Genomic DNA, 256,142 nt, shown 5'->3' on the forward strand with positions numbered 1-256,142 from the left:
TTTAGGTTCTCAGCTATTTATCTGCTCTCTCTCATGGTCATCAATAAACATGGAATTTCTCGGACTTCCTTAGACAGGCTGGCATATCCTGGTTATCTATATGATCTTCCTGCCCTGCCCTGTCTGTCCTACAGTTCCATTTGGGTCACTACCCTCATTTTAGGGGCTGGGGGAATGTCCTGGGACTTGTTTGGAATTTTATAGGAGTTTCTGCCTAATGTGCAAAATTTACCCAAGATTGTTTACTATATCAAGGGGGTAGGGGTCGGGGGCAAGGAGGAAGAGAATTTGATTGAAAAATGTTGAAAACTTCTACATGTCATTGGGTGAAAAAAAAAGTTCAAATTCTGTTACCATTTAAGAAAAAAAAAGGAGTTTCTGCCTATTTGGTTTCTGAGAATATAGAGAGCAACTCCCTATCTATGAAGTTTACCTTCTTTTAATAATCATTCTGAAACATTTGATCAACAAGAAAAGGTCTAGACTGACAGATGATCCATCTTTGCTTTTCCCTCTATATAAATTACATGTGCATTGAAGACTGTCCTATCAACAGTGTCCATGAAAAAATACCCAGATTTGTTGAGTAAATGCTGGCAAGAATTGTCCCTGGTTATCTTATCCCTCGGGCGCACCCTGACTAAAATTCTGTCTTTGACGTTCATCCTATTTCAGTTTCCACTCAACGCTGTTAACGCGCCACTGAAGTTATGGATGTGGTGTCCTAACTCAAGGCGGCGCGCCGTCCTCCGCCTCCATATTCACATGACCCACTTCCATGTTGGCTCCCTGACTCTGAGCCACTGCTTTGGGAAATCATTTATTTGAAAATAAAATTTAAAAAACGCAAACAGAAAGGTTGCTCTTCGTATCTCAAGCACTGGCTCCTGGACCGCCCTATGACAAGTCTTGAATCCTGATACATTTAAGGGAACAAATATGCGGCTGCTAGGGACTCTCACGGCGGCCCTCATGGCCGTTCCAAGACAAAGAACTCGCTCTACACGATATAGCAGAGATCAGGTTGGTTTGTTGTGTTCTGAGTCATGAGGCTGCCATCTACAAGGGCTTGACGCCCCTGCTCTAGTCTCGCACCATGGCCCCTTCCTGACTCAAAGACCCAGCTGGAAGGACCTCACTGTTCCTCACACGAGGACGCTCCAGCTCCCCCTCTTCCTGGATCCTCCGGCTCCTGAGAGACTCAGCTCCTCAGAACGTGGTGCCCCCTCTCCGTGACCCAGCGGAGATCTTGTTTCGATACAGTTGTTCACGTGTTGTCTCCTCTGTTAGACGGGGCGCTCCTGGACGGCAGAAATCTCTTTTGCCTTTCTTGATATCCTGAATATCTGGGGCATAGGAAACCCTGGATAAGTGTTTGTTGACTGACAATTATAAATTAGTTAATTATTTTTTAAATAATTGAATTAGTTATTAGATCTGAATATATCAGTCGGTCACAGGAGTACTTACATAGTGTGAATCGGGAACTATTAGGGTTTTTTGGTCTCTGGCTGTCCATTAGGACCCCTTTTCCTAAGCCCTGGCATGGGCAGAATATTGGTTAGCAAGAACAGATTTTTATTGTAGGGTTAGAAAAACATCCTGCACTGGTCTCATTTTCTTCTCGGAAATACGAGGCGGCTGGCCTGCGCGAGCGCTCAGGGTCTTTTAGTCAGCTCCAAATCCTATCTGAAAAGTAAAATGAGCAGAATTACCGCTCAAAGAAACTGCCGGCCTCTGCTGAAAGGTGAGCTGTGCCTATCGTCCTCCCTCATGACCTACAGTTCAACTGCAACAAACCCCTGGCTCGGGACCCCCAGACGGGCCAGCTGCTCCTCCGGCCGTTTATCCCCGCTAGAGCCTCTCTGGTCAGTGTCCAGCAGAAAGACAGGCATCGGGTTGCTCGCTTTGATTTGCTTTAACTCCCAGGAAAGGCCTCCTCATAATGTGGAAACGACGCGGGATTCTCAAAGGACTCCTTGTGTTGTCACCCAGCGCAAACTGCAAGTCTTTCATCCAAACCCCAGCGGACTGAATTCAGAGGTCACTCACCTTCGTAAAAATCGGCCATTGGTCTAATATTTGAGCCCTGGCAACGTACTGAGTCTCGTGAGGAAGGCCTAAAAGGGTGGAAACCATCCTCGGGGCGACGGTGACACATCCACAGAGAAGGAGCACCGGACGGATCCTTGAAATCACCGCAGCAGATTCCAGACTTAGCTGCTTGCCAGGAGCAGGTCTGCGGATTATTCCAGCTTCTTTTTTGGCTTTGAGGCTAAAGAACTTTATCCATTTGTGGAAGAAGAGTTAGTGGACCTCCACCGAGTCTTCCAGGACGTCTCCCTTCCCCACGGAATCATGTTCCCCACCTGAACCTCCCCAAGAATGTTGCTTGGCCACGCCAAGGCCAGTGTTGTATAATGCGGTTCTACTTATCTCCCTGAGCCTAGTCTGAAAGTCCTCCTCTTCCTGGCCTCACAGGTCCTTCGTGAAACTGGGGAGGGCCTCCACGAGCTCTGTGGTAGGAGGTCAACTAGCCAACGACCCCCGGTGGACATCAGTGCTGCATCGCGGGAGAAGGGCTCTATGTACTAGAGCTATGAACATTTTAACGGACTGTTTTCAATACGGACTTACAAGGACATCGGGGAGACAGCGTTGTCTGAGCACCATTGATAAGGGGAAAAAACCTGCCACCTATTCCCTGAGAACTAGGACGGGCAGCCTCATCGCCGCCTTGACTCTGATCGGGGACGTCACGTCTAAGGACCACGAGGCAAAGGGAGAAAATGACCGGCGCTCTGGGCTACCAAACTCTGGCACGGATGAACTGGGACCCAGAGTTTCCTCAAAGGTGGGTATCTGATAAAACATTCGGACTCCCAGCTAAGGGCATAAACTGAAATGAAGCAGAGGGGAGCCCCTCGGCATTTGGCATTTGACGGGGATGTCGGGCCTGAGATGCTGGGCACGAGGCTTGGGAGCTCTCCCGGGAGTCCGTCCAAGGGCAGAGCTTCTTGATGTTACACTCGGGTCATCTCCCAAGAACAATTATTTAGGTTTTAATGTTTATTATTTAATCTTGAGACTAACCCAGGGTCCTCCCATGCTTTATAAGTATTCTGAATGCTATTTACATGGGGGATGGGGTGGGGGATACAGTGGAGTCGTTCAAGAAAAACTAAATAAATACTTAAGATTTCTTTGCGGGGTGAGCAGGGAGTCGGAAAATCCGCATCAAATCTCCCATTTTGACTCTTGTTGGCACCCAAAGCTGAATACCTATTCCAAGTGTGTTTGTTATATAACTTAGTTTTGAGAAGGAATGCAAGTATTCAAAAAGCAAATCACCCATGCTTTCTCCAATTTGCCTACTCAGATAGGATTGGAAATGTAGAAAGCAAATGGTGGAGAAGGGGGGGGGGGGGGGAACGACATGCAGCGGAGGCTCGAAGGGACCCCGGGAGCTCGATACCAAACGTACATGGAATGACCTCTCTCCTGGGCAAAAAGGAATCCTTTATTTATATCTAAATTAATGACTCTTCTTTTAGCTTTGAAAAACAGAACGTACTATTTAAAGAAAGGCCACATGAAAAGTTACAGGAGGATCATTAAAGTTCACAATTAAATACAAGTAAAAAATTATCCAGGCTGAAAATCTTGCGGCAAGTCTCAGACTTGAAGACACGACGAGCCTGTGTGATGAAGGATATCCTGATCCGAAGAGAGGAGGCCGTCTGGAGCACATGAATACAATCCGTTACAGACTTGAGCCCCCACCGGCGTACACATCTTCAGCCACTGCTCAGCGGAACATGTGGTGCAGCTACAGAAAGGCGAGAGAAGCCACTGGATTGTCCTCATGGCGGCCGCTTCATGATCCACATTCTGCCGAATTCACATGTCCAAAGAAAATACGAGCATCGACACAGTACCAAAAGCAAACATGGACTTCCGATCGCAGTATAGGCATTTCCATCACAAAAAGAAAGAAAAGAGAACAGCGGTCTGACGGCAGTCACGTCCGGTGCAACCCCTGACCCCGAGGGCCCTGTGGACACGGCTAAAGAAGGAAGAAATGCAGCGGCCGACAGCGGGCGGCCCCCACGCCGGGCCTCTGCGTTGAGTCTAAACCAAAGAGAACGCCTTTTCAACGGTGAAGTTTATTCGTGTATTAGTAACAAAGCCCCACCACCATGAAGTAATACAATATTTAAAAATAAAAAAGAACTAAAATATTTATATCTAAGACGGACAGTTTATGTATACAGTCAGACCTCGTCAGTGCAGAAGGTGGTTCAGGCTTCGCCGCTGTCCTCCTCCTCCTCCTCTCAATGAACCTCCCCCATACTTCATAGCGTTCCCTCTCAAAAGCCAATTTAATCAAGGACGATTCTATCCAAGTTGCATAATTCATAGGTGACTCCCAGCAGGGGGACATCCCGCCTCTGCCGCCCTCTGAGCGTCGAGCGCCCTTCCGGTCACTGATGAGCCCCGGCGAGTCCTCGACCCGCTGCTGCCCGTCGCTCGGCGCTGGCCAGTAGAGAATGCAGGCTGCATCACACGTCCAGAAACGAGGAGGCCGAGGATGAGGACGAGGACGCCGGGCCGTGCTTTTGGCCCCTCTCCCTCCTCCTCTCCACCTTCTTGATGACTTCAGACACGACACACACAGAGGACGTGAGGCCCAGCAGGAAGAGCAAGTCTGTGAGACAGAAGCCAGCCGTTAGCTGAGGCCCGCGTGGGGGGACGGCGCATGGCCACAAGCCCCAATGGCGGATGCCCTGCACTCTCCCGCCAGTCTCTGCTGGAAGCCCAGGAGCTCAGGGGCCCCCCAGGCCACAGGGAGCCTTGGGCACATGCATGGGCGTCCACAGGAGAGGCCCTCCCTTCCTCAGGAGCCTCCCGAGCTCGGGTTCAGCCCTCCAATGCTCCAGGGAATCCTCCCCAGCACCTTCCAGTAGCCAGCTCAGCTGCCCGCTCCGGTTCTGCCCAGCTCCCCGCTCCGGGTCTGCCTGGCTCCCAGCATCCCACTCCGGGTCTGCCTGGCTCCCCGCTCCGGTTCTGCCCAGCTCCCCGCTCCGGGTCTGCCTGGCTCCCAGCATCCCGCTCCAAGTCTGCCCGGCTCCCTGCTCTGGGTCTGCCTGGCTCCTAGCATCCCACTCCGAGTCTGCCAGGCTCCCAGCATCCCGCTCCGGGTCTGCCCGGCTCCCAGCATCCCGCTCCGGGTCTGCCCGGCTCCCTGCTCTGGGTCTGCCTGCCTCCCAGCATCCCGCTCCGGGTCTGCCCGGCTCCCAGCATCCCGCTCCGGGTCTGCCCGGCTCCCAGCATCCCGCTCCGGGTCTGCCCGGCTCCCTGCTCTGGGTCTGCCTGCCTCCCAGCATCCCGCTCCGGGTCTGCCCGGCTCCCAGCATCCCGCTCCGGGTCTGCCCGGCTCTCAGCATCCCGCTCCGGGTCTGCCCGACTCCCAGCATCCCACTCCGGGTCTGCCCGGCTCCCCGCTCCGTGTCTGCCCGGCTCCCAGCATCCCACTCCGGGTCTGCCCGGCTCCCCGCTCCGGTTCTGCCCAGCTCCCCGCTCCGGGTCTGCCTGGCTCCTAGCATCCCGCTCCGAGTCTGCCCGGCTCCCAGCATCCCGCTCCGAGTCTGCCAGGCTCCCAGCATCCCACTCCGGGTCTGCCCGGCTCCCCGTTCCGGTTCTGCCCAGCTCCCCGCTCCGGGTCTGCCTGGCTCCTAGCATCCCGCTCCAAGTCTGCCCGGCTCCCAGCATCCCGCTCCGAGTCTGCCCGGCTCCCAGCATCCCGCTCCGTGTCTGCCCGGCTCCCAGCATCCCGCTCTGGGTCTCCCCGGCCCCCCGCTCCGGGTCTGCCTGGCTCCCCACTCCAGGTCTCGGCCCCTGGAGAACAAGGACCAACATCTTGTCTTTGTATCCCCAGAGGGCAGCGGCCCCACTTGCAGGCCAGCACAGGGCCCAGCGCAGCCTCGGTCCTGCCGGACACGTACTAGCCGGATGCCCACGGTTTCTGCGAGCCTCTGTGTTCCCATCTTTAAAATGGAAAGGATAACATGTGCACCAGCCAGCGTGGGCAAAGTCCTCCCCAAACTATCACAGGACAAGGGAGCTCTTCGTGAGCGTCCCAGGGTTGGGGGCCAGTCGGGGATGCTCTCCCACGTGGCAGATCATCGTGGGTGACCCCCACCCCAGGGTTGGGGCTTCCAGTGAGAGATGGAGACAGAGGGGGGCCGTCGGGGTGCTACGGGCGGCTGGTCTGCACTCCTCACAGCCACCCCCAGGCCTGCCCCGAGCAGCTCGTGTGAAGGGAATCTCGGACCAGAGAAAGAGCCTCCCTGGCCCGGGCTGCATTCCAGGGAAGCGGCCTCTCTGGGGCAGCCTAGCGCCCCGTCACGGGCCTCTCGCAGCCTCCACGGCCTGGACCGCCCCGCGTCTCCTTACCTAGTACACTCAGGCTCTCCGTCTGAAAGACTTTCTGAAGTGGGGGGAAATAAATAACGAGGAGCTGCCCCATGATGGACCCGAGGACTGCGTAACAAAACATTTTATTACTGCAGAGGCCGGTTTCGAACACAGACTTGGTCTGAGGAAAGAGAGAGAAGCGCAGGGACGTGATTCCTGGGGTACGTGCCGAGCTCTGGCTCCACAGACGCAAGGCACAAGAAACGACCCGCTTGCACGACGGCCTGGCCCCCCGCTCCCTCTTCCTCTTATCTTTAAGTCCTTACCTTCCGTCTAGAAGCGATACTAAGTATTGGCTTCAAGGCAGAAAAGCAGGCATGGCTGGGCAACTGACATTAAGGGACTTGTCCAGGGTCACCGAGCTAGTAAATGTCTGAGATCAAATTTGGACCTAGGACCTCCCGCCTCTGGGCCTGCCCTCGTGCCTATGAGCCACCTAGCTGTCCCCCTCTCTGTAAATCTTGAAATTTCTCAGACTTGTGAATGTTAAAAATTTCCCCATCAGGGAATTCTCAATTGGAACAATTCCCTACTGGAAACATTCCCCATTTTGATGTGAGAACTCGCCAGGATCAGAAATGGGAGGACCTCTACTCCACCCGTACTTAAGACTGCTTTAGGGGAGAAAACTCCTTGCTATGGGAGGACCCCTACTCTACCCGTACTTAAGACTGCTTTAGGAGAGAAAACTCCTTGCTAAACAAAGAAAGTACTTGGACCCATGCTTATAATGAGGCAAGGAGTTCTTTGAGCCAGGCCTGTTTTTTAGAATTGATACAATGGGATGCTAGGTACCTATAAAGGTCGGGCAACTTGTAAACTTGCCAGGAGCAAAGAGGTGAAAACTTATTCAGAGGTTTTCTCTTGAGGGGATTAGTCGACTCAGCTGTGTTTTCTCTGGTTCAGACTTACTGAGGGGATTAGTCGACCCAGCAGTGTTTTCTCTGGTTCAGACTTACTCAGAGGTTTTCTCCAAAAGGGATTAGTCAACCCAGCAGTGTTTTTAGAATGGGTTGTCCTTTAGAAAACGTCTACAGTGATTGGTAGATGGATGAACTTAGGAGAGGTGACATAGGAGAAAACCCCCTATATAAGAAAGAAATCCTTTTGGAGGATCTCTTATGAGGATCGCTTGGGAAGAATCTCTTGAGAGAGGCTCTGGAGAAGGGAAGCTCTTGGAGGACAATCTCTAAGGAGGTCTTGCTGGGGCTCCTCTGAGGGGACTCTGTCCCTCTGGAGGCTCTGGAGAGAGGCCCTTTAAAACAGTCTCTGGCTGGATCTCTCTTTAAGGAGGACTCTGGCTGGAACTCTCTCTGGTGAAGTCAGCTCAGATGGAGCTGGCCTGGTGTCACTAGAATCCTTCCTTAGACAGACCTTGTGGTGTGTGATAAAAGACTGACTGACTGATCTCTCTCTCTTAAGACTCAGGTCTAGGCCATGTTGGCTTAAGGCCCTTCATACTTATTCCTTTCTTACTCTCTCTTTCTTTAATTCCTCATTGTATTATTAATTAAAGTCTCTATAAAACCCAGTTGACTTGGGTATATTCATAATTGGGAATATTTCCCTGGCGACCACCTTATATTTGATTTTAAACAAGACACTGTAGTGAAAACATATTTCCTGCGGTCACAATTTACTCACCCACTCTTATATCTATCATAATTTGTATCTTCCACCATTTTAACTCACTACAGTTTACAACCTCAACCATTTTAATTATAACAGTTTATGGCAGACAACCATTTTAAATCTTACATCTCTCTACCTATTGACAAGCCAATGACACTAAAAAAGTCAAAATGACTTCTCAAAATTAAACCATACTTGTGAATATTTACATAGAAATCACAAAAGAAGACTTCATTAAATAAAATACCCTTAATAAGAATTTGTACTAATTCACATGGTAGAAAGGAAACTAGTCAGGCTATGAAAAAATGGCCCGCCTAGGAAATATAACCAAACCATTTGATTATTTTTACACAGAGAACTATCATTCTAGGATCCTAACATATTTAAAAACAAAATGACATATGATTAATGCACTATTTACACAAAAAGCTGACTTTGCATTAAAGCACATTCCTTAATTACTCCTACTAGGTAACAACTTTGCCTTAGCTTCTGTTCATACCTCTTATTGATGAGAGCAATGAATAGCATATTGCCCAATTCTTTGAAATAATTCAAAGTGTTTTTCCTCAGTCAAGATGAATGAAATAAGACCATGCTTCGAAATTAACAAGGCAGGGTGCTATAGAGATGAACATATTTAAAGGAATTTCTCTGAACTTTTAGAAACTTTGTTTCAACCTTGAATTATTTGCATTTATTTTCAGACAGGGTGCACTGCTTCACCATCATCCCAGATCATGCTTTAAAATATGTTAAAGGAAAGGAGAAAGTAATTTTTTAAAACATTTGTTGGTGATGGAAATCAGATAAAAAATTTTCAACTTCATTTTTTCCATTTCTTCTTTTATCTAATGTGCTTTTCAAAAATTTAAATGAAAAAAGTCTTAGATGATGGAACAGAACTGCACATAAGTTCAAAAAATGAATTTGAGGGTCGAATGGCTTGTACTAATCTAACCCAAATGGATGCACCTGTGCTTACAGGTACACTGACAGCATTACAAAACAGGAGTAACAAAGTCAGCTACAAGGGCCAAAGGAAAACAAAAGGTGGCAGAGGCCCAGCTGGCAGCTCAGGTCCTCCACTTGCTTGGTCTCTTATCTGCACACTAATTACTGAATAGAGAACATTCTGTTAACTTGAGGCTTGTAAAGCCATTCTGTCTTATCAAGACTTCAGGACAATGTCTATTAAAACCCTTAAGGCTTACAGAAATGCATCTCACCTGGGAAAAATAAACATGAGGAAAATACCTCAAACTGTCCAAACTAAATACCCAAACCTCAGACCATCACTCTAGCACTTAAGGAGAAAAAAAAAATGTATTTCCACCAAAAGAGTAAATCCTTTAGAGCACTTGAGCTTGTATGCATCTATGTCTGGCTTGGCATATGAAAAATTTATACCATTGTTCATATATGACACAACTATGAGTCCTAGCTATCTACAATTTATCTGGCACTTTAAAGTTTGTAAAGCCCTTTAAAAATATTTCATTCATTCCCTGGGAGGGAGGGGCTATAATCATCCTCATTTTACATACAGGACAACTTGGGCAGAGTTAAAGTGACTTTCCCAGGGTCATACATCTAGTATCTGAGACTAGATTTGAACTCAGGTCTTCCCAACACCAGATCCAGTGCTCTAGCCACTGGACTACCTACAAGGCTGACATTTGTAGGGAATAGATATAGATAAAGACTCTATTGTTTGTCCATTGTGCTAAAGGTCTGAACTAACCATTCATCAACTCTCTCCTACTCCCACTTATAGCCAATGATAGGAATTTGTAGGACAGCTACTTGGGGTTGGAGTGTGTGACCACAGATTGGGAGGGATCCAAACCACAAATCTAGCCACGTTAATAGAAAAGCCCCCTAAACCAGCTGCCTAATTATTAAGTCAATGACTTACCTGTGATCTGGAACTGAGAGCATTGAACATGTCAAAAAATACAAAGCAAGTAAAAGTCATCGTTGTGTCTCGAGGTGTTATCACATTGTCCCGTAGCTGCCAAGAGAAAACAGGGAAACAGCCTCCTTAGTGGCTGCACTGAATGCCTGAATTTGACATGAGTTTTACAGAAGAAGCATTTCCCTTATGGTCTTATTAAATAATTGCATTCTAAGGCACAAAACATTAAAATAAGCTAACCAAATTTATCTAAAGTCATTTAAATAAATCATCCCAGGAGCAAATGCACAAGCTCATTCTAAGAAAATGTGCAGGATGTTCTTGTAGTAGACATTTTCAACAAACTTAGTTTCTCTGATTGGCTATTTAGTGTAAAGAAGGTTGCCATCTTTAAAAATCTCTGAAGAACCCTAAATAATTAGGCCCTGCTCCATTTTTTATGCTAGAAAGGAAAAGAGAAACGGGAAAACTTTAAGAAATTACCAAATAACAAAAGGTACAGTTAAAATGCTGGCTGCCCTGTCCACCCTGAAGGAGCAGAGATATAATCAGGGCCTCTAAAACATCTTCTGTTTAATTTCTTTACCCACAATATCCCTCTCCTTTCATTTCTAGAGTCTTGTTTTAGTAGCATTAAGAATCCTACAGTTCGTGATTAATCTGAGTATAATTGTTGAGGATGGGAATGTCTTGCTCTGTATTCATACCTCTCTCCAGAAGACAAATAAAGTTCCACACACAATGATTATAGAGGAAACTAGTATTTTAACAATCAAATTTTTGGTCAAAATGCTGTCTTTCCAGTTTCTCGGAGGTTGACGAATCACATCTTTATCCACAGGCTCTACTCCGAGGCTTAAAAGCAAACAGAAAAATCAAATGATTTCAAATGCTGGAGGCCCACATTTGTGATTTCTACCCAAGTCCCAAAATACTGACTATATACTAACAAAATTGTGCATTATTATTATTGAAATGCTATAATCCTAATATATGACTCCTATGCACCCATACACATGTAGAGTACTCCCTGAGGAATATACAATGCTACTTCAATATTAATCGGATGTTATAAATTTCATAAATTGGCCAGATTCTGTATGCAGAAAATAATTTCTTAAAAGTTGGTTAAAATAACCTAAGGCTTAGTTCTTTAGAGGACGTGACTATGTTGACATATTGCCACGGAATCGGTCCCTTGTTTCTCTCACCAGAAGCTCTCCTACGAACCAAGTTCTCCTTTTACTGTGGAGGACCCAACTGATACTCTCTCCCCAACCATCACTCAGAAAGTCAGTGCTGAGTTCAGGCCTGAACCCAGATACCTTAATAATGAACTCCACTAAGACATCACTGTAAATATAGAAATTCCCAGAGAACAAAGAATCATATCATGGAAAAATAATGTACCATATAAAAATAGTTCAATAGTTTTAAGTGGATAAGACCTTTGTTTTTCCATATCCCATATGAAACAGCCTATTACCTCTGAGCTGGAGGTCCATCCATAATAATATTGATCCACAAAATCTGCATGGCATTGAGAGGATTGGGAAAGTTCATTAATGTAGCCAATGAGATTAAAGTTAATGCAGCAATGCTCCTGTTGAAAGAAGCCAATAAATAAAGTCGTAAGCATGGTAAGTTCCTGCTGATCATACAAGACTAATTTTGTAACAATTAGGTTGTTTTTAAGACAAATTTCTTAATAAAATGGTGATAAGCTCTCAGATGCAAACATAGTAGGTACTTGAAGACCAAACGCTCAAAAGTGAACACACAACAACAAACTTCTTAATACAGCTTCTGATCACACCTCAGATAAACAGAAAAAAAAACTTGCTTTGATTCCAACCAGGAATTCCCAGATTTCCTAAGCACCTTAAAACTGGTGATAATGTAGAGTTAGAGAATTAACATTGTTTAAGGATCATAAACAATTGGGTTAATTAATGACAAAAAGCTAATCACTTATAAAGACCTTTTACTTATTAATGCTAAACACGATTATAAAGACAAAGGTCCTGCAAATAATGTTGGATATGTGGACACTTCTAATATGAGGAGGACGTACTGATGATGCTATTAAGACTATGCAAATGAACCGTATCTTGTAATTCAATCTTACCCTACTTTCCTAAGCATTCAGATGTGGACCTAACACCAGAAACAGAGAACAGCCACTTCTAAGCATTCTGCATTAAAATTCTTACTTAACTTAAAAAAAAAAGAGAAACAATAGTAACAACTTACGTGCTCAACTGGAATCTAACGAAATTTTTAATGTTATTGTAAATCCCTTTACCTTCTTCAATTGCAGACCTAAAACACAAAAAATAGCATAAACATTTCTATCACATCAGGTGAGTTCAAATGTAACCTAGTATTAAGGGATGGCTCTTTGGGAGAGAGAAGAGAAACAAGGAAGTCTAAGTATTATGCAAAAAACAAAAGGGATCAAAACAAATCTTCTTTTAAAAAAATCCTAAACTAGGAAATATGTTTGGAAAATAAATGAATTTCTAACACATTGAACACTTACTTGGTATCATCAAAATCTGCCTTTTAAAGAACTCTGTCCCACCTCAATTCGATTACACAAATATTTATTAAACATAACTCTATACAAGATATAGGAAAATTAAGGATATGATCCCTGAGCTCAAGGTATTTATCCTCTAACAGCAGACATCTAGTTATGCCTACTCTATTCTAAACTCAAAGTTCATATAAATAGTGCAGCAGGATCTAGAATTAAAGGTGAGGGTTCCCCAAAGAACAAGGGGGAGTCTGAAATCCCTTTCAGTATAGAACTGTCTGAATTAGGGACCCTAATGGATGTCCAAAAGAGAGATGGATAACTAGATGAGAGGGGCTGGTCAAATGGCAGGAAAGGTAACCAAGGGAGAACCCATGGGATTCCCTAGAACCTGCCAGATGCTAAAAGAACTATGGGAGGTCCTCAACAATCTAGGAAGAAGCCCTGTGGAAGGAAGATATGTAGGAGATGTGGACAGGAGAGGCGCAAGGTGAGAACGCGGGGGCAAGCTGTGACCTCAGCCACTGTAAAGATCAAGGAGCCGGGAAGATTACAGACCCATCGAATTACTCAAGGCTAGTTTGTGGAAAGGACAAGGGAGGGAGTTCATACCTAAGACTTCTGTTCTGAGTTGTGACTTGACCACTTCTTACTCATTCATTATTTATTAATACAAACGCCCTTTGAAAGACAACTCCTGACTCACTGAGTTAACCACTTATTAGCTGTTACCAATCATTAGTCAATAAAGTGCTTATTAAGCCAGGCCCTGGGGATACAGCCAATCAAAAGAAAGACAGTCCCTTCCCTCAAGGAGCTTATAATCTAATAACGAGACAATAAGTAAATAAACATATCCAAATCAAACTGTATATGGTATCAACAGGAAATAATTAATAGGATAAGGAAGGGCTTTCTGCACACTATGGAATTTTAGTTAGGACTTAAAGGGAAGCCAGGGATGCCACTGGGGGAGATGCCTGAAGAACAGCATTCCAGGAATGGGAAAGAGAGAAAGGAAATGTTTGGAATCAAGAGAAAGAGGGTCTTATGTGAGGAACCTCCAGGAGGCCAGTCCCAAGATTCAAAAGTCCACAACAAAAAGTAAAATGTAAGAAGACGGGAAAGGGAAGAGGGGCTGGATTATGAAGGGCTTTGAAAGCCAAACAGAAGTTTCTGCATTTGATTCTAGAGGCCACAGGGAGCCATGGAATTTACTGAGTAAGGCAATGGCATGACCAGTTGAGCTTTAGGAAAACCACTTAAGGGAATGAATGGAGGTGGACGGGAGGGGAAGAGACACAAGGCAGGCTATTACAAGAGTCCAGGTGTGAGGGGAAGAGGGTCTGTCTCAATGTGAGAAGGGGGTAGATGATGCAAAGCTGAAAATGACAGAGCCGGGTAAGAGCCTGCACTGTGGCAACTAAGGAGTCCAGGAAGACTCTTGGGCTGTGAGCCCACGGGCCTGAGGAGAGTGCTGCTGTCCACAGCACTAGGGAAGGGGTGGGGCAGGGGACTGAGGGAGAAAGATCATACGTTCTATCTTGGACATACTGATTTTTAAGAGGTCTGTGAGACATCCAGTTTAAGATGTCTGAAAGTTGGAGATGGGAGACAGGAGGGCAGCAGAAAGATGAGGACCAGCAGACAGATTCAAGAACCATCAGCATAGAGATGGAAATGAAATCCATGGAAGTTGACAAAATCACCAAGTGAACTAATATAGAGGGAGAAGTGAAGAGAGCCCCAGATAGAGGTCTGTGGGACCCTCAAGGTTATAAGGCATGATCTGGATGAAGATCTAGCAAAGGAGACTAAGAAAGAGAAGTCAGCTAGGCCAGAGGAGACCCAGGAGACAGTGTGGTCCCCAAAACCCAGAAAGACTATCAAAGAAAAGATGGTGCTTGGCAGCATCAGAGGCTGCAGGGAAATCAAGGGGAATGGAAAATGAGAAAAGGCCAGAGCATTTGGAGACTAGGAAATGATAGGTAACTTTGGAGAAAGTTGGTGAGTCAGTTAATTTCTTGATCCTCAGTTTCCCAAAAGCTGGGAATAAGACTTGCCTTGCTTATTCTAAAGAGTTGTGCATAAAATGAGAAACTAGCAATGTGAATTCTTTGAAAACAGTAAACGGCTATATAAATACATGGTATTGTTAATTGTACAATACCAAATTTCTCATTTTTTTCTTTGTGATATAATGACTCACTTAGGTTCATTTTCAGGTCCTAGACAATCAACCTTGGAAGGTAGGTAGTCCAAATATCATTACTGTATTTTTACAGATAAGAAAGTGCTCTGACAGCAGAGAAAAGTAGCAAGGTGTATAGAAGGTTTTGCTTTCAGGATGGGAAACCTGTTGGAATATTTGTAAGTACAATCAGTCAAATAAACCTAATAGGCAGACTAGTTAGATACAAATGTTCATCTATTTCTCTCAAAATTTAAATTTCTTCTAAAATAGAAATGTTCACAGTTCAAAGGGGGGGGGGAGATGTCTGGAAAATTATGTTTTTGTATTCCTCAGTTTTGTCCCAGTGTGAGGGCAACATTTCAGTTTCAAAATAATTTAATCTTCAGCCCTTTTAAGGTAGGCAATACTACAACAGGTATATTGCCTAAAGAACTTGCAAACAGGTACTAAATATTTACAATGAATGATGAACTGAAAAGAATTTATATTCAAGAATCTAAATGGGGGCAGCTGGATAGCTCAATGGAGTAAGAGCCAGGTCTAGAGATGGGAGGTCCTGGATTCAAATTTGACCTCAGACACTTCCCAGCTGTGTGAACCTAGACAAGTCACTTAACCCCATTACCTTGGAACCAATACACAGTATTGATTCCAAGATGGAGGGTAAGGGAAAGAAAGAAAGAGACAGAGAGAGAGAGTGAGAGAGAGACAGAGAGAGAGAGAGAGAGAAAGAAACTAAATGCTATACATTTGCATATAAAATAGAAGTTTTATTTTTTCTATTCTAGTAGGTAATCTAAATCCATTTAGATGATAATATTCAAGTAACTCATAGTTTTCTCATGGAATTCCCTGGCAGAGGGGGAGAAAAACTTGTTTCAAATAACTCCTACAAAAATATAACTTACATTATTGTTTGAAAATCATCATCCACTAGGATCATATCGGCTGCTTCTTTACAAACATCCGTTCCAGTTTGTCCCATTGCTACCCCAATATCTGCAGCTTTCAAGGCAACAGCATCATTCACTCCATCTCCAGTCATAGCTACAACTGAGCCATTATTCTGGAGGGACTAGGGGAAAAAACAGAACCTGGTAAAAATGTTTTCTCCACACAGGCAAAGAAGTAAATCTCTCCATTTCCAAAATGATGTCATACTATGCTTAACATCAAACCAACAGAAATGAAATTTCTTTTACTAAGATCCAAATTAGACCGTTTCCTCTTTCCTCCCCCAAATAAGCTTCCTAGTTCTGGCCTTTTCTTGAAACATACATTTTCTTTCCTATCAATTTAAAATTGACTCTTTTTCAAAATTGCTGCATTTTGTAGTCATTTTCTCCCAAATCTTTCATTTTCCTTCATCTGTTAACTCTGTTCTCCAATTTTACTTTTTATTTAACATCATCTGTTTCTCATTGCCAAGCTTTCATGTAACAGGTCTCAATTCAAAGTAATGCTAATATTCTCAAAAGAACGGAATCTTTGTATTTCTGTCATGGGCAGCCACAGCCACATGGAGACTCTCTTTGATCCTGGCTGGGCTGACTCACAAAGCAGCCGGGCCCTGGGGCTGGGTCAGACCAGGCTAGGCTAGGCTCAGATTCCTTCCAGGGTGGATGGTTGTCACAGGACCCGAGTCACTCTTACCCCTCTGAAGCCCTTAGAACAGAAGCAACATATTGACAAGAGTACAAAGACGCTCATCCCCGTCTGTGTCCAGAGGAAGAAAGAGCAGCTCGGCTTGAGGCCCCGAAGGCAAGGGGGCCTCTCTCAGATACTGCTCACACTTCTCGTCTCAGTCCTTTATATCCTCAGCCCAACCCATTGCCACTTTCCAGTCACAGAGGTAGCCCAGGTATATGAACCTCAAACTTACTGAGCGATGAGTACTAAGCAGCAAGCAAAGCGAGCGGATGTTAACTCTCCGCATCAGGCACCTACCTTGATAATTTTCAACTTATGCCTCGGGCTGGCTCTATAAAAAACGGCAACCTAAGGGGAAAGCAAAACGCGGATATCTCAGTTCCACAGAAAAGCCAAGGAGTGCATCACTCACCCTTCCTTATTACTCATTGGCCTCACTTGACTGAAACTGGGGCATAAAAGGTATGTCACAGATGGTACTCCTTTCTATGACATTTGTGGCAAGAAAAATTACAGGAATGGAGCCATCCTAAGACACTCGGTTTGGTCTCTCTGTTTTTAAGCAATAAATACAGCAACAGGTTGAAACCTCCCTTTAAGTTGTTAAAAAACAAACAAACTTCTACTGGTTATACCCTATGGTTACTTGCGATCTTCCTATGTCTAGCTCAAAGGTCCATTTCCCTTCCTTCTACTGCTAGTGGATCTAGAAAGTGGATGGTTAGTGATTCTTGCAGTCTCCTGTAAAGTTTTTTCCTATAATGTAAAAGTCTTTACTGATTCTTTTTTATTCAAGCTTAAGTTTCTTTCCTTTACATGTTCATCCTATCTTCTAGTCATTATTTCATTCTATTGCCATTATCTAGACCTTCAAATCTCTTCCAAAAAGGAAACAATTTTAGTGACAGTCTAATGCCAATGAGAAGTAATATGTCAATAATCCACAGTACCAAAGACAATAATATGAGAATTATATATACATATAAACATAATTATGATATTATAATGATAACTTATCAGTATTTTTCCTTTTCAAAAATTCAGAAATCTAAGAAGGAACTACTGAGCCCATCCTCACAGAAACTCACAAAATACCACATCTCCTAAGGAGGCTTGTCCTGGTAGAATGAATAACAATATTGATAAAATCAAGTATCTTTAAGATTATCTATAAAATTCATAGGTATGTAAGATATATTTACAGATATGAAAGGACTTTAGTGATTTTTTGGTACATTAGCCTCATTTTGCAATTGGGTGAGAGAAGATGAGGTGGTAACCCTCTCTACACCCATCAATGTTTATTGAACTTGTTACATTAATTTTATTTTAAAATGTGTTACAGGGAGAAGAAACGAGAAAAACAGATGCTAAGGAGAAGGGGAGAGAGGAAAGAGACTCAGAAAAGGGGAAAAAGTGAAAGCAAGACACTCTTATCATCTAAAATATCAAGTTCTAGTACACAGTGGGCATTAGTATTTAATAATCATAACCATAAGATAACTGTAACAATGGAGGGCAGGGAAAAGGCCAGGATGCACCTGATTAGTGCTCACAGAATCTGGGATCAGGTCAATCTAACTAAGGGACAAGGAAGGATGGCCAGTGAAAGACAGGCAAGGATCTATTTCAAGGAAAGCATTCTAGCTCTTTCCATAAGGTCCCAAAGAATGGCAGGATGCCATGGTCCATTGGGCTCTAATTATAGGCCATGTCAGACCAGGCAGCAGGCAACAAAGGCTTCTCCTCCCAAAAGGGGGTTCGCTCTCTAGCTTTACTGCTTTACTACTTTATCTTACCCCAATCCCTCTCCTTTTTCTTTCACTTCCTTCATTCTCACCAGTGACACCTACCCAAGCTAAGAGCTAATGTACTATTTTAGTCACATAGAATTTTTCCCCTGGAACTTTTCATTTCTCCCCTCTAAGTGATTCCAGTTTGTGATGCACCCTTTACACTATTAAATTTTTGTTGCTTTTGACTGTACTTATCTGTAATTTGTCATATGAAAATAATTTAATTGTTTTTCTTGCCTTCTCAATGGGTGGGAAAGGAGAAGAGAGCTAATTTGGAATTGAAAATAAAATTGAATTTCAAAAATTAAATTTTAAAAGATCATATCCCCCTTTCTAAAAATCAAAAATGCAATAAAATGTTGTTGCTTTTGAAACCTACCTTTGGTGCTATTTGTGAAAGCTGCTGTACATCCATTGTATCGATTTCTTCTCCTGAAACTGACTGGGAATTTTTGGAGTATAACCCCAAGCGACTGGCTACAGAAAAAATTGGGGGGTGCAGAAAGGGAGGAGAGCAAATTAAACAGCTGACCACTATGATGTACTCAATGGATGACCATCTTATTCAACTCATTTTAGCACCCTGAGCCTTTGGATTTTTCTTTAATTTTTGAGGCACAAAACAAGTCTTTTAATAAGAGTATTTAGTGATACTACATAGCTATAAATTATAAAATGAAATAACATAAAGTCCTCAGGAGCAAGAATCGTCTTATTTTTTGTCACTGGACCCAGAACCTAGAATAGTGCCAGAGAATAGGTGACCAATGCTTGATTGGTTGTTGGTAGACTAAAACAGGCTACAGAATATCATCCACTAACAATTCCTTGTGAAAAGTGGCCTGAAATATATGGCAAACATCTCTGACTGAAGTAGAGGATGGCCAATGAGCGCAAAAAGCAAGGGTCGGAGCAAAGCCCTGGTGTCCACAAAATGCCAAAACACAGAGAAGACACCTCTGGTATACTGCAGGGATCGTCTAATGGGTCAGGATCTGGAAAAATGAGAAGGCACTGACAGGCTGGGCTCTGCACCAGAAGAGGAAAGGCCAATAGAGTGCAAGCTTAATATGGGCAGAAGCTATTTTGCTTCTTGTTTGAATCCCAGCACTTGGGATGTAGTAAGCCCTGAGAGAGATTATAGATTCTTTTAAGAATAATCTAAAATAAAAATCTGAGGCCCAACGTTTAAACAGTCCTAAATGAATTACATGCCATATCAAAAATCTTTCGATATTAAAACTATAACTCCTCTGAATCAGCATCAAGCTCCTGCATTGTAGACAATCCCCATTTAGGCGATGAGCAGGCTGACTTTCTCACAGGGTCTGAAGATGGAGATGACCGCAGCACTTCCTGTGCCCAAATGGGCTATGCCATCCATCCAAAATCACACCCAGGGAGCTCCCCCCTGCCCACTCAGGTGGCAGAGATAGTATTCCAACTAAGACTTTACAAATGACTTTATATTCAGGAATTATATCCAAGGGCAACTAATAAAAATAAGTGGTGGCTAACAGAAACTTGTTTAAATGAAATGACAATGATCTGAAATTAGTACAACAAGCAGAATGAACTGCTGATTACCTTTTGTTCATATTGCATGGAAATGCATGCAGCCAAGTTTTGAACCGCTTCCATTAGTTTAGAAAGGTAAACATGGTCTTAGTAATATTACTGATACAAAACTCTGACTGGCTCTGATCCTAAACAATAAAGCGCCATTTCATCACATCAGATTTCTTTAAAGCAGCAGATAACCAGTCAGTTCATTATCTGTTACATAGAAAACATCATCTTTTTTCTACTCCCAAAGCCTGCCTTTTGTTAAAGTCCCCTAATGAAGGTCAACGAATTTAAAAAGTGTTGAAATAAAGGGTTCTATGGGACAAGCCACTGGAAGTATGAAAAACACAATTTCTTCAAGAATGAAGTCAATGATCATTTCCTAGACAGACTCCACATGCCAGGTCTGACTCGCATCCTTAATAGCTAGCACAGGGATCTCTAAAATTCAACATTACCTAAATGTTGAATGGAATAACTGGCTCTGCACAAGGCATGATAGAGTGGGCAGCACTTCACCCCACTATTTCAACTGATCTTCACAAAATCCATGAAGCAGACAAGGCAATCTCATCTCCATTTTGCATACATAGAAAATAAGGCTCGCGCCAGTAGACTTGACAGTTACTAAATGAAAGGAAAGACTTGGCCTTCCGTTTTCTAACTAGATCTCCGGGCTCCTGAGAAAAAATGGGAATACCAACTGCCTCTTCTGGTAAAGGCACATAGTAATATGCTTTAAAGCCCATACATAAATTAAAAGGCAAACTCAGGATATTTTAGGCCTTCTTAGCAAACGCCAAAATTAAGAAAATGCCCGAGACCTAGACAGCGAGGCAGGTGGGGCGAAGCTGAAGGCTTATCCTGACTCTGCTCCTGTGGCACTACAGGACTTCAGATCAGTCAATTAACTGTCTGTGCCTGGACAAGGAGGAACAGAATCTTTCTTGACCCATCCCTGCAGGGCTATCAGACCAGACTGTGAATGGAAGGGTTCTGAAAACTCAAAGGCCAAGTAACACCTTCTTTGGTCTTCTAATTATCGTTCCTATAGTTGATAAGCACAATAAGCTGAAGCGAAGACTATCTGGACAATTTCCTAACTCCTTATGAATGCTGCATAATTACGAGGCTTCCAAATGACTCCTCCAGACTAGTGCTAACACTGCCAGTATTATTTAATGCTCCTGCATCTTTTCTTCTGAATATTCATAGCCTGTGTGACCGGGGTGTATGGCTGGGAGGAGGAATTGGTTTCTGTTTCATGGTCACATCTCAATCTTCTTGTGACACGGATGTCACCACTTAAGAACACACCAGTCATATTGACCTCTCCAAACAGTAAGAATGACCACATACCAATGGCGATCGCAGTCTCCTGGGAATCTCCGGTCACCATCTTTATGGACACTCCGGAGGCAATGAGCGTGGTAACGGCTTCTTTCACACCAGTTCTGGGAGGATCGATAATTCCCACCAGGCCCAGAAATGTCAGTTGTCCCAAGTCAGGGCCAGAAGCCAAGGCCAGAACTGTGAAAGAAATGACAAACTTCAAGGAAAAGAAATATGAGTCTAAAAGACACCAATTCAAATATATCTATCAGCACAGAAAGCAGTGATGGTGAACCTTTTAGAATCCAAGTGCCCAAAATACATCCTCACGCCACCTGTGTGTGTCCCTCCCCCCTTATCCTAGGCAGGGGAGGGAAGAAGCACTCCCATTGGCTGGTGGGGAGAGAGGCGGATCATGTAAGGAATATTCTCGGGCACAGTGGAGAGGGGGAGGGAAGCAGCCCCCTCCGGCACGCATGCCATAGGGTTGCCAACATGGCTATAGAGCATGAAAATAGGTCAAGAAGAATTCCCTTAATTGATCATTTCAAATCCTAGTAAGTTTTACTCTTATTAAAATATAAAACTGTCAGTGATCTAATGACATGGCTCTCCTTGCTATTCCTTAGAGAGTCATTTCCTCTCCTGACTCCATGCATTTGAATTGATTGATTCTCAAGCTTAGAATTCTCTGTCTCCATCTCCTGGGTTCCTTGTGATCCCAATTAAAATCCCATCTTCTTTTTTTTTTTTAAATATATTTTATTTGATCATTTCCAAGCATTATTCGTTAAAGACATAGATCATTTTCTTTTCCTCCCCCCCACCCCCCATAGCCGACGCGTAAGTCCACTGGGCATTAGATGTTTTCTTGATTTGAACCCATTGCTTTGTTGATAGTATTTGCATTAGAGTGTTCATTTAAAGTCTATCCTCTGTCATGTCCCCTCAACCTCTGTATTCAGGCAGTTGCTTTTTCTCGGTGTTTCCACTCCCATAGTTTATCCTTTGCTTATGAATGGTGTTTTTTTTTCTCCTGGATCCCTGAAAGTTGTTCAGGGACATTACACCGCCCCTAATGGAGAAGTCCATTACGTTCGATTATACCACAGTGTATTAGTCTCTGTGTACAATGTTCTCCTGGTTCTGCTCCTCTCGCTCTGCATCACTTCCTGGAGGTTGTTCCAGTCTCCATGGAACTTCTCCACTTTATTATTCCTTTGAGCACAATAGTATTCCATCACCAACATATACCACAGTTTGTTCAGCCATTCCCCAATTGATGGGCATCCCCTCGTTTTCCAGTTTTGGGCCACCACAAAGAGCGCAGCTATGAATATTTTTGTACAAGTCTTTGTGTCCATTATCTCTTTGGGGTACAGACCCAGCAGTGCTATGGCTGGGTCAAAGGGTAGATATTCTTTTGTCGCCCTTTGGGCATAGTTCCAAATTGCCCTCCAGAATGGTTGGATCAGTTCACAACTCCACCAGCAATGAATTAATGTCCCTACTTTGCCACATCCCCTCCAGCATTCATTACTTTCCTTTGCTGTTATGTTAGCCAATCTGCTAGGTGTGAGGTGATACCTCAGAGTTGTTTTGATTTGCATCTCTCTGATTATAAGAGATGTAGAACACTTCTTCATGTGCTTGTTAATAGTTTTGATTTCTTTATCTGAGAACTGCCTATCCATTTCCCTTGCCCATTTATCAATTGGAGAATGGCTTGATTTTTTGTACAATTGATTTAGCTCATTATAAATATGAGTAATTAAACCTTTGTCAGAGGTTTCTATGAAGATTTTTTCCCAATTTGTTGTTTCCCTTCTGATTTTAGTTATATTGGTTTTGTTTGTACAAAAGCTTTTTAGTTTGATGTAGTCAAAATTATTTATTTTACATTTTGTGATTCTTTCTATATCTTGCTTGGTTTTAAAGCCTTTCCCCTCCCAAAGGTCTGACATGTATACTATTCTGTGTTTACCCAATTTACTTATGGTTTCCTTCTTTATGTTTAAGTCACTCACCCATTTTGAATTTATCTTGGTGTAGGGTGTGAGGTGTTGATCTATTCCTAGTCTCTCCCACACTGTCTTCCAATTTTCCCAGCAGTTTTTATCGAATAGTGGATTTTTGTCCCAAAAGCTGGGATCTTTGGGTTTATCGTATACTGTCTTGCTGAGGTCATTTTCCCCCAGTCTATTCCACTGATCTTCCTTTCTGTTTCTTAGCCAGTACCAAATTGTTTTGATGACTGCTGCTTTGTAATATAGTTTGAGGTCTGGGACTGCAAGGCCCCCATCATATGTTTTTTTTTCATTATTTCCCTGGATATCCTTGACCTTTTGTTCTTCCAAATGAACTTTGTTATGGTTTTTTCTAAATCAGTGAAGAAGTATTTTGGTAGTTCAATGGGTATGGCACTAAATAGATAAATAAGTTTGGGTAGGATGGTCATTTTTATTATATTGGCTCGTCCTATCCATGAGCAGTTAATGTTTTTCCAATTGTTCAAGTCTAGTTTTAGTTGTGTGAAGAGTGTTTTGTAGTTGTCTTCATATAGTTCCTGTGTTTGTCTTGGGAGATAGATTCCTAGGTATTTTATTTTGTCTAAGGTGATTTTGAATGGGATTTCTCTTTCTAGTTCTTGCTGCTGAGCTGTGTTGGAGATATATAGAAAAGCTGATGATTTATGTGGGTTTATTTTGTATCCTGCAACTTTGCTAAAGTTGTTGATTATTTCAATTAGCTTTTTGGTTGAATCTCTAGGATTCTTTAAGTAGACCATCATGTCATCCGCAAAGAGTGATAACTTGGTCTCCTCCTTGCCTATTCTGATGCCTTCAATTTCTTTATCTTCTCTAATTGCTACTGCTAGTGTTTCTAGTACAATGTCAAATAGTAGAGGTGATAATGGGCATCCTTGTTTCACTCCTGATCTTATTGGGAATGTATCTAGTTTATCCCCATTGCAGATGATATTAGCTGTTGGTTTTAGATATATACTGTTTATTATTTTTAGGTATGACCCTTCTATTCCTATGCTTTCTAGTGTTTTTAATAGGAATGGGTGTTGTATTTTATCAAAGGCTTTTTCTGCATCTATTGAGATAATCATGTGGTTCTTGCTAGTTTGCTTGTTGATGTGGTCAATTATGTGGATGGTTTTCCTAATGTTGAACCAGCCCTGCATCCCTGGTATGAATCCTACTTGATCATGGTGAATGATCCTTCTGATCACTTGCTGGAGTCTTTTTGCTAGTATCCTATTTAAAATTTTTGCATCTATATTCATTAGGGAGATTGGTCTATAGTTTTCTTTCTCTGTTTTTGACCTGCCTGGTTTTGGAATCAGTACCATGTTTGTGTCGTAAAAGGAGTTTGGTAGAACTCCCTCTTTGCTTATTATGTCAAATAGTTTGTATAGTATTGGGGTTAACTGTTCTCTGAATGTTTGATAGAATTCACAGGTGAATCCATCAGGCCCTGGGGATTTTTTCTTAGGAAGTTCTTTGATGGCTTGATGGATTTCAATTTCTGATATGGGATTATTTAAGAATTCTATTTCCTCTTCTGTTAGTCTAGGCAGTTTGTATTTTTGTATATATTCATCCATTTCTCCTAAATTGGTGTATTTATTGCCATATAATTGGGCAAAGTAATTTCTAATGATTGCCTTAATTTCCTCCTCATTGGAGGTGCTGTCCCCCTTTTCATCTTTAATGCTGTGAATTTGCTTTTCTTCCTTCCTTTTTTTAATTAGATTGACCAGTACTTTGTCTATTTTGTTTGTTTTTTCAAAGTACCAGCTTCTTGTCTTATTTATTAAATCAATAGTTCTATCACTTTCGATTTTATTAATTTCTCCCTTAATTTTTAGGATTTCTAATTTGGTTTTCTGCTGGGGGTTTTTAATTTGATCGCTTTCGAGTTTTTTCAATTGCATTTCCAATTGATTGATCTCTGCTCTCCCTTGTTTGTTAATATGAGCTTTCAGGGATATGAATTTGCCTCTGATTACCGCTTTGGCTGCATCCCAAAAGGTTTGAAAGGATGTTTCGCCATTGTCATTTTCCTTGATGAAATTATTAATTGTTTCTATGATTTCTTCTTTAGCTAAACGGTTTTGGAGTATCATATTGTTTAATTTCCAATTGGTTTTAGATTTGGTTTTCCATGTACCATTACTAATCATTATTTTTATTGCCTTGTGATCTGAGAAGACTGCATTCATTATTTCTGCTTTTTTGCATTTGTGTGCTATGTTTCTGTGACCTAATGTATGGTCAATTTTTGTGAATGTGCCATGTGGTGCTGAGAAGAAGGTGTATTCCTTTTTATCCCTATTTATTTTTCTCCATATGTCTATTAATTCTAATTTTTCTAAGATTTCATTCACTTCTTTTACCTCTTTCTTATTTATTTTTTGATTTGATTTATCTAAATTTGATAATGGTTGGTTTAAGTCTCCCACTAGTATGGTTTTATTGTCTATTTCTTCCTTCAATTCTCCTAGTTTCTCCATTAGAAATTTGGGTGCTATATTATTTGGTGCATACATGTTGATTAATGATATTTCCTCATTGTCTAGAGTCCCTTTTAACAAAATATAATTACCTTCCCTATCCCTTTTGATCAGGTCTATTTTTGCATTGGCTTTATCAGATATCATGATTACCACTCCTGCCTTCTTTCTATCAGTTGAGGCCCAGAAGGTCTTACTCCATCCTTTAATTCTGACCTTGTGGGTGTCAACCCGCCTCATGTGTGTTTCTTGAAGACAACATATGGTAGGGTTTTGGATTCTAATCCATTCAGCTATTCGTCTACGTTTTATGGGTGAGTTCATCCCATTCACGTTCAAAGTTATGATTGTCATTTGTGGACTCCCTGGCATTTTGATTGCCTTCCCTAATTCTAACCTTTTCTTCTTCGGCTCTACCTTTTAGTCCAGTGATTTACTTTGAATCAGTGCCCCTTGTCCCCTCCCTTGATGTTTCCCTTTTTAGTCCCTCCCTTTTTGTTCCCTCCCCCTCCCCCCTCTCTTTCCCTCCCTTTTTGTTCTCCCTCTCCCCCTCCCCCCCTTGGTTTTCCCTTCTCCTTACCCTTGTTGGGTAAGATAGAATTCAAGATCCCAATGGATCTGGATGTTTTTCCCTCTCAGAGTTGATTTCCCTGAGATTGAGGTTTAAGTAAACCCCCCCCCCTCTCTTCCTCTCCTTCTTATAGGAGTTTTCTTCCCCTCCCCTTCCCCTGTGAATCTTTGTGTGAGAACCATTATTCTATTTGGTCTTTCTTTACCCCCTATTTATACATTACATTTTCCCCACATATTAGTATACATAGGTTGATATAAATGTAGTCCTTATAGAAGAGAGTTTGAGTAAAAGAAGATAACATTTTTCCCCTTTCCTTAATATTTACCTTTTCAGGTATTCCTTGCTCTTTGATTTTCGGTATCAAACTTTCCACAGAGCTCTGGTCTTTTCTTTGCAAAAAGTTGGAAGTCTTCTATTTTGTTGAATGCCCATACTTTCCCTTGGAAGTATATAGTCAGTTTTGCTGGGTAGCTGATTCTTGGTTGGAGACCCAGCTCTCTTGCCTTTCTGAAGATCATGTTCCATGCCTTACGATCATTCAGCGTAGAACTTGCAAGGTCTTGTGTGACCCTGATTGGCATTCCTTTATATCTAAATTGTCTTTTTCTGGCTTCCTGTAGGATTTTTTCTTTTGTTTGATAGCTTTGGAATTTGGCAATTACATTCCTGGGAGTTGTCTTTTGGGGGTTTAGTGTAGAAGGTGTTCTGTGAGCTCTGTCAGTGGATGTATTGCCCCCTTGTTCTAGAATCTCTGGGCAATTTTCTTTGATTATATCTTGTATCACCATGTCCAGTTTGGTGTTTATTTCTGGCTTTTCTGGGAGTCCAATTATTCTTAAATTTTCTCTTCTCCCCCTGTTTTCCAGATCTATCACCTTGTCGGTGAGATATTTTATGTTCTCTTCTAATTTCTTGGTGTTTTGGCTTTGCTTTATTAGTTCTTGCTTTAAAGCCTGGTTTTCTTTTACAGTTTGGTCAAACTGGTTTTGTAGATGCGTGAATTTCTTTTGCATCATTTCCCACTTTTCCTCCCAGAGGGCTTCCATCTTTTTGGTCCTTTCTGATTCAAATTCTTCATGGGTTTGTGGAGAGTTTCTATTTCCTTTGGAAGATTTTGGAGAATTTTCTTGTATATCTTCTTCTATCTGCTCTGTATTTTGTATTTTGGCTCCATAGAATGTGTCCAGAGTCGCCCCTTTCTTCTTATTTTTCTTGGTATTTTGGGGCTTCTGTGCTTCTGTAGAGTTTGTCATCTCTGAACGTGGAGGACTGGCTTTTCTTGTCTTTGTCTGGTGATCAGAGGCTTTAGTCCTGGGCAGATGTTGGTTCTATGAGCGTTCCCTGGGTTAAACTGAATATGCCTCACTGGAACTGGAATGGAAGGGTCGGACCACGAGGCCACACTCTCCCCCTGGCTCGATTTCCGGAAGTTGCCTTCAGAATCCCTGGCCCTGAGGCTGTTTCGTCGGCCTGCGGGGGGGATGGGCTGCCGCTTCCCCAAGCTCCGAGAGCACAGACTTTCACTGAGACTTGGATAGCAGGATCCAGCCCGTGAGGCTGTCTTGCCCGCCCTGAGGGTTGCTGTTGTTTTGACCAGCTCTTTGCAGCGGAGGCCCCAGGCAGTAACTTTCACCCGGACCGACCGGCTCTTTGCAGCGGAAGCCCCAGGCAGTAACTTTCACCCGGACTGGGACTTGGGTAGAAGACCCTGAGGGTTGTTGTTCCTCAGACCCTGCTCTCTGAGCCCGGCGCGGCTGCCGCTTCCTGGAGCCTTGGACTCTGCGCTCCTACCCCTGAGGTCCGAGGGATCTCGGGTTCTGGCTTTTAAGGGGAGCCGTACCTTTTGAACCGGGTCCAGGTCCAGGAGGAGGGTTCCCAGGGTCTGTGCTGTTGATCGTTTTGAATTTCGGTGCCTTAGGAGCTTCTAGTTTGAGATCGGTCGGGAAGGGTTTTCCGGAGATCTGAACTTCAGCTTTCTCTAAGCCGCCATCTTAACCGGAAGTCCTAAAATCCCATCTTCTACAAGAAGCCTTATCCTATCCTCTTTAATGCTACAGGGCCTCCCTCTGTGATCACCTCTATTTTATTCTGGATTGACCTGTCTATAAAGAGTTGTTTGCATGTTGTCTTCCCAATTAGACTATGGGTTCTTTGACAGCAAGGATCATTTGTTGCCTTTTTTTGGTATAGTTATCACTCAAGACATAGTAGGTATTTCATAAATGCTGATAGATTTAACGTATCAATTTACAAGTAAAATCATAACATACTTAGATATTTTTAATTAAAAGCTCTATATACTGGTTTCCTTTTGAAACGAGTCACTAAAAAAAAAAAAGTTTTCTATTGAAAAATCATGGGGAGGCGAGAGGGGGCACTTGGGTGACTCAGTGGATTGAGAGCCAGGCCTAGAACCTGGAGGTTCTGGGTCCTGGGTTCAAAATCTGGTCTCAGATACTTCATAGCCATGTGAACCTGGGCAATTTACTTAACCCTCATTGCCTAGCCCTTACCACTCTTCTGTTTTACAATCAATACACAGTATTGATTCTAAAATGGAAGGTAAGGGCTTAAAAAATGATGAAAAGGGTTTCAAGAATACTTGTTTTATATAAGAAGTTGTAACTATGTTCTTTCTGTCTTCCTCTGTCTGTCTTCCCTTTCCCTGATCAACCTTTTAAAAAAAACAACAACAAAGTATGAGTATCCAAATTAAAACATTATAATCAGTGCAAGAAGAGAGGCCAAACCAATAAAATCACTTTGTTTTGGTAATCTCTCATACATAAAATTTTTAAAAATAAAACTTAAAGTGCTTCCCACTTTATTATAGTTAATATATAAATATATATATATTACATATATATATATAATAAATATAGTTAACTATAGGTTAACTATAGTTTGGTAGGAGTTGCAAGTCCTATCTTTATTTATAAGATGTAATCTGCTTTCTCTCCATCAACTCCTCAATTTTGTGCCAACCAACCAACAGAACTCCAAAAAAGCCCTAGAAAAGAGTTTTTTCTTTCTTTTTTTTTCCCCGAGAGCTATAACTGGTCAGAAGATATGAATAGGGAGTTCTCAGAAGAAATTAAAACTATCCATGGTTATATGAGAAAATGCTCCAAATCACTATTGATTAGAGAAATACAAATGAAAACAACACCATCTCCTACCCATCAGATCGGCTAACATGACCAAAAAGGAAAATGATAAATGTTGGAGAGGATGTGGGAAAATTGAGACATGAATACACTGTTGGTGGAACTGTGAACAACCATTCTGGGGAGTAATATGCCCAAAGGGTCCACAGTCCAAAGCTATTCAAGCCTTTTGACCTAGCAATACTGGATCTAAATCCCAAAGAGATCAGCGATAACGGAAAAGGATCTACTTGTTTAAAATATTTTTAGCAGCTCTTTTTAAGGTGGCAAAGAATTGGGAAGTGAGGGAATGTCCAACAGTTGGGGAATGGTTGAACAAGCTGTGGTATATGATTGAAATGGAAAACTACTGTGCCATAAGAAATGTTGAACAGGACAAATTTTTTAAAACCTATAAAGATCTATATGAATAGATGCAAAGGGAAGCGAGCAAAACCAGGAGAGCATTGTATACGGTAAGAGAAATATTGTACAATGATCAGCTGTGAAGGTCTAAACTATTATCAGCAAAACAAGGTTTCAAGATAACCCCAAAGGGCTTGTGATAAAAAAAAAATGCTCTCCACAGCCTAAGAAAGAACTATTGGAATCTGACTTCAAATCAAAGCACGCCATCTTTTACTTTTTTTCATGGAATTTTTATTGTATGTGTGATATGTGTCTTTAGACACAACATGGGGAATGTGGAAACACGTTTTGCATGAAAGCACTGGTATAACCTACTTCAGACTATTTACCCCCTCAAGGAGGGAGGGAGAGATCTGAATCACAAAATGTCAAGAAACAATTGTCAAAAATTGTTTCTACATTAACTGAAAAAAAATTCAATTAAAAAAAATTCAAGTTAAAAAAAATTCAAATTAAAAAAAATTCATCTTTCAAAAAGAAAAATGGCCTATCCCATTTCTAAATGGAAAAAGGAGTCTTCCCTCCAAGGCCCCCCCCATGAGCCCAGCTACCTCTCAGTCCTGCAGAGCCCATGCTGGACTTCTCCTGCTGATACACATCTTTCTGCTGCTGAGTCAGGGCCAAGGTCTGTCCTTTGCTGTTGTACGTGGTGCAGTATCTAATCACGTGTTCATAAGCACCTTTCATAAAACAAATTTCTGGGTTGTCCTGAGAAGAAAAAGAGACATGACAAAGAAGTGGAATTTCTACTAAACTGCCACAAAGCAATAAGATGTCAGTATTATCCTGGCCACAAACAGATTTCTGTGGTCAATTCTTATATCTTCCCGGAAAATGGAAATAACTGACCAAAAGACAGCCACTTAAAAGAAATTATCCCTAGCAAAAACTAAAGTTCCATATTTATTTACATTTTAGTGGTACAAAAATGTTGAATACATATTAAGAACTTATTTGCATTAATTCTTTTTATTCCATATTAGGTATGAAAAAAAATTCTGATGACTGTATTTTTACATAATTTGCTTAATTTTTAAACTGTACATTTTATTTAATGCCTTTAAAATCATTACTATAATAGAGGGTCCACAGTTTCACTCAACTGCCAAAGGGGCCCATGACACAAAAATAGTTAAGATTCTTATTCCAACAGCTAACCTTGACACTCTAGAAGAAGCTTTTTTTTTTTTTAGGGGAGTGGCATAAAGGGTCAAAATAAAATTTCACTGATGTAGCACTGTTCAGCAAATGAAAATATTGGGTATTAAGAGGTTGCCTTGGGTATTAAGAGGTTAAATGGCCTGAGCAGGGTCACAAAGCCAGCATGGTCTGAGGTAAGACTTGCACCCAGGTCTTGTTGATGCCAATGATTGCTCTCTACAACCACTTTATCCCTCTCCCAACCCATCTAGAAGAGTCCCAAGAATTGTTTACACATTTCTACTTTTGTTACACATATGACATGCTGGGCTTTCTTGAGTTACCAAATTCTAGATCAAAAAGAATCAACAACTCCTTTCTATTTCTTTCTTTAATTAAGAACCACTAAGACCTTCTTTAGACTCTCCACATACCCTCCTCCAGGAAACTCCTCTCTGGGAGATCTCCCTTTGCTCACAATCAAGTGGGCCAAGTACTCACATCTCATCAGTGCCCTCTGGCTGGACCCTGAAACTGGGGGCAGGGCCTCGGGCCTGTGCTGAAAAATGCTATCTACCTCCCAAGAGAGAATTTTTGAACTTGGGGTGAAAATTAAAATATAATTTCTTTTCTTTCTTTTTTTTGGTAACATGGTTAATATGGAAAATGCTTTGCTTAGTTTCACACGTATAACTGATATATTGTTTGCCTTTTCAGCAAGAGGGGTTAGGGCTAAAGGGAGGGAGAATTTTTTTTTTAAACTCTTACCTTCTGTCCTAAAATCAATACTGTGTTGGTTCCAAGGCAAAAGAGCAATAAAGCCTAGGCAATGGGGGTTAAGTGACTTGCCCAGGGTCACACAAGGAAATGTGAGAGATCATTTGAAATGCAGAAAAAATGTTAATGTTAAAAATAAATACTAAATTGGAGGCGGGGAGGTGGACACAATACAATCTTCTCCCCATTTCCTACTGGCTACCCTGCTTTTTGACTTTTCTGGAACTTTCATTATGTCCTGTCTGCTTCCACTTTTTCATGTTGCCCCCCCATAGCACTTTTGGGCTTCCTTTAGGGGGGTGTCTTCTCCCATTAAGCTCCATGAGGGCAGGCACTATCTTTGTTTTTATTTATAAGCTGGCTTAGCATAGTGCCCAGCACATAGTAGGAGTTTAATAAATGTTTTTTAACTGACCAAAAATAGTAATTCCTTATCCCAATGGGCAGAGATTGCACTGAACAGAAACTACCACATTCATTTGCTTTTTTATTTTGCATTACAACTGAGCTCTTGTTTAAACCAACAAAATGCTTTAATGATTATTGTTCTGCAGTATAGTTTAAGATCCTACGCTGTTATATCCCCATTCCTTCTTACTTTATTCATTATTTCCTTTTCATATAAATGTCATTATTATTTTTGCTATGTCTATTAAGTAACCCTTTGGTAGTTTGATTGGTATGATGTTGAATAAGTAAATTCATTTAGGTAGCATTATCATTTTTATTCTATTTCTTGCCCTATTCTCTGGTTATTTCGGTCTGTCTTGGCTTCTGCCATAGGGGTTTGGTAGGCAGATTCCCCAGTATTTATACAGGCTTTCATAATGTTAAATGGCTCTCCTTGTTCTAGTTCCTCTAAGGGGTTTTACTGATATTATGCAGAAATGTTTTGTTTATGACAGACACTTAATAAGTTAACTTGCTGAACTGAATGAAAAAAAAAAAAAGAATCCAGTCTCTTTCTGCCGTTTTCACGAAGTTGTGCCCAAGACTCCTGGGAATCTCAATGGTCACAAAGGAGTCAAGATTTCCCCATAATATTGAGGCAACAGGTATGGCATTCTTTCAAAGTCTGGGGAATGGAAATTTTCAGGAAATTCTACCCATGACTCCTTGGGTCAAGGGAAGGCAATTAAACTTAACCCATAGCCAAGGAGATTTGGGAAAGGAAGCCTCCAAAGGTTAGTGTGCTTAAAGAAAACATTTCTTAAGTTTTTCTCCCAACTGTACTTTCTAGGAATTTATAATCCCTGCAACAGTTGAACTTGGAGCCCCTTTCCTTTGCTCATGAACAGTGATTTCTTAAGGAATTCTTAACTCTGCTGTTGGCTGTTGTCGTGTACCTAAAAACAAAAATAGAATGGTTTGTTTCTATTTAGAAGTGAGAAAGTAGGAGAAGAATTCATGTCCAACTTGAATTACATAAGTCTGAGGGTATAAAGACTGCTGACTTTAAATGTGGATGCTTCCAAGCACAGACGCTACAATAGTTATGAAGCCATTAGAGGGAAACACGATTATGAGAGACAATCCAGTAGTCATTAAAAGGAAGAGTACCTGTTGTGTTCTGTGTACACACTTGACAGCCATCCATTTTTGCTCAGAACTGAAAGGATATTCTGTTTTCCTAATATAGTCCTGCTGAAGTCCATCAAGACCCATCTGTGTAAAACGCAAAAAGAAAAATGTTCTTTTTTTCACCAACTTGGCTTTTTGTCAGTATAAGAAAGGGCCCACGCTTCGTATGAAGCAGCCCAGGTCAAAGGGGCAAGCCTCATCAGTCCCATACGGATCACTGCTAACAAAAGCGAACATTCATGGTAGCAGCTAGGAGGTAAGAGCACGAGCGCCGGGCCTAGAGTCCTCGGAGAGACTCGGCTTCCTAAGCTCACACCTGGCCTCAGATGTGTGACCCTGACAAATCATGTAACAATGTTTGCCTCAGTTTCTCCAAATGTAAGATAAGCTTAAATAATGTAAAGTGAGCAAAGAAATCACAAATCACTAGTATCTTTGCTAAGAAAACCCCAGCAGGGGTCAGTAAGAATCACAAACACTTATTAGGCACCTACTCTGTGCGAAGCACAAACAGGACCTCATTTGATGTTCACAACAGCCCTGAGGGAAAGGTGCTCTGATGACCCCCACTGTATAAATGAGAAAACTGAGGGACATAGAAGCTAAGTGACTTGCCTAGGGTGACACGGTAAGGGGGCCCGAGGCTGGCCTTGAACGCGGGTCTTCCTGCCTCGAGGCCTCTTGCTCCATCCACCGCACCTCTAGCTGCCTTTGAGAAGGTCAGCGTATTTTCAGCCGCTCTCCTGCCCAATGCATGCTACTGACCGCTGCTGCTTTTTATGGACCAGCCCTGGGATCTCAGGGGTCAACAGCTGAGTGTCCTAGAGGCAGGTGAGCTTGGTAGCCTCCCGGAGAGTTTAAAGGCCTTGCCCAGGCCTGCAAGGCCCTGGGCCCCGGAGGCAGACCTCGCTTTGGCTGGGGGATGCTGCTGGGCCCATCCATAATTCTGGCTGCTGGGACAGGCAAGGCAGTGGCCGTTGGGGCTCTGTGCCACGGCTGGAGGACCAGAAGAGAGAGCAGGCAAGTGCTTCTGAACCTGCCAGTGCCAGGATCAGGCCTGTGGGCAACAGCTGGCCTCTCAGCCGGGAGACGCGGGCTCAAGGAGCTAGCAAAGCCAAAGCCACGCTAAACAGAGGCTCCTGGCCTGGGTCCATGTGATTTTTCAAACTGTTGTCTGATGACTACATTCCGCTCCTCTCGGTTCCCATTAGGCTCCTCCATGGCATTCTACATATTTACAATCACTTCGAGGCGGCGTCCACAGGTTCCCCCAGCCCGCCAGAAGGGCCTTGTGAGACAGTGTTAAGAAACTCGACCCCAAAACACTTCCTTGAAGCTCGAGAGTCTGCGCTGGTTTCCACGGGTCACCACGCTCACTCAAGCTGCAGCTCTCCTTCTCTGGGGCGCTCGCAGGGCTTCCGGGCCCGGGCGGCCCCCTACAGACCCGCTGCTCTGGCCGGCCGACCACCCTCGCCCGTATGCAGCTCATCTCAGCTCCTCGGACGCATCCAGCAGAACTGGAGCTCCCCACGGAGGAGGCCACAGGCGTGAGCTCTACCCGAGATGCAGGAGACGCGCACGTGCATGTGAGCCCTGGGCGTGGATCGGGCTTCCTGACTAGACTCACGGGTTATTGCAACGTTTTTAATGGTCAGGAAGAAGCGGCAAAGGAGCAGGCAGGTCGCACTGAAACATTTTTTTAATGCACAGAAGAGAAAGAACTTCCAAATGAAGCATGAGTAGGATAACTTCAAAAGTCAGGTGTAGCATTTGTTAAATAAATACATTTTTAAAAAAGCAACTAGTATAGCATGAGATTCGGTTTCATATGCAATTTCTTGTGCTCTGCAGTGTATATGGCAATGCTCTTTTTATGTTAAAGTTCAGAATAAAAAAATTATATTTAAAAAATTAAGAAGGCATATGGGATTTTTCTATGTTGCTCAGAAGCAAAAATAAAACTGGTCCTTCTATACTCTCTCCAAAGACAATGTCTCATATAATACGGAACTGAAAGAGAATCTCTCAGAGACACATACCTTCATTGCAAGAGCTATTAAGGCTCCCTCTGTAGGCTTTCCCATTAAAGTGTTGTTCCTAATCACAGCATCATTGCACACACAGCCCACCTATGAGAAATACACATGTCACTTAAAACCATCAGAACACGTGGTTATTCCAAAGTGACTCCTCTTTAATAGCTAAGTACTTACCTCGACAATTCTACTAATGGATGGGTGATAGAATCCATGAATAACGTCTCCATCAAGCATTACTTCACCAAACTGATTATAGCCTACTCCAGTCACCTAAGAATTTAGAGAAACTTACATCAAAATTACTGACCAGTAGAGTCAACAGCAAGAGGTCACTTTCAAATTACTTTATGCCACAACACTTCAAAAAGCAAATTCCTAGAAAAACTTTTGAATCTGCTCTTCAAAAGGAAAGCTTACAAGACGCAGGAGAAATCCACTTGATGGGCCTATCTAGTTTAATGTTTTCTTTGTCCAATAAAATTTGATAAAAATGTGAAATCACTGCCATTACTGATTAATGAAACTACACTGACAGAAAGATATCACTCTACAAAACCTCTTCATTGTTGTTGTTGGGTATTAACCTCCTCATAGCATTTATGGAATATTTTAGCCAGTAATTAATAATAATAATAACTCATAATACTCGTGACTCCAAGTTTGTAAATCAATGCATAGTAAAAGGAACTGAAGCAGAGCTAGCACAGTACAGTTTCTACAATACTTTTCTCCTTACATGCATGACTAGCGAAATATATATTTCATATATATATAAACATATAAAGTATGAACATATAAAGTAAAGTAGCTCATGAGGTTGGGGTAATACGGGCCAGAATGTGATAGGAACTGTGGAAGGGAAGCCCAACACTGAGGAACTCACATACTCAGAGCCATCACTCACAATGTGTCCAATGGAAGATTGAGTAGCGAGTGAGAAAACAGTCAGAGAGAAGTCACAATCTGAATGTGTCCCACAAAGGTCAGACAATTTTCAAAAGGGAGACTGCCCAAGACCACAAGCCTGACGGCCACCAGGCCTATGAAAAAGCCAACCCATTCATTGTGCTTTAACAAAGAAAGCTAAATCCTGGCAAACTGTTTACTGCTCATCTTCTTCCTTCATCCACGTGGCTATGATTACCTTGTAATGTCACAGCTCCCATAAGCTCTACTAATTTAATAAAAATGAAACATCTATTCATTATTAATGAGACTACATCTACTGAGAGGGGCCACTTTCTAAATCTTTTTAAAGCTGTGGTGTGTAAACTTCACTGCAGCATTTACAGAACATTTTAACTAGTAATAATGATAAAAAGAATGATTAGTTGGTAATTCTGCAAAGGCTAAATGGGGTTGGAAATGTGGCCTCATTCTGTCAGACACAAAAGTTGCTAAAACTCCAAATTGAGTTATGGTACTCAGTAGAGTACTTTGTACACATAGATATTCAAGCCTAGGGTTGCCCTCAGACTTTTGGGACACCCTGTATCATGTGTTCAAGAAATACTTCCTAATTATCTACGCAACTCTTTAGAATGGCAACAAGGAAGAAACTAGCTTGGCTGCTGACAAACAATTTTGAAGCAATGTAAAATGTTTAGCAAGTTAATATATGAAGCTTCTCCCTAAAGATACACCTTCAATGACAACATCAAAGAAAAACAGCACAAAATACCTCTGCACGCTGCCCATCCGAGGTAAAGATGTGAGTGACGGTCATTTCATTCTTGGTCAGGGTTCCAGTTTTATCCGAACAAATCACGTTGCAGCAGCCTTCAAGAAGCCAGAGTGTGATTGTGAAAAAAAGAAAGCAGCAGGGAGGGCACAAAGGTGTCCAATGGTCACAAATAAATAACCCGGGAAAGCTGAGCTGTCCCAAAGATGACAACTGTGGACAGTATCTGCGACACTCACTCACACCCAGGAAAATGACATCATGTCGGCTCCCAGTGGGAGTCTTCTTATGCTTGCTTTTTAATATTGGTCACCCAACTTCCCATTCAGGGTTTAGAAAGCAATCAAAGTGCAGTCACTTCTCCCTCTTAAAAATATTTTTTAAAGTGTGTCTTCCCTCCCTACTCATTTCTAGCTTCCCATCATGATCCTCACATGGCATTCCAGGTAACTCACTGGGATCCCAGGATGTACATATGTAAAACATCTTACAATTGAATTATCACAAGGTATCTGATACCTCAGAGCATGATACCAAAATGCCAAACATGTACACTTAATTCAAAGTGTTTTTTTTCTACATCTCAGATTCAGAATAAAAGATCTAGAGAGGCAGAGAGACACACACACAAAGAAGTAGCCACCTTAGAATACAGCAATAAGTAAGGGGGCAGCTGGGTGGCTCAGTGGATGGAGAGCCAGGCCTAGAGATGAAAGGTCTTGAGTTCAAATGTATCCTTAGACACATCCTAGCTGTGTGACCCTGGGTAAGTCACTTAACCCCTATTGCCCAGCCCTTACCACTCTTCTGCCTTGGAACTAATACACGGTATTGATTCTATGGCAGAAGGTAAGAGTATAAAAAAAAGAATAGAGCACTAAGTGACCATGGTACGTAAAACATCTTGAGTTAATCAAAGAAGCTAAGCTCTCGAGTCATCTTTGTAATGGCAAGTCTTGTGCATGTCATCTTTTTGTTAGTATCAAAATGAAAAAGCATGTTTTTAAAAGACTTCAGCATCATGATCCAATACTGCTAACAGACTTCGGCCCCACAACGCAGTCATGACTGACCTCCCAGGGGACTTTGCTCAGACCCCAGTGATGGCACAACGAGCTACAGAAACAAATATTTTCAGTTCAGTGCTGACCTTGCTCGTTAATTCTCACCTAGACACGCTTCCAGGTCACAGCACTTACCTAGAGTTTCAACGATGGGCAGTTTTTTGACAATAGCCCTCTTCTTCACCATCCTCATCACCCCAAGAGCCAAAGTCACGGTGACCACAATAGGAAGGCCTTCAGGAATGGCAGCGACAGCCAGACTACAACAGAAATGTACATGTGAAATAAAAAGCACAGACAGGCTTTCTGAACAAACTGTATGAATTACTTAAAATGGAGTTAACAAAATAACCAAAAAATTAGAGCTGCCAAAGCCTTTAAAAAAAAAAGGCCCAAGAAGACTTTCCCACGGCACCCCTTTGCAGAAGTGGGAGGTCTACAAGTGTTAGGCACTACATGGATTCCCAAATCCAATGTATTGATCAGTTATGTCAATTTCCCCCCTTATTTTATTTTACTACTGTGTAGTATTGGTTCCAAGGTAGAAGAGCAGTAAAGGACAGGCAATGGGGGTTAAATGACTTGCCTAAAGTCATATTGCTAGGAAATGTCAAAGGTCAAATTTGAGGTCAGAGCCTCCTGGCTCTCTCTGTCCATTGAGCCACCTGGCTGTCCCCTTATTTTATCTGTTTCTAAAAAACCTAACATCAGCTATTATGTAGGATGGCTCTCTGGGAGTGGAAGGGAGAGAGATTCTGAGGGAAACTATGGTGATATAAAAAAAAACAAAACAAAACAAAAGACATCAATAAAAACTTAGTTTTGGAAAAAATATGTTGATGTGGATGTGACCTGTATATACACTGAATCATTGATATATAATAAGCCCCAAAATGTTGTTTTATTAAACCTGTGTAGAATTTAGCAGTAGAAAAATGAGACTCAACTCCTTCGTCTCACCAAGGGTTTTTTCAAATAATGAGGAAAAGCAGGGTTAACTGTAAAGATCAACAGACCCCACAGTGATCTGAAAAAAACCTTAATCCTCATGTAGAATGAAGATGATACTTATCAGTTAGACCCTCTTTTGGACCACAAGGGCTTGGGGGAGAAGGGGGCTTTCCCATCTGTTTTGTTGTAATGGACCAAACACTACAAATGGAGTCCAATGGCATCGTTTGCTTCTCTCAGACAATTGCTCCAAATGTCACAGCTGTCAGACCCAAACTGAAACACTAACCGCCAACTGCTCTCTCACCTCACGCCAATAGTAAACATATCCAGGATATGTTTTCCTTGTAACCAGCCAACCAGCATGATAATACCTGTAACAGAATCAAAGAGGTCCTGGCCTCGTTATTCAGACCCTGGGGGAAGAGCATCACGACAATTCAGGCTAACTGAAATCTCATGGCAGACAGAGAAAAAAGCAGGGTTTAGTTGTAATGGACCTCAGGAGTCACAGAATCCCACCCTCTCCCTTTACAAATGAGGAAACTTAGGCCAAAAGAAGTGACTTATTCCAGGTCACAGAAATAGACAACTGGTGAGACAGAATATGAACCCAGGACCTTTCACACCAAATCTAAATGCAGCACTACTTTAGTTTATGAGCGATTATAATTAGATAAATTCAAATTTAACACTATAGAAAAATTGTAACAGTGTCTTAAATTTTCTTAAAGAGCCAAATATGTGGAATTCATAATAACATAACTTTCTAGGAATGAATCTACTCTGTATTTCAGGAGAGACACATCTCTGTTTTTAAAAAACACATCGAATTGAGATGGACACAATGGGCAAAGAGAACCGAGTTTAGATCAAAAAAGGGTAAGGCCTTCTAATGAAAACCATCTGGAGTCAGCCCAAGGCCTGACACATAGGAAGTGCTTAAGAGGTGCTTATTTCCTTCCCACAGTCACATTTCCTGAGAGCAGACTTTTCAAATGTACTTTGAAGGCATTACAAAATAAAAATCTCAACCCGGAAACCCATGAAATCCCTTAAGCTAGCCTTAAAAAAAAAAAGAGGCGAATGAGAACAGAACAAATTTAGCTATCAGAAACTGGCTTGGGGGTGGAGAGCAAAACATTCAGGCTGGTGCCATGTGTGGGGTGTGACCCTCTCTACCTACAATGACCTGATCATACAATAACAACTGTTCTTCCCAATGATGACACCGATTCTGACCTTGAAAGATCCTGAATGAAATAAACAGTAGAATATACTGAGAAGAAAATTCACGCAGGCATCTGGGAAACAGTGTTAAATGAAATGAAAGTAAGTTTTTTGGGCCACTGTTAATCCTTAGTGATCACTCAATATAACTGGCCAGAGGGTTTGATTGTATAGTTAATTTATGCTTATCATCAATAAGAGGAAGTACAGAATAATTAAGTTAGCTTCCTTTTCTTCATCACTTTATAATAGTAGACAAGTTAAAGAAGGTTAAAGTAATTCCTTGAGAATGATGAAACGGAGGACTTATGAACTAGAATATGACCTCCATGAACTGATGTGGAGCAAAATGAGCAGAAGCAGGCGAACACTGTATTCAGAAAGTGAAACATTGTGGAACGATCAAATGTGATCGACTTTGCAGCTAACAGCAATGCAATGATCCAGGACAACTGAGGGAATTATGAGAAAGAATGCTATCTACATTCAGAAGAAGAACCGTGGGAGCAGAAATGCAGAAAAAAGCATATGATTTATCACTTGTTTATATGGGTATAGGATTTGGGGTTTTGGTTTTAAAAGATTGCCCTATTACAAAAAAGAATGATATGGAAATAGGTATCAAGGGGTAATATATGTGTAACAGTGCAATTGTTTATCAGTGGAAGGAAGAAGAGAGGGAGACAAAATAAATTATGTAACCATAGAAAAATATTTAAAAATTGTAAAAAAGAAAAAGAATTCCTTGAATCAAGCAAAAATAAATTCCAAAGAATTTTTATGTATTAATAGAATTATTATATATGTCCCAGAATTATTATATATATATTACATTATATTTGCAAAGAAAGCAAACTAAATTCTCAGCTCCATTAACACAGTCAACGAAGCTGGAAAGGCTCCAAGTACTATTGCAGTTACAGACTGTTTCTGTCATGGATGGGTCAGCATGGCCAGATTCAGAAAGGCTACTTATTGCGAATGTTGTTCACAATATGGTAATTTTCTTTTGGTCCCAGCAGCTTCTTGAGATTGTCTGCTAAGGCATGGGAGAGCTGTAATCTATGGCTGTGAAAGAAGCAGCTACAATGATGAAATCATCATGTTCTCTTAAAGCAAAAATCCTAAAGGACATTCTGCTTTGGTCAGTTCAATTCCACATATATTAAATCTCTGCCTCTCTAGCCCAAGATTCCTTTAGGAAGTGAAATATAAACAGGGAGCCAAGCAATAAAGTAGTACATCCTCATTACTGATTATGAGCCTATTTGGATGTTAATTTTCCTTTGTTATCAAATGGTAGTGGTCCCTCTCCAGTTAGCTTGTATTTATTTTTATTTATTGTGTCCCAGCTTTAAAGCCATAAAGGACCTTAGAGGCCATCTAGCCCATTTCCTTTATGATACAGATTAGGAAACTGAGGCCCATAGAGGTTAAGGAACTTCCTTGGGTCACAGAAGAGTAGAGGGGCAGATTAAAGACCGAAAACCAAATCGTCAGACTCCAACAAGCATTTCTTAAGTGCTTACCACGTGCTAGGCACCTGCTCCTTTCACTCTGTTTATACTTATAGATGTACTTCTTGCCCTCCCATTTTAGACTACAAGGTCCTTGAGAGAAGGAATTGTTTTCTATGTATCTGCACTCCTAAGACCAGACACAGCACCTGGCACAGAGTAAATACATGAGGGCTTGCTGACTGATTTCACTGGAAGTTCTCACTGACTCCATAGGATGTGATAGTCTCAGGTTATTTTTACAGTATAGCCAATTAATAGTTTCTGACCTATACTCTAACTCCATTCTCCTTTCACTAAGTAGCTAGCTGGCATGATGGATAAAGCACAGGATGTCAATTCAGGAAGACCTGAGTTCAAATCTAGCCTTACTAGCTATACTACCTATACTAGCTATGTGACCTTGGGCATCACTTAACCCCTTTGCCTATATTTCCTCATCTGTAAAGTGGGGATAAAAACAGCACCTTACCCCTAGAATTGTTGTGGAAATAAAATGTATAAAGTGTTTTGCAAACCTTAAAGCACCATATAAGTAACAGCTGTTATTCTTATAAAGTCTATTAAAGAAATATACATTTGGCCTAATTAATACCAAAGCTGAACATAAAACTTATTTGGAAGACTGTGTACAGTGCTGCCTGATTTAGCAAATGACTTTGATAATAAACTTTTGACTTCCCTGGGTATATTGCAAAGAACAGGATCAAGGGGGAGAATTGTGTCTCTGTGCCACACTATCTACAAGCCCTTAGACATGTTACTGAACTGCCCTGAGCCGGAATTTCACAGAATTTTAGGCTCAAGAGAGACCTCAAAAGCTCTTGAATTTAAGCCAGATCTGATGAGAATCTCTGCTACCAAATTATACACAAATATACATCTAGCTTTGGTTTGAAAAATTTCAAGGTCGAGGAACTTGCTTCCTCCAAAGATGGCTCTTTCCACTCTGCAGTAGCACTAATTCTTGGGAATTTTTGCCCCTTGGAACTTTTACTCATTAATTTAATAACACCCTCTGAAAGTAAGCAGAGCCAAGACTCTTGAGAGCCCTTTAAAGACTTCAAGACCCACTTATGTCTACTCTAAGTCTATATGCCCCAGTTCCCCTGGCCCATGCTCACATGTGAACCTGAAGCCCTGCCCTGTCCTGGCTGCCAACTCTGGAGCACACAAAGGTTCTTCCTAAAATATGACACCTAGAATAGTTCAATCCTCTAGATGGAATTGGACTCAAATCAAAGGATAGGAGAATTAGCACCTCTTAAACCTAGAACACTCAGCCCACAACTGCATTAGCTTTTTGTAGCAACCTCATATGAACCTTGCCTCTACTAAAAACCTTCAACTGATCTTCAGACTATGATCTAATCACACCTCCTCCAACTTGTACATGGGAAGTTGAATCCAAGTTAAAGACTACATTTTTTCCTATTAAATTTAATTTTATTTGATTGGGCCCAGAGTCTGGCCATTCCAGTCACAACTCTTCTTAATTCTACTCTCATCCAACCCCTAATCTCTATATGTTTTCCATAAGAATAGCATGAAAGACTGTCAAAGGCTTTCTGAAAATCTAGGCAAACTTTAAACAACAGCATTTATCTTATATAATTACTTTAGGGACCCTGTCAAAAAAGGGAATGGCACAAACTGGACATGGCCTTTTCTTGATGCAGTGATGCTGTGCTCAGATTTTCATTAACCAGTCTCTTAATAAGTATTTAGTTATTGACTGACAGCTCTCAAATTCTACTCCTTTCCTTTTCTGAGTATTGGGATAAGATGTGCCCACATTTAGTCCATGGCACTTGCTTCCATTTTCCAAAAATTTTAAAGGTTGTTGGATGGAGGATGCAAATATTTAACAGGCTCTCATAACCTAAACTCATTATCAAGACCTAGCAAAAGCCTGGATATTAACTCTCCATCTGCCCTTTTTTGCTTTGTCCCCTCAGGTCCAAAGACCATTCTCCTTTGCAGAGGAAACAGAAGCAAAGAAAGAGTTGAGAAGATGTCCCTTCAGTTGTCCATTGCTTTCATCCTTTCTACCCTAAGCACCAATCTTACTCCCTTGATCCTCCTCTTTTCCCCCAATGTTGCTTAAAAATATGCTCTTTTTGTTCTTAGTTCTCTTTGCTGGCCTCAGTTCAGCCTGAATTCTCCCTCCTGACTCAATTCTTAGAGGACGGTGCCATGTTGTGTATTCACCTCCATTATATGCCCTGGCTTCCATTTTCTGTACATCTTTTTTTGGGGGAAGGTGGTGATAAGAGGGATGGAGAGGAAGGTTTTAAATTTAAGTTTTATTGATGCCTTGTTTTTACTTAACAGTCAATTCTCCAACGTCCCAGTGCCCCATACCAAACCTCACGACAAAAGAAGTGGGGGGAGAAAAAAACCCTGACAAAGTGGCCTTATGTGGGAAGGTATACTATCCCTCTCCACCACAGTCCCCCACCTCTATGAGAAGAGAGAAGCTGTTTCCTTGCATCCCTCCTGGGACCCAGCCTGGGGATCTACCTGGTTTCTTTGCAGTGTGGCTCTACTGACAAAATTGTACTCATCGTGCATTTCAGTTTAGTATTTTGCTAGACAATATCCATAGAAATCTTCTGTGTTTCTCTGTATTCATCATTTCTTCTGGCATAATTGTATTCTCTTATATCCATATGCCATTATATGTTCAGCTGAATCTCCCAATAAATGGGCACCTACTCTGTTCCTATGATAGTCAATTGAAACGACTCCCTAAAAACTCTGGTACATTTGGAGTCCTTTTGTGTACATCTCTTTTTAAGCGGATGGCTCCCTGCACAGACACAACGGTCTCTTTTGATGACTACTCCTGTTTATCATGAGAAATCATTTTCTAAGTAGGTTCAGAATTTGCCTTGAGAGCTCTTTATCTTCTTGGGCTAATTTCTCCCTTAAAATGTTAGTGCACAGGGTTCTAACCATATCTTCTCTGAATTCTTTCAAACCAGCTCTCCCCAAAGCTTAAGGTTTCAGGTCAGACTACTTGGCTTTCCTTTCCTTCTCTGTCACAAATTCAGAAATATTCCACTTGCCCTCATGGTTCCCGCCCTTTTCATCCTAGACACATTGCTGGTAAGAATCAGATCCATAAGGGAGATTTCTCCCTTGTTGGTTCTTGTCTTTGATAGCAGAAAATTATCATTAAGGTGAACCAAGAAATCATTCCAAATCTATAAAATGATTATGTCCCTTCCAGCTCGAAATCTTTCCAACATTAAAGACTAAATATCCCCTTCAGATACACAGCCACTCTTCTCTTACCTATTATACCAAAGGAATAAAAAGAAAGTTGTTTTCCTAAAAGATCCATACTCTTCTGCAGTGGTGTCTTCGGAGCCTTTAAGAATGAGAAGAGCAGAGAAAGTTATCATGATGGGGCTTCTCAAATAACATCTTCATGTAAGCAAAGTATGTTCATCTATAAAATTCACTGAAGATTATGTATTTAAGATAAAATGAAATGATATGAAAACACTATGACAAATCAAGGTTATTAGGAGAATTAGAAACTTACACATCTATGTTCCACATATGGGAAATGCCTAGAACATTTCAAAGGCTCAGCAAGTACTTCTGAAATGAAAGAGTACCTCAAAATATTCAGGTGATACTTCTCAAAAATTAAATCCATAAAGTAGCTAGGTACCTAGCTCAGTGGAAAGAGCCAGTCTTAGGTGCTATATTTAAATCTAGCCTTAGATACTTCCCAGGTGTCACCCTAGACAAGTCACCTAACTCCAACTGCCTAGCCCTTACCTCTCTTCTACCATGGAACCAATACTTAGTATCAGTTCTAAGACAGAAGGTAAGGGTTTAAAAAAATGTAAATCCACAAAAAGTTTTCTACCAGATTCACTAAAAATTCTATTCTGTAATAAAACTGTTTGTACCATACAGAAAAGTTAGCACTGGCTCACTGGCACAAACAGTTAAAAGCTTCAACCAAAGCTGTCTGCCCAAGAAAATAGAAATAAGGGCATCATCTGAAGAGACAACATGTGGGATGGTTCTGTGATATCTGCTGAGTCTAGAAATGAAGGAAGTGAGAAGTGTGACCCAGAAGGTCAGCCACAGCAAACACTAAAGCATTGGATAAAAGATTTTGTTTTCCTTCTGTTGAAAGCTGCAGTTGAACGATGCCCTTCCCAGGATAATGGCAGCACCCAAGTTTTCATCAGGCCTACGAGAAGCCTAGGGTGAGTAGAGGTCTGCATGCGAAGTACCCACGTGAGTGTTCTACAGAAGAGGACAGGACTGAAAAATAGGAAGCATCCCTAAGAACAAGGCAGTCGTGACCAAACCAAGAGCTTCATTGAGAACAAAGACAAATGGAGCAGTGAGGTTCCGCGGGAGATCAGATATAATAGACATACGCTGACAGTCTCATCCCACTTATGATTAGGGAAGAGAGGGCCAACTTTAATTTTGTAAACTCAAAAATTCACGTGAACATACACTTATAAGGATGCGTATTACGTGGGGTAATTAGATTTTCAAATAACTCCACAGATTTGAAAATGAGATGCTGAGTGCTAAGCACTCAAGACCAGAAACACACTGGAAAACTAAGTCTGTGAGTTTTACTTATCATATAAACATGTCTTTAAATGACAAGAATCATTTTTTAAAATATTGTGACAACTGCTTAATTAATAAAGAACCAATCTGTGCTTTTCACAGACTGTCCCCCGCTGGAACAGTCTTGACCAGGAGAGGTGAAAGGAAACCTAAGCACATGCGTCTATACAAGAAAAGCCACGCAGGCCAAGGTGTGGAACTGGGCCAGGGCAGTTTCCCTCGCTAGCAGCCCCGTGTCCCCCAGAAGCTGGCCTCGTCAGAAGAATAAGCTTCAGAGAGCAACAAGAGAGCAAAGGCACGGACCCATCAGGCCTAGCTTCCTGAAGAAGAGCCTCGGCTGCGAGGCCCCTTCTAAGAACAGGAAAAGTTCGGCAGAATGGCGGGCAGATCCACGTTGGACCCTGAATGGGCTTCCCTGGCTCCAAGGAGGCCTACTCCACACCCAGGGCAGCTACGCATCAGCCCAAAGCTTCTCTGGGAGAAAAGGAGCATCACGAGGCCGGAAAGGTTCCGAGCCTGGCAGCAGGGCCCACACGAAGCTCTCGGGGACTGGGCCAGACCCAGAGAAGACCACTGCTTTGCAAAGGGCCGAGGGCTCTGGCTTTTGTTCCAGATAACTTCAACGCGAGCAGGCTTGCGAGCCTCTCGGAAGGCTGCCCCCCCCCCCAGCTGTTTCCCATTTCTCCCCTTTGTGTCATCAGGAGGCCAGCACTCAGCACACAGTCACACTTAAGAAGCTCACCTCCTCTGCTTGCATCATTTTAAACACCTCGCCAAATTCAGAGTTTTCTCCTGTTCCGATGACAATCCCCTGAAAGGAAAAAAATGTTTAAAACGTCATCTTCAACTTTTCCTTCCTAACGATTTGAAGGACGAGGGATTTCACAAAAATGACAACAGAAACTGTGCAGCAGCTATCCATAGCAGCGCAACGGTGCCCCCCCCCCCTCCCCGTGTGTCTGCCAGGCAGGAGCTGCTGTGTCGGGGGCCGATAGCGGCTCTTCCCGCAGTAGGGGCTTTAACAAGGAAGGGGACAGTGAGAAACAGGGAGAGAACCTCCAGGGAGAGGAGGGGGCCTAGCGGGAATGCCAAAATGGGGATGAGAGCCTTATCTTCTAAACCCCCAGAATGAGCCATGTTAACATCTTTTAAAAGAATGACGAAGAAACGGTTTGCTTTTTGTTTTTAATAATCAAAGTTTGCCTTTGATTATTAAAATTGAATGGATGTGGAATGTTTTTAAAAAACTTTTTTTTTTCAAAATTACCTTTGCCTTGCCACACCTGACCAACGTCCCCATGAAAGCAATATTACTTCTTGAGGTAAGATCGCCATTGGTAGCCGCAGGCTGGGGTGTTGTCAATTTAGAACAAGGGGTTGTCTCTCCAGTCAGACTGGATTCATCAATTGAAAGATCCACAGCCTTTGGAATAAAAATGTTAAAAGTTTTATGTTGAAAATTGTTACTACATATAATTGAGAAAATAAAATATTTTAAAAAATGTTAAAAGTTTAATGCTTCATTGCATTGCACTATGAACTTACCAAATTGTTAAATGCACCCCCCCCCCAAAAAAGCCAGGAGCATCAGTCCTAAGGATCACTTTTTTTTTAACCCTTATCTTTTGTCTCAGAATTCTGGGTATTGATTCCAAGGCAGAAGAGCAGTACGGGCAAGGCAATGGGAGTTAAGTGACTTGCTCAGGGTCACCCAGTTAGGCAGTGTCTGAAGCCAGATCTTAATCTACTGAGCAACCCAGCTACCCCCTTATAGATCATATTGAATGTCAATAGGTGGCTATGGCGCAACATTAGCCAAGAATATTCCAAGGGGAAAAAAAAAGAGCATTTATTGGTAACAAAATTCATATGGGAAACTATATTGTTATGTTTTTTTCTCTAATTCTACAAATGTGGCCTCTGGACACCTTGATTATTAATTAAATTTACACTGAGTTATATGTATAAAGAAGATATTAATATTTCTCAATATTGTATGACTAGACAACAAGCAAGTTCTTAATTTCTGTTAAATTCATTAAAAAGTTGACTTGACAAAGGTCTTGTTTATGATTTGATAGAGTAACACTGATATATTTTATATATGCTATCCTTTCTTATTGTGGTACTTTTCTCAATTTCCCCTGATTTTTGTTGGTGGCATGCAGAAATGGAGATTATTTCTATGAGTTTATTAAATTAAACTAAAATAAGTGATCTCAATTTTTTTTAAGAAATGAGGTCCTAATCAAAAGTACATGCCCCTCGAATGGAGTTAACAATGGCAAAAGACTATATATATTACAGAGATTAGATTGCTGTACAGTTCAAACAATCAAGGAGAGGAGTCAAGGGTAGAGGTTGGGCTTTCATTGGTCAACAATCACTATTCTAACCAAACCAGTGGGTTCTTCCTTGCTAGAGGCCATCCTGCCCAAGTGTCCAAATAACCACTTGCCAGCTCTGTGGTAGAAAGGGTTCCTACCACAGTGCTGGACTAGTTGGCCAACTCCTGAGTTTTGATGGTTCAAGGTAAAACATCAGGTTGACCCTGCTTTACTTTAACCTAAAACTGTCAAGTGTAGGTAGCAGCAGCAGTTGCTAAGGTTGCGTACAAAGACCCATGAGGGAAAGGCACAAGATATTTTCAAGGGTTTGCTTATTAGGACTTTTCTGAGGAAACAAGTTATTTAAGTGCATTTGTTTTATGTAATTCTTTATATAGCAAAAAAGTGTAAAGAAAAACTAAAACACAAATCCAACAAGATGGAAGTTGTTCCCCAAATATTCTGTGCAACAAGACAAAGTTGTTTAACATTATTTTTTCTTCCCATGTTGCCCAAATCATCTGAGACACAGGTCTGGACATCTCACTGCCCACTCCAACACATCAATGGTTAACTACAAGATAAAATGCCAGCCCCAAAGACCATAATTTAAGGTCCTATCTAACCTGGTTTCAGCACCCCTTCCCAGTCTTTAAGCTGTTATACACCCCTTCTCATTCTAAATTCAAGCTAAATCCGGATGTTTCTCTGATGGTGCCTGGTACTTTGGGGCACTCACAAAGCAGCCTCCCATGCCTAAAATGCACTCTTTCCTCATCAATGCCTATTGAAATTCTTCTCTTCCTGCAGCTCAGATAATGTGTTCTAGGAAGCTTTCCCTGAAATTAAAGGCCTCTCCCTCTTGTAGATACAACTTCTTCATTTGTCTATGTATATTTTCATCTCCAGCAGACTATGTACTCCTTAAGGAACATGACTGTCATTTTTCATCTTGTATCCCCAATGCCTAACAGAGTGCCTTGCATACAATAGATGCTTTGTACATGTGTTGAATTGGATATATACATATCCACCTATTTATACCTATATGAAATAAATGCATACATCTTTTTTAAATGCCTAACGCCCTTTTTCTAAGCTGTTACAGACACTGAGAGTCTATGCAGGGATCTAGAATACTTGTGAGATGGGTAAATGGCATGGAATGACAGAATATAAATGTTTCTAGAGAAAAGTCACAGCCCCAAAATGAATCACATGCTTTAAAAGGAAATGAGAAAGATGTTTTTGATTAGTCCTGGGCAAGAAACAACAAGTCCCTTTGCTTTCAATGTATCAGGACAGTAATAATTTCTCAAGAGAAGAATCACCTGGGTTAAAAGTTGGGCTGTCTTCAGCAGTGATTTATAACACTGAAACACCTTCCTTCATTATCCATGAAGGGGGAAAAGGAGCTCCAGGACCTTTCTCTTTTCTTACTCTAGTTATTTTACATATCTAAGGCAAACATGAGACATAATCTGGGGAGCTCTGACCAAAGATCTGACCAAAAGTCTAAATGAGTCCAAGTGGTCGATGATATGTGTCTTATCAAATGGGCTTTGAGAGATCTTAATACGAGCCCACATGGGTCTGTTGTGTATAATGATGCTGGTTCCTAGAAGAGTATGTGTGAGTGTGTGTGTTTAATGAGACTGAGGTGGGGGGCCGGGGAGGTTCAGGAGTTAGGAATAAGGATGATCCCCAAAGCAAAAAGAGAAAATGGGTCATCGAAGCATTTTGTCAAATGCCCAGGAGAAAACTGCCACTCAGAGGGACAAGCCAATAGAGCATCACACGTGCCAGGTTTTTGATGGCAGCTCTACTCTGCTTTCGGGTTGTTTGCATTTTCCCATAGAATACTCTTTTCCTGTGTTACTTTGGGATGTTCTCTTTTCTCAAAGTTCATGAAATTCTGAACAAAGTGATCTCTAAAAACCCAACCAAAGAAGCATGTGCATCCTTTTTATACTTAGATAAAACTCATGGCACAGAGGATTGAATGAAAGTGAAAACTACTCTCTGATCAGCAAACGGTGTGAGGAATGCTGGAGAACAGAAGGACTTGACAAGGGCAGGTTTGGTGGCTTGGCCAAGCCTTGTCTGTTTAGTTCAGGCTCTGCAAGGGTCAGTTTTGTTAACAAGAGACAGGCTACTGAAGAAGCATTAGGAACAGAAGGCAGGTAGCAGAAGTGAGCAAAAGGGGGTGGTGAAATGTTGCTAGGAGCAAAAGAGAGAACAATAAATAAGAAATGAAGAGGTGAGGAAGAAAATAGGTGAGAGTAGAAGACCAGGGGTTCTCAGAGTAAGTAACCTTTGAAAGAAGGCCACAGAGACCAATTAAGTTCCAGTATGGGCCAAAATCCTTTGCCCAGAAAACAGAAACCACATTTCAGCTTAAATTAGCAGATAATGTGCACCCTTCTTAGAAAGATAGTGTCTTTAAAAAAAATTTTTTTTTTAACCAATACCTTCCTCTTTTAGAATCAGCACCAAATATTGGTCCAAGGGAGAAAAGTGGTAAGATCTAAGATAAGTGACTTGCCCAAGGTCACCTCCTAAGGCCAGTTTTGAACCCAGGACCTCCTGCCTCCAGGCCTGTTTCTCAATCTACTGAGCCACCTGGCTGCCCCAGTTCTGCATGTTTTTGTTTTTTTAAAACCCTTACCTTCTATCTTAGAATCTACACTATGTATTAGAGAAGAGCACTAAGGGCTAGGTAATGGGGGTTAAGTGACTTATTTGAAGTGCAAAGGTTATATGGAAATGATTTGCATCCTCTGGAAAATCCATACAAGAACTGGTATCTCTCTGAGTTAAATACATTGATTCAGCCCAAAATGGTTTAAAAGGGTTGAAAGGCTGGTATCTTATTAACAAGCCTTCTTAGCACACATTTTCAGTGATTACTAAAAATACACATTTCTAAAAATGAAAAGGAACAAGTTTATAATAATAGTTTTTCTCCCAAATTAAAATAGTCAGTTAAGAAACCGATATCCCAGGAAGGTTGGGGGGGGGTGGGGGAACCTAGGTTTATGTCCTGCCTTATTAAAGCACCATTTTGTGACCTGAAACACAAAATTACATGCCACTTCAGCTATTTTGATCCAATAAAATAAATCAATTTAGTATTCTAATATTTCTTGTCCTATTTACCAGGTTGTATACAACCAATAGAGACGACAGAGTCTTTGCAGCTTCTTTTATAAGCCTTTTCTCTCAATATTTCATAATGTTCCAAATCCTTCTTTAATAGAAATTGAAGAGCAATTTAAATTAAAGATCTCTTCCAAAGCTTCATCTGGACATGGAGGTGATCCTGGGCCCTCCCATCAGAGAAAGCTATTGCCAATATCTTTGAATAGTGGTCCAACAATAATAAACTGCATGCACCTCTTGGCCAAGACCAGCCTAGATATCTAAGAAGATCCCGATTCTCAGAGATACCATGGGGTGGTGAATATTTTCAGTAAGAGCAATACCTGAAGATCATTTTAGAAAGTCTTAGAAGAGAGTATGCACATCAGTGAAATCAGGAATTCTTGAAATACTGTAGCACAGAAATGTATTTTAAAGACTCAGATACCATTAGACTTCTATAATTTAAAATACTGAAAAGTAAAACCAATTGCTGAATTTATGGTTTCACTTTTTTGAAACTGACTAATCAAAAATGGGGTTGCTAGGTGGACAATATATAAGATTCTGAGTCTGGAATAGAAAGACTAGGGTTTAAATCCAGCCTTAGACATTTACCAGTTATGTGAACCTAGGCAAGTCATTTTCTTGTTCGCCTCAGTTTCCTAAACTGGAAGATAGAGATTACACCACGTACCCTCCCAGGGTTATTGTGAGGATCAAATGAAATAATAATTATTAAGTGCCAAGTGCTCGGGAGAATGACTGGAAAATAGTGAGTATCATACATATTTTAGCTATTATTATTATTTTTATTAACATATTTCTCTCAAGTGAATTTTTGTAACAAACCAAGAAATGACTGGCACTTCAAAATCACATATGGTTATATGTTGCAGAACAATTTAGTAGTTAACTATAAAAGAAAATTGCTATTATGAAACAGTGATAGCTTTTTGGTTCCTTTATTTGGTTTAAAACTAGTACCTTTCCCCACCCCATGGAAAAAGTCAGTTAAAGAATTACCCTATTCAAATTCTAGTATAATTTTCTGTTTTCAGGTTATAGATAGGCTGTCATTCTCTCAACCTTCATATGTGGAAATTATATGTTTTAGGTGGCAATAATTACTCCATGTAGTTAGCATTTTGTAAATGTAAAAATATTATTCTGAGAAGAGCTCTGGAGGCTTCACCAGATTGCCAGAGGGAGACATGACACAAAAAAGTTAAAAGTCCCCTCTTGCTTTCTGAAATGCAACCATGATAATGAAGGTAATTTAACAATGCAAACCGAGGGCACACACATATATCCATATATATATATATATACACGCACACACACACACACACAAGGCTCTATGCACTAGGCTCAAATGTTAAATTATCCTCAATTATCACAGTTGCATTTTGGAAATCCTTTCTTTTGACATGGATACATGCACACACATGCACGCATATTATATATTGTGAACTTTAAAAATTATTCCACCCTACTCAGACAGTACTTCAGGGGAAGATAAAGTTGTGATCTCCTGATTGAACAATGAAAGTACTTAGTTCTCACCTTACAATGAAGCTAAAACTTTAAGCTAAGTCTATTTTTAGATCTTAATACAAAAGTGTTAAGTACCTATAAAGGTTAAATTAATCACAAAAAGGACAAGTAACTAACAAAAGGAGAACTTAACAAAGAAGTGTGAAGTAACTCAAAAGATATAATCTAATCAGACAAGGTGAGAACTAAAGAGTGGACAGTCCTGGAGAAAAGCATCTGCTGTGATTGGTAGACATGAAAATTTAGAGGAGGAGACACAAGAGTGAAAGGTCTATAAAAGAGGATGAAAAGTTGAGATTTGGACATTCGGAGATATGGGCAGTTCAATGGTGAAACTCAATCTGGAGGAGCTCACTCAGACAGCTTCCTTGAGATGGTCTTGTGGTGAGTGATAAGACTGACTCCTTTTCCCTTAGGCTCAGGGAGGCCCCTTTGGCCAAGGCCTTTAACTCCTGCCTGGCTCAGCCTGAGCCGGAGCAATTTAAATTAACTCTTTTCTCTCCCTCTCTCTTCTCCTTAATTCCTTCTCTCTATATTAATTAAAATCACCATAATTTCCAGCTGACTTGGGTATTTTATTATTTGGGATTTTCTCTGGTGACCAATTAATTTAGATTTTTAAGTCACAACTATAAAAACATCCTTTACAATATGTGTGTGGGTGTTATATACATATATAGATATATACACACATATACACACTGAGGCAGACACCCTTGTACATGCCTACACGTAATGGACAAGTGAATACAGGTGTACGTGTGATATGCATGCATCTGTGTATGTTCAGAATCCATGGAGAGGAATGTGAGATATTCTAACATCATTGGTGAGTGCCATGAGTAGCTTGCCTGGCACGATGACTCACAGAAATGCAGGCCAGAGAAGAAGGTGCTGGACTCAGGCCAGCAGCAAGTTCTTAGGCTCCCCATCCATGGCTACATGGATGGCCTGTAAGGGACTCCTTCATTCCAAACCTTCCATCTCAATTCATGCCCCCCCCACCCCAGGAACGCCTTGGAGGGGAGACAGCTTGGGAGGGTCGTGCTGATCGGAGCTCAAACATCTTAGCTTTCCATCTCTGACTTTTCCCTGAACACCACACTGGTACTAAAGCACTAGTGAGAAAAAACAAATCGTGATTTAGATTCTGCGGTTCTGTTCTTATGGATGGGCTATGAAACCTGGAGTGGAAATATACTGACTAGCCCCTGTTCTCCTGTCCTTACCTTGGAGGTCCGCACTCGGGCCCTGCGATGGCCTAGCATGTGAATGCCCACCCTTGCCCGCTCTGAGGACTGGCCGCCCAGCCACCTTCTCCAGCTCTGCAATAACTATCAGTCTCTTCTCCTATGGACTAGTCTTGGACCCTCTTAGATAAGCTTCCTGGAGGCAAAGGCTGTCGTGGCTTTCCTATTTGTATCCCTGACACTCATCCCTGTGCCTGGCAGAGAGCAAGTGCTTACTAAGTGCACTTTCTTTCATTCTTTCAGTCATTCATTCACATAGAATGCATACTAAAGAGAGCTATGAACCCCCTGAAAAAAACACAAAGTAGCTCCTTTTGCTCCAAAGGCAGATTGGCAGTCTGGCACTGTCGGGGGGGGGGGGGGGGAGAGAGAGATAAGAAAACATTCTCTCTGCCTGCTTCCCCAAACTCATCTCTCTGATGGCCCCTGCAAAGCCAACCCCAAGAAGGGTTTCTCTTAGTGAAGCAGAAGGAAAAAAATGAATGCACAAGAAAAGTCGCTCCTCCTTATTGGGCTGTTGTCTAGGTAGGGCCCAACAGCAATTCCTTTCAGAGCTGGTCAAAGGGGACAATGCTCCGTGTTTTTTGGTAATAGGGCCCAGGAGAAAAGGCTCATCTGAGAGGAACACCAATGAAAGCTAGCTTCATCTATTTTTTTTAATTGCAGCAACTATAAAAGCTCTTGAATCACACTTCCTCACAAGTCTCATCAGAATGCAGCCCTTCCATAAGTAAAAGGATTCTCATCAACAGTTCTAAGTGATTTTTTCCACTAAGATCAGACTAGTGAGATAAGACTGCTATTCCTCCCCTCTGAGAATCCTCTTCAAAAACTTGCTCCTTCACTCTAATGAATAAAATTGAATTAAGAGCAACCACTTCTAGTTCTTATAACTGGTGCAAACATTTTTACATACCTATAAGAAGTATGTGAATATAATTCTGCTTTACTCCACTTTGAATGGCTTCTTTAATTTCTCCAGCTGTTAATGTATAACCACCCCACCCCCTGCCCAAGGTCATTATTTGTTTCCTATAGACTTGGACATGCACAGGTTATCTTCCTGATATAAGCTCCATGAGGACAGGGGCCAGTTATTTTTTTAACTCTTACCTTCCATCTTAGAATTAATACCAAGTGTCAGTTCCAAGGCAGAAAAATAGTAAGGGTAGGGCCTAGGGTCACATTGCTAGGAAATATCTGAGGCTAGATTTGAACCCAGGAACTTCTATCTCCAGGCCTGGCTCTCAATACACTGAACCATCTACCTACCTGTCCCTGTACTTAACTTCAAATCACTGCTAATCCAACTCAAATTCTTTTCACAAACAAACCAATTTTGTCTCCAAAACTAAAATAACTACACTGAATTCTAGCCGAAGAATTGGTAAAAATTGGTACACTGCAAGACATAACTTTAAAGTCTATGTCATTTACCAAAGGTTCTCATAATTATAGTGAAGAATTCTTATGGTTCATTAATATATCTTTATTTTGCATGCAGAGATATGTTCTGAACACTACTGGAGTCCTGCTAAAACACCTTTAAAGAAAGAAACGGCTTCTTTCCTAAGAATTCATATCTTTCCATGTCAATTATATTCCCATAAAATCTTTATTAAGAACTCAAAATAATACTGAAAATTTAGAGTAAGCCAAAAACATAACCACAAAATTCTGGAGTGCACCTCTTGAACTTTTGCATCTCAATACCACTTTGCATTCTTGAGAACCACCCCCTCCAAAAGAGGCTTTTGTTTCTGTAGATTATATCTATTGATATTTACTGTATTAGAACTTAAAATATCTTTGGGTTTTTAAGAAATGGTTCTGCCCTTGAGGGCTCTCTTGAAAAGGCAGAGACTTGAAAGGGTACAGACTCTGAGAACTAGACTTGTGCTTATTAACAAAGCTTCAGCAATTTCCTGCCACAACATGATGTCACTTTTGCTTGTCAAATCTGGTCCATTTTAGTCTTCTGTCTGGGATTTTAAGGGCTCATGGTGGATTTCAGGTTTAGTCCTGTTAAAGTAGTAGTACCTGGATTTGTACAATAGAAAAATATATTTAGCTACTTGTGGGAACTCTGAAGTTGGGCGATACAGGCAAATGGTTGCGGCCTACACAAAGAAGTTCACCTTATAATAACAGTTTTCCACTAACATGAAACTGATGGTGAAAAGCAAATTTCGAGTAAAATGAAGTAGATGGGCAAATTCATCCGTTCTAATCTCTGGAATGGCAATGTCAGACTCATCCAGCACAACACAGAATTTTAGAACTGAAAGGGAAAGGCCTGAAGGCCAACCACCCCAAACCTTCCCTAAGTGAAATTCCCTTCTACCCCAAATTCAACCACCCTCCATTCGGCCCAACGTTCAGGCAGCTCTTTTGGGAGCTGTGTGTGACCCAGCACGTTGCCTGTCCTGCCTGGCTGGCTATGTGGCCTGGGACATCCCACCGCCACAAGAGAAGAGCTTTCCTTTTGAAGAGATGCGAGAGGCCCGGCTTCCTTCCACATTTCCCAACACACGCTTGTCCCGGGCCCTTTCTCTTGCTCTCCTGGGCCACGATTGGCTTCCCTACAAGGAGACAAAGCCGTCCCCGAGACAGGACGGGCCTGGACATAGAAGGCATCCAAGTCCCCGCCCCCAAGAATCGGGCCGCTTGGGCTCAGGCAGCTGCCATCAGAGCAAGCTAAGCTCCGCGGTGTGCTGGCTGCAGGGCCTCCTTTTATACCTGGACCCAACTCTTAGCCAGGCAAGCGAATCCTTCATCAGGATCACTATTAAAAGATTAACCTGAGGGCAGCTGGTGGCTCAGTGGATGGAGTCACGTCAGGCCTAGACACAGAAGCCCTGGTTCAAATGTGGCCTCAGATACTTCCTCGCTGGGTGACCCTGGACAAGTCACTAAACTAACCCTGACTGGCTTGCCCTTACTCTCTTCTGTCCTGGGCCAGCTGCAGTACTGATTCTAATACGGGAGGCGAGGGTTGAAAGGGGGCCCTGGAGAGAGGCTCACGTCCCTCAGGACTGCTCAGACCTCACTTCATGGGCAGCCCTGGTTCCCAGGCTCCCCTCCACCCGAGCCCAGCTTTGTTTTTGGCTTCAAGCAAATGGAGCTCGGCAATCACAGCTTTGTCTTGCTCCCCCCCCGCCCCCAAAGCTTAGCAGAATACCCAGCACACACAATGGGCTTCATAAATGATCAATGAATTTTATTTTTTTCTCCAATTAAGGAGCATTTATTTCTCCTCCGCTGAGGAAACCCCCCCCCAAATAGAAAACAAACCCCAAAACACAACCCTGGTCACCAAGATTTCTAATTGAACAAACACCAGTACACTTGAGGCCAGGAGCCGGGCCAGAGCTTTCTCGTGGGAATGCTCCCCAGCATGCCCTCACCACACAGTCTAGAACCCTTCAAGTCGGGCACCCTGGCCCAGGGCTGTGGGGATTCTTTTCCATTTATCGGAAGGGGAAAATATTTGCCAATCCAGCCCCTACTCCATCCTGTGGCATTTCTGAAGCCAGGAAGTCTGAGGCTCAGACACTCAACCAGCCTACTGGACAAGGTAGGGTCCCTGGAGAAGCAGGAGTGAGACTCTAGCCACACGGGGCCTTCTCTGCCTTCAGGCAGGAAAGGCTGGGCTGAAATCCAGCCTCAGGTCCTTGGGAGCTGGGAACTCATGCATGTGACCCTGGGAATGTCGTCTCACTGCAGGCTGCCTCAGTTTCCTCATCTATAAAATGGGGATAATAAGAGCACCCACCTCCCAGGGATCTTGTGAGGACAAAAGAGACAACTTATAGAAAGCGTTTCACAAATCTTCAAGGGTTGTGTATATGCTAGCTATTACTGTCATTGTTTTCTAGACTCTATGGTGTTTTCAGCAAAATTACACTTTTTGGCTATCATTTCTATGTAAAAACTATTGAGGACTAGGATAAGATCCTTTAGTAGCAATGACAGTAAGAAGTACAATTATCCAATAGACATGAAAACTTTGCAAAGGGACACTATAAAAAAGAAAGGGCTAAGCCACTGGGCAGCTATTACAATTATGTAAAAAAGAAAAGAAACAGAAATGTTCTCAACAACAATTCCCCATTAACTCAATCTCAACATTTAAATAAGAATTAAAAAATAAACCCAAATCATCTGTCCCCAAGTCCCATTTGTAGAGCATTCTCTATTTCGACCCTCATGGACTTTATCCTGCTTCTGCTTAATGTTTTAACATAGAAACAACTCTGTTTTCTTGAACCAAGCAAAAAAAAAAAAGGGATGACAAGAATCAATTAGCATTCCAGTTTCCAATGAGTTCCTGGCACAAGATGTGAAAGTACTATGTTTACAAAGAAAGCTCATGCTTTATGGGGATAAAATGAGAGGGGAGGAGGAGAAAGAGAGGTATTGGACTTTCTGAACCATCTCAGAGATCTACGTTCAAGTTTAAAATAGAAAAACTAAGATTCAAGGCATTCCCAAAGTCTTAGTGTGGTTTTCAGTTTCTGGAAGGCAATCTCCAGAATTGTAGAGAGTCTGGTCTTGGAGTCAGGAAGGCCCCAAACCATTCTGGCTATAGATTTGAGACGATCATATGAGCCCTGTCACCTCTCAGTCCTCCAGGCAACTCTCCAAGACCTTAAGTTACAAGGAAGTTGAATGATAAAAGTGAAAATCTCATGATGCTTGAATCCAAGATTCAACCTCCTCCCTCTCAAAAAAAAGGAAACCTAACAATCAAAACATATTTCAAAGTCAAACAAGATTTTTAGTTATTTAACTCAATTATTACAAATAAATTTGCATTTTTTTATATTCTCTTTTTATGTGGGACATCATCATTCAGCAAGAAGGGAGTAAGGAGCTGGAAAGAAATATGAATGGGGCAAGGAAGAAAGGAACAAAATAATATTAATCCTAAAAAGGATTAGCATAAGTAAGAAATAAATCAAACGTGGCAGGTACATATTGTTAGATAGCTTATTATTTAGAACCATTAGACTAAAGCAAAAGTGTGACCATCATAGTTCAGTCCACGAATTCACTTGAAGAAAGACCCTCATGCTTGCTGGCTTGCTGTTTGTTTTTTTAAACCTTGCGTTCCATCTTGGAATCAATACTATGTATTGGTCCCAAGGCAGAAGAGTGGTAAGGACTTGCCCAGAGTCACCCAGCTAGGAAATGTCTGAGGCCAAATTTGAACCCAAGACTTGCTGTCTCTGGGCCTGGCTCTCAATCCACTGAGCCACCTAGCTGCCCCCTCGCTTGCTGTTTGTTGCAGAATTCAACTCATTTCCTATTTAAAGTTGAAATGGTCTCTCCCAGACATCTCCTTTCCACCTGCATGTTTTCTATGAAGTTCTATGGAAATTTAAATTTATCACAACTCCCCAGATCCCCAATTATTTAAATGCTTACTAAAGCTGACATTCCTAAACAAGAAATCTGGTGTTCCCACTTCAATGCAAACATTTTTATCCCCAGAACTCTTGCTTGCTTACTGTTTTGAGCTCTACTTCCCCTTTCCACTGAAGGCTGTCATACATACCTCAAACAAGCGAAGGTCAGCAGGGACTCTGTCTCCCACAGATAAACAAACTGTATCCCCTGGAACCAGGTCTCGTGCAAGTGTATGTTCCAACCTCCCTTCTCGAACACTATAATTAAAAAAACAATTAACCAGAATTGAAAGGGCGCTGCTCATTTAAAAAGAAATTTCAGCAAGCTGCAGCAAAAAACACCATGACCACTTAGAAATAAGAGAAAGGACACCTTCCTGCTATTGATTATTAAGATGGCCCATATGACAGGAATCATTTTAAGAAATGAACCATCTAAAATGTGAAACTAAAAATGGAGAATTAGAGATACTTTAGGTCTTCTAGAGCAGAAACTACACTGAGGTAATACCAATATTTTAAGACTATAAGACTCTCTAAATTAAACTAAAACATCCAAGTTCAATATTAAGTGTGTGACTGCAAAAAGCCCACATTTCTGAATAACAAACATAACAATTTTTTCCCAAGTAGAATCTATATTATCTACATTAGTAGATAAACCCAGGTCAACAATGTTTAATTCTAAAGAGTAATTCTCAAATGGGCATCTCAGTAGATCAGTAGGGCTCAGTGGCCCAGGTCTGGACATGGGAAGTCCAGGGTTCAAATCCGATCTCAGACACTTCCTACCTGTGTGACCTTGGGGAAGGCAAACCCTTGTTGCCTCAATCTCACCTCTCTTTTGCCTTAGAATCATTATTGATTCTAAGACAGTAGATAAGGGTTTAAAAAATAAAAAAGTAACTCTCCACCTCCATTTTAAACGGGAAGAAACATTGACATCAGAAACAAAAATCATACCAGTGACATTCTGGTGGTACAAGTTTACTCAGTTCTTCAAGTGATTTTTCAGAACGATACTCCTATTAAAATGAGAAATACAAATCAAAGGATGAAAGAACGATCATCTTAACACAAATTCTTTGAGCCTTGCTTTCCTCATGTAAAAAATTCTATTTCACAAAGATGCTTGTTGCAGGGGCTAAAGAATGCAATGTACATACAAACTACAAAAATGGACAAACACAACATAAATGTAAAGTAGTAGCATATCATTTAATTTAAATAAACCCTAAGTAAAAACCCCTAAGTAAAAATAAACCCTAAGTAAAAAAAACCCTAAGTAATCCGTAAAGATTGATTGGAAAGGCTTTCATGCCTATCATTTAGCTGGAAATCTCTCAATTCCACTGACCCCTTTCACTGAAGGCATATGTTTCCCCAAAGAAGCTCATGAAAAAGACTAAATCATAGTAAATTCCAGTAAGTTTTAACAACCTTAATGTCATTCAACTTGACCAAAACTGTGAAGATGAGTATTTGATGTGAGTTCTTAAGCTTAAATTATCTGAGAAATTAAGACACTAATCAGTAGAAATACAGATGCTTGAAATAGTTAAGAACCATCACAATGGAGACTCAATTCAAATAATCTTCCGGGTAGGGTAGGTAGGAAGGCAGAAATAAAGGGCAGGAACCCTGTCATCATTACAAGAATCTGGAGACAGTAAAAATTGAACTGTCCTCACAAGGTCATAAAGGAAGAATACAGGTCCATCAATGAGAGCACTGTTCTGTCCTAGTCTCTCATAGAACCAAACTGAGGGAAAGGAGGAACCTCAGACCTGGTTTGTAGGGACCAGAGCTTCTTTTCCCTTCTGGGTTCGAGGGAGAGTGAAAACATCTGCCGTGTGCTCTAGCGTCCATGCCACCCCTCCATGACCTTACTGTGTCACGGTCCCCACAGGGACACTTCATGCAGAGAATGAGTCTACCCGAAGAATTAGCTGATTCCAGCCTGATTACTTCCTTCAGGCCCAAAGTGCGGGCCATGTGCAAAGGTGACCTGGAGAGAGCTAAACCAACTTGGGGTTAAATACGATCGATAACTTGGTGTAAGCAAGCCCCACATTTCCTAAAACCGGGGTGCTGCACCCTTAGCCCAAGATCAGGCTCGGAGCCCCACCTGGCCACGAGATCGTACGGTGGAAATGAGCCGTTCTCCAAACACAAGAGACCATAACAAGAGTTCATGTTGTGGGGAAAAGAGGAACGAGCAGTTCTGCAACATTGTAATGGACGAGAGCCCCCCACGTGGGGACCTAACAACAGAGGCCTCCACCCTGCCTGAAGGAGAAGCACGATCGAGTGAGTTAGGAGGTCACAGGTCTGATGGCCGCCCTGACACCGGCGTCTTCCGGGTGGGTGAGACCCTTAGAAGCTGGTCTAACTCCTCACTTGCACTCAGCAATTCTGTCTACACGGTCTTCTTCTCACCCCTGTCAAAGGCTGCAGTCACGTTTCCTGGTCTCCTGTCCTTGACCAGGGAAGGGGGGGGGGGGGCCGAGGTGGCCCCTGTGTCCTGTCCTAAAGTTTCAGTCCATCCTCCTGCACCTGAGCTGTGGCACCGGATCCCGCTGGTGGAGACACCCAGAGAAGGGGAGGCCCAGGCAGGCCCTGGGAAGAGCCAGCCCCTTCTCCCCCCACCGCCCAGAGCAGAGCACACTCACAAACCCTCCTGTTCCCCTTCCGGGCTCACCAGCCATCTTTTCTGGTCTGAGAAGAGGGATGAAGTTAACTTATAATGACTGCTCCCACGCTCCCACATGTGTCATCGGGCCTGCTGGAATAGAAGCTCCTTAAGAGGAGGGCCGGGGACCTCCCTGGGATCTCTTCTATTTAGGGCCAGAATACAGCTCACTCAAGATGTGCTAACCAAATGCTTTTCAGTCAGTCAGTCAGTCAGTCAGTCAGTCAGTCAGTCATCCTACTGAAACAGCAACAGCCTCTCTCAGGGTTTAGGAGATCAATGAAGCCACACAGAAGCCTCTACCTCGTTTAATAGGTCAGATGGAACTGATCACAATCTTCTTTTCACCCTTACTTTTCTGTCTTAGCTCAGCTCTAAATCAGAAGGCAACCAAGGGTGAATCAATGGAATTAAGTGACTTCCCCAGGGCCACCTGGCGAGGAAGTACCTAAGGCCAAGGTTAAAGCCAGGTCCTTCCATCTCTTCCCCTGGCTCTCTGAGTCACCCAGCTACCCCTGAATACCATGCTCTAAAGCTTTCAGGTTCCATACTAAGTGGGAAATTAATAAAGACCTAGAATAAAATAATACCTCTCCAAATCACCTTAATGGGACTGCTTTAATGTGCACAAACTATCCTTTCCCTCCTCTACTGTGTTTCAAAGCTCCAGAACAAAAGAGATCCTTTCACAGAATGAAACTTACTGAGGAAAGTCAATGATTCAAAAAACAAGCATCTCAGTCATAAAAAGTCCTACCTCAACAGGGCTCAAGGATCAAATTCTAATTTTAATGCCGACTACATCTGGCCCCGGGAAATGTTAAAACACATTTATAATTAAGTAACATTTCCACACATTAATGTAGACGACAGGTCTTTCCTCAAGGCTATATTCCCAGGAGTACAGCAAACTGCAGGCACTGTATACACACACACAAAGAATGGGGCAATGCTGAGGACTTGTGCATCCGAATGGCTGCTCGATGCAGAGGGCCGAGTGCAGCTGGGCTCGACCAAGGGTGTCAAACAGAAAGGGGTCACGTGCCAACTTAGGAAGCCCCGTATTAACATGATTGTTGTGACGTTTCCCAGCCACAGTTTAATCTCGTTAGGCCCAGGATCATAAATCTGGCAAGGCAGGCGAGGGCCAATTTGGAAAGATCTTTACAAGCCAAAGGGAAGGGTTTACATTTGATCACTAAGACAACTAGTGGTTATGGAGTAAAGGAGTCTGCTTTAGTAAAACCGCTTTGGTGACCACTGGAGAATCGAGTGCAGCTAGAGCTGTCTCAAGACCAAGACTACATGGAAGTCAAGAACCGGGAAAGGCTGGAAGGGTGGCGATGTGCTCACCAGCGAACTGGATGTTGGGAAGAAGTGCAAGCAGCACCCTGGGGTGGCCGGGCTTCATCTGAGATTTCCATAGGACAACCAGTAGTTCAGACAGTGATGTGAGATGGGGGGGGGGGGTCGTCTGGTGAAAGACTGCACTGAAAATATAGTTCTGTGAGTCCTTTGTAGAGACAGAATAATTAAACTCCTAACAGTGAATGCAGTTACCAGAATAGATGAGAGAAGAGAGAAGGCCTAGGACAGAGCCTTGGGCTGTGATACGGGGAGATGAACCAGCAAAAGAGCGATCAGACACATACTTAAGAGGGGAACCAGGGCAGAAGAAGGTCTCAAAGACCCTGAAAAAAAGAACATCTGGGAGAAGGGCACGGTCCAGTGTTCGAGGCAGCAGAGAGGTCAGAGGATTAGGACTGGGAAAAGACCCCCTACATTAGGAAAGCATTAGTAACCTTGGGGAGAGCAGTTTCAACTGATGGATGAGCCCAGGAACCAGACTGTAAGGAGATGAGGAGCAAAAGGAGTAGAAAGTTCCTAGCTTCCTTTTTTCTCAGGAAAGTATCAGGTGAAGTTCTCAGTCAAATAAATGTGAAGAGGAAGGCACGAGAGAAGTTTAAAGAGAGAAAGATGAGAAGAGCTTTTCTGGGGCCTGGGAAAGGGAATCAATTAGGGAGACAAAGGACTGCCTTGCTGCATCAAAGGTGCAATTTAGGTTAGACAGATCTACAGTAGATCCAATCAGTCCAATTGCAGGAATTCCTCCAGCAATGTTCACTAGCACAAGTAGGAGCAGAGAAGACAAAGGATAAGACTGGGGTTTGCGAAGTCATGAGGGTTTGGTCCGAGAACAGTGTGGAAATGAACTCTCACACTCTAGCTCAAGCCTGGAAACAAAGAGTTAACATTGATAAGGTCTGCAGAGTGCTTTGCATATATGGTGTCCCCAAGATGTGAGTGCAGTTTAAAGTTTTTAAGGGACACTGTATAATCTCAGCCAATCCTTACAATTGTGAGATAAGTGCTATTATTAGGTGAAAAGAGGCCCAAGCTCATAAAGCTAGTAAGATTCTGAAATGAAACACCAACTCTTCTGACTCCAAGTCTATCATCCCTAAGGAAGCAAATAAAAATTCAGAGCACTGAGGGAGGGAGGGAGAGAGGAGCTCACTAACAGGATGAGGAATAAGCTCAAGGCGTTGAGCAATAGAAGGAGAGGGGGTAGTTTTTGACCCTGAAAGTGGGATTTCTGGGTATTGACAGAAAGCTTGGTTTTGTCCATCTCTGAGTGTGGCTCAGGTAAAATAGTTTTGGGGATAGGAGGAAGTTTAAAAACTGGAGGTGAGGAGTCTAAGGGAACATGAACATGTTCATTAAAGTCCTCTAGCATAAAGTTAGAAGGTGGAGAGAAGAGAAAGCTAGGTCTTTAACACCATGAGAAAGGAAAGAGAAGGACCTGGGGACCAGCTGACATTAGCCACCATGGTCCCAAGTGGCCAATACATTTTAATAGAATGAACTTCAAAGAGGGAAGGTTGTTCAATGGTAGCTTTAGTCTATTTCTGTCAAAAAAAAAAGTAAACTAATGAATATCATGTGTCTGACTCCAACATGGCTGAGCAAATTTGGTTAGTGAACCCTTTTGAAGGGCTCACATTAATATGAAATGTGACTTAAAATGCACCAGGGTTCAAAGTTCTGATTACTGTGGACCCTAGAGCTTCATCTTTCCTGATATGCAATGACACAGCCTTTAATCACTGGCATTACATTTTGATTTTACTATCTTCAGTTGCATTCTCTTGTTCAATCTAAGCTAAGTAGACATTGGACATGCTGAACTCTTAGAAAAGGTATTAATGCAGCTCACAGGCAGGCCAGGTTCGGATGAACTAATTCTGATTGGCTTTTCATATATCATGTTGCTACCAAGTATACAACAAATCACAAAGGAGTGAAATCAGCAGAGTGGGCCATGAGACTGATGAAAAGTTCTACCAAAGATGAATTACTAATATGTCTAAATTTCAATCAACAAAAATAAGATTTAAGATTGATATAATAAATGAAACTTTGGCATAGATGAATCAGTTCATAGTCACTTTTAAGATCTCAATCTGAGGATTACGTATTTGTGTGTATGTGACACTCAGGGAAGAAAACAAATGTTCTTCTCAATCACAGATTCCAAACTCTTGTTCATCAATATTTAGATATAATTACATCTTAAAAGATAAAGTAAGATTCTACCAAGATAGCCCTTACATAAAACTTAGTTTATACTTGTTTATACCTATACTCATCAACAGAAAGAGAAAGTACCAACACTTGTATTTCTACACTATTATCCCAACTCAGAAACAGAGTACTCTTCACAATTCCACCCTAAATTTCTGACTTCAGTGGAACAGGCCATTTAGGCAGATAAGAGCACTTCCTGCTATTGGGGTAAGAGGAAAACCGGTCAACGTGGTGATCAGAAGATAGCAGCGGAGTTTTTTAAAAAGGATCCAAGAAACAAATCTATCATTTTGCTAAATGGATTAATCATTCTCCTTTCAGTCACAGAAATCTATAGCATGTTCTCCAAATGGTCTCCATAAATGTCCAATAATTTCTACCCTCCCTGCTGGCTTTTTTTTTTTTAATTTAAAACCCTTACTTTCTGCCTTAGAATCAATATTAAGTATTGATTCTAAGGTAGAAGAGTGGTAAAGGCTAGGCCATGGGGGTTAAGTGGCTTGCCCAGGGTCACCCAGCTAGGAAGTGTCTGAGGCCATATTTGAACCTAGGACCTCCTGTCTCTAGGCCTGGCTCTCAATCCACTGAGCCATCCAGCTGTCCCCACTGGCTTTTTCTAGCTGGTTTAACTATGGTAGAAAATGAAAAGTAACAGAATTGTTCCAAGACATAATTAGATAAAGAATTTTTAAACATCCAGATACATTTCTGGGCTTTTTACTACTATATATACTTATATATATATATATATATATATATATATATATATATATATATATATATATATATATAAACTTTTAAAAAAGCTAAGTGTATGGTTACTCTGATTAATACAGTGATCCAAGACAATTATAAAACACCAATGATGAAAAAATGCCCTCTACCCCAGAGAACTGCTGAACTCTGAAGGCAAGTATAATTTTCTCTTCCTTTCTCTCTCTCTTTTTTTGTGATATGGCTAACATGGAAATGTGTTTTGCATGATTTCCCATATAAAATTGATATCACTGTTTGTTCTCTCAGTGGGTGAAAGAAGAATGGGAGGGAGAGAATCTGGAGCTCAAAATTTAAAAAGAAAAAAACGTCTAAAATAAATAAGGAAAAAGTTATATAAACAAATAAGTTTAATACCAAAAAAAAAGCTTAGTGTATTCATTATACCTACTATACTACTTCTCTCCAGAACTGTTAATTTTTCATTTTACTAGCCTTCAAGGGAGTCAGAGAATCTTTTCCCACATCTTGTCACTATTCTCAAAAGCTGATTAAAATATCTATTTTCATGCTAGCAAAATAGATTGCTTACCTGAACAAAGGCAACAGTAACAACAATAAGTATCGCCTAAAAAAACCCAAAAACATAAAAGCAGTCAGTGTTTCAAAAAGAAAGTTATTCTCAAAAAAAAAAATCAATATTTAACATCTCTTTAATTTAGTGTTCATATCTATAACAAAAATAGCAATTGTACATATGATTTCATTGGCCCAGGGAACTTCCAGGTGAGGAAACTCTTTTTACCAAAGCAGATCAGTAATATTTCTGCAACTCAGCCTTGGCCCTGCCCAGGAAACATGGTGAGGAGTTCAGCAACTTGCCCTTGAGTAGGCTATTATGATTAATAAGAGCATCTATAGACTAATTTCCTTAAACTATGGAACAATGTTAAGCAAGAAATGTGTACCAACTTTTTAGAATTCAATTATAATTAAAACTAAAAACTAAACTCTGCTTAAGCAATTTGAAAAAGCCACCTTCTCATTCTTACCACAGTGATACTGACGGCATCATCAAACTGGTGCATTAACACGCTGATGACTGCAGATGCCAGGAGCAGCATTATTAGGGGATTTTTAAACTGAAAAGAAAAGTAAAACAATTAGCAGCTGAGCTACAATCAAGAAGAGCAAGGATCTCTCAGAATGATAGAAAAGGCAGCAAAGCTAGGAAACCAGGGTCGACCCACCACCAGGGGCCACTCTGTGAAGCTTTTCCATTTTGATCTGTGCTACCATCACCACATTCATTCAGAATGTGCCACTCCAAAATAATAAAAGCTGTCACTACCAGGGAAAAGCCCCAGTCAGCACTCAAACTGGAGTCTGTCAGGTCTCCCTCTGGACACCAGAGGAGTATTTCATGAAAAGAACAGAGAAAGAACTTCTTCAGTGTTAAAATGACAGGGAGGCTGGGGGAGCTATTGGAAATTTTCTCTGAGAATAAGGCAGGAGGAAAAAGCATTAGTTATAGCCGGAAAGAGTAAAAACCTGTAAGAACAACCAGGTGCTTGCTGAGGGGTGCTCTGGGTCGCATTTGTGTCCATGATACCCAGCAGCCCACTCCACAGAGGGCAGCAGGGTTTCTTAGGAAACAAAGCCCAGCACGATGCCAGCTATGACACAGCATCACTTGTTGCCACTGAAGATCTTCAAGGTCACAGCCTTCTTTCTGCCTGGCCTTCCAGACACACCCTAATCTAGTACCCTCCTTTCTAGGCTATTCTGACTCCCATTCCTGCACTCTAGATTCCAGTAAGACTTCATCGCTATTTCCTAGATTGCCATCCTTTCCATCCTTTCAAGCCACTTCAGAACCCACCCGCCTGACCCAGAAGCCCAGATGTACAGACCTTGAGTCCTCATACTTTTCTCCCCTGGCCAAGCAGGAAGACTGAACAGTTGTCTTGTATTTCCATTTTATTCTCCTATCAGACTGTGGGCCCCCATGGAAGCAGGGCCTGTGTCTTAGCTGACCTTTTGAAGAGCACTTCAGAGTTAGGGGCTGACTTTGACCCCGTAAGGCAAAAGAGCAAAGTGCCAGGGCTCTAGAGGGTGCTGAGCCCGCCCCTACATTTTTGTCCCATGCCACTTAAGAGGCCAGGAACTCTTGGCCCAGCTTGAGCTGCCCCAGGTCTCAGGAAGGCAGAGCGGCACCTGGAATACAAGAAACTCCTCTTGGATGTTGAGATCCCTGGTATCCAGCTACCATATATGAGGCTCACTCCCCAGAGCAAGACTTTGTGCTAAAAGGGAGGAAGCAGTAGGGCAAACACCAACTCAGCGTGCCATTATAAACTCTGATTACAGAGCACCACTGTCACTCTAGCCATTTGCAAGCCGGATTACACAATTTTCTTACTGAGATTTCTGAGCACCGTATCTTAGCGGTGGCAAGGTACAAAAGCATCTACTCCACGCTCCTCATCCTCCACAAGGACAAACTAAGGTGCGCTGGAGCAAGGCGACTTACTGGCATTTATAAACAGAGTGGAAAAGCCACGATTGGTCCAAGGTCTCCTGACAACACTCCAGTGGATTTTCATGACAACATAATGTTGCTGGTAGAAATACATTATTACAGATTACTTTTTTTAAAACCCCTTACCTTCTGTCTCAGTATAAATTCTAAGATAGAAGAGTGGCAAGGGCTAGGCAATGGGGGCCCGTATCACACAGCTAGGAAGTGTCTGAGGTCAAATTTGACTCCCGGTCTGGTAATCTATCCACTGTGCTACCTAGCTGCCCCAAATTACATATTGCTTAATAAATATAACAGAAAATTCAAATTATCAAGTCATGTGATTTAAAAACACTCAATGGTAAAATAAGATTTCTTTTTAGCTCAAGACAGAAAACAAACAAAAAAAAGAATAATCTAAACATTTAGGTACTAATAAGGAAATCTGAAAAAGTTTTAAGACAAAGTATGTAGTGTTTTTGTTTTTAACAAAAGATTCTTTAATCATCCCTGTGGCTGGTGAAAAATAAAATGAAAAAGAAAACAAAAAAACTTGAGCTTTCAAGCATTTTAATTTATTAAGCAATGCATGCTAATTGCCTAACAAATTAGGCCAGGTTCCTTCTTCAGCTTCAGGCTGGACCACAAATATAGGGGGAGACTGATTTTTATACACTGAAAACAATCCAATGAGACCAATTAATTAAAAGTTGTGAATTTTAAAAGTCTCCATCTTGGTCTAACACCCAAAAATTGTGCACACCCACACTACACGGGCATGTGCTAGTCAGTGACAAATCAGAAATAACTAACTGCCCACCTGGGCTGTCCTAAGCCAAGCTAGAGCCAACCATTGGATTTGTGAGACACAGGAAGTGAGGTAGGGAACAGCCTCTGGAATTCGCTGACTTCCTGTGGAGAGAGCTAGACGGGAGTTGGTGTGAGGAGCTTGGACAGAGAGGACGCCCGCAGACAGCTTTCCTTCAGAGCGGTCACGTGAGTTAAGGACTGATTCTTTCCACCTGGGCCTTTGGGCCTAAAACTCCCTCTGCCTTGGTCAGAGGTTGAGTAGCCCCCTTCCCTTTTCTCTTCTCTCCTTCTCTCCCTCTCCTTTCCCTACTCCCAGTGTGATTAAACCTCCATAAACTCCATTCTGACTTGAGTGTTTTATTTTAGGAATTTCATAAGTAAATTCCTTGGCGGCCATTGTTCAATATTACATAAATCCTGTAGTCACATTTGTAACCATTACAATATTATAATCTCTCCCAGAAGCCTAAAATTTCTACCATTACAAAGTAAACATTAAGTAATTCAATTTCTAATTGGAGGAAAGATTAGGGGCTTTCCAAGTGAGGAGCAGGTACAATTAATTCCCTGAAATCAGAAAAGGAGGTTTCCCATTCCCTGTAAGTGTCTAGGAATAGTCAAAGGAAAAAGGAAGCAATAAGTGATTGATCAGTATGAGGCCAGTTTTCTTTCTTTTTAAACCCTTACCTTCTGTCTTAGATTCAATATATAGTATCAGTTCTAAGGCAGAAGAGCAGTAAGGGCTAGGCAATGGGGGTTACGTGACTTGCCCAGGATCACACAACTAGGAAGTGTCTGAGGCCAGCTTTGAAGCCAGTTTTCAAATAAGGGATATGGGTTGCTAAAGATGTACAAATGTGAGAGACTCCTTTTATCAAACTTGAGATTTGCCTGGGATTCTAGTCAGCATGGCCTAGGTCCTTAGTGAAAGGTCTCTAAGCAGCAGGTAGAAATGATCCAGCTTCCCAGCCATGCAGGGCTGCATTCAAACAGTAGAATAAAGTTTTCTCCCAATTCCCACAACTGAACAAAGTTTTCTTACAAACCAGGAATTGAACTCGACCCATAACTGAATAGAAAGATAACTGAGCTCGCTCCAGAACTGAATCACAAGATGGAGCGGGTATGGTCCCCTTGATCCCCTCACCATCATCCACATGGATTTATTACATAATCACTATGTGCTGGCCTTTATGTTGAGACTGGGGAGACAAAGAGAGGTAAAAGCCTCTTCCTTGCCCACAGAATGAGGGCAACAACCCAAAGATGTCTGTGCAGTATGGAGATACTATGTAAATAGGAGATGAGCTCAAAAGAAGGCACCAGAAGTGGAGGTACTAGAAAAGGCCCTTTGGAGAAAGCCACAGGAGTCAGATGGTGGAGCTAAGGAATGAGGGATGGTCAGGGCAAAGACATGGGGCTACTTAGCAATGAGAGTTGTGTTCAAGGAACACAAAGTCCCCAGATAGAGTATATGAAGGGGAGTCAAGGGTAAGAAGACTGGAAAGGCAAGAAGAAGCCAAGTTAAAGAAGGGCTTGCAAGAAAGAAATTAAAGCCAAAAATGCTCTAAATCACTACTGTGTAGAGAAATGCAAATTAAAACAATTCTGAAATGACATGTCACACCTATAAGATTGGCTAAACTGATAAAAGGACAAAATGACAAATGTTGAAGGGCATGTGGAAAAATGGGAGCACTGATATGTGGAGAGCAATCTGGAATTATCCCCAAAGAGTTATAAAATTGTGTATAACCCTTTTAGACACCCAGCAATACCACTGTTCAGTCTGTAACCCACAATGATTGGGGGAAAGGAAAAAAAAAACTTCCATGTTCTAAAAATTAGCAGCTCTTTTTGTGGTGGCAAAGAACTGAAAATTAAGGGAATGCCTATGAGTTGGTGTGAAAAGGGAATTAACACTCCCTTTGTTGTTTTTTTTTTAACTTAATCAATCAGGAACTTGGAACTCCCCTCCTGGGCAGTGCCAGACAAATTAAGGAACTATGATTAGTTCCTGAGGTGTGATGTGGGAGAACTAGTGAGTGGAGGAAAATGTTTATAAGGTGAGACCCAGCACAAAGTGGGGCATTCTGATTCTCACTCGCTCTAATGCACTGGTGGCCCTTGATGAAGGGACGCTTGGACTCAGATTCGGATTCCTTGGTTGGTGACTCGGCCTGAAGGGAGACGCTAAAGAGACTCCCACACTCTTCTAACTGGAAATTGAGCTCTCTGTCAGGGGGTAAGCTGGATTTCATCAGAGCAGACTCTATGGCAGTAGGCTAGGCAATTCTCTACTTCTTTCCTATACTTCCCTTATTTTACTATCTCTCTATTTTGATTAAACTAAATTGTTAAAGCTACTAACAGCCTCATAATTTAAATTGTAATTATTACAATTTGTTGACCACCACTCCTTTTTAACTCTTACACTGAGAATGGTTGAACAATGATTGTGATGGAATACTTCTCTTCAGTAAGAAATGATGAGCAGGTTAATTTCAGAAAAACATGGAAAGTTCTACATGAAATTATGAAAAAGCAAAACAAGTAGAACCAAGAAAATATTATATACAACCACAGAATTATTGTTTCAAGAATAACTTGAGAATGTCCAAGTCCAGAAAAACATCAAATAAACAGAAACATGAAAGACATAGTTTATATACACTTTTTTTTTTTTGGTCAAGCAATGCTACCTCTAGTGTAGGGAGAGGAGAAAGGGAGGGAGATACCTGGGAATTTTGAAGTATCTAAACAAATAAAATATAAAATTAAACAAACACAGTTACCAAAAAATATTTCTTAAACAATACAAAAGATTTTATGTCTGACTTTAAAGCTAATAAGGAATTTATTGGGGCACAGGCTGGCATGGTCAGACCTACACTTTAGGAGGATTATGTTGGCAGCTGAATGGAGGATAGTCTGGATTAGAGAGAAACTTCAGTCAGCAAAACTAACCTGCAGACTATTGCAATCATTTAGGGGTGAAGTAATATGGCCTGCAGAGGGTGGTAGCTGTAGGAATGACCAGAAGGGGATAAAGTGAGAGATGTTACAAAGAAAAAAATGAGAAGATTGACAACAGACTGGACATCAGGGATGAGGGAGAGTAAGAAATCAAGGAAAACATAGAAGTTATGAACCTGGACAACTGGGAAGTTGGAGGTCCCCTCAAAAGGAATAAGAATACTGGGAAGAGGGGAGTTTTCAGGAGAAAATAATAAGTTCTATTTTGGACATGTCAAGTTTGAGGTGCCCAACAGTGATATGAGACTGGAGGCCAGGAGAAGGCTCAGTATTAGATAACCAGATCAGAGAATAATCAGCACAGAAAAAATCACTGCAACTGGGTAAGCTGATGAGATAGAAGAGAGAGAAAAGACAAGATGACCAACCAAAGATTGGCCATTATCTCTAGAGGAGATGATGAGGATGATTAGCTGACACAACGTGAACAAGTTACCTTTTTCATAAATTAGTAAAAGAGGGGCAAGTAAATATACTATCAAATAAAGTTTATCAGTCAAGTAAGTATTTGTTAAGAAAATTTTTAAAGAAAGCTTCTCATCTTTATTATTCTGCTGAAAATTTTAGTGTTTCCTTCAAAACTAATTCCAGTAAGCAAAAACTGATACAGAATCATATTACTGCCCACTCTAACTCACATCATTAGGCAGACATGAATAAGAAAGGTCTTTTAAACAGAGGGACAAACAATTTACTAAATAAATTCTCCTTGTATAATGGCTATGCTGACCCTAAAAGGAATCATCAATCACATTCAGTGTTTCAATTTATATTCATTTATATTTTCAAAGTACTGCTAGAAGTATTATCTTTATGTGAATATACCCACATAAAATTATTGCTCTTGGGATTAAAATTTAAGATTCAACTCAACAATTCTTTTGCAATAAAAATCAACATTAGCACCTTGTACCATGAAGAGGAAAAAAAATTCAAACTAAGATTTAATTAGTACTTCTAACAATTCCTGTGGGGATTACAGGAAAGGGAGGTTTATTTAAAGCAAAGAAGGAAGCATTTTACCTGAGAAATATACTTTTTCCACAGTGGCTCATCTTCACTGATATCAAACTCATTCCACCCATGGAATGCTCGCCGGTGACACACTTCACATTTGTTCAGACCATTCTGAAGATCTGCCTGTTAGATTATGCACAGTAAACCATTATTATCAAGTCAAATGCCATGCTATTTAAGCTCGTTTATTCCCCAGTGAAGGAAGAGAAGTGAGAGAAGTCAATTCCAAGCTCTATAAAAATTAAGTTATTAGTATGTAAATTCAAAAATCTTTTCCCTAAAACTGATAGAAATAAATAAGTATTTACTAAACTGCCAAGGCCTAGTATACTGACTTTCTTCTGTATAGGACCAATCAAATACACGGGCAAATCTCCCCCTCCTGGAGAGAAGAAAGCCATTACCACCAGCATATAGTACACATTTCCCAATTTATTCAATAGAAAATATAAAATGAGCTGGTTCTGAGGACTTGGAGAGATGCAATGATATTCCTCCCATTCCAATGTTGATTCTCATGATTTAATATAATTTCAAACAAAAAAGCAAAAAACAAAAACATTAAAGAAGTAGCTGCAACCCAAGAGTAAATAGTTTTCCCTGATTAAAAGCTTTATATTAGAATTCATCCTAGAGAAGGACAAATCTTAAAACTATGCTATTACTTTGCCAATTTAAGTGGTTTTAAAATTTGGTGTATAAAAATCAATCAACAAACATTTTTAAGTGCCTCCTATGAAAAATTAATTCTTAAATTATATTCTATCAAGATACATTAAAGTCACATAGTATCAAAGTGAAAACATTTTCTATTTAAGATTTTAATGACAAGAAAATATGTAAAAAGGTTGCCTTAGTAAGAATATCAATGAAATGTGTTTTATTATTTTTTAATAATCCAGAATCCCACTCCATCACTTACTTGAAGAATGCTTACAACTTCATTGACTGGTAATTCACTTGCTTTTTTTGATGTCAATACAGGAATCATTGTCTCATTTTCACCATTTGGTAATTTTTTAAAACGTGAAACCTGAGAAACAAAAAGTAAAGTCTAGACATGTAAAGAGAACACATATTTCACAATCAATAATAGGTGATGTTGTCTAGAATTTCTGCAAATTAAATCCCTATCACTTATTTTCAGTTGTTAGGAGTATGCTCAGATCTGACACAGAAAGAAGTAGTTTCATCATTATCCTAATAATTCTTCTTGGAATCACTGCACTAATCTTCAAGATTATACATTTCAAAAATCAAAGCAGATACAAACACACTATGTTCCACAAAATAATGCATTTCACACATTAAAAAGAAAACAGTTCTCCCTTTTCGAGCACTAAACAAACATGACAGCCTCCTTACCTATCCGATCCGGAGGATTGCTTATAATCCTCTCACTGATTATCCTTAATGCATGCCTAAGAGAACACAGGCAAACTGCATAGAGATGGCTTCTCATTTGAACAACTCCCTGCATTAGTCACCTCCCTGCCTGGCCCCCACAATGACTGGAGGCCTCAGTGGCCCCCAGAAAGGTAAGGAAGGGCGCAGAGAAATTTGGTTTGAGGCAAGAGCTACCCTGGCACAGTTTCACTTGTTTCTTGACCCTTGCCCCTCTGTCCTCTTCTAACCTCTCAGTTCCTCAATCTCCGTAAAACATACAATCTCTGCCTCCACCGAGCATCAGTCACACTCAGGATCGGCACACCCTGTATCTCACGATTAACTAGTTCATCCTGTTTCAATTTCCAAGATCAGAGAGTCTGATATGGCTCTAGTTGGCCCAAATCTCCTATCATTCAAGCATTCCGTAGGCCTTACCACTCCCAAATTTATTATTTGTGTTTATTAGGATCTCCAACCCCCAATGACTTTCTCAAACTTCCTTTTTCTCCCTTCTTCTTACTACTTACTTCTTACTCTCTGTCTTGGAGTAACCTGTTCAATTCCAGAGTTCCCCTCTCATATGCATCCTGAAAGCTTCTTATCAGTCCTGGTATTACTTCCCTTTTAGATGTGTTCCATGGGATAGTTATACCCTAAAAAATCAGCTCTCTCCCGAATCTAGAATTGGGGTCAGGGCATGCCTAGATTGCCTCTCCTTTTCTTTGTGTCACTCTAGAAGTGACTGAATGGTTCTATTTACTCTCAAGGTTCCCTTTATTTCCAAACCAGAAACCAGGCCCTCCCTGTTACAAGGAATCAGTTTTAGTACGGAATTTCTCTCTTTAGTCCTCTGCATTTTGAAGAATGAAGTTTTTTTTGTTTGTTTTTTTTTTAAGATAAGTTAAAAAATCATTAGCTGCCTGCCTATTGGAGGAAACAGTACTCCCACAAATCTAGGGCTAACTGGTCTCCCATCATTCTTCAACTTTTCAGTACAGTATAAAAACAAGAAATTTAGATAGACTAAGTAGATCAGCATCCTAACCAGAATGTTAGTTAAATTCTTTGCCTGGGCTAAAACTAACTCTACTGGAAAAAGAAAAAGAAAATCTAATATATTTGACACATTACACTTTCTATGCAATGGCGATAGTACCTATCTCAAAGTTGTTTTATTTTATATACCTTAAAACAGTGAATAAGAGTGAGCTAAAATAATTATTAATACACTTACATATTAAAGGTCTAAATGTTTTTAACAGTTCTAACAGGTAGTTAAATTTGAAATGTATATAAGATGTACACATAAGGGTGTACATGCATACATAAAATAATACCTAAGTATCTAATCACATAGGTAATAATATTCACATATTTTTATATGTCTACATAATAAAACCATAAAAGCTCTATACATGTTAATTTTAATATAGGAAAATCTCTTTATAATTATTTCAGGGAAGACTACTAGCATCCACTTTAGTGGCAAATCATAAAACACGGCCTTTAATACAAATACTCATTTAGCTTGAAGCACACCTGCTTTTTCTTTGCTATTAACTGTCTCCTCCCTCTACACACACTTAAAAAAAAAGGGTCTCCTTGTACATAAGAAAATGGCTTTTTATGAGCTTATCCTAATGTCTTTAAAGCTATTTTATAAAAATATCTTTCATATTTTTCCTATCTGCATCCAAAGAAATGAATCATGGTGATATAATATTCTTCATTATAAAGTCTAAAATTCTCATATATGCTTTGATTGTAAAATAACTAATGTACTAACAATGGGTATAACAGAACCAGGACCTGAGAAAAACTTATTTAAAAAGGAAATCAGAAATCGGGCTGCCCACATGGAGGCTAACCTCTAAGGTTTACCTGAAGCAGGAAGGCAGACACAATTATCTTATGGATAATAAGCACCCAATGTGGCCAAACTGATAAACATTCCTATAACGTTCTCCTCGTATGCAGGCTGAACTTGACTCTGGAATACATCAGAATAACATGGGGAACATGAACAAGAACCAGAGAAGGCCAATTCCACCTCTGGGGGGTCAGAATGGGAATTCCCAGCCAAGACAAACTGGGATGTTCCTCCATCTCTAAGCTTTAGATCACAATGATCTCTACCTACCAGCATATTTCCCTCTTATACTACAGACAAGCTCCCTGAAGGAAAACTGTCCTTTTCACATCACCATGCCTTATTGGTATACGTTTGTAGAATTCAAGAAGGAAGCAACAGAACTTAATACAGGGAAATAAATCAACTACAAAACTGAACATTTCCTTAAGAGATTATTAATATTCTAATATTCTAGGCAAAGAAATCATCTTTTTCTTCCCTGATGAAATCATATAGAAAGCTGATGTATAAAGATTTGGCATTTTTCCAGAAGATCTCTGAAAATAGGAAGCAAAAATGTTGCCAGAAAAATTTGAGAAATAAGATCATATCTAAGACTAAGGGAAGTGCTAAGAGAATAGAAGAATTGGAGAAAATACTCCCAAAGCAAGACAATAAGTGGAGAAATAGCCAAGGCGGAGACAATTGCACATTTGGAGAGAGAACGGCACTAACAGGCATTTATGTGGCAAAGCACTTTACCTATGACATCTCACTTGGGTCTAACAACCCCATGAGAGAGACATTAATACCCAAAGTATACAGATGAGGAAACTAAGATTCAGAAGTTAAATGACTTGCCAATGGTCACACCATTCACTGGAAAATATAAAAGCAGACTTTTAGGCAAAAGTCTTCCCAACTCCAGGTTCTATCCTCCATCCACTAGTCCAACTACCAAGAATAAAAAAAAAGAAAAAAGAAAAGTCAAGATACACAAGAAAAACCCATAGAGATTTGTCCAAAGGAACTAGATGCTGGAAAGTGTTTAAAAATCTAAAAATAAAAATTTTGCTTTTAAATAAGATAGTTTCCAAAAAGTTATTATATTCCACTTTTCCTTCAGAAAAAAAAGAACCTAAATCCTGAATTAAACAGTATTCCTTAAGAACTACACACTTTCAACCTTTGTGGAGACAAAATAAAAAATGTAACCATCTTTGCTCTCAGAATGAATGTTGATTGTCACAAATCCTCATTTCTGTGCTAATCTGTTCAATTGGGATTCTAAAATGAGATAGGAAAATTATGTCACCCAGGCAGTTAGCTCTCTTAAAAATATGGTGCAAACATAATACTTTACTATTCCAAATATGATAGAGGTCAAGTTCTAGGGTACTAAAAATCATAGGTGAGATGTAAGGGAAGAGGGATCAGGGTTCCTGATATTTTATCAAGAGACTAAAATATGAGAACTTCAGGAAACAATTTATAATCTTTTCCTATGGCACTCTAATCAATGGGAAATGGCCTTAACTATATAATGCTAGCAAAAATCTGTTAAATAACATCATTAAAATAATCTGAAAAGTTCTAGGCAGGTCAATTTTACTATGTTTGATTATTCAAGAATCATTTGTTTTATTTAAGCACTACAAAAAAAGTATACAAAAATTTATTTCTTAGCTTTTATTAAAAATTCAGCCACATATTTTCTCAGTTGAAAACCAATAGATACTGATCAAGAAGTACTTCATAAATAAAAATTACAAGCATTTTCTTAATTTTTAACCTGCCTTGAATTTAAACACAAATGGAAAGATTTCAAGGTATGAGAATTATTTGGTTATTTCCTCTCTTTAAAACTAGTTCTATTGTGCCCTGTTTTATCCCCCAAATAAAGGCATCACATAAAAAATATTGAATTATGGGTCAAACTCAGATGGCAAGGTTTTGGCTGAATGCAGACCCCAATCATCCCGCAACACCATGCCCAAACACAAAGGCAAACTAAGCTTTCTTACATTGCAAAAAAGAACATGAATTCAGCTTCCACAGAGTATAATCCAATGTTTAACAGCTACTGCTTCTAAGAGTCAAGACTCCACTGCAACACCAAAACTAATACAAAAAGCTTCTGTTTTGGTTAAATGGATAGAATGTTCCTCCCCCCCATATGGGAATGGAATTAATGGCTAACATTTATAATATAATTATTATATTAATATAAATATTATATATATATATATACATAATTATATTATAAATGTCCCCAAACTTTTTACACAGGGGGCCAGTTCACTGTCCCTCAGACCGTTGGAGGGCCGGACCATAAAAAACAAACTATGAACCAATCTGTATACGCTGTCTGGGATAGCGGAGGCTGCAGCACTGGCTGGGATGGGCCTGTCACACCCTGCACACTACTACCCTGCACCGCCACCACTATACCGGGCAGCAGTATACACAGTGCGGAATCCCCTCCCCCAGATCACCCCTCACCATGCTGACGTCTTCCAATGTGCAGCCACATAATTCTTTGCATGGCGCCTCGTTCTCATTCAGTTACTCTCAGAGCAAGGCGCCACACAAAGGATTAAGTCACCGGAAGTAGTACTGTTAGTAAGTGACGCCATGCTTTGCGGTGTCGCCACATCCTGTGCTCCTCTCACTGAGCACCAATGAAAGAGGTGCCCCTTCCAGAAGTGGGGTGGGGGCTGAATACATGGCCTGGGGGGGGGGGCCACATGTGGCCCACGAGCCATAGTTTGGGGACCCCTGATTAAATAATATCTACTCTCTGCTAGGCACTGTGCTATGTGCTTTACAATTATTAACTCATTTGATCGTCATTACAACACTGGAAAGTAGGAGCTAGTATGATCCCCATTTCAGAGATCAGAAAACTGAGGCTGATGGAGGTGAAGTGACTCACTCGGGGCCAAATATCTGGTGAGTGTCTGAGGCTGGACAAGCATCACAATGAAGCAACAAAGTAACTGTTTTTGGTTATAGATCTGCTACCTTTTCTAGATCTGTATGAAGTTACCAAAAAGAAAGATAGTCACATAAAATGCATCTGGAATTATAATTTTTTCTTTTTTAGTATTTCATCTCTAATTTTCAATTTGGTATACTGCATTTGCCTTAACGTATTTTAGGATATGAAAAATGATACAATTGGGACAGCAAAGTAGCATGCTGGGTAGAACACCAGGCCTAGAGTTGGGAGGGTCTGGGTTCAAATCTCACTTCAGGCACATCCTAGCTGTGTGACCCTGGGCAAGTCACTTAACCTCAATTGCCTAGTGATCCTGATTTTCTGTCTTAGAATTGATACTAAGAAAGAAGTTTGTTTTTTTTGATGATACTAATAAACCCCTGCTTCAAAAGTTGATGGAAGCATTTACTAGAACTATACTGTGTGGCCTAAGGAAGCCCCGCATTCAACGGGTATTGAATGCCAATTGTGTGCTAACAATGTACTAAGCACCATATGAGCCTCAAACTACAAAATTCTTGTTGGAGGAAGTTTATAATCTACTTTATAATAATAGAAACCCCACGATGATCCTATTGAATAAGCAATACAAATGTAGTATTCCTATTTTCAAGATAAGGAAACTGGGAAGTGAATTTGCTCAACATCACATTGTAAAGGCTCAAATCCAGAATGGGAAATGGTCCACATTTCCTGATTACAAGCTCAGACCTCCTTTGACTATAATTACACTACCAATCATAACTTATTAACCACCCACGTTCAATTTATTCAGCAAATAAAGGAGGCTCAGTGGATTGAGAAAACAGGTCTAGAGATGGAAGGTCCTGGGTTCAAATCCAGCCTCAGACACACACAGCTGTGTGACCCTGGGCAAATCATTTGACTCTCATTGCCTAGCTAGCCCTTACCACTCTTCCACCTTAGAACCAATATACAATATTGATTCTAAGACAGAAGGTATGGGTTTAAAAAAATAAAATTAAAAAATAAAATAACATCAAAAGTCCATGATCAAGTACCAAAGAACAACCTTAATACCAATAAAGGAGAAAATATTGAAAGACTGAAGAATTTTGGGGAAGCTACATAAAAAGTATGGGAGGGGGTAGCTGGGTAGCTCAGTGGATTGAGAGCTAGGCCTAGAGATGGGAGGGCATGGGTTCAAATTTCAACTCTGATACTTCCTATCTGTGAGACTCTGGGTAAGTCACTTAACTTCCATTGCCTAGTTCTTGTCATTTTTCTGCCTTGGAACTCAGTATTGCTTCTAAGATAGAAAAAGAGTTTTTAGAAAGTATGACGCAGACTTGAACTAGGTCTAGAAGGAGAGGGAGAAATATAACACAAAGAACTTAGAGAATATACACACACACACACACACACACACACACACACACACACACACACACGTGTGTGTGTATGCAAGTATCCTCTCTGTTGTATATCTCCACATACAGATACTTGGGCATATGCTCTCCAGGTGTGACCTGGCCAGACCATCTTCTCTGCACCACTCAAGCTCACAGCAGCCTTTGTGGCTGCTACATCACACAATTAACTCACTGAATTTACAAACCACTAAACCCAGAGATCTTTTTCAGATAAGCACTCTCTAGTACCATTTCCCAATTTTGTTTTTATAAAATTGATTTTTAAGCAAGGTACAAGACTTTGCATTTATTCCTATTAAATTTATTATTAGATTTTGCCTACAAACTTTTCAGTTCAAGCACAATCCCCCTTCCATCTGGACTCTATATTCTCAAATATAAGCTTTCTTTCCAAGTTCTGTATCATCCTCAAATTAAATAAAACTGTGAACCCCTAACCAAAAAAAGAGGGAAAATATCCATATGCAAAATTTTTTGTAGAAGTACTTTTTATTGTTATGAAGAACTGAAAGCAAAGCAGGTATCCATCAGTTGGGATATAGCCAAACAATTTATGCTCTATAAAGAACAGAATATTTAAAGTGCCATAAAAAAGAATTGATAGAAAATCTTGGGAGGGTCTATATGAAGTGATGCAGAGTGATGTAAACTCAACTAGAGCAATTCATACAACAAATTATCATATTGTGAAAGACATAAGAATGTGACCAATGACAACAATTGGGACCCCCAGTTCTGACCATCTGGCAGAGTTGATGAGCCAGACATAGAGAACAAGATCTGAATCTTCTGTTATGGCCAGGGTTGTGGATTTGTTTTCTCTGGCTATACTTGTTTTTTACAATAAAGGACTTTTCATTTGGGGGTGGTGGGTCTGACAAAGGTCTAATTACTCAAATTTACAAAGAGCTAAATCAATTGTACAAAAATATCAAGCCATTCCCCAATTGATAAATGGGCAAGGGATAATTCAGGCAATTTTCAGATAAAGAAATCAAAACTATTAATAAGCACATGAAAAAATGCTCTACATCTCTTATAATCAGAGAAATGCAAATCAAAACAACTCTGAGGTATCACCTCACACCTAGCAGATTGGCTAACATAACAGCAAAGGAAAGTAATGAATGCTGGAGGGGATGTGGCAAAGTAGGGACACTAATTCATTGCTGGTGGAGTTGTGAACTGATCCAACCATTCTGGAGGGCAATTTGGAACTATGCCCAAAGGGCACTTTGTCTGCCCTTTGATCCAGCCATAGCACTGCTGGGTTTGTACCCCAAAGAGATAATAAGGAAAAAGACTTGTACAAGAATATTCATAGCTGTGCTCTTTGTGGTGGCCAAAAATTGGAAAATGAGGGGATGCCCATCAATTGGGGAATGGCTGAGCAAATTGTGGTATATGTTGGTGATGGAATACTATTGTGCTGAAAGGAATAATGAACAGGAAGGATTCCATGGGGACTGGAACAACCTCCAGGAAGTGATGCAAAGTGAGAGGAGCAGAACCAGGAGAACATTGTACACAGAGACTGATATATTGTTGTACAATCGAATGTAATGGACTTTTCTACTAGCAGAAATACAATGATCCAGGATAATTCTGAGGGACTTATGAGAAAGAGCACTATCTACATCCAGAGAAAGAACTGTGGGAGCAGAAACACAGAAGAAAAGCAACTGCTTGATCACATGGGTCGATGGGGATATGATTAGGGATGTAGACTCTAGACCCTAGTGCAAATATCAATAACATGGAAATAGGTCTTGAACAATGACATAGGTAAAACCCAGTGAAACTGGGCATTGGTTACAGGAGGGGGTGGAGGGGAGGTAGGGAAAAAACATGAATCTTATAAACATGGAAAATATTTTAAATTAATTAATGAAATAAAATTTTCCAAATTAAAAGAAAAGAAATGATAAACAGAATAATTTCAGAAAAAGCTGGAAAGATCTACATGAACTCATGCAAAACAAAATAAGCAGAACTGGGAGAATATCATACATGGTAAAAGCAAACTGCACAATGATCAACTGTAAAAGATTTAGCTTACTCTCAGCAATCCAATGACTTAGGACAGCTCTGAAAAACTTATGACAAAGAATGGTTATCTATCTCCAGAGAAAGAACTATTGGAATTAGATGCAGATCAAAGCATATTAACTTTCACATTAGCTTATTTAAGATTTCATTTGGTGGTTTGGGTTTTCTAAGAGCATCTTCTTACAACAGTGACCAATATGGAAGTATGTTTTGCAAGATAATAACATGTGTAATCCAGATCAGATTGCTTTAAAAAAAAATGTTCCATTGGGAACATAAAAGAACAAATAATTCCCTATTCAACCAGTTCCCAATCAAACTGTGTTGCTGTCAAGCCTACATCTCTATGTGGTTGGTCTTATGCTATTAAACATTTTGATCAATGATTCTGTTGAAGACAAAGATGGTCAAGCTTATCCATTCATAAATTTCCTTTTTATTACCACAGAATTGACAAAGATCAACAAACATGAACATTTTCCTAGAAAAATAACAAGAAAAAACCCCACTATGTATGAAATCTTCAGTCTCCACTGTGTTCAGCTTGGGTTCTGTTGTTTAAATTTTAAATTTAAAATAGTAGTTCCAACTCTTTTTTTTAATTCAAAGATATTTCATTTTCCCAATTACATTCAAAAACAATTTTCCACATATATTTCTGAAATTATAAGATCCAAATTGTCTCCCTCCCTCCCCTTCCCTTGCCCCCTCTCAGAAATGGTAAGCAATTTGATTTGGATTATATAAAAGAAGAAATGCATATTTAAAGGCTTGGATAAAAACTATGAAAACAATATCATATTTCCCTGCTCTATCATTTCTTATCTTTTAATTTTTTCATATTAAAATTTGGATTCATGATTAATTTGGAATATTTTTTCCAGTTATATGATTAATGTTTTTTCCCTCCCCTCTTCCTTCCCCCCTCCTGGAGCCAATGAGCAATTCCACTGAGTTTTACATGTATCATTGTTCAAAACCTATTTCAATGTCATTAATATTTGCAATAGAGTGCTGATCTATCATTTTACGAACAATATCAAAAAAGGAAATTGAGGTTAGCTTGGTGTGGCCTGTTCTGGATAAAGCTATACTCAACCTGTGAGATCACTACTTCCTTTTATGTATGTTCACCAAACACTTCTTTAAAAATAAATTATAAAATCTTGCCAAGATAGTTTTTCCCATTCTCTGCTTTGCTTTAAAAAGTTGGACATCTGCCTTCTCCAGTGCTAGAGCACTCATCAGGTCCCCCCAATTTGACAGTTGTTCAATATTCAGTGGAAAGAGAAGCAATTCAAGTCAGAGGAATTATCAAAGATTACTAATACGTCAGCAAGCATTAGGAACATACTATGTGGGGCAGCTAGGTACCACAGTGGATATAGCATCCAATCTGGAGTCAGGAGGACCTGGGTTCAAATCTGGTTTCAGACACTGCCTAGCTATGTGACCCTGAGCAAGTCACTTAATTCCCATCGCCTAGCCCTATAGCTCTTCTGTCTTATTAAGGCAGAAGGTAAAGGTTTAAAAAAAAAAGTCTACTAGGTGTCAGGTAGGGCTACACACACAGAAAGAAAAGCTAAAGCTGTTTTTAAGGAGTTCCCAGTGTAATGAAGAAAGAAAACATGGTCAGGTACAAACAGGACTAAATAATAACAACAACTAGCACTTGTAGACTTCTTTATGGTTCACGTTATGCTTTGCAAAAGAAGGTGCTAATAGTATCATTTTACAGAGGAGAAAACAAAGGCTTAGTGACCGTGGGTGATTTGCCCATGGTCACAAAAAAAAGAATCTGAAGTAGGATCTGAACTCGCTCGGCTGTTCTTGACTCCAAGTCCACACACACTGGGCCTTCTCAAATTCTGACTAGCTACTTCTGGGACCTGGGCCAGCCCCTTTTCCACCATGTCCCTCAGTCTGTCTGTAAAATGCTGGGGGAGGGGGAGAAGAGTGGAAGGAGGAGCTAGATGACCTCTAAGGTGCTCACAATTCTAAATCCTCCAATCCCACAGAGATAGAGGTGGTGCCTTCCCCCTCGAAGTGCTCACTGCAGGAGGAATTCAGGACAGAGCTGAATGGGGTAGCTGCACTATAAATTCTGCCAGTGTATTTCAGGAAGCCAGATAGTGAGAATGGGGTAGCTTATCTGAGATTTAATTGGTCTATAAATATGTGGTGCTGGGACAAAATGTGTGTGGGTGACAAGAGTTGAGATGGGAAGAAGGGACACAGCTACCCTGCCCGGGCCTTTCCTCCCATGTCCTCACTGCTGGGATGAGCGGCTACCATCATGCATCACCCTGTAACACGCAAAGGCACCTGGGATCAAAGTCGGCCTTGCCCGCTGTCAAATACCCAGGGCCAGTGCAGCAGTGGATACTAGGCAGCAAGGGAAGTCTGGGAGAGGGTGAGGTCTGCTTCAATAGAAAAGGCACTCACAACAATGAAATGGAAACCTGAGCCAGAGGAGAGGGACAGAGGTTCAACCAGACAAACTCTGAATGCAGGATTCAACAAGAGCCCTGCCCTGTGGCCAGTAGGCATCACTACCAGGAATACAGGCCTCCTGTACAGTTTCTATCTCAGGTACCATGGTGCCTCTTTGTTAACCAAGGTATAGGTCTTCACTGAAAAATCAGATCGCTCCATAGACAAGAACTACAGAATAGCAGCAGAGCAGGGCCCCAAAGCTATTAAAACTCAAGCCTGAGCAACAGGAATTGGTACACTTGACCTTCATAAGCAAAGAATGTTGCCGTTATCAGCAGATTTTGCTCCTGCTCTCATTTTCAGGAATGAAACACTCTATGAATTGGAAGGAGGCTTTTCATATTAATATTTGTATCTGTTGGTCATCTAGTGATTGCTCTAAAATAAGATGATTCTAGGTCTTTTTTCTCTCAGAAGAATATAAATCACTATTTCAACCATCGGAGAGCAGATGTGAAAGGAGAATGGCAGAGTACCACACTACTCACTCATTCAATTGCCCAATCTGGGCACCTATTTCTCCCACCTATACCCATCACTAAAATAAGACCACCAACCTGGATCAGGAGTTCTGGGCTATGACACTAGCCTCCTATTAAGTCTTTAATAATTTTATGTCTTTAAAAAACCCCAATGTATATACCTTAATTAAAAATATTTTATTACTAAAAAATGCTAACCACCATCATAGCTTTCATAGAGTTGTAATCATTTTGCTGGTGGTAGGGCTTGCCTGATGTTGATGGCTCCTATTCTAGGTGATGATGGCTGCTGAAGGTTGGGGTGTTTGTGGCAATTTCTTAAAATAAGACGACAATGAAGTTTTCCACTTCCTTTTGCTTGAATACTCAGGAGGCCAATGTAAGATTACTAACTGGACTAATTTCAATATTTTTATGTTTCAGGGACTAGGGAAACCCAAATAGAGGGAATGAGATAGGGAAATGGCCAGCTGGTGGAACAGTCAAAATATACAGAACATTTTTCAATTCAGTTTGCCATCTTATATCGGTGCAGTTCATGATGCCCCAAAACAATGAAAACAATAACATCAAAGATCACTGACCACAGATTACCATCATAGAAATAATAATGGAAGAGTTTAAAATATTGCAAGAACTATCAAAATAGGATACAGTGACACAATATCAATAGCTGCTATTGGAAAAAAGGCAACTCTTGACTTCCTCAAGGCAGAGCTGCCACAGACCTTCAATTTGCAAAAAATGAAGCACCTGCAAAGCACAATAAAAATGAGGTATGCCTGTAAACATATCTAAGTATATAATGATATTAACAGATTACATACAAAATAAATACAAGTACTATCAGTTGGGGGACAGGGATAAGGAGAGACATCTTGATAGATTTCAGAAGACAGAGCATAGGAGAAAATACATGCCACATGTTAGGGAAAACCAATGCAGAGAAAAACCAGATCTGGCTGAACTAGAGCAAAGGAAGGGAAGTAATGTATAATGAGGCTAAGTTGGAAGCAGCTTGTGAAGGGTTATGAAATTAGCTAATAGCTTTTTTTTTAAGCTAATATTTGCATAGTCTTTATTATGTGCCAGGCACTGTAAAAAAATGAGGAGTTTATGAAGTATTTGGTCCATGAGGCAACAGAGAACCACTGGAACTACTAAGGACCATGGACAGATCTACTCTTAAGAAAATCACTTTGGCAGCAAGGCAAAGGACAGGCTGGAGTGGGGTAAGATGGCAGATCAACTAAAAGATTATTCTAACAATCTGGGTGACAAGTGAGGAGGGTATGAGCTGAGAAAGAAGATGAAGAAAGTCACAGGAAGTGATGTGGAAAATAGGAGCATAAAAGGAAGAGACCAGCATGGTCTAGAGACTTTCCTTTCCTGGCTTCTGGAGAGATTGATTCCAGAGATTCATTTCCCTCCTGGCTTCTGGAGTGGCTGAGATTCCTGCCTTGGCTTTGGAGGAGGCTGTGTTGGTGGAAATCTGGCTGAAAACACCACAAGGACCTCTGGCTGAGAATTACTAGGAAATTCACATGGAGACAAGGGATTAGGGAAGCCCCAGCCAGGGCTGAGCCTGGCTTCTCAGGAAAAGGGCTTGTAGGCTTATTAGAATTTGTCTGGTTATCTACATTTTTCCACTTTCACTCTTTCCACCTCTTTATAAATAAAGCTGCTAAAAGTCATTTTGATATAAGCTATACTATTTTTAAATCAGTGACCACAATATTGCTTTAGAATACTCATATTTAGTCATAAAACCTAAATTTAAACTCTTACAGTCATGTAGACTGAATTATTTAATTTATTATTCAAATTATTCAACTGAAGTTCAGGGTCTGTCCTGAGCCCTTTCTCTCCTCCCCTTCTATTACTTCACTGGGTGATCTCATTAATTCCCATGGATTTAATTACCACCTCTATGATGACAATTCTCAAATCTTATTCTACCCTAAACTCTCTGCTGACCTCCATTCTCTCATCTCCAACTGTATTTCAGATATCTATAACTGGATGTAAAATCAACGTCTTAAATTCAATATATCCAAAATCAGCCTCATTATCTTTCCCCCTAAAACCTTACACTACTTCCTACCTTCCCTATTAATGTAAAGGGCTACCTCATACTCCCAGGCCCTCAGGCTGACAGTCCAAGAGTCATTCTCAACTTCATCCTCTCTCAAAATTTCCATCTTCAACCTGTTGTCAAGGCCTTCCAATTTCACCTTTACAACCTCTCTCAAATTCATCCCATTGCTACTTCTCTAGGACAAGCTGGACACATCTCCAACCTGGACTCCTGCAATAGGCTGCCAGAGCCTCTAGTTTGTCACCACTGATACAGTTCTCCCTCCATTTGTACACCAAAGAGCAAGTCCAATCACATCCCTTTCTTACTCATTAAACTCCAGTGGCTGCCTATAGCCTGGCCTCAATGATCAAATACAAAGTGCTCATTTAGCATTCAAAGTCTTTCACAGTCCAGCCCCTTCCTACTGCTCCAGGTTTCTTACACCTGATTCCCTGACATGTATCCCTTGATCCAATGACACTGGTCTCCTGGCTGTTCCAATAAGGCCCTGCATCTCTTGGCTCCAGGCATTTATTTTCTCTCTCCCCCATACCTAAAATGCCCTCCCTCTTCAATTTTACCTACTGACTGGATTTTAATTATTTCAACAGACTGATTTGGGGTAAGAATATCAGTTTACTGGTTAGGCCAACATCATAATCAATAAAGTAACACATTATTGGCCCTCTTGATGACGAAAGACTTCCAACGACCTGGATCAGATATTCATACATGTTTGAAAGTTCATTATTTGGCTCCTCCCTTGAACATTCCAAAACATCTCTAATCCATCAAACTCTCAGTCCTTCCCAAAACCAACAGGTAAAGGTTGTCAAAGTGATTTATCAAGTAGGAAGGAAAAAAATCATTGTAAAACCTACTGGTTAGCTAGACTTTGTGAAAGGATCACAGTCTTTTTTTTTTTTAAACCCTTACCTTCCGTCTTGGAGTCAATACTGTGTATTGGCTCCAAGGCAGAAGAGTGGTAAGGGCTAGGCAATGGGGGTCAAGTGACTTGCCCAGGGTCACACAGCTAGGAAGTGTCTGAGAAGGATCACATTCTTTAGAAGTCCTAAGAACAAAGAAAAGTACAAAAATCTGTAGATTGGATGGTGTCTAAGATCCAAGACCTTGGCACAGGAATCCTAATATACAAGAATTGGGACTTTCCTACTCCAGGGCCCTGATATAACAATATAGTATAGAAAAAATAAATTATTCTCATTTGACTTCCCAGGCTTTCTTTAAGGCTCAACTAAAATCATGTCTTCTCCAGGAAGCTTTTCCCATATCTATTCGTTCCTCATTTATCCTGTTTATAGCTTGCTTGGCTACATTATTTTGTTCAAATGTGTTTCCCATCCTAGATTTTAAGCTCCTTGAGGGCAAGGATTGTCTTTTGCCTCTTCATATTCCCAATGCTAAGCATTGTGCCTGGTATAAGCACTTAATAATTGAACTCATTCTCTCTCTCTCCTCCCTTCTTCCTAGCTTCCCTATGACTGCTAAGGACCCCCATCCCCACCAACATCTTCGATGTCATTCTCAACTCCTCACTCCACCCAAATATACAATCCATTGCTGCAAAGTCCAGTTAGTTTCGTCTGTGAAATATCTCTCATGTCTGCCCCCTTATCTGCTTGGATATTGCCACCAACTATGCACTCACACCCAGACTACTGCAATAGAGTGCTGGCTGGTCTCCCAACCACAAGTCTGTCTGTGGTTCAGTCCATTCTCCACTGAGTGGTTAGTCATCTTCCCAAAGCACTGATCTGATCATGTTACACCCCACCCCCCATTCAATAAATTCCAGCAGTTCCCTATAACCTCCAGGATCCAATATAAATCCTGTTTGGCATCCCAAGCCTTCATAACCTGCCTTTCCCTACTTTTCTAGTCTTTTTTTTCTTTAAATCCTTACCTTCTGGCTTAGAATCAATACTATGTATTGGTTCCAAGGTAGAAAAGTGGTAAGGGTTAGGCAATGAAAGTTAAGTGACTTGTCCAGGATTACACAGCTAATAACTTTCTAAGGTCACATTTGAACCCAAGACTTCATATCTCCAGGCCTGGCACTCTATCCATTGAGCCACCTAGCTTGTCCTCCTTTCCAGTCTTCTTATACCTCACCCTTACCCCTACATACTCTGTGACCCCAAAATGGCACTGGTCTCCTTGTTATTCTTTGAATAAAACCCTATCTCTAGGCTCAAGGCATTTTGACTAGTTATGGCCTATGCAGGGTCTCCCCTTCTTGGCTTCCCTGGATTCCTCCCAGTCCCAGCTAAAAGTCTACCTTCTACAAGAAGCCTACCCAATCCCTTGGAATTCTCATCCCTTGCCTCAGCTGATTATTTCCTGTTTATTCTGTATGAAACTTATCTATGCATAACTGTTTGCCTGTTGTCTCCCCTTTAGACTGTGAACTCCTTGAAGGCAGAGACTGCGGTCTGCCTTTCTTTGGGTCCCTGGCACTAAGCTGGCACTTCACCAATGTTTGTTGCCTGATTCTAACAGCACTAAATGAAAATAACATAACAAAACGCCATGCAATTGTATTTGAATTTCCAGAGGTATAAGTAGACTTAGAATGTCTCCCCTAAGTTTTTTTTGCTACACAAAATGAACTCATTTATTAACAAATGAATTAGGGTAGTAATGACTGTTCTAGCTTTCTTTAAAAGCAGTTTAATTTTCTAAGAATTTATATTTTCTATGTAGGGTGATGCTGAAGTCTCCCTATGGTTTAACAGGGAGAAAAGGATATTTAATTTCCACCATGTTACAAAACCCTATCAGGAGAGTCCCTATTTTACTAAATTAACATATCCATTACCCATTAGCCTCATTTTCTAGATTAGATAAATGTTTCCCAACATCTCCATCTGCCTCCAGTTTAGAACCGATGCTTTCCTCTGGAGCTGCCAGGGGTTTGGCCTCCAAACTCCTACTCATATTCCAAGGGGCACCAAAAGTCCAATGACTTATACCAACTTTCTTTTTAGAACAGTCATGACTGATCACCCCAAACCCAGATGCCATATGACTAACCACACACACACAACTACTTAGGCCCCTCCATACCAACTCAGGCCCATGGTCATTCAGCTGGCTTCCTAAGGGTAGTTTTGTTATGGGTTCCAAGTACAAATGGGAAAACTTGTTTTTGCAAAGCCTGCTGAGTAAAAGATGCAAGTGCTTAAAAGTGCAAAAGAAGGCCCTTTATCAGCAAAGGAAAACCATTTTGCAGAGACCTGGCAACAAGTAATCTGAAAGCAGTCTTCCTGAGGAAGTGCTGGGGGCTTGTCAGTTGGTACTGTGGAGGAACAGAGGGCTTCAGCACCAGAAGGTCTAGGATTCTCCACAAGTGACTATGAAAGAACACTCTGATCCTGACATCAAAGTAAATGATGAGACTGCTTGGCTGTGTTCTAACAGATCCCAGGAAATTCTCTGAGATGGGAGGATGCTGTTCCTAAACTGAGTCTTTATAGACTTAAAATGGAACTGTGATGAACTATTCTGGTGAGAAAGCATAGACCTTTGCATTTAAATGAAACTTTTCTGATTCTTTTATTAGTTGAAAACAAGAAAACACAATAAGTGTAACAAAAATAAGTAAAATGTATATCAAACTATAATTTTAGAACTCCCCTGACAGAATTTAGGTACTAGTGCAACTTGATAGTCCACTCAATCTCAGGAGAGTCTTTACAAAACTACGGGGAACAGACCTTCATGTATGGGAAAAAAAGGAGACCATTCCTCTGTTCTCATCTTTGCCCAGAACTCCACCCTGACTTTCAAGTCCTTTTCCTTGACAGTTGGCATCCTAACTCCTTTTTCCAGTTTTTCCTCACATAAGAATTCTTCCCCTCCAGCCAAGTCAGCCCGTTCATCGTGCCTCAGGCTGGAGTAGCCTCCATGTGCTCTCCCCATCTCGACCTGCTGAAATCCTTTTTCCAAGGCCCAGCTCAACTATTCCACCAAGTCTTTCTTGATCCTTCCAGCAAGAAATGAACTCTTCTCCAGTGGAGTTCAAGATATGGTTTGACTTCTCTCCCCTATGAGAGGGGCAAACTGCTCTTCTAGACTGTCAATGATTGCAGCACAGGGACCAGACCTAGTGCATGGATGACACAGTCTGATCCTTTGATACATCTGTGATTTCAATGGAGGTAGATATTGGTCAACTAAGTTTTCAATTCAACTACTTACTGTAGTAACAAAACACCATCTAAAATAATAAATTTAGAAGCCATCCAAGCCCTTCATTGTACAGATGAGGAAAATGAGGCAGAAAAAGTTGAGTGATTTGCCCAAGATCACACCAAGCAACTATAGTATAACGTGAACCTATGTCCTCTGACATTAAATCCTATGATCCTTCTACTGCTCCACATGGCTTTTTTTTTCTTCCCAAACCATTACCTTCTGCCTTGGAATCAGTATGGAGACACATAGCTAAGAAGTATCTGAGGTCAGATTTGAAAACAGGCCCTCCCATCTCTAGGCCTGGCTCTCAATCCACTGAGCCACTCAGATGCCTCCTACACTGCCTCTTAATATTAACATTTGTATTAATAAAATCAAGGCTAACAATACCTGAATTATCCACCTCACAGAGTTGTTGTAAAGACAACATGAGATGACATTTGGGAAACTTTAAAGGACTGCACAAAGCTGGGTCCTCGAATGTACCAACTGCCCTCCTCCACTTCTCTCACCAGCTGCATTTTCCTATTCATCTGAGTTCAAAACTGCAGTCACCTCGATTACCATTATCTCCCATATGCAGTCACCAAGTCCTATCGGTATTTCCCTTGAAATATTTCTCACATTTGTCCCTCCCTGTGTCCCCATTTCAATGTTCACAGCTAGTCTAAGGTCTCTTGTACCAGCAGTGCCACTGGCCTCCCTGTCTCTAGTTTTTCTGTTTTCATCTAGCACACAGGACTAAACTAATTGTTCTGATTCTGTTAAGTCATCACTCCTATTAATACCCTACAATGGCTCCCTACCCTCTATCTCAGAAGCCTAGACTTGCTGAGTCTATAAGCAACTATATCAACAAAATCACAAGCCACAGGCCAGATCTTGTTAACCAACTCTCTCCACTCCCTCCTTCCCTGCTTAATAACAAGGACAAACTGTTAAAATATTATTGATGTTATTTCCAGAGATAAAAGTAAACTTAGAATTTCCTTATCCTAAGTTACTCTGTAGGAATCCTAAGGACCTCTTGAAAGTGATACAGTCCAACCTATTTCATTTAATAATTGCTTTTACAGCATAGCAAATCATAATCTTACCTAATTGAATATCTCCAGTTATTGAGAATGTACTACCTAATGAAGAAGCATGTTCTATTTCTGGAGAGCTTTATTAGGAAACTAATTTTTTAGTGAGTTAAAACCTAGCCCTCCTCCTGACCTCTAGTCACTGGTGGACTTACTTCTAGCCTTTGAAAATTATCTTGACAGGCTAGAACACTGGGTCAAATTTAATAAGATAAAATACAACAGGGGTGATGTACAGTTTTACAGGTGGATAAAAAAAAGTCTAGTACTAGGTCAGAGTGGCACAATGAAACAGTATTTTACATGAAAAAGATTGGCACTTTGGTGAACTTGAGTCCACTAAAGATGGATCCAAGGTACAAAAAGAAAGATGAAAAAAGCCAATGCAATGTTAGGCTGCATCCCCTAAGAATGAAAGGTAATAGCCCAGTTCTATCCTGGTCAGATCACATCTGGAGTGCTCTGTTCAGCTTAGGTTTTAATATTTTAGGAACAACATTGATAGGCTAAAGCAGAGATTCTTCACCTTTTTGGGTCATGGACTTCTTTGCTAATCTAGGTAAACCCTACTGGCTCCGCGGAATAATGTTGCTAAAAGCATAAAATACATTTGCTTACAAAGGAAATCAATTATATTAAAATTCAGTTACCAAAATATTTTTATAAACTAGTTTAGAGACCCCAGGTTAAAAACACCTACCTGAGGGCATGTCTAAAGGAGGACAGCCAGAATGTTGTAAGGCTCAGATGGCTTCCCATATGAGAGTCAAATGAAGGAACTAATAAAAAAATACTGTACAGGCAAGACAGCTATTTTCTACCATGTGAATGGCTGTCCAACAGAAAAGGGCAGAAAAAACATGTCCTGCTAGGCCTCAGTAGGCAAGATTAAGATAAATGGCCTGGAGGTCACAGAGACAAAATTCAGTGTTAATGTTGGGAATGACTTCTTAGCAATAAGAGCTACCTGAAATAGGAACGAAGCACCTCAGGAAAAAGTAGGTATCTCCAATAGTGGGCAAATGACCTCTCAGTGATACTGTAGAGAACATCCTTTTTTCAAGGGGAACAAGATAACCTCTCAGTTCCCTTCAAATTCTGAAATTCTTTGAATCCAAGATCCTTTTCTTAAAAGCCAGTCTTCAAATATTCAAAACACAATCATGCCCCATCAGCTCCTTCAATCTTTCTTAACATGACAGGGTTTCAGGTTCTCAGATCATGGGCTACTATCTTCTTTTGGACATGCTCTTTACTAATAGACGTTGTAAAATGTGACCATGCTAAAAACAAAATTCAGTGTAATCTCATCGCTGTAGGGCAAAATTCTCTCCCCTTATTCTACATTCTAGCCTTTTCTCAGTATACCAGAAGAAACATTAGTTTTGTGAATGTTTTGGTCAATGTGGCCTGAAGCCTGAGTTTGTAATCAACGAAAACTCTTAGTTCTTTTTTAAGTAACTGCCTGGTCACAGCCTTCCCACCACATACTGTATTGATTTTTGTCTTATCTTAAATATGGAAAAACATTTATTATTATTAAATTCCACTGCTAGGTTTAATCTATTGTTCCAAACCATTTAGAATCATGAAACTGGATTCTATCATCCAACAACTTAAGTTTCTCTCCAAACTTATCATCAACTTGTTAATTAAATACACTTTATGTCTTCATTGAAGTCATTAATAAAAATGTTGATCAAAATGGGGCCCAAGGACCTCTATTTCACTATGTCCAACACATCGTCATTAATCCATTTATCAACATCTTTCACAAAATTATCTCACTGTACTGACATCAAGCCCCCATTTAGCCCCCATTTCACCATTCTATACAAGAAGCTAGCTTAAGAAACTGTCAAATGCTTCACTCAAGATCTACTTTATCACTATTCTACTCCATGAATGACTGTCACAAAACATCATAGGTTAGGCTGGCATAACTTTTCGAGAATCCACGTAGGCTAACCCAGTCAACTTTGCTTTCAGTGTGAAAAGGTATTTGTAAATCATTCCTCTAAATAATCCATCCTAGAACTCAAAACAGAGATGGAGTCAAGCTTGAAGGCCTATTTCACAGATCCCATCAGCAGCAATATGAAGCCTATAAAACCTTCACAGAATGATATTTGTTCACTATAATCATAATTGAAGGAAATAATAAATTTCAGTTAGAAGTTGGTGAAAGAGTCATGTTTTTCCCCAATGAAATTCAGACATCTTGAAATCTCTCCACAGACCTCTATCAAGAATGCCTTGTCTAGAGTTTGTAAAATCTTCTTTAAGAAAATAGGACATTTTTCACATTTTTGTAATTTCTCTTTGACAATAGCTCAGTAAATACACTTGCAATTTTCTCAAAATTTTCAAAATAAACAAAACTCATCTCAAACAAGAGTTGGAGCTATTATCCAAACTAGGTTTTCCCTTACTAGTGAAGTTTGAATTCCCAAACATGTTTGTTCTACATTTTCCAGTCAGTCAATAAACATTTATTAATCAGCTACTAAACATTAGGCACTCTGCTCACTAGGCATACAAAGAAAGACAAAAAATAGTTGTCTCCCACTTGCAAGGAGCTTACAGGGAAATAAGATGTAAACTATGTACAAACATGAGATACATTGGATAGATAGGAAATGATCCATTGAGGGGAGACACTAGAATTAAGAGGGATTGGGAAAGACTTCCTGTGCAAGGCTGGCATTTTAGCTAGAACTTGAAAGAATCCAAGAAAGCCAGGAAATAGACAAGAGTGTGCATTCTATTCAGAGGGATGTTTCTGTTATTTTTCAGTTCTGTCTAACTCTTCATTATCCTGTGGACCATAGCATGCCAATGATGTCCATGGGGTTTTCTTGGCAAAGATACTGGAGTGGTTTGTCATCTCCTTCTCCAGAGGTTAAGGAAAGTAGAACTTAAATGATTTGCCCAGAGTCACACAGCTAGCAAATGTCTGAGACCAGATTTGACCACCAATATTTGGGACTCCAGGCCCTGCGCTCTATCTGCTGTCCCTAAGCCAGTGAAAATATGCAGAGCCAGGAAGTGTCAGGAGGCACTCCCAGGAAACCCACTGTTTTGCTGGAGAACAGTAAGGAGGCCAGTGCCAATGGATGGGGAGGGAAAGAAAGGTGTAAGAAACCTGGAAAGGAAGGGGAGAGGATACATGGAGATTAAGAAGGGCTTAGAACACCAAACAGAGAATGTTAGATTTGATCCTGGAGGTGATAAGGAACTGCTAGAATTTCCTGAGGAGAAGGATCACACAGCCAGGCCCTCAAGTTAGGACAATTACTTTAACAGCTCAGTGGAGGCTGAACTGGAGTGTGGAAGATAATCCAACCAGCAGGCTGTAGCAATAGACCAGGTGTGGGGTGGTGGGGGCATGTGTATGAGGTGTTACAAAGAAAGAATCAAAAGACCTTAGCAACAGGTTGGATCTGGGGAGTGAGAAGAAAAAGTTGTGGATGACGTCTAGGAGGAAAGCCGGGGGGATATGCAGGTGTTGTCTGCTCCCAGCAGCAGCTGATCATTCTGGTTTTTTTTCCCTTAAGCAGTGCCATCTCCAGGCTTCAGAACCACCTCTCCATATATACACTACTTCTGGCCTTTATTTTTTGCAAGATTCAATTCATTCTAAGATTTAAATCTCCTAACCCTATTCCATTTGAGTTGTATCACTACATTCTTACAGATTTTAAGACTCTTCCTGAGTTTTTCTCCTTGTTTTCACACCATTAATGGTAGTGAAGTACTCTCATTTAAGACATTTATAAAGACCTTCCTTAAAACGATACCATAAGGTGGATTGAGTATAGCTAGGTCCCAATGAATGCAAATAACAAATCATCTGAAGTGGCTGCAGGTATGTGCATTTGCTCTATTCAAAGTTATAACTGTAAAAAATAGGTTAACTGGTTCCAGCCCAATGGAAATATGCAAAGCAAATTCAAATACTATGACTACTTCAGAGAATTCATTATTAACACTAAATGAAGACAGAAGGTATTATCGCCATTTTATACATGAGGCTTGGGCACCATAACTGTTTTGATTATGATATAACTATTTAAGTACAAAGCCTAAATCAGATCCAGGACCTCTAAACCCCATGTAGGTCTTGAGCTCTGAGAGCCCCCACTGAAATGACAAGTCTTTTCATAAGTGCACTCTCTCTTTCTTTCTCATAAAGATCATTCACATTTTCAGAAGACATGCTTCCAAAACCCCCACATCCCCTCCATTCTCAACCTCAACTAAGCAGTCTTCACCTTCAGGTTCTTAGGCCATGAAAGAGCTATCTTTTTTCCTGAACTTTTAACCCTAACTTTTAACTTCTCCAAGTCTAGGGAACAGATCCAATAATTCAAGGGATCAAGCTATCCATGAAAAACATTTCTTAGAAGATGAAATGATCATTTCCCTCCCCTGCCCCCAAGGTCACAGAACTTCTACCTCAACCAATTCCTTCTTGTTGGTCAAAATTGGGCTCACTGCTATAGCTTTCTTTCTTCTTCAGTTTTGCTGAAGTAAGCAAAGCAAGTGAAGAATATAAGAGATGCTTTATTTTTTTTCCACATTTTCATCTAATGAATAAGGACTGCAGGGCAGTTCTTTCAGCCCTGGATGAATCTTCCTCTTTGGGGCTGTCCTTTCCATCTGATAATCCCAGGATTCATATATGTCTTGCACATACCAAGCACTTAACAGAGAGTTGACATTCCCCAAGTGATAAATGGTCAAAGGATATGAATAGGCAGACCAAACTGACCAAAAAGAAAGCCAAAGCCTAGATAGGTTCTCACAGAGTTGGTTAACAGCAGAGATGGGATGGGGGAAAGGGCCCTCATTCACAAGAATACACATGAGCTCATTAAGAGTTCTGACCCATGAAATCCTTCTATCCATTTGGTTCAGGATTTCTTTGCATTTGTTCCAAGAAGATAGATTATATGAAAACCATATTAGAAAGCTGGTTACCAAAAGATGATTTCAGAAATGAGTTAACTTTCATTTCATCAATGAAGTACAGTGGGGTGAGAGCTAGGAAACATTATAAACTGGAAAAAGTTCTAGATTTGGAATAGGAAGAGCTGGGTTCAAATCTCAGTTCTGGGACTTACTGTTGGCACGACCTCACAGCAAAGCACTAACCCTCTCTGGGCCTCAGGTTCCTCATTGTATAATGAGGGGAAGGATCTAAATGGCAGGTAAAACCTCTTCCAGATCTAAATCCTAGGATCCTTTCTTTGCCTTGTGTTTTCCCTTGATTAAGAAATAATCACTGAGAAATACCAGCTTCTCCCCCCCAGGAGGTGACAGCCTCTTGCTAACTAGCCAGCATACCCTTAAAAAGGAAGTGAAGTGAATGTGGGGGTGGGGGGCATGAGCACAATTTATCCACACCTGCTTTTAGGGAAGGATGGGTAAATGCTGAATTGGATAAGTCAATTCGGTAAAACTGAATTCAAACAATAATTCTTCATCTGCAAAATCCTAGACTAGTAGCATTAAAATCTATGTGCCATTATTCTAGCAAATCTAGAATAGAAGAATCCCTGCAAAGGTAAATTTTAAAATGGGAACTATTGGTATCCTTAAAAATTAAAATACACCACCCCAGTGCAAATAAAGGATCTATGATCATTGGGTTTTAAATGAGGGGGAACATGGGAAACATCTTTATCTTAATTTATTTCCTTTGGGGAGGGTTGGAGTAACATGGTCCACTTGATAAAATCATCCCTTGGGATTTGTTTTTCCATTCTGGCTCTTAAGTTGAAAAAGTCACTGTTACCTCAAGAATGATTAGCATGTAAACCTCAAGAACTGGATCTAAGATATATTTCAGTTTCAAAACACAGCAAAATTTATGTACGGCATTGAATATTTGGGAGCAGTATTCTGAATATTTGTTTCATAGATTGTGTTGTTACTCATTTGTGTCTGAGTCTTCATGATCTTATGTGGGGTTTTCTAGGCAGAGATACTGAAGTGGCTTACCACTTCTTTCCTCAGTTCATTTTACAGATGAGGAAACTGAAGCAAAGAGAGTAAAGTGATTTGCCCATGGTCACATAGCTAATGTGTCTATGGCCAGAATTGAACTCAGGAAGATGAATCTTCCAGACTCCAGGTATGGCACTATCCACTGCACCACCCTACATAGATTGTAGATGCCCTTTCTAAATGCATGTATGAACCTCTATTAAAAGACTGAACACCAGCTAAGAACTGGAAATGAGTAATCTTAAACTTGAGTCCTATTTACAAATCCACCAAAACAGTACATTTGTTTCCAAAAAGATGCCTTCACTGAAAAAAAAAAAAGAAACTATGCACAAGAATAAGTGATAATATGTTGATTATTACCCAATATATTTGAAATTGCAAGTTTTATATGTCACAGCAGGGATCCAGGGTGACTCACAAATTGACCTATAATCAAAGGATAAGGACCACACTTAAGCTAACCAACAATTATTACTCTTTACAAATATAAAGAACCTCAAATCATTTTTTCTCTATTCAAATATCATAGTTTGCAAATGAATTATACAATATGCCTAATTTAAAAGAAATGATTTTCTCCTTTTAACATTATAATACTTGGATTTCTGTAACCCATACAATTTTTCTAATGTCACAATACAAACTGTTTCATAGCTTATCATAGGCTCCAACTAAATGAGCTATTCCATACATACAGTGATACTTTTAAACCCAAAGAAAACAATATATATCAGTCACTAACCATTTGCAGGGAATATTAAAGTCTAGCATAGTTGAGGAAATATACACCTATAAGACAAACACTAGCTACTTAAATTCACAAGCAAAAGCAACACTGCTGAATGTTATATTGTCTTTATTCCTTCCCAGAAATTTGTTTCTGTTCAAATGACAGCATTAATTTCAGAACTCACCCAACAAGCTTTTCTCAATTTCCTTTTAAGTAATGCCTGCCCATGTAATGTCTTAAGAAAAATCCATCTCCCTTAACAACTGATGCTTTTAAGATCTAAATACCAAAAGAAAAAAAATGTGACCAGAAAGAAAGGGAGAAGGTCCTAGCTGAGAAGGGCATTTTATTTTGTTACACTGAGCACTTAGCTTTACTATTCAACACTAGAATTATTCCTCCAGTCCTCACTGTCACCAGGTTCTATCCCCTAAATCATGTAATGTATACTTTTAACTAGATCATTTATATATTTTAAAAGCCGATTAGGTTTGTGGCTAATTAAGTTCTCAAATAAAAATCATCTTGGGCCCCAAGAGGAGTTTCCTAGGAGACATTTTTGTTCCAAATCATTTCAATGAGTACAGAGTCAAATTCTGTTGACATTAAGTGAATGCAAAAAACACAAGGAGCTAAACCAAGAGTTCTGCATAACATTAGGCAAGAGGTAAAACCAAGAGAGGGCCTCCAAAAGGCTCTGCTCCATGCTTCTCAACTGTTCATTGACAGCATTTATAAAGAACAGTAATATTCTACTGACAAGAGTGAAAACAAAATAATTATTTCTATCCCTCAGGTTACAAAGCATTATTATAACCTGGCTTCTTTTTCCAATTAAAGGGACATAGTTAAAGTGGTTTATCAATAGATCCTTACATTCCCTCCAACAAAGGAATATTTTAAAATGCACATTCCTAGACAGATGCCAGCTTTTTAGCTAGGAGCTACAGCAAACTTACCTGAAAACACTGAATTGAAAAGTACTGCCATTGTCTAATACTGATTTTTAACTCAAAATATATGAAAGATTCCTCTCTAGAGCTGTTAGCCCACTTTATAACTTCAGACAATTATACATACACCATCATAGTTCTCTGCATGTGTTTTAGTTTTTTCTACACCAAAAGAACATAAAATGTTAAATCAAATAATTTTCTCCCACCTCCTGCTCACCCCAGGTGTGTGTATGTATGTATGTGTCTTCTGAGTTAAAAGGTCTCCTGAAGGAAAGGAAAATTTCATTCTGAGAAACAAAATGCTTTAAAAGATGTAATAGCTATGAACATATTTTCTATTATTGTGTACCTTTAAACTACAACAAATGTTTTAGTTGCTAGAAAGTAATATCTGAAGAGCACTCCTCCCTCCATCCCAAACTCCCACAAATCTTGAGTGGCTGTGTCACTGTGCTAAGAGTCACACAGAATGCCTGACCAGCACCACTCCAAAGAGTCTCTAGAGCCAGCCCTGACCATCCCAGAAATGGAGAAATAAACACTTGACATGCTTTTAAGAACTGGCAGGAAGTATCTGCCTGCCTTTCATCAAGGCTGCAGATAAAAACTGTATGGGTCTGATTTGCTTAGCAGCTCAATCGGTCCAAGGCTCAGGCCCGAGGAAGCAGCTGGAGCAATGATGAGAAATGGCCCAATCCTTGCCCATCTCCCTTCCCCAGACATATCTGACTTCCAGAGTGAGCTTGGGGTTTCTCACTTTGTATGGTCCTATATTAGCACTCTGGTTCCTTCTTGTATAACCTTTGCACTTGAGGAGACAACTGGCCACAGCTACTTGCTCCTTCAGGCAACAGTCCAGAGAAGTCTAGAGACAGCAAGGGTGGAGGTGTGAACCAAGTGGTGGAGCAACCAAAGGGATCTAAAAGCTGTCATAACAACAACAGAAACAAGAAAAGCAGAGAACATTTCACTTCAGATTGAAGACCTAAATGAAAGCTAACTCAGCTCTCCTGGTGAGCAGTCCCAGGTTTGATCCTGGATTTATGTGTCCTTCCTCAATAGCCAGCCAACATGGGATACTCACAGGACACCTCAGAGCCTCTCTTTTCTTATCAGTCCAAAGAGGGACAATAGACCTGTTTTTCAGGACTTTGAGAAAAAATGCTTTGTACTACAAGTGCTATAGAAATGTTAGGTTTTGCTACATAAAGTGCTATTTAAATATAATTTATTGCCATCAAATAGACTCAGATGCTGTCCTGTAAGCCAGTTCCTGACATTACCTTTCCTCCCTCACACAACCCAACAACTCACTTATAGTTAATTAAGAGTTCTCTACTATTCCCTTCCAGAAAATAAGGAAACAAAAAGCAAATGTTTACAAATCTGCCTTCCTTCTGCCACTGTACAAGAGTGAGTCACATTGGGAAAGCAAAGGTCCTAAGACAGCAAATATTGCTACTGTTCAATATCCTTCAAATAGATTTAGATATTTCTTGTCTTGACTGCAAGAAAATGGAAATTGCTCTCCATAGTTAATAAAGAAAAAAAAAAGACAAAAAGGCTTAGCCTCCTCAAAGAGACATTTCCATATGAGTAGGCAACTGTACTTTCCCCACCAAATGTTGGTGCCACAGATAATTAAAGCAGTATTTACACCTCAACTTCATCTTTCTTATGCTGAAATGTAAGTCTTTCACTTAACATACTGATGGTCCAGTAACTAGAGTGGCTCCCTAATGTATACATAAAATGATACCAAATCTATTCAATGATAAGATTATATTTCCCACATAACCTAGGGATCTCAGATGGCATAACAGATTCCTACATCTATAATACCTGACATTTAAAGGCTATTTTTAAGCCTCCTCCAATTTAGAACAGACTTTTCTCACACACAAAAACAAAACCTAAAAGAAAGTTTTGTCATATCAAAACCAGATTCAAAATAAAGGTACAATCCTTCAGGTCTGTGTCCAGCGCAGCATGCCAGAGAATACAAGTAAAAAGCGGTTCAACCACAGTACTGGTCTATCTAAATAGCATTCATTCAAGCATTGGCCAAACAATCAAAATGTATATGTACATACAAAAATACCTCAAAGCCCACAACTAAATAACAATGACATATATACACTGATTTCGAACCTATGCAAATTACAGTTGTCGTTCTATTTCAAAATCAGTATATTAAAAACAGAACTTGAAAAATTAATAATTTGCTTCAATTTCCTCATCTGTAAAATGAGCTGGAGAAGGAAACAGCAAACTGCTCCAGTAACCTTGCTCCCCACCCCCCAAAAGAACTCTGAGCTAACAATTTATTACTTCATCAGTGAAGAAGTTGAGGAAATCTTTCAACATTTTTACACTCAGGCTTTATAAGGTCAGAGACAAACAAAACCTTCAGGATGGAATCAAGATGCCTAAAGTTAAAACAAAAATTCCTCTAAAAAATTAAGAGCTCCCAAAATGCAGATTTATTCTATTGTTATTTGATGTGTTCTTATTGAAAGAACTATTCTAATCACAAGCCTGCTTTCTATTAAGCCATTCCCCTGGAACAAGCACTGGTCATGATGAAGTAACCTGAATACTTGACTAGAAGAGGGTACAGCTGGGTTCAGAACAGGGGTCTATTTCTTCACTGGATCTATGCATGTCATCCTCGGTTCTGCCAAGGAGCTGGAGTGGTCTACCAGGGCCCCAGAACCAGAAAAGGAAGTGGCTGAAATGGAAGGTAGGCACCTGATGAAAGTTGGAGAACTTCAGGGGGATGCTGATTGCCTGAGAGTCAGGCAACCCTGAGAGAGGAGGGGGCCCAAATATAGAAGGCACTAAAAGGTGAAGTTACAGGATGAGATTTTGAAAACAAACAAGCAAGGGACAGACGAAACAGCTCTTCAATAAGTGACTTACAGGATCAGTGAAGGAAGGAAAGGTTCTCTGAAAACCAGAGCAGGTTCTTCTCATTCAGACCAAGTCTATGGTAGCCCTGGCAGTCATAATGAGGGAGGGAATGCTTGTCAAAGGAATGAATGAACTAAAAGTTTCTTGCAGGTGAGGATTACAGAGAGGTGCCTGCCACAGGTCTAGGGACATCCTTCCTACCTAGAGCTGAACCAATTCTGAGAAAGCATAAAGTACTCCAACAGCAATTATCCAATTGAAAGCTGGCTGCTTTAGAAGATAAGGGTAAGGAGGAGGAAGGAGAAAGGGGTCAGGAAAACCAGGAGACATGAATCATGCTGAACGTTTTTGTAAGTGGGAGATGAAGGATTATTTGAAGATTTCTGTGGCTTTGTGGTCCCTCACTTTGTTCATTAGCTTCCCCCGTAGGGCTTAGTAGTAAAGACCTTTTAAAACCCTAACTGAAGAGGACCCTTGTTTCCTGAGAGCAGGGAAAAGCCTGTCGTCTATTCTACAGGGAAGGGGCCGAGAAGCAGAGAGGCTTTCGAAACTGGAAGATAAAAGTAAAGGCTAACGAGCCAGGTACCACGCTTTGCCAATAAAAGAAGAGGTATCAGACTAATGCACGGTGACAGTAAGGACCCTCCTCCAATTATCCAGCCAACACACCACATCCAGGGATGAGGGGGAACCCCACAAAGACAGGTGCCCCCTTCCCGCCTCTCAATTATCCCCACCCTTCTAATGCCATTTCAGCGTGCGGTGGCCGAAATCGTACCTGAATCCAAACTTTTCCACCCCCTGTTGCCTAAGAAGGCCCGAAGGCTCCTAAGCAGGCAGACTTGGGCTCTCCCATTTGGGGATTCATTCCCCATTTCCCAACATTAAGCCCCCTCCCCAAGCGGACCCAGGTTGCCCAAGAGTGCTGGCAGGGATGGTTTTCCCACCCCACAAAAGGAAAGGAATATAGAAGAGGAGGCGAAAAAGAGCGGGGCGAGGGGAAATTAACTACCAGTCCTGTCCCCCCTCCCCGTCCCCCGCCCCCCCATCCCGGCGGAGCCACACCCTCCACTCCGGGCCAATCCACGGAGCCTACTCACGGCCTTTACCTTCATTTTCCATCGAAACTGCCCCGGGGTTGCTGCTGGCTACAAAGTCTCGGGGGTCAGCGGCCGCGGGGCTGGAGGAGGAGGAGGAAGAAAAGGAGGAAGAAGAAGGAGGAAGGAAGGAAGGAGGGGGCAGGGGAGAGGAGCCCCGCAATGCCCGCGGTCACCCCCGCGCGACGAGGGCCACGCGTCCCACGGCTGCTCCCACCACCCCCTGCAGCTCCAGCATCTGCAAAAGAAACCAGGAAAGAGAAGCGGCGCTGGCTTCGGGATATACCCGTGCCCACCCACTCCCTCGTGGGCACCCTGCGCGCCAGCACCCGCCTCCCTCCCACGCCGCGCCCCTCGGGGGGCTCCTCCTCACCCCGCCCCCCTGGAGATGGAGCGGCTCCCTGCAGAGACAGGAGGGCGGGGCCGCGCCCACGAGCCTCCTCTTGGACACGAGGGGGGAGACTGCCCGTGCCGGCCGATATCCCCATTACTCCCCGCCCATCCCTTCCCCCTCCCCACCTCGAGAGCGCGCTCCCGCGGGCCCGCGCGCTCCCTCCTCGCCCCCGACACCCCTCCACCCCCGCCTGCGCGCGCCCCCTGGTACCCCTGAGGAGACAACCCCGGTGGACTCACCCGCCGAGAGACCGGGAGAGGGCGGCTGGGCGGGGCAGAGCGGGCCGGGATGGGGGTGGAAGAGGAGGAACGCCCCGGGTTTCTAGGAGCGGAGCCGCCGTGACCGCGCGTAAGCGCGCTCCCGCGGACGGAGGGACCGCCGAAGGGAGCGAGCGGGGGCGAGCAGGGAGGAGGAGGGACCCCGTCACACTCGCCGGCAGCCCGCGCGCGCCTGCCCGGCCCCGCCCCTCGACTCCGCCCCTTCCCCGAGGCCCCGCCTCTCCAGCTCCTCCGAGTCTCCCTGGGCCCTGGACCCGCTCAAGCTGAACCAGACACCCACTTCCCACTTCCGCCACCGGAACGGGGAGGGGCGTGGCTAGAAGCGGAAGTGACATAGGTGGGAGGGCTGAAGGTTCGGGACCAGACCTCTCCCCAACCCCCCCTTTCCTTCTCCTCTGTACACAGCCCGCCCTCACTTCTCGTTTCTGTGGGATCGCTTAGTGGGAGACCGCAGGTGCATCCAGGGACAGAGGACCCTTTTAGAGCTGGCGCGAAGGTGGCGGGCTGCCCCCAGAGGTTTAGACTAGGATGACTGGGGGTTGGAAGGAGAAATGAAATAGACAAACCCACCCGGATTCTGACATTGGGTGGATCGATGTCAGGGTCCTTGCGCTCCCCGCCTCGCCCACTCGTGTACGTGACCTTGGCCAAAACAATCCCCAGCCTGGAGGATGCTCGAATCCCACGAGGCTTCCTTACCACCCACTTGGGCCGAGATCCACCTGTGGCCACTTCCGCTAGAGGGCATTGAAGGCCCTAGACAGGAGGATGTCCATATCCCCCCTCCTAAGGATTGGGTGGGAGGCACTTGAGGGCAGCCAAAAAGAGGTCATGGATCCCCCCCCACCGCCCCCCAGCTCAAGGGTCTCCAGAAATACCATCCCCGAGACCCTCACTCGTGGAGCTCATGACATTCCTGCTAAAGACGTTCCAACAACAAATGTGTGGACTAGTGTTCAACAACAGATGAATGGACAAGTGCCAGGATGTGCCTGCCCTCTGAGAAACAAAAGACAGCTGACCGCAATCTTGGAATCCCCTTTTCCCTCCCCCTCCCCAAGGCCAGGAGAGCTCATTCATCATGATTAGGCTTCAACTTCAGGACCTGAAACTGTACAGCCTGGAGAAAATAGTTTAAATGTTCAATTTAAACAGTTGAGTCAACTTTTGCCTTGCCTGGCTGTGGATTGCACGTTTTTTCCTTATCTTGTCCAAGTAGTTTTTAATCCCAGGTGCAAGGTGTACGGGGTGTTCAGGGAGGAGTAGTATCTCTGGTATGGAGGGTTTGTCATGCCCTCCTAGGGCCGCTCTCCAGCCTCTGACCCTCACCTGACACTCAGCTCTCACTTGTGGCTCCCAGTAGCTGCTAGCATGTGGCAGCGGCCACACCCCGGGCAATGGCTTCCACAGGCCGGCTAAACCTGGTGAGGGTAGCCATCGGGTCATAGACCCCTGGTGAACCAGGGCTTTGCTCACCCAGCATGTGAAGACTGCTTCAGCTGAACAGACGGAAGAAACCAATAAGAAGGTTCAAGGCTAAGATGGCGATGCAGCAAGGTACTGTGGAGTGCTTAGGGCGTGTTGGAGCACAAAAGACAACACGGCCATCCAAAGCAGCTGAGGAAGTCTCCAGGTGTAATGATTTTTCGTGCCACTGGACCCAGGCTCCAGAGAGTGAGACTGTCTCTGTGCATCGACTTTTCCACTTAAATCTCCTTCATGCACGAGTGTTTTTGTGCACACTCATCATAGATGAAAACGAACAAAGACAATCGTCATCCTCAGTTACCAAGAGACTACCACTACTGCAAGGATAAACAAGGACCAACAAGAAATCAGTATCTCCTTAAATTTTTACTTGGGAGATTACAGTTTGAATGGGCATAATGCGCTTTGTAACAAAGGCATATGTTGTTTCACAGGTTTGCTACTACCTTCACCAGAATTATATTGGAGTGGGGACAGCTGGGTAGTTCTGTGGATTGAGAGCCAGGAGGTCCTGGGTCAAATCTGGCCTCAGACACTCCCTAGCTGGGCGACCCGAACAAGTCTCTTAACCCCCATTGCCTATCCTAGTCTTGAAACCAATGCATAATATTAATTCTAAGATGGAAGGTAAGGGTTAAAAAAAAAAACAACTTAAAAATCTCACAAATTCATGGCATGGATCACAAAGGCAAAAAGTGAATGGCTTAGCCCAGACTAATTTTTAATAATGTGTTGTTGTTAAGTAATTTTTTTCAATCATGCCCAAGTCTTCATAATCCTATTTGGAATTTCTTTGGCAAAAATAGTGAAATGGTTTACCAATTTTCTCCTCCAACTCACTTTGCAACTGAAGAACTGAAGCAAAAGAGTTAAGTGATTTGCCTATATAGCCCGTCAGTGTCTGAGTCCAGATTCGAACTCAGGAAGATGAGTCTTCCCAACTTCAGACTTAACACCCAATGTGTTAATATCATCATCTTTTTAAACAATTATTTTAAAATTAATCTTTTGCCTTGATTTTTCTCTGAAATATACATGTGTACAAGTTTAAGTCTTCCCACTCACTCCCATCCCTTTTCCATTTTCCCATATCTTTTAGACTATGAAACTGGTCAGGCTGACTCAGATTGATTTTTGTAAAAAAAAAAATGAAACTTCCATAGAATACATTTCATCTCAATCAATCTAATCATCTAAGAATTCCTTCCATCCTCAATTAACTTTGAATCATTGGCCTACAGAATGAAGAAGTTCACATGCAAGAAGTGGTTCAATATAGAATGTTTTGCAGATGAGTGAGGCTTTTAGAGAAAGGGAGAAATTGAGAAATATGGGTTTTGCTGTTTTAGTTGATTCTTAAAATCTGAGTAGCTAGTATTTCATAAACCTATATAGTAAAAGGATATTTAGTGCTTATGGATTTTAAAAATGAAGCTTAGGAAAGTTTTATTAAGTAGTGATTTTAAGCACTGTTTTAATAAAAAGGGGAGTTTTATGAATGTTTTATATGCCAACCAGAGGTTAATCTTAAGAAATACCTTTACAGGTAGATGACTAAAAATAAATTTGTCCCTTTTAGTATGATTTGATTAAAAACAAAAACCAAGGACATGGTTACTTTTTTAAAATTGCAGCAGCATAGCCAAAATATTTTCTTCTACAGAAGAATGGGCATCTTTTCTGCCAGGTTTTAAAATATATATTCTTGCCAGAAAGATCTCATTTAGAGTTAGTGTCTAGCAATAGGCCAAAGAATTGCTACATATTTCCATGGTCTCAACATTCAGAAGTACTCAAAGCATAAAAATATAAAGGAGAAATGGAATTTAAACAAAAATGAGTTATTTTAAAATATGAATACCTAATTATATGTCTATGGGTTGAGCCTAGGCCAAACTATTATTTATATGATTTTTTTTCATTAATTAAATTGTATTTGTTGAATGTATTAAGTAAGCTTCATTAACAGGGCCATGCAGTTAAATTCAAAATCTCTTTCAGCTTTAGTGAGCCTTACCAGCCCACATAATTTACTGTGTCCTTTTTAAACCTACCTAGGTCAGAAGTAAGTGAATAAGAACTAAAGAAACACTGTTCATACAACCCATTAATGTCAGAGATAGAATTTGAACTTTACTTTTTCCTAATACAAGCCAAGCACTCTATCCACTATCCATGCCACAAATTCAGAAATACCCAGGGGTAACTCAATTAGGAATTCATAGAAAAGAATATTCCCTAGATTTTTGTTTCATTTTAAACCAGTATTGTAGGATAGTAAGCAGCTCCCTGAGTTCAAATCTGGCCTCAGAGACTTCCCAGCTGTTAAATCCTCTACAAGTCATTTAACCTTGTTTCCTCAGCTTCCTCATCTATAAAATGAGCTGGAGAAAGAAATGGCAAACCACTCCTGTATCTCTGCCCAGAAAACTGCAAATGGAGTCCCCAAAACTGGAGCACTAGAGAAAAAACTCGACAACATCAATCACCAAAGGAGCTCCCAGTGAAGAATTTCTTGTGTGGATATAGGTTAGCACCAGATCTGCCATTTATAGTATTAGAAAGTTGCCTAGGGCATTGGGAAGTTCAGTGATTTGCCAATATGTATCTGTCAAAGGTGGAACTTGAACCTACACCCAGAAACACTGTCTCACAATTAGGGATACATAATTTCTCATTGGCTTCTGTTTCTCAGATCTATCTTGGCTCAGTCTGAAGCGTGGGAATGATATGTTATGCATAAGTACACCTCCCCAGAATATTTCAGGGCCCTCCCTTTGGACGGAGTCCATGCATTCTTCAGTCCCAAGTTCACTCAGCCAATCAGAAAGCCCCTTGATTGTATACCAGTCTATCGTAGTACTGTCCATATGCTGTGTGATGGTTGAACTAAACTTTCCTTCTTGATGCCCAAGAAGTAAAACAAGTACTAGTGTTAAAAATCAGAATATTTCAACTAGACACAAAGGGCAACCCCAAGTTCACTAAAGAAAACCCCTTTCCTTATATAAAATGAACTAAATCAACCTGATTTAAGCAACTCATCCATGCCAAGAGATCTGGATTTTGAGTGGGGCCCATTTCAGAAAGTATATTCTAGAAGGTTTTGAACAAACAGGTAAAAAAAGAAGAGGCGCCTCCCTCATATGAAAGGTACAATTTTACATAGAGAATCTTTAAGCTAACTTTATGGACTTGACTACCCTGTAATCAACACCAGAGGAAAAATAGTCCTAATGCTTTGAATACATTCCTCCTTAGTTTCATGCCCATCCTTAGGAGTCAAAGAAAGGTATCATAATTCCTAGATAAGACACCTAGTAAACAATGAATCTGTCAAACACCACAATAGGCAAGAGAAATAGTCATTAAGTTAAAATTTCAACTTTTCTTTGTCTCATAAAATCTATTAATTTGTTAAAGAAGTATAAACCATGGAATAAATTTTGGCCACAATAAATAATGCCCCGACAATACCCAATACATACTTATAGCTTATATCCATTGAATTTTTTTAAAGTTTTGGTCTTAGGGCTGCTAGGTGGCTCAGTAAACAAAGAGTCTATCCTAGACATGAGAAGTCCTGGGTTCAAATGTGACTTCAGAGACTTCCTAACTAAATGACCTTGTACAAGTCATTTAACCCCAACTGCCTAGTCTTTGCCATTTTTCTGCATTGGAACCAATACTCAGTACTGATTCTAAGATGGAAGGTAAGGGTTTAAACAAAAGTCTCAGTCTTATAGCAGAATTCCAGAGTATTTCTTCACACACACACACTTTTTAGCACCAGTATTCTCCTAGTGATTATGTTTGGCTGCAAATTATAGAACTCTATGATCTACAAAGAATCAGAATTGGAGGCATCCCAAGGCTCAGTGGGCATAAGAAGGAAGTACCATCCTTTGGATGCTTACTTGAATGCAATAAGTGGTATAAGAACTATCATGCAGCAGTGTGGGAATGCAAAAAGGAGGCAGGTCACTCATGTTACTAACCAAAAGGAACAATAATAGGTTAATGGCCTCCACACAATACCCACAATCCTATGACTGAGGAAGGCAGGCCTCTGGCCTTAGTCATCCATTGAGGATAAGATGGCATACAAAGGAATTACCCAGGATGGGTTGGGGATTGGTTGGAAAATGGAAGCATTTCCCCTAGGGAAATGGGCTTCCTAACATTGGGGCACTGGGAAATAGCCAAGGGCTTGCTTTCAAATATTTGAAGGACTGTCAGGTGGAAGGACAAGCAGGCTAGTTCTGCTTGATTTCAGAAGGCAGAACTAGTAACAAACAAATCATGGAGGTAGGGAGAAAAATCCATAACAATAAGAGCTTTCTAAAAGTGGGATGAGCTCCCTTGAGAAGTAACAAGTTCCCCCATACTATTGATATCAAGTAGAGACATCACCACGTTTTACTTGACCATGTTGAAATATTTGAGTGTAGTAGGAGCTATTCCATTTTGTTTTGCATTGTCGCCCCCTATGAGCTAGGAAGACTTTCAAAAATGCCACATTTCCTTCCATTCCAAAGGTTAAAGACATTTCCCCCAAGAGTAAGAGTTGTTCTACAGCCCTATACTTTAAAACTTATAGATAAAAAAATAGGAGGAAAAATGCTATTTTTGCAAAGTTTGCTCATTTCAGTCCTTCCAGATCCTCAGCAGAACTGTCACTTTCTCTTTCCCTATAGTGCTTCCTATCATGAATAAATGCTAAGAGAAGCCCCCAAACTTCATTTTAATAATGAATTAATATGAAAGTAGGACTCTAGAAGCCATCAAACTTGATCAGGATCCAAAGAGCTCAGCCAAGGACCTAGAAGCAAACAGACTTAATTCCTACTGAGCACACTTTACTGCCCATGCGTAATAAGGAGATGGGATAAGAGATCAAATGAAAGGTCTCATCATCTGGCAAAAAAAGGTCCTTAGAATACAAGAGTTTGCAGATTCCAGAATGCATTGACAATGGTTATGTAATTTATCACAACAAATGAGGGTCAGGTGTGGAGTTAAGATTAGCAGCATTTCATGGCTTAAAGCAACTTTAATTTTGAGGTGTATTTATTAGGCATTCCTGGTTAGCAGACCATGTCAGAAAATGCTCACAATAATTATTTTACATGTCCCCATATGCTTCATTTAAATCAGAAGAAGCAGAATTAGTTAAAGCATGGTTTCCATAACCAAGGAGAATTTCTAAGCTCAAGGAGAAATCTGGAGTCAGGATTGACCCAACCCAGAATAAGGTTCAAAAAGAAGGTGAAAACGATTATTTCCAAGGTGTTATCTTGGACTTCTGGAAGCAGAAGACAGCATTATAGATCATCAGTATCTCAAACTAAATGTGTAAGTATAAACAGGAGGAAAGGAAGGATGTTCTAATGAAGCATATTCTAAATGATGTCATTAAGGGCCATTGAGATCTATTCAAATTAAGCCTGTACAAATAGTGTAAGCCTATATAGAATTAAGTAACTGGATGCATATATCCAGCTAGAGATTTTTCTTTGTCTTTTTTTAACCCTTTACTTTCTGTCCTAAAATCTATACTAAATATTGATTCCAAGACAGGAGAGTGGTTAAGGGCTAAACAATTGGGGTTAGGTGACTTGCCCAGAATCACACAGCTAGGAAATATCTGAGGCCAGATCCTCTATAGATATAGGACTGGCTTTCTATCTACTGAGCTACCTAGCTGCCTCTATTTTCTTTAAATCTTAAAGAATAGCTAAAGATACTCAGAACCTCAGAAGTAGACAGGATTTTAGGTCTAAGTTAGGATTTTATGGCTTCTAAACAGGAACCTCTATTATTACAGTTCTGACAGAGTCATCTATCTACCATGGGAAGATTCCCAATGAAGAAAAACCCCACCCTTTCCTTCCAAAGTGCCTTTAGCTCTAGAAATTAGGAATTTTTTACCTTTAAATTAAACCAAAAGGACTGCAACTGGTAACTTCCATGTATTGGTCCAACAGTCAAATAAACTAATCCAGTTCTCCTACATGAAAGCCTTTTGACTACTAGAAAATAGATATAAATACCTCAACATCAAGTTTTCCCTAACCTAAAACATCTTCACTTCCTTCAACTGATGATCTGATTTGTTGTCATCCTCTGCAAGTTCTCAAAATTAATAATGTCCATCCTATATTTTGACATTTCAGAAATGAATCTTCCCAAGGTGGAATGAATAATGTAAATTATAGCAAACTCTCCTCTATTATTTTGGACATTAGATTGGGGAGTGGGAGGGGCTGTCATATCATTGATTCATATGTAACTTCCACTCTACATAAATCTTAAGATCTTTTCTCCATGGAAATTGTCTAACCATGCTTCTGTCTCTTTTGTACCGGTGCTTAAAAAATCGAATGCACAAGATTATGATTCTACATTTAAATCTATTAAGTTTCAAACTATCATATTTAACCATCATTGTGGCCTCTAAAGATACTTCAAGGATCTTTCATTCAATGAGCACGTCATCCTATTTGAAGCATTTCCCATGTTGCTTACAAGTGCTATCAATTCCTTCAACCAAGTCATTAATAAAAACATTAAAATAACCTATAGCCAAGGACTGGTCTCTACTGCACTCTAGAGAACTCCATCATCATTAATGTTTATGATTTGAGTCTGAATCCTCCAACCTGTTCAACCAGTGGAACCCACATCTCTCTATTCCCCACCCCCAAAGTATAGCACAACTGTCAGTTCTCAATCTATGCTTCCAGCTTTGTTTAAATTGTATGTTGCACCTCTAGCTGTTCTCTGATCTGTCATTCTAAGAAGCCAGTCAGAAAGGAATAGAATGTTAGTCTGATATAGACTGTTCTTGATAAAGTTATCTTGCTCTTGAAAAACCATATACATACAACTTCAGGAGGTTACTAAGAACATGTTTTTAAGACATAAACGGCAATATCATTGGATGAACAGATAACAGAATGGGAAATGAGTCATAGGAAACTGCAGAGTTGGAAGGAATCTCGAGAGTCTAGTCCAACCCCAGCTCAAAACAAAAACCCTGCCTACAGCATCCCCCATGGACTTAATTAGGATGATTATCTAAGAACAGTGTTCAGTATATTGAGATCTAGACTTTGATGTCTATTTATATTATGTTTATATATATATATATTAGTAGGCATTATATGTAACATATAATAATGTATTTTATGTCTGTACATATATGATAGTTTATATAATCAGAAGGTAGAATAATACAGTTCAACTTAAAATAAAAACATATTAGCAGCTCATGTTTCTATGAGGCCAAGGACATTGCCTCATTTATCTCCTCTAGTAGGCAGTACAATAGTCTTCATATCAATACTTAATAAATTGGTGTTAATAGACTGAAAAAGATTTCATTCTTAGAAAAACTGGAAGAGGGGAATGATACTCATTTTCTTAGATACGATAAACTTTTTAGATTCTTTTTATCCTTGAAAGATTAAGTATCATTTCTGAAATGCCTGAACACTTGAATCACTAGCTAAGGATAATACTTTCATTTGTTTCATTTCACACTAGGAACCAATTTTTAAAAAAACTTTTTGAAATATGCAATGATTATAAGTATCAATAAGTTTGTTATTCTATTTTGGAGTTTGCATCCCAATGTGCAATTCCATTTTCTGATTTTTAGAACGTTTGAAAAGCTGTTAAAATTTTTTTTAATTAGAGCTGTTCTTCCCTAGCAGAAGCTATCAAAATATGTATATTTCATGTCTTCTTTTCAATGTTGTTGATGATTTTGGCAGTGATTTCTGGAAATCAGAGGGAGAGGTCCTGAAGGACAGTTACTTAATTTGTATACAAAAAATACTTATGAAGGAAATTTCTACTTCCCTTCAGAAATAATAGAATCAATATTTATTGGCCATCTATAATATGTATTGCTTTCTACTATGTGCATCACAAAATATGAATGAGAGTCTCTAAATATTCTAATATTTATATAATTTCCCTATAAGTATCCCTCTACCCATCAAGCCAACTTGAACATCTTGCTTATACAAAGTACATTCCTTCAATATATTTTCTTTTCAGCAAAATATTAATAGCTCTTCTAAACTTGGAAGTGACACTTTTTAAAAATTCTTATTTCTAGATGTTAGTTGCTATCCAGAATGTCATATTGCCCCCCAAAAAAGTCATTTTTGATGTCGGGGATTTGATGAGTGGCCTCCAATATCCATATTCATTACTTGGCAAGCATTATAAGATTCCTGCAGTAGGATATGTGGGTTTTATTGCATGATACACATAGCCCCATATTTTGCTGCTTTTGGGGGGGGAGGGAATCTTGGTTCTCCACAAGTTCTGTGATACCTTTCTTCAAACAAGAGCCCACATCATAGAAAATTAAGAAGCATAAATGGTGATCATTAAAAAGATCATTTTATGTGTTCTTTTGGTACTGCTGGAGGGAAGATCATATATTTAGAGCAAGAAGGGCCATGGAAACATCCTGACCTAACCTCTTCTATTTACGGGTAAAGAAAATGGAGCAAAGGACCTTGCTAAAGGCTTGGAAGATTAGAAATGGCAGAGGTGGGATTTGAACCCAGGTCCTCTGACTCAAAACTCAGTGTTATTGCCACTATATCATTCTGTCAAGAGGCCTGTGTTTGAATCCTGCTTTAGATACTTGCTCTGTAACCCTAGGTAAAGCAAGTAACACCCTAATGCCTTGGCTTCATCTATAAAGGAAGATAATTTTCATACTATCCATCACATAGGGTTGTGGTGAAGAAAAGTACTTTGCCAGGGCAACAAGGTGGCCTAGTGGATAAAGAGCCGTGTCTGGAGATAGAAAGTTCAAATTTGGCTTCAGACAAATCCTAGTTGTGTGATCCTGGGCAAGTCACTTAACCTCAATTGCCAAGCCCTTATCACTCTTCTGCCTTGAAACCAATACGTAATATCAATTCTAAGAGAAGGTAGGGGTTTAAAAAAAGAAAAGATGCAAAGCCTCTTGCCACTCTCTCCTCCTTCACCACTGCCTCACATGATGAAGAAGCCTTACTCCTTTACTTGTTCAAGTGATCCCATTCCATTCCATCTCCTGCAAGAGATTTCCTGCTCTGGCATCCCCTCTCATTCACATATCAGTCTCTCCCTATATACTGGACAGTTCCCTAATGGCTAGAAATGTGCCCATGGCTCCTCCATTTTGAATATAACCTCACTTTTTCCTTCCATCCCTTTTAACTATCCCTATATCTCCTTTGCCCTTTATGACTAAACTCTTCAAAAAGGCCATCCACAATAGATGCCTCCATGTTCTCCCTTCTCACACTCTTCTTAAGCCTTTACAATCTGGCTTCTGACTTTATCATTCCAATGAAAATGCTCTCTCCAGTGTCAGTGATCTCTAAGTTGCCCATTCCAATGGCCTTTTCTCAACCCACATTCTTCTTGACATCTCTGCAGCTTTTGACATGATTGCTCACCATCTCCTTCATAGTCTCTCCTCTCTAGGTTTTGGGGACATCTCTTTCTTCTGTTTCTCCTACCTATCTGACCACTCCTTCTAAGTATTCTTTGCTGGGTCCTTATCCAGACAGCACCTTTCAACCATAGATGTCCCTTAGGGTCCCCTCCTCTCTTCCCTTCTCCCTCTAGGCTACTTCATTTGGTGATCTCTCCAACTCCAATGGATTCAGTTATTATTTCTATGCAGAACATTCTCAAATCTACCCATCCTGCCCCAGTGATTCTGCTGACCTCCAGCCTCACATCTCCTCCTGCCTTTCAGACATCTCAAACTGGATGTCCAGGAGACATCTTAAACTCAATCTATCCCAAAGAGATTTTATCACCCTTTCTCCTCTCCTCTCCTCTCCCCAACTCCTACTTTTCCTGTTTGTACAGAGACCAAAACTCTCCTTCCTGTCCCTCAAGCTCACAATCTAGGAGTCATCCTGGATTCCACACTATGTCTCATCCCCCATATTCAAGCTGTTGCCAAGACCTATTGATTTAACCACTGGAGCATCTCTTCATATGCCTCCTTCTGGCTTCCAGTGCTGCCACCACTTCAGTTTGGGCCCTCATCATCTCCCATCTGGATTATTGCAATAACCTGCTGGTGAGTCTGCCTGCCTCATGCCTCTCCCCACTCCAATATCCCCTTCATTAACCCACCAAAGTGATTTTCCTAACACACAAGTTTGACCATGTCACTTCTCTACTCGATAAACTCCAAGGGCTCCCTTTGGCCTCCAGGATCAAACACAAAATGCTCTGTTTGGCATTCAAAGCTTTTTTAACTATCATAAGCAATATATTATATATATATGTATACATATATTATATAATTTGACATTGTAACCCAGCTCCCTCCTACCTCTCCAGCCTTCTTCTACCTTACCCTTTGACAAGTCATCTTCTATCCAGGGATAGTGGCATCCGGGCTGGTTGTTCCATGAACAAGACATTCTGTTTCTCAGCTCTGGGCATTTTCTCTGGCTGTCTGCTTCCTGGAATGCTATCCCTCCTCAACTTTGTCTACTGATCTCCCAAGTTTCTTTTAAGCTCCAACTAAAATCTCACTTTTTACAGAAAGACTTCCCCAACTCTCTTTTAATTCCAGCACTTTCCCTTGGTTTTTCCCAATTTTTTCCCTATTTATCCCACATATTACTTGGCTTGTACACAGTAGGACTTCATTTTACACAGCTGATATAGTTCCAAGACCCTTCACGTGAGTTGAAAATCACACATAATAGTGAACCCCATTATTTAATAATTTTTTTATTTAAATAAAGCCCTTACCTTCTGTCTTGGAAGGCAGAAGAGTGTTAAGGACCAGACAATGGGGGTTAAGTGACCTACCTAGGGACACACATCTAGGAAGTGTCTGAGGTCAAATTTGAACCCAAGACCTCCCGTCTCTAGGCCGACTTACTATCTACTGAGCCACCTATCTGCCTTCTTTAATAATTATTTCTTAGGGGGACATACCCAGGCACTTTCTGACTTTTCTTTGTCTTATCAGAGTTATCAGGATCACTATATACTTCAAGATCATTATAACTACATATCATTGAAACAAAGAGAAGCACTGTGAACACAACTTGTTCCCAGCTCTGGACAAAGAATGATGTGGGAATTAATGTTTGGTGCAAAACAATGCAAGGACGCACACAAAGGCTTCTTAGAATGTGATCGGACTAACTGCTGAGACACTTTACTTGGGAGGATGCGTGAATTTTGCCTGAAATCATAATTTTGGATTTTACCTTTTCTTTGCCTTTATTTTTTTCAATTGCCAATTGAATACCATACGATAGTTTTCGTACATGTCATCCCTCCAAATATATTATAAACTGCTTGAGGGCAGGGGCTGTCTTTTGTCTCTTTTTTGTAAATTCCAGGGCTTAACACAGTATCTGGCACATAGTGGCCATTTATTTAAATGTTTTAAGATTGACTAAGTTGCCTTAATAAACCCTTCATGATTTTTGAAAAACACTTAGCACACATTGATAGTAAGTCACTACCATTACCCTTGTATATGAAGGGATGCATTGTCTGTTCACACTTCCCTCCTTCGTTTTTTTTTCTCTCCCTCTTAGTTGGTTTTTTTTTTTTAAACCCTCACCTTCTGTCTTGGAGTCAATACTGTGTACTGGCTCCAAGGCAGAAGAGTGGGAAGGGCTAGGCAATGGGGGTCAAGTGACTTGGTCAGGGTCACACAGCTGGGAAATGTCTGAGGCCACATTTGAACCTAGGACTTCCCATCTCTAGACCTGGCTCTCAATCCACTGAGTTACCCAGCTGCCCCCTCTCCCTCCTAGTTTTGCAGTATTTTGCATTGATTTATTCTCCCATTTCATCACAACTCCCAGGTCTTCTTTAACTGTTTGCATTCCAAAAGGGCCACCAGGAAAGCATGGTCAAAACAGGTCTTGTTGGTCTGAAGTACAACTCTTCACTGTTCACTATCCATTGCCCACTCTTGTAGTCACTTTGGAGACAGGCAGGAAGATTCCACTTTACATGACCCTGACTCAATCCCCAAATCTTCCTGGCCACCAATGAAAAGGGGATTTCACGTGGCTTGTTGGTCCATCATTTGTCAAGGTCCTCAGAAATATATGCCTGCTAGAGGAGAGCTTTCACATATTTATTCTTCCATTGCCATTTATTTATCACATCTTAGCTAGTCTTCAGAAGACGCTTTCTAAGAAAAATCCCGTTTAAGCCGCAGGAACCTAGATCTCTTACAGGAACCTATTCTCTACTGAGAATTTACTTACCTAATTCTTTCCCATCCCCAGCTTGACCAACTTGTTTTAAAAAAAAAAAGTGAGGAACATGAGTACCTAAGTGACTTAAGTGTATTGAGAGCCAAGCCTGGAAAAGGAGGTCCTGGGTTTAAATGTGGCCTCAGACACTTCCTAGCTGTGTGATCTTGGGTAAGTCACTTAACCCCCATTGCCCCTAGCCCTTACCTCTCTTCTGCCTTGGAACCAATACACAGTGAAGATTCAAAAATGCAAAGTAAGGGGTTTTAATTTTTTTCTAAAGTGAGGAGCTAATTTTATAAGCAACAAATTCCTGTAACAACATCATCATTGGTCTTCTTAACCTTAAATTTCTCCTCCCTCCATTCCATCCTACCTACTGTTGCCCAAGTACTTTTCAGATTCCCCTTCTCAAATTGACCCCTGCACCCGTAGGCTAAAGTAAGTATACATTGCTGTTCAGTTTTTAAAGTCAGGCATAAACTGGCCCCAGCGTGTCTTTATAGGCCCATTGAACTTTCCTCCCCTCTCACACCTGGCTAGTCAGTCACACTGGCCTTCTCTCTGTTCTTCACACAATACTCCTCATCTCCTCCCTCTGAACCTTTGTACTTGCTGCCTCATGTCCCTGGAATGTTCACTCCCCTTAGCTCTACCCCAGAGTCCCCCTTTGCTGTTAAGAAGAACCTCAGGTACCATTTATGGCATGAAGCCTTTCCCAATCCCAAAGTGTCCACTGTCCCCAAATTGCTTTATAATGACTGATTTTGTACTTATTTGCATTATTCTCTTAATATTGATCTGCATATACTTATCTTTATAAATCAGTGTAATTTACTGAATCTTGAAGCTTATTTTAAACCCGATTCCTTAAGCTATTAGAGTTTTAAACTGCCCTAAGACTTTGGGAACAGTCTTCCTCCATATATCCTCAGAGTCTAGGTGGTGCAGTGGTTGGAGTCCAGGGTCTAGAGTCAGGAAGATGAGTCATAGAATCAATATTCAGTATCCATTCCTCCTCCTCCTCCTTCTTCTTCTTTTAACTTTACCTTCTTAGTTATCCATTCCAAGGTAGAAGACTGGTAGAAACTAGGTGATTGGGGTTAAGTGATTTACCCAGAGTCACATAGTTAGGAAGTGTCCATGGTCAAATTTGAACCCAGGACCTCCCATCTCTAAACCTGACTCTATCTACTGAACCACCTACCTCCCCCTTTAGTATCAATTCTAAGACAGAAGGAAAGGTTAAAAAGGGTTTAACAAAAGTATTAAAAAAAAGTTTTTAGATAATGCTAATAGCATAGAGTCCAACTGTAAAAGAGGAAACTGATTCTTTTAACTCAACTGATATGTTTATAACTTAGAAGGAGGTAGGATAGGGTGTCAGTATTCTGGTTCCTTCCAAGAAGTACCTTCTGTCTTAGAAGTGATACAAAAGGGGACAGCTGGGTAGTTCAGTGGATTGAGAGCCAGGCCTAGAGAGGAGGTCCTAGGTTCAAATCTGGCCTCAGACACTTCCCAGCTGTGTGACCCTGGGCAAGTCACTTGACCCCCATTGCCTAGCCCTTACCGATCTTCTGCCTTGGATCCAATACAGAGTATTGATTCCAAGATGGAAGGTAAAGGTTATTAAAAAAAAAAGTGATACTAAAGGGGCAGCTAGGAGGCTCAGTAGATTAGAGTGCCAGACCTAGAGGTGGCAGGTCTTAGGTTCAAATCTGGCCTCAGACTCTTCCCAACTGAGTGACAAGTCACTGAACCCAAATCATGGCAATTCCTCAGAGGGGGTTAATGCCCTGACAGATAGCAAGTCATTAATACATTTTTGTTCATCAAGAATGATTCTTGTATAATACCAATTCTTTCAAAAGCTGGGAGGGAACAAGAAACATGAAATGAAAAACCAAACCAAACCCTGTTCTTTTCTCTTTTTATTCCCTAGCTTCTTAGTATAGTCACTCTTGCTGATGTCAAGGCAGACCAAAAGTTACAAAGCAAGACAGCTGGCAACAGAAGCCACAGTTGTAGTTCTTGCCATGAAATCAGTCTTTGTATTCTTATTCCTGGTCAGGACAGCTAGAACAATACTTCATTGACCAGGTAGTATCAGGCACTTAGCCACACTGGATAGAAGCAAGAATAATTGGGGGGGGGGGGGTGGCGAGGATAGAATTCTCTTGGTACACTATTAAAACACTCAATACTTGATAGATTTGGTGCCTTTAAACATTTTCACTTACAATTTCAGGGGCGACACGAGTTCAAAAACACTGTGCGGGGAAAATGTGTGGACGTTGGCAGAAGATTCTTCCCTACATCCACAGGGCCATCTTTTAAAACCAGGCCCATCATTTGGAGCAATCGAATTGTAAACTGCACTCATTTTAAGTGGCACTTACAGATCATGGTCTGTTTCAGTAGGAAGAGTAGCTACAGCTCAAGATTGCTTAGGACCTAATTTTAAGGGCTAAGCATTGCTTAAATTCAGTGTAGTATCTGTATATGGAACGTGGGAATTAGCAAGAATTTTCTCCTGGGGGAAAGAGATCTCATGCATAGAAAAGATAATGCTCCCTCCATGTATGTCATCACCCAGCAGACTTCAGGAATGAAATGTCTAGACAAAATAAAGGCAGCTGTTCTTAGCCATTATGGTTTGTTTTATCAAAGTAGGCCATTATGGGAGAAATAAATGACTTTGCAAAAGTTTGGTCCTAGCCTCAGTTTTTCATTTTGAGAATTTCATCAGGGCTTTGTTTGGGGGAAATTATTGGGTGAAAGTTAACAGCTGGAGGGGGGGGGCAGAATTCTTTCCTTATATTTGAATAAAAGCACATTCAGTGTGCCCTGATTATATAAAGAAGGTATGCTCTGTTCAATGATAATTGTGCCCATTGGTTTCAGTATGTGCCCATGTTGGAAGAGCTTCTATTTGAGCAGCATTTTTATTTGGAAGCATGGATGATTAAGTAGAGACCTTTTCCTTTGAGTCTATCATACCACACTAAAGCTGAAAAATAGACGCTTACTGTAAGAGTCCAGTAGAGTGCTTGGTCCCTCACGTGAGGGAGTGTAGGTACTGAGGAAGAGGAGAAGGACTGCACTCATGAAGACAGTTTCATTCAGGAAACAATTCTAGGGAGGATCGCCAAGGGCAACACTAGGGTGAAACCTACAGTAGTTGTTTATTTTTGCTAGAGTTATAACTTATTAAGCAAATTAAGGGAAAGAACACAGAGTAGTCTTTGTGGGGCTGCAGGGAGTCAAAGAATTTTGAATGAGAGGAGCTCTTGGAAATCATCTAGCAGTAGCCTAATATTTACTCTCATTTTGTGAAAGAAGAATTCTTTAACTGATTTGCTTTATATAAGTTCATTATGTAGAAAGTAACAAACCCAAGATATGAAGTTAGGGCTTTTGATTCTAAACCATTACCCTAAGGCAGTGGTAAGCCTATGGCACAGGTGCCAAAGACAGCCACCCTCCCTCCCCACCAGTCCTTCCCAATTCCACTCTATCCATTGTGCTATGTAGCTTCCCCCCTTAAATGTCTAATATGTTAAATATCATTAAATAACCTACAAAAATAAAAGCTCTTTGGAGGTACTCAATAATTTTTTGCAGAGTATGAAGAGGTCTTGAGACTGAAAAGTCAAAGAACTACTATATTATAACATATTGCTTTAGCAATGGGGCTTCTTGGACTGGCTGGAGAGTCAGTCATTCTGTTCTTATCCCCCCCCCCTCCCTTTTTCTGGGGCAGGGTACTCCTCTCCTTTTTAAGTGTGACTTTCCAGCCTCTTGGGCCATCCCTTCTCAGATTAGCTTTCTGTCCCAAGCTAGACCTAGGAAAAGCAGTGGGGGAAGGAGTTGCTGTTCACTCAATACCTGTCCAATTGGCTACAGAACTAGGGCTACAACTTATGATGGGCAGCTAGATGGCACAGTGGATAGAGTATTGGGCTTGGAGTCAGACCTGTGTTCAAATGTGGCCTCATACATGTACTAGTTGTATGACCCTGGTCAAGTCACTTAACCCTGTTGTCCTCAGTTTCCTCATCTGCAAAATGAGCTGGAGAAGGAAACGTCCAACTACTTCAGATCTTTGCCAAGGAAACCCCAAATGGGGTCACAAAGAGTCAGACACAACTAATTGACAAAACAAAATTTATGATTCATTGCTTAGAGGAATCCTTGAAAAAGTTCTCTTTGCCCTGGCAAGTCATAAAAATGAATCAACAAATGTTTGCCTCTGAAGCCCAGCCTTAGATTGCACAGCAGTTTTCAATTTGCCAATTTAGGAGACAAAGTAAATGTTTAAACTGAGAAAGGCAAACACTTGTAAGATAAACCTCCTTTGGCCCTTCCTAACTTCTTTCTGGACTATTCAGAAATGGATAAGAAGCCCATGTTCATACAAAGAACAATCAAAAGCTATTGGTAATCAATTGAAAGTTTGCTCCAAATCAGCAAATGCAAATAAGAGATTCTATGAAGCCTCAAAGATAAAGATTACAAGCAATATAAATGATCAGTGTCAGAGGGGCTGTTGTGCCCTACTGGGGGGACTAAGAACTGTTTCATGAAATTAGTAATTATGCTGAGAACATGACTAAAATAATCTATATGCTTTTTTTTAGGTGCTTACTGTCTGTCTTAGAATCAATACTAATAATCGGTTCCAAGGCAGAAGAGCAGTAAGGACTTACCCAGGGTCACACAATCAGATTTCCCATCTCTAGGCTTGGCTCTCTATCTCCTAGGCCACCTTTATACTCTTTTGACCTAGAAGTCCTACTGCTATATAATTTCATAGTCACATCCATACCACCTCCCCCTCACCCCCAATAAGCCAAGAACTGGAAACAAAGTACTCTTCTATTATGGAATGACTTAATAAAGAGTGATAATAATGTGATGGAATAGAATATGAAGAATACAGGGAAACATTGGAAGATTCATCTGACCCATTCAGAGCAAAATGAATAGAACCAGGAAAAGAGTATATACTGCAACAAACTTGGTGATGCAGTAAATAGAACATTGAGTCTAGAGTTAGATAAGTTAAATCCTGTCTCAAATTCTTAGTAACTGTGTGATCCTGGACAAGTCACTTAACCTCTGACTGCCTCAGTTTCCTCAACTGGAAATGGGGATAATAATAGCACCTATCTCCCAGGGTTGTTGCAAGGCCCAAATGAGATAATAATCATTAAAGTACTTAGCACAGTATCTGGCATGCACATAGTTCTTTCATTTTCTCTTTCTTTTTCTTTCTTCCTTCCTTTCTTCCTTCCTTCCTTTCTTTCTCTTCCTTCCTTCCTTTCTCTTCCTTTCTTCCTTTCTCTTCCTTTCTTCCTTTCTCTTCCTTTCTTCCTTTCTTCCTTCCTTCCTTTCTCTTTCTTTCTTCCTTCCTTCCTTTCTTTCTTCCTTTCTCTTTCTTTCTTTCTTCCTTCCTTCCTTTCTCTTCCTTCCTTCCTTTCTCTTTCTTTCTTCCTTCCTTTCTCTTTCTTTCTTCCTTCCTTCCTTTCTCTTTCTTTCTTCCTTCCTTCCTTCCTTTCTCTTTCTTTCTTCCTTCCTTCCTTCCTTTCTCTTTCTTTCTTCCTTCCTTCCTTCCTTTCTCTTTCTTTCTTCCTTCCTTCCTTCCTTTCTCTTTCTTTCTTCCTTCCTTCCTTCCTTTCTCTTTCTTTCTTCCTTCCTTCCTTCCTTTCTCTTTCTTTCTTCCTTCCTTCCTTCCTTCCTTTCTCTTTCTTTCTTTCTTCCTTCCTTCCTTCCTTTCTCTTTCTTTCTTTCTTCCTTCCTTCCTTTCTCTTTCTTTCTTTCTTCCTTCCTTCCTTTCTCTTTCTTTCTTTCTTCCTTCCTTCCTTTCTCTTTCTTTCTTTCTTCCTTCCTTCCTTTCTCTTTCTTTCTTTCTTCCTTCCTTCCTTTCTCTTTCTTTCTTTCTTCCTTCCTTCCTTTCTCTTTCTTTCTTTCTTCCTTCCTTCCTTTCTCTTTCTTTCTTTCTTTCTTCCTTCCTTCCTTTCTCTTTCTTTCTTTCTTTCTTCCTTCCTTCCTTTCTCTTTCTTTCTTTCTTCCTTCCTTCCTTTCTCTTTCTTTCTTTCTTCCTTCCTTTCTCTTTCTTTCTTTCTTCCTTCCTTCCTTCCTTCCTTTCTCTTTATTTCTTCCTTCCTTCCTTTCTCTTCCTTTATTTCTTCCTTCCTTCCTTTCTCTTCCTTTCTTTCTTTCTTCCTTCCTTTCTCTTCCTTTCTTTCTTTCTTCCTTCCTTCCTTTCTCTTCCTTTCTTTCTTTCTTCCTTCCTTTCTCTTCCTTTCTTTCTTTCTTCCTTCCTTCCTTTCTCTTCCTTTCTTTCTTTCTTCCTTCCTTCCTTTCTCTTCCTTTCTTTCTTTCTTCCTTCCTTCCTTCCTTTCTCTTCCTTTCTTTCTTTCTTTCTTCCTTCCTTTCTCTTCCTTTCTTTCTTTCTTCCTTCCTTCCTTTCTCTTTCTTTCTTCCTTCCTTCCTTTCTCTTTCTTTCTTCCTTCCTTCCTTTCTCTTTCTTTCTTCCTTCCTTCCTTTCTCTTTCTTTCTTCCTTCCTTCCTTCCTTTCTCTTTCTTTCTTCCTTCCTTCCTTCCTTTCTCTTTCTTTCTTCCTTCCTTCCTTCCTTTCTCTTTCTTTCTTCCTTCCTTCCTTCCTTTCTCTTTCTTTCTTCCTTCCTTCCTTCCTTTCTCTTTCTTTCTTCCTTCCTTCCTTCCTTTCTCTTTCTTTCTTTCTTCCTTCCTTCCTTTCTCTTTCTTTCTTTCTTCCTTCCTTTCTCTTTCTTTCTTTCTTCCTTCCTTCCTTTCTCTTTCTTTCTTTCTTTCTTTCTTCCTTCCTTTCTCTTTCTTTCTTTCTTTCTTCCTTCCTTTCTCTTTCTTTCTTTCTTCCTTCCTTCCTTTCTCTTTCTTTCTTTCTTCCTTCCTTCCTTTCTCTTCCTTCCTTCCTTTCTTTCCCTTTCTTCCTTCCTTTCTCTTCCTTCCTTTCTCTTCCTTCCTTCCTTTCTTTCCCTTTCTTCCTTCCTTTCTCTTTCTTTCTTCCTTCCTTCCTTCTTTTCCCTTCCTTCCTTCCTTCCTTCCTTCTTTTCCCTTCCTTCCTTCCTTCCTTCCTTCCTTCCTTCCTTCCTTCCTTCCTTCCTTCCTTCCTTCTCTTTCTCAAAGAAGGTCAAATGACTCGCCCAGTTTCACAAAACTAGGAAGTATCTAAGGCCATGTTTGAACCCAGGTTCTTCTGACTCCAGGCCTGACTCTATCCACTGAGCCATCTAGCAATTCTGACATAGTGTTTTGTTCAGTTGCTTCAGTCCTGTCTAACTTTTGTGACTCCTTTTAAGGCTTTCTGGCAAAGATACAAGGCTGGTCTGCCGTTTCCTTCCCCAGCTCATTTTACAAATGAGAAACTGAGGCAAATAAAGTTTACTGACTTGCCCAGAATTACACAGCTTGTAAGTGTCAGAGGCTGGATTTGATTTATGAAGATGGCTCTTCCTGACTTCAGGCCCAGCACTCTATCTTCTGAGCCACCTAGCTGTTCCTACACATAATAAGTACTATATAAATGTTAGCTATTATTGTATTAGAGGAAATAAAAATAAAACAATACTGTACAGTGATAATGCTTAAGTTCAGGGAAAAAAAAGTGAAGAAAATGTATCACCTTCCCTTTACTGGGGACCAGAAGTATTATGGTTGTGGAATTCTGCATATCAGAAGTGGTTAATTTTAATGAACTGACATAATAAAGCAAACCTCCCCAGCCACACCCCTTTCTTTGTTTATCTTTGGTATAAAGGAAGGATCTCCTTCCTTTTGGGGGGAAAGAAGGAATCCTTAAAAAACGAACGGACCATCAAATTAAAGGGATCAGCAACAAAAAGAAAGACTATCTCTGAGAGCCCACAGGTTGAGGCTGAGGATGATGAGGAAAAGAGGAAAGCCTGCACTTTCAACACTAAAATCAAGGTAAGTAAAATCTATAATCACTGGGAACCTTCTGGGAGGTCCAGCACTGTTTGCCCAAGGAATGTAAATATCAACTTCCTTTTCTAATGGGTTTTTAACAAAGAAAGGATTCCAGGCAAGTTTCCATTTGAGGGGCGCTCTTTGTGTCTAAAGGAGGGTATTCCAAGTACTCAGACATCTTTGTCTTACCTGAAAGCTTTCCATAGTTATGGTACAAGAATAAGAAACAGAAGCATTTGAGTTTTCTATGAAGTGCCAGCTCTGTGGAATGAGCTAAGGGTCATGGATGATTGAGTGTAAACTTATGGAGGACAGAGATAAGTACATAAATGAGGACAAAGGTGAATACAAAGGAAAAAATTGAAGAAAGTGCTCTAAAACATTTAAAGAGGAAGATATCACTACTTTTTTGTTGGGGTAGAAGGGAGAAGAATTTAAAAAAAGAGAAAGCCTGACCTGGAGTCAAGAAAACCTGGGTTCAAATCCTGCCTCAAACATTTAATAGCTGCATGACTCTAGACCAGTTTCCTCATCTGTAAAATGGGGGTAATAATAGCACATACCCCCTCCCTAATGTTGTTGTGAGAATAAAATGAAATAGTATTAGTAAAGAGTTTTGTAAAATTGAAGGCACTGAAAGATTGCAGAAGGAAGAATCCCAAGTCCAGGTGTGTCAGAAAGCATAAGCAAAGGGATGACTGGATGGATGTGACTGTGACTGGAGAGCATGGAATGAGAAGACGGGATGCTGAATGGTCCATTCTGGCTAGAATATTGATTATGGCAAGGGGAGTAGCATGAATAAGGCTGGAAGGGAAGATTGGACCAAGATTGTAGAAGGCCTTAGAACTCAAGATCACATTTCTAATGGATTCTGGAGCTTCCACATAAGCATGGGCTAGTTAGAGTTTGGGTGGATTCCAGTATCAGCAGGATTCAGTAGCATTGTGTAAAGCCAAAAGACACACACACAGGCCAGAGAAGGGAGCTTGATAACCAACCGTGCTCATGTACTCTGCCTTGGTTAGACTGTTGTGGGGTGCAGAGGTGAACCCCCAGGGTTCAGGAAGGATACCTTTTGCAAGAATGCCAGACTCCAAAACTTAGCTTAAAAATAAAAAGGAGAAATTTATTAATTTAGAAAGTAATGTTGAGAATGGCCAGGAGGATAGTAGAGGTGGAACAGCAAGATGGAAGGCTGCTCCCAGAATCCATCATTGCTGGGAATTTTATACAACAGTGAGGACGTGATGCTGTGTCACAGTGAAGACATGTAAGGCATTTAGTGGTGGAGGGTTTGGTCATCTGATTGGAGTCTACCTGAAGATCCTCCTAGTTTAGGGGACAGATGGATAGCTGAGATACAGTCCAATGGTATCCAGATATAGCCTGGAGGTACATCTCTATGTCTGTCTGGCTCAGATCTAAAGGACAGCCCAAGGATGATGATAATAATCTCTCAGGGTCTTATAGAAGTTATCAGATGTTCTTGGGCTAGGAGTCACAAGGTCAGAAGGGAACAAAGGGATCTCCCTGCTTACAGTTTGCCTGAGTTTGGGGTACGATGCCCATGTCAAGACCTGTATGTATTATTTACATTCTTGGATGCCACATTTTAGGAGAACTTTGACGAGCTAGAAGTAGAAGTAGATAAACTTGACTTTTCTTGTTTAGTCATTGCAGTATGACTTAGTAACCACATTTGAAATTTTCTTGGTAAAAAAACTGGAGTGATTTGCCATTTCCTTCTCTAGCTCATTTGAAAGTTGAGGAAATCTGGACAAATTGGGTGAAGTAACTTGCCCAGGGGCAGCTATGTGGCTCAGTGGATAGGGAGCCAGGTGTGGAGATGGAGCAGCTTGGGTTCTAATCTGGTCGCAGACACTTGCTAGCTGTGTGACACTGGGCAAGTCACGTAACCCCAAATGCCCAGCCCTTATCCCTCTACTGTCTTAGAACTGATGCTTAGCATTACTTCTAAGAGAGAAAGTAAGGGTTTGGTTTTGTTTTACAGGACTTCCCCAGAGTCGAGCAGCTATGAAGTACCTGAGGTTGGATTTGAACTCATGAAAATGAGTCTTCCTGACTTCAAACCTGACTCTATCCACTGTGCCACCTAGCTGCCTGATGAAGTTGGTTAGGGGATTAGCACCACATAGAGATTTAGTTAAAGGAATTGGGAATGTCGAATCTAGAGAAGATCTAGGGGAGAAAATGAGAACATAGCAAAGAAGACTTCTACTTAATAGAAGAGAAAATGTGCAAATAATTAGAGCTCTTAAAAATTGAATAGGTTTGCTCGAAGCAGAGAGCAACCAGTCTTTGAAGGTCTACTAATTAGGCTCCTCTAGTCTCCCACTAATGCATCTTAAGTATTGCTCCAGTCATTCTCCTTAAACTCAGATCTGACACTTAAAGCCCTATTCCACCTGACCCCAACTAATCATTCCAGCTTCATTGGACATTACACTTCTCTGTCTGTCTCTCTGTCTGTCTGTCTGTCTGTCTCTCTCTCTTTTCTCTCTCTCTCTTTTCTCTCTCTCTCTCTCTCTCTCTCTCTCTCTCTCTCTCTCTTTTCTCTCTCTCTCTCTCTCTCTCTCTCTCTTTCTCTCTTTCTCTCTCTCTGTCTCTCTCTCCCTCTTCTCTCTCTCCCTCTCTCTTTCTCTCTCTCTGTCTCTCTTTCTCCCTCTCCCTCTCTCTGTCTCTCCCTCTCTTTCTCTCTCTCCCTCTTCTCTCTCTCTTTCTCTTTCTCTCCTTCTCTCTCTTTCTCTCTAAGATCATAATGAACATACAAGTTCTAACTGAAGTCATGGAAGCAGATGTGATGATCAAGGAGACAGCAATTAGAAGAGCATTAGGAAATGTATGAAGAAAAGAATGAGGCATTGGCTAAGACAGAGCTAGGAGCAATGGATGGAAGTCACAGAGGCACATTTAGACCTGTTATCAGGAAAAGCTTCCCAACAATTACAGGCTGCCCCAATTAAAGGACTGCCCCCAAAGGTGGTGGATTCCTGCTCCTCAGAACAGGTATGGTACAATGGGTAGGGATTCCTTTTGTGTCTAAATCCAACCCTAGATGATTGCTGGAGTCACTTCTAACTCTCAAATCTGTGATTCTCTGAAGGAATAGAAAGACAGGAAGACTATCATGAGTGTCTGGCCTTGGAAACCAAGGAAAGAAGGATCAAGGGAGTCAGTTGAACCAGCTAGTTATAAGATAGATTTCCTCCTACTTTGTTTCATGTCTCACATCAGCCAAAGATCCAATGTCACCTTGTTGTCCTTGCTGCGAGGCTATGTTGCCAAGGGCAGCTTCTCTTGAGAAGGACCTAAAGCTTTTGTTGTTTTTTGTCTGCTTCCAACGTTTTTATTCTGGGTCACAATTATTTCATCTTCAGTGCAGGTGACCCCTCCCCAGCAATAAAAACAAAGGGCCTCCACAGGGCTCCCCATGTGCTCTGGTTTCCAGTGGTGAAGGGAGGGCCAATCAGGCTGGAAGGGGTGTGGGGGGGCCTTGAAGACTGGCTGAGGAAGACTGAAAAAGGGGAGAGGGCCACAGAGAGGTGGTCACAGTCAGAGCTTTACAGTTTTGCAGGCAGCCCACTGCTTGGGCACATTCCTGTGGGCTGCTGAGTGCTGGCAATGTAGTAATTGGGGCTGGGGATGGGAAGACAGACTAAAAGTGCATCTTGGGAAAATAGATAAAACATCCAAAAAGACATTAAAATTTCTCAGCACTTCCATGTATCAGTGACCATGGAAATATAGTCAGTGAGTCATTAAGTATTAATTAAGCCCTTACCAGTCTAAGCAATGGGGATAAGATTATCCCTGCCCTCAAGAAGCTCCTAGTTTGATAGGGGAAATCATGCAATATACAGTTGGCATTCACCCTTTAACAGAGGATTTTAAAACTCTTTAGTATAAATCAAATTCTGTAGATTATTAGATTATTTTTTAAACCCTTACCTTCTGTATTAGAATCAATATTATGTATTGGCTCCAAGGCAGAAGAGCGGTAAGGGCTAGGCATTGGGGGTTAAGTGAGACTTGCCCAGGGTCATACAGTTAGAAAGTGTCTGAGACCAGATTTGAACCCAGAACTTTCCATCTCTGGGCCTGGCTTTCTATCCACTGAACCACCCATCTATCCCCTACTAGATTATTGTTTATTAGACTATTAATTAAACATTAAGGACTGGAGGAATTCCATGTGAACTGGAATGACCTCCAGGAAGTGATGCAGAATGAGAGGAGCAGAACCAGGAGAACATCGTACACAGAGACGGATACACTGTGGTACAATCAAATGTAATGGACTTCTCCATTAGTGGCGGTGCAATGATCCTGAACAACTCAGAGGGATCTATGAGAAAGAACGCTATCCACATCCAGAGGAAAAACTGTGGAAATAGAAATGCGGAAGAAAAACAACTGCTTGAGGGCAATATGATTGGGGATATAGACACTAAAGGAACATCCTAGTGCAATCAACAGCATGGAAATAGGTTCTGATCAAGGACACGTGTAATACCCAGCTACGGGAGGGGGTTGGGGGAAGGGAGGAAAAGAACATGATTTTTGTAACCAAGGAATAATGTTCTAAATTGACTAATTAGATAAAATATTTTTAAAAAAATAAACATTAACAGTGTAAGCTCCTTGAGAGCAGGGCTCATTTTCATTTTCCTTTGTATTCCCCAGTCCTTAGCACCTGGTAGGAAGGCACTTGTTAAATTTTATTCTCTTGGTTAACTTTCTGTTTGGTGTGTTGTTATTTCTTTCTTCTCCATAAGACAAGACACTGTAGCAACATGAGCTCAGAAGAGAGCAGATGATGCTTATTTTAGTGCTAAATTCTAAACATCAAAGTTGGACATATAAAAATCTCCCCTAATTAAATGAGTACCAAGCCTGTTTCTAACTCCTTCAGTGAGGCAGCTGCTGGCTCAGTGGATAGACCTAGAGTCAGGAAGCCCAAGTTCAAATCTAGCCTCAGACACTCACTAGCTGGGTCACTCTAGGCAAGACACTCTGCCTGCCTCTGTTTCCTCACCTAGAAAATGGGGATAATGATGATACCTACCTTCCAAGATTCACAGGACATAAATGTTTGTTCCTTTTTCTTCCCACTTTCAGAGTCTGAGATCTCATTGTCTCAATCATCTACCTCTTGGCATTGCTTCTAGACAAAGAGCCCAAAAGCCCATCAGAGCATTATGTCAGTTAATACATCAATCACAGATTTTGTGCAAGTTATCAAACACAACTCAAGAATGTTATGTAAAGTCACTGAAAGTTGCTGAGGGTCTTTTATTGGGTCCACAGCCCCGTTTTTTGGTCTTTCTTCCAAAGCAGGAAGTAGTGCTAATCCCACCAGCAAATATTTCAGTGTGTCTTGTCATTTATTCAATGGATAGTAGAAGTGGAGCAGCTGGATGGCTCAGTGGCTAGAGCACCAAACCTGCAGACAGAAGGTCCTGGAAGACTGACCATGTAATTGAGACTTTTTAAACTTCTCTTCAATCATGAACAAACATTTCTCCTAGGTGCTATACAATTTTAGGAATAGCCTTTGATTGTATCCTGACCCCAGACACTTTGGTTCTTAATCCTGAACCTAATTTAAAAAATGCTGGGGTAGCTAAGTGACTCAATGGATAGAAAACCAGATTTATAGTAGGAAGGTCTTGGGTTCAAATTTGACCTGAGACACATCCTAGCTGTATAATTCTAGGAAAGTCACTTATCCACCATTGCCTAGCCCTTATTACTCCTTTGCCTTGAAAAAATACACAGTAGAACCCTGTTTGCCTTAGTTTCTTCATCTGTAAAATGAGCTAGAGAAGGAAATGGCAAAACACTCCAGGATATTCACCAAGGGAACGCCAAATGGGGTCACAAAGAGTTGAACAGGACTGAAACCCAGCTAAACAACCATGTACCAGGCACTGTGCTGAAGTACTTTGCCAGTATGATCTCATTTTATCCTCATAACAACTCTGTGAGGCAAGTTCTATTATTTCCCCCATTTTGTAGTTGAGGAAACTGAAGCAGAAAGAGGTTAAGTGATCTGCCCAGGATCACACAGCTTTATTCAGTTCATCCCCTAGCAGATTCTAGTACAACACATAAAAGCAATGTCTGTAGATACTTTCCTTATAACATATTTGAGTGAGTATTTTTACTTTCCATCTTATAATCAGTACTAAACATTGATCCCAGGGCAGAAGAGTGGTAAAGGCTAGGCCATGGAGGATAAGTGACTTGTCCAGGGTCAAACACTTAAGAGGTATCTGAGGCCAGATTTGAACCCAAGATCTCCCATCTTTAAGCCTGGCTCTCTATTCACTGATTCACTTAGCTGCTTCTCAGCATGTATTTCTTAAGTACACTGGTGAAAAGCTACATACACATGCCTAATCTGAGGACCAACCTAGTGATATCTGAAGCTGTTAATCACTAGGTGGACCATAGAATGACTTCTTTTCACTATAATAATTCATCACTGACCATATATGAGATTATTAAGGGAATTATAAGTGTTAGGAGAGGGGGCAGCTGAGTAGCTCAGTAGATTGAGAGCCAGGCCTAGACATGGGAGGTCCTGGGTTCAAATCTGGCCTCAGACACTTCCCAACTGTGTGACCCTGGGCAAGTCACTTGACCCCCCCATTGCCTAGTCTTTAACACTCTTCTGCCTTGGAACCAATACAGAGTATTGATTCCAAGATGGAAGGTGAAGGTTTAAGAAAGAAAATGTTAGGAGACAGAATTCCCAAACTGAGAAAGTTATACATCCTAGAAATCTCATCTTAAAATAATGAAAATTTGCTTAACATTTTTTAAAAAGTCACACAAGAAGTGCTCCTATGTGCTTTTCACATCCTGGGCTTGACTTACCCATTAAATAAGATCCTCAGAAAGAAGGCAACAATGCTCTTTCACTTCCTTTGTAATTTCCCAAAGCATTTGATACAGATTAGCCACGAGCTGATCAGTGTATGAAATTTTTTTCTTTTTTTTTTTAAACCCTTACGTTCTGTCTTAGGATCAATACTGAGTGTCAGTTCCATGGCGGTGGAGTGATCAGGGCTAGGCAATTGGGGTTAAAAGACTTGTCCAGGGTTACACAGCTGGGAAGTGCCTGGAGTCAGATTTGAACCTAGTACCTCCTGACTCCAGGTCTGGTGCTCTTTCCACTGAGCCATCTAGCTGCCCAATGTATGAAATTCTTAAGCTAAGGACTGAGTTTTGCTGATTCATAGAAGAATGGACAAGAAGAAGTCATCCAGATGGACGATTCCATTATTGTGGGCTTTGAGGCACCACCCATCTTGCTATTCTCTCTCTCTCTCTCTCTCTCTCTCTCTCTCTCTCACACACACACACACACACACACACACACACACACACTCTCACACTCATTTTTTCAGGCTGGCCTTGTTTCTAGGATGATTACATAGCGTTTCCATATTTTAGTTCCTTTAAGAAAGGATGTGCTGAGATTTGGAAATGGAGAAGGGTCTAGTTTTTTGAAATCCATTTCTTCAAGTGGTGAACCAAGTCTTTTCTTTGCCATTCCAGGTAATTCTTTTTTTTTTTTAAACCCTTACCTTCCATCTTGGAGTCAATACTGTATATTGGCTCCAAGGCAGAAGAGTGGTAAGGGCTAGGCAATGGGGGTCAAGTGACCTGTCCAGGGTCACATAGCTGGGAAGTGTCTGAGGCCAGATTTGAACCTAGGACCTCCCATCTCTAGACCTGGCTCTCAATCCACTGAGCTACCCAGCTGCCCCCCATTCCAGGTAATTCTTGCTAGTGTAGAGATGTGAAAAAGGAATGGCATGAAAGCCACATCCTCTCAAACAGGAAGAATGGTTTTTATCTTCCGTATAATCGATGCCAGCATTTTTTGGTGCAACACCTCATTAGAGAAGATGTATTTTCTGTCTCTTGACCTTTCCTTTTGTTAGTATTCTGTGATATTCACACACTGTATTTTTAAAAAGGGCAAATAAAGGAACATTCAAAATCAACACAATAGGAGATTTTGCAGGCCTTATTACAAGTATTACAGCTTATGGACCCACTTAGTGAACACATTAAAAAAAAAAAACCCTCAAGTTGGATGCAGTGAATAGCAAAGCTATCAACTTCTTTCCCAAGTTCTATTCTAGACTTATCTACTCATTTGAATGAATCAGATACCATCATTTATTCCAGCTATTTAGTGTGATGCGTACAAGCAATTTCTACTCATACCTTTTCCTTCTATTCAAATTCAACTAGTATTTCTGAAGGTCCCACTATGTTTCAAGGACTCTGATTTCATTGAGCAACACAGTAAATTTATGATTTGAAATTAAGTAACTATCTACTTCTATAATTATTTAAAAAGATCTTGTGATACTGTAAAGTTCTATAGTCCGTCTTCAGAAAGAGACAAGGGTTAGCTAGTTTTTCTAGGACAAAAAGGCTGTTTCTGTAAATGCCTAGCTAGTCTCAAAGAAAGGCAAACAATTATTTCTGATTGGTCTTTGGAGGTCATTGACCAGTTTGAAGCTTTTCTCCATCTCCACACATTATCATCCAATCTGGGTCTTTTACTAGCAGTGTGACCCTGGACAAGTCATTATCTCAGCTTTCTCATTTATAAAGAGCTCGGCAAAGAAACGGCAAACTACTCTAGAATCTTTGCCAAGAAAACTCCCCCAAAAGGTCTCACAAAGAGTTAGACACAACTGAAAATGACTAAGCAACAATCTGAGTGTTTGCTATTAAGACAGTATTATTTATGCATACACAGTCACTTCTAAAACTGAAAATGGTACAGGTAAATTGTTGACGTATTGAGGGCACTAAATAGCAGGCTAGCGAAGAAACTAAAGTCGAACTGACTGAAAACTAGTGAAGAACACACAGCACATTCCACTTGGAGCCCAAGAAAAGCTTCTTTGGCCAATTCCCAATTTCCAACCTAAACTCATTGCATCCATCTTTTAGGTTCCAAGTGTTTCAATCTGAGTAACTCCTTATGGCTTGGTAATTCTGATCCAAAAAATCTCTGCTCCCAGGCAAAGACGATCCTGATCCAATAAAATCATAGAGCTTCAATGAGTGTACTACCGCTTCATCCAAACAACCCTCATATAGAAATCGAGTTCACTAACAAAAGGGCCAGTTAGCTTTTAAGATAATGGAAAAACATACCTTTTCTTCAGTTCTCTGATTTCCCACCACTGATAATTTTTTCCTAATTGCATGTAAAGGATACTTTACAAAACTGGCAAAGCGAGACTGTTGCAGTCGATTTTCCATTGTGGTCGAAGCAAGAGGATTCGTGATCAGTGCCCTGTTGTTTTAACTACCGCCTTTTCAGGACTGGCAAAGTTTCCCAGAAGCAAGTTCAGATACCAAAGGCACACTCAGTGACTCCTCGACCTCCTTGCACACAACTGTACGGTTCCCCAGATTGGCCACATCCCTTTCAGTAATGGTGCTGCTGGAGCCCGAAGAGGAAATACAACGTCTACAAGTGACCAGCGTTGAAATACTGTCAGAACAACAAGAGCTGGGAGAAACTGACAGCATGTGGACTTGCCAGCAGCTGATCTGACAGTCCTATTTCTAGCAAGAGCATTCTGTTACAAGCTATATTAATGTTAGATAGATGATGGCTTTCCACGCCCACAGGCTCCCATGAGGTTTAATCTTAATTCCTTTGACAGCTTTTCCAGCTCTTAGGAAGACAAGAGACCTACTTTCTCCCCTCCCCCCTTCTGGTTTCTCTTAATCTCCAATCTCCACACACACACACTCTCAGTATTTTACCCGGTCTAAAATGTTGATCTAATCTTGAGAACCATTTCAGATAAGTTGTTGTTGTTGTTTTTTTTGAACTCGCTTCATTGTGATCAAGCTGTTCAGAGCCACCACTAAAAGCTATTAGCTTACATAGCTATACATTATGCAATCTGGGCAGTAACCTGATATTGTACATTAATTGAATAATAGCTGCAAACGGATTCTGCTCTGAATTAGAGTTCTCCTCCCTGTGCACATCCTTATCTCAATTCCACAGACTGGATCGGAGAATATTAGATTTCCCCTGGCTTTGTGCTTAGTAGCAGGGAGGGAAAGTATTTCATATTTGGCTTTTGCCCATGATCCCAAGGCAAAGAAGGGTTCGTCCTTTGGGAAAAAAAAATGACACGGTTTTGGCCCTGAAGGAAGAGCTAATGGTTCATAAAAATGTGAAAGTTTAATATCGCAAATACCCCAGATCCCTGGGCCCAATAATAGAGCTGGGTAGATCTGAACAGAGTCCCCGAATAGGCTTTCTTACTCTTTTAATTTAGCAGAAACTGTTTCATTAGTTACTTCTGTGAGAGTACGCCATGGAGATGCATGACAAGACGCTAATAAAAAGTCATTAGGCGTAGCGACCTGCTTTAACAAAGAAACAGAAAATGATTCTTCCTGCCTTATTCCCCCATTAAAGTGAGCAGAGGTGGAGGGGAAGAGCTCCAGGTTCTACACTCTGGCCAGAGGAGCTCTGTATGAAGTCACTGGGGCCTTGCTGGCTCAGGTTCCTACTTTGTGCAAACACATTGAGTGTGCCTAAATGAGTGCTTTGCTGTCTGGGCTCCAACCCATCTGTCAGGATGGCACAGGGCCCACTTACAAGGTGATCTTCCCCTGTCACTGGAGTCTGCCTACCAACCCCAAAAGTCATGTCTAGAACGCCCCTGGTGGCTGGCCTGCTGGTCCCCCTGGGAGCACGCCCTTCCTTAAGAGCTTTCTCTGCCTGTCTTCTTCTCTGTTTCAAACAAACAAACAAACAAACAAACCAGCCAGCCAGCCAGCTCTGATAGAAGAAAAGAGACAAGTTGAGTCTGGGAGAGCACAGGATGCTAAGAGCAAGCTGCATTACTGGTCATTTTCCAGATCCCCATGAGTATATTGCCCAAGCTTTTCGAATAACCCCCCTTCTGAGGGAACACAAGCCCCAGGAGATGAGGGCCAGTAGAGAGAGGCAAAGGTGCATCCGCCAGAGTCCACAGGGATCTGATGAGCTACCTTCTTTTTCCTGTTTTCCGAATCCTAAAACCCTCTGCCGGCATCTCTCCTTATTTTAAGCTTCTGTGTGTCACCCTTTCCAGAACGAGGCAGGCAGATGGACTCTGCCTTATTGTATGATCAAAATCTTTTCCCAGTGGGCAAATACAAAACAGGCTTCATTCAGGTTGGCTTCTATGCTGTCCCTTTCTCTCAATGGAGAAGGGGTGTGGCTTGAAAAGATAAGATAAGGGACAACCAGGTAGGGTTGTCCAAAAGAAAGGACAATCAGGATTGCAAACCAGGCCTAGAGACAGGAGGTCCTGGGTTCAAATTTGGCCTCAGACACTTCCTAGCTGGGGGAAGACCCTGGGCAAGTCACTTAACCCCAGTTGCTTAGCCCTTACTGCTCTTCTGCCTTGAAGTCAATACTTAGTTAGTATTGATTATCTGACAGAAGGGTTTAAGAAAAATGGAAAAGTTAGGGAAAGGAAGATGAGGGAGGGCTAACAAGGCTGAACACAGAACTGGTGAAGTGAAAACCAAGCCTAGCTTACACTCAGTGACTCAATAAATAATATGATCAGATGAGAGATGGCACCAGAAAGGCATTGTTTGCTTTCCAATTTCCCTTTAAGAAACCATCTCTTTCAGGTTCTAGGTATCTGGGTGCTTTTGAGTCCATTTCTGGATTCCTATTTGGGGGCTAGTAATATCTGTGCAAATAAGATTTAAACTATGGAGGACTACTGCAGGTAGGTAAGTAGGTAGTAGTAGTAGTAATCGTATTAGTAGCTGTTAGTATTTATATATCATCTACTATGTATCAGGAACTGGGCTAAATACTCTATAAATCATTATCTTTGATCTTGGCAACAACTCTGCAATGTAGGTACTATTTTTTAAAGTATGTATGTGTGTATCTATCTATCTATCTATAATTAATTATTTTAGAATATTTTTCCACGGTTACATGATTCATGTTCTTTCCCTCTCCTCCCTCCTCCTTCCCGTAGCCAACGAGCAATTCCACTGGGTTTTACATGTGTGTATCACTGATCAAGACCTATTTCCATATTATTAATATTTGCAGGGGGCAGTTGGGTAGCTCAGTGGATTGAGAGCCAGACCTAGAAATGGGAGGTCCTGGCTTCAATTCTGACCTCAGACACTTCCTAGCTGTGTGACCCTGGGCAAGTCACTTAACCCCCATTGCCTAGCCTTTACCACTCTTCTACCTTAGAACCAATACACAGTATTGATTCTAAGACAGAAGGTCAGGGTTTAAAAAAATATATTTGTAATAGAGTGATCATTTAGAGTCTACATCCCCAATCATATCCACATCAAACCATGTGATCAGTCCTGTTTTTCTTCTGCATTTCTACTCTGTGTGGGTACTATTATCATCTCCATTTTACAGATAAGGAAACTGAGACAGAGTATAACTGATAAGCTCAAGGTCACATAGCTAGTAAGTGTCTGAAACCAAAGGACCTTCCAGACTCTAGACCCAGCACTCCACACAACATAATGATTTCAGTATACTGCCTCAAGAACCATTCCCTACCCTCATCCCCCAAAGTAACAACAACAATAATTACAATAACAACTCACATTTATATAGCACTTACTTTGTGCTAAGGGCTTTACAATTGTTATTTCATTTTATCCTTAAAATAATCCTGGGATGTAGGTGCTATTATTATTCCCATTTTATAAATGAAAAAACTGAGACAAATAGGAGTTAAGTGGGTTTCGGAGGTCACAGAGCTGGGAAGTATAGAGCAGAATTTTAACTCAAATCTTCTTGATTCCAGGACAAACACTATCTATTGTGCCTCAGTATACTGCCTTAAGTGGGGCTCTTCCTTCCCTCCAAAACTACACTTTTAGATGTTATCATATAATCTACTATTCTAAAAAATATTCCACTATGTGTTCTTTCCTGAGATCCAATAGTTTAGAAAAGCATCGAGTTCCTAGCTCAAAGGTTTTTCCTTCCAGAGCCTGAAGATCCTATTTGCCTCTCCATTTTTGTTTGACTAGTATGGGAGTGTTCTATCTCTTTCCCTAGATTGGCATTCAGAATACTCAACAGGAAGGAAAGAATTTAAGACCAAGCAAGGATAGAAAATATTTTTAAAAATGTAAAATAAATAATTTTGATTACATTAAATTAAAAAGATTTTGTACAAACAAAACCAATGCAACTAAAATTAGGAGGGAAACAACAAATTGGGAAAAATCTTTATAACAAAAACCTCTGACAGATCTAATTTCTCAAATTTATAAGCAGCTAAATCAATTGTACAGAAAATCAAGCCATTCCCCAATTGATAAATAGGCAAGGGACATGAATAGGCAATTTTCACATAAAGAATCAAAACTATCAATAAGCACATGAAAAAGTATTCTAAATCTCTTATAATTAGAGAAATGCAAATCAAAATAACTCTGAGGTATCACCTCACACCTAGCAGATTGACTAATATGACAGCAAAGGAAAGTAATAAATGTTGGAGGGAGTGTGGCAAAATTGGGGCACTAATACACTGCTGGAGCTGTGAATTGGTCCAACCATTCTGGAGGGCAATTTGGAATTATGCCCAAAGGGTGCTAAAAGACTGCCTGCTCTTTGATCCAGCTATGCCACTGCTAGGTTTGTATCTCAAAGAGATAATAAGAGAAAAGACTTGTACAAAAATATTTGTAGTCTCACTCATTATGATGGCAAAAAAAATTGAAAATGAGGACTGCCCTTCAATTGGGGAATGGGTGAACAAATTGTGGTATCTGTTGGCAATGGAATACGATTGTGCTAAAAGGAATAATGAACTGGAGGAATTCCATGGAGACTGGAATGACCTCCAGGAATTGATACAGAGTGAAAGGAGCAGAACCAGGAGAACATTATATAGAGACTGATATACTGTGGTACAATTGACTGTAAAGGACTTCTCTACTAGCAGCAATGCAGTGATCCAGGATAATTCTGAGGGACTGAGGAGAAAGATGCTATCCACATCCAGAGAAAGAACTGTGGGAGTAGAAACACAGAAGACAAACATTTGCTTGATCACATGGTTCAATGGGGACATGACTGGGGATGCAGACTTTTAACAATCACTTTGTTACAATATTAATAATATGGAAATAGATTTTGAACAATGATACATGTAAAACCTAGTGAAATTGCTCCTTGGCTATGGGAGGAGGGAAGGAGGAGGGAAAGAACATGAATCATGTAACCATAGAAAAATAGTCTAAATTAATTAATTTTAAAAATACTTAACAGCAAACATTTGCACTGCCTTAGCAAGGTTGGTCATTTTACCTGAACCAAGTTTAGGTGATCTCTGTGCAGTTTATACATTTATACTAAACCCTTTTTTTCTGAATGACTTTAAAGGCAAAGTTATAACCTTACATAGCCCCTCCCTGAGCCCCATCTCAAGGGAAAAGGAGAGAGAAGGGGCAGCTGGGTGGCTCAATGGATGGAGAACCAAACCTAAAAATGGGAGGTCAGAGGTTCAAAAGTGGCCTCAGGCACTTCCTCACATGTGACTGGGCAAGTCGCCTAAACCCCATTGCCTAGCTCTTACTGTTCTTCTGCCTTAGAATCAATACCCAGTATTGATTCTTAGACAGAAGGCAAGGGTTAATTTAAAAAGAGAGAGAAAAGGGAAGGGGGGGGGGGCAAGAGAAATAGAGGGAGAGAGAAGAAAAGGGGAGGAAAGAAGGGGAGAGAAGGCAAGAAAGAAGGAGAGGAGCGAGTAGGAGAAAACTAATGCCCAAATAGAGTTAAAAGATCTTTGCCAAATATAATTAAAGCCAGGAAGTAATAATATTTCACCCTCAATTCCTTTTCAATTAGTAGAGAGAAAATGCACAGTTAGGCGGCTGCAGCTCCTCAGCATAGTTTGGGACTAACTAGATCCTCCAATCCAATCCAACAAGAATTGATTAAGGCTCTCCTACTGCCAGGGTAGCCAGCCTGGGGGAGGGTAGAAGCCAGAATGCCCCGGGACCATTAATAAGAAGCTATGATGTTTTATTCAAAATTGCCATCATTACAGTGTGTCCATTATCAACCAACAGGCATTTGAAATCACTTATTTCCTGCTGGGCATTCCGCCAATGGCTGGTCTCAGGACACACACATATCTTTAAGTGTAATATCTGAGGACTCAAAAACTGATGAAGAATGAGAGAGGGAGAGCTGGGAGGACAAGACATACTCTTAACAACACTGTATAAATGAGCCGGGGAAGCTGGAGGAATTCAGATCAATGCAGTGATCATCTATGACTCCAGAGGACCAAGGAGGAAACACCTTCCAGGTCGGAGACCAATTTCAGCTTCAGAACAAGATCAGCATCATTTTTGCATACAGGAACTGAGGGAACTAGCTTTGCTTGACCATACATGCTTGTTACAAGAAATGTATTTTTTCCATTTGAGAGGGAGGACAGGAAAGAGAGAAAATAGAGTTTAAAAATTTTGTGGTGTATGTGTCTGGATATGAAATGATGCCCGAAATTTCAGAGCTCATGGGATTATTTGTTTTCCTTCACCCTTTTACATTGTATGAGAGATCTGCCAAGAAGAGGAAGTAATTTGTGTTTGTGATATAAAGAACAACAAAACACAACAATAAACTTCTTAAACTTCTCAGATGTCTCTGAGTTGTTGCTAAGATATAAAGTAAGGGTTTAAAAAGAAAGACAAAGAAAACACTTTTCAAACCTTCAGATACTGTGTAAGACTAGTTCTTATAATTGTTATATTCCTTGCTAACTCTCTCTGTCTGTCTTTCTCTCCCTCTCCTTCCCTCCCCCCTCTCTGTCTCTGTCTGTCTGTCTGTCTGTCTCTCTCTCTCTCTCTCTGTCTTTCTCTCTGTCTCTCCCTTCCTCCCTCTCCCTCTCTTCCTATACACATACACATACACATGGAAAGGCAACAAATAAGGGGATAACGAGGCAAAAAGTGTTAATATCATTCTTACTCTGGCAAAACAAACCCAAAATGCCCAGATGAACTCCTTAATGCAACTGAAGTCTTTAAATTGGAAAAAGTACTCGACTCCGTCTAATATAGGAGTTCTCACTAAGAAAATTGCTCTTTAGCCCATCCTCAAATCTGGTCCTGAATTAAAGTAAAAGAAAATCTATAAGATATAAGAAGATGAAGTGTTATGGAAAAACTGTCCAAATGCAAAAAGAAAGGGGGGAGGTATTAATAGTCCCCGGAGTCCTTTGGTGGGGGTGACCACCAGAACATTTAGCCTCCCTGAGAGTAGCCAGGCAGGGAGTCTCCTGAGGTCCATACACCAACCCTACAGGCCTGTGGGTTGATTTGGGCTAGTAAATGGCTTCCTGTGGATGCTACCAGCTTTACATTAAGTGAAAAGAAAGGATAGAATTAAGTTTATTCTCTTTGGCAGTCCTGATGGGACAAGTTTTTCTGCCACCAAACCTACAGGTCACGCATTTCTCCGAGTTCAATGGAGGCTTGACCGTCCAAAGTCTGCCTCTAGACACAAAGATTTTCACCATGCCTAGAAGCATTTCAACCTTTGCTTACATCCTGGGAGTTCAGAGTCCACATATACACATTCATATTGCCCAATCAGTATCTCATAGGTTTTGACCCCTTACCTTCCATCTTAGAATCAATACTCGGTATTGGTTCCAAGGCAGAAGAGTGGTAATGGGGGTTAAGTGACTCATCCAGGGTCACCCAGCTAGGAAGATTCTGAGGCTCTCAATCCACTGAGCCACCCAGCTGCCTCCCATCCCATCCTTTTTAAAATAATTCTGAAGTCATTCTCTGTCCCTCCTTCCTTCTTCCTCATAAAATTCTTCTTTACTTCCTTCAGGACATAGTGGAAGCCTTTCTATATCTCTCCAATTGCTGGGGCACTTTCTCCTTTCCCTTCCCTCCCCAACAATCTCAGACTTATTATGTACATATTTTCATGTGTCTCTCTCCCTCCTCTAGGACCGGACTTCCATTTTTCATCATGTCCCAGTGTCAAGGCCCTTAATACATCCTGGTTGGTTGATTTAATTTAATTCTAGATTTCTAGTTGTTTTTTTTTTTTTAAGGATCTTGGTATCCTCAGAATAACCAGATTCTCACTCCAAGGGCAAAATAAGGATTGTGTATTTCTGAGGATTTGAAGCACTTTTTGGAACTTACGAGGTCATAGCATGATTTCTCTAGTGAATGAATAGGCTCTTCACTTGGGGCCCTTGACCACACACACATACATATATATGTTGTTATTATTCAGTCATTTTCAGTTATGTCTGACTTCATGACCCCATTTGGGGTTTTCTTGCAAAGATACTAGATTGGTTTGCTATTTCCTTCTCCAACTTATTTTTTAGTGAGAAAACAGGCAAACAGGATTAAGTCAACCAGCTTCTAAGTGTCTGCGACCAGATTTGAACTCAGATCTTCCTGACTTCAGGCCCGTAGCTCTAGCAGCCTATATATCTATATCTACACATATACCTCTCCCACTTATATGTGTGTGTATCTATATCTATATCTATATATATTTCTGTATTGAGAACTATATTTTACTAGAATTGATTTCCTTTATAATCCTCTATTTTATTTTATGCATAGAGACCAACTATCACAAGGGTCTATGCTGTAAAAAAGATTCTGAAGGCCTGCTCTAGTGGGCTCTGGTGACCAAAGCCCTGCTTTACTGGGGCAAAAGTTTTTAAGAATCCTTATCATCCAGACATTTTAAATTCACTTTCCTTGGAGGAAGGGTTTCCCCAAGCAGATTTCCTATTCTATGCATGAAGCATATCTGCTATCTACCCAGTTCCAGGGCTTATCAGTGTTCAGGTGGGCCTTCTGCCAATTTCTGTTTTCCCACTGATAATGACTGTGAGCTGAGATCAGATTGGTATTGAGCTATTGCTCTCAGCTCTTCTCACCAAGTTACCACTGCACTGTCATCACTCTTTGCTTCCGGGCAATGAACCCATTTGTAATTTTAAGTCCCAGAATCCCTACTCCAATATCATTTTAAATTTCTCAGTCAACTTTCCCTGCCATGAGCAAAAACCAAACCCAAGGCATGCCAGCCTCCAGCCAGATCTCCCACGCTCCTCTTCCAAATTCTATTGTTACCAGTGTTAACATCCCTCCAAGATCCAGGGATATTCCCTTTGAGGGGAAGCCATAGTGATAAATTCGCATCCCCCCCCCCCCCCACTAGTCCAGTCAGAGAAGATTCTTAAATGTGTCTTTGCCTCCAGGCTAACTAAGGGTTTGGATGTAATCTAACAAAATGGAGAAAGATTTTACCTTAAATTCCCATGAATTAGAACCCCAAATTCCCAAGGAGACTTACTTCTGGTAGTTTTTTGAACTGGTCTTTAATGCTGGTTCTTCTTTTCCTTAGGTACTGATTGCCCTCTTTGAGAATCATGTTTTCTCTTGGCCAAAAATTTCTTCAAAGATCATTCCAAAAAAACAAAACAAAACCAAACCCCTTCCTCTGTGTAAAGGAAAGAGAAAGGGTTCTCTTTTAAACTAAGGAGAAATATGAAGACCAACTAAAGGGATTCATGAGCTAAGAGAAATGCTCTATTTTATTCCCATTTTCTCTATGGGAAATTCATTACAGGTCTTAAAAAAAAACAAACAAGAAAAGAAAGAGGCTTTTTAATGGTTCTGAAAAAGCTTTTGCCTAGAGGATTAGTAGGCTCACTTCTGAGGAGTGGCTGAAAAGCAAGAAGGTAATTGAAAACATGTGTGACTGGGCAAAGGGTACCTCATCAGGGATGCTAGCTATTATCAGGGATCCTTCCTTGGTCTAGGAAAGAGCAACCTCCATTTTAAAACCATTTCCCTAAGTCAATTGCTGAGTAAAAGTCAACCAGCCCCAGCTGGCTGGTTGGCCCAGGAGAGGGAGAATATTTACTGCTTACAAAAGGTAACAGAAGATATTCTATAGCTCCATCTTTGAGTTCTCTAGGCCTCCCTCTCCCCCCTCTTCCCCTACCAAGTAGGGATGAGATAATCATCTCATTAACTGGGGCAGTTCCTCTTTCCTGTCTTCGATTAAGTAGAATGAGCTACAGACTGAGAGATGCCCTCAAGCCCTTTCCAGTTCTAAATCCAGGAGGAACTCATCCAGCTCAAGATCAATGACCCAGTGAAAAAGATGGCTGCTATTAACTCAAAGGAGAGAGAGAATGTGATTGTCATTGGGGCTACAAGAGACTCGAGAGAAAGTAAGACTTGTCTCTTGTGGATAGATCAATAGATCAATAGATAGATACACATAAATATATGGGGGAGGATAATGCTGCTGTTGTTCAGTTGTTTCAGTCATGTCCAACTTTTTGTGACCCCATTTGGGATTTTGTTGGCAGAGATACTGAAGGGGTTTGCCATTTCCTTCTCCAGATCATTTTATGGATGAGGAAACTGAGGCAGAGTTAAGTGACTTGCCCAGAGTCACATAATTAGTTAGTTGTCCAAGGTTGGATTTGAGTTCAAGTCTTCCTGATTTGAGACCGAGCACTCCTTCCATTGTATGACCTAGTTGCCCTATATGTGTATATATATGTCTATATATGTATACATACACACATACATGTGGGTATATTTCAGCTCTTCAGCCCCATTCAACCCAACCATTAGCTGTGGTGGTGGTGGTTGCCCTTTGTACTCAGAGGACCAAAGGACATCACTGGTGATGTCTTCTCACTCCAGCATAAATTGGATTTAAGTGAGGCAGAGTTGCACAAAGTCATTGGCCTCGCTGCCTCTTCTAGGGTCAACGAAGTCCACTGGCAATACAAAAGTCAGGATGACTAGGGACGGCTTGGTATGGAGTGACTGGCCTTAGCTTCTTCAATGACTATCCAAAGCCCCTAAGCATTCCCTAGTGCCTGCTTCAGCTGCCTTCCTGGCCATTGGTCCAAATTGTTCTCATCTGTTCCATTCCAATGGGGAAGTCCTCACATGTTGGGGGTAGACATACCCCTGACTGAGTGACTGGTTTGAGGCCTGTGGATCACCCTCAGCCTGGTTAAGTCCACCTACTGAGATAGTTTACTGGGGTCTGACCACTACACATGCTACTGCTTCTTGGAGCCACAGGCGAGAGCTGGGGTGGGCAGGTAGACAGCAAAGGAGAAAAGCAGCCCTGAAAAGAGCTCTGCAAGCCTTCACACCAGGGGTACCTGCCTTCCCTGAACCTCCCATATACCCATTTGCCATAAAATCATTTAATAGGAAGACTGTGATTCTAGGCACATAAATGGTATTTTTTCACTCATTTGTACTACAAGGAATAACTGATACTTCAATACTTAAAGAATCAATAATTTTGTGAGTGTAAGAATTAGGGGGCAGGTGGATGACTTGGTAGAAAGAGCTCTGGGCTGGGAGTCAGGAAGTCTTGAGTTCAAATTTGGCCTCAGACACTTGCTGACTGTGTGACTCTGTTTGCCTCAATCCACTGGAGAAGGAAATGCAATCCATTCTAGTATCTTTGTCAAGAAAACCCCATGAACTAAACAGATAATAATAATAACCTACAGTTATATGGTACTTTCTATATGCCAGGCATTTTATAATTAGTATCTCACAGGATTCTCACAACTCTGGGGAGGTAGGGGTTATTATTCTCCCCTTTTATAGATGAGAAAAATGAAGCAAATGGACTTGCCCAAGGTCATACAGCTGGTAAATGCTTAAGGTCCAATTTGAACTCAGATCTTCCTGACTCCAGACCTAGAACTCTCTCTACTATAAATCCTAGCTGCCTCAAATAGCTACTCCTTCCACTGAAGCAGGTCAGAGCTCCTTTTATAATTGGTCTTTTCTGGAAGGAAAAAAAAATCCTCCTCATCAGCTTGTGCCCTACATGTTGGTGAGTCTCTCTGAAATGAGTGTTTGGATGCCACATCACTGAGCTTGTGCTCTAAGCCCTTCCAGCTGGACAGGAGCTATCAAAGCTTCTCTTCTTCTGGTAGAGCCTTGGGGAAGCAATGAAGAGAGATCAGAGCTGGAGTTTAGTTACAACTTGCACTAAACTTAAGCTGAAGTTTCATATCCGAGGGATACAGTTAACAGAGACTTTTTAGTTTAGTTCATTATCCTCACATCAATACAGTTTTGCCCTTAACTCACCATCGAGGCCAAAATAAAGTGTTGGTTTATGTTTGGAGGCTAAGCCTGAATTATTCAAATAAGGTGATCACATGGAGTGGGATGATATTGGTAAAGAAAGCAGGCACATAGTAGGCATTTAATAATGATAAAATCCATCACTTTCCCCCCTTCCACAGATATGCATATCACCTTATTATTTATAGGAATAAATTTCTGTGTAACCCAAAACATTGGTACCTACCAACCTCTACCTCATATAGTCTAGACTAGGGCAGAATAATGTAATGGGACAACTTGCAACTGACCAAAGTCCAGGTACTGTCCCACATGCATTCGGTTAAGGACTTCCCTATTGTCGCCTCTTCCACCTGTCCTCATGGTTACTGCTGGTCACTATGGAGAAGTAGAGCTGGACAAAACAACACTAAAGAGGAAGTCACAACATATAAGATATCTCAGGAGGTCTATGTGCCCCGCATTACTTAGTGGCACTTGAGAGATGGTAAGAAATTTAATAAATGTCATTCATTCATTCACTGAGATATAAATGGAGTTCATCCACTGGTTCTTAGTTCCGCTTTACCCAGGCATCCCTTGGCTTTTGTCCTGTGTGTCGATTTTCTTGGGAGGGAATTGGCAACAAAGGAAATGAAGAGCTTCCCCCACCACAGCTTTCTTGCCTTTCAGTAACTAGAATTGAATTACTCACTGAATTGGCCTGTGCAAAATTTACAGCATCCTTGAGCAGCTTCCATTTCTGTTCCTCACCTCAGGTCTCTTTAGGCTGAATTATAGACTAAGGTATTTCTCGTTGGAGGCAAGCCCAAGGCAAATTCATTCTGGTCCAGTGAGAGTCTTGGTCCCTTCCACAATTTGCTGCCCTAGGCTTCTCTCCTGGCATCCGTTGGCAGGGTCACTGCCCCACTGGCCTCAGTCTGAAGAACACTTTTATTTGGCATCTGTTCTTGCCCTCTTGGGTGCTGCCCAGCTCTTTGATCTCTTAGATGGGAATGCTACCTCACTACCTGGCCCTTAAAAAGTGCTTTTCTGAGCTTTTAAGTAATTTTTCGGTTGTTTCCTCCATCCCCATCTCCACTCCCTACCTAGAGATTTCCATTGCCCCGGGCCCTAAAAATTCTAAAGCATACTTATTAGCGAACTATTAAAGCTCATTCCACTCATCAATAAACCTTGATTCATACAATTCAATTGAATAAATACTGTGTCCAAAGCATTGAGTTAGGTGGAAGTGAGGATGGTAGGGAAATGAGGAATACAAAGTTTAGATAAAGTAAATTCCCTGCCTTTCTGGAGCTTAAAATCTAATTAGGAAATGGGCATATTCTGAGTAACTATAATGGAAACTAAACTAAGTACATTATAAATACAGAGAAGTTCAAAGTAATGTTTCATGAGTAGGAGTGAGGTTGATTAAGGAAATCTTATTAGGTTTCATGGGGGAAATAGCCTTTGAATTAGGCTTGAAAGTTAGAAATTCAATGGACCAAAGGAGTGGAAGAAAACTAGACATTCGAAACAGTTTGAGTAATAGCAAGAAGTAGGAAAGTACAGAGGGGATGACAAGTGGTTGCGTTTTAACTGAATGGAACAGAGTGTGAGAAAGCTAGAATGCCAAGTTGGCACTCTTGAAGTGCTTTGAATGCCAAGAAAAGGAGTTTCAGTTTCATTTGATAACTAAGAAAGTATCATTGAATATAGCCTTTATATGTCTAATGGAGCTCTAGATATCGCATGTCAGATTTAGTGAGAAATCACGATAGAGTAGAAAGAATATTAAATTGTGGCATCAGAAGACCTGGGTTTAAATCCCAGATCTGTCTCATAATATCTGTGTAAGAAACTTTAGCTCTCTGGGCCTTAGTTTTCTTTTTTCCCTTTTTTTTTGCTTAAGTTTTCACAGTTGTAAAATGGGGGGAACTGGACTGACTGGATGATATAATTCCTTCTAACTCACAATCTACTTTTTCCTCAAAGATTTTTGAATGGGAATTACATGCCCAAATCTATTAGGAATAGGTCTTCTTTATACAGAAAAGATTAGTCTAGCAATAGTGTCATGGAAACCTAGATAGAAGGAGGTATCAGTTGACAACGTCCAAGGCTGTAGAGAGGTCAAGAAGCATGATGATGGGGGAAAGGCCAGTAGATTTGGTGATTAGGAAATCACTGGTAACTTTGGGGAGAGCCATTTTGTTGAGTCATTTCAATTGTGTCTGACTCTTTGGGACCTCATTTGGGACTTTTTTGACTGGATAGGTTTACCATTTCCATCTCCAGTTCATTTTACAGATGAGGAACTGAGGCAAACTGAAGGGTCAAGTGACTTGCTCAGGGACACACAGCTAAGAAGTTTCTGAGGCCAGATTTGAACTTAAGAAGATGAATCTTCCTTACTCCAAGACCAGCATTCTAACCACTTTGCTACTAGTTTGTTCTGAGTTTTGATTGTACGATGAAGTTGGAACCTAAGCTGTAGAAAATAAAAAAGAGGATGAGGAATGCAAGTGGAAGCATCAGAATTGGTTCCTGCTCTTTCTCGGAATCTCAAAGCTCAAAGTGGCTTCAGAAGTCATCTTAGTTCATCCTATGCCTGTCCTTGGAACCTTCCAGTGATGGGGAACCTGACCCTTCCTTAGGGAAATCACTCCACTTTGAGAGAGTTCTGTTAGGAAAGTTTCTCTTACTTAAAGCTGAAGTATACAGTCCTCAAATTCCACATGTTATTACTAATTAATTTGGACTGTGACATGAAGTAAACCAAGATTCTCTTGTTCCTTGTGACAGCTTGAAGACTTGAAGATGGTTATCATTTTTTTTCTTTATTTTATTACAGGGACAGATTAACACATAAAATTTCCAAGCTTACATGATTAATGTTGTTTCCCTCCTTTCTTCCCTCACTCCTCCCAGAGCTGACAAGCAATTCCACTGGGCTATACATGTATTATCACTCAAAACCTGTTTCCATATTATTCATTTTTGTAAGAGAGTAATCTTATGAGATCAAAACCCCACATTGTATGCCCAAATAAACAAGTGACAAATCATGTTTTCTTCTGCATTTCTACTCCAACAGTTCTTTCTTTAGATGTGTATAGCATTCCTTTCCATAAATTCCTCAGCATTGTCCTGGATCATTACATCATTGTTAGTAGCAAAGTCAATTACATCTGATTGTCCCATAATGTTTCAGTTACTGTGTATATTCACCTGGTTCTACTTCTTTTACTCTGAATCAGTTCACATAGGTCTTTCCAGATCTCAAAGAAATCATCCGCTTCATCATTCCTTAAAGCACATCATATACCACAATTTGTTCAGCCATTCTCCAATTGAGGGACTTTCCCTCAGTTTCCAATTTTTTGCCACCACAAAAAACACAACTATAAGTATTTTTGTACAAATAGGTCCCTGTTTTTTTTCTTTTTTTAGTCTTTCGGATACAGACTTAGTAGTAGTATGGCTGGATCAAAAGATGTGCATTCTGGGAGCAGCTGGGTAGCTCAGTGGATTGAGAGCCACGCCTAGAGATGGGAGGTCCTAGGTTCAAATCTGGCCTCAGACACTTCCCAGCTGTGTGACCCTGGGCAAGTCACTTGACCCCCATTGCCTAGCCCTTACCACTCTTCTGCCTTGGAGCCAATACACAGTATTGACTCCAAGATGGAAGGTAAGGGTTTAACAAAAAAAGATATGCATTCTTTTAAAGTCCTTTGGGCATAATTCCAAATTGCCTTCTAGAGTGGTTGGATCAATTCACAACTACACCAGCAATGTATTAGTGTCCTAATTTTGCCACATCCCCTCTAGCATTTATTATATTCCTTTGATATAATATTGGCCAATCTGTTAGGTATAAAGTGCTATCGCAGGGTTGTTTTGATGTGCATTTCTCTAATCAGGAGGGATTTAGAACATTTTTTTCAAATAATTATTGATACTATAAAGGGTTAAATTTTGGTTAGGAGTTTGAAAAAAGTATGGAAAGCAGTTTGGTAAAACACGAAACAGTTTATTTTGAGGAGAAGTTTGAATAGGAAATAGGAGGAAGAAAAGTGAGAATATTACTCTAATATCTTATAACTATACCTAAAGCCCCAATCCTAACTAAAATTTCTAAAAAACTCTAACTGCCTTTGAGGGAAGGTTCTTCTGTAGGGGGCCAGGCCTGACCTAAAATCTTACACTGTCTATCTAAGAATTGATCCATTATCTAACTACCTACCTAAGCTAATCTATAAGCATTAGTCAAACTCCAACCTCCTTAAATCCCTTTTCTCTACCTCAAGTGCCAGTTGGTCCAACTGCCACTCTGATGGAGACAAAGACAGACAGAGTTCCTGCTCTTTAGGTAACTCCAGAGGCAAAAAGCCTCCTTCCAACTGCTTTCTCTTATATACCTACTTCATCTCCTAAGTAACTGAATCTTCAGATCTCTTATACAGAAGCCTGTCAGTTAAGAGACTCTTACTGAGAAATTTTTCTGCTCCATTGTCTCTTAAAGAGACAGAGGGAGAGATTAAGAAAACTCTTTCAAAAATACCTTGGATCTCTTTCTCTAAAAACTGCCCATTCATTTGCCTTGCCCGTCTGTTAATTGGGGAATTACTTGGTTTCTTATAAATTTGACCTAGTTCTTTATATATTTGAGAAATTAGACCTTTGTCAGAGAAATTTGTTATAAAAATTTTCCCCAGTTTGTTGCTTTCCTTCTAATCTTGTTTGTATTAGTTTTGTTTGCACAAAAACTTTTAAATTTAATATAATCAAAATTATTCATTTTATAACTTGTAATGTTCTCTATCTCTTATTTGGTCTTTATGGCTTCCCTTCTCTATAAATCTGACAAAGAAGATGACTATCATTCTTAACGTCACCTCTACCCTTATTCCTGTCTTCTCTTGTCAGAAATAAGCAAATATTCCTTAATTCCTTCAACCAATTTTTGGATAGGGTAATATGAAGTTCTTTCACCACCTTAGTCTGTCAATTTCCTTGGCACTGAGTCTGATCAGGATGGGATACAATGCCCATTCTCTGCAGAATCTCTAGTCAATAATTTCCGATAGTTCCCTATTACCTGCATGTCTTTTATCCAAAGACTAACCAGATAATTTTGGAAAGGCTACCAGATAGGGACAGTTAAGTAGCTCAAGAGCCAGACCTAGACCTGATCAAGGACACATGTAATACCCAATGGAATTGTGAGTCACCAATAGGAAGGGCAGGGGGAGGAGAGGGAGTAATAGAATATGATATTTGTAACCAAGGAATGTTTGAAATTGACCAAATAAATTTTTTTAAAAAGAGAGAAATAAAAAAAAAATAAAAGAGCCAGACCTAGAGACAAAGAGATCCTCAGTTCAAATCTGACTTTGCCTAGCCCTTACTGCTCTTCTGCTTGGAATTCAATATTGATTCCCAGACAGAAGATAAAGGTTTTACAAATTTTTTTTTAAAAAGGGCTACCAGGAAATGAGTCTTCTTGTTTTCTTTTTGGCCACAGAAATTCATTAATCAGTCCCCCTAAAGTGTGAAAAATTATAATCTGCATGTGCAGTCTGTGCCTACATCTGTGTTTGGAGCCTAAGTAGAACCCACCAATTTGGTATCCTCTGTTATGCTCCATGAAAATCCTGAAAATCCAAGGTAACCAATATGCTCTGATGAGAAACCAAGGATTTTGGAGGAGGTCTAAATGCTTCATACATACACACGAATAATAATGACCAATAATTTCCTTTAATATTTAGAAGAAAGTTATTCTTTCACAAGGACAATGTTTTTCCTCCCCAGATCTTCTTAGGGTCAATTAAAAGGTTCTGGTGGAAAGTTTTAGAAGAGGAGATTGTTTTACTTGGAGGACAATTCACTTTTTAGGAGTTGACTTTTTTTTTGCAAGAATGTCTTCCTTGAATGCTATCCTTGTGAAATGAAGATAGGGAGCACTATAGAGCAATCTTTCAGACTAGAGGCAAATCCTCATGGGGAGAATGGCAATTCTCAACAGCAATTTTTCTTTTCTATTCTGACTAGCTGGAGCCAGCTTCCCAATGACCTCTAACTAGCGACAGCTAGACAAAAAGGATCTGTTTTCCTGGAAACTACAGATGCTGCTTCCTGAACCCAGACCCAGGCACAGTTTTGGGGGGGAACCACAATGACTCACATGAATGGACCAGGAGGAAGGACTCCCAAAGCTGTGGATGCCAAGGTTCCTGGCTCACAGGACTCATCACAGTTCTTAGTGGAATTATTCTTCTTGTGAGTAGAGACAAATGGTTGAAACAGATCACCAGCACAATCTTAGCTGTCCTTGGCCTTCATTGTCTGCTAGTTATGAAAGAGCCACTCCTGAGCTGATGAGTTTTCTCAGCTTCGTGACTTCCCTTACTTTTCTGCCCTAGTCTCTGCCTGCCCATTTGCCCTTTCCCCACCATGCCCTTGAGTGGAGTGGGTGAGAGGAAGATGTTGGCTTCTGCTAGGAGCACACCAGCAGTCAACTGCCCAGATAGTTACATAGAAGGGAGGGAGGGTGTCAGTGATCCATCACTGGTGTTCTTGATGGGCGTCACATCCCATTGACCAGCATTTGTCAGGCAGGGGTTAATGGCTTGGCTGTTCTCAGCTGTCAGGAGAAGTTGTTCATTGTTTGGAGAGAGCTGGATGTTAGAACCAGGTGCAGAGATATACAAGCAAGATGATGGCCAAGGGGAGGCTGCAGTCCAAAGTGTAGAGTTGGAGAGAGTTGCCATGCCAACAGAGTCAGCAGAAGTGAAAGCCAGGGCGTTCAGAATGGATCAATACACAGGAGTAAACAGATAGGAACAGGATCTAAGATGAGTATAAAATGTCAGGAAGAAATGACTTTGGAACAGAGAGGGAGGATGAATCAGGACAGGAGTTTGGCTTTATCAATTAAAGATTAATGTGGAGTGTTCAGCATGTCTTCCAGGAGATCATTTCCTTCCTTCATGTGTGTGCAGGGCAGGTGTGTCTTCTGTTGGGTTTTGTTTTTTTAACTCTTGCTTTTCTTCTTACAATCAATAAAGTTTGGTTCCAAGGCAGAAGAGTGGTAAGGGCTAGGCAATGGGACTTAAGTGACTTGTCCAGGGTCATATAGCTAGGAAGTACCTGAGCCTAGATTTGAACCTAAGATCCTTTTTCTCTAGATCTGGTTATCAATCTTCTGAATCACCTAGCTGCCCACCACATTTTCTGTCTCTTAAAAGGGAAGGTCAATAAGAAATGTGTATAATATAGGTTAAATTTGTTAAATTTGTTAAATTAAAAAAAAATATGTTAAATTTGTATTTTGTTCTGGTGCCCCTGAGTACCTCCCCACCCACTTATACACACCTCTACTCAGTTTAGGCAGTTTATGAGTAGCCAACAGAAAGGGGGCAATAGAAGGAAGTAAGGGGAACCTGGATGGGATGCACAAAGTAGATCAAAGCACCATAATTTAAAAATCATATCATATATTAGCCATCCTGGTAAGAGGCACCGCTTGTCATGGTTTTGGTCCCAGGATATGTAAATCCCAGACAAATTCCAGACCTCCACAGTTGCAGACTAGCAGGGTTTCAGAGAGGTGCTGATAACATTGGGGTGATGACTCTGAAGTTTTACCAATAATTTTGAGATGCTTTGGACATGTTAATGAACTAACCTCAAGGTGGCAGAGATAGGAATTGGTCTTTTCTCCTTAGAAAACTTATAAAAAAAAAAAACCTCAACTCCTGCCCCCTGAGCCCTCTTCCCTCTGCCCCGGCTCATGCCGCCATGTGCCCCCACTTCTAATTCATGGTTACCTGAGAAATACTTTCTGCCTTCCCCTCCTCCCCATCCTCTTCCCATGCCATTTTCTGCCTTTGTAACCCTTTCACCAAATATCTCTGTCCCTTGTTAAAGTGTGATAGCAGCCCCATTTCCCAATGCCAATCATGGTTTTCCTTGGTGAGTACCCAGAGAACTGGGTGTGTCTCCCCCCATTTCACAATTTCATAAATTAATTATCAATTAAATAGGGATTCAATCTGAAGTTAGAGAAAAGCCCCAGCAAACTCCACAGATTATAAAGACGATGTAGCTACTGAGCTGTATTTAGTTTATGTTTTATAAATACCTGTGGATAGAGTTCTGGACCTGGAGTCATGGAGTCTTGGGTTCAAATCAGACTTGAGACACTTACTTAGTGTATGACTCTGGACAAGTCACTTTACCATTTTCTTGCCTCAGTTTGCTCATCCGTAAAAAGAGGATAATAATCATAGCACCTACTCTCAAGGTCATGCAGAGAAAATGAAGTAATATTTGCAAATGACAGTATAAATTCTAACCATTATTATAATATGACTGAAACTAAGCCATGTGCTCTGTAGCCATTTCTATGTACTAGGAGATTGGGTGAGTCGAGCACTCATGAACATGTGCAGATGTTCTGACACTAGTTCTGGTCCACTAAGCAGGGGATAATGATTGAACTTTGGATTGGCTCCTGAGATTGAACTGGTATGCATTCAAAAGATACTAGTTGGCCAAAAGCAAGCCAACTTGGTTGTGTTTAAAATGAGGAATCAAGGACTGTCGTGAGCCTCCTGGCAGGTCTTTATTTTCCCACCTGGCTCTATCACTGCAACTGGGATTTTGTTTTTTATTCTGTTGTGTCTTGCCTTTAAGTGGAGGAGTTGAGGAGTTGGCTATGACCTTGTGTGCTGCAAAGGATTGGAATAGAAAGCACCATAAGCTAGAGGTCATGCTGGGAATTGCAGGAAGCTGAACATTTGTAAAGTGGCAGTTAGAGCCCATCAAAGAACCTTCTTGAAGCAACTAGGTGTCACAGTACATGGAGTGCCAGATCTGGAGTCAAGAGGACCTGGGTTCAAATTTGGTCTCAGACATTTCCTAGCGGTATGACCCTGGGCAAGTCACTTAACCCCATTTGCCTAACCATTGTCCTTTTGTCTTAGAGTTGTTACCAAAACAGAATGTAAAGGTTAAAAAAAAAACCTACCTGTTGCAGCTCAAGGGTGGCACAATATACCTCATCTCTTAGGCCATCTGTGCCACATTGGTGCCAATACTTTGTAGCAAATGGATTAAGGGGACAGACCAGAGTATGACTCCTCTCCCCATCCACATCCTCCAACACATTTGAGAAGGAATACTTTATAATCTCTGGTCTTCCTTTGCTTTTGCAGTAAATATTCCCTTGTAAAAACTAATGGATATTAATTGGTTAAATGAAGCTGAGATGCTAATCATTTCACACTGGAATGGGAATGCCAACTGACAGGATTAGAAAGAGTCATAACATTATGGGTTAGAAATCTGTCAATACCTGCAGGTACTTGCAGTGTCCATTGCCTCTGGGCCCTCCCTTACTTAGCATCCCAACCTTCTACTTGAACCTTTTCTTGTCTGTTCTAAACTGCTCCCTTTGCCTTTCCTTCATGGACTTGAGCTCTTGGTCAGAAAGGTGTTGGAACCCTTCTTCCCTCTTCCAATCTGATCTCCCACCTTCTAAGGAGTGGCTTTTGCTCTTGGGATAGTTTACCTTTTCCACTTGGTTACCTTGGTTAAGAGCTTTCTTCCCTCTCCTCCAGGAAGATGGTCAACCAGCTAAATATAGCTTAGACTCTAGCCAGGGATCCCTGGCCCCTCAAATTCCCTGCTGCCCTTGGTTTATCTGACCTGTAATAGCCATCTTGTCTTTCCAAAGGACATGTGGGAATCCGAGAAAGGATCCTAGAGTTGGAATAGGAAGACCTGGATTCAACTTCAAGCTCTACCACTTACCAGTTGTGTGGCCTGGAAAAGTAATTTTATTTCCATGAGTTTCTTACTTCTTAAGAATAATTGTACTTTCCACCTGATATCAATAGGGAGCACTGATAAAGCATTGTAAGGTTTGCAAAGCACTTTACTTTGGAGACTCTCACTGCTGTGAAGTAGATGCTAGTATTGCCTTCATTTTACAGACAAAAAAAACCTGAGGCTCAGAGAAATCAAATGACTCAAATCTTCATGATACTCCTGTGAGATGGGTGCATTACTTTCACAGATGGGGAAACTGTGCCTGACAGAGGTTTGATTCCAACCCTGATCTTCCTGATTCCAAGGTCAATACTTTATCCTTTGCACCTAGCTACTTAGCTTACAGGGTTGATACTCAGATCAAATAAGATACCCCATGACCCTCTGAGTCCTGGATTTCCTTCAGGTTGATAAAGGAAGGAAGGAAGGAAGGAAGGAAGGAAGGAAGGAAGGAAGGAAGGAAGGAAGGAAGGAAGGAAGGAAGGAAGGAAGGAAGGAAGGAAGGAAGGAAGGAAGGAAGGAAGGAAGGAAATATAAGATTTATGAAGCTCCTAATTGGTGCCAATCACTGTGCTAAGTACCTGAGTGATATCTCATTTGATCCTCCCAACAACCCTGGAGTTTGGTGCTATTATTATTCCCATTTTATAGTTGAAGAAAACTTTAGTTGATGAAACGTAGACAGATAGAAGCTGAGTGACTTGCCCAGTATCTCTTAGGCTAAAGGGACACCACTACTACCACCACCCCATCTCTACTTGTTTGGGGCTATTTCCTAATTATTGCAGTCAACACCAGAAGTCTTCAGTCTCTTGGAGTATGAGTACTATGAGGGAAGGACTTTCAAAATCTTGAGGAAGTCAGTGCCTATGGAGATGAAGTGATTGACATCTTGTACATCACACCTCCTGTATAGGAAGGAGGAGAACTAGGATTTTGTGAATCTTAAAAACTACTCAGAGGGGGCAGCTGGGTAGCTCAGTGGATTGAGAACCAGGCCTAGAGACGGGAGGTCCTAGGTTCAAATCCGGCCTCAGCCACTTCCTAGCTGGGTGACCCTGGGCAAGTCACTTGACCCCCATTGCCTAGCCCTTACCACTCTCCTGCCTTGGAGCTAATACACAGTATTGACTCCAAGACAGAAGGTAAGGGTTTAATTAAAAAAAAAAAACTACTCAGACTGTACTTTAGAAGATTTGATATAGTTATTTCCTTATTGTAACAATGGAGATACTTGGTCTAACAAGAATCAGGAATGTCTTGGGAACTTTACATTACTCCACCCATACTTAGACATACTTTAGGGGAAGATAAAGTTGTAAACTCCTGATTGAACAATGAAGATACTTAACTCTTACCTTATAGTGAAGCTAGAACTTTAAGCCAAGTCTATTTTTAGATCTAATACCAAAAGGTGTTAAGTACCTGTAAAGGTTAAATTAATCACAAAAAGGTCAAGTAACTCACAAAAGGCAAGCTTAACAAAGGAGTGTGATGTACTCAAAAGATATAATCTAACCAGAGAAGGTGAGAACTAAAGAGTGGTGAGAACTAAAGAATGGGCGGCCCTGGATAAAGCGTCTACTGTGATTGGTAGATATAAAAATTTAGGGGAGGTGACATAAGATAAGAGAAAATTCTCTTAAAAATGAGGCTAAAAGTCAGTTCAGGATTGGATTCGGAACTCAGTTCAGGAGATTGAGTTCAGTGGAGGACTGGAGCTTCCTTGGAGACGGTCTCGTGGTGAGTGGTAAGACTGACTCCCTTTCCTTTAGCCTCAGGGAGGCCACTTTGGCTAAGGCCGTATTTCAAATTAATTCTCTCTCTCTCTCTCTCTCTCCTCTCTCTCTCTCTCTCTCTCTCTCTCTCTCTCTCTCTCTCTCTCTCTCTCTCTCTCTCTCTCTCTCTCTCTCCTTAATTCCTTCTCTCTCTATTAATTAAAATCTCCATAATTCCCAGCTGACTTGGGTATTTTATTATTTGGGAATCATCCCTGGGGCCAATTATTTAGATTTAAGTCAAAACACTAAAATTATCTTTACAATTTGAACCCAGTTCCTCCAAGTCCAAATTCAGTACACCCCACTGTCCTTAAAGTTGTACAATAGTTATACTATGGTATAGGTGCAATATTAGGTTGTTTTAAGGGCTATGCTAACTTAGACTAGAAGATCCTAGAGGATTTATTCTTGGAAGACCTAGTACATTGCCAATGCCAAATACTGGATTTGTCTTTAAGTTCCTTAATCATCTTCACATGTTTGGGACTATCATATTTATTTATTTACTTGTTTGTTTATTTTTTATTTTATTTAATTAGATGATTTAGAATATTTTTCCAAAGTTATAAGACTCATGTTCTTTCCCTCCCCTCCCCTATCCCCCTCCTGTATCTGATGTGCAATTCCACTGGGTTTTACATGTGTCATTGATCAAGACCTATTTCCATATTTTTAATATCTGCACCAGGGTGATTGTTTAGAGTCTGCATCCCCAATCCTATCCCCATCAACCCATGTGATCAAGTAGTTGTTTTTTCTTCTGCATTTCTACTCCCAAAATTCTTTCTCTGGATGTGGATAGTGTTCTTTCTCATTAAGTTCCTCAGAATTGTCCTGGATCACTGCATTGCTGCTAGTAGAGAAGTCCATTACATTTGATTGTACCACAGTGTATCCGTCTCTGTGTATAATGTTCTCCTGGTTCTGCTCCGTTCGCTCTGCATCACTTCCTGGAGGTTGTTCCAGTCTCCATAGAATTCCTACACTTTATTATTTCTTTGAGCACAATAGTATTCCATCACCAGCATATACCACAGTTTGTTTAGCCATTCCTCAATTGAAGGGCATCCCCCCATTTTCCAATTTTTTTGCCACCACAAAGAGCGCAACTATGAATATTCTTGTACAGGTCTTTTTCCTTATTATCTCTTTGGAGTACAAACCCAGCAGTGCTATGGCTGGATTAAAGGGCAGACAGTCTTTTATCACCCTTTGAGCATAGTTCCAAATTGCCCTCCAGAATGGTTGAATCAATTCACAACTCCACCAGCAATGCATTAATGTCTAAATTTTGCCACATCTTCTCCAACATTTATCATCTTTATTTAAAGAATAATAATGGCAGATCCCCAGAGGTTGTTATGTACTGAGTTTCTTAGAATGAATTAAATAAACATCTATTAAGTACCTACTGTGTACTGATCATTGTGTTAGACCCTGTGGATAGAGGAGAGTGATTTCAAATTTACAATTTCTGTTCTCTGAGTGTTTGCTGTCTAGTAGGTTAGATAAAGGGTAATTTTCTTTTTAGTGGTCATAATTAACATAAGAATGAATAAAGCCCCAATTATTTCTTAGCTTTATCATTAAAATCTAATATCCATCCTAATTTTCATTTGCCTTCTTATATCCTATGATTACCACTAGTTACTCTCTTTGGAATAAGCCCAAACAACTCTTCTCTTTCCTAATATTACAATTTTCAGATGCTTACAAATAACTGTTTCTCTCTGGAGATGTTTGTTGATAAATTAAAACCTTTAATTGATTTTTGATACTTTATTCCCTTCAGTTCTTTAATCATTCCTCTTGTTTTAGGATGAGGGCATTATACAAAAAAAAAAATGAACTCTCAGGTTCCTTTCTGCTCTAGCATTCTTTGATTTTAAGGTGTTTTAGAAGGAGATATGAGTTCTAGCTCTGCTCTTGCCCTATTCAGAAAAAAGAAGACAAAAAGACCAAAAAAACAAAAAACAAAAAACCCCCCAACAACCCAGAAACACAGATCCAAGTTCTGTCATGCCACAGCTCTGCAGGACCTAAAAAGTAGTTCAAAACTTCCCTGTGGATTTCGTACCCCTGCTCCATTTCATTGTAAATTCATAATTCGGACCTTCATCCATCATCACAACCAGGTCTCACCTGGCACATCAGCTCGGCTTTTCGAGAACCGTTTCCTCCATGAATTATTTTTAATCACTTCCCAGGAGGCATAACTTGCCATCAGAAAACAGGTGCAAAATTCTCAGGTTGCACCTGCTTTACTTACTTTTACCTTCTTTCCTAGGAAGTCATTTGGATGTCTCTGCTTTCAGAAAAGGAAAGCTTGTGACTTATCCCCACTCTCTGACAGAAGCCTGCAGTACTCCAGTGTCTGCTGCTTTCCATAGTCAGCGGTACTGTTTCCTGTAATTGGTGAAGGCAGATGGTCACATTGAGAATATCATTTGAATAATGTGATGGAACCCATGTCCTAGAATATGAACATGCATTGCATTGTACTCCCCTGCTAACTCTAAAAATGTAAGAAAAGGCTGGGAAAAATGGGCTTTTAACAAGTCTGTGGAATAGCAGCTTAACAGAAACAACTGAGAAGCACACTTCCGACTTTGGGTCCCATTCTCCATCCCCAACGACACAAGGTTCACATTGCTCCCCAGAATACCCAACTGATTACAAGATTTAGAGCTAGTTGTAGAAATTATCTGGTGCAACCCCTTCCAGAGACTGCCCCAGGTTACAGACCTAGTAAGCCACAAAGTCAAGATTCGAACCCAGGTCTTTCTTCACCAAATTCAGTGTTCTGTTCTCTATATCATACAATGGAATCGCTAACCAACCCAACATACAAGGCACTGAGAATACAAAGGCAAGAAATGAAACAAAACATGCCCTCAAGGAATTTATATATTCATTCCTTAGTGAAAGAGCTGCCCATCTTTTGATGACTCACCCAGTTGGGCACATCTTCCTAAGACAATTCTTGGAGACACAAATGTCCCTCAGTTTCATGTTAAGCATGCCCCATTGAAAGCTACCAAAGCAACAGATCCATTTTGGAAAGAATCAGATTAATCCTATGCAGAGAAATTGTCTCCGTTTGACTTCTTGACTCACTTTGTGGTTAGTCTAATGGGAGATGATGACCAGCAGTCCAAAAGCCCCTTTTGTTCGTCCTCTCTGCATCATTTTAATCACAGAATCTTGGAGTTGGAAAGGATCGGAGGTCATTGGCGGGATTCTTTCAACAAAATGCCTACGTGGTTAGCCAGACATTGCTTGAAGTGAGGAAGAACCCACTAACCTTTTATGATAGCCCATCTTAGGCATTTCAAATGGTTTTTCTTTACATTAAACTTAAATATTCATGCTTTGTCATTTCTAGCATTGCTTCCATTTGTGCTCATGGAAAAATCCTTCAAATACTTGAAGAGTTAGCATGTTCATGCTGAGTGTTCTCTTTTCCAACCTAAACATCTCCAGGTACTTCAGATCACACTCATGTGACAAGATAGCAAAGGCTTTCACCGCCTTGGTTGCTCTTCACTGAATGTTCTGTAGTTTTTCAATATCCTTTTGAAAATATGGCATTCAGAACTGAATAGGACTCCGGGTGTGAAATGATTGGGTGGAGATATAAAGAGAACTGTGTAGTATTAGGCTGTATGTCTATTAATATGGGTTCAGACTGCATTAGGGTTTTTAAAAAATTCATATTCAGCTTGTAGTCCACTAATACCCCCAGATCGTCATCATCTCATCTTCTTCCTCTTCCATCCTCCTCCTCCTCCTCTCTTTCAAATTAGGGAAAAAAGGATGGCTACTCCAGGTTCCAGGTTCTTTGTGGGTCCATATCCACTCAAAACGATACAGCACATGAGAGACCCCCAATGACTTTTTTTTCCCTCTAGAGATCCACACGTCAAAACTAATTCAAAGAAGACATATTTTGCAATAGGATACTTCCTCCTTAACCAAAGGGCACACTGTCCCACAAATATAGACACCAACAATGGAGAGAGTGAGCATGCTCAAGAATCACATCTACCACAGAGGACATGGCCCAGAGAACCATCATGTGGTCCATATATCTCTATCTCTATCTCTATCTCTATCTCTATCTCTATCTCTATCTCTATCTCTATCTCTATCTCTATCTCTATCTCTATCTCTATCTCTATCTCTATATGCAGGGACAACTCACCCTTAGACAAACTCTAATTCAACAGAACCATACCTTCTCATGATGTTATCTATCCAGGTGCTCAAAGGCTGACTCCTCTCTGAACTCTCTTGACCTGAAGCATGTTGCTCAACTGGACTTACTGGATCTGCTTCTTACTAGGTAGAGCAGCCTCTCTCCTGAGGCTACTTCTCCCTGGTGTAGCAGCATCTCTCTTGGGTCAGCTTCTCAGTGGGTTTGGGGGTCTCTCCCCTGCTAAGGCTTCTGTTGGATAGAGTAGAGGGACTAAACCCTACCCGAATAAGGGCAGGATGGTAGCTCTTTGGTCATGGCTAAGACATACAACTAACAAAAGACAGACAGAGGGTACCCAGGCTAAGATTAGGGGATTTCTCTTGACCTCTGGGTCTAGGTTTGAGATCAAAGCCTTTGGTTATAGATAACTAGGCTCATAGATTCAGGTTTAGAAACAAAAGATACCTTAGAAGTCACTGAGTTTAGACACTCCATTTCATAGGAGGAAACTGAGGACCAATGAAGTAAAGATCACACAAGTAATAAGAATCAGAGATGGAATTTGGCTCCCGTCCAGGACACTATCCACCACACTAACTTGGACTATAGAACCTTTCCTATCCACTTTTTTTTTTCTTCCCCATACCCTTACTTTCCATCTTGGAATCAGTACGGTGTACTGGCTCAAAAGCAGAAGAGTGGTAAGGGCTAGGCAATGGGCGTTAAGTGACTTGCCCAGGGTCACGCATCTGGGAACTGTCTGAGGCCATACTTGAACCCAGGACCTCCTGTCTCTCAATCCACTGAGCCACTCAGCTGATAGATACCCCCCCAAGATCCTCATAGTCTTGTTACAAATGAATTTGAGCCAGGAAAAAAAAAGGTAAACTGGACTGGCAAGGTCAGTGTTCTTTTCACATTCCTGTCTTTATTATGCATATCCATCAACAGTCCAGTATTTTGATTCACATAAACCCTCAGCCTCCATACTGCAGTAAAAGTACCAAGATAAAATCAGCACAACAATCATATTAATTTATGGCTGGCAGCTATAGTAAGGGGGAATAGTAATTTGCTAAAATTGCCTGGAGGTAATTCCTTTATATTTTATCTAAATTCTTAAGCATTGTTCTTACTAGATAAAAACCCTTAATCTTTACTTCAACCATATCTGTACTGAACTATAAGTTTCCTTCCATTCTTTTTGGGCTCTGTGAATCTGTGTTACTCTTTTCTTATTACCAGCCTTTTCATATCTCCCCCTACATCCAAATAATTACTGGAGAGAAAGAAAACCAGAGCAGTTCCTGACGATCCCAGCCTAGGAGAGTGATTTCTCCTCCACTTTCACATGGGAGCAAATGTTAATATCATGATATCATGACATTTCCCCTCTTCTTCCCTATATTGTGCCTTTCAGATTTCCAGAATAGGTGACTGGGGACCACTTGGAAGTGTTTGGTCTGATTTCTTTTTCATTTTATGTACAATAAACTATGGGATCATAGAGGGAGAGAGAGAGAGAGAGAGAGAGAGAGAGAGAGAGAGAGAGAAGGACAGGGAGAGGGGGAGGGAGGGAGAAGGAGAGAGGAATCCTCAGTAAGATTAGGGGCTCTAATCTAGATTTGGATAGTAGATTTCATTTTAAAAAATATTTTAAGCAATATTTCATTCCTTAAATTCATGCCGGGTCAGTAAGGGGTTAACAGTTACTTTCCACTTGGGCTTCTTGGTGAAGGAAAGAAGGAAACAAGCATTTAAGAAGGTCTTTTTATGCACCAGGTCCAGAGTTTAACAATACAAAGCAAGAATAAAGTCCCTGTCCTCAAGGAGTTTAGCACTGTGCTTGGCACATAGCAGGTTCTCATTAAATGTTTATTGATGCTGGATTATTGATTGATTATATTCTAAAGGAGGAAAGAGAACAGGAACTTAAAAGGGAGCTGGAAAAGTGGATTGAGAAGGGGGTAAAGGTTTCCCAGGCAGAGACATAATTTTGAAGAGTGTAAAATCAAGAATGGGGTTGAGAGGGGAAGAATGTCTGGCCATTTTAGATCCCTCTGCAAAATGGAGTCTCCAGGAAGAAGGAAGAGGGGCACACCTTGCAGAAGGATATTTCCTGGTGAATAGTCTGTAAAAATGGTGGGCTTATCTAGGAGGAGGAAGTCCCAGGTGCAGTGGGAAGCTGCAAGTTGAGGCAGCTATTTTTGAAGTACAAAAATTCAGAAACGGAATTACTGAGCAGGGGATTGGAAGGAGCAGGTTTAGCATGTTCAGGCTGAGTGTCCTCTGGTGGACATTGGGGGTACTTTAGCCTGGTTGGAGAGGATGCTTAAGCACCTCCCAGTAAGCTATTAAATGACCTGGTTGATATGATGGCTCAAGTAGAGTGACATCTGGTGGGCAATCCAGTTTTTGCACTCCCTCTTTGGATATTTAATATAGTGACACTATAGGCTTAAAGAGGGCTAGAAATGACCAAAGGCTGATACCATATTGCTGGGGGCTCTTATGCTGGGGGCTCAAACATAGAAAATAAGGTCTTGGATGTGGAAAGAATCAGGTACATTTCAAATAAGGCAAATGATGTGAGTAAAATCTATTGGGATATGAACTAAGAGAAGCAGAAGATCTCTTTATTGTTGTTGTTCAGTCATTTAGACATGTCCAACTCTTCGGACCTAATGGACCACAACATAACAGGTCCTTCTATTCTCTACCCATTCCCATATTATTTCTCCTCCAATTTCCACCTGATTGAAACCTTCCTTTTATTTATTTTATTTTTGTAGCAAAATTTAACCCATTTATTTTCCAGTTAAAATAATTTCATTTCATTGAATTTTTATCCAGTCTAATGACATGACTTCTACCCACAATGAATTTGGATTTTGAAAGAAAGTGTCCTTTCCCTGAATTTCTTCTTGTCCTCTTCTTGAATTTCTATTGGCACCAGCATTCCTCTGAGTCTGTCTGCCTTTTCTTCATGTGGTCCTGTATTTATCTTTTTCCCCCAGCCCTTATCTTCCATCTTAGGATCAATATTGTGGAGTAGTAAGGGCTAGTCAATGGGGGTTAAATGACTTGCCTAGGGTCACATCACACAATGAGTAGTATCTGAGGTCAAATTTGAACCCAGGACCTCTTGTCTCCAGGCCTGGCTCTCTATCCAATGAATCATCTAGCTGCCTCCATCCCATAGCTATCTTGATCCAGTATTCACAGTTTTTGATGCTCCTGTAGCTCTTCATGTGACTCTGGAATTTCATTTACCCAGTGGCATGACCATCTCTCCATATTGGCTCAGCTTTTCTTGTGTTCACTTTATCCAGAAGCTATCTTCTTTCTACTATTCTTGCATTTCTGGCTTTTTCTCCTACAGAGGAGAACCTACTCAAATCCCATTGAAGATAGGACCCTTGGGAATGAATTTTTGGGTGCAAGATTTCAACTTTTTTTGGTTATTTTTATATTTCTTTGGGTCTTATCCTTCCATTAGACTAATTCATTTTCTGCCTATTTTCTTCTGGCTGATTTGACCCTCAAACTCTGATTTTTATTCTTAGATTCTGCTTCTGTCTAAAACCTTGTTCCTAGCTAGTCTCTAGATACTGACTTGTATTTCCTGACCTCCACCAAGCTTATGTACTACTTGACCTTTTTTCTTCCTGTACCCACCAAACTTAGCTTGGCAGTCAGGATGACTATCCTGGTTCCTCCTACTGAGGCTTTGAACTTCTCTTTTATCTTCCAGTTTGTCCTGACTCAACTGTATTCTGACCCAGATTCAATCTAAGGAGTTATATGCTTACAAAATTCTTTATTTCCTTCCTATGCAAATTGGACTTCAACCAATAAACTTTGAATGGATTCCAGAGTAGATCAACTGACAAGCAGATTAATCATCTGTTGGCACACTGCTGAATTCTGGATTTCTGCATGTAACAATCTCTTTCCTCAGAGATCTTACATACACTATTAGGGATGATTTGTAAGTGCTTCAAAAGGGAGGAGTTGATCACTAAAAACCAGCATGAGTTCATTAAGAACCAGTCATACCAAATTATCCTCATTCCCTTTTTTGACATTTCAAATCCATGGAAATAGTTTGTCTGTATCTCATTAAGCCACTAAATTCACCATTTAGGTGAATTTCAGATTGGTCTGGTTAGGTGGGGAAAGAGTCTTTAGTGGAAAGCTTTTATTTTTTTAATTTTAATTTATTATTTTATTTCTTATTATTTTAATCATTGACACAAGGAATGTATGGGGTATTTAGGGAGGATTAGCACCTCTTTTATGAGAGTTTGCTGAGCTCTTTTCAGAGCTGTTCATCCATCTTTGAGGTCCATCACTCACCCAACTCTCATTTATGGCTCCAAGAAACATATGCAGTGGCTACACACTGGTAAATGGTCTAGGCTAAATCAGATTAAGAGTAACTAAAGGGCCTCAAACCCATAGGTGAGTGAGTGTGTGTGTGTGTGTGTGTGTGTGTGTGTGTGTGTGTCTACTCCAAACATGTAAAGATTTCTCCTGGTAGAATGGGCAGATGAGAACAATTTGTTCCAGTGGCCATGAAGGCAGCTGAAGCCATGGAGCACTTAGAGCTTGGTCAGACATCAAGATGCATCCCAGGCCATCATCAGTCATCCTGAATTTTGTCTTGCCATTGGACTTCAATGACTTTGGAAGGGAGGATGAAGCTGATAACTTTATGCATCTCTGCCTCACTTAAATTCAATTTACTTGAAAGTCAAAACATTGGTAATGTCATTGGTCCTTTAAAAAAACGAGGAACAAGCAACAATAATCATTGACCTGAATGAAAGCTGAGAAGCCTAAGAATAAAATTTACATAACCAGAAACTGAGAGGGGAGGTAGATGACAGAGTTAGAGTCCAAAAGGATTGAAATGAGGTAAGAAGACCAAATTGAACAGGGATAAATATAAAGCTCTGCATCAGTTTTAAAAAAATAAAGAATTGTATTAATACAAGATTGGAGAGATTTGATGGATAGCAATTCATGGAAAAGTAATTTAAGTATTTCTATGAACTACAAGCTCCTTAAAGAATCACTGATGGCTTATAGCAGCTCCCCAAAGTGAATGCCATCTTGGGCTGCAGTCAAAGAAATATAGTGCCCAGAGTAAGGGAGACAATAGCCCTATTACACTCTACCCAGGTCCTAATACATTCAGGGTACTGTAACTCCCTTCTAAGTGATACATTTTAGAAGAGGAATAGGATGGTGACTCATGATGGCAAGGGGACTGAAACCATGCCATACAAGGACCGACTAAAGAAACCGGAAATCTTTAAGATTATAGGATCATAGATGTAAATCTGGAAGAGTTCTTAGAGATCATCAAGACCAATCTCCTGATTTTCTAGATAAGAAAAATGAAGATTAGAGAATCAAATGACTTCCTTAGTCTCAATTGTATAGTTACACTTTGAGGTGAGCTTAAAGCTGAGATGTTCTTGACTCCAAGTTCAAGGTCCTAACCATTACAAGAAAGTAGATCTGGAGATGAGGTCAAATATAATAGCATCTGAATATTCCAAAGATTGATTTGAAAGAAGAGAAGGCTAGCACTTCCCTGGATAAGGATAAGATATCGTACTGACCCTACTCTATGACATCTACTTTTTTTTTTGAGGATAGAATAGTACAATGGAAAGAATTTTAGATTTGGAGTCATAGGCCCTGACGGCAAATTCTGGCTGTCACAGCCTGCATGATCTTGAGAAAATCATTATAACCTCTCTGGACCTCAGTTTCTTTATCTGAAATATAAGGAAATTGGACTAGATGGCCTCTAAGTTTTGTTCTGAGTCCAAACTCATAATCCTATGATTTGAAGTTTGTTCTGCTTGGCTTATAAGGATTAGCCTAAGATCTAGAGAAGTTAATAAGAGAGGGACTTTTTAGCTCAATATAAGAAAAAACTTCCCAACAGTTATAGCTACATGAATTTCAAATAGATCCTGTTGGCAAATATTGCATTCCCCTTCAATGGAAGTCTTTAAGAGTCATGGATGATTATTTATTGGATTATGTTGTTGATAGAATTCATGCTTTGGATAGTGATTGGACTAGATTAACAATGAGTTTCTTTCAATTCTTAAGATTTCAAGTCATTATTTCCCACTGGTCTGATTACTCTTGAAGTCCTTTTCCTTCCTATCTTGCATTTCCCCATAAATTATGCTCCTTTCTCACCCCAGTGAAGCCTGTCCCTCCAGCTTCCCTTTGTTTTGAGACACTTAATTTTCTATTTTTGTGTACTTAGAGGGTTTGTGTAATCTGAGGATCCCTTACTCTGCTATCTTAGCTCCCAGCATGCCATAGTGTCTCATCAATACAAAAGAGCTCCTACATGGGAAGATGATATGACTTCCTCAATGACTGGGACCAAAGTGTATAGATGGAAACAAAGTGACAGAAACAGACCTGAGCATCCCCTAACCAGGCTGAGCCATAGGACTGGACCTGCTTTCAGCCCCCATTGATCAATACTGTAAATTTCAAAAGTATTGTTGTGGGGTGCAAAGGTGAACCCCTGGGGTTCAGGAAGGATACTTTTTGCAAGAATGAAAGACTCTGAAACTTGGCTTAAAAATAAAAAGAGAAATGTATTAATTTGGAAGGTAATGTTGAATGTGGCCAGGAGGGCAGCATAGATGGCAGCCTGCCTCCTAGGTGGAACAGCATGGGTGGAAAGCTGCTCCTTGGGAGGACAGCATGGATGGAAAACTGTCCCCCCAGAAGACATCAATTTTGGGAATTTTATACTCTACAACAATGAGGACATGACTCTGGAGCAAGGGGCTGGGGAGGAGGTTTGCCCAAAGGCATGGGAGTGGGTTTTGTGATTTGGAGGACAGATGGTGTGTCTTTGACCATCTCAAATCAATGGGGCAATCAAAGGAGGGTGATCCTCAAGGTCAGATGTTTTGGGTTGGGAGTCAGAGGGTGTAAGGGAGCAATGGAATTTCCCTGCTTACAGTTTGGCTGAGTTTCTGGGGGGTACAATACCCATACCAGTATGGGATTGAGGGAGCAGTGAGTACACCAGCCTGAATGTTTTGGCCTTGGTCATTGCTGTAGCACATAGGACTGTATCTGCCCAAATCATGAAGTGGTGGACTCCGTGTTCTCTGCTCTCTCTTTTCTCCAAGTCATAAGTGTGATCCCCATAAGTGTGACCAGCCATCTGCTAAATGTGGGAGCTTGTATACTCCTCAACTTAAAGACTATTGGACTCTATTTGACAGCTACAGAGAACTAATGAGATAGGGAGGTTGGTTAGAAAAAAAAATGGGGGTAAGGGAAGGGTGTCCTTTTTGTATGAATCTTATGCTTTATTTTTATTTTAAAAATTTTTCCCATGGTTACATGATTCTTGTTCTCTCCCTCCCCTCTTCCCTCCCCCTTCATGTATTACCACCCAAAACCCATTTCCATATTATTACATATTCCATATGTAACAGAGTAATCTTTCAGGATGTCCTTCTTTATGAAACCCTTTCCAAACCCTGACGAGTAAAGAGAGACACGAGAACACAAGGCATGCTTTGGAATTCGACCCAAAACTGAGAATATCTGTACTTTGAGGTTTCTTACTCAATCTAATCAGGACACCTATCAGGCTAGCTTCAAAAGACCTGATTTCAGAATGAACCTTGGGGAGGGCTGACTTTTGTTTTATTTGGGGGGAAAAAAAGGTTATACTTTGGAGTATCAGAACCTCTATTTGTCCTGACAGCCCAACTTTTGACGAAAGAAAAAGACCAGCAGAAAGTGCTTTGGAAATATTAAATCTATTCAGAGCTGAAAATTCATTGCTCTTCTAGCTCAATCTGGCATTAAAACTCTAAGAAATGGTTCCCGGGCGGTATGTCTGCTTCACTCCAAGGCCTTCCCTTGGCTGGGCTCCCTGCTTCCTTTTTGGTCTTTACATCTTGGTTTGAATATATTATAGCAATGCTGCAGAAACTACTCACTTGGTGGAACCTCGGGGGTCAGATTCTGACTGGTGCTTGGAAATGAACATAATGACATCCCCAGACTGCTCTGGTAGTGTTAATATGAATCTTGATCCAACTTAGATCAAAGCTCCCCAAGTCACCTTGGCCCTCTTTAGCCTGAGCTCTTTCCCCTTCACAGAGTCATATAGCTTTCCTGTGCACTGGGCTCCCTTTGGATCCCTGAGCACAACAGAGGATGGAAGCTTGGGGCCGGGGGGCATCTCTGAATTGGCTCTTTATTCTAATGGAAGTAGAATCTCTACTGGTGTTCTAGCCTTTGGAGCTAACAAATACTAAAGCACATTGGAAGTAACTGCCTGATTATGAGAGACAGGCAGAGAATGAGACAGAACTAGAGCCAGAAAGAAAGTCAGAGATGAGAGAGAGAGAGAGAGAGAGAGAGAGAGAGAGAGAGAGAGAGAGAGAGAGAGAGAGAGAGAGAGAGACAGAGAGAGAGAGAGAGAGAGAGAGAGAGAGAGAGAGAGAGAGAGAGAGAGAGAGAGAGAGAGAGAGAGAGAGAGAGAGAGAGAGGCAGAGAGAGAGAGAGAAAGAGAGAGAGAGAGAGAGAGAGAGAGAGAGAGAGAGAGAGAGAGGCAGAGAGAGAGAGAGGCAGAGAGAGACAGAGGGGGGTGGGAGAGAGAGGCAGAGCAGGAACTGAGAGAGACAGAGTGAGAGTCATAGAGAAGAGAGAAAGAGACAGAGAAGGACAGAGACAGAGACAGAAGTAGAGACAGAGGTAGAGAGAGAAAAAGGGAAAGAGAGAGAGAAGAAGAGAGAGAAATATGGATGGAGGGAGAGAGAGAGAAAAAGGGAAAGAGAGAGGAAGAGAGAGATGGAGAGAGGAAGAGAGAGAGAGAGAGAGAGAGAGAGAGAGAGAGAGAGAGAGAGAGAGAGAGAGAGAGAGAGAGAGGGAGAGGGAGAGGGAGAGGGAGAGAAAGGGAGGGGGAGATTGTTTGATCCACACTTTACAGATGAAAAAAATCAAGGTTAAATGATTTGTGTGAGATTAATTTAGTTCAATTATCATATGAGCACCATGTGTTGGGAACTAGAGATACAAAATGAAAACTCCATGGTCCCTGCCCTTAAGGAGCTTGCCATCTAAAAACATTGTTCAAGCCTCTGTTAGGTCTTAACCACTGTGCTAGGGGCTCTGTGGGGAACTGACAGAAGAATAAGATATGATTCTCATTCTCAGATAGTTCATAATCTGGATAGACTTTTTTCTTTTTCAGTTTGTTGCTGTAAAGAATTCCTTGGTGTGGAAATTTTTTCCACTAATGGAGGTAAAGAATTTCTCTATAAGTTAAAGTCTTAAAAAAAAAAAAACAACCCTTACCTTCCATCTTAAAATCAACCAAAGAACAATAAGAGGTAGGCAATGGGATTTAAGCAACTTGCCCAGGGTCATACAGCTAGGAAGTGTTTGTGAATTTCAAAACTACTCCACCCTATTCAGGCCATTCTTTAGAAGATCGGATTTAGCTGTTTCCTGATCAATAACAATAGAGATACTTGGAATAACAGAATCAGATCTTGGAAACTACATTTCTTCTCCCTTCTTAGTTTAACAAGATTAGGAAGGGCTGCATTAAACTCAAATATTTAATTATTTGAGGAGATGGCCTTCAACAGACATATGCAAAAAAAGGACAGACCTCTGGGCTGTCCTAAGTCAAGCTTGAGCCACCATTGGCACATGTGAGATGCAGGAAGTGAGGTAGAGAACAGCCTCTGGAGTTCTCGTGACTTCCTGTGGAGAGAGCTAGAGTTCAGTTCGATCCTGGAGCTGGAGCTTGGAGGAGCCCCACAGACAGATTTCCTTCATACTGGTCACGTGAGTGATAAGGACTAACCCCTTTCTCTGCCTTGGCTCTCCAGGGCCTTAAACTCCCGCTTTGGCTCAGCCTGAGCCAGAGCAGTTTTTGAATTAAACTCCTTTCCTTCTCTCCCTCTCTCTCCCTCTAATATTTTCTTCCTCCTGTTGTAATTAAATCACCATAAAATTTGGCAGCTGACTTGGGTATTTTATTATTTGGGATTTCCCTTGGCGACCACTTAAATTTAGATTTTTTTCTGTCTCAACCATAATTTCACCCTTTACATGTCTGAGGTATGATTTGAACCCAGGACCTCCTGTCTCTTGATCTGGCTCTCAATCCACTGAGCCATCAAGCTACCCTCTCTAACATACAGTCTTTAAAAAATATTTTTTTATTCAGAGATATTTTATTTTCCTAATTACATATCATAATTTTCAACATAAATTTTCAAAAATTATAAGATACACATCATCTCCTTCCCTCCCTTCCTTCCCCCTACTTGGAGATGGTAAACAATGTAATCTGGGCTATACATGAATTATGCAAAACACTACCATACTGGTCATTGTTGTAAGAGCACACTCATACAAAGCTAAAACCCCCAAATAAAACTATAAATATACTGATATGGAAAATAAAATGTTTTGATCTGCACCCATCCAACTCTAACAGTTCTTTCTCTGGAGGTGAAGAGCATTCCCCATCATAAGTCTTTCAGAATTTCAAAACTGAAGTTTTTCAGATCTTCATATTGTTGAGAGTAGCCAAGTTTTCACAGTTGATCATGATACAATATTGCTGTTACTATGTACAATGTTGTCCCAGTTCTGCTTATTTTGCTTTATATCAGTTCATGTAGATCTTTCCAACTTTTTCTGAAATCATCCTGTTCATCATTTTGTATAGCACAACAGTATTCCATCACCATCATGTACCACAATTTGTTCAGCCATTCCCTGATTAATGGGCATCCCGTCACTTTCCAATTCTTCATTTTACTATTTCCTCCTAAAGCTCATTTAATTTTTCCTTTAAAAACGTGAAAGTGATACCATTTTGTGGATATGTTTAGGATTTATATTACTTCATTGTCTATAATTCCTTTTAGCAAGATGTAATTTCTTTCCTTATCTCTTTTCATCAGATCTATTATTGCTTTAGCTTTGTCTGAGATTATGATTGCCACTCCTGCTTTTTTTTTTACTTCAGATGATGGACAATAAATTCTGCTCCAGCCCCTTACTTTTACTCTGAGTGTCTCTCTGTCTCAAATGTGTTTCTTGTAAATAATACGTTGTAGGATTCTTGTTTTTAATCCACTTTGCTATCTATTTCTTTTTTTATGGTTGAGTTCATATCATTCACATTCACAGTTCTGACTAACAACTGTGTATTCTCCATCTTATTTTTCCCTTTTGATCCTCCTTTCACTTTGTTCTTCCTCACAAGTGTTTTGCTTTTAATCACCACCTTTTATTTTACCTTCTATTCCCAGCCCATCCTTGTCTTATTCCCTTCCTACTTCTCTATAGGGTAAAGTAGGATTTCATACCCAAATGAATATGGTTATTATTCCATCTCTGAGCTAATTGTGTTGAGAGAAAGGTTTAGCATCACCTCCCTCATTTTCCCCTCTACCATAATGGTTTTTTGTGCCTCTTTAGGCAAGATAATTTACCTCATTCCACTTTTCCCTTCCCTTTTCCTTCAGTACAATCCTCTTTTTTACCCTATTTTTTTTCTGCATACCATATCATCCTACTTAGCTTACTCCCACATTCTCTGTCTATGTATACTCCTTCTAACTGCTCTAATACAGTGTAGCAGTTAAAATTCTTTTCTCTGCTAGAAGTATTATATTTTTATGAGGTTTATTAAGATTAAAAATATAAAGAAAATACAAAATAAGAAAGCACATGCCTAGGAGGGCCAAATGGCCCATTCTCTTATACTACATCATGAGAGACGTGTGTCCCTGGAAGCACCAGCAGGAAGAGAGAGCGAGGAGAAGGCAGAGTCCACTTAAACAAAAAAAACCCTCTCTCCTCGTGGCCAAGGTGATGACCTCACCTGAGATTATGGGGAACTCTGGGAGCTACCAAGGACTCCTGGGAATTGAAGTCTGGGGTTCAAATCTCCATTTTTACAATTCCCCATATGATCCTCTGGGAAAAAGGTTTTTCCCAAAGGATCATGAAAATATAATCAACTTAAAGATTACAATAATTTGAGGATAAGAGAAAAAAAAACAAATCCAATAATTGCTGGATGCATTGAAAAAAGCCAGTTAGGGTGCAGTCCCCTTTGGCATGAAAGTATAGATATAAATAAATTTTCAATCAACCACACCCAACATTCATTCTTGATCTTCTCATGAAGCTTGTGGTCTGGAGACATTTTCGTGGTATCTTCTCCAAACAGTTCAGTTTCTGGATTCGGAGAGATATCATGTTTATTTACCTAAAATTCTTCTCAAATGGAATTTAAACTTTGCAATTTAAAATAATACTATTTTTACATTTCCCTGTTAAGAGGGTGATTGAAAAACATGGGACCACTTAGGGATGCATGGCTGAGTTATGAGGTATGTGAATCATTTGGTAAGAGAAATTAAGAAGACATCAGAAAAATCCAAACAAAAAAGAAAATTACTGGATGAAAATATAGGCTATCAAAGTCTTATGTGTAAAAAATTCTAAGAAAAGGAAAAATAAATTTATAACAGGTCCTTGAATCAGGGCCCAATTAAAATGATCTAAGCAAGTAAGCATTTACCCAATCAGTAGCCAGGACTAAAGAAAGTTTACCACACTGTGAAAGAAAGAAAAGGGACCAGATTATAGGAGCCAAGTAGGAGCCAAGTTTGGGGATATTCGTCTATATTTTCAGAGTGAGTGTGGACACAAGGAAGGCCTATGTCTTAACAAATGTTAAACATAGCAACCATGAGTCTTCACACTAGGTTCAAGTTCTTCCTATTGGCTTGGAAGTGCATCAATCCATCCTGGATTGGTTTATCTTAGGCCCTATGCAATGGCTCCTTTGTGTATATCTTGTCCTGGAATCAGACAGAATTATTAAGTAAAGTCCCATCATTTTTTTTTAACAATTAGTGGCATCATTTTTATAGTCTCAAGCTTTTGGGGCATGCATTGACATTATAGCAAATGTGTTTCAAACTTATATTACTGCAAAATCAAAAAGTTAAAGAAAATCTTAATGCTGGTAACATGTGCTTCAAATATAAAAAGGAGAGAAAAAATAAGACTGAAATAGTATATTGCACATGCAAGAAAAATATAATAAGAGTTTTAAAAAATTCAAAAATATAGCTTATAATCATTGACACCCTGTGTCAGCTAAGAAAATATAGAATGCAAAACTTTCTCACCAAAAATGAGATTCATTTCCCCTTCATATCTGGCCACTATCCACTGTGAATTTCACAAGGTTTGTTTGTTTGTTTTTTTTAAATAAACAACAGTAGTACAAATATGTGGTATCAATATCCCCCAAATTCTCAATAGCCCAGTTAATTACTACAGCAAAAAAAAAAAAACACTATAATTTTTACACAAGTTGCTGAATGGCATTTAAAGAAAATTGATACTTGCCACAAGTTTTTACAGACATAGCAAATCTTTCAACCTTGGTAAACATATTTTTAAACAAAGTAAAACTTATTTTGGGTTTAGAACATCATCAAGAAATCTAGATATCATTTTGGTGGAAGTTAAGTAGTGAGCTGAAGAGTTATAAATGAGGGGTGCTCCTTTTTTTGGAGGCTTATAGGGGTACAAATGCCCTGGGATTAACTGCCCAACTTCCATTCACATTTTTATAATGTGGAAGTTGGGGGTTAAAATGTATTTCACTTCAGATACTAGAATGGGCCTTACATGTCATGTTAGGGGCAGGCAAAAATGACCAGAGATTGTTAAGAAAAATTCTAAAAATCATGTCTAAAGAACCCTTAAAATCAATTGAGATATTTAGCACATTAAATTTTCCAAAGGTTGTTATAGCAATTTTCTGATGGCGTCCATCTATTCTCTATGTGACAATTTACAAAGTCAAAAATAGAAAAGCTGTTTTTTATATGGGCTTATTCAATAATATTTGTTCAGTATGGTTATAGGGGAAAAGCAACAGAATATGACAGTAGTTAAAACTCAGTACATTAAAATGATTCAGTATAAGAGAATAGTATGGAATGCAGTAATATATGAACTTAAAATCACAAAGTTAAATCTTAAACAAAACAATCAACAAAATGCAATAGAATACAGAGATTTTTATAAAACATTGGAGTCGGAAATGCCTTAAAAATATAACCTCCAGTCTCTTTAAAGTTCCTTGGGTTTTTTTTTTATCCATTTAGATCCCTATTGTCAGAAGGCAGATTGGTAATGGTTAGGCAATGGGGTTTAAGTGACCCATCCAGGGCCACACATCTAGGAAGTATCTGAGGCCAGATGTCAACTGAGGACCTCCCGTCTCTAGGCCTGGCTCTCAATTCATTGAGCCACCCAGCTGCCTCCCCAAATTTTGCTAAAGAGTTGTTGGGAGCTGAATTTTCCCCCTGGCATGCAGGTGAAATAAATGAAATTACCAGAACAGTGAAAAGATATCCTTTTAAATACCCCATTGCTTGTAAGTTCCTGTTTGGAAAAGTCTCTTCCTTCTTTCCCTTTCCTTCTCCCCTCCTGTGATCCCCTGCCCCCAAGTCCACGTGGAGGCTAATTGTAGCCTAAGGGAAAATTACTCCCATTTTTACCAACTGATAGAAATGAGTCCTGGGCCTGGGGTGATGAGAGGTCTGCTCCAAGGCTAGAGTTTACTGGGCTGGCAGGCGGGTCACCAGGTGATTGAGATCTGGGTCAAACAGGTCCAGATGCTGGGAACAGGAGCTGAGCTGGCCGGGCCGGCGGGAAGGGCTCAAGAAAGTCCGAAGCAGATGGCTGAAGGCCAGAGCTGATCAAGATGGTTTTCTAAAAAAGCATCTTGGAGAAACGTGGCTTAAAAAAGGACAACAAACTAGGCACTAGCTATTAAAGGCTGAACTTAGTTACAGTAGATCAGAAGATTGAAGGTATTTCGTTTTCTTGAAGTGGTTCGCCAAACTGTAGCAGTTAAAATTAGTTTCTCTGCTAAAAGTATTATATTTTTATGAGGTTTATTAAGATTAAAAATATAAAGAAAATACAAAATAAGAAAGCACATGCCTAGGAGGGCCAAATGGCCCATTCACTTATACTACATCATGAGAGACGTGTGTCCCTGGAAGTGCCAACAGGAAGAGAGAGTGAGGAGAAGGCAGAGTCCACTTAAAAAAAAAACCCTCTCTCCTCGTGGCCCAGGTGATGACCTCACCTGAGATTATGGGTTACTCTGGGAGCTACCAAGGACTCCTGGGAATTGAAGTCCGGGGTTCAAATCTCCATTTTTACAACAGTCAAAAAAATTTAAGAATTACAACTGTCATCTTTCCACATAGGAATACATACAGTTTGACCCTATTGAATTTCTTAAATGTTCTCTTTCTTATTTACCTTTTTAGGCTTCTCTTCAATCTTCTATTTAGACATCCAATTTTCTGTTTAGATCCATTTAATCAGGAGTGCCTGGAAATCTTCTGTTTTATTAAATGACCATTTTTGCCCTAAAAGAACAAACTAACTCAGTTTTACTGGGCAGGTGATTCTGGGTTGTAAACCTAGATCTTTTGCCTTCCTGAATATCATATTCCAAGCCTTTTTATTCTTAAATTTGGAGGCTGCTAGCTCCATGGTATTTGAACTGTTTCTTTCTGGCTGCTTGCAATATTTTCTCCTAGGCTTGGGGGCTCTTGAATTTAGCTATAATATTCCTGTGGAATTGTCTTTTGGTGATTTATTTCAGGAGGTGATTTTCCATTTCTATTTTACCCTCCTGTTCAAGAATATAAAGGCAATTTTCTTTAGTAATTTCTTATATGTGATAGCTAGGCCTTTTCTTTCTTTCTTTTTTTTATCATAGCTTTCAGGTTGTCCAATAATTCTTAAATTGTCTCTCTTGGATCTATTTTCCACATCATCTATCTTTTTAATGACATATTTCATGTGGTCTTTTTTTTTTTAATTCTTTTGATGTTGTTTTGTTGTTTCTTGCTATTACATGAAGTCATTAGCTTCTAGTTGGCCAATTCTAATTTTTAAGGAATGATTTTCTTCCATGAACTTTTGAACCTCCTTTTTTATTTGGCCAATTCTGCTGTTATTTTCTTCTTGCATTGCTTTCGTTTATCTTCCCCATGTTCCTCTCTCTCTCTTAATTGATTTTTGAAATCTTTTTTGAGCTCTTCCAGAGATTGAGACCAGTTCATATTTTTCTTTGAAATTTTGTGTGTATTTACTTTGCTTTCACTATCCCCGTTCTGTGTCTGTGCCTTGATCTTCTCTATCTCCATAAAATTTTTTCTGTGGTTAGGTTTTTCTTGATATTTGCTTATTTTCCCAGTTTTTTAAATTGACTTTCACTTTAAGATAATTAAAGGTGGGCTACGTTCTCAGAGTAGAGGAGGCACTCTCTTAAGTTTCAGTCTTTCCTTACTGCTTACTTTTAGCTCTATTTCTGGGTTTCTGCAAATTTTAGTTTTTCCAAGATGGTATGATAGTCAATGAGCTATAAGCTCTGAGAGTTACCTCCCACTACTGATCCAATCACCCTTTGAGACTGCTGATAATTGCAGAGCTCAGAACACTGTGGACTACCTTCTCTGGGGCCTCATGGTCTAGCCTCAGACTGGGCTTGATCAGGTCAGGCACAATGTGGACTGCCTTGCCTTGTGGCTTGCAACTTTGCTTTGAGTTTGGGGAGGGGCTAGCTCTGGGTCTTGCTCTCAGCTTACACAGTCCAGGTGTACCTGTGTACTACCTTGCACTGAGGTTCAGAACCTCATTGCAGGTTTGGGATGAACCTTGGAAATTTTAGGGATAAATGTGTGGTTGTACTGCTGATGTCTTAGGCAGGATCTCAGCGTCTCCACATTGGTTTGGGAAATGGGAGAACTTGCTGTTGGCTATGCTGGTACTCTTTGGTATTGCTCTTGCTGGCTATGCTTCCCTCTTACCCTATGAAGAAGACCCTTTCTGCCTACCTTTCAAGTTGTTCTCTGCATGAAAGCTGCTTTACTCTGTCTCCTTGTTGGTCCTTTCACTCCACTATTTGTTTTGAGGCATTATTTAAAGGTAGTTTGGAGAGGATTCTCACAGTAGTTCAAACTTACTCTGCTTCTACTCTGCCATCTTCTACTTAGAGTCTTTTTTTTTTTTATTTAAAACCCTTACCTTCCGTCTTGGAGTCAATACTGTGTGTTGGCTCCAAGGCAGTAGAGTGGTAAGGGCTAGGCAATGGGGGTCAAGTGACTTGCCCAGGATCACACAGCCAGGAAGTGTCTGAGGCCAGATTTGAACCTAGGACCTCCCGTCTCTAGGCCTGGCTCTCAATCCACTGAGCTACCCAGCTGCCCCCTCTACTTAGAGTCTTAAGGAACTGACTGCCTGCTCTGAAAAAGTAGGCTACTTTCTCATGGTCACAAACCTAGTTTGTCAGAAGAATGTCTGATCCTCAAACCAATCTTTTTGATACCTTCTATCTCTAACTGCCCCTCAAATAAACACATACATGCGAAAGCTTCCCTGCTTCAGACTTCCACCAAATCTGCAGGTCAAAAGAGGTAAGTTACAGAGATAACTAGATGTAAGGGCAGGGTATATTCCACTAATATATATTTGCATTTTATGGAACTTACTGCCCTTATTACTGATTATATTATATTGATTGATATTCTTATTTCTTTCCTCATGGGTATGTAGTATTCTCTCTGGAATACTCCTCCCAACTTTCACTCCCACTCATGGAGTGGGTCCCCAGAAGGTATATGGTTCCTCATGTTCTAAGGATAACCTTGTGGTTATTTCTATTAACACAATAGTTCCTGAGCCTCCACAGGTGTTCATTCTATCAACAGCCAGGCAGACCTCTGATAATTACTGTCTGAGTGACTCTGGCCAAGATGTTTGGTCTCCTTGAGCAGCAATTTTCATCAGTAGAACAAGGGAATTAAACTAGAGAGACTTTGAAGTCCCTTCCAGGAATAGCTCTATAGTCCCATGATCTAGAAGGATGGGGAGTAACTCAAGTAGAGTTTCAAAGAAAACACAAGTAATTTTCCTTATGGTACTGGATAGGGGCTAGGTCAGATCATTAAGTGTCGTGTTGAGTAATCAGGAGTGAACCTAGAGGACTTGTCAAGCAAAATCAGAGGGATGGAAGCAGAAGCCCTTGTAATCAGAATTTCATTGATGTGGTGGTAGGACAGGGAAATTGATTCCTTGTAACAAAGACAAATATTCAAGCCTATAAAACTGGGTTCCTATTCTGGGTGGCAGAAGAGACTGGTTTGGGGAAGGGTTGGTTGGTATTAAGTCTCAGGGCAATATATATCCTTCAACTCAACTGAACCCAGAAAGCCTTTATTCAGCACCTACTATATGCCAGGCATTTTCTAGGCATTACTGTCACATAGCACAAAACTAAACAGTTCTTGCCTCCAAGGAATTTATTTTCCACGATAGGGTTGTTGGTGGTGATACTGGAGAGCATGCCAATATGCACTGAGATAACTAAATATAAAATATATGTAGATTGTCTAATATAAAATGGGATACATGGGAGGTATGGGTACACATAATCTGGAATCTGGTCCACTTCTGCAAAAAGTAGGAGGAGTACCACCTTGATATTGCCAGCCAACCAGCTGACAGGGGAAGGTAGGATCCAGGGCTGATAGGGCTATGTGACCTTTCTTATCTCCAACAGATTCAGGACAGAATTCTATCTATCCATCATACCTCAGATATCCCGAAGGGTATGATTCTGAGGGATTCAGAACAAAAACTAATTCCTCGATTGCTCCCAAGGGCTTCTGTAGCCTTTAGCCAACATTTATCAGCTTAGCTCCTTCTGAAGAAATGGTGATTGCACAAAAGGCCATTGAGAACATTTAGTAAAAGAGGACATGGCTCATTGGAGAGAGATCCAGGCCTGGAGAAGGGAGATCCTGGATTCAAATTTGGTCTCAGACACTTCCTGGCTGTCTGACCTTGTGCAAATCACTTAACCCCCATTCCCTAACGCTTATAGTTCTTTGCCTCAAAACCAATACACAGAAAGAAAGTAAAGGTTTTTTTTTTTTTTGAGAATATGTAGTAAACCTCTACCAAAGAAAGCAGCAAACAGAAACAAGAGAAGTTATATAGATTAAAACACACCAAGGAATACACAAGGGTACATGAGCTGGGGGCAGCTAAGTGGCTCAGTGGACCAGGCTTAGATACCACAGGTCCTGGGTTTAAATCTGTCCACAGATATTTCCTAGATGTATGACCCTGGGCAAGTCACTTAACCCCCATTGCCTAGCCCTTAATGTTCTTCTTCTTTGGAACCAATATGCAATATTGATTCTAAGATGGAAGGTAAAGGTTTTTTAAAAAAAAGAGTAAATGAGCTCTTTAGCTGGGAGCTAGCTAAGATCTCAGCTGTCAAGGAATGAGAATGATCTCACCCGAGGGGATGCCACTCTCAGAAATCTCTGGAGATGGAGGCACTGAAGATTAAGGAACAAGATGGGAGGCTCTGAGGCTCCATACACCCATTCTCTAGAACCTCACCCTTATTGATCTGTCTCTTGAGCTTTTCTCTGGAAATATTCCAACAATTTGAAATCCCCTTTCTACTCTCATAGAGTACCAGCCAAGTATGCTCTCAGCTCATCAGTAGCCATGCTCCTTGCCATATCCCTATAAAGTGCAGGCCACAGGGCTGTCCCTCAGGAAAATTACCTTATGCTTTGGGTGGAAATCAGGTTACATTCCTATAAAGTAGTATTTATATCAGGGAGTATCTCTTGAGGAAATCAGTGCTTAGAGGGGGAACTTCAGAACTTATCTGGGTCACCAGCCTCGGTTTACAAATGAGGAACTTGTCACACCCATAATAAGTGGTAGAGACAGGATCTGAACCCAACTTGTTTAGCTCCAAACCCAATGTTCCTTCCATGGCACTGTCATGCTGCCTCAGAATCAGAGGCAATAGGAAAGGAAGCAGCCTTTGAGACCATCAAGTTTAAACCTTTCTTTTTACAGATAAGTGATGATAACTGACTTATCCAAGGTCACAAAGGCATTAGGCAATAGGACCACTTTGGTTATCACAATAGAGAAAGTAGTTCTGGTGGGGAGGAGGGTGTTTTAAAAGCAACACAGGATTTTTCTAGCCTAAAGCCATGAAAAGTTTTAGTATATTAGTCTGAATAACTTGTAGGCTTGGGAGAAAAAGAATTATATGGCAGTAGTGAAGTAAGCCCATATTTTATGGGTAATGGGGCAGCATCTTCACCTTTTCTTTGTATTTTATATCTCCCTTATTGTCTTCAGCTGGTGATGGATGGACCATATATTAAAGTGCTATTATTTCAGGGAACTGAAGTATAGCTGTATAATGGAATTGAAAAATCAGACTCCCAGCACTTGGGCATATCTTCTGCAGCAAACTACACTACTACAGAATGGCTTGCCCCCATTTTTTTTTCTTCAGAGCATAAAAATGTTTGTGTACTTGGAACTGGAGAAAAAGTATTGAAAGACAAAGATAGGGCTAGAAGCTGACCCATCTATGGCTAACTGACTCTTCTGTCTGCTCCTCGATTCTGGAGAATTTTATAAAACCAATTTTTTTTGGTGGAGGGAATAAGATAGAAGTAATTTTCCAATTAGTCTCTGATGCCCATCACCTTAGGGATGGGTTTCTCCAATTGTGCTACACTTTTAGGGAGATGTTTTGTGTTCTATTCAAATGAAATTGATAAGAAAGGTACCTTCCTCCTGTCCTCAGCACTGAGTTGGAAGGGGTGCTTAGCTATCCCTTCAGAAAGCCACTTATCTCAAGGGTCTGTAATTCCCCAACACACACACACACACACACACACAAACACACAAACACACACATGTCATATGATCAGAAATCCTTAGGTGTATAGATCACAAGAATATTTGACAATTACCAATCAATCCAGGTTTTCAGGTCCTACTGGCTTACTAGTCCGTGTGTGCTTTAGAAAATTTTTTGTTAAAGATCTCAAACAGGCTACAGCCTCCTGAAGGTCAGGTACATGGTGTTTTTCCTGCTAGCCAATGTCTAAGGTTCCAGTGTTAACTGTTGTTGCATCCTCGAATTGTAGACCGAGAAGAAGGCTGTTTCCATATTGGGATCATTCAAATGTGAAATGGAAATGTGAAGGGGGTGCTACAGAAGAATATACCATAGCTACTTAGGATACATGGCTGAAGGCTTTGTTTTTACCCAAGGGAAAGAGAATGGGATGGGTAGGTTGTCATAAATCAAAATATTCTTAATTGTTGGCCATTAAAAGAAGAGATAAGGACTGGAACTGAGGTTTCTCTTGTCTAGTGAATTCTCAGCTGAGGAAACCCCTTCCATCACTGCAGGTCATCACTTTCCCTACAATTTAAAGTCTTAGAGAATTGCCTCAGTGAGTCCTGAGAGGTTTATTGATTTGCCCAGGATTACGTAAGTGCTGTCTAAGGCAAGATTCAGCTCTTCCTGGATTTGAGACTAGCTTTCTATCCATTAAACCATACCCAAATCGCCAACTTCCTATTTCCTTTTTATTTGATAGAATTTTAGAGTTGGCAGGGACCTCAAAATGGGTTTAAATGAACTCACATCTAAACAAGGCAGCCATCTACAAGAACCCCAAGAAATGGTCATCCAGTCTTCATTTGAAGATATCAAGAGAGAAGTATCTATACCTAAGGCAACCTATTGCACTTCTGTATATCTTTATGAAGTCTTTCTTGACATTATACCTAAATCTGTCTTTCCACAGGTTATAGTTCTGCCCTTCAGGGCCAATCAGGACCAGTCTTATCCTTGGACCAAATGACAACCAAGCCCTCACATATTTGAAACTTGATATCATGTCACCCCTTAGTTTTCTCTTTATCCTGTGTATTTAGTTGTGCCTGTTGACCTCAGGGAAAAGGAGAGGGTCAAGACCTTAAATTTTACTACTGTCAGGAGTTCCTGATGAGGACCTTCTTTTACCAAAAAGGGTCCAAACTTTCTCTACAACTTACCATATTGGAGAGTTACCTGCAGCATTGACAAGTGATAGGACTTGCTTAGAGTCACACAGATCGTATTTGTCAAGGTCTGAATGCGAACCCACCCAGATCTACCCAGCTCACATTCACTACTTATTCCCAGGGCATTGGTTGGTTTTGAAAGATTGTCATTGAGATATTAGCCTGGGACAGCTGGGTGGCTCAGTAGATTGAGAGTCAGACTTAGAGATGGGAGATCCTGAGTTCAAATTTGAAATCAGACACTACCTAGTTGTGTGACTCTGGATAAGTCCCTTAACCCCCATTGCATAGGTCTTACTGTTCTTCTGCCTTGGAATCAATACACAGTCCTGATTCTAAGATGGAAAGTAAGGGTTAAAAAAAAAAAGAGTGTTAGTCTCTTCTGTTTCAACACTGGGTCACTTTGTACTTAACTGGCTGTAGGCAGCTAATCTAACTTTTCTCCTTCTGTTTTATTTTCTCAGGTCAGCAACAGAATAACTGTGGCTCTTATTATACAGTGATTTACTCCCCTTCTCTTTTGTTTCTCATATCTCTCAGGTCCAGAGGGCCAGCAGCCAACCTCTTGCTCTTCTGTCTTAAAGTAATTTTCCTTATCATCCCATAGGAGCTCAAGTCCTGTCTCCTCTGTGTTCTTTGGATTCTGTCTTAAATACTAATTTTTTTCTCCATTGTGTGTTTTTAAAAAGAAACACTTACTGTTTCCAGTATGCAGGTACATTTTGATATAGATATACTTCTCCAGTGTCAATTAATGATTTATGAATAGAGGATGGAAATGATATAGCCCTGAGCAACATTTGTGGACTTAGACAGTTGAGACCTTGCAATGACTTTATTTCCTGATGTCATAGAAGTGGAAGAACCAAATAGTTAAGCATCCTTTGAGGCTTGAGTTTTGTATATATCATTGCTTCTTATTTTAACCCCAGAAGGTCCAAGTATGTCAGTTGTCTCAAGAACATTTTAATAATTATAAAAATAAATATATTGTTACTATAATTTCTTCTATCTAGCAAATGTACTTTAAGTAAATAATTACAAGAAGACATAATTATATTTTGAAGTAAATAATTTCCATGCTATTGTCTCTAGTAGATGCAAAAGCACCATATCAGTTGATGTAACTTGGTCCCTTGAGATGTTCTTAAATCTGATTCTTTCTCACATGATTGGAGGATGAGCAAGAAATTTAGATTGGCTTACATTTCCCATCATCCCTGTTGGAAAAGGGACTAATTTGCTCACTAGACTGATGATGGGAAGTCAAATACTAGAAGTCTAATGCTAGCAACTGAAGCAGTTAGGTGGCATAGTGGATGATTGAGGTAGCTAGATGTCACAAGGGAAAGGAAGATGAATTCAAATCTAATCTCTGACACTTTCTAGCTCTTTGACCCTGGGCAAGTTTGCCTCGGTTTTCCCATGTGTAAAACAAGCTGAATAAGTAATTGGCAAGCCACTCTAGTATTTTTGCCAAGAAAACCTCCAATGGAGTAACAAAGAATTGGATACAGTTGAAAAAAAAAAGAATGCTAGTAATGCATCTAGGTAAATGGTTGATCAGTTAATGGAGGAGTAGCATTGCCAATTGATTTTGAAATGTCAGTCCATTGACAAACATTCATTTAATGCTCTTCGGGAATGAGTCATAGAGCTCTGTTGAAGCTTGGAAGCAACTGTCTTGTGGTTGGAAATAAGGACAAAAAGAATGATAGATAAGGTCTCTCACAATCTCCAGCTTACCTTACTGCCCCCACCCCTCTCTACCATTACATCCCTTCACTCCACATTCTAGCCAAGTTCCCTGAATGCAGCTTTCCTTCTGTAGGTTCTAGCAATCCACCCAGGCCAACCCCTCTCTCCTCCATGCACGTTATGAACCCTTTCCTTCTGCTTCTCAAAATCCTGACCTTCTTTCAAAGCTAATCCTCACAGTTTTTGGTGTCCTATCCTTCCTTAAATGGTTTTATAGTGATGTAGCTGTTCACATGCTATAGTGCTCTTGGTAATAAGAATATAAGCTTCTTGAAGGCAGAGCCAGTCTGGTTTTTGACTTAGTGGAGAAGGACTGAACTTGGGGTTCAGAAAGACCTGGATTAAGATCCTTGCTCAGACACTTAACTCAGGTCACAACTGGGTAACCCTCGACAAGACCCTTTTCTCAGCCATAGTGGTACAGGCTTTTAGTGAAATTCAAACTGATAATAAAAGTAAAACTCTTTGTAAACCTTAAAGTGTGAAATAAATGCTGGCTTCCTGCTCATAGCATAGGGTTTTGTACATAGTAGGTACTTGATAAATATTTGTTGATGAATTGAATAGTTGATACAACAACAGCATTTCAGGAAGAGCTCCCAGTCTAGTTGGAGAAAGAAATTCAAGCCAATAAATCAAACATTGATTGTGTGTCTGCTATGTCCTCTGAGCTAAGTGTGTGGGAGAGGTTTAAAGATGAATAATATATGATCCCCACTCTTGAGAGTCTTACAATCTAATAAAGCAGATAAGACAGATGCAAATATAGCTTCAATACAATCAAAATATCAGTGCATTGGAGAGGTCCAGACAAGATATTGATTATTCTTCCTCATTGATCTGAGGAGAAATGAATTGATGAAAAAACAAATTTATGCTTGCTGTATTAAACCTCAAGGATACACACACACACACACACACACATATAGTCTTTGTTTCTTTGTTTTTTAAGGAGGTAGTGTCTGCTCTTATGGAGTTCACTTTCTAATTGGGAGAGACAATTAAATATAATATGTAAGAGATTGTGAATGAACTGATTTTTATTTTGCCCCAGTAGGTTGTTTTCCACATGCTTCTGTATAGATGTGGCTCACAGGGAAGCAAGAATAGATATTTCTAGAATCTCCTCCTCCCACCTTTCTTTGAAGGAGACTTAGATTCCTGCCGAGTAGAAGCAGGAGTTTAAAGTCAGAAACTGGCTATTCTGCTCTCCTTGGAGACAGGAGGTACTGGGCTAGAATTATATCAATCTGCTCCCTTATTATTAGTCTAGAGGAAGCAATTTTTAGGTTTAGGAAGAAAGAAGGAGAAGGTAGAGGGAGAGGAAAGAAAGGAAAGAAAGAAGGGAGGAAGGAAGGAAAAGAAGAAGGAAAGGAGAGAGAGAAAGCAAGAAAGGAAGGAAGGAGAGAAAGAAAGAAGGAAGAAAAAAGAAAAAGAAGTCTTACTTAAAGTACAGAACCAATTATAGGTAAAACGTAACAGGTTTACAATTGATGCTACCATAATAAGGAAAACTACATATCCTCATGAAGGGCAACTTAGAGAATAGTGCCAAAAGTACATATTTTTGAAGGGATCTCTTTTCAGACAGATCACTTCCTTGTACCTCCTTTGTAATTAGTCATTTATTTCAATGTAGAGGTATTAGTGACATTGATAATCCTAAGCCTACCCGTAAGACTGAAGGGCTATTTTGCCATTATTAGTAGCTTTATGCCAACCCTGATAAATACTGTTTAGAAAAAAAGAAGTTTTTCTATGAATGGACTCCAACAAACCACCAGCTACAGGTCACACAGTTGGTGGTGCTGCAGTGGACATCAGACAATACAATATTGGAAAGTTATTGGCAACAATCTATTTCCCTTCAGTTGGCACACCCAACATCTACTGATTACCATCAATGTCATTATGCGAGCAAAAAAAAAATGTATCAAGAATTCCAAAAAGATCATTTCATTCTCCACATACTATGTTGAGAAGATAAATTTATTTGGGGTTTGATAAGGTCATGCGCCATGTCATAATCACATATTTGTTGTGGGAGGGGACCTGGGAAGAAATATAGTCTAATCTGCTCGTTTTACAGATGAAGAACATGACAAGGGATTTTGAGTGACTTTTCTAAAGTCATATACCTCGTAGATATCAAAGGCAGTATTTTAACCTAGATCTTCTGGTCAGTTAGTCAATAAATTTATATGTATGTATGTATGTATATTAAGTGCCTTCTATGTACCAGGCACTGTGCTAAGCACCGGAAATGTAAAAAGATACAAAAAACAGTCCCTGCCGTCAAGAAGCTTACAATCTAATGGGGATTCAAGCAAACAATTGTGTACAAACTATATTCAGGTTAAATAGAAAATAATAACAAAAGGAAGGCACTATAATGAAAAAGAATTGGGAAAGGCTTCCTTCTGAAGATGGGATTTTAGTTGGGATTTAGAGAAAGCCAGGGAAGTCAGTTGTAGGAGAAGAGGAGAGAGAGTTTTCTAGGCATGGAGGCAGCTAGAACTGAATGATGGAGTGTTTTGTTTGTAGAACAACCAGGAAGCCATTATCATTGGATTGTAGAGTGACTCTTGGGAAGTAATATATAAAAAGACAAAAGGTAGGCGAGGCTAGGTTATAAAGGGCTTTGAATGCCAAACAGCATTTTTTATTTGATCTTGGAAGTAATAGGAGTCAATAAGCAGTTTATTGAACAGAGCAGGTTAAGCAGTTGGACTTGCACTTTAGGAAAACCACTTTGGTGACTGAATGTAGGATGAATTGAGACTTTAAGTAGGCAGATCTATCAGTGGCTATTTCACTAATTCATGTATGAAGTGATGCGAGCATGCACCAGAAGGAGGTGTATGAATGGAGATTTTGAGCCTTTGGACTTCATCCCCCAGAAGTCACTTAGTATTTCCCAAAATTCCCTTTTCCTGTGTCCCCTTGTTTTGTGTGATTAAATGGCTGTAACTCCTCCCTCTTCCTTTTTTTGACCTGTGACTGGCTGAATTCAGGCACTTCTTTTGCTTTAGTTATTATTAATAAAACCTTATAAAATATAATATTTAGTTATTGATGATTAATTTAAAAACCCACAGGGGCACGTTTGAGAAATGTTGCAAAGGTAGAATTGATAGGCATTGGCAACAACTTGAATATGGGGGTGAGAAACAGTGAGGAATCCAGGGTGACTCCTAGGTTGGGAGCCTGAGGGATGGTGATACCCTTCATAGTAGTAGGGAAGTTTAGGGTTGGGGAAGGTTTAATGGAAAAGACAATGAGTTAAGTCTGTACATGTTAAGTTTAGTTTGTCTACTGTACATCCTGTCCAAGATATCTGAGAGACAGTTGGAGATACATGGTTGGAAGTCAACAAAGGCTGGTAAAGGATAGGTAGATTTGAGAATCATTAGCATAGAGGTAGTCATTATATTCATAGGAGCTGATGAGATTACCCAAGGAAGTAGTATAGAGGGAGAAAAGAACCCAGGACAGAACCCTGAGGAATACCTATGATTAAAAGTCCTCTAATTCCAGAACCAAGGCTTTAGCCATTGTGCCACTTGGAAGGGACTTTAGATGTAATTTAGTTCAATCCTTTTGTCTTTCAGATGAGTAAATAGAGCCTCAGAGAAATGAAGTGATTTGCCTAAGGTTATACAAAGGAAATGGCAGAATTAGGATCAAAACCCAAGCCACTGACACCTAGATTTAGAACTAGGAAGGATTTTAGGGGTCATCTAATCCAAGTTGATAACTGTAGATGAAAAAACTAAGATTCATAGTGGTAAAATACCTTCAAAAGAAACTTGGTGGTCAAGTGGAGAGAGGTGGACTTAGATTTCGGAAGACTTGAGTATGAATGATGCCCTAGAATCCTAGCTGTGTGATTGGGAAAGTCACTCAACCACTCACAGTCTTAATTCCTCATTCATTAAATGGGAAATAATTCTTCATAGGGTTGTTGTGAGGATCAAATGAGATAACACATGTAAAGAACTTCACAAACCTTAAAGAACAACATAAATGCTCATTGTTGTTGTTACTGTCATTATTGTCCGAAGTCAGAAGGGCAATCATCAATGGAGCCAGGACTGGTGTAAGTCCTCAGATCACTCCAGTGAGTGTAGGTCCTCAGACTAAATCCAAGATTCCTTTCTTTCTATTATACAGCCTCAGCAGGTTTGTGTTCAATCATTTTCAGTCATGTCTAACTCTTTGTGACTCCATTTGTTTTTTTGTTTTGTTTTTTGGCAAAGGTAATGAAATGGCTTACCACTTCCTTGTCTAGCTTGGTTTACAGATGAGGAAACAGGATTAAGTGACTTGCCTTGGGTCAAACAGCTAGTAAGTATCTGAGGCCAGATTTGAGTTCAAGAAGATGTCTTCCTGACTCCAGGCTCAACACTCAAACTATGGCATCACCTAGCTGTGGGTTTAGCAATATATTAAAGGTAAGTTAAGAAAATAAATGGGAACCAAGTATGAGCAATAGCAATAGTCTATCCTGAAATATATAAAATGCCTATTAGCCTGGTATGCTTGAGAAGGGGTTAGAAGGGGAAATAACTCAATCTTCCTGACCAAAAGGTAATCAGAGGTTTTCCTTGGGCACGAGTTACTGTGAAAGATCTGTACACAAGTGATATATGCTGAGCTGATGTGGATGGGAGGTAATCTGTATTGCCATTGAGGTCAAAGGACCATGAATGTAGTCATGTGTGATTGTTGGGTTTTAAGGTATGATCTTGGAAGAACTTATACATTTCTTTGGCTTCCTTAGATGCATGTACAACAAAATACACAGTGCTGCCATTTTTAATTTCAAAGAAATTTCAGTTCTTCTGGGAAAAGTTCTTATGTACATGGGAAATATACACACATACTACCTCTCCAAATGGAAAAATTCTAATTGCTACGGGCAAGGTCCAGACTCACTCACGACTCCAGGAGTTCCCGACAGGTGGTCAAAAAAAATAACAAACGGAAGACAGCTTAATCATTACGGCCATGGGAATGCTTTGCATCTGATAGCTGCTCCACCATCCCCAGGCTTGGTTTTTATTTTTATACCCATTTTCTTGGCACACAGATACATTACCTAACACACATGTCCAAATGGAGATTATTGGAAAAGTGATACATTAACTTTTAACAAATCACTTGATTAACACTCTATATTCTTGTATTCTGATTACAGACAGCATAAAGGTTCCACACAAGATAAATGATTTTGTCACAGGTGGCTTAATTTTCTCATTACCCTGTGAGGAGTTTTGAACAATCAAGGAAAATTACTTATTGCTTTTAATAAAATGGAATAATTAATCAACAGTTCTTAAAATACAATTCAACAATCATATCATTGAGGTTGAGGGGTACTGGGAACACAACACAGATTTCATATTAGACTGATCATTTTTCAGTGTTTACTAGGGAGTTTCCCATTGGTGAGTTACTGGTTTGTGAAGTTGAGTCACTGAGGCATATTGAAGCTTGGTGTACCTGTACATTTGGTATGGGCCTTTATGATTGATTTGTATGTTGGCTTCATGAGAATAGGTTTCTGTGAGTGGGAAAGTTTTGGGCTTGGCCTCTAGTTGCGGTTTTACTGGGAATTATATACCTAAATAAAAGTTAACCCATGAGAGTCTTTTGGGATAGGATTTGAGAGTCTGATCTTTTGGTGATATTTTAGAGAATTAGGGTACAGGTATTTTGCTCTTGCATTATTCCTTCTGAGACTAGGGGGAATAGCAATCATGTCAATTTCATAGGTAAGGGGCATTGATGAGAGAGGTCATGTAAGGGGGACTGAGTGGGCAATCACATCTTGCCAAGGGCCACTCTGTGGCCTCCTTAGCTACCATGTGTGACTCTGTCAAAGCGTCATGGCCTGATGGCTCCCAGCATCTAATATTATTCAATTCAACAAGCATTTATTAGCTAAGATATACAAGGCTACAAAGATGATGAAAAAGTATTCACCCAAAGGGAGTTTATATCCTACTAGGGGGATAAAATCCAATGCTTGCTCACTCTCTTCTCTCTCTCTTTCTTTCTCTCAAATACTTTCTAGTATTTTGTATGTAGGGCAGCTCAAAGATGGACGAGAGACTTTGCTGCCACTTACATCTATAGAATAATGTGGGCCAGGAGTAAGACTGACCTTGTTTTGTTGGCTTAATTTTATATTTGGTTGTATTAATTTGAATAGCAAAGCCCAAAGGATTTTGAGGTTCTGGGTTTTCTCAGACTAAGATAAACTTTTGTAGTTTTTAGAAAGTGGCCCTTGAAATTATTTGATAAGGATGGACATAAGTAATCAGGAAATAATGGGGATTAAAAGGGACTTTCTAACTCTAAGGCAAAGAGAGGCCTGATACAGAGAAATAGTTGATCCTGCTAATTCGAAGAAGTGAATTCTAAGATAGATTAACTGACTGGCTTCTTTACTTTGTCTATTTTGTGCCCCTTAGTTCTGGCTTACTTTTTGTAAAGAAAAAGAAGCTGAGGTTTTCTTTTTAAGTCTAATGAACAGATATTTAAGACTTCTGTCTTTCTAAAGGGTTATAAGTTTAAACTTATGGTTTTGAGTGGTTGTGGGCCAGTGTAGCTTTTTTTGATGCCTCACATGCAAGGGAGGGGACTTCAAACACTACATACATCTCCCCCCAACATATATGTACATATATGCATGTTCTTTATATGTGTGTATGTAAAAATATATATGTAGGTATGTATATTTTTCTATATAATTATCTGTGCAATGGTATATCTCCCTACTCCATTAGAATATAAGCTCCTTAAAGACCTGGATTTTTTTTTACTATGTATTTTTAGGACATGCTATAGTGATATGCACATGGTAGCTTAATGAATGCCAGAGCTTCCAAGTCATAGAAAAAATACTGCAAGCAGCCAAAAATAAAGACTTTAAGTTTGGAGGAATCATAGTCTGAATCATGTAAGATTTAGCAGCTACCAACATAAAGAAGTGAAGAGCATGGAATATTATATTCCAAAAGGCCAAGGATTAATCTTGCAACCAAAAATAACTTACACAGAAAAACTGAATATAATCCACAAGGAAAAAAATTAGACTCAATAAAATAGAGGACTTCTAAGCATTCCTCATGAAAAAGACTGGTTCTTAGTAAAAATTCTGAAATACAAATATGTGAGTAAAGAGAAACATTAAAAAGTAAATACAAGTGAGCAATCATAAAAGTCTTTATAAGAATGAAGGCTTTGCCTTCAAATGCAGAGAGGAGTAATACAAATATATCCTCAGTACTCTTTTGTCAGGTGAGGTCACAGAGAAAGGCAAATATGATGGAGGTCCTAGAAGTGAATTTTGCTATATTTTGATTATCTTAAATAGAGAAAGGAAAGGGAGAGGAAAAAGGAGAAAAATTAGGGCAGAAAAATAGAGGAATAGAAGACTTATCTCATGTAATCAGTGAGTATAAGTAGAAATCTACATAAACAAAAAAGGGTTGGAGGAAATGGATGCTAGTTGAACAAACATCAGCTGGATTAATGCAGAATGAAGTGAACAGAACCAGAACATTTTTAATAATGACAACAATGTAAAAAGGAACAATTTTGAAAGACTAAAGAACTCTGACCAAGGCAACAATCAACTATGATTCCAGATGACTAATGATTTAGAATGCTGCCCACTTGCTGACAGAGATGTGATAGAGTATATAGGCAGGGTGACACACGCAATTTTAAACATAGTCAACATGGTGATATATTTTGTTCTCTTATGCGTATTTGTTGCAGGGTAGTTTTTTTTCTTTATTTTCCACTGGGGAAAGGAGATGGAAAGAGAATGAAAGAAGAATAGAGGACAAATGCTTGTTAATTAAAAAAATAAAATTTAATTAAAAATACAAAAAACCTTCATAGGATAATTTCCTAATTGAAAGTAGTCTAGAGAAAATCCTATCTAGATAGCATTTAAATTATTTTCTTAATAAAATGCATTGTTTAGATGGATTATAACCAGAGCTGCTATTTTTAAAAAAGCCTGAGTATTGAGATATCTTCTAGCTACAGAATCACATCATTCTTTCATTTCTGAAAAGAGAGAACAACATTCCCACACAGCACCCTTATTATAGAGATTGCTTTATATTTGTGGGTGTATTTTATTTTTTTCTGAGCCCTTCTCTATTTTAATTTCCCAAATAGTGATGCCATTGGGATTTGATGGGCAAACTCTTCTGAAAGCTTTATCTATTGTTTATTAGTTTTGGATGAAAAATGACTCTGCAGAAACATAAAACCTGTTCAGATATGAAATCTGAAAAAAAAAAACCCGCAGTTCTTCTAAACTGATTAAGTAACCTTAAAAAAGATTCTGGTTGCTGAACCAGATCAAGAATAAGGATTATTGGATTATTTTTCTGGGTATAGACTTTATCACAAATAACTGGGATGACAAAAAATTTATATGTTAACACTTTGTTCAATATCCCTGACATTCACCGCATAACAATGTCAGAGAGACTCTATGGTCAAGAAAGAGCATAGAAGAACCTGCTATTGAAATAGCTATATTAAATGGAGCCATAAAAACAGACAGCAGGAATTCAAGGAACTGCTTCTCTGTGAAGCCTTCTTTGTGTAAATAGATAAAGATGAAATACTATTGATTTTCAAATCATAAAGTTTCATTTTGAACATGTTAGATTACAAAACACAAGGACCATGCATTTTAACATCTAGCTTGAACAAGGGTAGAACAGACAACGTTTATGAGGCAGTGAGGAAGTATAAGGCAAAATGATAGTCTTGGCTTCAGAAGCTAGGAACTTGAATGAAGTTAAATACAGGAAGGACAATTTGAAGTGAATCGATTGGAATTCTTTTTTTTCCTCATTTGTTTTTTTTTTAATTTTATAGTATTTTATTTGATCATTTCCATGCATTTTTCATTAAAGACAAAGATCATTTTCTTTTCCTCCCTCCCACCCCCCGTGGCCGACGCGTGATTCCACTGGTTCGATTGGAATTCTTTTCCTGGCTTCTTGCCATTCTTGGATAGTTAATTATTTTCTCAGTTATTCAAAAAGAGGTCTTTGAATAAGGGAAAAATAGATTCTTCAAACTATAAGTCAATGAACTTGACTAAGATTGCTGGTAAAAACATTTGTCTCATAAACATCCTTGTGATTCCACAAGAATATGCTTGTCATATCAGCTCTAATTGTAAAGATTACCCTGACGGAGCTGCTTTTTCTTCTTCACTACTGAGCACAAATAGGAAAAAGAGAGACAAGCACTTGCTCTCAACAAGCTGAAAGGCCAGTTTGGGAAAACAACATACATAGGGTTTAATAGGGGAACTCTGTGGAAATTCACTACAGGGCTAATGGAAAGTACTTGATGTCCTAGGGGTACAGAGGTGATATGGATTACAAGACTTCAGGAGTCCCGAGATATACCAGAAGGTCAGATGGCAAGTGCCCAGAGATTTGGAGGGCATAGTGGCAAGTCAAATGGCAAGCCCTGGTATATTTCCATCTTATCAGAAGGATTATTATTGGTGACTTCCAGCTTATTCAAGTGAAGTGAACAACTGTGGCTAGTGGGAGCAGTACCAAAGGACAGTATGCCTGAAGGACTGAGTATAGTACAGATCAGTATTATAGATCTAGGAAGGGAAAAATGAGTGTTGACAGGAAGGTTAGGGAGGAAGATCCCTGCTAGCTGCCATTTCTACTTAGAGTTTCCATCCTCTAATTCCCCTTCCCACTGCCAATATCTGGATGGGGATAAGGTAGGAGGCATTAGAAGGGAGAAGGAAGAAGAAAAATGTAAGTGTGCAAGTGTTTCCTCTAGCTCACAGACTAGTTCAGGACAGAGGGGAAGGAGAGCCCTGCTAACTACTCAGCTGCCTAGAGAACTAATGAAATCTTATGTTACATTGAGAGTATATTCTTTTGGCTTTTGTTGCTTAGACTTGTGATTTCATAGTGTAGGGACTTTTTGGTAAGGAAAGTCTCTTTAGCAAAGATCAGCAGATTTTCTACATCTTGTAGTCTTAAAGAGTTGCTTGGGGCATTTAGACATTAGTCAGCTTATTCAAAATGACAAAGTCAGATCTTGAATCCAAATTTCCCTGCTGCCATATCCAGTCTTCTATTTCAACACACTGTGCCTTTCCAGAATGAATCAGTGGGCAAGGTTCAGTTTCTATCTAAGCAGCAGATTGGAGGTATTCAAATAAAGTGGATAAGCAGCTACAGAACCTGCCTCTCAGTTCAGAAAAAAACCCAAGGGGCCAGCTGGATACCTCAGTGGATTGAGAGCCAGATCTAGAGATGGGAAGTCCTCAGTTCAAATCTGGCCTCAGACACTTCCCAGCTGTGTGCCCCTGGGCAAGTCACTTGATGCCCATTGCCTAGCCCTTACCACTCTTCTGCCTTGGAACCAATACATAGTATTGACTCTAAGATGGAAGGTAAGGGTTTAAGAGAAAAGAAAAAACCAAGATGGTAACAAAAGTGTGGGCCAGTGACCAGATATGTCTTAGTTAGTTGAAAAGAAGAGGTATTTTCCTGGCCTCTGAGAGCAAACCAGTTATCTAGAAATCCAGTCCTTAGGAGACAGAAGGTTAGGAATTATGTATAGAAAATAGTGTCAGTCAGAGATATGTATCCGAGTTGGCAAAGTGATGTGAAGTTTTAAAAATCAGTTGGCAGTCAAATATATAGCCTCTAAGGGATCAGAAGGCCAATTTAAAGTGTTTCTAGAATGGGATAGCATCCAGGGATCAGCCTCTTAGTGGACAGGTCAGCAGAAGATTAAAATAGTAGGCTGGTGGCCAAGCAGCTATCTCTAGCTGAGAGCAGTCAGAGGTATTCTGACAATGGTGTTCAGACAAGGGATCTTCCTTTTAGTGAACCAAATAAGGAGACATATCTGTGGGAGATTAGCACAATGATGGAAAACCTATGGTATGGGTGCCAAAGAGAGTACACAGGGTGCTCTCTGTCCCCCACCCCCATCCCAGAGTTCCTAACTAGAAAGGCAGAGGGACTTAGCAGAGCTGATTCCTTCCCCCGTCTCCACTGTGCCTGAGGAAATTTTTTCACATCATCTGTCCCTCCCCCCCCCTACCCCCCCCAATGGGAGTGCTTCCTCCCTTCCCTGTGTGGGTCTCTGGGTGTGGGGGCAGCACAGCACTCAGGCTGGGGAGTGGGATGTGGTGGGATCCAGCACTCCATCTCTAAAAGGTTTGCCATCACTGGAATAGAAGATGGAAATCTATTCCATAAGGGTTAGACATTTGCCTACCAGACGTACCAGGTCATTCCCCAGTAATTGTGCTGAGTTGTGCTTTCTTTCTATAAGTTCAAAATAATGCCCCCTCTAACATTTCTGCATCCTTAAAATTTCATTTAATCCACCCTGAAAGTTTCCATTTTAAATGAAGGGCCAAATCAACCCTTCTAAAAGGGCCAGCTTATGCCCCACTAAAAGAACTGAGTCATTATCTAGAGAACATTCTCTATCATAACCCAGCTAAAAGTACAGACTGTGCTTACTAAAAGGTCCTAGAACTTGACCAATAAAAATACTGTATCATGCTACCAAAAATATGCTGTCATTAAAAACAGAGACCATGTAATAGATTAAGAAACTGTGCAAGATTAGAAGTTGGAAATTTGTAGATCTATTCCCTGTTCTGTTGTTTACTAGTTTCCAGAAACTAGTCATGTCCTGACCTCTGGAAGCCTTAGTTTCTTTATCTGTAAAATGGTTATTATTTCCCATCTACCGTATGAGGTAGAAGGGAGACTCAAGTAAGATAATGTATATGAAAGTGCTTGTGAATCATTATGCCTTTGCTTTATAATTCAAGGTAGCTATTATTTTCAGTTTGTACAAAGTCTCTCTGGGACTGATACACTGTAGTATAATTGAATGTAATGGACTTCTCTGTTAGTAGCAATGCAATAATCCAGAGGGATCTAGAGAAAGAGCACTATCTACATTCAGAGGAAAAACTGTGGGAGTAGAAACACAGAAGAAAAACAACTGCTTGATCACATGGGTCGAGGGGATATGATTGGGGATGTAGACTCTAAATGAACATCCTGGTGCAAATATCAATTAACATGGAAATAGGTTCTGATCAAGGACACATGTAAAACCCAGTGGAATTGCGCATTGGCTACGGGAGGGGGGTGGGGAGAGGAGGGAAAGAACATGATTCTTGTAACTAAGGAAAAATATTCTCAATTGACTAAATAAAATTTTCAAAAACAAAACAAAACAAAACAAAACAAAACCCAACAACAGCAATGTCTCTCTGGCTCCAGCCATGACCATTCAAGATTTTACTTTTATTTTTTCTCAACTTGATTCTGAAATGCTTAAATTCCAAGTTCTATGGGAAGGAAATTTCATTTTTAATCTTCTTTCAAGCTTTCCAGCACCTTTCAATTTATATAATGCTTTATGAACACATAATATTACCCTAATTTTGCAGCAGGGGAAATGAAATTTGGTGAGGTTAAATGGCCAGCCCAAAATTTCATAAAAATAAAAATAGCTGGGTCCCATTTCTGACTCCCACATCCTGGCAAGACTCCACTCCATCTACATTTTGCTTACATCTAGGCAGTAATGGAAAGTCATTAAGCTACTATACAGTATTTGAAATTAACTTGCAGTGTACATAAGAGTAATCTTAAAATGGTTTTTTGAACCAAAGGTCTTCTGAAAACTCCCAGGGTATAATGAAGCACACAATCCTGGAGAAATGTTCAAATTGATCCATAGATGTGATTGCTGATATGATGAACTATTACAAGGGTTTGGATGATCATCAGCACCATGGACAGAAGTTGAGGTGATGCTAAGAGTACAGAGGTAGGTAGCTGGATTATAGCAGCAAAAAGCACCAGGGTCCTAGCAACTGGAATGCATTGTGCCACCATTGGGTTATTTTGTGTTTGGATGGGGATTGGAGTGTGTTAGTGGGAAGATTTAGGAAAGAAGAAGAATATAGCTTGCGTTGGTGGATTTAATAAGCATGTCCATTTGTGTGTGTGTGTGTGTGAATTTTGACAGTCTAGTTATATGCAGAATCAGAGTAACCTCTAGGTAAATTTTCAGGTTATAGGAAGGGAACCATTGCATAGCCTGGCTTTCCTGGGGGGGGGGGGTGGAACTATGTGCTAACCAGCAGGTTGTCTTCTTTTCCTGGTGCCTAGTGTCTTGTTCTAGTGTTTCTAATAGATCTATGTGGCAAAGGGTCATGGGTCTGCAAAGGGCTGAGTCTTGAAAAGAAGGCTTTTCTGACAACTTTGGTTGAATTTATTTTTTTTAGGTTCCAAATCAAGTTTTTAAAATTAATTAATCAATTAAATTAATTTAGAATACGTTTCCATGGTTCTGTGATTTATATTCTTTCCCTCCCCTCTTCCTTACCCACTCCTGTAGCCATCGAGCAATTCAACTTGGTTTTACATGTATCATTGTTCAAGACCTATTTCCATACTATAATATTTGTTTAGTCTACATTCCCAATCATGTCCCCATCAAACCATGTGATCAAGCAGTTGTTTTTCTTCTGTGTTGCTACTCCCACGGTTCTTTCTCTGGATGTGGATAGCATACTTTCTCATAAGTCCCTCAGAATTGTCCTGGATCATTGCAATGCTGCTAGTAGAGAAGTCCATTACATTTGATTATACCACAGTGTATCAGTCTCTGTGCATAATGTTTTGGTTCTGCTTCTTTTGCTCTGCATCAATTTCTGGAGGTTGTTCCAGTTCAGATGGAATTCCTCCAGTTCATTATTCCCTCCGACACAGTAGTATTCCATCATTTGGTTGAATTTATAATATGATTATGATATATTGGTTCCAACATGTCACTGTCTGATACTAAGGGAATGTTCTGAGAAACTAGATATAACAGACATAACCTAACTTAACGTGGGCCTTTCATTAAGGGCCTACAACTCTTTGATATTGAAAAGTTACCTAGTTAGTTAAAAAAAACTTCACCTTCGGTCATGAAATCAATACTGTGTTTTGGTTCCAACAGAAGAGCAGTAAGGGCTACCCTTACTGGGTAGCAAAGGGTGTCAAGTGACTTGCCCAGGGTCATATATCAAGGAAGTGTCTGAAGCCACATTTGAATCTAGAACCTCCCATCTCTGGACTTGACTTTCAATCCACTGAGCAATCTAGCTGCCCTCTTTAGTTTTTAAACTATTGCTACCATATCCAATATCCCTTATTGATGACTTGCTTGGTCAATTCTTTTTCCCTATCTTTTCAGCACAAGACCTAGATTTATTTTGCAGTGAAAAATTGAGGCCATTTGCTGAGAGCTGCTTTTCCCCTTCTCCTTGTTTCATGTTCTTCTTATTAGATTCTGATGAAGTTCTTTCTGATAAGGCCAATCTATGAATATGTATCTCTGATCCTATTCCATCCTGTATTCTTCATCAGATAGCCTCCACTATCATCACATTTCTCTTATTGGACTTAAATCATCTGCTATCTATTGGTTCATTCTTTTCTGCCTACAGTTTTGATCAAGAGGCCCCCTTCCTTAAAAAATCTTCACCAGACCTGACCAGTCTGACTAGATATATCCTTTGACATCTCTTCTTAGCTAAATTTCTTGAGAATGCTGTCTATACTAGGTACTTCCACTTCTGTTCTCCTTCTTGCCTAAACCTTTTGCACTCTGGCTTCTGATTTCATCGTGCAAATTAAATTGTCTCTGAAATTGCCAATATCTTAATTGCCAAATGGAATGAGGTTTTATTAATCTTTATCTTTCTTGACCTCTCTGCAGCCTTTGATATTATTGATTACTCTCTTCTAACAGATCCTCTCTCCTCTCTTAAGTTTTCATGATACTCCTTTTCTTCTGATTCTTTGCTCACCTGTCTGGGCACTCCTCAGTCTACTTTGCTGAATCATCATTCATCCCACTAATCATCCCCAAAGCTCTATCCTGAATTGTCTTCTCTTTTCACACTATACTATCCCTCTGGATGATTTTAATAGCTCTGAGGGATTCAATGATCATCTCCATGCAGGTGATTTTCAGAGCTAAAATATTATTTCCCTACTTAATTCTCCTTCCTAAGAAAGGATTGAAATACATGATGAACTTGAGAGAGTGGAGGTCTAGTTAAAAAGAGCTATTTTCTCCCCTCCTTCCCTTAGTGTGGAAGAGGCATCCATCCTTTCAGTCAATCTCATAGCTCTACAGGAAACTAAATACATAAAACTTGAGAATGTCTGTCTTCCAGGGGACAGTCATAGGATGATAGATCTAGAACAGGAAAGAACCTTGGGGGCTATCTAGTCCAACCCTCTCACTTTATAGTTGAGAAAACTGAGATCCAGGAAGGTCAAATGACTTACACAAGTACATCAAAAGAGGCATGTCAGTGAATTTGAACCCCAAGTCGTTGGATCCAGAGTTGGTGGGGTATTTTTTTTTTATCTACTAACAAGATAATGGTTAATTCATAGCATTTTCAGGGATTGTTACAACACATATTTAATGCAAAAAATGATGAAAGTAAAGTTGACAGTTACATTTTTACTTTGTGTCTTTCTTTGTATGCAAGTCTAGCTGCTTTATAAGCCCCATTTCAACACAACAACAGGGAACAAGCGCAATGGAAGTGCAGATCATGCAGAATGTATTTTCTAAGGAAAAGATATTGGCTCTTGCATTACATTCTTATAGATACATTACTGAATTGTAGTGAGAAATCTTTTTGAAGCCAGTTACATAAAGAGAGTGACACCAAGGGAATATGTACACATTTTCTTCTCAGGATAGGCAGTGGACTTAGAGAGATCTTGGATGTCAGCCAGCTTTAGGGCTAAGATGAGGCTATAAGCACTGCAGGAGTTATGCCATCAAAACAGTAAGTGCTCAGATACTCAATGTCTCAGGTCAAACATAATTTAAATATAGTTCTCTGTTATAATAGAAATTAGAGCAATGGAGCCTGTACCTGCAGTTTCAGTGATGTAGCAAACTCTCTGGGTGAAGAAACTCTAGCAATGTAGGTTGGCACCTAGTCTACAACTTAAGAACCTTCATAAGAATTTCCTTGAGCATGAAGTTAAGTGACCTACCGAGGGTCACATAGGCAGGAGGTATGAGAGACAGGACTTGAATCCAAGTCTTCTTGCCTTTGAGGTTAGTTCTCTATCCACTATGCAACACTGCCTCAGAATTTTACCAGTTTCCATATTTTCATTCCATAATGGTTCATAACCAAAGTCTAGCAATCACCAATAAGCATTTATTAAGTACCCACTATGTGCCAGACAGTGTGCTAAGCACTGAAAATTCTATAGCATGATCCAAGTGTGTTTCTGTGCAGTGGAAAAGCTTATTTATTCTTTGACAAGATCCTGAATCTCTCTGTCACTTATTTTATACCCTTATCTTCCATTTCAGAATCAATACTGTGTATTGATTCCAAGACAGAATTGTGGTAAGAGCTAGGCAATGTGACTTTCCCAAAGTCACATAGCTAGGAAGTATCTGGAGCCAGATCTGAATCCAGGATCCTGTCCCTAGGCCTGGCTTTCAATCCACTGAGCCCTTAATACCTTTCAATGATGCCCTTCTCATTCTTATTTTGGGGCTAAACCCTCATCTGTTTGGCATATTATCAGTTTTATCTCTTATTCCAAAGAAGTCACAGCTGTAATGGAAAATTGTTGGAATGAGCTGGTAGAGGTGGAGAGCAGGCTCCTTCTCACTGGAGATCTTTAGGCCAAGGCTGGACAGCTACTTCTTGGGATAGGGGAGGAATTTTCAGTCAGGTAGGTGTTGGATGTTCTCTGATGTCCCTTTCAGCACTGAGATCTCAGGAGTTTGATTGTGAACTAATTCCTACTGGAGGCAGCTAATTGATTCAGTGGAGAGATAACCAGGTCTAGAGATGGGAGGTCTTGGGTTCAAATTTGACCTCAGATGCTTCTTAGCTACCCAACCCTCTATTGTCTAGTCCTTACAACTCTTCTGCTTTGAAGTCAGTATTTAGCATCAATTCTAAGACAGAAGTGAAGGATTTTTTAAAATAAATAAATACCTACCCCACCTCTCCAAACTTCTTTGGTACCAAGAAAAAAATCTCACCTTACTGGTACTGTGGACGTGTATTTAATATCCCTCATATTTCCATTTGATCACATTAGTGGATGCAGGTCTCATTCCCACTGAGAAAGTACTTCAAAGAAGAATGCTGTAGTCACCATTTCTGCTTGCTGTTGGGCTGACTCAATGTTTCCCTTGTATATCACCAACTAAACAGTTTGCTACAGCCCAGCAGGATTTGCAATTAGTGCATTATTTTCTGTGTTTCTATCTGCAGTTCTCTCTGTGTCAGAGCTCCAGAGCAGATTTGCAGATAATTATTCCTTTGTCCATTCAGAGCACTTAAATCCTCAGGGAAGTTGACTAGCCTGATTCTTGGTAGTTGCTTCCATTACAAGAATGAAATGGAGACTTGGTAGCACAGTGGCACTTGCAGACATCTATTCATCTTGCTCTATTCTCTTAATTTCTTTCTGGAATTTGTTGTCTTTGAGAAGCAGTTGATCACTTGATAACACTGATGGAGAGAGAGAGAGAGAGAGAGAGAGAGAGAGAGAGAGAGAGAGAGAGAGAGAGAGAGAGAGAGAGAGAGAAGGAAATAGAGAGGAGAGAGAGAGAGAGAGAGAGAGAGAGAGAGAGAGAGAGAGAGAGAGAGAGAGAGAGAGAGAGAGAGAGAGAGAGAGAGAGAGAGAGCTGGTCCTGAAATCAAAAGAATATGTAGAAAATAAGATTTAGATTGGGCAGTTAGGTGGTGGAGTGTATAGAATACTGGAACCAATGTAAGGAAGATCTGAGTTCAAATCTTGTCTCAGATATTTACTAGCAGTAACCTCAACTATAAAGTGAGCTGGAGAAGGAAATGGTGAGCCATTGGAGTATCTTTGCCAAGATACAGAATCCTAATCAGGGCCTAAAAGAGTTGGACACAAATGAAATGACTGAGTAAGACCCAGTCTGGTAAAATGATTTGTTTCAAGACCCGCACAGATTTTAAGTGATACAAGATGGACTAGAATTCAAGTATACAGACTAAAAATTGAGTTCTGTGTTACATTGTGTAAAAATTCAGTACATGTGTTCCAGACACCAATTGTGGGTTCAAATTCTTACCAGATGTGTGACCTTGGGCAAGTTGGGGTTTAGTGACTTACCCAGGGTCACACAACTAGGAAGTGTCTGAAACCAGATTTGAACCCCACTTCAAAAACAGGAAAACTGAAATTCAGAGATGTTGAATAGTGCTGTGTATTGATTCTAAGGCAGAGGAGTGGCAAGGGCTGGCAATAAGTGACTTTCCCAGGATCATACAACTAGGAAGTGTCTGAGGTCACATTTGAATCCAGGACCTCCTGACTCCAGGCCTGGCTCTCTATCCACTGAACCACCTAAGTGCTCTGTAAGGGGAAATTTTAGGGTCATGACTTAATCTAAATTTAATTGGTTGCCAGGGAATATCCCAAATAAAATACCCAAGTCAGTTTGGAAATTTTATGTTGGTTTAATTAATATAGAGGGAAGGAATTAAGAAGAAGAGAGAGAAAGAAGGTATATGATTTCTCTGGCCTAGCCTGTGTCAGGGGATGTACAAAGACCTCCACCATGAGGTCTTCTCAGAAGATTGCGACTTCCTAAGAAGACAGTGTTTTAGAAGGTAAAGGAGAAAGGAATCAGCCTAAACTCCAAGAGAGCTAAGAGAAGATGCCTTACCTGAACGAGATTACTAAGCTTCCCCCAGTATTGTATCAAGGACGCTCACTGCCTAACCTGGACAATAGATGCTGCCATGCCAAGATGCCAAGATGCTCAGCACGCTGCCACCAGAGACACCTCTCCACACAAAGAGGCCGGAGAGAGGAAGTGATGCCAAATATATAGACCACTTTTATATCACTTTCCTATGTCTCTCATTTACCAATAGTAGCTTAAGCTTGACTTAGGACAGCCCAGGGGTCTGTCAGTTGTTTCTGATTTGTCATTTGCTAGCACATGTCTGTCTCAAGACTGTTCTCAATACTTAATCCTTAAGTAGGGGTGTAGACATTCCTGTTTTGTTAGACTAAGCAGGGTAGAGTAAATCTAAAATTCACAGCTCCAAGAAAAAAAAAATTCTGCAGTATCGTTTCCTTCGCTATTGATGATTTTACAAAAAGGGGGTAGAAAGGCATTTTGAAGTATAGACTTTGATTTGTGGTGAAGAAAAATCTGGTTAGAGATGTCAGATACATCTGCAAATGTGTGAAAACCAGAACTCCACGTAAGAAAAAAAATAATAAGAGTGTCACCAAGTGGATGATCTTGTGCTTATTTCAGGTGACAGCCTCATGACACTTTTCTTTCCTCCTCAGACCAAGCTTTATACTTCTTTGTACTAATCTGTTCTGACAATGATGTGCAGTCTAATTATTATTATCATCATCACCATCATCATCATTTGGCATGGCTGTAATTGAAGATCTTTTATCCTTTTTCAAGCAATTCAACCTATCTTAAAAAAAATTTTAAAAAGCAACTTTCAAAAATGTATTTATAACTTCCACCTGCATGCATTTTGACTGTTTGAACTTTGAAGGCAAAAAGCATTCACCTTTGACTTTATTCCAACATGGCTGAGATTCATTTAATGGGAACACTACATGAAAAAATAAAAACCAATGCAAGCAGATATGTATCATTACCACCCTCTATTTTATAAACATATTTTGATCTCCTTAACTTGAGCTATCTGGATTTATAAACTCTTCAAGATAAGGGAGACCTGAATTAATCTAACAATACAATTTGAACACTGAAGAAAAGCTGTTCATTTCATCCTCAAATAATTTTCAAGTATGAGATTTTAGTTATTGTATTTTTAAAAAGCCATTTCCTGTATTAGAAAATGTAGAGGTAGTGAGGAGGCACAGTGGATAGAGTGCCTGGTATAGAGTCACAAAAACTCATCTCAAGTTCAAATTTGACCTCTGATACTAGCTGTATGATCCTGGGCAAGTCACTCAACTCTGTTTGTCTCAGTTTCCTTATCTATAAAAAGATATGGAGAAGGAAGTGGCAAGCCACTGTAGTATCTTTGCCAAGAAAACCCCAAATGAAGTCACAAAAAGTCAGACAAGACTGAAATCAACTGAATGACAATATTAGAAAATGTATGTCCTGCAAGAGTCATTAGGTGATTCAACAATTATATTCAACTTTAATGCAGTTCTTGTTTTCTTATTTGGGTATAGGGTTCTACGCAGTTTGGGATCATGTCTTGTAAAAAGGATTTTGAGGAACAGGAGATGGTTTGATGTAAAGAACTATGAAAAAATAAAATGAAAAATTGGAGCTATAGATTAAAGCATTAATTGGAATCAATAAGGAAATAATGAAGCATAATTTAATATAGATAATTTAATAAAGTCTTAGGACTGACTATTAGTTGCAGAGAAGGGACTGACATGCATTGGTAGAGGGAATGTTCTTATCTTGAAATTCTTCTTTCTATGAAACATAGGTCCAGTTCCTATCCCTCTAATATGTAGCCTGGGTCTCCCACAATGTGGGCCCCTGAAAACTTACACCTAGGTTCCAAGTTTTGTGATAATAGACCCCTACCCCCTTATACTTGATTGGATTTTAGTGATAGTGATAGGTTTAAAATAATCAGTATTGTGATTCTAAAGTGATTAGTATAAATTCCATTATAATCTTAACATAATCAGTAGAATTCATGATTTTTACAAGAATTTCCAACTAAAGCATAAAAACTGCTTCTAAAGGGATTCTAACCCCTCCCTAACTTTGTACTTCCCTTTATCATAAGATGTTGGCCATCCGAGTCTCCTGTCCCAACATGGTGCAAACATCACACACCCTTCCCTGTTTGAAAATAGCCATCCTTCCCCCCAGATCAGATGAGAATTAGGTAATGGTCTTTGCCTGCTCCAATAAGGGTATTGTCATTTGACTTGCCCTTTAGACTAATATGGGCATTCCAAAATGAACTAACTAATCAGCTTTGTAATTGGGAAACTATTTCTAAATAAGGTCTATATGATGTTATATCTTGTGATATGTCATCATCATTGTATGGAAATGTTCATTTTGTTATGTAAACCAGGTCTCAGCCTCTGGGCATTGTCTCTTGCTAGGGTCTTACAATGTAATGCATGCAAGAGAACTCTTTTATTGGAGGACTTGACCGTCTTCCAATAAAATCTAACTTTCTACCTTGACTAGGAGAAATTTGGCTTTTTGACTTTATTTACCTAAAGTGTTTCTATGGAGTCTGTGGGTTTCTATTTCACAAGTACTTTTTTTGGATGGATACCTATTTAAATCCACAGCTCACAATTCCCTCTTGTCCACTAATGTTTCCATTAAACCAGGTCTATAACACATTAATTCAAGGGATACACACACTATCTATCTATCTATCTATCTATCTATCTATCTATCTATCTATCTATCTATCTATATCTATATCTATATATATATATATATCCCTTTCACATAACATAACAGGAGTTCGGGGCATGGTGCCCCACAAGATCTGGTATTAAACTTGAATAGGAACAGGACCCAGAAAAATATACAAAAGGATCCTTGTGGTTGGCATATTAATTTAGAATATCACAAATTAACATTATTTATGTTCTATTATATTCTAATGTATTTTGTTAAATACATTAAAAAAAAAACCCTTACCTTCCATCTTAGAATCAATATTGTGTATTGGTTCCAACGTAGAAGAGAGGTAAGGGCTAGGCAATGGGGATTGTGACTTGCCCAGGGTCATCCAGCTAGGAAATGTCTAAGATTAGATTTGAACCCAGGACCTCCCATCTCTAAGCCTGGTTCTCAATCCACTGAGCCACCCAGATACCTGCCCTGCCTTCCCCATCCCCAATTATATTTAATCAGCTTTGGGAGCACTTGGAGGGTTCTGCCACCTCCGCTGCCTTTTCAAAGCAATGCCACTTAATTCAGACTGGATAGTAAGGTTAAGGACACATGGGGACAAATCCTACTATATTGGTTGGGGGAGAGATAAAGTACATACATAGTCTGGACAACTCAAGCTTCTAGAATTATATTCCTGCTGAAATATCTTTGAAGCTGCCATTTGCTGCTTTCCCTGCAGAGCCATTGGTGTGTTCTTCGCTGGGCTGCCATCTGCAGTCAGCCTGGTGATTCTTTGCTCTTCCTTGCAAGAGAATGTTCACACCTTCTTCAGGAGAGAGAAAAGAGCTTCAGGGCTATTTTGGCTTTTTATGAGTCAGGCTCACAGGTGTACTCAGGCAGCACAACCCCCACACCTCCTAGTCATGTTTTTCTTTTTTTTTTTTAACCTTTGTTTTCCCTTCTCTTACAACTCATCCAAAGTAATCTCTTTTGGGTTGTAATAAAGTCCTTTTCAATGACTATCATGACCTTGGAGGCTAGCATTAGAAACTTGCAGATTCCCTTGGACTGGAGAGATAGGGTAGATCTAGTGAACTTTATGCTACATTCCTAAATCTATATTTAAGGGTTTTTTTTTAATATAATTTGTCTGTAAATTTTAATTTGGAAAAATATAATCTCTCTTTTTCTGGAAATATAAATAAATTTTTAGATGAAATACAAGAGATTACTTTAATTTAGAAGAGATTTAAGGGATTGGTAAGTGGCTCAGTAGAGTGCCAGGCTGGAGGATGGGAGGTCCTGAGTTCAAATATGGCCCTAGATACTTCTTAGCTGTGTGACTCTGGGCAAATCATTTGACCCTAATTATTTAACTCTTACTGCCCTTATTGCCTTAGAACCAATACTTACTATGGATTTTTTTTTTTAAACCCTTACCCTCCGTCTTGGAGTCAATACACAGTATTGACTCCAAGGCAGAAGAGTGGTAAGGGCTAGGCAATGGGGGTCAAGTGACTTGCCCAGGGTCACACAGCTGGGAAGTATCTGAGGCCAGATTTGAACCTAGGACCTCCCATCTCTAGGCCTGGCTCTCAATCTACTGAGCTATCCAGCTGCCCCCCTTACTATGGATTTTAAGACAGAAGGTTAGGTTTTTTTTTTTTTTTTAATGAAGTGATTTAGATTTAGGTTGGACATAAGGAAGAGCTTTTAAATGGTAACACATGACAGTTGTCCCTGAGAGACTGCCAAGTTTAGTCTGGTTGTCTGCACTAATTTCTTGTCCAATTTACAAGTCATTTCAGGTATGTATATTTTGTCTCCCCATGTCCAGATGCCTTAAGGATCAGAGCTATGACTATTAATTTTGGTTTCCAGAACAAAATAGCATGAGATATGCCTCCATTTTGAAAAACAAATTTAATTGAGGAGGGGATTCAGAGAGACTGGGAAATTGGCCTCCAAACTCACTAGAGGTGTAGTTATGGGTGGGGAAGAGGAAAGAGAGGAGGAAGCATACATACTAGTTTATTTTGTTCAGTTCCTTTTCAATCCTGTCCTAACTCCAGACCTGACTCTCTATCCACTGTACTACCTAGCTACCCTTGCTTCCATTCTTTTGTAGAGTCACACTTTTTCAGTATAGAATAAATAGGAAAGAAATTCAAGATAAGAGAGCAGTTAAAGAGGGTAGGATCAAGAAAGTCTTCATGGAGAATGAAGATGGTGCTTCAGTTGAATCTGGAAGGGATTCTATGACACTGAATTGAGTAGGGGAAGGGCTTCAGGTCTGAGGAATAATCCCTTCACCACCCTTACTGACTTGCAAACACAGAAATCTATTGAATCACTGACTGAGGATTTAGACTGAACAGTTAAATAAATTTACCAGATGCCTGAAGTGATCTTTTTGAGATCCCTTTTGATGGAGAACAAGGTGTGGTTTGGAAGGAGGCCACTGCATTTGGAATCAAGGACATGCTTTTGAGTCTCTACTGTCAGTCAGTGTCCAATTTGGCCAGATCATTGAGCCCCCCTTCCCTTTTTTCTAATCCTTACTTTTTTCTTTCCACTTTATAAAATTTTCTTTCTCTCTGTTTTCCCTAAGAGCTGGATTATTTTATTTCTTTATTTCATTTCCCTCTTGACTACTGTCTTCTTCATTTCCTTGCCAGCCATCTTCTAACACCAGGGCAGAGGTCTTCACCTCTTCTGTGTGGTGGATTTCTTTGGCAGGCTGGTAAGTCGTAGGGACCCCTTCTCAGAATAAGTGTTTTTATTTTTTATTTTTACCCCCCCCCCATTACATGAAAAACAGTTTCCATCATTTTTCAAAGACTATTGAGTCTCAAATTCTCTCCCTCCCTGTCTCCCCCCAACTTCTACTCCCCCTTTGAGATGGTAAGCAATCTCATATAGGTTTTACATGTGCAATCATGTAAAACATTTTCTCATATTAATTTTTTTTTGTGGGAGGAAACAAATAGAAATAAAGAAAATGAAAAAAAGTTTGCTTTGGTCTGGATTCAGACTCAGGTCTTTTTCTCTGGAAGTAGATGGCTTTTTTTTTTTTTTAGCATGAGCCCTTTGGGATAGTTTTGGATCTTTGTAATACTGAGAATACCTGTTATTCACAGTTGTTCATTGTGAAGTATTCCTGTCACTGTACAATATTCTCCCGCTTCTGCTTATTTCATTCTGCTTCAGTTTATGTAAGTCTTTCTGAGTTTTCCTGAGCTCCTCCTGATTGCCACTTCTTATAGCACAACAGTCTTCCATTACAATAATATACTGTAAGTTATTCAGCCATTCCTCAATTTATGGGCATCCCCTCACTTTCCAAATCTTTTCCCTCTCTTAAAAGAGCTACTTTAAATATTTTTGTATAAATAGCTCGCCACCCCGCACTTCTTGAATCTCTTTGCGATACAAACCTGAGTCTGCTTTATAGTCCTTTAAGCATAGGTCAAATTGCTCTCCTGAATGACTGAATTAGTTTACAACTCCCCCCCCCCCAACAATGCGTTCATGTCCCAGTTTTCCCATACTCCCTTCAAGTTTTGTTATTTTCCTTTTCTGACATAATAGCCAATCCAATAGGTGTGGAGAGTTGTTTTAATTTGCATTTGTCGAATTCGTAGTGAATTAGAGCAGTTTTTGCATAACTATACAGAACTTTAATTATTTTATTTCAGAACTGCCTGTTCATATTCTTTGACCATTTATAAATTGGAGAATGACTTGCATTCTTATATATTCAACTTATTTTTCTGTGTATTTGAGAAATGAGAACTTTATTAGAGACTTGTAAAAATTTTTTGTACCATTACAATTACTGTGTATTACTTCCCATCCTATTTACCCCTGTTTAGTTTCTGAACTCCACATCCCCCAATTTGCCCTCTTTTCTATCAGCCCCGCCCCTTTCTCTGATCTCCTTCCTCTCTTATCCCTGTAGGCTAGGATACCTTTCTATACTCAGTTGATTTTCTTCCCTCACTGAGCCAATTCTGATGAGAGTAAAGTTCACATGCTTTTCTCCTCATCTCCCCCATCTTCCCCTCCATTGTGAATTCTTTTTTAAAAAAATGAATTAATTAGATAAATTCCACTAGGTTTTACATGTATCACTGTTCAAAACATGTTTCCATATTATTAATATTTGCAACAGAGTGATTGTTTAGAGTCTACATCCCCAGTCATATCCCCATAGAACTATGTGATCAAGCAAATGTTTTTCTTCTGTGTTTCTACTCCCACAGTTCTTTCTCTGGATGTGGATAGTGTTCTTTCTCATAAGTCTCTCAGAATTGTCCTGGATCACTGCATTGCTGCTAGTAGAGAAGTCCATTACATTCAACTGTGCCACAGTGTATCCGTCTCTGTGTACAATGTTCTACTGGTTCTGCTCCTTTTGCTCTGAATCAGTTCCTGGAGGTCTTTCCAGTTCACATGGAATTCCTCCAGTTCATTATTCCTTTTAGCACAATAGTATTACATCACCAACATATACCACAATTTGTTCAGCCATTCCCCAATTGAGGTGCATCCCCTCATTTTCCAATTTTTTTGCCACCACAAAGAGTGCAGCTATAAATATTTTTATACAAGTCTTTTTCCTTATTATCTCTTTGGGGTAAAAACCTAGCAGTGGTATGGCTGGATCAAAGGGCTGGCAGTCTTTTAAAGTCCTTTGGGCATAATTCCAAATTGCTTTCCAGAATGGCTGAATCAATTCACAATTCCACCAGCAATGCATTAGGGTCCCAATTTTGCCACATCCCCTCCAACATTTATTACATTTCTTTGCTGTTATATTAGTCAACCTGCTAGGCGTGATGTGGTACCTCAGAGTTGTTGTTGTTTTTTTAATTATAATTTTTTAAAATGTTACTTAATTGATTAATTTAGATAATTTTTCCAGGATTACAAAAATCATGTTCTTTCCCTCCCCTCCCCCCCCAATACTCTCCCATATCTGATACACAATTCCATTGGGTTTTACATGTTTCTTTGGTCAAGACCTATTTCCTTATTATTGATATTTGTACTAGAGTGATCATTTAGGGTTTATAACCCCCATCATATCCCATTGACATATGTGATCAAGCAGCTATTTTTCTTCTGTGTTTCTACTCCCACAGATTTTCCTCTGAATGTGGATAATGTTCTTTCTCATAAGTACTTCAGAAATGTCCTGGATCATTGCATTGACACTAATGGAGAAGTACATTACATTCAATTTTACCACAGTGTATCAGTCTCTGTGTACAATGTTCTCCTAGTTTTGCTCCTTTCACTCTGCATCAATTTCTGGAGGTCATTGCAGTTCACATGGAATTCCTCCAGTTCATTATTTCTTTGAGCACAATAGTATTCCATCACCAACATATACCACAATTTGTTTAGCCATTCCCCAATTGAAGGGCATCCCCTCATTTTCCAATTTTTGGCCACCACAAAGAGCGCAGCTATGAATATTCTTGTACAAGTCTTTTTCCTTATTATCTCTTTGGGGTACAAACCTAGCAGTGGTATGGCTGGATAAAAGGGTAGGCAGTCTTTTAGCACTCTTTGAGCACAGTTCCAAATTGCCATCCAGAATGGTTGGATCAATTCATAACTCCACCAGCAATGCATTAATGTCCCAATTTTGCCACGTCATGTTAACCAATCTGCTAGGTGTGAGGTGGTACCTTAGAGTTGTTTTGATTTGCATTTCTCTAATTACAAGATATTTAGAATACTTTTTCATGTGCTTATTAATAATTTTGATTACTTTATCAGAAAACTGCCTATTCATATCCCTTGACCATGCCCCTTGACCATTTATCAATTGGGGAATGGCTTGAATTTTTTGTAAAATTTATTTAGTTCCTTATACATTTGAGAAATTAGACCTTTGTCATAGGTTTTTGTTATAAAGATTTTTTCCCCAATTTGTTGCTTCCCTTCTAATTTTGGATGCATTGGTTTTATTTGTACAAAACCTTTTCAATTTAATGTTATCAAAATTATTCATTTTATATTTTGTGATATTCTCTATTTCTAGATTGCTCTTAAATTCTTTTCTTTTCCATAGATCTGACAGGTATACTATTCTATGTTTAACTTATTTATTTATAGTGAATCCTTTTTCAAGCCATTTTATGTGTAATAATATACTATTCTACTTTTTCTTCCTGTTTTTCTCAATGCATTTCTCTGTCTCATGCCTTAATTTTAAATTTTTTATATTATCCCATTATATTCAACTCATATCCTCACTCTCTATCTCTGAATACTCCTAACTGCCCTAATAAGGACAAAGTTCTTTTGAATTCCAAGAATCATCTCCTCATGTAGGGTTGTACATAGTTTAACTTTATTGAATGTCTTTTAATTTCTTCTTTCTTGTTTATCTTCTTATGATTCTCTTGAGTAAGATATTTGACAGTCATATTTTCCTTTCATCTCTTGTCTTTTCATCAGGATTGTTTGAAAGTCCTCTATTTCATTGAATACCCATTTTTTTTCCTTGAAGGATTATGCTCAGTTTTGCTGGGTAAGTGATTCTTGACTGAAGTCCTCTCTCCTTTGCCCTCTGGAATATCATATTCCAGACCCTCCAATCCTTTCATGTAGATGTTGCTAAGTCTTGTGTTATACTAACTGTGACTCCATGATATTTAAATTGTTTCTTTTTGTCTACTTGCAATATTTTCTCCTTGACCTGAGAGTTTTGAAATTTAGCTATAGTATTCCTGGGAGTTATCTTTTTGGGATCTCTTTTAGGAGGTGATTGGTGGGTTTTTTTTTGTTTGTTTCTATTTTATTCTCTGGTTCTAGTATATGTAATACAAGGATTAGGAGAAGGGATAAAGACAATGGAGAGAAAGAGGGAATAGGGTTGTGAGAGTGAAGAGATTCTTCTCCTCCTCTCTTCCTTTCTGAGGGGAGATAGCCAAATCTTGTCTCTTTGAAAGGGAAGTATGTGTCCTCAGAAAATAGTTTCTGGGAGATGGATGCCAGGAGACTAGAGAAGCCTTAGTGAGTTGACAAGATCCCCACTCTGAGGAGCCTTGAGAGGCAAGGTGCTTTTTTATGTCTCTGCTCTCCCAGGAACATCAAGTGTTTTCAGGATCTTTGGACTATCCAACTGTCAAGGAGAGATGTCAATTCCTTGGGTCAGGCAATCTTGAATCCCTGCAACCTAGAAGTCAATCCCCTTTGGGGAGAGGTGTGACCCAACCCAAATCTTCAGTCCCCTCAACAATGTTAACTAATGACTGGCCCAGACCTAAATCTTGAATAACAGGTGATTTATTGGGCTTCAGGTAGGGAAGTGGTATCATGGGTATTAAATGGGAAAGTGGGTAAATAGGGAACCCTTACAGTTACCCCCTCTGGAAAATTGGCCCTCCAAACTCTAGGGGTTCAAGGCTTCTCAACCTTGATCCCTCTTTTTTGCCAAGTGCCTTCAGTCCCTACTCTTAACCTAACTAATCTTGAATATAGGAGTCCAGGGACAAGTAAGGAAGAGACAGAGAGAGAAAGGAGCTGCGGATGGCTCTCTTCAAAAAGTCCCAATCCACAGCCCCACTGAGGACTTTAAAATGTTTTCACGAAGGGCTTGGTTGGAGGTATTCAGGAGTTCAGAAAGGACAGTTGAACTCCAAGGGAATAGGTTACTTCTGAGCTTCTGGGAATACACCTCTCTTTTCTTCTTCCCCAAGCCAGAAATGATTTGTCTGTTGGATCGCACAGCCTCTGTTCCTTCCTTAGAATTCTCAGCTTCTTCTTTACCTTCCCCTGCTCTTCCTTCAGTAGGTCCCTTCCAAGAGATGATCTCTTGTCCATGTAAAATCCCTCTTGTTTTATCTTACAAATATCAAGGTAGTTTTCCTTGATAATTTCTTGAAATATGATGTCTAAGCTCTTTTTTTTAATAATGGTTTTCAGGGAGTCCAATAATTTCTTAAATTATCTCTCCTGCAATTATTTTCCAGGTCAGTTGTTTTTCCCATGAGATATTTCACATTTTCTTAAATTTTTTTCATTCTTTTGACTTTGATTGTTTCTTGATGTCTTTTTTAGTCATTAGCTTCTACTTGCCCAATTCTAATTTTAAGTCATGATTTTCTTGAGTGAGCTTTTGAACCTCCTTTACCATTTGGCCAATTCTACTTTGTAAAGAGTTATTTTCCTCAGTGAATTTCTGCACCACTTTTTCCAAAGGGTCAATACTATCTTTCAAGAAAATTTTCTCTTCAGTGCATTTTTGTATATCTTTTTTTCCCATTTTTTCCATAAAAAGCTGATTCTGCTTTTTATTTTATTTTGTTTTTAATTCTTAACTTCCACCTTAGAATCAATACTGTGTATTGGTTCCAAGGCAGAAGAATGATAAGGGATAGGCAATGGGAGTTAAGTGACTTGCCCAGGGTCTCACAGCTAGGAAGTGTTTGAGACTAGATTTGAACCTAGGACCTCATGTCTCTAGGCTTGGTTCTCAATCCACTGAGTTACCCAGCTGCCCTCTGATTCTGCTTTTTAAAAAGTTCTCTTCATTGGATTTTTGTGCCTCTTTTACCAATTGGCCTATTATTTTTTCAAGATATGTATTTCTTCAGTATTTTTTGGTCTCCTTTATCAATCTATTGACTCTTTTTCTATCATTTTCTTGTATCACTTTCATTTCTTTCCCCAAATTTTCTTCTGCCTCTCTTGTTTAATTTTTAAAATACTTTTTTGAGTTCCTCCATTAATTTTTGGGGGGATTAAGAGAAATTAATGTTTTTCTTGGAGGCTTTGTATGCAACAACAGTATTGCCTTTGTTTTCTTCTTCTGAGTTCGAGTCTACTCTGTCACTAAAATAACTTTCTATACTGAGTTTCCTTTTTTTTTATGATTTTCCTGATTTTTTTTCCTCCCCCAAAATATTAAAGTTGGGTTCTGTGATTGTGGTGAAGGGAACACTATTCCAAGCATTAGGTTTCTTGTGAGCCGGCACTGGGGATCTATCTGCTTTCTGTTCTTCCAAGGTGGTATAATGTAAGGAGAAGTGTATTTAATACTCTCCAGGGCTGTGCTCTGTTCTGTGAGTAACCCCAGACACTCTTTTACCCCTTGGAACTGTGACTAGGTTGCTCCTCTGTGCCTGCAAGTTCTGGTGTATGCTGGTGTTCCTCCTTATTCTGTGACTGTGTCTCAGGACTGAGACCTGGTTCTGTGTATGGGTAATGCAACAAGCATCTTGCCCCTGGAACAAACAAAGGAACTCTTGTAATCTCCTTTTGAGTACCTGTCCAACTCCTTCTTATCATCTATGGCTGAGAATTCTCCAAGCCTTGGCTGCTGCTTCAGTTGCACCCAAGTCCTGTAACCTTGGTTGGGCCTGCCCTGGTGGGCTAACTCCCCTCCACCTGGATGTATTATATCCCTCATGCCAACCTTCTAACTTGTTTGGGGTGTAAAATTATTTCCCTTTGTCTTTTTGTGGGTTATCCTGCCCCAAAATTCAATTTTAGGCACCTTAACTCCAGTTCCATTCTTGAACCCTGGGATTCTGATTGATAAGTGATGATCATAACTAGGTTTACCTAGCCCAAACCCATTGCTTTTTCCCAACCATTCTGTACTGTGGCCACTCTTTCTCTCCACCTCTAATCAAGTCAATACCTCTACTCTACTACTACTGGAAAGGATGCTTCAACCAATTGCCTTGTAACTCCATTCACCATTTCTTTGGCTTACCTGACCACAATATACTTCTCTGGCCACCTTAAACCTATTAAAATATTTTAGTTCTGCTTTTAATATTTGTAAACCCAGCACTCAGCATAGTATCTGGCATATAGTAAGCCCTTAATAACTGTTCAATTATTGATTCATTTAGAGTAAGAAAATTCAAGAATATTAAAGGAAAATAATGAAAAGAAGTAGGAAGGGGAAACTAGTAATGCCAAATCTCAGTCTTTGCTACCGAGCAGTAATTATCAACACTATTTGGTTAAAAGTAATAGAAAAAAGGAAAATGTACTCTATGGGCTCAGATGGAGTAAATAAGACCAAAATTCAATAGACTGTAGGAATATCAAGTTCTATAAGCCCAATGACACCAACTATTGGAGCAAATACTCCCTGTTGACAAGAACTGCTGGGAAAATTAAACAATAGTCTGGAGGAAACTTATACTGTAATTTTTACCGTAAGCCACTATAAGTTTAAATGAATATCTGGCTTAAATATAAAAGGTAACATAATACATCATTTAAAAGAGAAGAGAAGGAGATAGTTTTCACATCACTGGATGGAGGAAGACAAAAGACTGACAAAAGAATGTGTGAAAATGACTGTACAATATGAAATGTAATTATATAAAATTAAAAATATTTGTCTCAAGAAAAATTCTTCTATTTTGAATTACAAGAGAAACAGTTACTTGGAAAAAATCTTGGCAACAAATTTCTCTGATAATGATTTCATATGAGAATTGATACACATTTGTAAGATAAGAGGCATTAAAAGCTATTTCCTGATAGATAAGTCAACAAAGAGCATAAACAATTTCCAGTCCAAGAAAGGCAAACCAGGCTTAATAATGCACTCTTCATAGAGCTAAAAAGCAATTCTGAACAGCAATTTGGAATTATAACCAAAATTCACTTAATTGGGCATATCCTTTGACTCAGTAAAACCACTTCTAGTAAAAAAGGGTCAAATATGGGAGGAGAGGATGCATATTTATATGAAAACAGAAAAAAACATTATAAATTCTATTATAAGTGTATTATGAAAAGATTTATATCATAATAAAGAATTGGAAACAAAGTAAATACAAAAGAAATATGAATTGATGAGGAGTAAAATAAGAAGAACCAGAGAACAATTTACATGGTGATCAAAATAATGTATGGGGAAAATTTTTTTTAAGACTATAGAACCATTGAGAGCCAGTCCTAGAGATGGGAGGTCCTAGGTTCAAATCTGGCCTCAGCCACTTCCCAGCTGTGTGACCCTGGGCAAGTCACTTGACCCCCATTGCCTAGCCCTTACCACTCTTCTGCCTTGGAGCCAATTGGCTCCAAGACGGAAGGTAAGGGTTTTTATTAAAAAAATAAATAAAAAAAAAGACTATAGAACCAGAGTGGTAACTTATGACTTCAGAGAACTACTGTTGACTGGCATAGAAAGGGGTCATGAATTAGAGGTGAAGAATGAGAACATAACATTTTCAGATACAGCCCATGTACTCATTCTTTCTTGGCTCATTATTTGTTCCATGGAAAGTATATATGGGAAGGAGTGAGGACTGCATTTAGTAGGTAGGGATGGAGGCAAAAAAAAAAAAAGAGAGAGAGAGAGCATCAATAAAACATCAAAAGAGAAGAAAACTAGACATTCAAAAGGAGATGCAAATGAACAGAGCAATTTTGTTATTATGCAAAATTTAACATGTACTTAAAAATAACCTGTCCATAGCTTAATAGACAAACCTCCATTTTGTTTTTTGTATTGAAATGTTCAAGTTAGTAGATAATTTTTAATTTTGTAACTAAAAAAAAGGGAGGGTAGGAAATAGAACTGGATCTGTGATTTCACTGCCATAGGAAAAAGCTCCCAAGTGAAGAGATTCTCTTTACCAATGGCAGCTGATATCTTTTGTTCAACCTGTGGTCTTGGAGAGTTGTCTAGATCACCGAGTAGTTCCATGAATTGCCCAGGATCATACTGCTAGTACTATGTAAGTGATGGGACTCAAATCCAGGTCTTCCTGGCCCTTAGCAAGCTCTCTATTCACTAGACTCTACTACTTCTCTTAAAAAATATTTTTTAAAGATTTACAAAAGTTTAAAAAAAGAGAGATAATAGCATGAACTAGGAAAGGTCCAGTAGAAATAAAGAGAAGCTAAATGAGACATTGAAGAAGTAGAAATGGTAACTCTTGGGAACTGATAGATTTATTTGATGAGGAAGATGGAACAACCAAAGATGATTTCATGGTTATGAGTCTAAGTCTAAGAGACTCATCTAAGAGATGGAGAAGATGGTGGTAGCCCCCAATGGAAATAGATCTGGAGGGAGAATGAATAGGTTCAGGGTAAAGATGATGAATTCAGTTTTAGACATGTTGAATTTGAAGTACCAGCTGGATATACAGGTGGAGTTATCTTGCAGGCAGCTGTAAATACATAATTGAAGCTCCTGGGAAGTTTGGGGGTGGAGATATAAATGTTGGAGTCATCTTCATAGGAATAATTGTGAAAACAAAGGATTGGAAGAGATTATCAAGGGAAAGAAAGTAGAGAGAGAAGAATGCCTAGAATAAACCAGGTACTACACTTATATTTAAGAAGAAGGAGGAGGAAGAGAAGCCAAGGGACAGAGGAGTGTACCAGGGGGAGATTGTAGTGTTCTAGAAGGTAATGGATGAGATATTATCAAAAAGAAAAGAGAAATGCATAATATCGAATGCATTAGAGAGGTTTCGAATACTTGGATATTGTTCAGTCATTTTTCAGTTGTGTCAAACTCTTCATGTCCCTATTTGGAGTTTTTCTTGGCAAAGATACTGGAAGTATTTGCCATTTCATTCTTCAGCTCATTTTACAGATGAGGAAACTGAGGCAAGTAGAGTTTAAAGACTTGCCCAGGGTCATACAGATGGTGTCTGAGGCCAGATGAGGAGGATCACTCAGGAAGATGAGTCCTTGTTGTTTCAGACCCAGCATTCTGTACATATACTGCACCACATAGCTGCTCTAGTTAAAAAAAAAAAAGTTGTATTTGGTAATAAGCAGACTATTGGTGAATTTGGAGAGTGAGAGGTATAGGTAGTTGACATGGACTAGTCTTTCTAGGCATTTGACAGTGAAAGAGAGGAAGGGGAAATGATTTGAGTGGATTAAAAGGTTAAAAGAAAGGCTTGTTTGAAAGACAAAGCAAACCTGATCATGTTAGTAGTTTGAGGGGAAGGTCTCTAGGAAGATAAAAACTGAAAATGAAGGAGAGGCGGTTATTATTTTTAGGTCTTGAAAGAGACAGCAAAAGATGGAAGGGAAGCTATAAGCTAGAAGGGTTAACTTTAGCAAAGGAAGAGGAAATCTACCTTTCCTTCTGAAACAGTAGGGTGAAAAAGGAGAAAGGATGAGGACACTGAGAGGGCTAGAGGATTATGGATTCTCTTGTTTATATACCATAATCCTCTCTTCAAATTTTCTTGATTATTTCAATTTATTCCAGGTCCTTCTCATTCCTCCTCCTTTCAGATTTCTGACTTCTTAACAGGTTTTCTAAACTACCCAGTGTTCCTTTCTTCTCCCTCCTTGTAGATACTTATTTTGTATTTCTGGATTCATATTTGTTCACTGACAAGACATGATTACAGATAGTACTGCAGAGCCCAAAGTTCATGGAAGAGTAAGCTAATTACTATTCTGCATCATAAACTAGCCCAAGAATTACCCCCTATGTGTTTGTTGCCCAATCTTTATAGCTAGTGTTGATGTATAGACTAGAAAAAACACAGATGCTTTAGGAAACCCAAGAGCTTATAGTACCAGGCTGTTAAAAACTTCCAAGGGGTCCCTGACTTTTCTGTCAATGTCTTACACATATTTTTTCGGATTCCTGCTTTTACATCTGGACTAGGACATAGTAGGCACTATGGTATCTTTCAATTGATTCACACTGGGAGATACACTGGTACATTTGTAGAAGTCTTACCTGCTAGAACAGTGTATGTCGTGATTTTTAGACTAAAAGCAAGTGTGAAGAGAGCATACAGTTTTGTTTTTGTTTTTTAAAACCCTCACCTTCCATCTTGGAGTCAATACTGTGTATTGGCTCCAAGGCAGAAGAGTGGTAAGGGCTAGGTAATGGGGGTCAAGTGACTTGCCCAGGGTCACAAAGCTGGGAAGTGAGCATACAGTTTTAACACATTTAAATATTCAATCTTTCTCCCTTGACCTTATTACAAAATGTCTCCCTTGTATTTAGAGCTCAGATTGAGATATGAAATATCTAAGGTCTGATTTAAACCCTGTATCTCCTGTCTCTATGCCTAACTCTCTATTCACTGAGTCACATAGCTGTCCTGAAAAACAATTAAATGCTAACATTAAAAAAAATGTCCTCCCTTTAGTCATTTCTCACTAATAACTTTATCAATGAGCTAGTGCAAATCAGTCACTGGTTGAAGCAATGATGAATTATTAATGGTGTGTTTTTAACTTAGTTGAGTTATTTACTTTAACCAGTATTGTATGAATCACTAGACATAAAACATTAAAAGTTCATCTTTCATGGTCTTAGATAATTTTTTCTTTTCCTTTAAAAATTTATTTTTTCTCAATTATAGGTAAAAATAATTTTAAACATTCATTCTTAAAAAAAAATTTTGAGTTCTCCATTTCTCTTTACCTGCTCTCCTCTTTGAGAAGGCAAACAATTTGACATAGTTTATGCATGTAGTCAGACAAAATCTATTCCATATTAGGCATGTTACAAAAGAAAATACAGGACCTCCCCCCCCCCCGAAAAAACTCACGAAAAGTAAAGTTAAAAAAGTATACTTCTATCTGCGTTCAAACTCCATTATTCTTTCTCTGGAGGTGGATAGCATTTTCATCATGAGCCCAGAATTATCTTGGATCATTGCATTGTTGCGAATAGCTAAGGCATTCATGGTTGATCATTATACAATAATGCTGCTGCTACTATGTACCATGTTCTCCTGGTCTGTTCACTTCATTTTGCATCAGTTCATGTAAGTCTTTTCAGATTTTTCTGAAAATATTCTGCTCATCATTTCTTAAAGCACAATAGTATTCCATCACAATCGTATACCAGAATTTTTTCAGTCTTCTACAATTTAAAATAAATCATTTCTGATTTCAAAACTTCCTGCTAGTTTTTCCTCCTTTTTCTCATTTTTACCCCATGTTAGTAGCTTAACAAACCTACCTCTATCCATAATCTTCTCAGTGAATTGCAGATAACAGCTATACCTCATCTTGTATGATCCTTGGCCTTGTGTTTCCATTGAGAAGGCTGTAGGCCTTACTCTGGTTCCTTTAATATTTTGTGGCCAACCCATCCCAAAGCCTTTATGATTAAGCATACCACTCTTACTTCTTGGGATGCTGGACTTAGGGGGTAAGCTGAGGTATGTATATATTTACATATATATATATATATAATAACATACTTCCAAATGCATACATACATATACATATGTTGGATGTGGCCAATGTAAAATTTTTTTCTCTTGAAAATACATGTTTGTTACTAGGGTTTTGATTTTCTTTCTTTTTCACTGGAGAGAGCAGGGGGGGAGAAAAGATAAATTTTTATAAATTGTATAGAAACTTAATTTGGTTAAAATGCTTATTTTAGTAAACTAGCACAATAATTGGATTATCCATCTGTTTTCCCTTCCTCTTACCCAATGAACTTGCTCCATTCCTTTTACTACATGTCCGTTGTGATGTTATTTATGCCAATCCTTATGTATAATAATAGTAATATGCTACAGCTGAAATGTATTTGCTATGCATCTTTCCAATGTCATTTGAATCACCTGCAATTAAAAAAAAAAACAACAACCCTCACCTTCCATCTTAGGATCAATACTGTGTATTCTAAGGCAGAAGAGTGGAAAGGGCTAGACAGTGGGGGTTGTTATTTGTCCAGGGTCACATAGCTAGGAAGTGTCTGAGGCCAGATTTGAACCCAGGACCTCCTGCCTGGAGGCCTGACTCTTTTTTTAATTTTTTTAAAACCCCTACCTTCTGTCTTGGAGTCAATACTGTGTATTGGCTCCAAGGCAGAAGAGTGGTAGGGGCTAGGCAATGGGGGTCAAGTGACTTGCCCAGGGTCACACAGCTGGGAAGTGTCTGAGGCCAGATTTGAACCTAGGATCTCCCGTCTCTAGGCCTGACTCTCAATCTACTGAGCCACCCAGCTGCCCCTGAGGCCTGACTCTTAATCTACTGAGCCACCTAGCTACCCCCCTCACCTGCAATTAAAAAAAAATGTTTTTTAAATGAGAAAAAAATCTACCTTTTTACTCTTCCCCCGCAACCTCTCCCCACCCTCAACTAAGAACTAAAGAAAAACAAAATCTGGTACAAAAATATATAGTTAATCAAAACAATTTCTATACTGGCTATGTCCAAAAAACCCAATTTGTTTCATTCTGAACTCTCCATCCTTCACTTCTCTATCAGGAAGTGGGCAATATATTTCATCACAAATCCACTGGAATTATAGTTGGTCATTATACTGATAGCTCCTAAATCTTTCAAAGTTTGCTTTTCTAGACTGTTGTCATTTGCATTTGTAATTCTGTCTATTTCACTCTGCATTGGTTCATACAAATCTTCCCAGATTTCTCAGAAAAATTCTACTTCATTTCTGATAACTTAGTGGTATTCCATCCATCACATTTATATTCCAAAACTTATTCAGCCACTCTCCAATTTATGGGCAACCACTCAGATTCCCATTTTTTGCCTCCTTGAGAAGGGCCATGGGTATTTTTTTTAATTTTATAGTATTTTATTTGATCATTTCCATGCATTATTCATTAAAGACAAAGATCATTTTCTTTTCCTCCCCCCCACCCCCCTGTAGCTTCCACTGGGTATCACATGTGTTCTTGATTCGAACCGGGCCATGGGTATTTTTGTACCTTCTTGGTATTTGTTTTGTTTAGGACTGACTCCTTCCTTACTCTTCCTGTCTTCTCATTCTCTCCTCCCCAGTTTTCTTCCTTCCTGCCTATTTCTCTGTTGAGTGATATGTATTTCTTTACCTAATTCTGTGTGTGTGTATTCTGTCTTCCTTAACCAGTTCAAATGAGAAAAGTAGACTGTGATTTTGAGGCTAAAGCCTGGGAATATTCCATGGTAGCACTAGCCACCAGATCAAAGTTTAGCCTCCTGGTCCATGGTCTACTGTCATTCCATTGCCTCTTTCAGAGTCTTCCCAAAATGCACTCTACTCATATTGATTGTATTTCTTTCCTTACTGAATGCACATCCAGAACTCACTTTCTCCATAATCAGTGAGACTCTTTCTATGCTATTGGTCACTCCCTTAACCTGAGTCTCCTTCATGGTAGTCTTAATGGTTCCTATGAGTTCACAACCATTATTTGTGCCCCCTTCTAGCTGCTCTTGCAATGGTAGGCAGAAGGGAGGGAATCTCCTGAGAGGAGAGCACACCTAAATCTCTTCTCCCCTTTCAGCCTTACAATATCCCAAACTTCTTTCTGACTTTTCTATTGCTAGGTACATTACTGATGATTAAAAGTCTAGCCCCGAACACAGGTGTGTGTGTGTGTGTGTGTGTGTGTGTGTGTGTGTGTGTGTGTGTGTGTGTGTGTGTGGTCCTTCAGTAAAAGTGTCTACTCAATGCCTCCAACACCAAGTTCATTATGTTTCCCCTTAACCCCTTCTTCTCCTATGTTCCCTATTATAGTGTAGGGCAGCACCATCTTCCCTGTTCTTCAGATTCACAATTTAGGAGTCATCCTAGATTCCTCATCATCTCTGGCCCCTCCATATCCAAGCTGTTGTCAAGTCTTGTCTTTTACCTCTGTTGCATCTCTCTAAAATGCCCCCTTCTCTCCTCTGACATTGCTGCTCTTCTGGCTCAGACCCTCATCACTTCTTGCTTGGATTATTATAATAGCTGCTGGGAGGGAAAGGATGTCTCTCCTCACTCCAATGCAACCTCCATTCAGCCACTTAAGTGATTTTCCTTTTTTAAGAATTCAAAGATATTTTGTTTTCCCAATTACATGTAATAATAATTTTCAATATACATTTTCCAAAATTATAATATCCGAATTGTCTCCCTCCTTCCCTTCCCTCCCCCTTTCCAGAGATGGTAAGCAATTGGATCTGGGTTATTCACGGATTATCATGCAAAGCATAATTCCATATTGGTCATTGTTGTGAGAGAATACTCATATAAAAGCCCAAACCCCAAAATGAAACCATAAACAAGCTAATGTTGCAGAGAGTATGCTTTGTATGTTTGGCATGATATTACATGTATAATCCAGATTGAGTTGCTTGCTAGCTCTGGGAGGGGAGAGGAAAGAAGAGAAGGAGCCAATGTGGATCATATAACTTTGGAAAACTTATATGGAAATTTGTTAATAAGATAATATTTGATATTAAGATGCTTTGATCCACATCTGACTCCCACAGTTCTTTCTCTGGGGATGGAGAGAATTCCCTGTCCCAGATCATTGCATTGCTGAGAGTGCCCAAGTTAAAGTGATTTTCCCAAGCACAGGTCTGACCACATCACACTCCTTACTCAGCAAGCTCCAGAGGATCTCTATTGCCTCCAAGAGCAAATCCCAAATCCTCTGTTTGGCATTCAAAGTCCTTCATAACCCGCACTCAGACTCTTCCAGACGTCTCACCCTTTATTCCTGGACATGGACCCTTTGAGCCTCTTTGCTATTCCTGGAATAAGATGCTCCATCTCTCAGCTCTGGGCATTTTCTCTGGCTTCTCCTGTGCCTGGAATTCTCTCTCCCCAATTCTCCCTACTGCCCTTGGTTTTCTCTTAAGTCCAAATAAAATCCTATCTTTCCTAAGAAGGCCTTCCCTCTTCATTCTAGTGCCTTCTCCTCTCTGTTTATCATTTCCTATTTCTCCTTTATGTAGCCTGCTTTGTATGTTTGTTGGCATGTTGGCTCCTCCCTGAAGGCAGGGACTGTCTTTTCTCTCTTTTTTAATCACTATTTCTTAGCCCAGTGCTCGGCACATAGTAGGTGCTTAATAAAAGTTTGTTGATTGATTTGGTGCCCTCACCCTCTGCCATTCTGGTACCCTTGTCCAACCAACTCTCTCCTTCAGGTTGCTTGTACCCAATTCCCCATTCCCGTGCCAGTCAGTGTCCTTTTAAAAAAATCCCTTGGGTGCAGATCAAAGCACACCATCATTCTCATCAGTGTATTTATGGTTTCATTTTAGGGTTTTGGTTTCATATGAGTATTATAACAATGATCATTATGGAAATTTGTTTTATATGATGATATGTGTGGCCCAGATCAAATTGCTTTCCATCTCTGAGTAGGGGGAGGGAAGGAGATGGTTTGGATCTTATGAATTTGGAAAACATGTTGAAAATTATTATTACATATGATTGGGAAAATAAAATATCTTTGCATTTTTAAAAATTCTTATTTTCTCTCTTAGCATCAATATTGGTTATTGGTTACAAGGCAGAAGAGTGGTAAGGGCTAGGCAATCAGGGTTGAGTGACTTGCCTAGGGTTGCATAGCTAGGAAGTTGTCTGAGGTCACATTTGAACCCAGGACCTCCTGTGTCCAGGCCTTGGTCTCTATTCACTGAGCCACCTAGCTGCCCCTGTCCATTCTCCATAGCTGCATTCTCTTTCCCCACTCCAATCTGAAACAGTTGTTCTCAGGAAAGAATTCCGCACCTGTCTATGAGGTATAAAGGACCACTTAAAGTGTTATCGTTCCCAGAAATATGTTTTATTTTAAAATAGGTGGGAAAACCTTAAGCCAAAGGAACAGAGAACTGTCATCATTCAGCAAGTGTGTATATGTGTGTCCAGTGGGGTGTGTCTTCTGGGGGGCAGCTACCTTTTCCCAGAAACCATACCTCATGAATCTTTGACTCTAACTATGGTGAAGACCAGGTCTGGCCCTGAAACCTAATTTTATTGTGTACTGTAAAGGTATAGACATGAAAGACATACACGAATTTTATTCAGCATATCAAGATGTCTTTTTTAATATTCATTTTTCTTTTTAGATTTCAATCACAGTCAGGAGAAGCCTTAGGAGAATCGATAGCATCAGTCTGGATCATGAACTAGGAAGACAGAAAGCATAAAACTCTCAAGTCTTCAAAAGGAACAAAGCATCATTTATATTACACCCTCATACACGATAGAATTTCATGAGTCACTAGATAAGGATAATTAAACAGTGTAGGTCAAGGACTGGACACAATCCATTCAACCTCCTGAAAACCCATTAGTCTAAACACTGGGAAACATTATTTAAAAGCTATAACATTTAATTTGTCGGTGCATATCTAAAAATGTTTTATTGCAGTCAAGTAATGTTCTGAAAAGGATAAAAGAAAATGTCTAAATCATTAGTTCCTTTACGTTGATAGAAAGTATATGATGAGAAACTATAAGGATAATTTTCTATTTGATATGTTATACTCATTCCCACCTCTGAATTTTACTTACTTGGCTTCCTCCAAAAAAAGGGGAAGATTCTTTATTCTTGTTCACCTGGCAAGGCACTGGTTCACTATCTGGTCCAACCTCTCTCTCCAAAAATTCATTGGATATTACTCTTCTCCTCTTGAATCCTTTTCCTTCCACCCCCACCCTAGTATCCAGCTCGCACGTGTGACTCCAAGAAGTTGTAGCATGTAGAGCAGCCATACCCAGTAAAACCATCTTGGCAGATGGGCTAAACCAGGTTGAGGGTAACTGATGGCCCTCAAACCCAACCCTGAGTTAGGGGGATGTCTGCCCCAAGCATGTCTTCCCCTGGCAGAATGGGTGGACAAGAATAATCTGATCCAATGGCCAGGAAGGCAGCTGAAGCAGGTGCAGTGGAGGGCTTAGAGCTTGGTCAGACATGGAAGAAGCCAAGGTCATCCACTGCATCCCAAGCCACCACTAGTCATCTTGCCTTTTGTCTTGTCATTGGACTCAGATGACTTTGGAAGAGAGAGCAACGTAGAAGACTTTGTGCCACTCTGCCTCACTTCAATTCACCTGCAAGTCAAGGTATCACCCATTATGAGATGTCCTTGTGCCTCTTCCAAATGAAGATTAAATAACAGCCCTCCATCTCCTGTCTATCCTGATGCACTGACTGACTCCCTTAAGGCCTGGAATGCTCTTGCTTCTCACCTCTGACCCATAGTATCTCTTTCTTTCTTCAAAACACCATCTTCTACATGATGGCAGCCTTATCTGACCTTCCTTGGGCTACCATGTTCTTAGTCTTTGACAACCTGGAATTTATTTTGTATTGTATATGTATACACACATTTATGTTGTAAAGAAATTATGTATGTGTGTGTGTGTGTGTGTGTGTGTACACAACTAGTCTTCCCTGATAGAATATAAGTTTTTTGGAAGCAGGGATTTATTCTTTATTTTCCCAATGCCTGGTACAGCATCTGGCACACAGCAAACACTTAATACATGTGTATTGGCTTATTGATATGTACCCTACAATGTGGCTCTTAGTATCTAACTGATCCCAGACTTAGTGTTTTCCCCACCATGCCACTCCAACTCCTTTGACTTCTCTGGTACCAAAACAATTTCCTCTACTCTTCATCTCCTTTACAGAACCAAACAGAGTTGCAGGCACATACCAGACCCCTGTAAATTTTTTATTACTTGATTTGATAAATGGTTGGATTATTCTCTAGGTAAAAAAGACATTCCTTTACTGATTTCTGCAAAGCAAGACCAATAGCAACTCAACAGTTTATTAAATGCCTGCTATGTGCTTGGTGGGAAGGCTACCAAGATTTGGCGTGAATCATTAACTCAGCACTCTAGTTTCCATTCACCTGTTGCTTCTCATACATCTGTAATTCAATATTCTGTAGGAATCTCCAACTGGACATGTTAAAAATGCAACTCATCTGCCCCAAGTCAACCTCTTCACCTGGTTCTTCTATCTCTATGGAGAGTTTCACCCAGTCATGTGCTGGTAAACATTTAACAACTGTCTGTCTTGGAAAAAAAGATACAGGACACACATCTAAATTTAATCTGTATTATTATCATTTTCTCCTTTCTTAAATCTTGACAATCAATAGTATAATAAATCATGCCCTGACTTGTAGCATTTGTGGATTCCCAGGTTGTAAATGCTCAAATTGAAAATTTAACAATGGAATCACTAGTGGGTTTGAGTTGGTTCCAGCTTGTCCCTGTTCCAGGCATCAAAGATTTGCAAGGTTGGAATTCATCCTTGACTTCTCTTTCTTCCACAATCACAACCCACATATCCAATTAGGATCCAACTTCTAAGACATCTCCTATATCTCCACTTCATCTCTGTTCAGAGCCTCACTCCCTTTGCTTCTTGTTGTTTAATTGTCTTGAATCCTAACCTCTACTTTCTTCCTTTCCATTCCTCTTCCACTCAACTGCTAAAATAATCTTCCCAAAAACAAAAATCTAATCACATGACCCTACTGCTCAAGAAACTTCCAGGGCCACTGCTACCCCTAGAATTAAAATATAAATGCTACTGCTTGGTATTTGAAACTTTTTATAGACTGGCTTCAAACTCTCCAGTTGGTCAGTCAACCAGTAAATAAGTATTAAACACTTATTAAATGCTACGCATTGTGCTAAGCACTGGGGATACCAAAAAATAAAATAAAATAGAGAATAAGCATTAATGTAGGGCTTACTATGTGCCAGGCACTATACTAAGAACTTTAAAAATATTATCTCACTTTATCCTCACAACAACCCTGGGTGGTAGGTACTATTATTATCCCCATTTTACAGATGAGAAAACTGAAACAAACAGAAGTTAAATAACCTGCTGAGTGTCACACTGCTAGTAAGTATCTCAGGACTCTATCCACTGTGTCCTTAAAAGCCAAAAAAGAATGACAAAAAAAGTAAAAAACCCTTTCTATGACCTAAAAACCCCTGCTCCTAATGAGACAGCATAAACTAAATAACATCTTTATCACAACATTCCCCCATGATTCTTTGGGAGACCCATTTCCCCAATGAATCTTTTAACCTAACTAAACTTGTTCTATAATTGAAACAGGAAGAAGTAAAAAGAAGAAAGAAAACAAAGGAAAAAAATCTTACAAAATGCAAGTTACATATTACATAATTTTTTTATAGTTACAGATATAACACAATTTTAATTATACATTATACTTTTACAGAAACAAAACTTCCTAAAGATAATAATTCAAAATGCAACTTACAGTTACTATGTAAAAAGCCTTGCAACAACAGTATATACAAATTATTTATATATGGGTGTAAACCTTCCCCCTGAGGTGCCCTCTGAGGTGGATATAAAAATCCCCCTTAAGGTGAGATATTTTCTTTAAGATTTTAAAACAATTTATTATTATTTTAATTAACGAATTAATTACTATTTGTATTTTTGTTATTATTGTATTAACTTTATTAATGTTATTATTTAACATATTGCTTTTATATTAATAATCATCATTTTGAAACTGAAATTATACACTTATCTATTTAGTATTATTCATTCTGTTTTTAAAATCAAACCTTTATGTATGAAGTCAAACCTTTCATTTAAATGCAAAGTTCAGTGTTCTTGAAATAATTCAGTCTTCATAGTCCTCATATTACAGTGTCCTTGCAAATAGTCCATTTTCCTTACAAATATCATCCTTTTGTCCAGTTGTCCAGTTGTCTCATTCTTGATTATAATGTCCAATCATAGTAGTCCTTGTAGTTTTATTGATCTTCATTCTTAACGGATGGTACTCTCTTTACATGCAAACAATGTATCCACACTGATTTCTCTCCAATCTTGATTACTGTCGATGTCAAAAGTATCTGGAATAGACCTTTCCAGGCTGGTTGAGTTCCTCCTGCTCTGTTAAAGTTCTTTATATAAATCATATCTCTAGAATGTATATCATGCAATGAAAAAGCCATTGGTTCAGCTTGTGCAATTGCTCCCAATTCATGTAATTTCTTGATCTTAATCTGCAAATCACTTATGTATTCTGAAATTGTTGTATCTCCAGATAATAATGATGTATAAACAAGGCTTAATGTCTTTGATTGCATAGGTGGGTGGATGACCAAACAACATTTTGATTGGTGATATATGTAGGTCTCTCCTTGATCTAGTTCTTAGATAAAACAAAACTAATGATAATGTATCAGGCCATTTCAAGTGTGTCTCTGTACATAATTTCCCATAGTTTTACATTTTATGTTTAATCTTTCTACTTATCCAGAACTTTGTGGATAGTATGGCACATGAAATTTACATATTTTCCCTAGGCATGAATATATATGTTGTAAAACGAAATCTGCAAAGTGTGTTCCTCTATCTGATTCAATTCTTGATGGTAAACCAAATATGGGTATGATCTCTTTCAATAATACTTACACTACAAATGCTGATGAGTTCTTATTTGATGGAAATGATTCTGGCCATCTTGTTAATTTGTCCACAATTACGAAACAAAATTTGTATTGTCCAGCTTTCAGCATTGATATAAAGTCTATTTGTAAATGTTCAATGGAGTATAAACCAAAGGTTGTCCTCCAAATGCCTTCCCTCTAAATATATGCTGATTGTAGACTTGGCATGTTGGACACTCTGAGCAAACTTTGGATGCAATGTTTGTTATTCCAGGGGCTATCCAGACTTTCTTTACAGAATCCACTATGCCTTGTGTTCTGAAATGACCATTCTTGTGAACTGATTGGCAAATTTGATTGTAAAATGTTCTTAGCAGTATTGGTTTACCCTGTAATGCTACCCATACAACATTGATTTATTTGGCTTTAAAATTCTGCTTCCATTTCTTGATATCTTTTTCATTGTATGTGTGGGATAAATCTGTTTCAGTAATGATTGATAGGTTCACAATCAACTTAGGGCCTTCTATTGCTGCTAATTTTACTGCTATATCTGCTCTACAATTCCCTCTTGACACAAAATTAGTTCCCCCCCATGTGTGCCAAGCAATGTACCACAGGTAGGATTTTTGGTAATTGGAGAACTATTAAAGGTTCATTTATGATTTTTGCATTTGCTATCATTTTTCCCGATGATGTTAAAAACCCATGTTGTAATCAAAGGATACCCACTGCATGGCATATACTAAAAGTGTACTTTGAGTCTGTGTAAATTGTTGCTTTTTTATCCCCTGCTATCAGATAGGCTTGCTTTAATGCTATTAATTCTGTGGTTTGTGCATTCAGATTAGATTGGAGTAATGTTGACCATAAAGTTTCATATTCTAGTGCTACTGTTCTCCTAGGCAAGATGGGGTGGGAGAGAGTAATATTCTATTTTTTTTTTTGAATCATAGGATTTTAAGACTGGAAGAAACCACATGCTCAAATTCACCCAGTAATCAGAGCCACTACACAAAAAAAGTGATTAATGAGTTTTTGGTGTGGTTCACATGAATAATTCTCTTTTGTTATGACCCTTGCCTGAGGAATATATTGTGTTTTATTATTTTCATATTTATGGAGGAACAGTGATTCAACAGAGGTGGGGGAAAATCTCCTAATGTGGATCACAGCTGTTTCTCTCTGACTTTAAAAGAAATCAAAGCTCATTTTACCACACCAAACAGTATTCTTGCTGGGAAATCATGGCCTCTGTCCTTGAGGAATGGCACCTTCCACCATCCTCATGATGTATAAGGAAAGCACTGACCATAAATCAGTCACTATAAAGCATTTGGGGCTGTTGGAATGAGTTTATGTCCTGCAGCAGCTTTGTGTTGGTGGAGAACTTTTCCTGGATCATTAAGGCATCAACTACTTAGCATCTTGAGCAGCAATGTCCAAATGGCAATTCCATTCAACATTTATGAAGCTCAAAAAAACATGTGAAGTTCAGAGGATGTAAAGACAAAACAAAAAATAATTCTTGATCTATTAGAGCTTATGGTCTCCTCTGTGGGAAGCCTTTATTTAGGGGATCATGGGGATTTCTAATTAACAATGTCCAAGTTCCTCTTACTTCTTTTCCATTAGATCTTTTGTGTGAGAGGCACAGGACAGTGGAAAGTTCACTGCCTTTGGAGTTCAAATTCTGCTATTTTGATGATCTTGGGCTAGACACTTAACCTCTGTGGGCTTCAGTTTCTTCTTCAGTAAGATAAGAGGGATTAGATTAGAGGTTCTCTGGGATTTCTTACAACTTAAAATACTGTGATTTCTGGGTTGGTGTGGCACAGCTAGCAGAGGACAGGTAGATTTCTCTATGTTTAAAAGTTACCTTAAACCTTATTTTGCAAATGTTTCCAAAATTTAAAGACCCTTTCCTTGCTTTTCCTTTCCTTTTTTCTTTCTTTCTTTTTTTTTAAATTCAGTTTGGTGTCCCTCAAACAGTATTTGGAAAGAAAACTATATGAAAACCTAATTCTTTGCAACTCAAATGGCATACATTTTTATTGGCTCAGAGTGAATTGGTGAATAACTGCCCTACAATGTTACCTTATCAGGCTAAGGGCAGGAAGGAGCAAGGCCAGAAGATAGAGACAGGCCATGAAGACTCACTGCTGGGGCAGCTTTGCCCAAAGAAGAAAGCTGGGAGTGGTTCGTGGTAGGAGATTAATGCAGAAGCATACATAGGACAAACATTTATCACCAAGTATGCGAGGTGTCACGGTGGTGGCCCATTTGGCAAATAACTGAAAGTGAGGACAGCCCTTGTCTGGCTTCTCCTTCCTTGGGCTATTAATTTGTTTCCCACTGACAAATGGGCAGAATGTATGTTGAGAACTGGAGACTGACTCAAGAAGATTTATCACTCTCAAGCAGAGATGACCCACAGGCTGGCAACGCAAGGTCGATTCTGTGACTGGGCCAAAAACCACAACTAAGGAAAGATAATTAAGCCCAGGCATCAGGCACAGTCCTATTTACAAGCTTTCCATGAAGCCTGCCCCAACTTTTAGGGTTGTTTCTCTTGGAGGTCACACAGTAAACTGAAATAAAGGACCTTCATCAAAGAGTAGAAAATCATTCAGACCAGCCACAAATGAAATGCAAATTTTTAAATTATATTTTTCTTGCCATTAATGCAAAAGGCTATTTACTTTTCTCTATCTCTGCAATAAATTGTTATAATCCATACACAACATATAATCCACTAAATATATGATCATAGGCAATACATGTCAGCTTCTTGAGTCTCCTTTTTCCCTACTTGAAAAATGGGGATAATAATATTTGGCCTGGGGTCATAAGTAGGAATGGTATGGGAGGACTTTGCCCCAAGACCATGGCATTCAAAGGTCAAAAAGTTTAACACACTAACACTTTCAGTAGATATAGATGTTAGGTAAATCACTTAGCTTCCCTGAGCCTCAGTTTTCTCAGTTGTAAAATAAGAGAATCAAATCCCTTGAAGTTCTAGACTTAAGAACACCATGTGATCCTAAGCCACCATAATAACTCATTTCCCTTCCCCTCAATTGAATTTATTTTAGTTACATGCATTACTTTCATTGTCATTGTCATAACTTCTGAATTTGATGACATTTCCTTCTTGCTCTGGAGTTAGTATTAGGTCTGATTTGAACTCTATCTTAGGGGATTGTGAAGAAAGCACTTTGTAAATAGTCACACACTATAGGTCTGAGAGCTCTTACAAGAGGATAACAATAGTGGGGCTATAAGAAGATACAGGGTCTTCTGACTAACAAGGGATACCATCCATCAATCCCCTGATTAATAAGGGACACCATCTATCAATAACTAAATGGGATATTGATGGATGGTATCCCATTTGAGATTCCCAACCACCATAGGATGTAAGAACCACTGTTAGTCTTGTTTTCCCTATGACAGACAAGAATATGCATAGGGAGATAGTAAGCTGGGATTCAGATACAAGCCTTCCTAGAGTGGTAGGGTGCATGCTATTGTCCCACTGGTAGGAATAGAGAGACACAGACAGCGAAACAGAGGACTGGAGTGAAAACAGTTCTGCTCACGATCCCCATAGGGAGGAGCCTTGCTATATCTTCTTCCTTACCCCAGATTGTCCCTGGAATTCTTTCTTGGTATAGTTAGTAGCATATAGGCAGAAACACTCCTCTTCCCTCTTTGGGAGAACTTGCTGCCCTTGCCCTGCTAGTTTTATGAATATAGCATATAGCTGGGTAATGAGAGGCTGGTAAGTAGAGTAACTAGAAATAAAATTAACTAGCTGTGTCCCTGAAGTCAATTTTTACCTTTTTGCCTTAGTTTCCTCATCTGTAAAATGAAGAGACTGGACTAGATGACATAAAGCTTCCTGCCAGTGTCAATAGTCTATGGTTCTAAGGTAGGAGAATGGATATTGGGAAAGAAGAATTACAGAAAGAGCCCTGGGTAAAAGTGGAGACAGTCTTTGATCCTTAGACTGGCTGGACCAACTCCATCTAAGAGGCTGAAGCTTCCACAGGGCTAGTTTCCACCAGAGTTAGAGGTCAATCTTTCCAAGAGCTGATGGATGAGGGCCAGCCTGTTCTGGGATAAGGCCTGGGCTCAGAGACTGCAACTCCCTAATGTAGTCCATTACTGACCCATACCCTTGTGCCAAGGCTTGCAGTTTCCTTCCAGAAGAGGCTGTCAAGGTCTTTCTCAAACTCTCAAGCTTTTCCCAATTGTCCTAGCTTAGTTGGCTATTCTTCATGGCAAATGAGTAGAGAGCCAGATCTGGAGTTGGTCTGGTGACTTGGTCTGGCCTCAGTCTCATAAATACCTGGAGCTGAAAGTTCATCTATCCATCCAATGGACTTGTACTACAGTGGGAGGCTGATTTGGACTGGTCACTATCCTAGCTCAACAAAGAAATCTCGATGGGATCCAGAGTAGTTATCTTTCTTACATGTCTTCCTCTCCATATATATTTTCCTTTTTTCCAAAAAATATGTTCAAGTTTTCCTGATTCTAAAAAAACAAAACAAAACACATTTCCTTGACCCTGACAGCCTCTTCAGCTACTGGTCTATCCTACCTCTTCTGTCTCCTCACTCAACTTCTTGAAAGAGTAGCGTGTACTCAGGATCTCTCCCTTATCACCAACCGCATACTGCTTAAGTCTTTATAATCTGCCTTCTATCTCTTATACTGTACTTCTGCTCTTTAAAAAACAAAAACTTCTCTTGAAGGTCACTAATGAGAATTCTAAAGATCTTATCTTAGTCATCCTCCTGGACTTCTCTGGAGTTGACCAAGTTGGAGAACCTGGAAGGTCTGCCTTCTCTTGACTCCAATGATACTCCTGGTTCTTGCCCTATTTCTCATATTGATCCTCCCCTGGGACACTTTCCTCATTCTGTCCCTCAAATGTAGGCAGAGTTCTGGTTGTTTTCAACTCTTTTCTCTCTGAACCATCTCCTCATGGCAATCAAATCTATTCCTGCAGTTCTGATGGTTATTTCCTAAAATCAGAGGATCATAAATAGATCATGTATTCAGAAGTGGAAGGGACCTCAGAAATCATCTAGTACAACTTTGTTATTTTATGGATGAAGAACCTGAAGTCCAGAGAAGGAATGTGGTTTTTTTGTTTTTCTTTTTAAATTCTTACCTTCCATCTTGGAATCAGTGCTATGATTCTAAGGCAGAAGAGTGGTAAGGGCTTAGACAATGCAGGATAAGTGACTTGCCCAGGATCAAACAGCTAGGAAGTATCTGAGGCCAGATTTGAACCAAGAACCATCTCCAGGTCTGGCTTTCTATCTACTGGGCCACTTAGCTGCCTCCAGAAGGAACATGTCTTGACCAATATATGGGTACCCTGGTGGAGCTAGGATTTGAACCTAGGTCCTCTGATTCTCAAACTAGTTGTCTTTCCATTATACCAGGAAATAAGTATCTCAAGCTCTGGCCTTTCTCTCAAGCTCCAGTCACTTATTTCCAATGACTGGCTGCCTCTATCCACTAGCACCGTAAACATAGCATGCCCAAAGGAGTACTTATTTTTTTCTCCAAATCCTCCAATTCTCTTCCTGACTTCCCTGATTTAGTTAATGAATGGAAGCCCTAGAGTCATTTTTTAAAAATTCCTTACCTTCTATCTTAGAATTAATACTATATATTAGTTCTAAGGCAGATTGCTCCACTGAGCAATCAGCCTCACAAGGCTCAAAACATGAAAGGTTTATTAAGAAATTATCACTAGGGTTAGAGAGGTAGGCCTAGAGACAGAAGACCCTGGGTTCTAACCTGACTTTAGACATTTCCTAGCTGTGTGATTCTAGGAAAGCCATTTAACCCTAGTTGTTTAGCCCTTACAGCTTATGCCTTACAATCAATACTTAGTTTCAGTTCCAAAAGACAGAGAATGTGTTTGAAAAATATTTATCATTGAGAAAACCTAAATCCAAGTCTACAGTGAATCAAAAGACTCCCTACACCCTAACTCTAACCCATACTCATACCCCCTTTTTCCCCTACTCACTTAATAGAGTGGGGTTCTGGCAAGTAAGGGGCCTGGAGTGTGTTGCTTATTAATTATTCCATTTCCTACAACTCCCTTCATCTCTTAGCAGAAGAGGCTTTCATGAACTCTACTGGATATTCTTCACAGCTCCATTTCCAATGACTTTAGGTACCAGCAATGTTGCTCTTCTTCCTCTAGACACAGGGGTTCTTAACCTAGGTTGTGTGAATTTGTTTTCAAAAAAATATTTTAATAACTACATTTCAACTTAATTAGTTTCCTTTGCAATCTTTGGTATTTTATTTTATGCATTTTACTTTTATTAAACCCTTGCCTTCTGTCTTAGAGTCAATACTGAGTATTGATTTCCAAGGTAGAAGAGTAGTAATGGCTAGGTAATAGGGGTTAAGTGATTTGCTCAGGATCACAGAGCTAGGAAGTGTCTGAGTCCAAATTTGAACTGAAGTCCTCCCATTTCTAAGCCTGGGTCTCAATTCAATGAGTCACCTAGTTGCCTCCTATTTTATGCTTTTTAAAAACAATATTCTGAGAAGGGATCCATATCCATAGGTTTCATTGGATGGCCAAAGGGATCCATGGCCCACAAAAAGGCAGCATCAGCAGCTTTCTGGGGAAAATGTCTGCCATCTTACAGCACTTAACACTCTTCATTTTATCCTGGGAAATAGCTCTCTAATCCTTGGTCTGTATGTAGCAATCAAGTTCCAGTTATATTAATCAAATCCAAAGACATGTTCATTTTCAGCATTTTTTGTTACTCAGTGATGTCTATTTGCTCCAAAGATATTTCTGTAGATTTCTGACCTATCTATTACATGCTCAACGAATATCTATTAATCCTCTTCTTTTTTTTTTTGGAAATAAAGTATTTATTATAGTTACTTCAGAGTTATTGGCACTGTTCTTATTAATATTAATAGGTTTTGTTGGGATACTTCTGAATCTATTGTGATACATTTTGTAGTTCTAAAAGTATTCATTAAAGCTGATATTGCTTAGGTATTTGTTATATTTTGTTCCCATTCAGCTTTGAATTCAGTTTGCCAGTATGTTGTATAGTATCTTGGATCTTCTCTTGGATAGCTTAATACTTGATAGTTTTTGCCTGGAGGAGACAAAGGTATCTGTAGTTACTATAGCCTTTATCATATCAATGTGACGCTTTGTATTCAGCTCAGAGTCCCAGACTCTAACTTTCTTTGGCCCAAGTTAAGAATCTTATACTTACTGAATCCAACTGGCATTTCATTTTATATCATTGGAGAAAGATGCTATGCTAGGAAGACCCTATTTTATGCATTTTTTGCTAGCACCAGATAGGTTGATGTCACATGAGTACATCCAATGATTAATAAGGTATTTTGGTTTGACTTTCTACTTAATTTGGAAGTTATATTTAGTTCTTTAAGGAAAGATAACTGATGGACTTAACTGCCTGCTCAAAATGCCTCATTTTATATTAATTGTCCTTTTTATGATTATGTTGTTGTTGTTTAGTCACTTCAATTGTTTTTGACTCTTTGTGACTCCATTAGGGTTCTCTTGGCAGACACTAGAGTAATTTGTCATTTCCATTTCCAATTCATTTTACAATTGAGTAAACTAAGGCAAATAGAGTTAAGTAACTTTCCTAGGATCACATGTCTGAGACCAGATTTGAACTCAGGAAGATGTGTCTTTCTGACTCCAGGCCTGGCACTCTATTTAGTGTGATGTGTTTTAAATAAAATTTTCCACATGAACATGAAATTCTCTATTATTCTCACTATATTTGGGCCTGCTTTGTGTATGTATTTTTAGGACATGAATAAGTCATGAGTACAGAACTTAGTCATAGGCTTTTTGATAATCAGCAAAGGTGATATAAATGTTCTGGCACTCAGGGCAGTTTGTTTACCAATTACCAAAGCAATAATAAGTTGCACTTTACAGCTCTGGGTTTTTTGATACACACCAGTTTTGCTCTTCTGACAATATACTGTTTTCTCTCTGAGTGTTTACACTTAGAGATGAAGAAACTGAGGCAAAGCTAAGTGATTTGCTCATGATCACATACCTAGTAATTGTCTGAGGCCAAATTTGAACTCATGTTTTTTGGGGGATAGCAGGTATGAGTACTTTGTCTAAAGTTGATAAATCTTGGGTTTTGAACAATGATCCATACATGTATAACCCAGTGGAATTGCTTGTCTGCTTTGGGGCGGGGGAGAAAGTGTGTGTGTGTGTGTGTGTGTGTGTGTGTGTGTGTGTGTAATCATGAATCATGTAACCATGGAAAAATATTCTAAATAAAAAAGGGGAAAAATAAAGTTGATAAACCCATAAATAGCCTTTATTTGTTGGAGTCACTTTTGGCAATAGCTCTATGAAGCTCCCAATAAGAAAGGTGAGACCAGGCTTGCTTCTGAGAAGTAGCTGGCAAAGTGCTTTGCTAGTAATTCCTGTGCCAGTGGGAAGCTTTGGAGTCAATACTTACTGACCTTATCGGGCTTCTGCTTCCACTTTTGCAGAGAGGCTAGAATTTCTGACATCTCCTTTGATGTGATATCCTTCATTAAAATAACAGCATGAAATTTATTTGTTTCTTCCTTGAACTATGTGCATTTTCATTGTGTTGAACTTCTGGCAACTCTATAGATGACCAACGATCTTCCAAAGCCTTCTCTTCGTCTACTGTCTTCTTACTGTCCAGAGACTTGAGCCAGTTCACTTAAACTCCCCAAGAGTTACATCTGAAAAGAATGGCTGCAGAGTGTGAGACAGCAGCATATGGTTTGGGTGCTAGATGCAGACAGAAGGAGATTGATAACCCTGCTAGAATTCCTAAAGTATGGCTCTGATTATGCCTCTAAGGTATAAATTCCATAGCCTGATGTTCAAAGTCCCCAGCTACTTGGGGATTTTGTTGCTATTGTTCAGTCATTTCAGTCATGTCCAACTCTTTGTGATACCATTTGGGTTTTTCTTAGCAAATATACTGGAGTGTTTTGCCATTTCCTTCTCCAACTCATTTTATAGATGAGGAAACTGAGGCAAACAGGGTTAAGTGATTTGCTCTTGACCACACAGCTAGTAACTGAGATCAGATTTGAACTCAGGGAGATAAGTCTCTGACTTCAGACTCCACTGCTCCACCTAACTGTCCAAAACTACCTTTCTCATTTTAACTTCACTACCACAAACTTCTTTTGCCCCCCAACCCCAAGCACCAAGAAACCTGGACAATTTGCTTTTCCCCAAACCTGCCCTATGCTTAAAAAAACAAAAAAACAAAAAAACCCCACTGTATCTTTTATGTTGTCCCTTGTGTCTCCAATTATTCAAGTACTTTCATTTTTCAAAGCCTAGCTTAATTAATTTCCTCTATGAAATTCTTTTCTGTGTCCCAACCAGAAGTAGCATGATCTTTTCCTATTCTTATAGCACTATGATGTTCTCTTGTAGCTTTGATCATATTTTATACTGTTATAGGTTGCGCAGATTCCAAAATTACTTTCTTGACCTTTACTAGCACTGGTTGGTTACTGTGGAGACCCTCAAGTTATCCCCTGAGCATCTATGAACAGCCTTAAAGGTTTGGCTGTGGAGGTAGTTATTGTTCTAATGCTATAGCCCACAAGCCCCCACTGGTGTGCTTCCTAATTAACAATTAATCAAATTGAATTAGCTTTCAACAAAGGGTATTTACTAAAGTAGGAGAGGAAGAATTTGAAACAAAACATCCTCTTTAAGGGGGTACACTATTCTATCAGTACATATAGAGCCCAAAGGAAAGTGGGTTCAAGATTAGAAAATATTAGAAAAAATAAGGAGCAGCTATTTGAAGTCTTTCATGTTCTTAAAACATTCCCTTTAGGTATTGTATGTTTGTTTTTCTTACTGATCACTTTGTAGAGCTTTGAATCTGCATTTAGTCTGTCCTTGGCTGCCTTTTTTTTTTTTAACCTGTACTTTCTTAGAATCAATAATTATTTGTTTCAAGGCAGAAGAGTGGTAAGAGATGGGCAACTGGGACTAAGTGGCTTGCCTAGGCACTATCTGAGACCAGATTTGACCCAAGACCTTCTATCTCCAGGCTGGATCTCTATCCATTGAGTCACCTAGTTGCCCCTGTCTGGCTTTTGATGAAAATGTTGAATGAAGTTAGCTAGGATGCTGGTTCAAAGATGGGTAATCCAAAATCCTCTGGACCTTTGAAGCTTATAGAATTCTCTTTCAGCTCAGATGGAGAGAGGAAATGGCCAAAGCATTCCTCTCTACCAAGGGATTACTTCTCAGGAGGGTTTCACTCATCCTTCTAAGTCCAGATATTCAAATATTTCTTGATCTTTGAATTAGCTACCTAGTTTTATATAAACTCTTTTGTCTGTCATCCTTTGGGTAACTCAAAGGTATCATCCAGTCCTTCATCCTCTAGCTTCTAGTTGACTCAAGGAAGTTTTTAGATGTCATCCTTACCTAGTTCCAGTTGATGGATTCAGTCATAACCAGTCAAAGGTAATGACTTTCAAGTGAGGCATGGTTTTCAGAGATACCCCCATCCTTTTATTTCTTTTTTTCTGTCTTATCTCTCTTTCAAAATTGTAACTTGCTGGAAGATGTGATGAAAATACCAACACCAATATTGTAGTAAGACTTCACAGCTTATTGGTTATTTCTTTTTCTTTCTAAAGTGTGAAAGATACAGGCCTCGGGAGAATGTTGGGTTCCAGAACATATAAATTTTTCCCATTTTTTATTGTTATGCAAAATACACATCCATATTGGTCAGAGCATATTCATATATAACTAAAACCCCCAAATAAAACCATAGATACACTGATGTGAAAGATGACTCCAACAGTTCTTTCTTTAGGGGTAGATAACATTCCCTGTCATGAGTCCTTCAGAATTGTCCCAGATCATTGCATTGCTGAGAGTAGCCAAGTTTTCATGATGATCATTATCCAATATTGCTGTCACCGTGTACAACAAAACATATCATTTTTAATTCTTTCATTTGGTTTACTCTTGAAACCATTGTAAAATGAAAAAGAACAGCAAACTGTGATTTACTGCCCCCTTGTGGAACTCATTTTTTTAAAAACCCTTATGTTCCATCTTGGAGTCAGTATTATGTATTGGTTCTAAGGCAGAAGAGTGGTAAGGGCTAGGTAATTGGAGTTAAGTGACTTGCCCAGGGTCACACAGCTAGGAAGTATCTGAGGTCATATTTGAACCCAGGACCTCCTGTCTCTAGGCCTAGCTCTCAATCCACTGACCTACCCAGTTGCCTCCAAGGGAAATGATTTTGTTTCTGATAGGTTCTACTACCAATGGGACACATTTATGGTGCATTTTCCTGGGACACTGTTCCAGTTTCAGAACTTAGCTCAGTGTGGTATTGTTGTTGTGTGTTTGTGGCCATAAGAATTCTGTCTCCCTTGCCCTGATTGAAGATGCATTCTCTGTAATTAATTTAGTGGTTCTGTGTTTTTCAAAGTTGACATAGGTCCTGTCAAGATGGCAAGGCTTGGCATATGCCTAAAGATGTACAATCTAGCTAAGTTTGGAGAGGATCCTAGTAGGAAAAAGAACTACAAAGTGAAAAATTTTAAATTATGGCATGGAGGTATCTGGTCTACAATGGAGGAAGCAATATATACTTCAATGAAATTACTGAATATATGAAGTGAGCTATTAATTTAACTCCCATCCTTTTATCTGGAGCACCTATTTCTAGTATCATGCCCAACTCTTACTCACAACAAGGGACCCAGGTTGATGATGTTCTAGGAGTAACCCCAAGGATTGCTGGGGTTTCTAGAATTATCACCCTGTAAGCTCCAACCAGTGGGCACTGGAGAGAGGATTTATATTAAAACTATAGAGCAAAGGGAAAATGTCTATTTCTTGGTCCCTAGGAGACCTTTTCTCCCTTTTGTAGAGTCCTCAAGAAATTCCCTTTAGATGTACTTTCTTCTGGGCTCTGAGGATCGATGCCTTTCTTTTCATCCTGAGAGTTCACACTACCTGACGTTGCTTTTCCTCGGTATATCTAATTTGTCCTGAGTATAGCTACCAAAGCATATACTGTCATCAGTCAAAGCTTGTTCCAGGAACAATGATACCCAGCAGATAAGAATGACAGATTTTCTGACCTTCAAAATTCACAAAATCTTTGTGATCTTTGGAAGAATGGAATGATGGAAATATTTTTCTCTTACCCCAACTTCCTTATGCCTAGGCAATTCCCTCTCAGGGATTTTTTTTTAACTCTTGCTTTCCATCCTAGAATCAATACTGAGTATTGGTTCCAAGGCAAAAGAGCAGTAAGGGCTAAGCAAAAAGGGTTAAGTGATTTGCCCAGGGTTATACAGCTAGGAAACATCTGAGGGAAAATTTGACCCCAGGACTTCCCATCACTAGGTCAGGCTCTTAATGAACTGAACCACCTAGCTGTCTTTTTGCCTCTGGATATGACCACCACTTGACTGATTGGATTTTAATTAGCTTGCTATTTTATTTTATTTTTTTTTTCTGGTTTCAACAATTTTAATTTAATTTAATTTTTTTTAATTAAAAAAATTTTTTTAGTTTTTAAACATTATTTTATTTGGTCATTTTCATACATTATTCATCGGAAACAGAGATCATTTTCTTTTCCTACCCACCTCTTCCTGCCACCCCTCCCCTAGCTGACACGCGATTCCACTGGGTATCACATGTGTCCTTGCTCCGAACCCATTTCCTTGTTGTTGGTATTTGCATTAGGGTATTCATTTAGCGTCTCTCCTCAATCATATTCCCTCCACCCCTGTAGTCAAGCAGTTGCCTTTTCTCTGTGTTTTTACTCCCACAGTTTGTCCCCTGCTTAAGGATAGTGTTTTTTCTCCTAGATCCCTGCAGAATGTTCAGGGACATTGTATTGACACTAATGGAGAAGTCCATTACTTTCGATTGTACCACAGTGTATCAGTCTCTGTGTACAATGTTTTCCTGGTTCTGCTCCTCTCACTCTGCATCACTTCCTGGAGGTCGTTCTAGTCTCCATGGAATTCCTCCACTTTATTATTCCTTTTAGCACAATAGTATTCCATCACCAACATATACCATAATTTGTTCAGCCATTCCCCAATTGAAGGGTATGCCCTCATTTTCCAATTTTTGGCCACCACAAAGAACGCAGCTATGAATATTCTTGTACAAGTCTTTTTCCTTATTATCTCTTTGGGGTACAAGCCCAGCAGTGCTATGGCTGGATCAAAGGACAGACAGTCTTTTATCGCCCTTTGGGCATAGTTCCAAATTGCCCTCCAGAATGGTTGAATCAATTCACAACTCCACCAGCAATGAATTAGTCCCCACTTTGCCACATTCCCTCCAGCATTCACTACTTTCTATAACTGTCATGTTAGCCAATCTGCTAGGTGTGAGGTGATACCTCAGAGTTGTTTTGATTTGCATCTCTCTGATTACTAGAGATGTAGAACACTTTTTCATATGCTTATTAATAGTTTTGATTTCTTTAACTGAAAACTGCCTATTCATGTCCCTTGCCCATTTTTTAATTGGAGAATGGCTTGATTTTTTGTACAATTGATTTAGCTCTTTATAAATTTGAATAATTAGACCTTTGTCAGAGGTTTTTGTTATGAAGATTGTTTCCCAATTTTATGCTTCCCTTCTGATTTTAGTTACATTGGCTTTGTTTGTACAAAAACTTTATAATTTGATGTAGTCAAAATTATTTATTTTACATTTTGTGACTCTTTCTAAGTCTTGCTTGGTTTTAAAATCTTTCCCTTCCCACAGGTCTGACATGTATACTATTCTGTGCTCACCTAATTTACTTATAGTTTCCTTCTTTATATTCAAGTCATTCACCCATTCTGAGTTTATCTTGATGTAGGGTGTGAGGTGTTGATCCAAACCTAATCTCTCCCACACTGTCTTCCAATTTCCCCAGCAATTTTTATCAAATAGTGGATTTTTGTCCCAAAAGCTGGGATCTTTGGGTTTGTCATAGACTGTCTTGCTGAGGTCATTTACCCCAAGTTTATTCCACTGATCCTCCTTTCTGTCTCTTAGCCAGTACCAAATTGTTTTGATGACCGCTGCTTTGTAATATAGTTTGAGATCTGGGACTGCAAGGCCACCTTCCTTTGTATTTTTTTTTCATTATTTCCCTGGGTATCCTTGATCCTTTATTCCTCCAAATGAACTTTGTTATTGTTTTCTCTAATTCAGTAAAAAAGTTTTTTGGAAGTTCAATGGGTATGGCACTAAATAGATAAGTTTGGGTAGGATGGTCATTTTTATTATGTTAGCTCATCCCACCCATGAGCAATCAGTGTTTTTCCAATTGTTTAGATCTAGTTTTAATTGTGTGGAGAGTGTTTTGTAGTTGTGTCCATATAGTTCTTGTGTTTGTCTTGGCAGATAGATTCCTAAGTATTTTATATTGTCTTGGGTGACTTTAAGTGGAATTTCTCTAATTCTTGCTGCTGAACTGGGTTGGAGGTATATAGAAATGCTGATGACTTATGTGGGTTTATTTTGTATCCTGCAACTTTGCTAAAGTTGTTGACTATTTCGACTAGCTTTTTGGTTGATTCTCTAGGATTCTTTAAGTATATCATCATATCATCTGCAAAAAGTGACAGTTTGGTCTCCTCATTGCCAATTTTAATACCTTCAATTTCTTTTTCTTCTCTAATTGTTACTGCTAGTGTTTCTAGTACAATGTTGAATAATAGAGGTGATAATGGACATCCTTATTTTACTCCTCATCTTATTGGGAAGACTTTGAGTTTATCCCCATTGCAGATGATGTTTGCTGATGGTTTTAGATATATACTGTTTATTATTTTTAGGAAAGGCTCTTCTATTCCTATACTTTGTAGTGTTATCAGTAGGAATGGGTGTTCTAGTTTATCAAAGGCCTTTTCTGCATCTATTGAAATAATCATGTGATTTTTGTTGGTTTGCTTGTTAATATGGTCAATTATGTGGATGGTTAGCTTGCTATTTTATGCTTAGCTCAGTGTCTGATTCTTTCAGTCAAATAGAAGATTCTTATTTTTGTCTTATGGCCAACTCATTTTATTCCTCTTAAATTAAGGTCTTACTTTATTCTACCTACTTCATTCTTTTGGTTGATTCATTCAATCAAACTCTCTGGACCTACTATGATTAAGTGGATCTTGACATATCCTATATATACACATTAAAACACCAAGTAGATCCTTTCTACCAATTTCCTTTAAAGTATATCTGTATAATGTAAAAATAATATGCAAAATGGTAAAAATAATAGGCAATGAATTGATTATGAATTTATAAACTGATTTGATACTCTGCTTGTGCTTACAAAGTATCTTCAGTTTATATAACTTAAGTGAAGCTCTTAAGTGAACTTCTCTTCATGGCCAGGTGCAAGGATGCTAAGGAGACTTTTGTTATATAAAAATAAACTACTTATTAAGAATATAAAGATAAAAAAGGATTTCTAACTCTAAGAGATTCTAACTCCACCCAAATAAAATTCCCTAGTTCCATAAGGAAATGCTTCTCCTGTTTCCACAGGCTATACTTATCCTTCCGGATCTGACTAACCCAAATTTTCCATATTCTATAATAAACTAACACTATTATACTTATAATTCATAACTTTGTCTCCAAATTATAAAAATAACAAAGGCCAGCTGGCTGAGCCTCAGCAAGAATCAAGTTAGGACTCTGAGCCTTAGCAGATGAGGCCTTTCTTTGGTCTTCTCAGATATAAGAACAAGTTATGTAACAGCAATAGACAATCACTAGTGTTTCCCAAGTTGGAAAAGGAAAATCACTTGGCTCCTTCAGGTTTTTCCCTACTTTCCTTCTACTTCAGACAATGAGGAGAGAAGAAGATGTTACCTCCTCCAAGACCTCAGAGCAACAGCCAAATCCCAGAGAGCAGCAACTGCCACAGAAAAACTGTTAGATTTGAAAATTTGAAACTGACACTCTATCTCAGCTCTGTTTGAAACTCCAATTCTTTCTCAAGCCAGCTTCTCTACTTCTTATCTCTAAACTAATATAACAAGACAATTTCTAATATCATCCTTATAGTAATTATTGCCAATTTCCAGGTGAGAGAACATTGTGATCCCCAGGCAGGCACTGAAGGTTACAATAGTAGGGCTAAAATCTGAATTCATTATTTTTAGTGTTGCAATCAATGTGGTCAAATGACTTTTCAATAATTCAATAAGGCATCTCTTGGGCATTCCTGTGGCTTCTTTCGGGTGTTTCCAAAGCCCTCCACTTTCTAAAACCAAGATAAAAATACACCAGACTAGAGAATGTATACAAAAAAGGGGGAAAATTCAAGGGCGTTGGATAGCATTGTAAGGTGGGTTGGGAAGGATTGAAGGGAAGGGAATATGCCTTTACATTATTTATATTATCTCCTTCTTCCCTCTTAAGTCAATCCATCTGGGCCTTAGTTTCTCCATTTGTAAAATGGCATTGGACTGGGTGACTTTTAGGGTCACTTCTAGTTCTAAATATATGATCTCATGGTATGAAGGTGGTTTTACTTCTTTTTTTCCCCATTTGAATAAGTTTATTTAGTCAATTTAGAACATTATTCCTTGGTTATGTGAATCTTAAAATTTCTCAGACTCTACCTTGGAACATTATCTTAAGGTTATGGTTAAGGTTTTTCCGTATTTAAACAATGGAGGTACTTGATGTCTAACATTATTCCACCCATACTTAGGCATACTTAAGGGGAAGATAAAGTTGTAAACTCCTTACTGAACAATGAAAAAGTACTTAACTCATACTTATAGTGAGGCCAAAACCTTAAGCTAGGTCTATTTTTAGATCTAATACAAAAGGGTGCTAAGTACCTATGAAGGTCAAATTAATCACTAAAAGGTCAGGCAACTTGCAAGGGGCAAGCTTAACAAAGAGGTGTGAAGCACTCAGAAGATATAATCTACCCAGAGAAGGTGAGAACTAAAAACTAAGAATGGGCTTTCCTAGGAAAAGCATCTACTGTGATTGGTAGATGTGAAAATTTAGGGGAGGTGACATAAGAGAAATTTCTCTTTAAAAGGAGCTATCTGAACCAGTTCAAAGTAGTTCGATTTAATTTAGCTTTGGAAGCTGAATTGGAGGTCAGGAGTCAGAGGAGGCTGCTGTGAGATTTAAAATGGTTGAGGTCTTAAACTGTAGTGATTAAAATAGTGGAAGATATAAATTGTGATAGATATAAGAGAGGGTGAGCAAATTTGACCGCAGAAATATGTTTCACTACAGTGTCTTGGGCTTTAAAATCAAATATAAGGTGGTCGCCAGGGAAATATTCCCAATTATTCAAATACCCAAGTCAATTGGGTTTTATAAAGATTTTTAATTAACAATACAATGAGTAATTAAAGAAGGAGAGAGAGAGTAAGAAAAGAATCAGTTTTTTAACACGCACCACAAGGTCTGACTAAACAAGGATTCTAGTAACACCAGGCCATCGTCCTTCCTCAAAGAGTCTTCCAGCCAGAGATTGTTTCAAAGGGCCTCTCTCAAGAGCCTCCAGAGCTCCTACCCCAGAGGGACAGAGCCCCTCAGAGGAGCTCCTCAAGGAGCTCTCCTTCAGAATGAGAGTCAGAAATCGTGATCCTCAGAATGAGTCTTCTCAAAATGAGCTCCCTCAGAATCAGAATGAATTCCCAGCTCTTTCCTGAGCTCTTATTTTTAAGGGCAAAATCTTCTCTGTCACCTCCCCTAAGTCCTTACATCTACCAATCACTGTAGATGTTTCTAAAGGACCGCCCATTTTGAATTCACAGCTGAGTAGTTTTAATCTCTTTAGTAAGTCAGGAAAAAAATGCTTCTGTGTCGACAAATTTCATTAGAAAAAAATCTATGAATAAGTTATCACCCTTTTAGGTTTAAGTAGTTTACAAGTTGCCCCACCTTTATAGGTACTTAGTATCCCATTGTATCAATTCTAAAACAGTCATGACTCAAAGAACTTCCTGTCCCTTCCATAAGCATGGATCAAAGTACTTTTCATTGTTCTCAAGGAGCTCTCTGTCCTAAAGCAGTCCTAAGTAGGGTGGAGTAGGGATATTCCCAAGGCAAGGAGCCCCCACACTCAAGTAGAGTTCTCACCATCTGCTAGGGAATTTTTTTAAAGTAGAAGATTCCCCAATGGGGGAAACCCCTAACATTCATAAGTCTGAGAAATTTTGAGGTTTACACTGCTGGGTCTCTGAATACTAGAGTTTTGCTTGGAAAGATCTTGTGGTGAGTGATTAAAAACTGACTTAGTTTCTCTCTTAAAGAGAAAAGGCCTAGGCCCTAGCCTTTTCCTACTATTTCCTCTTACTCTGTCTCTTTCCCTTTCCTTAATTCCTTCATTTATATTAATTAAAATCTCCATAAAACACAGCTGACTTGGGTATTTCATATTTGGGAATTTTTCCTATGGTGACCACTTATTTTTGATATAAAATCAAGACGCTAAAAATTATCTTTACAGTTTGGGCAATTCATAGTCTTGAAATTCATATTTTCATGGTCATAGTTACAATAATCACATTATATTCCTCACTCCCCTCCACCCTCTCTTCCCACGGCCAGTGTGCACTTTCATTGGGTATTACTTGTGTCGTTGATCAGAACCTATTTCCATATTGTTGTTACACTAGGATGTTCATTTAGAGTCTACATCCCCAACCATATCCCTTCGACCCATATATTCAAGCAGTTGTTTTTCTTCAGAGTTTTTACTCTTCAGTTTTTTCTTCAGTGTTTCCTCTGGATGTGGATAGTGGTTTTTCTCGTAGATTCCTCCTAGTTGTTCAGGATCACTGCATTGCCACTAATGGAGAAGTCCATTACATTTGATTATACCACAGTGTATGAGTCTTTGTGTACAATGTTTTCCTTGTTCTGCTCCTCTCACTCTGCATCAATTCCTGGAGGTTGTTCCAGTCCCCATGGAATTCCTCCACTTTATTATTCCTTTGAGCACAATAGTATTCCATCCATTCCACCATATACCACAATTTGTTCAGTTATTCTCCAATTGAAGGGCATCCCCTCATCTTCCATTTTTTTGTCACCACAAAGAGTGCAGCTATGAATATTTTTGTACATGTCTTTTTCCTTATTATCTCTTTGGGGTACAAACCCAAAAGTGCTATGGCTGGATCAAAGGGCAGTCTTTTATCGCCCTTTGGACATAGTTCCAAATTGCCCTCCAGAAAGGTTGGATCAATTCACAACTCCACCAGCAATGAATTAATGTCCCAACTTTGCCACATTCCCTCCAGCATTCACTACTTTCTATAACTGTCATGTTAGCCAATCTGCTAGGTGTGAGGTGATACCTCAGAGTTGTTTTGATTTGCATCTCTCTGATTATAAGAGATTTAGAACACTTTTTATGTGCTTAATAATAGTTGTTATTTCTTTAGCTGAAACTTGCCTATTCATGTCCCTTGCCCATTTGTCAATTGGAGAATGGTTTGATTTTTTGTACAATTGATTTACCTCTTTATAAATTTGAGTAATTAGACCTTTGTCATAGGTTTTTGTTATGAAGGTTGTTTCCAAATTTGTTGCTTCTCTTCTAGCTCTTCCTTTCTAGCTCTTGCTTGGTTTTAAAATCTTTCCTTTCCGAAAGATCTGACAAGTATACTATTCTGTGTTCATCTAATTTACTTATAGTTTCCTTCTTTATATTCAAGTCATTCACCCATTCTGAGTTTATCTTGGTGTAGCATGTGAGGTGTTGATCCAAACCTAATCTCTCCCACACTGTCTTCCAATTTCCCCAGCAGTTTTTATCAAAAAGTGGGTTTTGGTCCCTAAAACAGGGATCTTTGGGTTTATTATAGGCTGTCCTGCTGAGTTCATTTATCCCAAGTCTATTCCACTGATCCTCCTTTCTGTCTCTTAGCCAGTACCAAATTGTTTTGATAAACACTGCTTTATAGTATAGTTTGAGATCTGGGACTACAAGGCCACCTTCCTTTGTATTTTGTTTTCATTATTTCCCTGGATATCCTTGATCCTTTGTTCTTCCAAATGAACTTTGTTATGGTTTTCTCTAATTCAGTAAAAAAGTTTTTTGGAAGTTCAATGGGTATGGCACTAAATAGATAAGTTTGGGTAGGATGGTCATTTTTATTATGTTAGCTCATCCCACCCATGAGCAATCGATGTTTTTCCAATTGTTTAGATCTAGTTTTAATTGTGTGGAGAGCGTTTTGTAGTTGTGTTCATATAGTTCTTGTGTTTGTCTTGGCAGATAGATTCCTAAGTATTTTATATTGTCTTGGGTGACTTTAAATGGAATTTCTCTTTCTAATTCTTGCTGCTGAACTGGGTTGGAGGTATATAGAAATGCTGATGACTTATGCAGGTTTATTTTGTATCCTGCAACTTTGCTAAAGTTGTTGATTGTTTTGACTAGCTTTTTGGTCGATTCTCTGGGATTCTTTAAGTAAATCATCGTATCATCTGCAAAGAGTGACAGCTTGGTCTCCTCGTTGCCAATTTTAATACCTTCAATTTCTTTTTCTTCTCTAATTGATCTTATTGGATTGGCTTCTAGTTTATCCACATTGCCGATGATGTTTGCTAATGGTTTTAGATATATACTGTTTATTATTTTTAGGAAAGGCCCTTCTATTCCTATACTTTGTAGTGTTATCAATAGGAATGGGTGTTGTATGTTATCAAAGGCCTTTTCTGCATCTATTGAGATAATCATGTGATTTTTGTCGGTTTACTTGTTAATATGGTCAATTATGTGGATCGTTTTCCTAGTATTGAACCATCCTTGCCTTCCTTGTATGAATCCTACCTGATCATAGTGGATAACCCTTGTGATCTCTTGCTGGAGTCTTTTTGCTAGTATCCTACTTAAGATTTTTTTTTTCGGCAGATAAATAGGAATTTATTAAAATCAATGTCTTCAACAATAAAAAAGT

The 256,142-nt window shown here is 39.9% G+C and overlaps 1 protein-coding gene and 1 pseudogene across 11 annotated transcripts; one reads left to right on the top strand and one right to left on the bottom strand.

The window, feature by feature from the left end:
* Positions 1-3,499: 3,499 nt before the first annotated feature.
* On the bottom strand, positions 3,500-147,141 carry ATP2C1 (ATPase secretory pathway Ca2+ transporting 1). Of its 11 annotated transcripts, XM_056800258.1 has the most exons (29): positions 106,833-106,910; positions 106,212-106,282; positions 77,713-77,821; positions 75,365-75,475; positions 74,449-74,565; positions 68,111-68,200; positions 67,651-67,686; positions 61,028-61,089; positions 60,214-60,322; positions 47,646-47,801; positions 47,121-47,189; positions 45,062-45,137; positions 39,322-39,388; positions 38,199-38,323; positions 37,000-37,097; positions 35,493-35,588; positions 35,319-35,408; positions 33,259-33,363; positions 30,333-30,489; positions 21,135-21,305; positions 18,589-18,686; positions 16,711-16,761; positions 15,672-15,838; positions 12,284-12,352; positions 11,517-11,633; positions 10,738-10,885; positions 10,031-10,126; positions 6,457-6,598; positions 3,500-4,708 (listed from the first exon to the last, which is right to left on the bottom strand). In XM_056800258.1, exons 4-29 carry the CDS (start codon positions 75,431-75,433, stop codon positions 4,563-4,565), a joined length of 2,727 nt encoding a protein of 908 aa, XP_056656236.1. In that variant the 5' UTR covers positions 75,434-75,475; positions 77,713-77,821; positions 106,212-106,282; positions 106,833-106,910; the 3' UTR covers positions 3,500-4,562. The 11 variants fall into 11 exon arrangements, with proteins under 11 accessions (XP_056656236.1, XP_007505174.1, XP_056656233.1 ...); XM_007505112.2 differs by lacking the exon at positions 77,713-77,821 and having other exon boundaries at positions 106,212-106,437; positions 106,833-106,972; XM_056800255.1 differs by lacking the exon at positions 77,713-77,821 and having other exon boundaries at positions 106,833-106,904.
* A 24,073-nt stretch (positions 147,142-171,214) lies between these two features.
* On the top strand, positions 171,215-171,303 carry LOC130454835 (U6atac minor spliceosomal RNA; annotated as a pseudogene).
* Positions 171,304-256,142: the final 84,839 nt, after the last annotated feature.

Source organism: Monodelphis domestica, chromosome 5 (genome assembly GCF_027887165.1).
Source record: "Monodelphis domestica isolate mMonDom1 chromosome 5, mMonDom1.pri, whole genome shotgun sequence".
Classification (NCBI taxonomy): Eukaryota; Metazoa; Chordata; class Mammalia; order Didelphimorphia; family Didelphidae; genus Monodelphis; species Monodelphis domestica.

Excerpts from the sequence above, each read along its gene's own strand:
- ATP2C1 (XM_007505110.3), bottom strand. The coding sequence starts at position 137,926 with ATGGAAAATCGACTGCAACAGTCTCGCTTTGCCAGTTTTGTAAAGTAT. Across the intron at positions 18,687-21,134 it reads GGAGACTGCGATCGCCATTG|CCAGTCGCTTGGGGTTATAC; the intron begins GTATGTGGTCAT and ends TTTTTTCTGTAG. Across the intron at positions 16,762-18,588 it reads TTTCACAAATAGCACCAAAG|GTTGCCGTTTTTTATAGAGC; the intron begins GTAGGTTTCAAA and ends CTTTCCCCTTAG.